Here is a 288,358-nt window from a genome sequence, read left to right as displayed (position 1 = left end):
GTAGAATCTCTAAGTGGATATTTGGATAGCTCTAAAGATTACGTTGGAAAAGGGAATATCTTCATCTAAAATCTAGACAGAAGCAGTCTCAGAAACAACTTTGTGATATCTGCATTCAAGTCACAGAGCTGAACATTCCCTTTCATAGTGCAGGTTTGAAACACTCTTTCTGCACTATCTGCAAGTGTACATTTCAAGCGCATTCAGGCCTATGGTGAAAAAGGAAACATCTTCCGATAAAATTTACACAGAATCATTCTCAGAAACAAATTTGGGATGTGTGTCCTCAACTAACAGAGTTGAACCTCACTTTTGACACAGCAGTTTGGAAACACTCTTTTTGTAGAATCTGCAAGTGGATATTTGGATAACTGTGAAGATTTCGCTGGAAACGGGAATATCTTCATATAAAATCTAGACAGAAGCATTCTCAGAAACTTGTTTGTGATGTCTGTCCTCATCTAACAGAGTTCATCCTTTCCTTTGATACAGCAATATGGAAACACAGTTTTTGCAGAATCTGCACGTGGATAATTGGATAACTGTGAAGATTTCTTTGGAAACGGGAATATCTTCATATGAAATCTAGACAGAAGCATTCTCAGAAACTTCTTTGTGATGTGTGTCCTGATCTAACAGAGTTCAACCTTTCTTTTCATACAGTAATTTGGAAACACTTTATTTGCAGAATATGCAAGTGGATTTTTGGATAACTGTGAAGATTTCGTTGGATACGGGAATATCTTCATATAAAATCTAGACAGAAGCATTCTCAGAAACTTCTTTGTGATGTCTGTCCTCAACTAACAGAGTTCAACCTTTCTTTTCATACAGCAATTTGGAAACACTTTTTTTGTAGAATATGCAAGTGGATATTTGGATAACTGTGAAGATTTCGTTGGAAACGGGAAAATCTTCATATGAAATCCAGACGGAAGGATTCTCAGGAACTTTTTCTGATGTGTGTCCTCAACTAACAGGGTTCAACCTTTCTTTTGGTAGAACAGTATGGAACCGCTCTTTTTGTAGAATCTCTAAGTGGATATTTGGATAGCTCTAAAGATTACGTTGGAAAAGGGAATATCTTCATCTAAAATCTAGACAGAAGCAGTCTCAGAAACAACTTTGTGATATCTGCATTCAAGTCACAGAGCTGAACATTCCCTTTCATAGTGCAGGTTTGAAACACTCTTTCTGAACTATCTGCAAGTGGACATTTCAAGCGCATTCAGGCCTATGGTGAAAAAGGAGACATCTTCTGATAAAATATACACAGAATCATTCTCAGAAACAAATTTGGGATGTGTGTCCTCAACTAACAGAGTTGAACCTCACTTTTGACACAGCAGTTTGGAAACACTCTTTTTGTAGAATCTGCAAGTGGGTATTTGGATAACTGTGAAGATTTCGCTGGAAACGGGAATATCTTCATATAAAATCTAGACAGAAGCATTCTCAGAAACTTGTTTGTGATGTCTGTCCTCATCTAACAGAGTTCATCCTTTCCTTTGATACAGCAATATGGAAACACACTTTTTGCAGAATCTGCCCGTGGATAATTGGATAACTGTTAAGATTTCTTTGGAAACGGGAATACCTTCATATGAAATCTAGACAGAAGCATTCTCAGAAACTTCTTTGTGATGTGTGTCCTGAACTAACAGAGTTCAACCTTTCTTCTCATACAGCAGTTTGGAAACGCTCTTTTTGCAGAATCTGCAAGTGGATATTTGGATAACTGTGAAGATTCCGTTGGAAACGGGAATATCTTCATATAAAATCTAGACAGAAGCATTCTCAGAAACTTCTTTGTGATGCGTGTCCTCAACTAACAGAGTTCAACCTTTCTTTTGATAGAGCAGTTTGGAAACACTCTTTCTGTGGAATCTCTAAGTGGATATTTGGATAGCTCTAACGATTTTGTTGGAAACGGGAATATCTCCATCCAAAATCTAGACAGAAGCACTCTCAGAAACAACTTTGTGACATCTGCATTCAAGTAACAGAGCTGAACATTCCCTTTGATAGAGCAGGATTGAAACACTCTTTCTGTACTATCTGCAAGTGGACATGTCAAGCGGTTTCAGGCCTATGGTGAAAAAGGAAATATCTTCCAATAAAATCTGAACAGAAGCATTCTCAGAAACAAATTTGAGATATGTGTCCCCAACTAACAGAGTTGAACCTTTCTTTTTATACAGCAGTTTGGAAACACTCTTTTTGTGGAATCTGCTAGGGGATATTTGGATAACTGTGAAGATTTCGCTGGAAACGGAAATATCTTCACATAAAATCAAGACAGAAGCATTCTCAGAAACTTGTTTGTGATGTCTGTCCACATCTAACGGAGTTCAACCTTTCCTTTGATACAGCAATTTGGAAATACCCTTTTTGTAGAATCTGCAAGTGGATATTTGGATAACAGTGAAGATTTCGTTGGAAACGGGAATATCTTCATAGAAAATCTAGACAGAAGCATTCTCAGAAACTTCTTTGTGATGTGTGTCCTCAACTAACAGAGTTCAACCTTTCTTTTCATACAGCAATTTGGAAAAACTTTTCTTGTAGAATATGCAAGTGGATATTTGGGTTACTGTGAAGATTTCGTTGGAAACGGGAAAATCTTCATATAAAATCCAGACCTAAGGATTCTCAGAAACTTTTTCTGATGTGTGTCCTCAACTTACAAGGTTCAACCTATCTTTTGATAGAAGAGTTTGGAAACCCTCTTTTTGTAGAATCTCTAAGTGGATATTTGGATAGCTCTAACGATTACGTAGGAAACGGGAATATCTTCATCTAAAATCTAGACAGAAGCACTCTCAGAAACAACTTTGTGATATCTGCATTCAGGTCACAGAGCTGAACATTCCCTTTCATAGTGCAGGTTTGAAACACTCTTTCTGCTCTATCTGCAGGTGGACATTTCAAGCGCTTTCAGGCCTATGGTGAAGAAGGAAATATCTTCCGATAAAATCTACACAGAATCATTATCAGAAACAAATTTGGGATGTGTGTCCTCAACTAACAGAGTTGATCCTCACTTTTGATACAGCAGTTTGGAAACACAGTTTTTGTGGAATCTGCAAGTGGATATTTGGATAACTGTGAAGATTTCGTTGGAAACGGGAATATCTTCATATAAAATCTAGACAGAAGCATTCTCAGAAACTTCTTTGTGATGTCTGTCCTCATCTAACAGAGTTCAACCTTTCTTTTGATACAGCAATTTGGAAACACACTTTTTGAAGAATCTGCAAGTGGATATTTGGATAACTGTGAAGATTTCTTTGGAAACGGGAATATCTTCATATAAATTCCAGACGGAAGGATTCTCAGAAACTTTTTCTGATGTGTGTCCTCAACTTACAGGGTTCAACCTTTCTTTTGATAGAACAGATTGGAAACCCTCTTTTTGTAGAATCTCTAAGTGGATATTTGGATAGCTCTAATGATTACGTAGGAAACGGGAATATCTTCATCTGAAATCTAGACAGAAGCACTCTCAGAAACAACTTTGTGATATCTGCATTCAAGTCACAGAGCTGAACATTCCCTTTCATAGAGCGGGATTGAAGCACTCTTTCTGTATTCTCTGCAAGTGGACCTCTCAAGCGCTTTGAGGCCTATGGTGAAAAAGGAAATATCTTCCCATAAAATCTAGACAGAAGGATTCTCAGAAGCAAATTTGAGATGTGTGTCCTCAACTAACAGAGGTGAACCTTTCTTTTGATACAGCAGTTTGCAAACACTCTTTTTGTGGAATCTGCAAGTGGATATTTGGATAACTGTGAAGATTTCGCTGGAAACGGGAATATCTTCAAATAAAATCTAGACAGAAGCATTCTCAGAAACTTCTTTGTGATGTGTGTCCTCAACTAACAGAGTTCAACCTTTCTTTTCATACAGTAATTTGGAAACACTTTATTTGTAGAATATGCAAGTGGATATTTGGATAACTGTGAAGATTTCATTGGAAACGGGAATATCTTCATAGAAAATCTAGACAGAAGCATTCTCAGAAACTTCTTTGTGATGCGTGTCCTCAACTAACAGAGTTCAACCTTTCTTTTGATAGAGCAGTTTGGAAACACCCTTTCTGTGGAATCTCTAAGTGGATATTTGGATAGCTCTAACGATTTTGTTGGAAACGGGAATATCTTCATCCAAAATCTAGACAGAAGCACTCTCAGAAACAACTTTGTGACATCTGCATTCAAGTAACAGAGCTGAACATTCCCATTCATAGAGCAGGATTGAAACACTGTTTCTGTACTATCTGCAAGAGAACAAGTCAAGCGGTTTCAGGCCTATGGTGAAAAAGGAAATATCTTCCAATAAAATCTGAACAGAAGCATTCTCAGAAACAAATTTGAGATATGTGTCCCCAACTAACAGAGTTGAACCTTTCTTTTTATACAGCAGTTTGGAAACACTCTTTTTGTGGAATCTGCAAGGGGATATTTGGATAACTGTGAAGATTTCGCTGGAAACGGGAATATCTTCACATAAAATCAAGACAGAAGCATTCTCAGAAACTTGTTTGTGATGTCTGTCCACATCTAACAGAGTTCAACCTTTCCTTTGATACAGCAATTTGGAAATACCCTTTTTGTAGAATCTGCAAGTGGATATTTGGATAACTGTGAAGATTTCGTTGGAAACGGGAATATCTTCATATAAAATCTAGACAGAAGCACTCTCAGAAACTTCTTTGTGATGACTGTCCTCAACTAACAGAGTTCAACCTTTCTTTTCATACAGTAATTTGGAAACACTTTATTTGCAGAATAAGCAAGTGGATATTTGGATAACTGTGAAGATTTCGTTGGAGACGGGAATATATTCATAGAAAATCTAGACAGAAGCATTCTCAGAAACTTCTTTGTGATGTGTGTCCTTAACTAACAGAGTTCAACCTTTCTTTTCATACAGCAATTTGGAAAAACATTTCTTGTAGAATATGCAAGTGGATATTTGGATTACTGTGAAGATTTCGTTGGAAGTGGGAAAACCTTCATATAAAATCCAGACGGAAGGATTCTCAGAAACTTTTTCTGATGTGTGTCCTCAACTTACAAGGTTCTACCTTTCTTTTGATAGAAGAGTTTGGAAACCCTCTTTTTGTAGAATCACTAAGTTAATATTTGGATAGCTCTAACGATTACGTAGGAAAAGGGAATATCTTCATCTAAAATCTAGACAGAAGCACTCTCAGAAACAACTTTGTGATATCTGCATTCAAGTCACACAGCTGAACATTCCCTTTCATAGTGCAGGTTTGAAACACTCTTTCTGCTCTATCTGCAGGTGGACATTTCAAGCGCTTTCAGGCCTATGGTGAAGAAGGAAATATCTTCCGATAAAATCTACACAGAATCATTCTCAGAAACAAATTTGGGATGTGTGTCCTCAACTAACAGAGTTGATCCTCACTTTTGATGCAGCAGTTTGGAAACACAGTTTTTGTGGAATCTGCAAGTGGATATTTGGGTAACTGTGAAGATTTCGCTGGAAACGGGAATATTTTCATATAAAATCTAGACAGAAGCATTCCCAGAAACCTGTTTGTGATGTCTGTCCTCAACTAACAGAGTTCAACCTTTCTTTTCATACAGCAATTTGGATACACTTTTTTTGTAGAATATGGAAGTGGATATTTGGATAACTGTGAAGATTTCGTTGGAAACGGGAAAATCTTCTTATAAAATCCAGATGGAAGGATTCTCGGGATCTTTTTCTGATGTGTGTCCTCAACTAACAGGGTTCAACCTTTCTTTTGGTAGAACAGTATGGAACCCCTCTATTTGTAGAATCTCTAAGTGGATATTTGGATAGCTCTAAAGATTACGTTGGAAAAGGGAATATCTTCATCTAAAATCTAGACAGAAGCAGTCTCAGAAACAACTTTGTGATATCTGCATTCAAGTCACAGAGCTGAACATTCCCTTTCATAGTGCAGGTTTCAAACACACTTTCTGCACTATCTGCAAGTGGACATTTCAAGCGCATTCAGGCCTATGGTGAAAATGGAAACATCTTCTGATAAAATATACACAGAATCATTCTCAGAAACAAATTTGGGATGTGTGTCCTCAACTAACAGAGTTGATCCTCACTTTTGATGCAGCAGTTTGGAAACACAGTTTTTGTGGAATCTGCAAGTGGATATTTGGATAACTGTGAAGATTTCGCTGGAAACGGGAATATCTTCATATAAAATCTAGACAGAAGCATTCCCAGAAACTTGTTTGTGATGTCTGTCCTCAACTAACAGAGTTCAACCTTTCTTTTCATACAGCAATTTGGATACACTTTTTTTGTAGAATATGCAAGTGGATATTTGGATAACTGAGAAGATTTCATTGGAAACGGGAAAATCTTTATATAAAATCCAGATGGAAGGATTCTCAGGAACTTTTTCTGATGTGTGTCCTCAACTAACAGGGTTCAACCTTTCTTTTCGTAGAACAGTATGGAACCCCTCTTTTTGTAGAATCTCTAAGTGGATATTTGGATAGCTCTAAAGATTACGTTGGAAAAGGGAATATCTTCATCTAAAATCTAGACAGAAGCAGTCTCAGAAACAACTTTGTGTTATCTGCATTCAAGTCACAGAGCTGAACATTCCCTTTCATAGTGCAGGTTTGAAACACTCTTTCTGCACTATCTGCAAGTGGACATTTCAAGCGCATTCAGGCCTATGGTGAAAAAGGAAACATCTTCTGATAAAATATACACAGAATCATTCTCAGAAACAAATTTGGGATGTGTGTCCTCAACTAACAGAGTTGAACCTCACTTTTGACACAGCAGTTTGGAAACACTCTTTTTGTAGAATCTGCAAGTGGATATTTGGATAACTGTGAAGATTTCGCTGGAAACGGGAATATCTTCATATAAAATCTAGACAGAAGCATTCTCAGAAACTTGTTTGTGATGTCTGTCCTCATCTAATAGAGTTCAACCTTTACTTTGATACAGCAATATGGAAACACAGTTTTTGCAGAATCTGCACGTGGATAATTGGATAACTGTGAAGATTTCTTTGGAAATGGGAATATCTTCATATGAAATCTAGACAGAAGCTTTCTCAGAAACTTCTTTGTGATGTGTGTCCTGAACTAACAGAGTTCAACTTTTCTTCTCATACAGCAGTTTGGAAACGCTCTTTTTGCAGAATCTGCAAGTGGATATGTGGATAACTGTGAAGATTCCGTTGGAAACGGGAATATCTTCATATAAAATCTAGACAGAAGCATTCTCAGAAACTTCTTTGTGATGTGTGCCCTCAACAAACACAGTTCAACGTTTCTTTTTATAGAGCAGTTTGGAAACACTCTTTCTTTGGAATCTCTAAGTGGATATTTGGATAGCTCTAACAATTTCGTTGGAAACGGGAATATCTTCATCTAAAATCTAGACAGAAGCACTCTCAGAAACAACTTTGTGACATCAGCATTCAAGTCACAGTGCTGAACATTCCCTTTCATAGAGCGGGATTGAAACACTCTTTCTGTACTCTCCGCAAGTGGACCTCTCAAGCGCTTAGAGGCCTATGGTGAAAAAGGAAATATCTTCCCATAAAATCTAGACAGAAGGATTCTCAGAAGCAAATTTGAGATGTGTGTCCTCAACTAACAGAGTTGAACCTTTCTTTTGATACAGCAGTTTGGAAACACTCTTTTTGTAGAATCTGCAAGTGGATATTTGGATAACTGTGAAGATTTCGTTTTAAACGGGAATATCTTCATATAAAATCTAGACAGAAGCATTCTCAGAAACTTCTTTGTGATGTCTGTCCTCAACTAACAGAGTTCAACCTTTCTTTTCATAGAGCAGTTTGGAAACACTCTTTCTGTGGAATCTCTAAGTGGATATTTGGATAGCTCTAACGATTTCATTGGAAACGGGAATATCTTCATCTAAAATCTAGACAGAAGCACTCTCAGAAACAACTTTGTGACATCTGCATTCAAGTCACAGAGCTGAACATTCCATTTCATAGAGCAGGATTGAAACACTCTTTCTGTACTATCTTCAAGTGGACACTTCAAGCGGTTTCAGGCCTATGGTGAAAAAGGAAATATCTTCCCATAAAATCTGAACAGAAGCATTCTCAGAAACAAATTTGAGATATGAGTCCCCAACTAACAGAGTTGAACCTTTCTTTTGATACAGCATTTTGGAAACACTTTTTTTGTAGAATATGCAGGTGGATATTTGGATAACTATGAAGATTTCGCTGGAAACGGGAATATCTTCATATAAAATCTAGACAGAAGCATTCTCAGAAACTTCTTTGTGATGTGTGTCCTAAACTAACAGAGTTCAACCTTTCTTTTCATACAGCAATTTGGAAACACTTTTTTTGTAGAATATGCAAGTGGATATTTGGATAACTGTGAAGATTTCGTTGGAAACGGGAAAATCTTCATATAAAATCCAGACGGAAGGATTCTCAGAAATTTTTTCTGAAGTGTGTCCACAACTAACAGGGTTCAACCTTTCTTTTGGTAGAACAGTATGGAACCCCTGTTTTTGTAGAATCTCTAAGTGGATATTTGGATAGCTCTAAAGATTACGTTGGAAAAGGGAATATCTTCATCTAAAATCTAGACAGAAGCAGTCTCAGAAACAACTTTGTGATTTCTGCATTCAAGTCACAGAGCTGAACATTCCCTTTCATAGTGCAGGTTTGAAACACTCTTTCTGCACTATCTGCAGGTGGACATTTCAAGCGCTTTCAGACCTATGGTGAAAAAGGAAACATCTTCTGATAAAATATACACAGAATCATTCTCAGAAACAAATTTGGGATGTGTGTCCTCAACTAACAGAGTTGAACCTCACTTTTGACACAGCAGTTTGGAAACACTCTTTTTGTAGAATCTAAAAGGGGATATTTGGAGAACTGCGAAGATTTCGCTGGAAACGGGAATATCTTCATACAAAATGTAGACAGAAGCATTCTCAGAAACTTGTTTGTGATGTCTGTCCTCAACTAAGAGAGTTCAACTTTTCTTTTGATACAGCAATTTGCAAACACACTTTTTGTGGAATCTTCAAGTGGATATTTGGATAACTGTTAAGATTTCGCTGGAAACGGGAATATCTTCATATAAAATCTGGACAGAAGCATTCTCAGAAACTTCTTTGTGATGTGTGTCCTCAACAAACAGAGTTCAACGTTTCTTTTGATAGAGCAGTTTGGAAACACTCTTTCTTTGGAATCTCTAAGTGGATATTTGGATAGCTCTAACGATTTCGTTGGAAACTGGAATATCATTATCTAAAATATAGACAGAAGCACTCTCAGAAACAACTTTCTGACGTCAGCATTCAAGTCACAGTGCTGAACATTCCCTTTCATAGAGCGGGATTGAAACACTCTTTCTGTACTCTCCGCAAGTGGACCTCTCAAGCGCTTTGAGGCCTATGGTGAAAAAGGAAATATCTTCGCATAAAATCTAGACAGAAGGATTCTCAGAAGCAAATTTGAGATGTGTGTCCTCAACTAACAGAGTTGAACCTTTCTTTTGATACAGCAGTTTGGAAACACTCTTTTTGTAGAATCTGCAAGTGGATATTTGGATAACTGTGAAGATTTCGTTTTAAACGGGAATATCTTCATATAAAATCTAGACAGAAGCATTCTCAGAAACTTCTTTGTGATGTCTGTCCTCAACTAACAGAGTTCAACCTTTCTTTTCATACAGTAATTTGGAAACACTTTATTTGCAGAATATGCAAGTGGATATTTGGATAACTGTGAAGATTTCGTTGGAAACGGGAATATCTTCATATAAAATCTAGACAGAAGCATTCTCAGAAACTTCTTTGTGATGTCTGTCCTCAACTAACAGAGTTCAAACTTTCTTTTCATACAGCAATTTGGAAACACTTTTTTTGTAGAATATGCAAGTGGATATTTGGATAACTCTGAAGATTTCGTTGGAAACGGGAAAATCTTCATATAAAATCCAGACGGAAGGATTCTCAGGAACTTTTTCTGATGTTTGTCCTCAACTAACAGGGTTCAACCTTTCTTTTGGTAGAACAGTATGGAACCGCTCTTTTTGTAGAATCTCTAAGTGGATATTTGGATAGCTCTAAAGATTACGTTGGAAAAGGGAATATCTTCATCTAAAATCTAGACAGAAGCAGTCTCAGAAACAAATTTGTGATATCTGCATTCAAGTCACAGAGCTGAACATTCCCTTTCATAGTGCAGGTTTCAAACACTCTTTCTGCACTATCTGCAAGTGGACATTTCAAGCGCATTCAGGCCTATGGTGAAAAAGGAAACATCTTCTGATAAAATATACACAGAATCATTCTCAGAAACAAATTTGGGATGTGTGTCCTCAACTAACAGAGTTGAACCTCACTTTTGACACAGCAGTTTGGAAACACTTTTTGTAGAATCTGCAAGTGGATATTTGGATAACTGTGAAGATTTCGCTGGAAACGGGTATATCTTCATATAAATCTAGACAGAAGCATTCTCAGAAGCTTGTTTGTGATGTCTGTCCTCATCTATCAGAGTTCAACCTTTCCTTTGATACAGCAATATGGAAACACACTTTTTGCAGAATCTGCACGTGGATAATTGGATAACTGTGAAGATTTCTTTGGAAACGGGAATATCTTCATATGAAATCTAGACAGAAGCATTCTCAGAAACTTCTTTGTGATGTGTGTCCTGAACTAACAGAGTTCAACCTTTCTTCTCATACAGCAGTTTGGAAACGCTCTTTTTGCAGAATCTGCAAGTGGATATTTGGATAACTGTGAAGATTCCGTTGGAAACCGGAATATCTTCATATAAAATCTAGACAGAAGCATTCTCAGATACTTCTTTGAGATGCGTGTGCTCAACTAACAGTTTTCAACCTTTCTTTTGATAGAGCAGTTTGGAAACACTCTTTCTGTGGAATCTCTAAGTGGATATTTGGATAGCTCTAACAATTTTGTTGGAAACGGGAATATCTTCATCCAAAATCTAGACAGAAGCACTCTCAGAAACAACTTTGTGACATCTGCATACAAGTAACAGAGCTGAACATTCCCTTTCATAGAGCAGGATTGAAACACTCTTTCTGTACTATCTGCAAGTGGACATGTCAAGCGGTTTCAGTCCTATGGTGAAAAAGGAAATATCTTCCAATAAAATCTGAACAGAAGCATTCTCAGAAACAAATTTGAGATATGTGTCCCCAACTAACAGAGTTGAACCTTTCTTTTTATACAGCAGTTTGGAAACATTCTTTTTGTGGAATCTGCAAGGGGATATTTGGATAACTGTGAAGATTTCGCTGGAAACGGGAATATCTTCACATAAAATCAAGACAGAAGCATACTCAGAAACTTGTTTGTGATGTCTGTCCACATCTAACAGAGTTCAACCTTTCCTTTGATACAGCAATTTGGAAATACCCTTTTTGTAGAATCTGCAAGTGGATATTTGGATAATTGTGAAGATATCGTTGGAAACGGGAATATCTTCATAGAAAATCTAGACAGAAGCATTCTCAGAAACTTCTTTGTGATGTGTGTCCTCAACTAACAGAGTTCAACCTTTCTTTTCATACAGCAATTTGGAAAAACTTTTCTTGTAGAATATGCAAGTGGATATTTGGATTACTCTGAAGATTTCGTTGGAAACGGGAAAATCTTCATATAAAATCCAGACGGAAGGATTCTCAGAAACTTTTTCTGATGTGTGTCCTCAACTTACAAGGTTCAACCTTTCTTTTGATAGAAGAGTTTGGAAACCCTCTTTTTGTAGAATCTCTAAGTGGATATTTGGATAGCTCTAACGATTACGTAGGAAACGGGAATATCTTCATCTAAAATCTAGACAGAAGCACTCTCAGAAACAACTTTGTGATATCTGCATTCAAGTCACAGAGCTGAACATTCCCTTTCATAGTGCAGGTTTGAAACACTCTTTCTGCTCTACCTGCAGGTGGACATTTCAAGCGCTTTCAGGCCTATGGTGAAGAAGGAAATATCTTCCGATAAAATCTACACAGAATCATTCTCAGAAACAAATTTGGCATGTGTGTCCTCAACTAACAGAGTTGATCCTCACTTTTGATACAGCAGTTGGGAAACACAGTTTTTGTAGAATCTGCAAGTGGATATTTGGATAACTGTGAAGATTTCGCTGGAAACGGGAATATCTTCATATAAAATCTAGACAGAAGCATTCCCAGAAACTTGTTTGTGATGTCTGTCCTCATCTAACAGAGTTCAACCTTTCTTTTGATACAGCAATTTGGAAACACACTTTTTGAAGAATCTGCAAGTGGTTATTTGGATAACTGTGAAGATTTCGTTGGAAACGGGAATATCTTCATATAACATCCAGACGGAAGGATTCTCAGAAACTTTTTCTGATGTGTGTCCTCAACTTACAGGGTTCAACCTTTCTTTTGATAGAACAGTTTGGAAACCCTCTTTTTGTAGAATCTCTAAGTGGATATTTGGATAGCTCTAATGATTACGTAGGAAACGGGAATATCTTCATCTGAAATCTAGGCAGAAGCACTCTCAGAAACAACTTTGTGATATCTGCATTCAAGTCACAGAGCTGAACATTCCCTTTCATAGAGCGGGATTGAAACACTCTTTCTGTACTCTCTGCAAGTGGACTTCTCAAGAGCTTTGAGGCCTATGGTGAAAAAGGAAATATCTTCCCATAAAATCTATACAGAAGGATTCTCAGAAGCAAATTTGAGATGTGTGTCCTCAACAAACAGAGTTGAACCTTTCTTTTGATACAGCAGTTTGCAAACACTCTTTTTGTGGAATCTGCAAGTGGATATTTGGATAACTGTGAAGATTTCGTTTTAAACGGGAATATCTTCATATAAAATCTAGACAGAAGCATTCTCAGAAACGTCTTTGTGATGTCTGTCCTCAACTAACAGAGTTCAACCTTTCTTTTCATACAGTAATTTGGAAACACTTTATTTGCAGAATATGTAAGTGGATATTTGGATAACTGTGAAGATTTCGTTGGAAACGGGAATATCTTCATATAAAATCTAGACAGAAGCATTCTCAGAAACTTCTTTGTGATGTCTGTCCTCAACTAACAGAGTTCAAACTTTCTTTTCATACAGCAATTTGGAAACACTTTTTGGAAAATAAGCAAGTGGATATTTGGATAACTGTGAAGATTTCGTTGGAAACGGGAAAATCTTCATATGAAATCTAGACAGAAGCATTCTCAGAAACTTCTTTGTGATATGTGTCCTCAACTAACAGAGTTCAACCTTTCCTTTCATACAGTAATTTGGAAACACTTTATTTGCAGAATATGCAAGTGGATATTTGGATAACTGTGAAGATTTCGTTGGAAACGGGAATATCTTCATAGAAAATCTAGACAGAAGCATTCTCAGAAACTTCTTTGTGATGTGTGTCCTCAACTAACAGAGTTCAACCTTTCTTTTCATACAGCAATTTGGAAACACTTTTTTTGTAGAATATGCAAGTGGATATTTGTAGAACTGTGAAGATTTCGTTGGAAACGGGAAAATCTTCATATAAAATCCAGACGGAAGGATTCTCAGAAACTTTTTCTGATGTGTGTCCTCAACTAACAGGGGTCAACCTTTCTTTTGGTAGAACAGTATGGAACCCCTCTTTTTGTAGAATCTCTAAGTGGATATTTCGATAGCTCTAAAGATTACGTTGGAAAAGGGAATATCTTCATCTAAAATCTAGACAGAAGCAGTCTCAGAAATAACTTTGTGATATCTGCATGAAAGTCACAGAGCTGAACACTCCCTTTCATAGTGGAGGTATGAAGCACTCTTTCTGCACTATCTGCAAGTGGACATTTCAAGCGCACTCAGGCCTAGGGTGAAAAAGGAAACATCTTCTGATAAAATATACACAGAATCATTCTCAGAAACAAATTTGGGATGTGTGTCCTCAACTAACAGAGTTGAACCTTTCTTTTGATAAAGCAGTTTGGAAACACTCTTTTTGTAGAATCTACATGGGGATATTTTGATAACTGTGAAGATTTCGCTGGAAACGGGAATATCTTCTCATAAAATCAAGACAGAAGCATTCTCAGAAACTTGTTTGTGATGTCTGTCCTCAACTAACAGAGTTCAACCTTTCTTTTGATAGAGCAGTTTGGAAACACTCTTTCTATGGAATCTCTTAGCGGATATTTGTATAGGTCTAAAGATTTCGTTGGAAACGGGAATATCTTCATCCAAAATCTAGACAGAAGCACTCTCAGAAACAACTTTGTGACATCTGCATTCAAGTAGCAGAGCTGAACATTCCCTTTCATAGAGCAGGATTGAAACACTCTTTCTGTACTATCTGCAAGTGGACATGACAAGCGGTTTCAGGCCTATGGTGAAAAAGGAAATATCTTCCAATAAAATCTGAACAGAAGCATTCTCAGAAACAAATCTGAGATATGTGTCCCCAACTAACAGAGTTGAACCTTTCTTTTTATACAGCAGTTTGGAAACACTCTTTTTGTGGAATCTGCAAGGGGATATTTGGATAACTGTGAAGATTTCGCTGGAAACGGAAATATCTTCACATAAAATCAAGACAGAAGCATTCTCAGAAACTTGTTTGTGATGTCTGTCCACATCTAACAGAGTTCAACCTGTCCTTTGATACAGCAATTTGGAAATACCCTTTTTGTAGAATCTGCAAGTGGATATTTGGATAACTGTGAAGATTTCGTTGGAAACGGGAATACCTTCATAGAAAATCTAGACAGAAGCATTCTCAGAAACTTCTTTATGATGTGTGTCCTCAACTAACAGAGTTCAACCTTTCTTTTCGTACAGCAATTTGGAAAAACTTTTCTTGTAGAATATGCAAGTGGATATTTGGATTACTGTGAAGATTTCGTTGGAAACGGGAAAATCTTCATATAAACCCCAGACGGAAGGATTCTCAGAAACTTTTTCTGATGTGTGTCCTCAACTTACAAGGTTCAACCTTTCTTTTGATAGAAGAGTTTGGAAACCCTCTTTTTGTAGAATCTCTAAGTGGATATTCGGATAGCTCTAACGATTACGTAGGAAACGGGAATATCTTCATCTAAAATCTAGACAGAAGCACTCTCAGAAACAACTTTCTGATATCTGCATTCAAGTCACAGACCTGAACATTCCCTTTCATAGTGCAGGTTTGAAACACTCTTTCTGCTCTATCTGCAGGTGGACATTTCAAGCGCTTTCAGGCCTATGGTGAAGAAGGAAATATCTTCCGATAAAATCTACACAGAATCATTCTCAGAAACAAATTTGGGATGTGTGTCCTCAACTAACAGAGTTGAACCTCACTTTTGATACAGCAGTTTGGAAACACAGTTTTTGTAGAATCTGCAAGTGGATATTTGGATAACTGTGAAGATTTCGCTGGAAACGGGAATATCTTCATATAAAATCTGGACAGAAGCATTCTCAGAAACTTCTTTGTGATGTGTGTCCTCAACAAACAGAGTTCAACCTTTCTTTTGATAGAACAATTTGGAAACCCTGTGTTTGTAGAATCTCTAAGTGGATATTTGGATAGCTCTAACGATTTCGTTGGAAACGGGAATATCTTCATCTAAAATCTAGACAGAAGCACTCTCTGAAAAAACTTTGTGACATCAGCATTCAAGTCACAGAGCTGAACATTCCCTTTCATAGAGCGGGATTGAAACCCTCTTTCTGTACTCTCTGCAAGTGGACATTTCAAGCGCTTTGAGGCCTATGGTGAAAAAGGAAATATCTTCCCATAAAATCTAGACAGAAGGATTCTCAGAAGCAAATTTTAGATGTGTGTCCTCAACTAACAGAGTTGAACCTTTCTTTTGATACAGCAGTTTGCAAACACTCTTTTTGTGGAATCTGCAAGTGGATATTTGGATAACTGTGAAGATTTCGCTGGAAACGGGAATATCTTCAAATAAAATCTAGACAGAAGCATTCTCAGAAACTTCTTTGTGATGTGTGTCCTCAACTAACAGAGTTCAACCTTTCTTTTCATACAGTAATTTGGAAACACTTTATTTGCAGAATATGCAAGTGGATATTTGGATAACTGTGAAGATTTCGTTGGAAACGGGAATATCTTCATATAAAATCTAGACAGAAGCATTCTCAGAAACTTCTTTGTGATGTCTGTCCTCAACTAACAGAGTTCAACCTTTCTTTTCATACAGCAATTTGGAAACACTTTTTTTGTAGAATATGCAGGTGGATATTTGGATAACTGTGAAGATTTCGTTGGAAACGGGAATATCCTCATATAAAATCTAGACAGAAGCATTCTCAGAAACTTCTTTGTGATATGTGTCCTCAACAAACAGAGTTCAACCTTTCCTTTCATACGGTAATTTGGAAACACTTTATTTGCAGAATATGCAAGTGGATATTTGGATAACTGTGAAGATTTCGTTGGAAACGGGAATATCTTCATATAAAATCCAGACGGAAAGATTCTCAGAAACTTTTTCTGATGTGTGTCCTCAACTAACAGGGGTCAACCTTTCTTTTGGTAGAACAGTATGGAACCCCTCTTTTTGTAGAATCTCTAAGTGGATATTTGGAGAGCTCTAAAGATTACGTTGGAAAAGGGAATATCTTCATCTAAAATCTAGACAGAAGCAGTCTCAGAAACAACTTTGTGATATCTGCATTCAAGTCACAGAGCTGAACATTCCCTTTCATAGTGCAGGTTTGAAACACTCTTTCTGCACTATCTGCAAGTGGACATTTCAAGCGCATTCAGGCCTATGGTGAAAAACGAAACATCTTCTGATAAAATATACACAGAATCATTCTCAGAAACAAATTTGGGATGAGTGTCCTCAACTAACAGATATGAACCTTTCTTTTGATAAAGCAGTTTGGAAACACTCTTTTTGTAGAATCTACATGGGGATATTTTGATAACTGTGAAGATTTGGCTGGAAACGGGAATATCTTCACATAAAATCAAGACAGAAGCATTCTCAGAAACTTGTTTGTGATGTCTGTCCTCAACTAACAGAGTTCAACCTTTTTTTTGATAGAGCAGTTTGGAAACACTCTTTTTGTAGAATCTGCAAGTGGATATTTGGATAACTGTGAAGATTCCGCTGGAAACGGGAATATTTTCACATAAAATCTAGATAGAAGCATTCCCAGAAACTTGTTTGTGATGTCTGTCCTCATCTAACAGAGTTCAACCTTTGTTTTGATACAGCAATTCGGAAACACACTTTTTGCAGAATCTGCAAGTGTATATTTGGATAATTGTGAAGATTTCGTTGGAAACGGGAATATCTTCATATAAATTCCAGACGGAAGGATTCTCAGAAACTTTTTCTGATGTGTGTCCTCAACTTACGGGGTTCAACCTTTCTTTTGATAGAACAGTTTGGAAACCCTCTTTTTGTAGAATCTCTAAGTGGATATTTGGATAGCTCTAATGATTACGTAGGAAAAGGGAATATCTTCATCTAATATCTAGATAGAAGCACTCTCAGAAAGAACTTTGTGATATGTGCATTGAAGTCACAGAGCTGAACATTCCCTTTCATAGAGCGGGATTGAAACACTCTTTCTGTAATCTCTGCAAGTGGACCTCTCAAGCGCTTTGAGGGCTATGGTGAAAAAGGAAATATCTTCCCATAAAATCTAGACAGAAGGATTCTCAGAAGCAAATTTTAGATGTGTGTCCTCAACTAACAGAGTTGAACCTTTCTTTTGATACAGCAGTTTGCAAACACTCTTTTTGTGGAATCTGCAAGTGGATATTTGGATAACTGTGAAGATTTCGCTGGAAACGGGAATATCTTCAAATAAAATCTAGACAGAAGCATTCTCAGAAACTTATTTGTGATGTGTGTCCTCAACTAACAGAGTTCAACATTTCTTTTCATACAGTAATTTGCAAACACTTTATTTGTAGAATATGCAAGTGGATATTTGGATAACTGTGAAGATTTCGCTGGAAACGGGAATATCTTCATAGAAAATCTAGACAGAAGCATTCTCAGAAACTTCTTTGTGCTGTGTGTCCACAACTAACAGAGTTCAAACTTTCTTTTCATACAGCAATTTGGAAACACTTTTTTTGTAGAATATGCAAGTGGATATTTGGATAATTGTGAAGATTTCGTTGGAAACGGGAAAATCTTCATATAAAATCCAGACGGAAGGATTCTCAGAAACTCTTTCTGATGTGTGTCCTCAACTAACAGGGTTCTACCTTTCTTTTGGTAGAACAGTCTGGAACCCCTCTTTTTGTAGAATCTCTAAGTGGATATTTGGATAGCTCTGAAGATTACGTTGGAAAAGGGAATATCTTCATCTAAAATCTAGACAGAGGCAGTCTCAGAAACAACTTTGTGATATCTGCATTCAAGTCACAGAGCTGAACATTCCCTTTCATAGTGCAGGTTTCAAACACTCTTTCTGCACTATCTGCAAGTGGACATTTCAAGCGCATTCAGGCCTATGGTGAAAAAGGAAACATCTTCTGATAAAATATACACAGAATCATTCTCAGAAACAAACTTGGGATGTGTGTCCTCAACTAACAGAATTGAACCTCACTTTTGACACAGCAGTTTGGAAACACTCTTTTTGTAGAATCTACCAGGAGATATTTGGAGAACTGCGAAGATTTCGCTGGAAACGGGAATATCTTCATACAAAATGTAGACAGAAGCATTCTCAGAAACTTGTTTGTGATGTCTGTCCTCAACTAACAGAGTTCAACCTTTCTTTTGATACAGCAATTTGCAAACACACTTTTTGTGGAATCTTCAAGTGGATATTTGGATAACTGAGAAGATTTCGCTGGAAACGGGAATATCTTCGTATAAAATCTGGACAGAAGCATTCTCAGAAACTTCTTTGTGATGTGTGTCCTCAACAAACAGAGTTCAAAGTTTCTTTTCATACAGCAATTTGGAAACACTTTTTTTGCAGAATATGCAAGTGGATATTTGGATAACTGTGAAGATTTCGTTGGAAACGGGAATATCTTCATATAAAATCTAGAGAGAAGCATTCTCAGAAACTTCTTTGTGATGTGTGTCCTCAACTAACAGAGTTCAACCTTTCTTTTCATACAGCAATTTGGAAACACTTTTTTTGTAAAATATGCAAGTGGATATTTGGATAACTGTGAAGATTTCGTTGGAAACGGGAAAATCTTCATATAAAATCCAGATGGAAGGATTCTCAGGAACTTTTTCAGATGTGTGTCCTCAACTAACAGGGTTCTACCTTTCTTTTGGTAGAACAGTATGGAACCCCTCTTTTTGTAGAATCTCTAAGTGGATATTTGGATAGCTCTAATGATTACGTAGGAAACGGGAATATCTTCATCTAAAATCTAGACAGAAGCACTCTCAGAAACAACTTTGGGATATCTGCATTCAAGTCACAGAGCTGAACATTCCCTTTCATAGAGAGGGATTGAAACACTCTTTCTGTACTCCCTGCAAGTGGACCTCTCAAGCGCTTTGAGGCCTATGGTGAAAAAGGAAATATCTTCCCATAAAATCTAGACAGAATGATTCTCAGAAGCAAATTTGAGATGTGTGTCCTCAACTAACAGAGTTGAACCTTTCTTTTGATACAGCAGTTTGCAAACAATCTTTTTTTGGAATCTGCAAGTGGATATTTGGATAACTGTGAAGATTTCGCTGGAAACGGGAATATCTTCAAATAAAATGTAGACAGAAGCATTCTCAGAAACTTGTTTGTGATGTCTGTCCTCAACTAACAGAGTTCAACCTTTCTTCTCATACAGCAATTTGGAAACACTTTATTTGTAGAATATGCAAGTGGATATTTGGATAACTGTGAAGAGTTCGTTGGAAACGGGAATATCTTCATAGAAAATCTAGACAGAAGCATTCTCAGAAACTTCTTTGTGATGTGTGTCCTCAACAAACAGAGTTCAACGTTTCTTTTGATAGAGCAGTGTGGAAACACTCTTTCTTTGGAATCTCTAAGTGGATATTTGGACAGCTCTAACGATTTCGTTGGAAACGGGAATATCTTCATCTAAAATCTAGAGAGAAGCACTCTCAGAAACAACTTTGTGACATCAGCATTCAAGTCACAGTGCTGAACATTCCCTTTCATAGAGCGGGATTGAAACACTCTTTCTGTACTCTCCGCAAGTGGACCTCTCAAGCGCTTAGAGGCCTATGGTGAAAAAGGAAATATCTTCCCATAAAATCTAGACAGAAGGATTCTCAGAAGCAAATTTGAGATGTGTGTCCTCAACTAACAGAGTTGAACCTTTCTTTTGATACAGCAGTTTGGAAACACTCTTTTTGTAGAATCTGCAAGTGGATATTTGGATAACTGTGAAGATTTCATTTTAAACGGGAATATCTTCATATAAAATCTAGACAGAAGCATTCTCAGAAACTTCTTTGTGATGTCTGTCCTCAACTAACAGAGTTCAACCTTTCTTTTCATACAGTAATTTGGAAACACTTTATTTGCAGAATATGCAAGTGGATATTTGGATAACTGTGAAGATTTCGTTGGAAACGGGAATATCTTCATATAAAATCTAGACAGAAGCATTCTCAGAAACTTCTTTGTGATGTCTGTCCTCAACTAACAGAGTTCAACCTTTCTTTTCATACAGCAATTTGGAAACACTTTTTTTGTAAAATATGCAAGTGGATATTTGGATAACTGTGAAGATTTCGTTGGAAACGGGAAAATCTTCATATAAAATCCAGAGGGAAGGATTCTCAGGAACTTTTTCTGATGTGTGTCCTCAACTAACAGGGTTCAACCTTTCTTTTGGTAGAACAGTATGGAACCCCTCTTTTTGTAGAATCTCTAAGTGGATATTTGGATAGCTCTAATGATTACGTAGGAAACGGGAATATCTTCATCTAAAATCTAGACAGAAGCACTCTCAGAAACAACTTTGGGATATCTGCATTCAAGTCACAGAGCTGAACATTCCCTTTCATAGAGCGGGATTGAAACACTCTTTCTGTACTCTCCGCAATTGGACCTCTCAAGCGCTTAGAGGCCTATGGTGAAAAAGGAAATATCTTCCCATAAAATCTAGACAGAAGGATTCTCAGAAGCAAATTTGAGATGTGTGTCCTCAACTAACAGAGTTGAACCTTACTTTTGATACAGCAGTTTGGAAACACTCTTTTTGTAGAATCTGCAAGTGGATATTTGGATAACTGTGAAGATTTCGTTTTAAACGGGAATATCTTCATATAAAATCTAGACAGAAGCATTCTCAGAAACTTCTTTGTGATGTCTGTCCTCAACTAACAGAGTTCAACCTTTCTTTTCATACAGTAATTTGGAAACACTTTATTTGCAGAATATGCAAGTGGATATTTGGATAACTGTGAAGATTTCGTTGGAAACGGGAATATCTTCATATAAAATCTAGACAGAAGCATTCTCAGAAACTTCTTTGTGATGTCTGTCCTCAACTAACAGAGTTCAACCTTTCTTTTCATACAGCAATTTGGAAACACTTTTTTTGTAAAATATGCAAGTGGATATTTGGATAACTGTGAAGATTTCGTTGGAAACGGGAAAATCTTCATATAAAATCCAGATGGAAGGATTCTCAGGAACTTTTTCTGATGTGTGTCCTCAACTAACAGGGTTCTACCTTTCTTTTGGTAGAACAGTATGGAACCCCTCTTTTTGTAGAATCTCTAAGTGGATATTTGGATAGCTCTAATGATTACGTAGGAAACGGGAATATCTTCATCCAAAATCTAGACAGAAGAACTCTCAGAAACAACTTTGGGAGATCTGCATTCAAGTCACAGAGCTGAACATTCCCTTTCATAGAGCGGGATTGAAACACTCTTTCTGTACTCTCTGCAAGTGGACCTCTCAAGCGCTTTGAGGCCTATGGTGAAAAAGGAAATATCTTCCCATAAAATCTAGACAGAATGATTCTCAGAAGCAAATTTGAGATGTGTGTCCTCAACTAACAGAGTTGAACCTTTCTTTTGATACAGCAGTTTGCAAACAATCTTTTTGTGGAATCTGCAAGTGGATATTTGGATAACTGTGAAGATTTCGCTGGAAACGGGAATATCTTCAAATAAAATCTAGACAGAAGCATTCTAAAGAAACTTGTTTGTGATGTCTGTCCTCAACTAACAGAGTTCAACCTTTCTTTTCATACAGCAATTTGGAAACACTTTATTTGTAGAATATGCAAGTGGATATTTGGATAACTGTGAAGAGTTCGTTGGAAACGGGAATATCTTCATAGAAAATCTAGACAGAAGCATTCTCAGAAACTTCTTTGTGATGTGTGTCCTCAACAAACAGAGTTCAACGTTTCTTTTGATAGAGCAGTTTGGAAACACTCTTTCTTTGGAATCTCTAAGTGGATATTTGGATAGCTCTAACGATTTCGTTGGAAACGGGAATATCTTCATCTAAAATCTAGAGAGAAGCACTCTCAGAAACAACTTTGTGACATCAGCATTCAAGTCACAGTGCTGAACATTCCCTTTCATAGAGCGGGATTGAAACACTCTTTCTGTACTCTCCGCAAGTGGACCTCTCAAGCGCTTAGAGGCCTATGGTGAAAAAGGAAATATCTTCCCATAAAATCTAGACAGAAGGATTCTCAGAAGCAAATTTGAGATGTGTGTCCTCAACTAACAGAGTTGAACCTTTCTTTTGATACAGCAGTTTGGAAACACTCTTTTTGTAGAATCTGCAAGTGGATATTTGGATAACTGTTAAGATTTCGTTTTAAACGGGAATATCTTCATATAAAATCTAGACAGAAGCATTCTCAGAAACTTCTTTGTGATGTCTGTCCTCAACTAACAGAGTTCAACCTTTCTTTTCATACAGTAATTTGGAAACACTTTATTTGCAGAATATGCAAGTGGATATTTGGATAACTGTGAAGATTTCCTTGGAAACGGGAAAATCTTCATATAAAATCTAGACAGAAGCATTCTCAGAAACTTCTTTGTGATGTCTGTCCTCAACTAACAGAGTTCAACCTTTCTTTTCATACAGTAATTTGGAAACACTTTATTTGCAGAATATGCAAGTGGATATTTGGATAACTGTGAAGATTTCGTTGGAAACGGGAATATCTTCATATAAAATCTAGACAGAAGCATTCTCAGAAACTTCTTTGTGATGTCTGTCCTCAACTAACAGAGTTCAACCTTTCTTTTCATACAGCAATTTGGAAACAATTTTTTTGTAGAATATGCAAGTGGATATTTGGATAACTGTGAAGATTTCGTAGGAAACGGGAAAATCTTCATATAAAATCCAGATGGAAGGATTCTCAGGAACTTTTTCTGATGTGTGTCCTCAACTAACAGGGTTCAACCTTTCTTTTGGTAGAACAGTATGGAACCCCTCTTTTTGTAGAATCTCTAAGTGGATATTTGGATAGCTCTAAAGATTACGTTGGAAAAGGGAATATCTTCATCTAAAATCTAGACAGAAGCACTCTCAGAAACAACTTTGTGATATCTGCATTCAAGTCACAGAGCTGAACATTCCCTTTCATAGTGCAGGTTTGAAACACTCTTTCTGCACTATCTGCAAGTGGACATTTCAAGCGCATTCAGGCCTATGGTGAAAAAGGAAACATCTTCTGATAAAATCTACACAGAATCATTCTCAGAAACAAATTTGGGATGTGTGTCCTCAACTAACAGAGTTGAACCTCACTTTTGACACAGCAGTTTGGAAACACTCTTTTTGTAGAATCTACCAGGGGATATTTGGAGAACTGCGAAGATTTCGCTGGTAACGGGAATATCTTCATACAAAATGTAGACAGAAATATTCTCAGAACTTGTTTGTGATGTCTGTCCTCAACTAACAGAGTTCAACCTTTCTTTTGATACAGCAATTTGCAAACACACTTTTTGTGGAATCTTCAAGTGGATATTTGGATAACTGGGAAGATTTTGCTGGAAACGGGAATATCTTCATATAAAATCTGGGCAGAAGCATTCTCAGAAACTTCTTTGTGATGTGTGTCCTCAACTAACAGAGTTCAACCTTTCTTTTCATACAGTAATTTGGAAACACTTTATTTGTAGAATATGCAAGTGGATATTTGGATAACTGTGAAGATTTCGTTGGAAACGGGAATATCTTCATAGAAAATCTAGACAGAAGCATTCTCAGAAACTTCTTTGTGGTGTGTGTCCTCATCTAACAGAGTTCAACCTTTCTTTTCATACAGCAATTTGGAAACCCTTTTTTTGTAGAATATGCAAGTGGATATTTGGATAACTGTGAAGATTTCGTTGGAAACGGGAAAATCTTCATATAAAATCCAGACGGAAGGATTCTCAGGAACTTTTTCTGATGTGTGTCCTCAACTAACAGGGTTCAACTTTTCTTTTGGTAGAACAGTATGAAACCCCTCTTTTTGTAGAATCTCTAAGTGGATGTTTGGATAGCTCTAACGATTTCGTTGGAAACGTTAATATATTCATCTAAAATCTAGACAGAAGCACTCTCAGAAACAACTTTGTGACATCAGCATTCAAGTCACAGTGCTGAACATTCCCTTTCATAGAGCGGGATTGAAACACTCTTTCTGTACTCTCCGCAAGTGGACCTCTCAAGCGCTTTGAGGCCTATGGTGAAAAAGGAAATATCTTCCCATAAAATCTAGACAGAAGGATTCTCAGAAGCAAATTTGAGATGTGTGTCCTCAACTAACAGAGTTGAACCTTTCTTTTGATACAGCAGTTTGGAAACACTCTTTTTGTAGGATCTGCAAGATGATATTTGGATAACTGTGAAGATTTCATTGGAAACGGGAATATCTTCATAGAAAATCTAGACAGAAGCATTCTCAGAAACTTCTTTGTGATGTGTGTCCTCAACTAACAGAGTTCAACCTTTCTTTTCATACAGCAATTTGGAAAAACTTTTCTTGTAGAATATGCAATTGGATATTTGGATTACTGTGAAGATTTCGTTGGAAACGGAAAAATCTTCATATAAAATCCAGGCGGAAGGATTCTCAGGAACTTTTTCTGATGTGTGTCCTCAACTAACAGGGTTCAACCTTTCTTTTGGTAGAACAGTATGGAACCCCTCTTTTTGTAGAATCTCTAAGCGGATATTTGGATAGCTCTAAATATTACGTTGGAAAAGGGAATATCTTCATCTAAAATCTAGACAGAAGCAGTCTCAGAAACAACTTTGTGATATCTGCATTCAAGTCACAGAGCTGAACATTCCCTTTCATAGTGCAGGTTTGAAACACTCTTTCTGCACTATCTGCAAGTGGACATTTCAAGCACATTCAGGCCTATGGTGAAAAAGGAAACATCTTCTGATAAAATATACACAGAATCATTCTCAGAAACAAATTTGGGATGTGTGTCCTCAACTAACAGAGTTGAACCTCACCTTTGACACAGCAGTTTGGAAACACTCTTTTTGTAGAATCTGCAAGTGGATATTTGGATAACTATGAAGATTTCGCTGGAAACGGGAATATCTTCACATAAAATCTAGACAGAAGCATTCTCAGAAACTTCTTTGTGATGTGTGTCCTGAACTAACAGAGTTCAACCTTTCTTCTCATACAGCAGTTTGGAAACGCTCTTTTTGAAAAATCTGCAAGTGGATATTTGGATAAGTGTGAAGATTTCGTTGGAAACGGGAATATCTTCATATAAAATCTAGACTGAAGCATTCTCAGAAACTTCTTTGTGATGTCTGTCCTCAACTAACAGAGTTCAACATTTCTTTTCATACAGTAATTTGGAAACACTTTATTTGCAGAATATGCAAGTGGATATTTGGATAACAGTGAAGATTTCGTTGGAAACGGGAAAATCTTCATATAAAATCCAGACGGAAGGATTCTCAGGAACTTTTTCTGATGTGTGTCCTCAACTAACAGGGTTCAACCTTTCTTTTGGTAGAACAGTATGGAACCCCTCTTTTTGTAGAATCTCTAAGTGGATATTTGGATAGCTCTAAAGATAACGTTGGAAAAGGGAATATCTTCATCTAAAATCTAGACAGAAGCACTCTCAGAAACAACTTTGTGATATCTGCATTCAAGTCACAGAGCTGAACATTCCCTTTCGTAGTGCAGGTTTCAAACACTCTTTCTGCACTATCGGCAAGTGGACATTTCAAGCGCATTCAGGGCTATGGTGAAAAAGGAAACATCTTCTGATAAAATCTACACAGAATCATTCTCAGAAACAAATTTGGGATGTGTGTCCTCAACTAACAGAGTTGAACCTCACTTTTGACACAGCAGTTTGGAAACACTCTTTTTGTAGAATCTGCAAGTGGATATTTGGATAACTGTGAAGATTTCGCTGGAAACGGTAATATCTTCATATAAAATGTAGACAGAAGCAGTCTCAGAAACTTGTTTGTGATGTCTGTCCTCATCTAACAGACTTCACCTTTCCTTTGATACAGCAATATGGAAACACAGTTTTTGCAGAATCTGCACGTGGATAATTGGATAACTGTGAAGATTTCTTTGGAGACGGGAATATCTTCATATGAAATCTAGACAGAAGCATTCTCAGAAACTTCTTTGTGATGCGTGTCCTCAACTAACAGAGTTCAACCTTTCTTTTGATAGAGCAGTTTGGAAACACTCTTTCTGTGGAATCTCTAAGTGGATATTTGGATAGCTCTAACGATTTTGTTGGAAACGGGAATATCTTCATCCAAAATCTAGACAGAAGCACTCTCAGAAACAACTTTGTGACATCTGCATTCAAGTAACAGAGCTGAACATTCCCTTTCACAGAGCAGGATTGAAACACTCTTTCTGTACTATCTGCAAGTGGACATGTCAAGCGGTTTCAGGCCTATGGGGAAAAAGGAAATATCTTCCAATAAAATCTGAACAGAAGCATTCTCAGAAACAAATTTGAGATATGTGTCCCCAACTAACAGAGTTGAACCTTTCTTTTTATACAGCAGTTTGGAAACACTCTTTTTGTGGAATCTGCAAGGGGATATTTGCATAACTGTGAAGATTTCGCTGGAAACGGAAATATCTTCACATAAAATCAAGACAGAAGCATTCTCAGAAACTTGTTTGTGATGTCTGTCCACATCTAACAGAGTTCAACCTTTCCTTTGATACAGCAATTTGGAAATACCCTTTTTGTAGAATCTGCAAGTGGATATTTGGATAACTGTGAAGATTTCGTTGGAAACGGGAATATCTTCATAGAAAATCTAGACAGAAGCATTCTCAGAAACTTCATTGTGATGTGTGTCCTCAACTAACAGAGTTCAACCTTTCTTTTCATACAGCAATTTGGAAAAACTTTTCTTGTAGAATATGCAAGTGGATATTTGGATTACTGTGAAGATTTCGTTGAAAACGGGAAAATCTTCATATAAAATCCAGACGGAAGGATTCTCAGAAACTTTTTCTGATGTGTGTCCTCAACTTACAAGGTTCAACCTTTCTTTTGATAGAAGAGTTTGGAAACCCTCTTTTTGTAGAATCTCTAAGTGGATATTTGGATAGCTCTAACGATTACGTAGGAAACGGGAATATCTTCATCTAAAATCTAGACAGAAGCACTCTCAGAAACAACTTTGTGATATCTGCATTCAAGTCACAGAGCTGAACATTCCCGTTCATAGTGCAGGTTTGAAACACTCTTTCTGCTCTACCTGCAGGTGGACATTTCAAGCGCTTTCAGGCCTATGGTGAAGAAGGAAATATCTTCCGATAAAATCTACACAGAATCATTCTCAGAAACAAATTTGGGATGTGTGTCCTCAACTAACAGAGTTGATCCTCACTTTTGATACAGCAGTTTGGAAACACAGTTTTTGTAGAATCTGCAAGTGGATATTTGGATAACTGTGAAGATTTCGCTGGAAACGGGAATATCTTCATATAAAATCAAGACAGAAGCATTCCCAGAAACTTGTTTGTGATGTCTGTCCTCATCTAACAGAGTTCAACCTTTCTTTTGATACAGCAATTTGGAAACACACTTTTTGCAGAATCTGCAAGTGGATATTTGGATAACTGTGAAGATTTCGTTGGAAACGGGAATATCTTCATATAAATTCCAGACGGAAGGATTCTCAGAAACTTTTTCTGATGTGTGTCCTCAACTTACAGGGTTCAACCTTTCTTTTGATAGAACAGTTTGGAAACCCTCTTTTTGTAGAATCTCTAAGTGGATATTTGGATAGCTCTAATGATTACGTAGGAAACGGGAATATCTTCATCTGAAATCTAGACAGAAGCACTCTCAGAAACAACTTTGTGATATCTGCATTCAAGTCACAGAGCTGAACATTACCTTTCATAGAGCGGGATTGAAACACTCTTTCTGTACTCTCTGCAAGTGGACCTCTCAAGCGCTTTGAGGCCTATGGTGAAAAAGGAAATATCTTCCCATAAAATCTAGACAGAAGGATTCTCAGAAGCAAATTTGAGATGTGTGTCCTCAACTAACAGAGTTGAACCTTTCTTCTGATACAGCAGTTTGCAAACACTCTTTTTGTGGAATCTGCAAGTGGATATTTGGATAACTGTGAAGATTTCGCTGGAAACGGGAATATCTTCAAATAAAATCTAGACAGAAGCATTCTCAGAAACTTCTTTGTGATGTGTGTCCTCAACTAACAGAGTTCAACCTTTCTTTTCATACAGTAATTTGGAAACACTTTATTTGTAGAATATGCAAGTGGATATTTGGATAACTGTGAAGATTTCGTTGGAAACGGGAATATCTTCATAGAAAATCTAGACAGAAGCATTCTCAGAAACTTCTTTGTGGTGTGTGTCCTCATCTAACAGAGTTCAACCTTTCTTTTCATACAGCAATTTGGAAACACTTTTTTTGTAGAATATGCAAGTGGATATTTGGATAACTGTGAAGATTTCGTTGGAAACGGGAAAATCTTCATATAAAATCCAGACGGAAGGATTCTCAGGAAATTTTTCTGATGTGTGTCCTCAACTAACAGGGTTCAACCTTTCTTTTGGTAGAACAGTATGAAACCCCTCTTTTTGTAGAATCTCTAAGTGGATGTTTGGATAGCTCTAAAGATTACGTTGGAAAAGGGAATATCTTCATCTAAAATCTAGACAGAAGCACTCTCAGAAACAACTTTGTGATATCTGCATTCAAGTCACAGAGCTGAACATTCACTTTCATAGTGCAGGTTTCAAACACTCTTTCTGCACTATCTGCAAGTGGACATTTCAAGCGCATTCAGGCCTATGGTGAAAAAGGAAACATCTTCTGATAAAATATACACAGAATCATTCTCAGAAACAAATTTGGGATGTGTGTCCTCAACTAACAGAGTTGAACCTCACTTTTGACACAGCAGTTTGGAAACACTCTTTTTGTAGAATCTACCAGGGGATATTTGGAGAACTGCGAAGATTTCGCTGGAAACGGGAATATCTTCATACAAAATGTAGACAGAAGCATTCTCAGAAACTTGTTTGTGATGTCTGTCCTCAACTAAGAGAGTTCAACCTTTCTTTTGATACAGCAATTTGCAAACACACTTTTTGTGGAATCTTCAAGTGGATATTTGGATAACTGTGAAGATTTTGCAGGAAACAGGAATATCTTCACATAAAATCTGGACAGAAGCATTCTCAGAAACTTCTTTGTGATGTGTGTCCTCAACAAACAGAGTTAAACGTTTCTTTTGATAGAGCAGTTAGGAAACACTCTTTCTTTGGAATCTCTAAGTGGATATTTGGATAGCTCTAACGATTTCGTTGGAAACGTTAATATCTTCATCTAAAATCTAGACAGAAGCACTCTCAGAAACAACTTTGTGACATCAGCATTCAAGTCACAGTGCTGAACATTCCCTTTCATAGAGCGGGATTGAAACACTCTTTCTGTACTCTCCGCAAGTGGACCTCTCAAGCGCTTTGAGGCCTATGGTGAAAAAGGAAATATCTTCCCATAAAATCTAGACAGAAGGATTCTCAGAAGCAAATTTGAGATGTGTGTCCTCAACTAACAGAGTTGAACTTTTCTTTTGATACAGCAGTTTGGAAACACTCTTTTTGTAGGATCTGCATGTTGATATTTGGATAACTGTGAAGATTTCATTGGAAACGGGAATATCTTCATAGAAAATCTAGACAGAAGCATTCTCAGAAACTTCTTTGTGATGTGTGTCCTCAACTAACAGAGTTCAACCTTTCTTTTCATACAGCAATTTGGAAAAACTTTTCTTGTAGAATATGCAAGTGGATATTTGGATTACTGTGAAGATTCCGTTGGAAACGGTAAAATCTTCATATAAAATCCAGACGGAAGGATTCTCAGAAACTTTTTCTGATGTGTGTCCTCAACTTACAAGGTTCAACCATTCTTTTGATAGAAGAGTTTGGAAACCCTCTTTTTGTAGAATATCTAAGTGGATATTTGGATAGCTCTAACGAATACGTAGGAAACGGGAATATCTTCATCTAAAATCTAGACAGAAGCACTCTCAGAAACAACTTTGTGATATCTGCATTCAAGTCACAGAGCTGAACATTCCCTTTCATAGTGCAGGTTTGAAACACTCTTTCTGCTCTATTTGCAGGTGGACATTTCAAGCGCTTTCAGGCCTATGGTGAAGAAGGAAATATCTTCCGATAAAATCTACACAGAATCATTCTCAGAAACAAATTTGGGATGTGTGTCCTCAACTAACAGAGCTGATCCACTCTTTTGATACAGCAGTTTGGAAACACAGTTTTTGTAGAATCTGCAAGTGGATATTTTGATAACTGTGAGGATTTCGCTGGAAACGGGAATATCTTCATATAAAATCTAGACAGAAGCATTCCCAGAAACTTGTTTGTGATGTCTGTCCTCATCTAACAGAGTTTAACTTTTCTTTTGATACAGCAATTTGGAAACACACTTTTTGCAGAATCTGCTAGTGGATATTTGGATAACTGTGAAGATTTCATTGGAAACGGGAATATCTTCATATAAATTTCAGACGGAAGGATTTTCAGAAACTTTTTCGGATGTGTGTCCTCAACTTACAGGGTTCAACCTTTCTTTTGATAGAACAGTTTGGAAACCCTCTTTTTGTAGAATCTCTAAGTGGATATTTGGATAGCTCTAATGATTACGTAGGAAACGGGAATATCTTCATCTAAAATCTAGACAGAAGCAGTCTCAGAAACAACTTTCTGATATCTGCATTCAAGTCACAGAGCTGAACATTCCCTTTCATAGAGCGGGATTGAAACACTCTTTCTGTACTCTCTGCAAGTGGACCTCTCAAGCGCATTGAGGCCTATGGTGAAAAAGGAAATATCTTCCCATAAAATCTAGACAGAAGGATTCTCAGAAGCAAATTTGAGATGTGTGTCCTCAACTAACAGAGTTGAACCTTTCTTTTGATACAGCAGTTTGCAAACACTCTTTTTGTGGAATCTGCAAGTGGATATTTGGATAACTGTGAAGATTTCACTGGAAACGGGAATATCTTCAAATAAAATCTAGACAGAAGCATTCTCAGAAACTTCTTTGTGATGTGTGTCCTCAACTAACAGAGTTCAACCTTTCTTTTCATACAGTACTTTGGAAACACTTTATTTGTAGAATATGCAAGTGGATATTTGGATAACTGTGATGATTTCGTTGGAAACGGGAATATCTTCATAGAAAATCTAGACAGAAGCATTCTCAGAAACTTCTTTGTGATGTGTGTCCTCAACTAACAGAGTTCAACGTTTCTTTTCATACAGCAATTTGGAAACACTTTTTTTGTAGAATATGCATGTGGATATTTGGATAACTGTGAAGGTTTCGTTGGAAACGGGAAAATCTTCATATAAAATCCAGACGGAAGGATTCTCAGGAACTTTTTCTGATGTGTGTCCTCAACTAACAGGGTTCAACCTTTCTTTTGGTAGAACAGTATGGAACCCCTCTTTTTGTAGAATCTCTAAGTGGATATTTGGAGAGCTCTAAAGATTACGTTGGAAAAGGGAATATCTTCATCTAAAATCTAGACAGAAGCAGTCTCAGAAACAAATTTGTGATGTCTGCATTCAAGTCACAGAGCTGAACATTCCCTTTCATAGTGCAGGTTTCAAACACTCTTTCTGCACTATCTGCAAGTGGACATTTCAAGCGCATTCAGGCCTATGGTGAAAAAGGAAACATCTTCTGATAAAATATACACAGAATCATTCTCAGAAACAAATTTGGGATGTGTGTCCTCAACTAACAGAGTTGAACCTCACTTTTGACACAGCAGTTTGGAAACACTCTTTTTGTAGAATCTACCAGGGGATATTTGGAGAAGTGCAAAGATTTCGCTGGAAACGGGAATATCTTCATACAAAATGTAGACAGAAGCATTCTCAGAAACTTGTTTGTGATGTCTGTCCTCAACTAAGAGAGTTCAAACTTTCTTTTGATACAGCAATTTGCAAACACACTTTTTGTGGAATCTTCAAGTGGATATTTGGATAACTGTGAAGATTTTGCTGGAAACGGGAATATCTTCATATAAAATCTGGACAGAAGCATTCTCAGAAACTTCTTTGTGATGTGTGTCCTCAACAAACAGAGTTCAACGTTTCTTTTGATAAAGCAGTTTGGAAACACTCTTTCTTTGGAATCTCTAAGTGGATATTTGGATAGCTCTAAAGATTTCGAAGGAAACGGGAATATCTTCATCTAAAATCTAGACAGAAGCACTCTCAGAAACAACTTTGTGACATCAGCATTCAAGTCACAGTGCTGAACATTCCCTTTCATAGAGCGGGATTGAAACACTCTTTCTGTACTCTCCGCAAGTGGACCTCTCAAGCGCTTTGAGGCCTATGGTGAAAAAGGAAATATCTTCCCATAAAATCTAGACAGAAGGATTCTCAGAAGCAAATTTGAGATGTGTGTCCTCAACTAACAGAGTTGAACCTTTCTTTTGATACAGCAGTTTGGAATCACTCTTTTTGTAGAATCTGCAAGTGGATATTTGGAAAACTGTGAAGATTTCGTTTTAAACGGGAATATCTTCATATAAATTCTAGATAGAAGCATTCTCAGAAACTTCTTTGTGATGTCTGTCCTCAACTAACAGAGTTCAACCTTTCTTTTCATACAGCAATTTGGAAACCCTATTTTTGTAGAATATGCAAGTGGATATTTGGATAACTGTGAAGATTTCGTTGGAAACGGGAAAATCTTCATATAAACTCCAGACGGAGGATTCTCAGGAACTTTTTCTGATGTGTGTCCTCAACTAACAGGGTTCAACCTTTCTTTTGGTAGAACAGTATGGAACCCCTCTTTTTGTAGAATCTCTAAGTGGATATTTGGCTAGCTCTAACGATTACGTTGGAAAAGGGAATATCTTCATCTAAAATCTAGACAGAGGCAGTCTCAGAAACAACTTTGTGATATCTGCATTCAAGTCACAGAGCTGAACATTCCCTTTCATAGTGCAGGTTTCAAACACTCTTTCTGCACTATCTGCAAGTGGACATTTCAAGCGCATTCAGGCCTATGGTGAAAAAGGAAACATCTTCTGATAAAATATACACAGAATCATTCTCAGAAACCAATTTGGGATGTGTGTCCTCAACTAATAGAGTTGAACCTCACTTTTGACACAGCAGTTTGGAAACACTCTTTTTGTAGAATCTACCAGGGGATATTTGGAGAACTGCGAAGATTTCTCTGGAAACGGGAATATCTTCATACAAAATGTAGACAGAAGCATTCTCAGAAACTTGTTTGTGATGTCTGTCCTCATCTAACAGACTTCAACCTTTCCTTTGATACAGCAATATGGAAACACACTTTTTGCAGAATCTGCACGTGGATAATTGGATAACTGTGAAGATTTCTTTGGAAACGGGAATATCTTCATATGAAATCTAGACAGAAGCATTCTCAGAAACTTCTTTGTGTTGTGTGCCCTGAACTAACAGAGTTCAACCTTTCTTCTCATACAGCAGTTTGGAAACGCTCTTTTTGCAGAATCTGCAAGTGGATATTTGGATAACTGTGAAGATTCCGTTGGAAACGGGAATATCTTCATATAAAATCTAGACGGAAGCATTCTCAGAAACTTCTTTGTGCTGCGTGTCCTCAACTAACAGAGTTCAACCTTTCTTTTGATAGAGCAGTTTGGAAACACTCTTTCTGTGGAATCTCTAAGTGGATATTTGGATAGCTCTAACGATTTTGTTGGAAACGGGAATATCTTCATCCAAAATCTAGACAGAAGCACTCTCAGAAACAACTTTGTGACATCTGCATTCAAGTAACAGAGCTGAACATTCCCTTTCATAGAGCAGGATTGAAACACTCTTTCTGTACTATCTGCAAGTGGACATGTCAAGCGGTTTCAGGCCTATGGTGAAAAAGGAAATATCTTCCAATAAAATCTGAACAGAAGCATTCTCAGAAACAAATTAGAGATATGTGTCCCCAACTAACAGAGTTGAACCTTTCTTTTTATACAGCAGTTTGGAAACACACTTTTTGTGGAATATGCAAGGGGATATTTGGATAACTGTGAAGATTTCGCTGGAAACTGGAATATCTTCACATAAAATCAAGACAGAAGCATTCTCAGAAACTTGTTTGTGATGTCTGTCCACATCTAACAGAGTTCAACCTTTCCCTTGATACAGCAATTTGGAAATACCCTTTTTGTAGAATCTGCAAGTGGATATTTGGATAACTGTGAAGATTTCGTTGGAAACGGGAATATCTTCATAGAAAATCTAGACAGAAGCACTCTCAGAAACAACTTTGTGATATCTGCATTCAAGTCACAGAGCTGAACATTCCCTTTCATAGTGCATGTTTGAAACACTCTTTCTGCTCTATCTGCAGGTGGACATTTCAAGCGCTTTCAGGCCTATGGTGAAGAAGGAAATATCTTACGATAAAATCTACACAGAATCATTCTCAGAGACAAATTTGGGATGTGTGTCCTCAACTAACAGAGTTGATCCACACTTTTGATACAGCAGTTTGGAAACACAGTTTTTGTAGAATCTGCAATTGGATATTTGGATAACTGTGAAGATTTCGCTGGAAACGGGAATATCTTCATATAAAATCTAGACAGAAGCATTCCCAGAAACTTGTTTGTGATGTCTGTCCTCATCTAACAGAGTTCAACTTTTCCTTTGATACAGCAATTTGGAAACACACTTTTTGCAGAATCTGCAAGTGGATATTTGGATAACTGTGAAGATTTCGTTGGAAACGGGAATATCTTCATATAAATTCCAGACGGAAGGATTCTCAGAAACTTTTTCTGATGTGTGTCCTCAACTTACAGGGTTCAACCTTTCTTTTGATAGAACAGTTTGGAAACCCTCTTTTTGTAGAATCTCTAAGTGGATATTTGGATAGCTCTAATGATTACGTAGGAAACGGGAATATCTTTATCTAAAATCTAGACAGAAGCACTCTCAGAAACAACTTGTGATATCTGCATTCAAGTCACAGAGCTGAACATTCCCTTTCATAGAGCGGGATTGAAACACTCTTTCTGTACTCTCTGCAACTGGACCTCTCAATCGCTTTGAGGCCTATGGTGAAAAAGGAAATATCTTCCCATAAAATCTAGACAGAAGGATTCTCAGAAGCAAATTTGAGATGTGTGTCCTCAACTAACAGAGTTGAACCTTTCTTTTGATGCAGCTGTTTGCAAACACTCTTTTTGTGGAATCTGCAAGGGGATATTTGGATAACTGTGAAGATTTCGCTGGAAACGGGAATATCTTCAAATAAAATCTAGACAGAAGCATTCTCAGAAACTTCTTTGAGATGTGTGTCCTCAACTAACAGAGTTCAACCTTTCTTTTCATACAGTTATTTGGAAACACTTTATTTGTAGAATATGCAAGTGGATGTTTGGATAACTGTGAAGATTTCGTTGGAAACGGGAATATCTTCATAGAAAATCTAGACAGAAGCATTCTCAGAAACTTCTTTGTGATGTCTGTCCTCAACTAACAGAGTTCAACCTTTCTTTTCATACAGCAATTTGGAAACACATTTTTTGTAGAATATGCAAGTGGATATTTGGATAACTGTGAAGATTTCGTTGGAAACGGGAAAATCTTCATATAAAATCCAGACGGAAGGATTCTCAGAAACTTTTTCTGATGTGTGTCCTCAACTAACAGGGTTCAACCTTTCTTTTGGTAGAACAGTATGGAACCCCTCTTTTTGTGGAATCTCTAAGTGGATATTTGGATAGCTCTAAAGATTACGTTGGAAAAGGAAATATCTTCATCTAAAATCTAGACAGAAGCAGTCTCAGAAACAACTTTGTTATATGTGCATTCAAGTCACAGAGCTGAACATTCCCTTTCATAGTGCAGGTTTCAAACACCCTTTCTGCACTATCTGCAAGTGGACATTTCAAGCGCACTCAGGCCTAAGGTGAAAAAGGAAACATCTTCTGATAAAATATACACAGAATCATTCTCAGAAACAAATTTGGGATGTGTGTCCTCAACTAACAGAGTTGAACCTCACTTTTCACACAGCAGTTTGGAAACACTCTTTTTGTAGAATCTACCAGGGGATATTTGGAGAACTGCGAAGATTTCGCTGGAAACAGGAATATCTTCATACAAAATGTAGACAGAAGCATTCTCAGAAACTTGTTTGTGATGTCTGCCCTCAACTAACAAAGTTCAACCTTTCTTTTGATACACCAATTTGCAAACACACTTTTTGTGGAATCTTCAAGTGGATATTTGGATAACTGTGAAGATTTTGCTGGAAACGGGAATATCTTCATATAAAATCTGGACAGAAGCATTCTCAGAAACATCTTTGTGATGTGTGTCCTCAACAAACAGAGTTCAACGTTTCTTTTGATACAGCAGTTTGGAAACACTCTTTCTTTGGAATCTCTAAGTGGATATTTGGATAGCTCTAACGATTTCGTTGGAAACGGGAATATCTTCATCTAAAATCTAGACAGAAGCACTCTCTGAAACAACATTGTGACATCAGCATTCAAGTCACAGTGCTGAACATTCCCTTTCATAGAGCGGGATTGAAACACTCTTTCTGTACTCTCCGCAAGTGGACCTCTCAAGCGCTTTGAGGCCTATGGTGAAAAAGGAAATATCTTCCCATAAAATCTAGACAGAAGGATTCTCAGAAGCAAATTTGAGATGTGTGTCCTCAACTAACAGAGTTGAACCTTTCTTTTGATACAGCAGTTTGGAAACACTCTTTTTGTAGGATCTGCAAGTGGATATTTGGATAACTGTGAAGATTTCGTTTTAAACGGGAATATCTTCATATAAAATCTAGACAGAAGCATTCTCAGAAACTTCTTTGTGATGTCTGTCCTCAACTAACAGAGTTCAACCTTTCTTTTCATACAGTAATTTGGAAACACTTTATTTGCAGAATATGCAAGTGGATATTTGGATAACTGTGAAGATTTCGTTGGAAACGGGAATATCTTCATATAAAATCTAGACAGAAGCATTCTCAGAAACTTCTTTGTGATGTCTGTCCTCAACTAACAGAGTTCAACCTTTCTTTTCATACAGCAATTTGGAAACCCTTTTTTTGTAGAATATGCAAGTGGATATTTGGATAACTGTGAAGATTTTGTTGGAAACGGGAAAATCTTCATATAAAACCCAGACGGAAGGATTCTCAGGAAATTTTTCTGATGTGTGTCCTCAACTAACAGGGTTCAACCATTCTTTTGGAAGAACAGTATGGAACCCCTCTTTTTGTAGAATCTCTAAGTGGATATTTGCATAGTTCTAAAGATTACGTTGGAAAAGGGAATATCTTCATCTAAAATCTAGACAGAAGCAGTCTCAGAAACAACTTTGTGATATCTGCATTCAAGTCACAGAGCTAAACATTCTCTTTCATAGTCCAGGTTTCAAACACTCTTTCTGCACTATCTGCAAGTGGACATTTCAAGCGCATTCAGGCCTATGGTGAAAAAGGAAACATCTTCTGATAAAATATACACAGAATCATTCTCAGAAACAAATTTGGGATGTGTGTCCTCAACTAACAGAGTTGAACCTCACTTTTCACACAGCGGTTTGGAAACACTCTTTTTGTAGAATCTACCAGGGGATATTTGGAGAACTGCGAAGATTTCGCTGGAAACGGGAATATCTTCATACAAAATGTAGACAGAAGCATTCTCAGAAACTTGTTTGTGATGTCTGCCCTCAACTAACAGAGTTCAACATTTCTTTGATACAGCAATTTGCAAACACACTTTTTCTGGAATCTTCAAGTGGATATTTGGATAACTGTGAAGAATTCGCTGGAAACGGGAATATCTTCATTCAAAATGTAGACAGAAGCATTCTCAGAAACTTGTTTGTGATTTCTGTCCTCATCTAACAGACTTCAACCTTTCCTTTGATACAGCAATATGGAAACACACTTTTTGTAGAATCTGCACGTGGATAATTGGATAACTGTGAAGATTTCTTTGGAAACGGGAATATCTTCATATGAAATCTAGACAGAAGCATTCTCAGAAACTTCTTTGTGATGTGTGTCCTGAACTTACAGAGTTCAACATTTCTTCTCATGCAGGAGATTGGAAACGCTCTTTTTGCAGAATCTGCAAGTGGATATTTGGATAACTGTGAAGATTTCGTTGGAAACGGGAATATCTTCATATAAAATCTAGACAGAAGCATTCTCAGAAACTTCTTTGTGATGCGTGTCCTCAACTAACAGAGTTCAACGTTTCTTTTGATAGAGCAGTTTGGAAACACTCTTTCTGTGGAATTTCTAAGTGGATATTTGGATAACTCTAACGATTTTGTTGGAAACGGGAATATCTTCATCCAAAATCTAGACAGAAGCACTCTCAGAAACAACTTTGTGACATCTGCATTCAAGTAACAGAGCTGAACATTCCCTTTCATAGAGCAGGATTGAAACACTCTTTCTGTACTATCTGCAAGTGGACATGTCAAGCGGTTTCAGGCCTATGGTGAAAAAGGAAATATCTTCCAATATAATCTGAACAGAAGCATTCTGAGAAACAAATTTGAGATATGTGTCCCCAACTAACAGAGTTGAACCTTTCTTTTTATACAGCAGTTTGGAAACACTCTTTTTGTGGAATCTGCAAGGGGATATTTGGATAACTGTGAAGATTTCGCTGGAAACGGGAATATCTTCACATAAAATCAAGACAGAAACATTCTCAGAAACTGGTTTGTGATGTCTGTCCACATCTAACAGAGTTCAACCTTTCCTTTGATACAGCAATTTGGAAATACCCTTTTTGTAGAATCTGCAAGTGGATATTTGGATAACTGTGAAGATTTCGTTGGAAACGGGAATATCTTCATAGAAAATCTAGACAGAAGCATTCTCAGAAACTTCTTTGTGATGTCTGTCCTCAACTAACAGAGTTCAACCTTTCTTTTCATACAGCAATTTGGAAACACTTTTTTGTAGAATATGCAAGTGGATATTTGGATAACTGTGAAGATTTCGTTGGAAACGGGAAAATCTTCATATAAAATCCAGACGGAAGGATTCTCAGGAACTTTTTCTGATGTGTGTCCTCAACTAACAGGGTTCAACCTTTCTTTTGGTAGAACAGTATGGAACCCCTCTTTTTGTAGAATCTCTAAGTGGATATTTGGATAGCTCTAAAGATTACGTTGGAAAAGGGAATATCTTCATCTAAAATCTAGACAGAAGCAGTCTCAGAAACAACTTTGTGATATCTGCATTCAAGTCACAGAGCTGAACATTCCCTTTCATAGTGCAGGTTTGAAACACTCTTTCTGCACTATCTGCAAGTGGACATTTCAAGCGCATTCAGGCCTATGGTGAAAAAGGAAACATCTTCTGATAAAATATACACAGAATCATTCTCAGAAACAAATTTGGGATGTGTGTCCTCAACTAACAGAGTTGAACCTCACTTTTGACACAGCAGTTTGGAAACACTCTTTTTGTAGAATCTGCAAGTGGATATTTGGATAACTGTGAAGATTTCGCTGGAAACGGGAATATCTTCATATAAAATCTAGACAGAAGCATTCTCAGAAACTTGTTTGTGATGTCTGTCCTCATCTAACAGACTTCAACCTTTCCTTTGATACAGCAATATGGAAACACACTTTTTGCAGAATCTGCACGTGGATAATTGGGTAACTGTGAAGATTTCTTTGGAAACGGGAATATCTTCATATGAAATCTAGACAGAAGCATTCTCAGAAACTTCTTTGTGATGTGTGTCCTGAACTAACAGAGTTCAACCTTTCTTCTCATACAGCAGTTTGGAAACGCTCTTTTTGCAGAATCTGCAAGTGGATATTTGGATAACTGTGACGATTTCGTTGGAAACGGGAATATCTTCATATAAAATCTAGACAGAAGCATTCTCAGAAACTTCTTTGTGATGCGTGTCCTCAACTAACAGAGTTCAACCTTTCTTTTGATAGAGCAGTTTGGAAACACTCTTTCTGTGGAATCTCTAAGTGGATATTTGGATAGCTCTAACGATTTTGTTGGAAACGGGAATATCTTCATCCAAAATCTAGACAGAAGCACTCTCAGAAACAACTTTGTGACATCTGCATTCAAGTAACAGAGCTGAACATTCCCTTTCATAGAGCAGGATTGAAACACTCTTTCTGTACTATCTGCAAGTGGACATGTCAAGCGGTTTAAGGCCTATGGTGAAAAAGGAAATATCTTCCAATAAAATCTGAACAGAAGCACTCTCAGAAACAAATTTGAGATATGTGTCCCGAACTAACAGAGTTGAACCTTTCTTTTTATACAGCAGGTTGGAAACACTCTTTTTGTGGAATCTGCAAGGGGATATTTGGATAACTGTGAAGAATTCCCTGGAAACGGGAATATCTTCACATAAAATCAAGACAGAAGCATTGTCAGAAACTTGTTTGTGATGTCTGTCCACATCTAACAGAGTTCAACCTTTCCTTTGATACAGCAATTTGGAAATAACCTTTTTGTAGAATCTTCAAGTGGATATTTGGATAACTGTGAAGATTTCGTTGGAAACGGGAATATCTTCATAGAAAATCTAGACAGAAGCATTCTCAGAAACTTCTTTGTGATTCCAGTCCACATCTAACAGATTTCAACCTTTCCTTTGATACAGCAATTTGGAAATACCCTTTTTGTAGAATCTTCAAGTGGATATTTGGATTATTGTGAAGATTCGGTTGGAAACGGGAAAATCCTCATATAAAATCCAGACGGAAGGATTCTCAGAAACATTTTCTGATGTGTGTCCTCAACTTACAAGGTTCAACCTTTCTTTTGATAGAAGAGTTTGGAAACCCTCTTTTTGTAGAATCTCTAAGTGGATATTTGGATAGCTCTAACGATTAGGTAGGAAACGGGAATATCTTCAAATAAAATCTAGACAGAAGCAGTCTCAGAAACAACTTTGTGATATCTGCATTCAAGTCACAGAGCTGAACATTCCCTTTCATAGGGCAGGTTTGAAACACTCTTTCTGCTCTATCTGCAGGTGGACATTTCAAGCGCTTTCAGGCCTATGGTGAAGAAGGAAATATCTTCCGATAAAATCTACACAGAATCATTCTCAGAAACAAATTTGGGATGTGCGTCCTCAACTAACAGAGTTGATCCACACTTTTGATACAGCAGTTTGGAAACACAGTTTTTGTAGAATCTGCAAGTGGATATTTGGATAACTGTGAAGATTTCGCTGGAAACGTGAATATCTTCATATAAAATCTAGACAGAAGCATTCCCAGAAACTTGTTTGTGATGTCTGTCCTCATCTAACAGAGTTCAACCTTTCTTTTGATACAGCAATTTGGAAACACACTTTTTGCAGAATCTGCAAGTGGATATTTGGATAACTGTGAAGATTTCGTTGGAAACGGGAATATCTTAATATAAATTCCAGACGGAAGGATTCTCAGAAACTTTTTCTAATGTGTGTCCTCAACTTACAGGGTTCAAGCTTTCTTTTGATAGAACAGTTTGGAAACCCTCTTTTTGTAGAATCTCTAAGTGGATATTTGGATAGATCTAATGATTACGTAGGAAACGGGAATATCTTCATCTAAAATCTAGACAGAAGCAGTCTGAGAAACAACTTTGTGATATCTGCATTGAAGTCACAGAGCTGAACATTCCCTTTCATAGGACGGGATTGAAACACTCTTTCTGTACTCTCTGCAAGTGGACATCTCAAGCGCTTTGAGGCCTATGGTGAAAAAGGAAATATCTTCCCATAAAATCTAGACAGAAGGATTCTCAGAAGCAAATTTGAGATGTGTGTCCTCAACTAACAGAGTTGAACCTTTCTTTTGATACAGCAGTTTGCAAACACTCTTTTTGTGGTATCTGCAAGTGGATATTTGGATAACTGTGAAGATTTCGCTGGAAACGGGAATAGCTTCAAATAAAATCTAGACAGAAGCATTCTCAGAAACTTCTTTGTGATGTGTGTCCTCAACTAACAGAGTTCAACCTTTCTTTTCATACAGCAATTTGGAAACACTTTATTTATAGAATATGCAAGTGGATATTTGGATAACTGTGAAGATTTCGTTGGAAACGGGAATATCTTCATAGAAAATCTAGACAGAAGCATTCTCAGAAACTTATTTGTGATGTCTGTCCTCAACTAACAGAGTTCAACCTTTCTTTTCATACAGCAATTTGGAAACACTTTTTTTGTAGAATATGCATGTGGATATTGGGATAACTGTGAAGATTTCGTTGGAAACGGGAAAATCTTCATATAAAATCCAGACGGAAGGATTCTCAGGAAGTTTTTCTGATGTGTGTCCTCAACTAACAGGGTTCAACCTTTCTTTTGGTAGAACAGTATGGAATCCCTCTTTTTGTAGAATCTCTAAGTGGATATTTGGATAGCTCTAAAGATTACCTTGGAAAAGGGAATATCTTCATCTAAAATCTAGACAGATGCACTCTCAGAAACAACTTTGTGACATCTGCATTCAAGTCACAGAGCTTAACATTCCCTTTCATAGTGCAGGTTTGAAACACTCTTTCTGCACTATCTGCAAGTGGACATTTCAAGCGCATTCAGGCCTATGGTGAAAAAGGAAACATCTTCTGATAAAATATACACAGAATCATTCTCAGAAACAAATTTGGGATGTGTGTCCTCAACTAACAGAGTTGAACCTCACTTTTGACACAGCAGTTTGGAAACACTCTTTTTGTAGAATCTACCAGGGGATATTTGGAGAACTGCGAAGATTTCGCTGGAAACGGGAATATCTTCATACAAAATGTAGACAGAAGCATTCTCAGAAACTTGTTTGTGATGTCTGTCCTCATCTAACAGAGTTCAACCTTTCTTTTGATACAGCAATTTGCAAACACACTTTTTGTGGAATCTTCAAGGGGATATTTGGATAACTGTGAAGATTTTGCTGGAAACGGGAATATCTTCATATAAAATCTGGACAGAAGCATTCTCAGAAACTTCTTTGTGATGTGTGTCCTCAACAAACAGAGTTCAACATTTCTTTTGATAGAGCAGTTTGGAAACACTCTTTCTTTGGAATCTCTAAGTGGATATTTGGATAGCTCTAACGATTTCGTTGGAAACGGGAATATCTTCATCTAAAATCTAGACAGAAGCACTCTCAGAAACAACTTTGTGACATCAGCATTCAAGTCACAGTGCTGAACATTCCCTTTCACAGAGCGGGATTGAAACACTCTTTCTGTACTCTCCGCAAGTGGACCTCTCAAGCGCTTTGAGGCCTATGGTGAAAAAGGAAATATCTTCCCATAAAATCTAGACAGAAGGATTCTCAGAAGCAAATTTGAGATGTGTGTCCTCAACTAACAGAGTTGAACCTTTCTTTTGATACAGCAGTTTGGAAACACTCTTTTTGTAGAATCTGCAAGTGGATATCTGGATAACTGTGAAGATTTCTTTTTAAACGGGAATATCTTCATATAAAATCTAGACAGAAGCATTCTCAGAAACTTCTTTGTGATGTCTGTCCTCAACTAACAGAGTTCAACCTTTCTTTTCATACAGTAATTTGAAACACTTTATTTGCAGAATATGCAAGTGGATATTTGGATAACTGTGAAGATTTCGTTGGAAACGGGAATATCTTCATATAAAATCTAGACAGAAGCATTCTCAGAAACTTCTTTGTGATGTCTGTCCTCAACTAACAGAGTTCAACCTTTCTTTTCATACAGCAATTTGGAAACCCTTTTTTTGTAGAATATGCAAGTGGATATTTGGATAACTGTGAAGATTTCGTTGGAAACGGGAAAATCTTCATATAAAATCCAGACGGAAGGATTCTCAGGAACTTTTTCTGATGTGCGTCCTCAACTAACAGGGTTCAACCTTTCTTTTGGTAGAACAGTATGGAACCCCTCTTTTTGTAGAATCTCTAAGTGGATATTTGGATAGCTCTAAAGATTACGTTGGAAAAAGGAATATCTTCATCTAAAATCTAGACAGAAGCAGTCTCAGAAACAACTTTGTGATATGTGCATTCAAGTCACAGAGCTGAACATTCCCTTTCATAGTGCAGGTTTGAAACACTCTTTCTGCACTATCTGCAAGTGGACATTTCAAGCGCATTCAGGCCAATGGTGAAAAAGGAAACATCTTCTGATAAAATATACACAGAATCATTCTCAGAAACAAATTTGGGATGTGTGTCCTCAACTAACAGAGTTGAACCTCACTTTTGACACAGCAGTTTGGAAACACTCTTTTTGTAGAATCTGCAAGTGGATATTTGGATAAGTGTGAAGATTTCGCTGGAAACGGGAATATCTTCATATAAAATCTAGACAGAAGCATTCTCAGAAACTTGTTTGTGATGTCTGTCCTCATCTAACAGACTTCAACCTTTCCTTTGATACAGCAATATGGAAACACACTTTTTGCAGAATCTGCACGTGGATAATTGGATAACTGTGAAGATTTCTTTGGAAACGGGAATATCTTCATATGAAATCTAGACAGAAGCATTCTCAGAAACTTCTTTGTGATGTGTGTCCTGAACTAACAGAGTTCAACCTTTCTTCTCATACATCAGTTTGGAAACGCTCTTTTTGCAGAATCTGCAAGTGGATATTTGGATAACTGTGAAGATTTCGTTGGAAACGGGAATATCTTCATATAAAATCTAGACAGAAGCATTCTCAGAAACTTCTTTGTGATGTGTGTCCTCAACTAACAGAGTTCAACCTTTCTTTTGATAGAGCAGTTTGGAAACACTCTTTCTGTGGAATCTCTAAGTGGATATTTGGATAGCTCTAACGATTTCGTTGGAAACGGGAATATCTTCATCTAAAATCTAGACAGAAGCACTCTCAGAAACAACTTTGTGACATCAGCATTCAAGTCACAGTGCTGAACATTCCCTTTCATAGAGCGGGATTGAAACACTCTTTCTGTACTCTCCGCAAGTGGACCTCTCAAACGCTTTGAGGCCTATGGTGAAAAAGGAAATATCTTCCCATAAAATCTAGACAGAAGGATTCTCAGAAGCAAATTTGAGATGTGTGTTCTCAACTAACAGAGTTGAACCTTTCTTTTGATACAGCAGTTTGGAAACACTCTTTTTGTAGAATCTGCAAGTGGATATTTGGATAACTGTGAAGATTTCGTTTTAAACGGGAATATCTTCATATAAAATCTAGACAGAAGCATTCTCAGAAACTTGTTTGTGATGTCTGTCCTCATCTAACAGACTTCAACCTTTCCTTTGATACAGCAATATGGAAACACACTTTTTGCAGAATCTGCACGTGGATAATTTGATAACTGTGAAGATTTCGTTGGAAACGGGAATATCTTCATATAAAATCTAGACAGAAGCATTCTCAGAAACTTGTTTGTGATTCCAGTCCACATCTAACAGAGTTCAACCTTTCCTTTGATACAGCAATTTGGAAATACCCTTTTTGTAGAATCTTCAAGTGGATATTTGGATTACTGTGAAGATTCGGTTGGAAACGGGAAAATCCTCATATAAAATCCAGACGGAAGGATTCTCAGAAACATTTTCTGATGTGTGTCCTCAACTTACAAGGTTCAACCTTTCTTTTGATAGAAGAGTTTGGAAACCCTCTTTTTGTAGAATCTCTAAGTGGATATTTGGATAGCTCTAACGATTACGTAGGAAACGGGAATATCTTCATCTAAAATCTAGACAGAAGCAGTCTCAGAAACAACTTTGTGATATCTGCATTCAAGTCACAGAGCTGAACATTCCCTTTCATAGGGCAGGTTTGAAACACTCTTTCTGCTCTATCTGCAGGTGGACATTTCAAGCGCTTTCAGGCCTATGGTGAAGAAGGAAATATCTTCCGATAAAATCTACACAGAATCATTCTCAGAAACAAATTTGGGATGTGCGTCCTCAACTAACAGAGTTGATCCACACTTTTGATACAGCAGTTTGGAAACACAGTTTTTGTAGAATCTGCAAGTGGATATTTGGATAACTGTGAAGATTTCGCTGGAAACGGGAATATCTTCATATAAAATCTAGACAGAAGCATTCCCAGAAACTTGTTTGTGATGTCTGTCCTCATCTAACAGAGTTCAACCTTTCTTTTGATACAGCAATTTGGAAACACACTTTTTGCAGAATCTGCAATTGGATATTTGGATAACTGTGAAGATTTCGTTGGAAACGGGATTATCTTAATATAAATTCCAGACGGAAGGATTCTCAGAAACTTTTTCTGATGTGTGTCCTCAACTTACAGGGTTCAAGCTTTCTTTTGATAGAACAGTTTGGAAACCCTCTTTTTGTAGAATCTCTAAGTGGATATTTGGATAGCTCTAATGATTACGTAGGAAACGGGAATATCTTCATCTAAAATCTAGACAGAAGCAGTCTGAGAAACAACTTTGTGATATCTGCATTGAAGTCACAGAGCTGAACATTCCCTTTCATAGGACGGGATTGAAACACTCTTTCTGTACTCTCTGCAAGTGGACATCTCAAGCGCTTTGAGGCCTATGGTGAAAAAGGAAATATCTTCCCATAAAATCTAGACAGAAGGATTCTCAGAAGCAAATTTGAGATGTGTGTCCTCAACTAACAGAGTTGAACCTTTCTTTTGATACAGCAGTTTGCAAACACTCTTTTTGTGGAATCTGCAAGTGGATATTTGGATAACTGTGAAGATTTCGCTGGAAACGGGAATAGCTTCAAATAAAATCTAGACAGAAGCATTCTCAGAAACTTCTTTGTGATGTGTGTCCTCAACTAACAGAGTTCAACCTTTCTTTTCATACAGCAATTTGGAAACACTTTATTTGTAGAATATGCAAGTGGATATTTGGATAACTGTGAAGATTTCGTTGGAAACGGGAATATCTTCATAGAAAATCTAGACAGAAGCATTCTCAGAAACTTATTTGTGCTGTCTGTCCTCAACTAACAGAGTTCAACCTTTCTTTTCATACAGCAATTTGGAAACACTTTTTTTGTAGAATATGCAAGTGGATATTTGGATAACTGTGAAGATTTCGTTGGAAACGGGAAAATCTTCATATAAAATCCAGGCGGAAGGATTCTCAGGAACTTTTTCTGATGTGTGTCCTCAACTAACAGGGTTCAACCTTTCTTTTGGTAGAACAGTATGGAACCCCTCTTTTTGTAGAATCTCTAAGTGGATATTTGGATAGCTCTAACGATTACGTTGGAAAAGGGAATATCTTCATCTAAAATCTAGACAGATGCACTCTCAGAAACAACTTTGTGATATCTGCATTCAAGTCACAGAGCTGAACATTCCCTTTCATAGTGCAGGTTTGAAACACTCTTTCTGCACTATCTGCAAGTGGACATTTCAAGCGCATTCAGGCCTATGGTGAAAAAGGAAACATCTTCTGATAAAATATACACAGAATCATTCTCAGAAACAAATTTGGGATGTGTGTCCTCAACTAACAGAGTTGAACCTCACTTTTGACACGGCAGTTTGGAAACACTCTTTTTGTAGAATCTACCAGGGGATATTTGGAGAACTGCGAAGATTTCGCTGGAAACGGGAATATCTTCATACAAAATGTAGACAGAAGCATTCTCAGAAACTTGTTTGTGATGTCTGTCCTCATCTAACAGAGTTCAACCTTTCTTTTGATACAGCAATTTGCAAACACACTTTTTGTGGAATCTTCAAGTGGATATTTGGATAACTGTGAAGATTTTGCTGGAAACGGGAATATCTTCATATAAAATCTGGACAGAAGCATTCTCAGAAACTTCTTTGTGATGTGTGTCCTCAACAAACAGAGTTCAACGTTTCTTTTGATAGAGCAGTTTGGAAACACTCTTTCTTTGGAATCTCTAAGTGGATATTTGGATAGCTCTAATGATTTCGTTGGAAACGGGAATATCTTCATCTAAAATCTAGACAGAAGCACTCTCAGAAACAACTTTGTGACATCAGCATTCAAGTCACAGTGCTGAACATTCCCTTTCACAGAGCGGGATTGAAACACTCTTTCTGTACTCTCCGCAAGTGGACCTCTCAAGCGCTTTGAGGCCTATGGTGAAAAAGGAAATATCTTCCCATAAAATCTAGACAGAAGGATTCTCAGAAGCAAATTTGAGATGTGTGTCCTCAACTAACAGAGTTGAACCTTTCTTTTGATACAGCAGTTTGGAAACACTCTTTTTGTAGAATCTGCAAGTGGATATTTGGATAACTGTGAAGATTTCGTTTTAAACGGGAATATCTTCATATAAAATCTAGACAGAAGCATTCTCAGAAACTTCTTTGTGATGTCTGTCCTCAACTAACAGAGTTCAACCTTTCTTTTCATACAGTAATTTGAAACACTTTATTTGCAGAATATGCAAGTGGATATTTGGATAACTGTGAAGATTTCGTTGGAAACGGGAATATCTTCATATAAAATCTAGACAGAAGCATTCTCAGAAACTTCTTTGTGATGTCTGTCCTCAACTAACAGAGTTCAACCTTTCTTTTCATACAGCAATTTGGAAACCCTTTTTTTGTAGAATATGCAAGTGGATATTTGGATAACTGTGAAGATTTCGTTGGAAACGGGAAAATCTTCATATAAAATCCAGACGGAAGGATTCTCAGGAACTTTTTCTGATGTGCGTCCTCAACTAACAGGGTTCAACCTTTCTTTTGGTAGAACAGTATGGAACCCCTCTTTTTGTAGAATCTCTAAGTGGATATTTGGATAGCTCTAAAGATTACGTTGGAAAAGGGAATATCTTCATCTAAAATCTAGACAGAAGCAGTCTCAGAAACAACTTTGTGATATGTGCATTCAAGTCACAGAGCTGAACATTCCCTTTCATAGTGCAGGTTTGAAACACTCTTTCTGCACTATCTGCAAGTGGACATTTCAAGCGCATTCAGGCCAATGGTGAAAAAGGAAACATCTTCTGATAAAATATACACAGAATCATTCTCAGAAACAAATTTGGGATGTGTGTCCTCAACTAACAGAGTTGAACCTCACTTTTGACACAGCAGTTTGGAAACACTCTTTTTGTAGAATCTGCAAGTGGATATTTGGATAAGTGTGAAGATTTCGCTGGAAACGGGAATATCTTCATATAAAATCTAGACAGAAGCATTCTCAGAAACTTGTTTGTGATGTCTGTCCTCATCTAACAGACTTCAACCTTTGCTTTGATACAGCAATATGGAAACACACTTTTTGCAGAATCTGCACGTGGATAATTGGATAACTGTGAAGATTTCTTTGGAAACGGGAATATCTTCATATGAAATCTAGACAGAAGCATTCTCAGAAACTTCTTTGTGATGTGTGTCCTGAGCTAACAGAGTTCAACCTTTCTTCTCATACATCAGTTTGGAAACGCTCTTTTTGCAGAATCTGCAAGTGGATATTTGGATAACTGTGAAGATTTCGTTGGAAACGGGAATATCTTCATATAAAATCTAGACAGAAGCATTCTCAGAAACTTCTTTGTGATGTGTGTCCTCAACTAACAGAGTTCAACCTTTCTTTTGATAGAGCAGTTTGGAAACACTCTTTCTGTGGAATCTCTAAGTGGATATTTGGATAGCTCTAACGATTTTGTAGGTAACGGGAATATCTTCATCCAAAATCTAGACAGAAGCACTCTCAGAAACAACTTTGTGACATCTGCATTCAAGTAACAGAGCTGAACATTCCCTTTCATAGAGCAGGATTGAAACACTCTTTCTGTACTATCTGCAAGTGGACATGTCAAGCGGATTCAGGCCTATGGTGAAAAAGGAAATATCTTCCAATAAAATCTGAACAGAAGCATTCTCAGAAACAAATTTGAGATATGTGTCCCCAACTAACAGAGTTGAACCTTTCTTTTTATACAGCAGTTTGGAAACACTCTTTTTGTGGAATCTGCAAGCGGATATTTGGATAACTGTGAAGATTTTGCTGGAAACGGGAATATCTTCACATAAAATCAAGACAGAAGCATTCTCAGAAACTTGTTTGTGATGTCTGTCCACATCTAACAGAGTTCAACCTTTCCTTTGATACAGCAATTTGGAAATACCCTTTTTGTAGAATCTGCAAGTGGATATTTGGATAACTGTGAAGATTTCGTTGGAAACGGGAATATCTTCATAGAAAATCTAGACAGAAGCATTCTCAGAAACTTCTTTGTGATGTGTGTCCTCAACAAACAGAGTTCAACCTTTCTTTTCATACAGCAATTTGGAAAAACTTTTCTTGTAGAATATGCAAGTGGATATTTGGATAACTGTGAAGATTTCGTTGGAAACGGGAAAATCTTCATATAAAATCCAGATGGAAGGATTCTCAGAAACTTTTTCTGATGTGTGTCCTCAACTTACAAGGTTCAACCTTTCTTTTGATAGAAGAGTTTGGAAACCCTCTTTTTGTAGAATCTCTAGGTGGATATTTGGATAGCTCTAACGATTACGTAGGAAACGGGAATATCTTCATCTAAAATCTAGACAGAAGCACTCTCAGAAACAACTTTGTGATATCTGCATTCAAGTCACAGAGCTGAACATTCCCTTTCATAGAGCGGGATTGAAACACTCTTTCTGTACTCTCTGCATGTGGACCTCTCAAGCGCTTTGAGGCCTATGGTGAAAAAGGAAATATCTTCCCATAAAATCTAGACAGAAGGATTCTCAGAAGCAAATTTGAGATGTGTGTCCTCTACTAACAGAGTTCAACCTTTCTTTTGATACAGCAGTTTGGAAACACTCTTTTTGTGGAATCTGCAAGTGGATATTTGGATAACTGTGAAGATTTCGCTGGAAACTGGAATATCTTCAAATAAAATCTAGACAGAAGCATTCTCAGAAACTTCTTTGTGATGTCTGTCCTCAACTAACAGAGTTCAACCTTTCTTTTCATACAGTAATTTGGAAACACTTTATTTGTAGAATATGCAAGTGGATATTTGGATAACTGTGAAGATTTCGTTGGAAACGGGAATATCTTCAAAGAAAATCTAGACAGAAGCATTCTCAGAAACTTCTTTGTGATGTGTGTCCTCAACTAACAGAGTTCAACCTTTCTTTTCATACAGCAATTTGGAAACACTTTTTTTGTAGAATATGCAAGTGGATATTTGGATAACTGTGAAGATTTCGTTGGAAACGGGAAAATCTTCATATAAAATCCAGACGGAAGGATTCTCAGGAACTTTTTCTGATGTGTGTCCTCAACTAACAGGGTTCAACCTTTCTTTTGGTAGAACAGTATGGAACCCCTCTTTTTGTATAATCTCTAAGTGGATATTTGGATAGCTCTAAAGATTACGTTGGAAAAGGGAATATCTTCATCTAAAATCTAGACAGAAGCAGTCTCAGAAACAACTTTGTGATATCTGCATTCAAGTCACAGAGCTGAACATTCCCTTTCATAGTGCAGGTTTGAAACACTCTTTCTGCACTATCTGCAAGTGGACCTTTCAAGCGCATTCAGGCCTATGGTGAAAAAGGAAACATCTTCTGATAAAATATACACAGAATCATTCTCAGAAACAAATTTGGGATGTGTGTCCTCAACTAACAGGGTTGAACCTCACTTTTGACACAGCAGTTTGGAAACACTCTTTTTGTAGAATCTACCAGGGGATATTTGGAGAACTGCGAAGATTTCGCTGGAAACGGGAATATCTTCATACAAAATGTAGACAGAAGCATTCTCAGAAACTTGTTTGTGATGTCTGTCCTCATCTAACAGAGTTCAACCTTTCTTTTGATACAGCAATTTGCAAACACACTTTTTGTGGAATCTTCAAGTGGATATTTGGATAACTGTGAAGATTTTGCTGGAAACGGGAATATCTTCATGTAAAATCTGGACAGAAGCATTCTCAGAAACTTCTTTGTGATGTGTGTCCTCAACAAACAGAGTTCAACGTTTCTTTTGATAGAGCAGTTTGGAAACACTCTTTCTTTGGAATCTCTAAGTGGATATTTGGATAGCTCTAACGATTTCGTTGGAAACGGGAATAACTTCATCTAAAATCTAGACAGAAGCACTCTCAGAAACAACTTTGTGACATCAGCATTCAAGTCACAGTGCTGAACATTCCCTTTAATAGAGCGGGATTGAAACACTCTTTCTGTACTCTCCGCAAGTGGACCTCTCAAGCGCTTTGAGGCCTATGGTGAAAAAGGAAATATCTTCCCATAAAATCTAGACAGAAGGATTCTCAGAAGCAAATTTGAGATGTGTGTCCTCAACTAACAGAGTTGAACCTTTCTTTTGATACAGGAGTTTGGAAACACTCTTTTTGTAGAATCTGCAAGTGGATATTTGGATAACTGTGAAGATTTCGTTTTAAACGGGAATATCTTCATATAAAATCTAGACAGAAGCATTCTCAGAAACTTCTTTGTGATGTCTGTCCTCAACTAACAGAGTTCAACCTTTCTTTTCATACAGTAATTTGGAAACACTTTATTTGCAGAATAAGCAAGTGGATATTTGGATAACTGTGAAGATTTCGTTGGAAACGGGAATATCTTCAGAGAAAATCTAGACAGAAGCATTCTCAGAAACTTCTTTGTGATGTGTGTCCTCAACTAACAGAGTTCAACCTTTCTTTTCATACAGCAATTTGGAAACCCTTTTTTTGTAGAATATGCAAGTGGATATTTGGATAACTGTGAAGATTTCGTTGGAAACGGGAAAATCTTCATATAAAATCCAGACGGAAGGATTCTCAGGAACTTTTTCTGATGTGCGTCCTCAACTGACAGGGTTCAACCTTTCTTTTGGTAGAACAGTATGGAACCCCTCTTTTTGTAGAATCTCTAAGTGGATATTTGGATAGCTCTAAAGATTACGTTGGAAAAGGGAATATCTTCATCTAAAATCTAGACAGAAGCAGTCTCAGAAACAACTTTGTGATATGTGCATTCAAGTCACAGAGCTGAACATTCCCTTTCATAGTGCAGGTTTGAAACACTCTTTCTGCACTATCTGCAAGTGGACATTTCAAGCGCATTCAGGCCTATGGTGAAAAAGGAAACATCTTCTGATAAAATATACACAGAATCATTCTCAGAAACGAATTTGGGATGTGTGTCCTCAACTAACAGAGTTGAACCTCACTTTTGACACAGCAGTTTGGAAACACTCTTTTTGTAGAATCTGCAAGTGGATATTTGGATAACTGTGAAGATTTCGCTGGAAACCGGAATATCTTCATATAAAATCTAGACAGAAGCATTCTCAGAAACTTGTTTGTGATGTCTGTCCTCATCTAACAGACTTCAACCTTTCCTTTGATACAGCAATATGGAAACACACTTTTTGCAGAATCTGCACGTGGATATTTGGATAACTGTGAAGATTTCGTTGGAAACGGGAATATCTTCATATAAAATCTAGACAGAAGCATTCTCAGAAACTTCTTTGTGATGCGTGTCCTCAACTAACAGAGTTCAACCTTTCTTTTGATAGAGCAGTTTGGAAACACTCTTTCTGTGGAATCTCTAAGTTGATATTTGGATAGCTCTAACGATTTTGTTGGAAACGGGAATATCTTCATCCAAAATCTAGACAGAAGCACTCTCAGAAACAACTTTGTGACATCTGCATTCAAGTAACAGAGCTGAACATTCCCTTTCATAGAGCAGGATTGAAACACTCTTTCTGTACTATCTGCAAGTGGACATGTCAAGCGGTTTCAGGCCTATGGTGAAAAAGGAAATATCTTCCAATAAAATCTGAACAGCAGCATTCTCAGAAACAAATTTGAGATATGTGTCCCCAACTAACAGAGTTGAACCTTTCTTTTTATACAGCAGTTTGGAAACACTCTTTTTGTGGAATCTTCAAGGGGATATTTGGATAACTGTGAAGATTTCGCTGGAAACGGGAATATCTTCACATAAAATCAAGACAGAAGCCTTCTCAGAAACTTGTTTGTGATGTCTGTCCACATCTAACAGAGTTCAACCTTTCCTTTGATACAGCAATTTGGAAATACCCTTTTTGTAGAATCTGCAAGTGGATATTTGGATAACTGTGAAGATTTCGTTGGAAACGGGAATATCTTCATAGAAAATCTAGACAGAAGCATTCTCAGAAACTTCTTTGTGATGTGTATCCTCAACTAACAGAGTTCAACCTTTCTTTTCATACAGCAATTTGGAAAAACTTTTCTTGTAGAATATGCAAGTGGATATTTGGATTACTGTGAAGGTTTCGTTGGAAACGGGAAAATCTTCATATAAAATCCAGACGGAAGGATTCTCAGAAACTTTTTCTGATGTGTGTCCTCAACTTACAAGGTTCAACCTTTCTTTTGATAGAAGAGTTTGGAAACCCACTTTTTGTAGAATCTCTAAGTGGATATTAGGATAGCTCTAAAGATTACGTAGGAAACGGGAATATCTTCATCTAAAATCTAGACAGAAGCACTCTCAGAAACAACTTTGTGATATCTGCATTCAAGTCACAGAGCTGAACATTCCCTTTCATAGTGCAGGTTTGAAACACTCTTTCTGCTCTATCTGCAGGTGGACATTTCAAGCGCTTTCAGGAATGTGGTGAAGAAAGAAATATCTTCCGATAAAATCTACACAGATTCATTCTCAGAAACAAATTTGGGATGTGTATCCTCAACTAACAGAGTTGATCCACACTTTTGATACAGCAGTTTGGAAACACAGTTTTTGTAGAATCTGCAAGTGGATATTTGGATAACTGTGAAGATTTCGCAGGAAACGGGAATATCTTCATATAAAATCTAGACCGAAGCATTCCCAGAAACTTGTTTGTGATGTCTGTCCTCATCTAACAGAGTTCAACCTTTCTTTTGATACAGCAATTTGGAAACACACTTTTTGCAGAATCTGCAAGTGGATATTTGGATAACTGTGAAGATTTCGTTGGAAACGGGAAAATCTTCATATAAAATCCAGACGGAAGGATTCTCAGAAACTTTTTCTGATGTGTGTCCTCAACTAACAGGGTTCAACCTTTCTTTTGGTAGAACAGTATGGAACCCCTCTATTTGTAGAATCTCTAAGTGGATATTTGGATAGCTCCAAAGATTACGTTGGAAAAGGGAATATCTTCATCTAAAATCTAGACAGAAGCAGTCTCAGAAACAACTTTGTGATATATGCATTCAAGTCACAGAGCAGAACATTCCCTTTCATAGTGCAGGTTTCAAACACTCTTTCTGCACTATCTGCAAGTGGACATTTCAAGCGCATTCAGGCCTATGGTGAAAAAGGAAACATCTTCTGATAAAATATACACAGAATCATTCTCAGAAACAAATTTGGGATGTGTGTCCTCAACTAACAGAGTTGAACCTCACTTTTGACACAGCAGTTTGGAAACACTCTTTTTGTAGAATCTATCAGGGGATATTTGGAGAACTGCGAAGATTTCGCTGGAAACGTGAATATCTTCATACAAAATGTAGACAGAAGCATTCTCAGAAACTTGTTTGTGATGTCTGTCCTCAACTAACAGAGTTCAACCTTTCTTTTGATACAGCAATTTGCAAACACACTTTTTGTGGAATCTTCAAGTGGATATTTGGATAACTGTGAAGATTTTGCTGGAAACGGGAATACCTTCATATAAAATCTGGACAGAAGCATTCTCAGAAACTTCTTTGTGATGTGTGTCCTCAACAAACAGAGTTCAACGTTTCTTTTGATACAGCAGCTTGGAAACACTCTTTCTTTGGAATCTCTAAGTGGATATTTGGATAGCTCTAACGATTTCGTTGGAAACGGGAATATCTTCATCTAAAATCTAGACAGAAGCACTCTCAGAAACAACTTTGTGACATCAGCATTCAAGTCACAGTGCTGAACATTCCCTTTCATAGAGCGGGATTGAAACACTCTTTCTGTACTCTCCGCAAGTGGACCTCTCAAGCGCTTTGAGGCCTATGGTGAAAAAGGAAATATCTTCCCATAAAATCTAGACAGAAGGATTCTCAGAAGCAAATTTGAGATGTGTGTCCTCAACTAACAGAGTTGAACCTTTCTTTTGATACAGCAGTTTGGAAACACTCTTTTTGTAGAATCTGCAAGTGGATATTTGGATAACTGTGAAGATTTCGTTTTAAACGGGAATATCTTCATATAAAATCTAGACAGAAGCATTCTCAGAAACTTGTTTGTGATGTCTGTCCTCATCTAACAGACTTCAACCTTTCCTTTGATACAGCAATATGGAAACACACTTTTTGCAGAATCTGCACGTGGATAATTGGATAACTGTGAAGATTTCTTTGGAAACGGGAATATCTTCATATGAAATCTAGACAGAAGCATTCTCAGAAACTTCTTTGTGATGTGTGTCCTGAGCTAACAGAGTTCAACCTTTCTTCTCATACATCAGTTTGGAAACGCTCTTTTTGCAGAATCTGCAAGTGGATATTTGGATATCTGTGAAGATTTCGTTGGAAACGGGAATATCTTCATATAAAATCTAGACAGAAGCATTCTCAGAAACTTCTTTGTGATGTGTGTCCTCAACTAACAGAGTTCAACCTTTCTTTTGATAGAGCAGTTTGGAAACACTCTTTCTGTGGAATCTCTAAGTGGATATTTGGATAGCTCTAACGATTTTGTTGGAAACGGGAATATCTTCATCCAAAATCTAGACAGAAGCACTCTCAGAAACAACTTTGTGACATCTGCATTCAAGTAACAGAGCTGAACATTCCCTTTCATAGAGCAGGATTGAAACACTCTTTCTGTACTATCTGCAAGTGGACATGTCAAGCGGATTCAGGCCTATGGTGAAAAAGGAAATATCTTCCAATAAAATCTGAACAGAAGCATTCTCAGAAACAAATTTGAGATATGTGTCCCCAACTAACAGAGTTGAACCTTTCTTTTTATACAGCAGTTTGGAAACACTCTTTTTGTGGAATCTGCAAGCGGATATTTGGATAACTGTGAAGATTTTGCTGGAAACGGGAATATCTTCACATAAAATCAAGACAGAAGCATTCTCAGAAACTTGTTTGTGATGTCTGTCCACATCTAACAGAGTTCAACCTTTCCTTTGATACAGCAATTTGGAAATACCCTTTTTGTAGAGTCTGCAAGTGGATATTTGGATAACTGTGAAGATTTCGTTGGAAACGGGAATATCTTCATAGAAAATCTAGACAGAAGCATCCTCAGAAACTTCTTTGTGATGTGTGTCCTCAACAAACAGAGTTCAACCTTTCTTTTCATACAGCAATTTGGAAAAACTTTTCTTGTAGAATATGCAAGTGGATATTTGGATAACTGTGAAGATTTCGTTGGAAACGGGAAAATCTTCATATAAAATCCAGATGGAAGGATTCTCAGAAACTTTTTCTGATGTGTGTCCTCAACTTACAAGGTTCAACCTTTCTTTTGATAGAAGAGTTTGGAAACCCTCTTTTTGTAGAATCTCTAAGTGGATATTTGGATAGCTCTAACGATTACGTAGGAAACGGGAATATCTTCATCTAAAATCTAGACAGAAGCACTCTCAGAAACAACTTTGTGATATCTGCATTCAAGTCACAGAGCTGAACATTCCCTTTCATAGAGCGGGATTGAAACACTCTTTCTGTACTCTCTGCATGTGGACCTCTCAAGCGCTTTGAGGCCTATGGTGAAAAAGGAAATATCTCCCATAAAATCTAGACAGAAGGATTCTCAGAAGCAAATTTGAGATGTGTGTCCTCTACTAACAGAGTTCAACCTTTCTTTTGATACAGCAGTTTGGAAACACTCTTTTTGTGGAATCTGCAAGTGGATATTTGGATAACTGTGAAGATTTCGCTGGAAACTGGAATATCTTCAAATAAAATCTAGACAGAAGCATTCTCAGAAACTTCTTTGTGATGTCTGTCCTCAACTAACAGAGTTCAACCTTTCTTTTCATACAGTAATTTGGAAACACTTTATTTGTAGAATATGCAAGTGGATATTTGGATAACTGTGAAGATTTCTTTGGAAACGGGAATATCTTCATAGAAAATCTAGACAGAAGCATTCTCAGAAACTTCTTTGTGATGTGTGTCCTCAACTAACAGAGTTCAACCTTTCTTTTCATACAGCAATTTGGAAACACTTTTTTTGTAGAATATGCAAGTGGATATTTGGATAACTGTGAAGATTTCGTTGGAAACGGGAAAATCTTCATATAAAATCCAGACGGAAGGATTCTCAGTAACTTTTTCTGATGTGTGTCCTCAACTAACAGGGTTCAACCTTTCTTTTGGTAGAACAGTATGGAACCCCTCTTTTTGTATAATCTCTAAGTGGATATTTGGATAGCTCTAAAGATTACGTTGGAAAAGGGAATATCTTCATCTAAAATCTAGACAGAAGCAGTCTCAGAAACAACTTTGTGATATCTGCATTCAAGTCACAGAGCTGAACATTCCCTTTCATAGTGCAGGTTTGAAACACTCTTTCTGCACTATCTGCAAGTGGACATTTCAAGCGCATTCAGGCCTATGGTGAAAAAGGAAACATCTTCTGATAAAATATACACAGAATCATTCTCAGAAACAAATTTGGGATGTGTGTCCTCAACTAACAGGGTTGAACCTCACTTTTGACACAGCAGTTTGGAAACACTCTTTTTGTAGAATCTACCAGGGGATATTTGGAGAACTGCGAAGATTTCGCTGGAAACGGGAATATCTTCATACAAAATGTAGACAGAAGCATTCTCAGAAACTTGTTTGTGATGTCTGTCCTCATCTAACAGAGTTCAACCTTTCTTTTGATACAGCAATTTGCAAACACACTTTTTGTGGAATCTTCAAGTGGATATTTGGATAACTGTGAAGATTTTGCTGGAAACGGGAATATCTTCATGTAAAATCTGGACAGAAGCATTCTCAGAAACTTCTTTGTGATGTGTGTCCTCAACAAACAGAGTTCAACGTTTCTTTTGATAGAGCAGTTTGGAAACACTCTTTCTTTGGAATCTCTAAGTGGATATTTGGATAGCTCTAACGATTTCGTTGGAAACGGGAATAACTTCATCTAAAATCTAGACAGAAGCACTCTCAGAAACAACTTTGTGACATCAGCATTCAAGTCACAGTGCTGAACATTCCCTTTAATAGAGCGGGATTGAAACACTCTTTCTGTACTCTCCGCAAGTGGACCTCTCAAGCGCTTTGAGGCCTATGGTGAAAAAGGAAATATCTTCCCATAAAATCTAGACAGAAGGATTCTCAGAAGCAAATTTGAGATGTGTGTCCTCAACTAACAGAGTTGAACCTTTCTTTTGATACAGGAGTTTGGAAACACTCTTTTTGTAGAATCTGCAAGTGGATATTTGGATAACTGTGAAGATTTCGTTTTAAACGGGAATATCTTCATATAAAATCTAGACAGAAGCATTCTCAGAAACTTCTTTGTGATGTCTGTCCTCAACTAACAGAGTTCAACCTTTCTTTTCATACAGTAATTTGGAAACACTTTATTTGCAGAATAAGCAAGTGGATATTTGGATAACTGTGAAGATTTCGTTGGAAACGGGAATATCTTCAGAGAAAATCTAGACAGAAGCATTCTCAGAAACTTCTTTGTGATGTGTGTCCTCAACTAACAGAGTTCAACCTTTCTTTTCATACAGCAATTTGGAAACCCTTTTTTTGTAGAATATGCAAGTGGATATTTGGATAACTGTGAAGATTTCGTTGGAAACGGGAAAATCTTCATATAAAATCCAGACGGAAGGATTCTCAGGAACTTTTTCTGATGTGCGTCCTCAACTGACAGGGTTCAACCTTTCTTTTGGTAGAACAGTATGGAACCCCTCTTTTTGTAGAATCTCTAAGTGGATATTTGGATAGCTCTAAAGATTACGTTGGAAAAGGGAATATCTTCATCTAAAATCTAGACAGAAGCAGTCTCAGAAACAACTTTGTGATATGTGCATTCAAGTCACAGAGCTGAACATTCCCTTTCATAGTGCAGGTTTGAAACACTCTTTCTGCACTATCTGCAAGTGGACATTTCAAGCGCATTCAGGCCTATGGTGAAAAAGGAAACATCTTCTGATAAAATATACACAGAATCATTCTCAGAAACGAATTTGGGATGTGTGTCCTCAACTAACAGAGTTGAACCTCACTTTTGACACAGCAGTTTGGAAACACTCTTTTTGTAGAATCTGCAAGTGGATATTTGGATAACTGTGAAGATTTCGCTGGAAACCGGAATATCTTCATATAAAATCTAGACAGAAGCATTCTCAGAAACTTGTTTGTGATGTCTGTCCTCATCTAACAGACTTCAACCTTTCCTTTGATACAGCAATATGGAAACACACTTTTTGCAGAATCTGCACGTGGATATTTGGATAACTGTGAAGATTTCGTTGGAAACGGGAATATCTTCATATAAAATCTAGACAGAAGCATTCTCAGAAACTTCTTTGTGATGCGTGTCCTCAACTAACAGAGTTCAACCTTTCTTTTGATAGAGCAGTTTGGAAACACTCTTTCTGTGGAATCTCTAAGTTGATATTTGGATAGCTCTAACGATTTTGTTGGAAACGGGAATATCTTCATCCAAAATCTAGACAGAAGCACTCTCAGAAACAACTTTGTGACATCTGCATTCAAGTAACAGAGCTGAACATTCCCTTTCATAGAGCAGGATTGAAACACTCTTTCTGTACTATCTGCAAGTGGACATGTCAAGCGGTTTCAGGCCTATGGTGAAAAAGGAAATATCTTCCAATAAAATCTGAACAGCAGCATTCTCAGAAACAAATTTGAGATATGTGTCCCCAACTAACAGAGTTGAACCTTTCTTTTTATACAGCAGTTTGGAAACACTCTTTTTGTGGAATCTTCAAGGGGATATTTGGATAACTGTGAAGATTTCGCTGGAAACGGGAATATCTTCACATAAAATCAAGACAGAAGCCTTCTCAGAAACTTGTTTGTGATGTCTGTCCACATCTAACAGAGTTCAACCTTTCCTTTGATACAGCAATTTGGAAATACCCTTTTTGTAGAATCTGCAAGTGGATATTTGGATAACTGTGAAGATTTCGTTGGAAACGGGAATATCTTCATAGAAAATCTAGACAGAAGCATTCTCAGAAACTTCTTTGTGATGTGTATCCTCAACTAACAGAGTTCAACCTTTCTTTTCATACAGCAATTTGGAAAAACTTTTCTTGTAGAATATGCAAGTGGATATTTGGATTACTGTGAAGATTTCGTTGGAAACGGGAAAATCTTCATATAAAATCCAGACGGAAGGATTCTCAGAAACTTTTTCTGATGTGTGTCCTCAACTTACAAGGTTCAACCTTTCTTTTGATAGAAGAGTTTGGAAACCCACTTTTTGTAGAATCTCTAAGTGGATATTAGGATAGCTCTAAAGATTACGTAGGAAACGGGAATATCTTCATCTAAAATCTAGACAGAAGCACTCTCAGAAACAACTTTGTGATATCTGCATTCAAGTCACAGAGCTGAACATTCCCTTTCATAGTGCAGGTTTGAAACACTCTTTCTGCTCTATCTGCAGGTGGACATTTCAAGCGCTTTCAGGAATGTGGTGAAGAAAGAAATATCTTCCGATAAAATCTACACAGATTCATTCTCAGAAACAAATTTGGGATGTGTATCCTCAACTAACAGAGTTGATCCACACTTTTGATACAGCAGTTTGGAAACACAGTTTTTGTAGAATCTGCAAGTGGATATTTGGATAACTGTGAAGATTTCGCAGGAAACGGGAATATCTTCATATAAAATCTAGACCGAAGCATTCCCAGAAACTTGTTTGTGATGTCTGTCCTCATCTAACAGAGTTCAACCTTTCTTTTGATACAGCAATTTGGAAACACACTTTTTGCAGAATCTGCAAGTGGATATTTGGATAACTGTGAAGATTTCGTTGGAAACGGGAAAATCTTCATATAAAATCCAGACGGAAGGATTCTCAGAAACTTTTTCTGATGTGTGTCCTCAACTAACAGGGTTCAACCTTTCTTTTGGTAGAACAGTATGGAACCCCTCTATTTGTAGAATCTCTAAGTGGATATTTGGATAGCTCCAAAGATTACGTTGGAAAAGGGAATATCTTCATCTAAAATCTAGACAGAAGCAGTCTCAGAAACAACTTTGTGATATATGCATTCAAGTCACAGAGCAGAACATTCCCTTTCATAGTGCAGGTTTCAAACACTCTTTCTGCACTATCTGCAAGTGGACATTTCAAGCGCATTCAGGCCTATGGTGAAAAAGGAAACATCTTCTGATAAAATATACACAGAATCATTCTCAGAAACAAATTTGGGATGTGTGTCCTCAACTAACAGAGTTGAACCTCACTTTTGACACAGCAGTTTGGAAACACTCTTTTTGTAGAATCTATCAGGGGATATTTGGAGAACTGCGAAGATTTCGCTGGAAACGTGAATATCTTCATACAAAATGTAGACAGAAGCATTCTCAGAAACTTGTTTGTGATGTCTGTCCTCAACTAACAGAGTTCAACCTTTCTTTTGATACAGCAATTTGCAAACACACTTTTTGTGGAATCTTCAAGTGGATATTTGGATAACTGTGAAGATTTTGCTGGAAACGGGAATACCTTCATATAAAATCTGGACAGAAGCATTCTCAGAAACTTCTTTGTGATGTGTGTCCTCAACAAACAGAGTTCAACGTTTCTTTTGATACAGCAGCTTGGAAACACTCTTTCTTTGGAATCTCTAAGTGGATATTTGGATAGCTCTAACGATTTCGTTGGAAACGGGAATATCTTCATCTAAAATCTAGACAGAAGCACTCTCAGAAACAACTTTGTGACATCAGCATTCAAGTCACAGTGCTGAACATTCCCTTTCATAGAGCGGGATTGAAACACTCTTTCTGTACTCTCCGCAAGTGGACCTCTCAAGCGCTTTGAGGCCTATGGTGAAAAAGGAAATATCTTCCCATAAAATCTAGACAGAAGGATTCTCAGAAGCAAATTTGAGATGTGTGTCCTCAACTAACAGAGTTGAACCTTTCTTTTGATACAGCAGTTTGGAAACACTCTTTTTGTAGAATCTGCAAGTGGATATTTGGATAACTGTGAAGATTTCGTTTTAAACGGGAATATCTTCATATAAAATCTAGACAGAAGCATTCTCAGAAACTTGTTTGTGATGTCTGTCCTCATCTAACAGACTTCAACCTTTCCTTTGATACAGCAATATGGAAACACACTTTTTGCAGAATCTGCACGTGGATAATTGGATAACTGTGAAGATTTCTTTGGAAACGGGAATATCTTCATATGAAATCTAGACAGAATCATTCTCAGAAACTTCTTTGTGATGTGTGTCCTGAACTAACAGAGTTCAAACTTTCTTCTCATACAGCAGTGTGGAAACGCTCTTTTTGCAGAATCTGCAAGTGGATATTTGGATAACTGTGAAGATTTTGCTGGAAACGGGAATATCTTCATATAAAATCTGGACAGAAGCATTCTCAGAAACTTCTTTGTGATGTGTGTCCTCAACAAACAGAGTTCAACGTTTCTTTTGATACAGCAGTTTGGAAACACTCTTTCTTTGGAATCTCTAAGTGGATATTTGGATAGCTCTAACGATTTCGTTGGAAACGGGAATATCTTCATCTAAAATCTAGACAGAAGCACTCTCAGAAACAATTTTGTGACATCAGCATTCAAGTCACAGTGCTGAACATTCCCTTTCATAGAGCGGGATTGAAACACTCTTTCTGTACTCTCCGCAAGTGGACCTCTCAAGCGCTTTGAGGCCTATGGTGAAAAAGGAAATATCTTCCCATAAAATCTAGACAGAAGGATTCTCAAAAGCACATTTGAGATGTGTGTCCTCAACTAACAGAGTTGAACCTTTCTTTTGATACAGCAGTTTGGAAACACTCTTTTTGTAGTATCTGCAAGTGGATATTTGGATAACTGTGAAGATTTCGTTTTAAACGGGAATATCTTCATATAAAATCTAGACAGAAGCATTCTCAGAAACTTCTTTGTGATGTCTGTCCTCAACTAACAGAGTTCAACCTTTCTTTTCATACAGTAATTCGGAAACAATTTATTTGCAGAATATGCAAGTGGATATTTGGATAACTGTGAAGATTTCGTTGGAAACGGGAATATCTTCAAATAAAATCTAGACAGAAGCATTCTCAGAAACTTCTTTGTGATGTCTGTCCTCAACTAACAGAGTTCAACCTTTCTTTTCATATAGCAATTTGGAAACCCTTTTTTTGTAGAATATGCAAGTGGATATTTGGATAACTGTGAAGATTTCGTTGGAAACGGGAAAATCTTCATATAAAATCCAGACGGAAGGATTCTCAGGAACTTTTTCTGATGTGTGTCCTCAACTAACAGGGTTCAACCTTTCTTTTGGTAGAACAGTATGGAACCCCTCTTTTTGTAGAATCTCGAAGTGGATATTTGGATAGCTCTAAAGATTACGTTGGAAAAGGGAATATCCTCATCTAAAATCTAGACAGAAGCAGTCTCAGAAATAACTTTGTGATATCTGCATTCAAGTCACAGAGCTGAACATTCCCTTTCATAGTGCAGGTTTGAAACACTGTTTCTGCACTATCTGCAAGTGGACATTTCAAGCGCATTCAGGCCTATGGTGAAAAAGGAAACATCTTCTGATAAAATATACACAGAATCATTCTCAGAAACAAATTTGGGATGTGTGTCCTCAACTAACAGAGTTGAACCTCACTTTTGACACAGCAGTTTGGAAACACTCTTTTTGTAGAATCTACAAGTGGATATTTGGATAACTGTGAAGATTTCGCTGGAAACGGGAATATCTTCATATAAAATCTAGACAGAAGCATTCTCAGAAACTTGTTTGTGATGTCTGTCCTCATCTAACAGACTTCAACCTTTCCTTTGATACAGCAATATGGAAACACACTTTTTGCAGAATCTGCACGTGGATAATTGGATAACTGTGAAGATTTCTTTGGAAACGGGAATATCTTCATATGAAATCTAGACAGAAGCATTCTCAGAAACTTCTTTGTGATGTGTGTCCTGAACTAACAGAGTTCAACCTTTCTTCTCATACAGCAGTTTGGAAACGCTCTTTTTGCAGAATCTGCAAGTGGATATTTGGATAACTGTGAAGATTTCGTTGGAAACGGGAATATCTTCATATAAAATCTAGACAGAAGCATTCCCAGAAACTTCTTTGTGATGCGTGTCCTCAACTAACAGAGTTCAACCTTTCTTTTCATACAGTAATTTGGAAAAACTTTATTTGCAGAATATGCAAGTGGATATTTGGATAACTGTGAACATTTCGTTGGAAACGGGAAAATCTTCATATAAAATCCAGACGGAAGGATTCTCAGAAACTTTTTCTGATGTGTGTCCTCAACTAACAGGGTTCAACCTTTCTTTTGGTAGAACAGTATGGAACCCCTCTTTTTGTAGAATCTCTAAGTGGATATTTGGATAGCTCTAAAGATTACGTTGGAAAAGGGAATATCTTCATCTAAAATCTAGACAGAAGCAGTCTCAGAAACAACTTTGTGATATCTGCATTCAAGTCACAGAGAGGAACAATCCCTTTCATAGTGCAGGTTTGAAACACTCTTTCTGCACTATCTGCAAGTGGACATTTCAAGCGCATTCAGGCCTATGGTGAAAAAGGAAACATCTTCTGATAAAATATACACAGAATCATTCTCAGAAACGAATTTGGGATGTGTGTCCTCAACTAACAGAGTTGAACCTCACTTTTGACACAGCAGTTTGGAAACACTCTTTTTGTAGAATCTGCAAGTGGATATTTGGATAACTGTGAAGATTTCGCTGGAAACCGGAATATCTTCATATAAAATCTAGACAGAAGCATTCTCAGAAACTTGTTTGTGATGTCTGTCCTCATCTAACAGACTTCAACCTTTCCTTTGATACAGCAATATGGAAACACACTTTTTGCAGAATCTGCACGTGGATATTTGGATAACTGTGAAGATTTCGTTGGAAACGGGAATATCTTCATATAAAATCTAGACAGAAGCATTCTCAGAAACTTCTTTGTGATGCGTGTCCTCAACTAACAGAGTTCAACCTTTCTTTTGATAGAGCAGTTTGGAAACACTCTTTCTGTGGAATCTCTAAGTTGATATTTGGATAGCTCTAACGATTTTGTTGGAAACGGGAATATCTTCATCCAAAATCTAGACAGAAGCACTCTCAGAAACAACTTTGTGACATCTGCATTCAAGTAACAGAGCTGAACATTCCCTTTCATAGAGCAGGATTGAAACACTCTTTCTGTACTATCTGCAAGTGGACATGTCAAGCGGTTTCAGGCCTATGGTGAAAAAGGAAATATCTTCCAATAAAATCTGAACAGCAGCATTCTCAGAAACAAATTTGAGATATGTGTCCCCAACTAACAGAGTTGAACCTTTCTTTTTATACAGCAGTTTGGAAACACTCTTTTTGTGGAATCTTCAAGGGGATATTTGGATAACTGTGAAGATTTCGCTGGAAACGGGAATATCTTCACATAAAATCAAGACAGAAGCATTCTCAGAAACTTGTTTGTGATGTCTGTCCACATCTAACAGAGTTCAACCTTTCCTTTGATACAGCAATTTGGAAATACCCTTTTTGTAGAATCTGCAAGTGGATATTTGGATAACTGTGAAGATTTCGTTGGAAACGGGAATATCTTCATAGAAAATCTAGACAGAAGCATTCTCAGAAACTTCTTTGTGATGTGTATCCTCAACTAACAGAGTTCAACCTTTCTTTTCATACAGCAATTTGGAAAAACTTTTCTTGTAGAATATGCAAGTGGATATTTGGATTACTGTGAAGATTTCGTTGGAAACGGGAAAATCTTCATATAAAATCCAGACGGAAGGATTCTCAGAAACTTTTTCTGATGTGTGTCCTCAACTTACAAGGTTCAACCTTTCTTTTGATAGAAGAGTTTGGAAACCCACTTTTTGTAGAATCTCTAAGTGGATATTAGGATAGCTCTAAAGATTACGTAGGAAACGGGAATATCTTCATCTAAAATCTAGACAGAAGCACTCTCAGAAACAACTTTGTGATATCTGCATTCAAGTCACAGAGCTGAACATTCCCTTTCATAGTGCAGGTTTGAAACACTCTTTCTGCTCTATCTGCAGGTGGACATTTCAAGCGCTTTCAGGAATGTGGTGAAGAAGGAAATATCTTCCGATAAAATCTACACAGATTCATTCTCAGAAACAAATTTGGGATGTGTATCCTCAACTAACAGAGTTGATCCACACTTTTGATACAGCAGTTTGGAAACACAGTTTTTGTAGAATCTGCAAGTGGATATTTGGATAACTGTGAAGATTTCGCAGGAAACGGGAATATCTTCATATAAAATCTAGACCGAAGCATTCCCAGAAACTTGTTTGTGATGTCTGTCCTCATCTAACAGAGTTCAACCTTTCTTTTGATACAGCAATTTGGAAACACACTTTTTGCAGAATCTGCAAGTGGATATTTGGATAACTGTGAAGATTTCGTTGGAAACGGGAAAATCTTCATATAAAATCCAGACGGAAGGATTCTCAGAAACTTTTTCTGATGTGTGTCCTCAAGTAACAGGGTTCAACCTTTCTTTTGGTAGAACAGTATGGAACCCCTCTATTTGTAGAATCTCTAAGTGGATATTTGGATAGCTCCAAAGATTACGTTGGAAAAGGGAATATCTTCATCTAAAATCTAGACAGAAGCAGTCTCAGAAACAACTTTGTGATATATGCATTCAAGTCACAGAGCAGAACATTCCCTTTCATAGTGCAGGTTTCAAACACTCTTTCTGCACTATCTGCAAGTGGACATTTCAAGCGCATTCAGGCCTATGGTGAAAAAGGAAACATCTTCTGATAAAATATACACAGAATCATTCTCAGAAACAAATTTGGGATGTGTGTCCTCAACTAACAGAGTTGAACCTCACTTTTGACACAGCAGTTTGGAAACACTCTTTTTGTAGAATCTATCAGGGGATATTTGGAGAACTGCGAAGATTTCGCTGGAAACGTGAATATCTTCATACAAAATGTAGACAGAAGCATTCTCAGAAACTTGTTTGTGATGTCTGTCCTCAACTAACAGAGTTCAACCTTTCTTTTGATACAGCAATTTGCAAACACACTTTTTGTGGAATCTTCAAGTGGATATTTGGATAACTGTGAAGATTTTGCTGGAAACGGGAATACCTTCATATAAAATCTGGACAGAAGCATTCTCAGAAACTTCTTTGTGATGTGTGTCCTCAACAAACAGAGTTCAACGTTTCTTTTGATACAGCAGCTTGGAAACACTCTTTCTTTGGAATCTCTAAGTGGATATTTGGATAGCTCTAACGATTTCGTTGGAAACGGGAATATCTTCATCTAAAATCTAGACAGAAGCACTCTCAGAAACAACTTTGTGACATCAGCATTCAAGTCACAGTGCTGAACATTCCCTTTCATAGAGCGGGATTGAAACACTCTTTCTGTACTCTCCGCAAGTGGACCTCTCAAGCGCTTTGAGGCCTATGGTGAAAAAGGAAATATCTTCCCATAAAATCTAGACAGAAGGATTCTCAGAAGCAAATTTGAGATGTGTGTCCTCAACTAACAGAGTTGAACCTTTCTTTTGATACAGCAGTTTGGAAACACTCTTTTTGTAGAATCTGCAAGTGGATATTTGGATAACTGTGAAGATTTCGTTTTAAACGGGAATATCTTCATATAAAATCTAGACAGAAGCATTCTCAGAAACTTGTTTGTGATGTCTGTCCTCATCTAACAGACTTCAACCTTTCCTTTGATACAGCAATATGGAAACACACTTTTTGCAGAATCTGCACGTGGATAATTGGATAACTGTGAAGATTTCTTTGGAAACGGGAATATCTTCATATGAAACCTAGACAGAATCATTCTCAGAAACTTCTTTGTGATGTGTGTCCTGAACTAACAGAGTTCAAACTTTCTTCTCATACAGCAGTGTGGAAACGCTCTTTTTGCAGAATCTGCAAGTGGATATTTGGATAACTGTGAAGATTTTGCTGGAAACGGGAATATCTTCATATAAAATCTGGACAGAAGCATTCTCAGAAACTTCTTTGTGATGTGTGTCCTCAACAAACAGAGTTCAACGTTTCTTTTGATACAGCAGTTTGGAAACACTCTTTCTTTGGAATCTCTAAGTGGATATTTGGATAGCTCTAACGATTTCGTTGGAAACGGGAATATCTTCATCTAAAATCTAGACAGAAGCACTCTCAGAAACAATTTTGTGACATCAGCATTCAAGTCACAGTGCTGAACATTCCCTTTCATAGAGCGGGATTGAAACACTCTTTCTGTACTCTCCGCAAGTGGACCTCTCAAGCGCTTTGAGGCCTATGGTGAAAAAGGAAATATCTTCCCATAAAATCTAGACAGAAGGATTCTCAAAAGCACATTTGAGATGTGTGTCCTCAACTAACAGAGTTGAACCTTTCTTTTGATACAGCAGTTTGGAAACACTCTTTTTGTAGTATCTGCAAGTGGATATTTGGATAACTGTGAAGATTTCGTTTTAAACGGGAATATCTTCATATAAAATCTAGACAGAAGCATTCTCAGAAACTTCTTTGTGATGTCTGTCCTCAACTAACAGAGTTCAACCTTTCTTTTCATACAGTAATTCGGAAACAATTTATTTGCAGAATATGCAAGTGGATATTTGGATAACTGTGAAGATTTCGTTGGAAACGGGAATATCTTCAAATAAAATCTAGACAGAAGCATTCTCAGAAACTTCTTTGTGATGTCTGTCCTCAACTAACAGAGTTCAACCTTTCTTTTCATATAGCAATTTGGAAACCCTTTTTTTGTAGAATATGCAAGTGGATATTTGGATAACTGTGAAGATTTCGTTGGAAACGGGAAAATCTTCATATAAAATCCAGACGGAAGGATTCTCAGGAACTTTTTCTGATGTGTGTCCTCAACTAACAGGGTTCAACCTTTCTTTTGGTAGAACAGTATGGAACCCCTCTTTTTGTAGAATCTCGAAGTGGATATTTGGATAGCTCTAAAGATTACGTTGGAAAAGGGAATATCCTCATCTAAAATCTAGACAGAAGCAGTCTCAGAAATAACTTTGTGATATCTGCATTCAAGTCACAGAGCTGAACATTCCCTTTCATAGTGCAGGTTTGAAACACTCTTTCTGCACTATCTGCAAGTGGACATTTCAAGCGCATTCAGGCCTATGGTGAAAAAGGAAACATCTTCTGATAAAATATACACAGAATCATTCTCAGAAACAAATTTGGGATGTGTGTCCTCAACTAACAGAGTTGAACCTCACTTTTGACACAGCAGTTTGGAAACACTCTTTTTGTAGAATCTACAAGTGGATATTTGGATAACTGTGAAGATTTCGCTGGAAACGGGAATATCTTCATATAAAATCTAGACAGAAGCATTCTCAGAAACTTGTTTGTGATGTCTGTCCTCATCTAACAGACTTCAACCTTTCCTTTGATACAGCAATATGGAAACACACTTTTTGCAGAATCTGCACGTGGATAATTGGATAACTGTGAAGATTTCTTTGGAAACGGGAATATCTTCATATGAAATCTAGACAGAAGCATTCTCAGAAACTTCTTTGTGATGTGTGTCCTGAACTAACAGAGTTCAACCTTTCTTCTCATACAGCAGTTTGGAAACGCTCTTTTTGCAGAATCTGCAAGTGGATATTTGGATAACTGTGAAGATTTCGTTGGAAACGGGAATATCTTCATATAAAATCTAGACAGAAGCATTCCCAGAAACTTCTTTGTGATGCGTGTCCTCAACTAACAGAGTTCAACCTTTCTTTTCATACAGTAATTTGGAAAAACTTTATTTGCAGAATATGCAAGTGGATATTTGGATAACTGTGAACATTTCGTTGGAAACGGGAAAATCTTCATATAAAATCCAGACGGAAGGATTCTCAGAAACTTTTTCTGATGTGTGTCCTCAACTAACAGGGTTCAACCTTTCTTTTGGTAGAACAGTATGGAACCCCTCTTTTTGTAGAATCTCTAAGTGGATATTTGGATAGCTCTAAAGATTACGTTGGAAAAGGGAATATCTTCATCTAAAATCTAGACAGAAGCAGTCTCAGAAACAACTTTGTGATATCTGCATTCAAGTCACAGAGAGGAACAATCCCTTTCATAGTGCAGGTTTGAAACACTCTTTCTGCACTATCTGCAAGTGGACATTTCAAGCGCATTCAGGCCTATGGTGAAAAAGGAAACATCTTCTGATAAAATATACACAGAATCATTCTCAGAAACAAATTTGGGATGTGTTTCCTCAACTAACAGTGTTGAACCTCACTTTTGACACAGCAGTTTGGAAACACTCTTTTTGTAGAATCTGCAAGTGGATATTTGGATAACTGTGAAGATTTCGCTGGAAACGGGAATATCTTCATATAAAATCTAGACAGAATCATTCTCAGAAACTTGTTTGTGATGTCTGTCCTCATCTAACAGACTTTAACCTTTCCTTTGATACAGCAATATGGAAACACACTTTTTGCAGAATCTGCACGTGGATATTTGGATAACTGTGAAGATTTCGTTGGAAACGGGAATATCTTCATATAAAATCTAGACAGAAGCATTCTCAGAAACTTCTTTGTGATGCGTGTCCTCAACTAACAGAGTTCAACCTTTCTTTTGATAGAGCAGTTTGGAAACACTCTTTCTGTGGAATCTCAAAGTGGATATTTGGATAGCTCTAACGATTTTGTTGGAAATGGGAATATCTTCATCCAAAATCTAGACAGAAGCACTCTCAGAAACAACTTTGTGACATCTGCATTCAAGTAACAGAGCTGAACATTCCCTTTCATAGAGCAGGATTGAAACACTCTTTCTGTACTATCTGCAAGTGGACATGTCAAGCGGTTTCAGGCCTATGGTGAAAAAGGAAATATCTTCCAATAAAATCTGAACAGAAGCATTCTCAGAAACAAATTTGAGATATGTGTCCCCAACTAACAGAGTTGAAACTTTCTTTTTATACAGCAGTTTGGAAACACTCTTTTTGTGGAATCTGCAAGGGGATATTTGGATAACTGTGAAGATTTCGCTGGAAACGGGAATATCTTCACTTAAAATCAAGACAGAAGCATTCTCAGAAACTTGTTTGTGATGTCTGTCCACATCTAACAGAGTTCAACCTTTCCTTTGATACAGCAATTTGGAAATACCCTTTTTGTAGAATCTGCAAGTGGATATTTGGATAACTGTGAAGATTTCGTTGGAAACGGGAATATCTTCATAGAAAATCTAGACAGAAGCATTCTCAGAAACTTCTTTGTGATGTGTGTCCTCAACTAACAGAGTTCAACCTTTCTTTTCATACAGCAATTTGGAAAAACTTTTCTTGCAGAATATGCAAGTGGATATTTGGATTACTGTGAAGATTTCGTTGGAAACGGGAAAATCTTCATATAAAATCCAGACGGAAGGATTCTCAGAAACTTTTTCTGATGTGTGTCCTCAACTTACAAGGTTCAACCTTTCTTTTGATAGAAGAGTTTGGAAACCCTCTTTTTGTAGAATCTCTAAGTGGATATTTGGATAGCTCTAACGATTACGTAGGAAACGGGAATATCTTCATCTAAAATCTAGACAGAAGCAGTCTCGGAAACAACTTTGTGATATCTGCATTCAAGTCACAGAGCTGAACATTCCCTTTCATAGTGCAGGTTTGAAACACTCTTTCTGCTCTATCTGCAGGTGGAAATTTCAAGCGCTTTCAGGCCTATGGCGAAGAAGGAAATATCTTCCGATAAAATCTGCACAGATTCATTCTCAGAAACAAATTTGGGATGTGTGTCCTCAACGAACAGAGTTGATCCACACTTTTGATACAGCAGTTTGGAAACACAGTTTTTGTAGAATCTGCAAGTGGATATTTGGATAACTGTGAAGATTTCACTGGAAACGGGAATATCTTCATATAAAATCTAGACAGAAGCATTCCCAGAAACTTGTTTGTGATGTCTGTCCTCATCTAACAGAGTTCAACCTTTCTTTAGATACAGCAATTTGGAAACACACTTTTTGCAGAATCTGCAAGTGGATATTTGGATAACTGTGAAGATTTCGTTGGAAACGGGAATATCTTAATATAAATTCCAGACGGAAGGATTCTCAGAAACTTTTTCTGATGTGTGTCCTCAACTTACAGGGTTCAACCTTTCTTTTGATAGAACAGTTTGGAAACCCTCTTTTTGTAGAATCTCTAAGTGGATATTTGGATAGCTCTAATGATTACGTAGGAAACGGGAATATCTTCATCTAAAATCTAGACAGAAGCACTCTCAGAAACAACTTTGTGATATCTGCATTCAAGTCACAGAGCTGAACATTCCCCTTCATAGAGCGGGATTGAAACACTCTTTCTGTACTCTCTGCAAGTGGACCTCTCAAGCGCTTTGAGGCCTATGGTGAAAAAGAAATATCTTCCCATAAAATCTAGACAGAAGGATTCTCAGAAGCAAATTTGAGATGTGTGTCCTCAACTAACAGAGTTGAACCTTTCTTTTGATACAGCAGTTTGCAAACACACTTTTTGTGGAATCTGCAAGTGGATATTTGGATAACTGTGAACATTTCTTTGGAAACGGGAATAACTTCATATGAAATCTAGACAGAAGCATTCTCAGAAACTTCTTTGTGATGTGTGTCCTGAACTAACAGAGTTCAACCTTTCTTCTCATACAGCAGTTTGGAAACGCTCTTTTTGCAGAATCTGCAAGTGGATATTTGGATAACTGTGAAGATTTCGTTGGAAACGGGAATATCTTCATATAAAATCTAGACAGAAGCATTCTCAGAAACTTCTTTGTGATGCGTGTCCTCAACTAACAGAGTTCAACCTTTCTTTTGATAGAGCCGTTTGGAAACACTCTTTCTGTGGAATCTCTAAGTGGATATTTGGATAGCTCTAACGATTTTGTTGGAAACGGGAATATCTTCATCCAAAATCTAGACAGAAGCACTCTCAGAAACAACTTTGTGACATCTGCATTCAAGTAACAGAGCTGAACATTCCCTTTCATAGAGCAGGATTGAAACACTCTTTCTGTACTATCTGCAAGTGGACATGTCAAGCGGTTTCAGGCCTATGGTGAAAAAGGAAATATCTTCCAATAAAATCTGAACAGAAGCATTCTCAGAAACAAATTTGAGATATGTGTCCCCAACTAAAAGAGTTGAACCTTTCTTTTTATACAGCAGTTTGGAAACACTCTTTTTGTGGAATCTGCAAGGGGATATTTGGATAACTGTGAAGATTTCGCTGGAAACGGGAATATCTTCACATAAAATCAAGACAGAAGCATTCTCAGAAACTTGTTTGTGATGTCTGTCCACATCTAACAGAGTTCAACCTTTCCTTTGATACAGCAATTTGGAAATACCCTTTTTGTAGAATCTGCAAGTGGATATTTGGATAACTGTGAAGATTTCGTTGGAAACGGGAATATCTTCATAGAAAATCTAGACAGAAGCATTCTCAGAAACTTCTTTGTGATGTGTGTCCTCAACTAACAGAGTTCAACCTTTCTTTTCATACAGCAATTTGGAAAAACTTTTCTTGTAGAATATGCAAGTGGATATTTGGAAAACTGTGAAGATTTCGTTGGAAACGGGAAAATCTTCATATAAAATCCAGATGGAAGGATTCTCAGAAACTTTTTCTGATGTGTTTCCTCAACTTACAAGGTTCAACCTTTCTTTTGATAGAAGAGTTTGGAAACCCTCTTTTTGTAGAATCTCTAAGTGGATATTTGGATAGCTCTAACGATTACGTAGGAAACGGGAATATCTTCATCTAAAATCTAGACAGAAGCACTCTCAGAAACAACTTTGTGATATCTGCATTCAAGTCACAGAGCTGAACATTCCCTTTCATAGAGCGGGATTGAAACACTCTTTCTGTACTCTCTGCATGTGGACCTCTCAAGCGCTTTGAGGCTTATGGTGAAAAAGGAAATATCTTCCCATAAAATCTAGACAGAAGGATTCTCAGAAGCAAATTTGAGATGTGTGTCCTCTACTAACAGAGTTCAACCTTTCTTTTGATACAGCAGTTTGGAAACACTCTTTTTGTGGAATCTGCAATTGGATATTTGGATAACTGTGAAGATTTCGCTGGAAACGGGAATATCTTCAAATAAAATCTAGACAGAAGCATTCTCAGAAACTTCTTTGTGATGTCTGTCCTCAACTAACAGAGTTCAACCTTTCTTTTCATACAGTAATTTGGAAACACTTTATTTGTAGAATATGCAAGTGGATATTTGGATAACTGTGAAGATTTCGTTGGAAACGGGAATATCTTCATAGAAAATCTAGACAGAAGCATTCTCAGAAACTTCTTTCTGATGTGTGTCCTCAAGTAACAGAGTTCAACCTTTCTTTTCATACAGCAATTTGGAAACCCTTTTTTTGTAGAATATGCAAGTGGATATTTGGATAACTGTGAAGATTTCGTTGGAAACGGGAAAATCTTCATATAAAATCCAGACGGAAGGATTCTCAGGAACTTTTTCTGATGTGTGTCCTCAACTAACAGGGTTCAACCTTTCTTTTGGTAGAACAGTATGGAACCCCTCTTTTTGTATAATCTCTAAGTGGATATTTGGATAGCTCTAAAGATTACGTTGGAAAAGGGAATATCTTCATCTAAAATCTAGACAGAAGCAGTCTCAGAAACAACTTTGTGATATCTGCATTCAAGTCACAGAGCTGAACATTCCCTTTCATAGTGCAGGTTTGAAACACTCTTTCTGCACTATCTGCAAGTGGACATTTCAAGCGCATTCAGGCCTATGGTGAAAAAGGAAACATCTTCTGATAAAATATACACAGAATCATTCTCAGAAACAAATTTGGGATGTGTGTCCTCAACTAACAGGGTTGAACCTCACTTTTGACACAGCAGTTTGGAAACACTCTTTTTGTAGAATCTACCAGGGGATATTTGGAGAACTGCAAAGATTTCGCTGGAAACGGGAATATCTTCATACAAAATGTAGACAGAAGCATTCTCAGAAACTTGTTTGTGATGTCTGTCCTCATCTAACAGAGTTCAACCTTTCTTTTGATACAGCAATTTGCAAACACACTTTTTGTGGAATCTTCAAGTGGATATTTGGATAACTGTGAAGATTTTGCTGGAAACGGGAATATCTTCATGTAAAATCTGGACAGAAGCATTCTCAGAAACTTCTTTGTGATGTGTGTCCTCAACAAACAGAGTTCAACGTTTCTTTTGATAGAGCAGTTTGGAAACACTCTTTCTTTGGAATCTCTAAGTGGATATTTGGATAGCTCTAACGATTTCGTTGGAAACGGGAATAACTTCATCTAAAATCTAGACAGAAGCACTCTCAGAAACAACTTTGTGATATCTGCATTCAAGTCACAGAGCTGAACATTCCCTTTCATAGTGCAGGTTTGAAACACTCTTTCTGCACTATCTACAAGTGGACATTTCAAGCGCATTCAGGCCTATGGTGAAAAAGGAAACATCTTCTGATAAAATATACACAGAATCATTCTCAGAAACAAATTTGGGATGTGTGTCCTCAACTAACAGAGTTGAACCTCACTTTTGACACAGCAGTTTGGAAACACTCTTTTTGTAGAATCTGCAAGTGGATATTTGGATAGCTGTGAAGATTTCGATGGAAACGGGAATATCTTCATATAAAATCTAGACAGAAGCATTCTCAGAAACTTGTTTGTGATGTCTGTCCTCATCTAACAGACTTCAACCTTTCCTTTGATACAGCAATATGGAAACACACTTTTTGCAGAATCTGCAAGTGGATATTTGGATAACTGTGAAGATTTCGTTGGAAACGGGAATATCTTCATATAAAATCTAGACAGAAGCATTCTCAGAAACTTCTTTGTGATGCGTGTCCTCAACTAACAGAGTTCAACCTTTCTTTTGATAGAGCAGTTTGGAAACACTCTTTCTGTGGAATCTCTAAGTTGATATTTGGATAGCTCTAACGATTTTGTTGGAAACGGGAATATCTTCATCCAAAATCTAGACAGAAGCACTCTCAGAAACAACTTTGTGACATCTGCATTCAAGTAACAGAGCTGAACATTCCCTTTCATAGAGCAGGATTGAAACACTCTTTCTGTACTATCTGCAAGTGGACATGTCAAGCGGTTTCAGGCCTATGGTGAAAAAGGAAATATCTTCCAATAAAATCTGAACAGCAGCATTCTCAGAAACAAATTTGAGATATGTGTCCCCAACTAACAGAGTTGAACCTTTCTTTTTATACAGCAGTTTGGAAACACTCTTTTTGTGGAATCTTCAAGGGGATATTTGGATAACTGTGAAGATTTCGCTGGAAACGGGAATATCTTCACATAAAATCAAGACAGAAGCATTCTCAGAAACTTGTTTGTGATGTCTGTCCACATCTAACAGAGTTCAACCTTTCCTTTGATACAGCAATTTGGAAATACCCTTTTTGTAGAATCTGCAAGTGGATATTTGGATAACTGTGAAGATTTCGTTGGAAACGGGAATATCTTCATAGAAAATCTAGACTGAAGCATTCTCAGAAACTTCTTTGTGATGTGTGTCCTCAACTAACAGAGTTCAACCTTTATTTTCATACAGCAATTTGGAAAAACTTTTCTTGTAGAATATGCAAGTGGATATTTGGATTACTGTGAAGATTTCGTTGGAACCGGGAAAATCTTCATATAAAATCCAGACGGAAGGATTCTCAGAAACTTTTTCTGATCTGTGTCCTCAACTTACAAGGTTCAACCTTTCTTTTGATAGAAGAGTTTGGAAACCCTCTTTTTGTAGAATCTCTAAGTGGATATTAGGATAGCTCTAAAGATTACGTAGGAAACGGGAATATCTTCATCTAAAATCTAGACAGAAGCACTCTCAGAAACAACTTTGTGATATCTGCATTCAAGTCACAGAGCTGAACATTCCCTTTCATAGTGCAGGTTTGAAACACTCTTTCTGCTCTATCTGCAGGTGGACATTTCAATCGCTTTCAGGAATGTGGTGAAGAAGGAAATATCTTCCGATAAAATCTACACAGATTCATTCTCAGAAACAAATTTGGGATGTGTATCCTCAACTAACAGAGTTGATCCACACTTTTGATACAGCAGTTTGGAAACACAGTTTTTGTAGAATCTGCAAGTGGATATTTGGATAACTGTGAAGATTTCGCTGGAAACGGGAATATCTTCATATAAAATCTAGACCGAAGCATTCCCAGAAACTTGTTTGTGATGTCTGTCCTCATCTAACAGAGTTCAACCTTTCTTTTGATACAGCAATTTGGAAACACACTTTTTGCAGAATCTGCAAGTGGATATTTGGACAACTGTGAAGATTTCGTTGGAAACGGGAATATCTTCATAGAAAATCTAGACAGAATCATTCTCAGAAACTTCTTTGTGATGTGTGTCCTCAACTAACAGAGTTCAACCTTTCTTTTCATACAGCAATTTGGAAACACTTTTTTTGTAGAATATGCAAGTGGATATTTGGATAACTGTGAAGATTTCGTTGGAAACGGGAAAATCTTCATATAAAATCCAGACGGAAGGATTCTCAGAAACTTTTTCTGATGTGTGTCCTCAACTAACAGGGTTCAACCTTTCTTTTGGTAGAACAGTATGGAACCCCTCTTTTTGTAGAATCTCTAAGTGGATATTTGGATAGCTCTAAAGATTACGTTGGAAAAGGGAATATCTTCATCTAAAATCTAGACAGAAGCAGTCTCAGAAACAACTTTGTGATATATGCATTCAAGTCACAGAGCAGAACATTCCCTTTCATACTGCAGGTTTCAAACACTCTTTCTGCACTATCTGCAAGTGGACATTTCAAGCTCATTCAGGCCTATGGTGAAAAAGGAAACATCTTCTGATAAAATATACACAGAATCATTCTCAGAAACAAATTTGGGATGTGTGTCCTCAACTAACAGAGTTGAACCTCACTTTTGACACAGCAGTTTGGAAACACTCTTTTTGTAGAATCTACCAGGGGATATTTGGAGAACTGCGAAGATTTCGCTGGAAACGGGAATATCTTCATACAAAATGTAGACAGAAGCATTCTCAGAAACTTGTTTGTGATGTCAGTCCTCAACTAACAGAGTTCAACCTTTCTTTTGATACAGCAATTTGCAAACACACTTTTTGTGGAATCTTCAAGTGGATATTTGGATAACTGTGAAGATTTTGCTGGAAACGGGAATACCTTCATATAAAATCTGGACAGAAGCATTCTCAGAAACTTCTTTGTGATGTGTGTCCTCAACAAACAGAGTTCAACGTTTCTTTTGATACATCAGTTTGGAAACACTCTTTCTTTGGAATCTCTAAGTGGATATTTGGATAGCTCTAACGATTTCGTTGGAAACGGGAATATCTTCATCTAAAATCTAGACAGAAGCACTCTCAGAAACAACTTTGTGACATCAGCATTCAAGTCACAGTGCTGAACATTCCCTTTCATAGAGCGGGATTGAAACACTCTTTCTGTACTCTCCGCAAGTGGACCTCTCAAGCGCTTTGAGTCCTATGGTGAAAAAGGAAATATCTTCCCATAAAATCTAGACAGAAGGATTCTCAGAAGCAAATTTGAGATGTGTGTCCTCAACTAACAGAGTTGAACCTTTCTTTTGATACAGCAGTTTGGAAACACTCTTTTTGTAGAATCTGCAAGTGGATATTTGGATAACTGTGAAGATTTCGTTTCAAACGGGAATATCTTCATATAAAATCTAGACAGAAGCATTCTTAGAAACTTGTTTGTGATGTCTGTCCTCATCTAACAGACTTCAACCTTTCCTTTGATACAGCAATATGGAAACACACTTTTTGCAGAATCTGCACGTGGATAATTTGGATAACTGTGAAGATTTCTTTGGAAACGGGAATATCTTCATATGAAATCTAGACAGAAGCATTCTCAGAAACTTCTTTGTGATGTGTGTCCTGAACTAACAGAGTTCAAACTTTCTTCTCATACAGTAGTTTGGAAACGCTCTTTTTGCAGAATCTGCAAGTGGATATTTGGATAACTGTGAAGATTTTGCTGGAAACGGGAATATCTTCATATAAAATCTGGACAGAAGCATTCTCAGAAACTTCTTTGTGATGTGTGTCCTCAACAAACAGAGTTCAACGTTTCTTTTGATAGAGCAGTTTGGAAACACTCTTTCTTTGGAATCTCTAAGTGGATATTTGGATAGCTCTAACGATTTCGTTGGAAACGGGAATATCTTCATCTAAAATCTAGACAGAAGAACTCTCAGAAACAACTTTGTGACATCAGCATTCAAGTCACAGTGCTGAACATTCCCTTTCATAGAGCGGGATTGAAACACTCTTTCGGTACTCTCCGCAAGGGGACCTCTCAAGCGCTTTGAGGCCTACGGTGAAAAAGGAAATATCTTCCCATAAAATCTAGACAGAAGGATTCTCAGAAGCACATTTGAGATGTGTGTCCTCAACTAACAGAGTTGAACCTTTCTTTTGATACAGCAGTTTGGAAACACTCTTTTTGTAGAATCTGCAAGTGGATATTTGGATAACTGTGAAGATTTCGTTTTAAACGGGAATATCTTCATATAAAATCTAGACAGAAGCATTCTCAGAAACTTCTTTGTGATGTCTGTCCTCAATTAACAGAGTTCAACCTTTCTTTTCATACAGTAATTTGGAAACAATTTATTTGCAGAATATGCAAGTGGATATTTGGATAACTGTGAAGATTTCGTTGGAAACGGGAATATCTTCAAATAAAATCTAGACAGAAGCATTCTCAGAAACTTCTTTGTGATGTCTGTCCTCAACTAACAGAGTTCAACCTTTCTTTTCATACAGCAATTTGGAAACCCTTTTTTTGTAGAATATGCAAGTGGATATTTGGATAACTGTGAAGATTTCGTTGGAAACGGGAAAATCTTCATATAAAATCCAGACGGAAGGATTCTCAGGAACTTTTTCTGATGTGTGTCCTCAACTAACAGGGTTCAACCTTTCTTTTGGTAGAACAGTATGGAACCCCTCTTTTTGTAGAATCTCGAAGTGGATATTTGGATAGCTCTAAAGATTACGTTGGAAAAGGGAATATCTTCATCTAAAATCTAGACAGAAGCAGTCTCAGAAACAACTTTGTGATATCTGAATTCAAGTCACAGAGCTGAACATTCCCTTTCATAGTGCAGGTTTGAAACACTCTTTCTGCACTATCTGCAAGTGGACATTTCAAGCGCATTCAGGCCTATGGTGAAAAAGGAAACATCTTCTGATAAAATATACACAGAATTATTCTCAGAAACAAATTTGGGATGTGTGTCCTCAACTAACAGAGTTGAACCTCACTTTTGACACAGCAGTTTGGAAACACTCTTTTTGTAGAATCTACAAGTGGATATTTGGATAACTGTGAAGATTTCGCTGGAAACGGGAATATCTTCATATAAAATCTAGACAGAAGCATTCTCAGAAACTTGTTTGTGATGTCTGTCCTCATCTAACAGACTTCAACCTTTCCTTTGATACAGCAATATGGAAACACACTTTTTGCAGAATCTGCACGTGGATAATTGGATAACTGTGAAGATTTCTTTGGAAACGGGAATATCTTCATATGAAATCTAGACAGAAGCATTCTCAGAAACTTCTTTGTGATGTGTGTCCTGAACTAACAGAGTTCAACCTTTCTTCTCATACAGGAGTTTGGAAACGCTCTTTTTGCAGAATCTGCACGTGGATAATTGGATAACTGTGAAGATTTCATTGGAAACGGGAATATCTTCATATAAAATCTAGACAGAAGCATTCTCAGAAACTTCTTTGTGATGCGTGTCCTCAACTAACAGAGTTCAACCTTTCTTTTGATAGAGCAGTTTGGAAACACTCTTTCTGTGGAATCTCTAAGTGGATATTTGGATAGCTCTAACGATTTTGTTGGAAACGGGAATATCTTCATCCAAAATCTAGACAGAAGCACTCTCAGAAACAACTTTGTGACATCTGCATTCAAGTAACAGAGCTGAACATTCCCTTTCAAAGAGCAGGATTGAAACACTCTTTCTGTACTATCTGCAAGTGGACATGTCAAGCGGTTTCAGGCCTATGGTGAAAAAGGAAATATCTTCCAATAAAATCTGAACAGAAGCATTCTCAGAAACAAATTTGAGATATGTGTCCCCAACTAACAGAATTGAACCTTTCCTTTTATACAGCAGTTTGGAAACACTCTTTTTGTGGAATCTGCAAGGGGATATTTGCATAACTGTGAAGATTTCGCTGGAAACGGGAATATCTTCACATAAAATCAAGACAGAAGCATTCTCAGAAACTTGTTTGTGATGTCTGTCCACATCTAACAGAGTTCAACCTTTCCATTGATACAGCAATCTGGAAATACCCTTTTTGTAGAATCTGCAAGTGGATATTTGGATAACTGTGAAGATTTCGTTGGAAACGGGAATATCTTCATAGAAAATCTAGACAGAAGCATTCTCAGAAACTTCTTTGTGATGTGTGTCCTCAACTAACAGAGTTCAACCTTTCTTTTCATACAGCAATTTGGAAAAACTTTTCTTGCAGAATACGCAAGTCGATATTTGGATTACTGTGAAGATTTCGTTGGAAACGGGAAAATCTTCATATAAAATCCAGACGGAAGGATTCTCAGAAACTTTTTCTGATGTGTGTCCTCAACTTACAAGGTTCAACCTTTTTTTGATAGAAGAGTTTGGAAACCCTCTTTTTGTAGAATCTCTAAGTGGATATTTGGATAGCTCTAACGATTACGTAGGAAACGGGAATATCTTCATCTAAAATCTATACAGAAGCACTGTCAGAAACAACTTTGTGATATCTGCATTCAAGTCACAGAGCTGAACATTCCCTTTCATAGTGTAGGTTTGAAACACTCTTTCTGCTCTATCTGCAGGTGGACATTTGAAGCGCTTTCAGGCCTATGGTGAAAAAGGAAACATCTTCTGATAAAATATACACAGAATCATTCTCAGAAACAAATTTGGGATGTGTGTCCTCAACTAACAGAGTTGAACCTCACTTTTGACACAGCAGTTTGGAAACACTCTTTTTGTTCAATCTACCAGGGGATATTTGGAGAACTGCAAAGATTTCGCTGGAAAGGGGAATATCTTCATACAAAATGTAGACAGAAGCATTCTCAGAAACTTGTTTGTGATGTCTGTCCTCAACTAACAGAGTTCAACCTTTCTTTTGATACAGCAATTTGCAAACACACTTTTTGTGGAATCTTCAAGTGGATATTTGGATAACTGTGAAGATTTTGCTGGAAACGGGAATATCTTCATATAAAATCTGGACAGAAGCATTCTCAGAAACTTCTTTGTGATGTGTGTCCTCAACAAACAGAGTTCAACGTTTCTTTTGATAGAGCAGTTTGGAAACACTCTTTCTTTGGAATCTCTAAGTGGATATTTGGATAGCTCTAACGATTTCGTTGGAAACGGGAACATCTTCATCTAAAATCGAGACAGAAGCACTCTCAGAAACAACTTTGTGACATCAGCATTCAAGTCACAGTGCTGAACATTCCCTTTCATAGAGCGGGATTGAAACACTCTTTCTGTACTCTCCGCAAGTGGACCTCTCAAGCGCTTTGAGGCCTATGGTGAAAAAGGAAATATCTTCCCATAAAATCTAGACAGAAGGATTCTCAGAAGCAAATTTGAGATGTGTGTCCTCAACTAACAGAGTTGAACCTTTCTTTTGATACAGCTGTTTGGAAACACTCGTTTTGTAGGATCTGCAAGTGGATATTTGGATAACTGTTAAGATTTCGTTTTAAACGGGAATATCTTCATATAAAATCTAGACAGAAGCATTCTCAGAAACTTCTTTGTGATGTCTGCCCTCAACTAACAGAGTTCAACCTTTCTTTTCATACAGTAATTTGGAAACACTTTATTTGCAGAATATGCAAGTGGATATTTGGATAACTGTGAAGATTTCGTTGGAAACGGGAATATCTTCATATAAAATCTAGACAGAAGCATTCTCAGAAACTTCTTTGTGATGTCTGTCCTCAACTAACAGAGTTCAACCTTTCTTTTCATACAGCAATTTGGAAACCCTTTTTTTGTAGAATATGGAAGTGGATATTTGGATAACTGTGAAGATTTCGTTGGAAACGGGAAAATCTTCATATAAAATCCAGACGGAAGGATTCTCAGGAACTTTTTCTGATGTGTGTCCTCAACTAACAGGGTTCAACCTTTCTTTTGGTAGAACAGTATGGAACCCCTCTTTTTGTAGAATCTCGAAGTGGATATTTGGATAGCTTTAAAGATTACGTTGGAAAAGGGAATATCTTCATCTAAAATCTAGACAGAAGCAGTCTCAGAAACAACTTTGTGATATCTGCATTCAAGTCACAGAGCTGAACATTCCCTTTCATAGTGCAGGTTTGAAACACTCTTTCTGCACTATCTGCAAGTGACCATTTCAAGCGCATTCAGGCCTATGGTGAAAAAGGAAACATCTTCTGATAAAATATACACAGAATCATTCTCAGAAACAAATTTGGGATGTGTGTCCTCAACTAACAGAGTTGAACCTCACTTTTCACACAGCAGTTTGGAAACACTCTTTTTGTAGAATCTGCAAGTGGATATTTGGATAAATGTGAAGATTTCGCTGGAAACGGGAATATCTTCATTTAAAATCTAGACAGAAGCTTTCTCAGAAACTTTTTTTGATGTCTGTACTCATCTAACAGACTTCCACCTTTCCTTTGATACAGCAATATGGAAACACACTTTTTGCAGAATCTGCACGTGGATAATTGGATAACTGTGAAGATTTCTTTGGAAACGGGAATATCTTCATATGAAATCTAGACAGAAGCATTCTCAGAAACTTCTTTGTGATGTGTGTCCTGAACTAACAGAGTTCAACCTTTCTTCTCATACAGCAGTTTGGAAACGCTCTTTTTGCAGAATCTGCAAGTGGATATTTGGATAACTGTGAAGATTTCGTTGGAAACGGGAATATCTTCATATAAAATCTAGACAGAAGCATTCTCAGAAACTTCTTTGAGATGCGTGTCCTCAACTAACCGAGTTCAACCTTTCTTTTGATAGAGCAGTTTGGAAACACTGTTTCTGTGGAATCTCTAAGTGGATATTTGGATAGCTCTAACGATTTTGTTGGAAACGGGAATATCTTCATCCAAAATCTAGACAGAAGCACTCTCAGAAACAACTTTGTGACATCTGCATTCAAGTAACAGAGCTGAACATTCCCTTTCATAGAGCAGGATTGAAACACTCTTTCTGTACTATCTGCAAGTGGACATGTCAAGCGGTTTCAGGCCTATGGTGAAAAAGGAAATATCTTCCAATAAAATCTGAACAGAAGCATTCTCAGAAACAAATTTGAGATATGTGTCCCCAACTAAGAGAGTTGAACTTTTCTTTTTATACAGCAGTTTGGAAACACTCTTTTTGTGGAATCTGCAAGGGGATATTTGGATAACTGTGAAGATTTCGCTGGAAACGGGAATATCTTCACATAAAATCAAGACAGAAGCATTCTCAGAAACTTGTTTGTGATGCCTGTCCACATCTAACAGAGTTCAACCTTTCCTTTGATACAGCAATTTGGAAATACCCTTTTTGTAGAATCTGCAAGTGGATATTTGGATAACTGTGAAGATATCGTTGGAAACGGGAATATCTTCATAGAAAATCTAGACAGAAGCATTCTCAGAAACTTCTTTGTGATGTGTGTCCTCAACTAACAGAGTTCAACCTTTCTTTTCATACAGCAATTTGGAAAAACTTTTCTTGTAGAATATGCAAGTGGATATTTGGATTACTGTGAAGATTTCGTTGGAAACGGGAAAACCTTCATATAAAATCCAGACGGAAGGATTCTCAGAAACTTTTTCTGATGTGTGTCCTCAACTTACAAGGTTCAACCTTTCTTTTGATAGAAGAGTTTGGAAACCCTCTTTTTGTAGAATCTCTAAGTGGATATTTGGATAGCTCTAACGATTACGTAGGAAACGGGAATATCTTCATCTAAAATCTAGACAGAAGCAGTCTCAGAAACAACTTTGTGATATCTGCATTCAAGTCACAGAGCTGAACATTCCCTTTCATAGTGCATGTTTGAAACACTCTTTCTGCTCTATGTGCAGGTGGACATTTCAAGCGCTTTCAGGCCTATGGTGAAGAAGGAAATATCTTCCGATAAAATCTACACAGAATCATTCTCAGAAACAAATTTGGGATGTGTGTCCTCAACTAACAGAGTTGATCCACACTTTTGATACAGCAGTTTGGAAACACAGTTTTTGTAGAATCTGCAAGTGGATATTTCGATAACAGTGAAGATTTCGCTGGAAACGGGAATATCTTCATATAAAATCTAGACAGAAGCATTCCCAGAAACTTGTTTGTGATGTCTGTCCTCATCTAACAGAGTTCAAACTTTCTTTTGATACAGCAATTTGGAAACACACTTTTTGCAGAATCTGCAAGTGGATATTTGGATAACTGTGAAGATTTCGTTGGAAACGGGAATATCTTCATATAACATCCAGACGGAAGGATTCTCAGAAACGTTTTCTGATGTGTGTCCTCAACTTACAGGGTTCAACCTTTCTTTTGATAGAACAGTTTGGAAACCCTCTTTTTGTAGAATCTCTAAGTGGATATTTGGATAGCTCTAATGATTACGGAGGAAACGGGAATATCTTCATCTGAAATCTAGACAGAAGCACTCTCAGAAACAATTTTGTGATATCTGCATTCAAGTCACAGAGCTGAACATTCCCTTTCAAAGAGCGGGATTGAAACTCTCTTTCTGTACTCTCTGCAAGTGGACCTCTCAAGGGATTTGAGGCCTATGGTTAAAAAGGAAATATCTTCCCATACAATCTAGACAGAAGGATTCTCAGAAGCAAATTTGAGATGTGTGTCCTCAACTAACAGAGTTGAACCTTTCTTTTGATACAGCAGTTTGCAAACACTCTTTTTGTGGAATCTGCAAGTGGATATTTGGATAACTGTGAAGATTTCGCTGGAAACGGGAATATCTTCAAATAAAATCTAGACAGAAGCATTCTCAGAAACTTCTTTGTGATGTGTGTCCTCAACTAACAGAGTTCAACCTTTCTTTTCATACAGCAATTTGGAAACACTTTATTTGTAGAATATGCAAGTGGATATTTGGATAACTGTGAAGATTTCGTTGGAAACGGGAATATCTTCATAGAAAATCTAGACAGAAGCATTCTCAGAAACTTCTTTGTGATGTCTGTCCTCAACTAACAGAGTTCAACCTTTCTTTTCATACAGCAATTTGGAAACCCTTTTTTTGTAGAATATGCAAGTGGATATTTGGATAACTGTGAAGATTTCGTTGGAAACGGGAAAATCTTCATATAAAATCCAGACGGAAGGATTCTCAGGAACTTTTTCTGATGTGTGTCCTCAACTAACAGGGTTCAACCTTTCTTTTGGTAGAACAGTATGGAACCCCTCTTTTTGTAGAATCTCTAAGTGGATATTTGGATAGCTCTAAAGATTACGTTGGAAAAGGGAATATCTTCATCTAAAATCTAGACAGAAGCAGTCTCAGAAACAACTTTGTGATATCTGCATTCAAGTCACAGAGCTGAACATTCCCTTTCATAGTGCAGGTTTCAAACACTCTTTCTGCACTATCTGCAAGTGGACATTTCAAGCGCATTCAGGCCTACGGTGAAAAAGGAAACATCTTCTGATAAAATATACACAGAATCATTCTCAGAAACAAATTTGGGATGTGTGTCCTCAACTAACAGAGTTGAACCTCACTTTTGACACAGCAGTTTGGAAACACTCTTTTTGTAGAATCTACCAGGGGATATTTGGAGAACTGCGAAGATTTCGCTGGAAACGGGAATATCTTCATACAAAATGTAGACAGAAGCATTCTCAGAAACTTGTTTGTGATGTCAGTCCTCAACTAACAGAGTTCAACCTTTCTTTTGATACAGCAATTTGCAAACACACTTTTTGTGGAATCTTCAAGTGGATATTTGGATAACTGTGAAGATTTTGCTGGAAACGGGAATACCTTCATATAAAATCTGGACAGAAGCATTCTCAGAAACTTCTTTGTGATGTGTGTCCTCAACAAACAGAGTTCAACGTTTCTTTTGATACAGCAGTTTGGAAACACTCTTTCTTTGGAATCTCTAAGTGGATATTTGGATAGCTCTAACGATTTCGTTGGAAACGGGAATATCTTCATCTAAAATCTAGACAGAAGCACTCTCAGAAACAACTTTGTGACATCAGCATTCAAGTCACAGTGCTGAACATTCCCTTTCATAGAGCGGGATTGAAACACTCTTTCTGTACTCTCCGCAAGTGGACCTCTCAAGCGCTTTGAGGCCTATGGTGAAAAAGGAAATATCTTCCCATAAAATCTAGACAGAAGGATTCTCAGAAGCAAATTTGAGATGTGTGTCCTCAACTAACAGAGTTGAACCTTTCTTTTGATACAGCAGTTTGGAAACACTCTTTTTGTAGAATCTGCAAGTGGATATTTGGATAACTGTGAAGATTTCGTTTTAAACGGGAATATCTTCATATAAAATCTAGACAGAAGCATTCTCAGAAACTTGTTTGTGATGTCTGTCCTCATCTAACAGACTTCAACCTTTCCTTTGATACAGCAATATGGAAACACACTTTTTGCAGAATCTACACGTGGATAATTGGATAACTGTGAAGATTTCTTTGGAAACGGGAATATCTTCATATGAAATCTAGACAGAAGCATTCTCAGAAACTTCTTTGTGATGTGTGTCCTGAACTAACAGAGTTCAAACTTTCTTCTCATACAGTAGTTTGGAAACGCTCTTTTTGCAGAATCTGCAAGTGGATATTTGGATAACTGTGAAGATTTTGCTGGAAACGGGAATATCTTCATATAAAATCTGGACAGAAGCATTCTCAGAAACTTCTTTGTGATGTGTGTCCTCAACAAACAGAGTTCAACGTTTCTTTTGATAGAGCAGTTTGGAAACACTCTTTCTTTGGAATCTCTAAGTGGATATTTGGATAGCTCTAACGATTTCGTTGGAAACGGGAATATCTTCGTCTAAAATCTAGACAGAAGAACTCTCAGAAACAACTTTGTGACATCAGCATTCAAGTCACAGTGCTGAACATTCCCTTTCATAGAGCGGGATTGAAACACTCTTTCTGTACTCTCCGCAAGTGGACCTCTCAAGCGCTTTGAGGCCTACGGTGAAAAAGGAAATATCTTCCCATAAAATCTAGACAGAAGGATTCTCAGAAGCACATTTGAGATGTGTGTCCTCAACTAACAGAGTTGAACCTTTCTTTTGATACAGCAGTTTGGAAACACTCTTTTTGTAGAATCTGCAAGTGGATATTTGGATAACTGTGAAGATTTCGTTTTAAACGGGAATATCTTCATATAAAATCTAGACAGAAGCATTCTCAGAAACTTCTTTGTGATGTCTGTCCTCAATTAACAGAGTTCAACCTTTCTTTTCATACAGTAATTTGGAAACAATTTATTTGCAGAATATGCAAGTGGATATTTGGATAACTGTGAAGATTTCGTTGGAAACGGGAATATCTTCAAATAAAATCTAGACAGAAGCATTCTCAGAAACTTCTTTGTGATGTCTGTCCTCAACTAACAGAGTTCAACCTTTCTTTTCATACAGCAATTTGGAAACCCTTTTTTTGTAGAATATGCAAGTGGATATTTGGATAACTGTGAAGATTTCGTTGGAAACGGGAAAATCTTCATATAAAATCCAGACGGAAGGATTCTCAGGAACTTTTTCTGATGTGTGTCCTCAACTAACAGGGTTCAACCTTTCTTTTGGTAGAACAGTATGGAACCCCTCTTTTTGTAGAATCTCGAAGTGGATATTTGGATAGCTCTAAAGATTACGTTGGAAAAGGGAATATCTTCATCTAAAATCTAGACAGAAGCAGTCTCAGAAACAACTTTGTGATATCTGAATTCAAGTCACAGAGCTGAACATTCCCTTTCATAGTGCAGGTTTGAAACACTCTTTCTGCACTATCTGCAAGTGGACATTTCAAGCGCATTCAGGCCTATGGTGAAAAAGGAAACATCTTCTGATAAAATATACACAGAATCATTCTCAGAAACAAATTTGGGATGTGTGTCCTCAACTAACAGAGTTGAACCTCACTTTTGACACAGCAGTTTGGAAACACTCTTTTTGTAGAATCTACAAGTGGATATTTGGATAACTGTGAAGATTTCGCTGGAAACGGGAATATCTTCATGTAAAATCTAGACAGAAGCATTCTCAGAAACTTGTTTGTGATGTCTGTCCTCATCTAACAGACTTCAACCTTTCCTTTGATACAGCAATATGGAAACACACTTTTTGCAGAATCTGCACGTGGATAATTGGATAACTGTGAAGATTTCTTTGGAAACGGGAATATCTTCATATGAAATCTAGACAGAAGCATTCTCAGAAACTTCTTTGTGATGTGTGTCCTGAACTAACAGAGTTCAACCTTTCTTCTCATACAGCAGTTTGGAAACGCTCTTTTTGCAGAATCTGCACGTGGATAATTGGATAACTGTGAAGATTTCATTGGAAACGGGAATATCTTCATATAAAATCTAGACAGAAGCATTCTCAGAAACTTCTTTGTGATGCGTGTCCTCAACTAACAGAGTTCAACCTTTCTTTTGATAGAGCAGTTTGGAAACACTCTTTCTGTGGAATCTCTAAGTGGATATTTGGATAGCTCTAACGATTTTGTTGGAAACGGGAATATCTTCATCCAAAATCTAGACAGAAGCACTCTCAGAAACAACTTGGTGACATCTGCATTCAAGTAACAGAGCTGAACATTCCCTTTCATAGAGCAGGATTGAAACACTCTTTCTGTACTATCTGCAAGTGGACATGTCAAGCGGTTTCAGGCCTATGGTGAAAAAGGAAATATCTTCCAATAAAATCTGAACAGAAGCATTCTCAGAAACAAATTTGAGATATGTGTCCCCAACTAACAGAATTGAACCTTTCCTTTTATACAGCAGTTTGGAAACACTCTTTTTGTGGAATCTGCAAGGGGATATTTGCATAACTGTGAAGATTTCGCTGGAAACGGGAATATCTTCACATAAAATCAAGACAGAAGCATTCTCAGAAACTTCTTTGTGATGTCTGTCCACATCTAACAGAGTTCAACCTTTCCTTTGATACAGCAATCTGGAAATACCCTTTTTGTAGAATCTGCAAGTGGATATTTGGATAACTGTGAAGATTTCGTTGGAAACGGGAATATCTTCATAGAAAATCTAGACAGAAGCATTCTCAGAAACTTCTTTGTGATGTGTGTCCTCAACTAACAGAGTTCAACCTTTCTTTTCATACAGCAATTTGGAAAAACTTTTCTTGCAGAATACGCAAGTCGATATTTGGATTACTGTGAAGATTTCGTTGGAAACGGGAAAATCTTCATATAAAATCCAGACGGAAGGATTCTCAGAAACTTTTTCTGATGTGTGTCCTCAACTTACAAGGTTCAACCTTTTTTTGATAGAAGAGTTTGGAAACCCTCTTTTTGTAGAATCTCTAAGTGGATATTTGGATAGCTCTAACGATTACGTAGGAAACGGGAATATCTTCATCTAAAATCTATACAGAAGCACTGTCAGAAACAACTTTGTGATATCTGCATTCAAGTCACAGAGCTGAACATTCCCTTTCATAGTGCAGGTTTGAAACACTCTTTCTGCTCTATCTGCAGGTGGACATTTGAAGCGCTTTCAGGCCTATGGTGAAAAAGGAAACATCTTCTGATAAAATATACACAGAATCATTCTCAGAAACAAATTTGGGATGTGTGTCCTCAACTAACAGAGTTGAACCTCACTTTTGACACAGCAGTTTGGAAACACAGTTTTTGTAGAATCTGCAAGTGGATATTTCGATAACAGTGAAGATTTCGCTGGAAACGGGAATATCTTCATATAAAATCTAGACAGAAGCATTCCCAGAAACTTGTTTGTGATGTCTGTCCTCATCTAACAGAGTTCAAACTTTCTTTTGATACAGCAATTTGGAAACACACTTTTTGCAGAATCTGCAAGTGGATATTTGGATAACTGTGAAGATTTCGTTGGAAACGGGAATATCTTAATATAAATTTCAGACGGAAGGATTCTCAGAAACGTTTTCTGATGTGTGTCCTCAACTTACAGGGTTCAACCTTTCTTTTGATAGAACAGTTTGGAAACCCTCTTTTTGTAGAATCTCTAAGTGGATATTTGCATAGCTCTAATGATTACGGAGGAAACGGGAATATCTTCATCTGAAATCTAGACAGAAGCACTCTCAGAAACAATTTTGTGATATCTGCATTCAAGTCACAGAGCTGAACATTCCCTTTCAAAGAGCGGGATTGAAACTCTCTTTCTGTACTCTCTGCAAGTGGACCTCTCAAGGGATTTGAGGCCTATGGTTAAAAAGGAAATATCTTCCCATAAAATCTAGACAGAAGGATTCTCAGAAGCAAATTTGAGATGTGTGTCCTCAACTAACAGAGTTGAACCTTTCTTTTGATACAGCAGTTTGCAAACACTCTTTTTGTGGAATCTGCAAGTGGATATTTGGATAACTGTGAAGATTTCGCTGGAAACGGGAATATCTTCAAATAAAATCTAGACAGAAGCATTCTCAGAAACTTCTTTGTGATGTGTGTCCTCAACTAACAGAGTTCAACCTTTCTTTTCATACAGCAATTTGGAAACACTTTATTTGTAGAATATGCAAGTGGATATTTGGATAACTGTGAAGATTTCGTTGGAAACGGGAATATCTTCATAGAAAATCTAGACAGAAGCATTCTCAGAAACTTCTTTGTGATGTGTGTCCTCAACTAACAGAGTTCAACCTTTCTTTTCATACAGCAATTTGGAAACCCTTTTTTTGTAGAATATGCAAGTGGATATTTGGATAACTGTGAAGATTTCGTTGGAAACGGGAAAATCTTCATATAAAATCCAGACGGAAGGATTCTCAGGAACTTTTTCTGATGTGTGTCCTCAACTAACAGGGTTCAACCTTTCTTTTGGTAGAACAGTATGGAACCCCTCTTTTTGTAGAATCTCTAAGTGGATATTTGGATAGCTCTAAAGATTACGTTGGAAAAGGGAATATCTTCATCTAAAATCTAGACAGAAGCAGTCTCAGAAACAACTTTGTGATATCTGCATTCAAGTCACAGAGCTGAACATTCCCTTTCATAGTGCAGGTTTCAAACACTCTTTCTGCACTATCTGCAAGTGGACATTTCAAGCGCATTCAGGCCTACGGTGAAAAAGGAAACATCTTCTGATAAAATATACACAGAATCATTCTCAGAAACAAATTTGGGATGTGTGTCCTCAACTAACAGAGTTGAACCTCACTTTTGACACAGCAGTTTGGAAACAGTCTTTTTGTAGAATCTACCAGGGGATATTTGGAGAACTGCGAAGATTTCGCTGGAAACGGGAATATCTTCATACAAATTGTAGACAGAAGCATTCTCAGAAACTTGTTTGTGATGTCTGTCCTCAACTAACAGAGTTCAACCTTTCTTTTGATACAGCAATTTGCAAACACACTTTTTGTGGAATCTTCAAGTGGATATTTGGATAACTGTGAAGATTTTGCTGGAAACGGGAATATCTTCATATAAAATCTGGACAGAAGCATTCTCAGAAACTTCTTTGTGATGTGTGTCCTCAACAAACAGAGTTCAACGTTTCTTTTGATAGAGCAGTTTGGAAACACTCTTTCTTTGGAATCTCTAAGTGGATATTTGGATAGCTCTAACGATTTCGTTGGAAACGGGAATATCTTCATCTAAAATCTAGACAGAAGAACTCTCAGAAACAACTTTGTGACATCAGCATTCAAGTCACAGTGCTGAACATTCCCTTTCATAGAGCGGGATTGAAACACTCTTTCGGTACTCTCCGCAAGGGGACCTCTCAAGCGCTTTGAGGCCTATGGTGAAAAAGGAAATATCTTCCCATAAAATCTAGACAGAAGGATTCTCAGAAGCACATTTGAGATGTGTGTCCTCAACTAACAGAGTTGAACCTTTCTTTTGATACAGCAGTTTGGAAACACTCTTTTTGTAGAATCTGCAAGTGGATATTTGGATAACTGTGAAGATTTCGTTTTAAACGGGAATAACTTCATATAAAATCTAGACAGAAGCATTCTCAGAAACTTCTTTGTGATGTCTGCCCTCAACTAACAGAGTTCAACCTTTCTTTTCATACAGTAATTTGGAAACACTTTATTTGCAGAATATGCAAGTGGATATTTGGATAACTGTGAAGATTTCGTTGGAAACGGGAAAATCTTCATATAAAATCCAGACGGAAGGATTCTCAGGAACTTTTTCTGATGTTTGTCCTCAACTAACAGGGTTCAACCTTTCTTTTGGTAGAACAGTATGGAACCCTCTTCTTGTAGAATCTCTAAGTCTATATTTGGATAGCTCTAAAGATTACGTTGGAAAAGGGAATATCTTCATCTAAAATCTAGACAGAAGCAGTCTCAGAAACAACTTTGTGATATCTGCATTCAAGTCACAGAGCGGAACATTCCCTTTCATAGTGCAGGTTTGAAACACTCTTTCTGCACTATCTGCAAGTGGACATTTCAAGCGCATTCAGGCCTATGGTGAAAAAGGAAACATCTTCTGATAAAATATACACAGAATCATTCTCAGAAACAAATTTGGGATGTGTGTCCTCAACTAACAGTGTTGAACCTCACTTTTGACACAGCAGTTTGGAAACACTCTTTTTGTAGAATCTGCAAGTGGATATTTGGATAACTGTGAAGATTTCGTTGGAAACGGGAATATCTTCATAGAAAATCTAGACAGAAGCATTCTCAGAAACTTGTTTGTGATGTCTGTCCTCATCTAACAGACTTCAACCTTTCCTTTGATACAGCAATATGGAAACACACTTTTTGCAGAATCTGCAAGTGGATATTTGGATAACTGTGAAGATTTCGTTGGAAACGGGAATATCTTCATATAAAATCTAGACAGAAGCATTCTCAGAAACTTCTTTGTGATGCGTGTCCTCAACTAACAGAGTTCAACCTTTCTTTTGATAGAGCAGTTTGGAAACACTCTTTCTGTGGAATCTCAAAGTGGATATTTGGATAGCTCTAACGATTTTGTTGGAAATGGGAATATCTTCATCCAAAATCTAGACAGAAGCACTCTCAGAAACAACTTTGTGACATCTGCATTCAAGTAACAGAGCTGAACATTCCCTTTCATAGAGCAGGATTGAAACACTCTTTCTGTACTATCTGCAAGTGGACATGTCAAGCGGTTTCAGGCCTATGGTGAAAAAGGAAATATCTTCCAATAAAATCTGAACAGAAGCATTCTCAGAAACAAATTAGAGATATGTGTCCCCAACTAACAGAGTTGAACCTTTCTTTTTATACAGCAGTTTGGAAACACTCTTTTTGTTGAATCTGCAAGGGGATATTTGGATAACTGTGAAGATTTCGCTGGAAACGGGAATATCTTCACATAAAATCAAGACAGAAGCATTCTCAGAAACTTGTTTGTGATGTCTGTCCACATCTAACAGAGTTCAACCTTTCCTTTGATACAGCAATTTGGAAATACCCTTTTTGTAGAATCTGCAAGTGGATATTTGGATAACTGTGAAGATTTCGTTGGAAACGGGAATATCTTCATAGAAAATCTAGACAGAAGCATTCTCAGAAACTTCTTTGTGATGTGTGTCCTCAACTAACAGAGTTCAACCTTTCTTTTCATACAGCAATTTGGAAAAACTTTTCTTGCAGAATACGCAAGTGGATATTTGGATTACTGTGAAGATTTCGTTGGAAACGGGAAAATCTTCATATAAAATCCAGACGGAAGGATTCTCAGAAACTTTTTCTGATGTGTGTCTTCAACTTACAAGGTTCAACCTTTCTTTTGATAGAAGAGTTTGGAAACCCTCTTTTTGTAGAATCTCTAAGTGGATATTTGGATAGCTCTAACGATTACGTAGGAAACGGGAATATCTTCATCTAAAATCTAGACAGAAGCACTCTCAGAAACAACTTTGTGATATCTGCATTCAAGTCACAGAGCTGAACATTCCCTTTCATAGTGCAGGTTTGAAACACTCTTTCTGCTCTATCTGCAGGTGGACATTTCAAGCGCTTTCAGGCCTATGGTGAAGAAGGAAATATCTTCCGATAAAATCTACACAGATTCATTCTCAGAAACAAATTTGGGATGTGTGTCCTCAACGAACAGAGTTGATCCACACTTTTGATACAGCAGTTTGGAAACACAGTTTTTGTAGAATCTGCAAGTGGATATTTGGATAACTGTGAAGATTTCACTGGAAACGGGAATATCTTCATATAAAATCTAGACAGAAGCATTCCCAGAAACTTGTTTCTGATGTCTGTCCTCATCTAACAGAGTTCAACCTTTCTTTAGATACAGCAATTTGGAAACACACTTTTTGCAGAATCTGCAAGTGGATATTTGGATAACTGTGAAGATTTCGTTGGAAACGGGAATATCTTCATATAACATTCAGACGGAAGGATTCTCAGAAACTTTTTCTGATGTGTGTCCTCAACTTACAGGGTTCAACCTTCCTTTTGATAGAACAGTTTGGAAACCCTCTTTTTGTAGAATCTCTAAGTGGATATTTGGATAGCTCTAATGATTACGTAGGAAACGGGAATATCTTCATCTAAAATCTAGACAGAAGCACTCTCAGAAACAACTTTGTGATATCTGCATTCAAGTCACAGAGCTGAACATTCCCTTTCATAGAGCGGATTGAAAAACTCTTTCTGTACCCTCTGCAAGTGGACCTCTCAAGCGCTTTGAAGCCTATGGTGAAAAAGGAAATATCTTCTGATAAAATATACACAGAATCATTCTCAGAAACAAATTTGGGATGTGTGTCCTCAACTAACAGAGTTGAACCTCACTTTTGACACAGGAGTTTGGAAACACTCTTTTTGTAGAATCTCTAAGTGGATATTTGGATAGCTCTAATGATTACGTAGGAAACGGGAATATCTTCATCTAAAATCTAGACAGAAGCACTCTCAGAAACAACTTTGTGATATCTGCATTCAAGTCACAGAGCTGAACATTCCCTTTCATAGTGCAGGTTTGAAACACTCTTTCTGCACTATCTGCAAGTGGACATTTCAAGCGCATTCAGGCCTATGGTGAAAAAGGAAACATCTTCTGATAAAATATACACAGAATCATTCTCAGAAACAAATTTGGGATGTGTGTCCTCAACTAACAGAGTTGAACCTCACTTTTGACACAGCAGTTTGGAAACACTCTTTTTGTACAATCTACCAGGGGATATTTGGAGAACTGCGAAGATTTCGCTGGAAACGGGAATATCTTCATACAAAATGTAGACAGAAGCATTCTCAGAAACTTGTTTGCGATGTCTGTCCTCAACTAACAGAGTTCAACCTTTCTTTTGATACAGCAATTTGCAAACACACTTTTTGTGGAATCTTCAAGTGGATATTTGGCTAACTGTGAAGATTTTGCTGGAAACGGGAATATCTTCATATAAAATCTGGACAGAAGCATTCTCAGAAACTTCTTTGTGATGTGTGTCCTCAACAAACAGAGTTCAACGTTTCTTTTGATACAGCAGTTTGGAAACACTCTTTCTTTGGAATCTCTAAGTGGATATTTGGATAGCTCTAACGATTTCGTTGGAAACGGGAATATCTTCATCTAAAATCTAGACAGAAGCACTCTCAGAAACAACTTTGTGACATCAGCATTCAAGTCACAGTGCTTAACATTCCTTTCCATAGAGCGGGATTGAAACACTCTTTCTGTACTCTCCGCAAGTGGACCTCTCAAGCGCTTTGAGGCCGACGGTGAAAAAGGAAATATCTTACCGTAAAATCTAGACAGAAGGATTCTCAGAAGCTAATTTGAGATGTGTGTCCTCAAGTAACAGAGTTGAACCTTTCTTTTGATACAGCAGTTTGGAAACACTCTTTTTGTAGAATCTGCAAGTGGATATTTGGATAACTGTGAAGATTTCATTTTAAACGGGAATATCTTCATATAAAATCTAGACAGAAGCATTCTCAGAAACTTCTTTGTGATGCGTGTCCTCAACTAACAGAGTTCAACCTTTCTTTTGATAGAGCAGTTTGGAAACACTCTTTCTGTGGAATCTCTAAGTGGATATTTGGATAGCTCTAACGATTTTGTTGGAAACGGGAATATCTTCATCCAAAATCTAGACAGAAGCACTCTCAGAAACAACTTTGTGACATCTGCATTCAAGTAACAGAGCTGAACATTCCCTTTCATAGAGCAGGATTGATACACTCTTTCTGTACTATCTGCAAGTGGACATGTCAAGCGGTTTCAGGCCTATGGTGAAAAAGGAAATATCTTCCAATAAAATCTGAACAGAAGCATTCTCAGAAACAAATTAGAGATATGTGTCCCCAACTAACAGAGTTGAACCTTTCTTTTTATACAGCAGTTTGGAAACACTCTTATTGTGGAATCTCTAAGTGGATATTTGGATAGCTCTAACGATTACGTAGGAAACGGGAATATCTTCATCTAAAATCTAGACAGAAGCACTCTCAGAAACAACTTTGTGATATCTGCATTCAAGTCACAGAGCTGAACATTCCCTTTCATAGTGCATGTTTGAAACACTCTTTCTGCTCTATCTACAGGTGGACATTTCAAGCGCTTTCAGGCCTATGGTGAAGAAGGAAATATCTTCCGATAAAATCTACACAGAATCATTCTCAGAAACTAATTTGGGATGTGTGTCCTCAACTAACAGAGTTGATCCACACTTTTGATACAGCAGTTTGGAAAAACAGTTTTTGTAGAATCTGCAAGTGGATATTTGGATAACTGTGAAGATTTCGCTGGAAACGGGAATATCTTCCTATAAAATCTAGACAGAAGCATTCCCAGAAACTTGTTTGTGATGTCTGTCCTCATCTAACAGAGTTCAAACTTTCTTTTGATACAGCAATTTGGAAACACACTTTTTGCAGAATCTGCAAGTGGATATTTGGATAACTGTGAAGATTTCGTTGGAAACGGGAATATCTTCATATAAATTCCAGACGGAAGGATTCTCAGAAATTTTTTCTGATGTGTGTCCTCAACTTACAGGGTTCAACCTTTCTTTTGATAGAGCAGTTTGGAAACCCTCTTTTTGTAGAATCTCTAAGTGGATATTTGGATAGCTATAATGATTAGGTAGGAAACGGGAATATCTTCATCTAAAATCTAGACAGAAGCACTCTCAGAAACAACTTTGTGATATCTGCATTCAAGTCACAGAGCTGAACATTCCCTTTCATAGAGCGGGATTGAAACACTCTTTCTGTACTCTCTGCAAGTGGACCTCTCAAGCGCTTTGATTCCTATGGTGAAAAAGGAAATATCTTCCCATAAAATCTAGACGGAAGGATTCTCAAAAGCAAATTTGAGATGTGTGTCCTCAACTAACAGAGTTGAACTTTTCTTTTGATACAGCAGTTTGCAAACACTCTTTTTGTGGAATCTGCAAGTGGATATTTGGATAACTGTGAAGATTTCGCTGGAAACGAGAATATCTTCAAATAAAATCTAGACAGAAGCATTCTCAGAAACTTCTTTGTGATGTGTGTCCTCAACTAACAGAGTTCAACCTTTCTTTTCATACAGTAATTTGGAAACACTTTATTTGTAGAATATGCAAGTGGATATTTGGATAACTGTGAAGATTTCGTTGGACACGGGAATATCTTCATAGAAAATCTAGACAGAAGCATTCTCAGAAACTTCTTTGTGATGTGTGTCCTCAACTAACAGAGTTCAACCGTTCTTTTCATACAGCAATTTGGAAACACTTTTTTTGTAGAATATGCAAGTGGATATTTGGATAACTGTGAAGATTTCGTTGGAAACGGGAAAATCTTCATATAAAATCCAGACGAAAGGATTCTCAGGAACTTTTTCTGATGTGTGTCCTCAACTAACAGGGTTCAACCTTTCTTTTGGTAGAACAGTATGGAACCCCTCTTTTTGTAGAATCTCTAAGTGGATATTTGGATAGCTCTAAAGATTACGTTGGAAAAGGGAATATCTTCATCTAAAATCTAGACAGAAGCAGTCTCAGAAACAACTTTGTGATATCTGCCTTCAAGTCCCAGTGTTGATCATTCCCTTTCATAGTGCAGGTTTGAAACACTCTTTCTGCACTATCTGCAAGTGGACATTTCAAGCGCATTCAGGTCTATGGTGAAAAAGGAAACATCTTCTGATAAAATATACACAGAATCATTCTCAGAAACAAATTTGGGATGTGTGTCCTCAACTAACAGAGTTGAACCTCACTTTTGACACAGCAGTTTGGAAACACTCTTTTTGTAGAATCTACCAGGGGATATTTGGAGAACTGCGAAGATTTCGCAGGAAACGGGAATATCTTCATACAAAATGTAGACAGAAGCATTCTCAGAAACTTGTTTGCGAAGTCTGTCCTCAACTAACAGAGTTCAACCTTTCTTTTGATACAGCAATTTGCAAATACACTTTTTGTGGAATCTTCAAGTGGATATTTGGATAACTGTGAAGATTTTGCTGGAAACGGGAATATCTTCATATAAAATCTGGACAGAAGCATTCTCAGAAACTTCTTTGTGATGTGTGTCCTCAACAAACACAGTTCAACGTTTCTTTTGATAGAGCAGTTTGGAAACACTCTTTCTTTGGAATCTCTAAGTGGATATTTGGATAGCTCTAACGATTTCGTTGGAAACGGGAATATCTTCATCTAAAATCTAGACAGAAGCACTCTCAGAAACAACTTTGTGACATCAGCATTCAAGTCACAGTGCTGAACATTCCCTTTCATAGAGCGGGATTGAAACACTCTTTCTGTACTCTCCGCAAGTAGACCTCTCAAGCGCTTTGAGGCCTATGGTGAAAAAGGAAATATCTTCCCATAAAATCTAGACAGAAGGATTCTCAGAAGCAAATTTGAGATGTGTGTCCTCAACTAACAGAGTTCAACCTTTCTTTTGATACAGCAGTTTGCAAACACTCTTTTTGTAGAATCTGCAAGTGGATATTTGGATAACTGTGAAGATTTCATTTTAAACGGGAATATCTTCATATAAAATCTAGACAGAAGCATTCTCAGAAACTTCTTTTTGATGTCTGTCCTCAACTAACAGAGTTCAACCTTTCTTTTCATACAGCAATTTGCAAACCCTTTTTTTGTAGAATATGCAAGTGGATATTTGGATAACTGTGAGGATTTCGTTGGAAACGGCAAAATCTTCATATAAAATCCAGGCGGAAGGATTCTCAGGAACTTTTTCTGATGTGTGTCCTCAACTAACAGGGTTCAACCTTTCTTTTGGTAGAACAGTATGGAACCCCTCTTTTTGTAGAATCTCTAAGTGGATATTTGGATAGCTCTAAAGATTACGTTGGAAAAGGGAATATCTTCATCTAAAATCTAGACAGAAGCAGTCTCAGAAACAACTTTGTGATATCTGCATTCAAGTCACAGAGCTGAACTTTCCCTTTCATAGTGCAGGTTTCAAACACTCTTTCTGCACTATCTGCAAGTGGACATTTCAAGCGCATTCAGGCCTATGGTGAAAAAGGAAATATCTTCTGATAAAATATACACAGAATCATTCTCAGAAGCAAATTTGGGATGTGTGTCCTCAACTAACAGAGTTGAACCTCACTTTTGACACAGCAGTTTGGAAACACTCTTTTTGTGGAATCTGCAAGTGGATATTTGGATAACTGTGAAGATTTCGCTGGAAACGGGAATATCTTCATATAAAATCTAGACAGAAGCATTCTCAGAAACTTGTTTGTGATGTCTGTCCTCACCTAACAGACTTCAACCTTTCCTTTGATACAGCAATATGGAAACACACTTTTTTGCAGAATCTGCACGTGGATAATTGGATAACTGTGAAGATTTCTTTGGAAACGGGAATATCTTCATATGAAATCTAGACAGAAGCATTCTCAGAAACTTCTTTGTGATGTGTGTCCTGAAATAACAGAGTTCAACCTTTCTTCTCATACAGCAGATTGGAAACGCTCTTTTTGCAGAATCTGCAAGTGGATATTTGGATAACTGTGAAGATTTCGTTGGAAACGGGAATATCTTCATATAAAATCTAGACAGAAGCATTCTCAGAAACTTCTTTGTGATGCGTGTCCTCAACTAACAGAGTTCAACCTTTCTTTTGATAGAGCAGTTTGGAAACACTCTTTCTGTGGAATCTCTAAGTTGATATTTGGATAGCTCTAACGATTTTGTTGGAAACGGGAATATCTTCATCCAAAATCTAGACAGAAGCACTCTCAGAAACAACTTTGTGACATCTGCATTCAAGTAACAGAGCTGAACATTCCCTTTCATAGAGCAGGATTGAAACACTCTTTCTGTACTATCTGCAAGTGGACATGTCAAGCGGTTTCAGGCCTATGGTGAAAAAGGAAATATCTTCCAATAAAATCTGAACAGAAGCATTCTCAGAAAGAAATTTGAGATATGTGTCCCCAACTAACGGAGTTGAACCTTTCTTTTTATACAGCAGTTTGGAAACACACTTTTTGTGGAATCTGCAAGGGGATATTTGGATAACTGTGAAGATTTCGCTGGAAACGGGAATATCTTCAAATAAAATCTAGACAGAAGCATTCTCAGAAACTTGTTTGTGATGTCTGTCAACATCTAACAGAGTTCAACCTTTCCTTTGATACAGCAATTTGGAAATACCGTTTTTGTAGAATCTGCAAGTGGATATTTCGATAACTGTGAAGATTTCGTTGGAAACGGGAATATCTTCATAGAAAATCTAGACAGAAGCATTCTCAGAAACTTCTTTGTGATGTGTGTCCTCAACTAACAGAGTTCAACCTTTCTTTTCATACAGCAATTTGGAAAAACTTTTCCTGTAGAATATGCAAGTGGATATTTGGATTACTGTGAAGATTTCGTTGGAAACGGGAAAATCTTCATATAAAATCCAGGCGGAAGGATTCTCAGGAACTTTTTCTGATGTGTGTCCTCAACTTACAAGTTTCAACCTTTCTTTTGATAAAAGAGTTTGGAAACCCTCTTTTTGTAGAATCTCTAAGTGGATATTTGGATAGCTCTAACGAATACATAGGAAACGGGAATATCTTCATCTAAAATCTAGACAGAAGCACTCTCAGAAACAACTTTGTGATATCTGCATTCAAGTCACAGAGCTGAAAATTCCCTTTCATAGTGCAGGTTTGAAACACTCTTTCTGCTGTATCTGCAGGTGGACATTTCAAGCGCTTTCAGGCCTATGGTGAAGAAGGAAATATCTTCCGATAAAATCTACACAGAATCATTCTCAGAAAGAAATTTGGGATGTGTGTCCTCAACTAACAGAGTTGATCCACACTTTTGATACAGCAGTTTGGAAACACAGTTTTTGTAGAATCTGCAAGTGGATATTTGGATAACTGTGAAGATTTCGCTGGAAACGGGAATATCTTCATATAAATTCTAGACAGAAGCATTCCCAGAAACTTGTTTGTGATGTCTGTCCTCATCTAACAGAGTTCAACCTTTCTTTTGATACAGTAATTTGGAAACACTTTATTTGCAGAATCTGCAAGTGGATATTTGGATAACTGTGAAGATTTCGTTGGAAAAGGGAATATCTTCATATAAAATCTAGACAGAAGCATTCTCAGAAACTTCTTTGTGATGTCTGTCCTCAACTAACAGAGTTCAACCTTTCTTTTCATACAGCAATTTGGAAACCCTTTTTTTGTAGAAAATGCTAGTGGATATTTGGATAACTGTGAAGATTTCGTTCGAAACGGGAAAATCTTCATATAAAATCCAGACGGAAGGATTCTCAGGAACTTTTTCTGATGTGTGTCCTCAACTAACAGGGTTCAACCTTTCTTTTGGTAGAACAGTATGGAACCCCTCTTTTTGTAGAATCTCTAAGTGGATATTTGGATAGCTCTAAAGATTACGTTGGAAAAGGGAATATCTTCATCTAAAATCTAGACAGAAGCAGTCTCAGAAACAACTTTGTGATATCTGCATTCAAGTCACAGAGCTGAACATTCCCTTTCATAGTGCAGGTTTGAAACACTATTTCTGCACTATCTGCAAGTGGACATTTCAAGCGCATTCAGGCCTATGGTGAAAAAGGAAACATCTTCTGATAAAATATACACAGAATCATTCTCAGAAACAAATTTGGGATGTGTGTCCTCAACTAACAGAGTTGAACCTCACTTTTGACACAGCAGTTTGGAAACACTCTTTTTGTAGAATCTGCAAGTGGATATTTGGATAACTGTGAAGATTTCGCTGGAAACGGGAATATCTTCATATAAAATCTAGACAGAAGCATTCTCAGAAACTTGTTTGTGATGTCTGTCCTCATCTAACAGACTTTAACCTTTCCTTTGATACAGCAATATGGAAACACACTTTTTGCAGAATCTGCACGTGGATAATTGGATAACTGTGAAGATTTCTTTGGAAACGGGAATATCTTCATATGAAATCTAGACAGAAGCATTCTCAGAAACTTCTTTGTGATGTGTGTCCTGAACTAACAGAGTTCAACCTTTCTTCTCATACAGCCGTTTGGAAACGCTCTTTCTGCAGAATCTGCAAGTGGATATTTGGATAACTGTGAAGATTTCGTTGGAAACGGGAATATCTTCATATAAAATCTAGACAGAAGCATTCTCAGAAACTTCTTTGTGATGCGTGTCCTCAACTAACAGAGTTCAACCTTTCTTTTGATAGAGCAGTTTGGAAACACTCTTTCTGTGGAATCTCTAAGTGGATATTTGGATAGCTCTAACGATTTTGTTGGAAACGGGAATATCTTCATCCAAAATCTAGACAGAAGCACTCTCAGAAACAACTTTGTGACATCTGCATTCAAGTAACAGAGCTGAACATTCCCTTTCATAGAGCAGGATTGAAACACTCTTTCTGTACTATCTGCAAGTGGACATGTCAAGCGGTTTCAGGCCTATGGTGAAAAAGGAAATATCTTCCAATAAAATCTGAACAGAAGCATTCTCAGAAACAAATTTGAGATATGTGTCCCCAACTAACAGAGTTGAACCTTTCTTTTCATACAGCAGTTTGGAAACACTCTTTTTGTGGAATCTTCAAGGGGATATTTGGATAACTGTGAAGATTTCGCTGGAAACGGGAATATCTTCACATAAAATCAAGACAGAAGCATTCTCAGAAACTTGTTTGTGATGTCTGTCCACATCTAACAGAGTTCAACCTTTCCTTTGATACAGCAATTTGGAAATACCCTTTTTGTAGAATCTGCAAGTGGATATTTGGATAACTGTGAAGATTTCGTTGGAAACGGGAATATCTTCATAGAAAATCTAGACAGAAGCATTCTCAGAAACTTCTTTGTGATGTGTGTCCTCAACTAACAGAGTTCAACCTTTCTTTTCATACAGCAATTTGGAAACCCTTTTTTTGTAGAATAAGCAAGTGGATATTTGGATAACTGTGAAGATTTCGTTGGAAACGGGAAAAGCTCCATATAAAATCCAGACGGAAAGATTCTCAGGAACTTTTTCTGATGTGTGTCCTCAACTAACAGGGTTCAACCTTTCTTTTGGTAGAACAGTATGGAACCCCTCTTTTTGTAGAATCTCTAAGTGGATATTTGGATAGCTCTAAAGATTACGTTGGAAAAGGGAATATCTTCATCTAAAATCTAGACAGAAGCAGTCTCAGAAACAACTTTGTGATATCTGCATTCAAGTCACAGAGCTGAACATTCCCTTTCATAGTGCAGGTTTCAAACACTCTTTCTGCACTATCTGCAAGTGGACATTTCAAGCGCATTCAGGCCTATGGTGAAAAAGGAAACATCTTCTGATAAAATATACACAGAATCATTCTCAGAAACAAATTTGGGATGTGTGTCCTCAACTAACAGAGTTGAACCTCACTTTTGACACAGCAGTTTGGAAACACTCTTTTTGTAGAATCTGCAAGTGGATATTTGGATAACTGTGAAGATTTCGCTGGAAACGGGAATATCTTCACATAAAATCTAGACAGAAGCATTCTCAGAAACTTGTTTGTGATGTCTGTCCTCATCTAACAGACTTCAACCTTTCCTTTGATACAGCAATATGGAAACACACTTTTTGCAGAATCTGCACGTGGATAATTGGATAACTGTGAAGATTTCTTTGGAAACGGGAATATCTTCATATGAAATCTAGACAGAAGCATTCTCAGAAACTTCTTTGTGATGTGTGTCCTGAACTAACAGAGTTGAACCTTTCTTCTCATACAGCAGTTTGGAAACGCTCTTTTTGCAGAATCTGCAAGTGGATAATTGGATATCTGTGAAGATTTCGTTGGAAACGGGAGTATCTTCATATAAAATGTAGACAGAAGCATTCTCAGAGACTTGTTTGTGATGTCTGTCCTCAACTAACAGAGTTCAACCTTTCTTTTGATACAGCAATTTGCAAACACACTTTTTGTGGAATCTTCAAGTGGATGTTTGGATAACTGTGAAGATTTTGCTGGAAACTGGAATATCTTCATATAAAATCTGGACCGAAGCATTCTCAGAAACTTCTTTGTGATGTGTGTCCTCAACAAACAGAGTTCAACGTTTCTTTTGATAGAGCAGTTTGGAAACACTCTTTCTTTGGAATCTCTAAGTGGATATTTGGATAGCTCTAACGATTTCTTGGAAACGGGAATATCTTCATCTAAAATCTAGACAGAAGCACTCTCAGAAACAACTTTGTGACATCAGCATTCAAGTCACAGTGCTGAACATTCCCTTTAATAGAGCGGGATTGAAACACTCTTTCTGTACTCTCCGCAAGTGGACATCTCAAGCGCTTTGAGGCCTATGGTGAAAAAGGAAATATCTTCCCATAAAATCTAGACAGAAGGATTCTCAGAAGCAAATTTGAGATGTGTGTCCTCAACTAACAGAGTTGAACCTTTCTTTTGATACAGCAGTTTGGAAACACTCTTTTTGTAGAATCTGCAAGTGGATATTTGGATAACTGTGAAGATTTCACTTTAAACGGGAATATCTTCATATAAAATCTAGACAGAAGCATTCTCAGAAACTTCTTTGTGATGTCTGTCCTCAACTAACAGAGTTCAACCTTTCTTTTCATACAGTAATTTGGAAACACTTTATTTGCAAAATATGCAAGTGGATATTTGGATAACTGTGAAGATTTCGTTGAAAACGGGAATATCTTCATAGAAAATCTAGACAGAAGCATTCTCAGAAACTTCTTTGTGATGTCTGTCCTCAACTAACAGAGTTCAAACTTTCTTTTCATACAGCAATTTGGAAACCCATTTTTTGTAGAATATGCAAGTGGATATTTGGATAACTGTGAAGATTTCGTTGGAAACGGGAAAATCTTCATATAAAATCCAGGCGGAAGGATTCTCAGGAACTTTTTCTGATGTGTGTCCTCAACTAACAGGGTTCAACCTTTCTTTTGGTAGAACAGTATGGAACCCCTCTTTTTGTAGAATCTCTAAGTGGATATTTGGATAGCTCTAAAGATTACGTTGGAAAAGGGAATATCTTCATCTAAAATCTAGACAGAAGCAGTCTCAGAAACAACTTTGTGATATCTGCATTCAAGTCACAGAGCTGAACATTCCCTTTCATAGTGCAGGTTTCAAACACTCTTTCTGCACTATCTGCAAGTGGACATTTCAAGCGCATTCAGGCCTATGGTGAAAAAGGAAACATCTTCTGATAAAATATACACAGAATCATTCTCAGAAACAAATTTGGGATGAGTGTCCTCAACTAACAGAGTTGAACCTCACTTTTGACACAGCAGTTTGGAAACACTCTTTTTGTAGAATCTACCAGGGGATATTTGGAGAACTGCGAAGATTTCGCTGGAAACGGAAATATCTTCATACAAAATGTAGACAGAAGCATTCTCAGAAACGTGTTTGTGATGTCTGTCCTCAACTAACAGAGTTCAACCTTTCTTTTGATACAGCAATTTGCAAACACACTTTTTGTGGAATCTTCAAGTGGATATTTGGATAACTGTGAAGATTTTGCTGGAAACGGGAATATCTTCATATGAAATCTGGACAGAAGCATTCTCAGAAACTTCTTTGTGATGTGTGTCCTCAACAAACAGAGTTCAACGTTTCTTTTGATAGAGCAGTTTGGAAACACTCTTTCTTTGGAATCTCTAAGTGGATATTTTAATAGCTCTAACGATTTCGTTGGAAACGGGAATATCTTCATCTAAAATCTAGACAGAAGCACTCTCAGAAACAACTTTGTGACATCAGCATTCAAGTCACAGTGCTGAACATTCCCTTTCATAGAGCGGGATTGAAACACTCTTTCTGTACTCTCCGCAAGTGGACCTCTCAAGCGCTTTGTGGCCTATGGTGAAAAAGGAAATATCTTCCCATAAAATCTAGACAGAAGGATTCTCAGAAGCAAATTTGAGATGTGTGTCCTCAACTAACAGAGTTGAACCTTTCTTTTGATACAGCAGTTTGGAAACACTCTTTTTGTAGAATCTGCAAGTGGATATTTGGATAACTGTGAAGATTTCGTTTTAAACGGGATATCTTCATATAAAATCTAGACAGAAGCATTCTCAGAATCGTCTTTGGGATGTCTGTCCTCAACTAACAGAGTTCAACCTTTCTTTTCATACAGTAATTTGGAAACACTTTATTTGCAGAATATGCAAGTGGATATTTGGATAACTGTGAAGATTTCGTTGGAAACGGGAATATCTTCATATAAAATCCAGACGGAAGGATTCTCAGGAACTTTTTCTGATGTGTGTCCTCAACTAACAGGGTTCAACCTTTCTTTTGGTAGAACAGTATGGAACCCCTCTTTTTGTAGAATCTCTAAGTGGATATTTGGATAGCTCTAAAGATTACGTTGGAAAAGGGAATATCTTCATCTAAAATCTAGACAGAAGCAGTCTCAGAAACAACTTTGTGATATCTGCATTCAAGTCACAGAGCTGAACATTCCCTTTCATAGTGCAGGTTTCAAACACTCTTTCTGCACTATCTGCAAGTGGACATTTCAAGCGCATTCAGGCCTATGGTGAAAAAGGAAACATCTTCTGATAAAATATACACAGAATCATTCTCAGAAACAAATTTGGGATGTGTGTCCTCAACTAACAGAGTTGAACCTCACTTTTGACACAGCAGTTTGGAAACACTCTTTTTGTAGAATCTGCATGTGGATATTTGGATAACTGTGAAGATTTCGCTGGAAACGGGAATATCTTCATATAAAATCTAGACAGAAGCATTCTCAGAAACTTGTTTGTGATGTCTGTCCTCATCTAACAGACTTCAAACTTTCCTTTGATACAGCAATATGGAAACACACTTTTTGCAGAATCTGCACGTGGATAATTTGGTAACTGTGAAGATTTCTTTGGAAACGGGAATATCTTCATATGAAATCTAGACAGAAGCATTCTCAGAAACTTCTTTGTGATGTGTGTCCTGAACTAACAGAGTTCAACCTTTCTTCTCATACAGCAGTTTGGAAACACTCTTTTTGCAGAATCTGCAAGTGGATATTTGGATAACTGTGAAGATTTCGCTGGAAACGGGAATATCTTCAAATAAAATCTAGACAGAAGCATTCTCAGAAACTTTTTTGTGATGTGTGTCCTCAACTAACAGAGTTCAACCTTTCTTTTCATACAGTAATTTGGAAACACTTTATTTGTAGAATATGCAAGTGGATATTTGGATAACTGTGAAGATTTCGTTGGAAACGGGAATATCTTCATAGAAAATCTAGACAGAAGCATTCTCAGAAACTTCTTTGTGATGTGTGTCCTCAACTAACAGAGTTCAACCTTTCTTTTCATACAGCAATTTGGAAACACTTTTTTTGTAGAATATGCAAGTGGAAATTTGGATAACTGTAAAGATTTCGTTGGAAACGGGAAAATCTTCATATAAAATCCAGACGGAAGGATTCTCAGGAACTTTTTCTGATGTGTGTCCTCAACTAACAGGGTTCAACCTTTCTTTTGGTAGAACAGTATGGAACCCCTCTTTTTGTAGAATCTCTAAGTGGATATTTGGATAGCTCTAAAGATTACGTTGGAAAAGGGAATATCTTCATCTAAAATCTAGACAGAAGCAGTCTCAGAAACAACTTTGTGATATCTGCATTCAAGTCACAGAGCTGAACATTCCCTTTCATAGTGCAGGTTTCAAACACTCTTTCTGCACTATCTGCAAGTGGACATTTCAAGCGCATTCAGGCCTATGGTGAAAAAGGAAACATCTTCTGATAAAATATACACAGAATCATTCTCAGAAACAAATTTGGGATGAGTGTCCTCAACTAACAGAGTTGAACCTCACTTTTGACACAGCAGTTTGGAAACACTCTTTTTGTAGAATCTACCAGGGGATATTTGGAGAACTGCGAAGATTTCACTGGAAACGGAAATATCTTCATACAAAATGTAGACAGAAGCATTCTCAGAAACTTGTTTGTGATGTCTGTCCTCAACTAACAGAGTTCAACCTTTCTTTTGATACAGCAATTTGCAAACACACTTTTTGTGGAATCTTCAAGTGGATATTTGGATAACTGTGAAGATTTTGCTGGAAACGGGAATATCTTCATATGAAATCTGGACAGAAGCATTCTCAGAAACTTCTTTGTGATGTGTGTCCTCAACAAACAGAGTTCAACGTTTCTTTTGATAGAGCAGTTTGGAAACACTCTTTCTTTGGAATCTCTAAGTGGATATTTTAATAGCTCTAACGATTTCGTTGGAAACGGGAATATCTTCATCTAAAATCTAGACAGAAGCACTCTCAGAAACAACTTTGTGACATCAGCATTCAAGTCACAGTGCTGAACATTCCCTTTCATAGAGCGGGATTGAAACACTCTTTCTGTACTCTCCGCAAGTGGACCTCTCAAGCGCTTTGTGGCCTATGGTGAAAAAGGAAATATCTTCCCATAAAATCTAGACAGAAGGATTCTCAGAAGCAAATTTGAGATGTGTGTCCTCAACTAACAGAGTTGAACCTTTCTTTTGATACAGCAGTTTGGAAACACTCTTTTTGTAGAATCTGCAAGTGGATATTTGGATAACTGTGAAGATTTCGTTTTAAACGGGATATCTTCATATAAAATCTAGACAGAAGCATTCTCAGAAACGTCTTTGGGATGTCTGTCCTCAACTAACAGAGTTCAACCTTTCTTTTCATACAGTAATTTGGAAACACTTTATTTGCAGAATATGCAAGTGGATATTTGGATAACTGTGAAGATTTCGTTGGAAACGGGAATATCTTCATATAAAATCCAGACGGAAGGATTCTCAGGAACTTTTTCTGATGTGTGTCCTCAACTAACAGGGTTCAACCTTTCTTTTGGTAGAACAGTATGGAACCCCTCTTTTTGTAGAATCTCTAAGTGGATATTTGGATAGCTCTAAAGATTACGTTGGAAAAGGGAATATCTTCATCTAAAATCTAGACAGAAGCAGTCTCAGAAACAACTTTGTGATATCTGCATTCAAGTCACAGAGCTGAACATTCCCTTTCATAGTGCAGGTTTCAAACACTCTTTCTGCACTATCTGCAAGTGGACATTTCAAGCGCATTCTGGCCTATGGTGAAAAAGGAAACATCTTCTGATAAAATATACACAGAATCATTCTCAGAAACAAATTTGGGATGTGTGTCCTCAACTAACAGAGTTGAACCTCACTTTTGACACAGCAGTTTGGAAACACTCTTTTTGTAGAATCTGCATGTGGATATTTGGATAACTGTGAAGATTTCGCTGGAAACGGGAATATCTTCATATAAAATCTAGACAGAAGCATTCTCAGAAACTTGTTTGTGATGTCTGTCCTCATCTAACAGACTTCAACCTTTCCTTTGATACAGCAATATGGAAACACACTTTTTGCAGAATCTGCACGTGGATAATTTGGTATCTGTGAAGATTTCTTTGGAAACGGGAATATCTTCATATGAAATCTAGACAGAAGCATTCTCAGAAACTTCTTTGTGATTTGTGTCCTGAACTAACAGAGTTCAACCTTTCTTCTCATACAGCAGTTTGGAAACGCTCTTTTTGCAGAATCTGCAAGTGGATATTTGGATAACTGTGAAGATTTCGCTGGAAACGGGAATATCTTCAAATAAAATCTAGACAGAAGCATTCTCAGAAACTTTTTTGTGATGTGTGTCCTCAACTAACAGAGTTCAACCTTTCTTTTCATACAGTAATTTGGAAACACTTTATTTGTAGAATCTGCAAGTGGATATTTGGATAACTGTGAAGATTTCGTTGGAAACGGGAATATCTTCATAGAAAATCTAGACAGAAGCATTCTCAGAAACTTCTTTGTGATGTGTGTCCTCAACTAACAGAGTTCAACCGTTCTTTTCATACAGCAATTTATAAAAACTTTTCTTGTAGAATATGCAAGTGGACATTTGGATTACTCTGAAGATTTCGTTGGAAACGGGAAAATCTTCATATAAAATCCAGACGGAAGGATTCTCAGGAACTTTTTCTGATGTGTGTCCTCAACTAACAGGGTTCAACCTTTCTTTTGGTAGAACAGTATGGAACCCCACTTTTTGTAGAATCTCTAAGTGGATATTTGGATAGCTCTAAAGATTACGTTGGAAAAGGGAATATCTTCATCTAAAATCTAGACAGAAGCAGTCTCAGAAACAACTTTGTGATATCTGCATTCAAGTCACAGAGCTGAACATTCCCTTTCATAGTGCAGGTTTCAAACACTCTTTCTGCACTATCTGCAAGTGGACATTTCAAGCGCATTCAGGCCTATGGTGAAAAAGGAAACATCTTCTGATAAAATATACACAGAATCATTCTCAGAAACAAATTTGGGATGTGTGTCCTCAACTAACAGAGTTGAACCTCACTTTTGACACAGCAGTTTGGAAACACTCTTTTTGTAGAATCTGCAAGTGGATATTTGGATAACTGTGAAGATTTCGCTGGAAACGGGAATATCTTCATATAAAATCTAGACAGAAGCATTCTCAGAAACTTCTGTGTGATGTCTGTCCTCAACTAACAGAGTTCAACCTTTCTTTTCATACAGCAATTTGGAAACCCTTTTTTTGTAGAATAAGCAAGTGGATATTTGGATAACTGTGAAGATTTCGTTGGAAACGGGAAAAGCTCCATATAAAATCCAGACGGAAGGATTCTCAGGAACTTTTTCTGATGTGTGTCCTCAACTAACAGGGTTCAACCTTTCTTTTGGTAGAACAGTATGGAACCCCTCTTTTTGTAGAATCTCTAAGTGGATATTTGGATAGCTCTAAAGATTACGTTGGAAAAGGGAATATCTTCATCTAAAATCTAGACAGAAGCAGTCTCAGAAACAACTTTGTGATATCTGCATTCAAGTCACAGAGCTGAACATTCCCTTTCATAGTGCAGGTTTCAAACACTCTTTCTGCACTATCTGCAAGTGGACATTTCAAGCGCATTCAGGCCTATGGTGAAAAAGGAAACATCTTCTGATAAAATATACACAGAATCATTCTCAGAAACAAATTTGGGATGTGTGTCCTCAACTAACAGAGTTGAACCTCACTTTTGACACAGCAGTTTGGAAACACTCTTTTTGTAGAATCTGCAAGTGGATATTTGGATAACTGTGAAGATTTCGCTGGAAACGGGAATATCTTCACATAAAATCTAGACAGAAGCATTCTCAGAAACTTGTTTGTGATGTCTGTCCTCATCTAACAGACTTCAACCTTTCCTTTGATACAGCAATATGGAAACACACTTTTTGCAGAATCTGCACGTGGATAATTGGATAACTGTGAAGATTTCTTTGGAAACGGGAATATCTTCATATGAAATCTAGACAGAAGCATTCTCAGAAACTTCTTTGTGATGTGTGTCCTGAACTAACAGAGTTCAACATTTCTTCTCATACAGCAGTTTGGAAACGCTCTTTTTGCAGAATCTGCAAGTGGATAATTGGATATCTGTGAAGATTTCGTTGGAAACGGGAGTATCTTCATATAAAATGTAGACAGAAGCATTCTCAGAGACTTGTTTGTGATGTCTGTCCTCAACTAACAGAGTTCAACCTTTCTTTTGATACAGCAATTTGCAAACACACTTTTTGTGGAATCTTCAAGTGGATGTTTGGATAACTGTGAAGATTTTGCTGGAAACTGGAATATCTTCATATAAAATCTGGACCGAAGCATTCTCAGAAACTTCTTTGTGATGTGTGTCCTCAACAAACAGAGTTCAACGTTTCTTTTGATAGAGCAGTTTGGAAACACTCTTTCTTTGGAATCTCTAAGTGGATATTTGGATAGCTCTAACTATTTCTTGGAAACGGGAATATCTTCATCTAAAATCTAGACAGAAGCACTCTCAGAAACAACTTTGTGACATCAGCATTCAAGTCACAGTGCTGAACATTCCCTTTCATAGAGCGGGATTGAAACACTCTTTCTGTACTCTCCGCAAGTGGACCTCTCAAGCGCTTTGAGGCCTATGGTGAAAAAGGAAATATCTTCCCATAAAATCTAGACAGAAGGATTCTCAGAAGCAAATTTGAGATGTGTGTCCTCAACTAACAGAGTTGAACCTTTCTTTTGATACAGCAGTTTGGAAACACTCTTTTTGTAGAATCTGCAAGTGGATATTTGGATAACTGTGAAGATTTCACTTTAAACGGGAATATCTTCATATAAAATCTAGACAGAAGCATTCTCAGAAACTTCTTTGTGATGTCTGTCCTCAACTAACAGAGTTCAACCTTTCTTTTCATACAGTAATTTGGAAACACTTTATTTGCAAAATATGCAAGTGGATATTTGGATAACTGTGAAGATTTCGTTGGAAACGGGAATATCTTCATAGAAAATCTAGACAAAAGCATTCTCAGAAACTTCTTTGTGATGTCTGTCCTCAACTAACAGAGTTCAAACTTTCTTTTCATACAGCAATTTGGAAACCCATTTTTTGTAGAATATGCAAGTGGATATTTGGATAACTGTGAAGATTTCGTTGGAAACGGGAAAATCTTCATATAAAATCCAGGCGGAAGGATTCTCAGGAACTTTTTCTGATGTGTGTCCTCAACTAACAGGGTTCAACCTTTCTTTTGGTAGAACAGTATGGAACCCCTCTTTTTGTAGAATCTCTAAGTGGATATTTGGATAGCTCTAAAAATTACGTTGGAAAAGGGAATAGCTTCATCGAAAATCTAGACAGAAGCAGTCTCAGAAACAACTTTGTGATATCTGCATTCAAGTCACAGAGCTGAACATTCCCTTTCATAGTGCAGGTTTCAAACACTCTTTCTGCACTATCTGCAAGTGGACATTTCAAGCGCATTCAGGCCTATGGTGAAAAAGGAAACATCTTCTGATAAAATATACACAGAATCATTCTCAGAAACAAATTTGGGATGTGTGTCCTCAACTAACAGAGTTGAACCTCACTTTTGACACAGCAGTTTGGAAACACTCTTTTTGTAGAATCTGCAAGTGGATATTTGGATAACTGTGAAGATTTCACTGGAAACGGGAATATCTTCATATAAAATCTAGACAGAAGCATTCCCAGAAACTTGTTTCTGATGTCTGTCCTCATCTAACAGAGTTCAACCTTTCTTTAGATACAGCAATTTGGAAACACACTTTTTGCAGAATCTGCAAGTGGATATTTGGATAACTGTGAAGATTTCGTTGGAAACGGGAATATCTTCATATAACATTCAGACGGAAGGATTCTCAGAAACTTTTTCTGATGTGTGTCCTCAACTTACAGGGTTCAACCTTCCTTTTGATAGAACAGTTTGGAAACCCTCTTTTTGTAGAATCTCTAAGTGGATATTTGGATAGCTCTAAAGATTACATTGGAAAAGGGAATATCTTCATCTAAAATCTAGACAGAAGCACTCTCAGAAACAACTTTGTGATATCTGCATTCAAGTCACAGAGCTGAACATTCCCTTTCATAGAGCGGATTGAAAAACTCTTTCTGTACCCTCTGCAAGTGGACCTCTCAAGCGCTTTGAAGCCTATGGTGAAAAAGGAAATATCTTCTGATAAAATATACACAGAATCATTCTCAGAAACAAATTTGGGATGTGTGTCCTCAACTAACAGAGTTGAACCTCACTTTTGACACAGCAGTTTGGAAACACTCTTTTTGTAGAATCTCTAAGTGGATATTTGGATAGCTCTAATGATTACGTAGGAAACGGGAATATCTTCATCTAAAATCTAGACAGAAGCACTCTCAGAAACAACTTTGTGATATCTGCATTCAAGTCACAGAGCTGAACATTCCCTTTCATAGAGCGGGATTGAAACACTCTTTCTGTACTCTCTGCAAGTGGACCTCTCAAGCGCTTTGGGGCTTAAGGTGAAAAAGGAAATATCTTCCCATAAAATCTAGACAGAAGGATTCTCAGAAGCAAATTTGAGATGTGTGTCCTCAACTAACAGAGTTGAACCTTTCTTTAGATACAGCAGTTTGCAAACACTCTTTTTGTGGAATCTGCAATTGGATATTTGGATAACTGTGAAGATTTCGCTGGAAACGGAAATATCTTCAAATAAAATCTCGACAGAAGCATTCTCAGAAACCTCTTTGTGATGTGTGCCCTCAACTAACAGAGTTCAACCTTTCTTTTCATACAGTAATTTGGAAACAATTTATTTGTAGAATATGCAAGTGGATATTTGGATAACTGTGAAGATTTCGTTGGAGACGGGAATATATTCATAGAAAATCTAGACGGAAGCATTCTCAGAAACTTCTTTGTGATGTGTGTCCTCAACTAACAGAGTTCAACCTTTCTTTTCATACAGCAATTTGGAAACACTTTTTTTGTAGGATATGCAAGTTGATATTTGGATAACTGTGAAGATTTCGTTGGAAACGGGAAAATCTTCATATAAAATCCAGACGGAAGGATTCTCAGGAACTTTTTCTGATGTGTGTCCTCAACTAACAGGGTTCAACCTTTCTTTTGGTAGAACAGTATGGAACCCCTCTTTTTGTAGAATCTCTAAGTGGATATTTGGATAGCTCTAAAGATTACGTTGGAAAAGGGAATATCTTCATCTAAAATCTAGACAGAAGCAGTCTCAGAAACAACTTTGTGATATCTGCATTCAAGTCACAGAGCTGAACATTCCCTTTCATAGTGCAGGTTTCAAACACTCTTTCTGCACTATCTGCAAGTGGACATTTCAAGCGCATTCAGGCCTATGGTGAAAAAGGAAACATCTTCTGATAAAATATACACAGAATCATTCTCAGAAACAAATTTGGGATGTGTGTCCTCAACTAACAGAGTTGAAACTCACTTTTGACACAGCAGTTTGGAAACACTCTTTTTGTAGAATCTGCAAGTGGATATTTGGATAACTGTGAAGATTTCGCTGGAAACGGGAATATCTTCATATAAAATCTAAACAGAAGCATTCTCAGAAACTTCTTTGTGATGTCTGTCCTCAACTAACAGAGTTCAACCTTCCTTTTCATACAGCAATTTGGAAACCCTTTTTTGTAGAATATGCAAGTGGATATTTGGATAACTGTGAAGATTTCGTTGGAAACGGGAAAATCTTCATATAAAATCCAGAGGGAAGGATTCTCAGGAACTTTTTCTGATGTGTGTCCTCAACTAACAGGGTTCAACCTTTCTTTTGGTAGAACAGTATGGAAACCCTCTTTTTGTAGAATCTCTAAGTGGATATTTGGATAGCTCTAAAGATTACGTTGGAAAAGGGAATATCTTCATCTAAAATCTAGACAGAAGCATTCTCAGAAACTTGTTTGTGATGTCTGTCCTCATCTAACAGACTTCAACCTTTCCTTTGATACAGCAATATGGAAACACACTTTTTGCAGAATCTGCACGTGGATAATTGGATAACTGTGAAGATTTCTTTGGAAACGGGAATATCTTCATATGAAATCTAGACAGAAGCATTCTCAGAAACTTCTTTGTGATGTGTGTCCTGAACTAACAGAGTTCAACCTTTCTTCTCATACAGCAGTTTGGAAACGCTCTTTTTGCAGAATCTGCAAGTGGATATTTGGATAACTGTGAAGATTTCGTTGGAAACGGGAATATCTTCATATAAAATCTAGACAGAAGCATTCTCAGAAACTTCTTTGTGATGTCTGTCCTAAACTAACAGAGTTCAACCTTTCTTTTGATAAAGCAGTTTGGAAACACTCTTTCTGTGGAATCTCTAAGTGGATATTTGGATAGCTCTAACGATTTTGTTGGAAACGGGAATATCTTCATCCAAAATCTAGACAGAAGCACTCTCAGAAACAACTTTGTGACATCTGCATTCAAGTAACAGAGCTGAACATTCCCTTTCAAAGAGCAGGATTGAAACACTCTTTCTGTACTATCTGCAAGTGCACATGTCAAGCGGTTTCAGGCCTATGGTGAAAAAGGAAATATCTTCCAATAAAATCTGAACAGAAGCATTCTCAGAAACAAATTTGAGATATGTGTCCCCAACTAACAGAGTTGAACCTTTCTTTTTATACAGCAGTTTGGAAACACTCTTTTTGTGGAATCTGCAAGGGGATATTTGGATAACTGTGAAGATTTCGCTGGAAACGGGAATATCTTCACATAAAATCAAGATAGAAGCATTCTCAGAAACTTGTTTGTGATGTCTGTCCACATCTAACAGAGTTCAACCTTTCCTTTGATACAGCAATTTGGAAATACCCTTTTTGTAGAATCGGCAAGTGGATATTTGGATAACTGTGAAGATTTCGTTGGAAACGGGAATATCTTCACAGAAAATCTAGACAGAAGCATTCTCAGAAACTTCTTTGTGATGTGTGTCCTCAACTAACAGAGTTCAATCTTTCTTTTCATACAGCAATTTGGAAAAACTTTTCTTGTAGAATATGCAAGTGGATATTTGGATTACTGTGAAGATTTCGTTGGAAACGGGAAAATCTTCATATAAAATCCAGACGGAAGGATTCTCAGAAACTTTTTCTGATGTGTGTCCTCAACTTACAAGGTTCAACCTTTCTTTTGATAGAAGAGTTTGGAAACCCTCTTTTTGTAGAATCTCTAAGTGGATATTTTGATAGCTCTAACGATTACGTAGGAAACGGGAATATCTTCATCTAAAATCTAGACAGAAGCACTCTCAGAAACAACTTTGTGATATCTGCATTCAAGTCACAGAGCTTAACGTTCCCTTTCATAGTGCAGGTTTGAAACACTCTTTCTGCTCTATCTGCAGGTGGACATTTCAAGCGCTTTCAGGCCTATGGTGAAGAAGGAAATATCTTCCGATAAAATCTACACAGAATCATTCTCAGAAACAAATTTGGGATGTGTGTCCTCAACAAACAGAGTTGATCCACACTTTTGATACAGCAGTTTGGAAACACAGTTTTTGTAGAATCTGCAAGTGGATATTTTGGTAACTGTGAAGATTTCGCTGGAAACGGGAATATCTTCATATAAAATATAGACAGAAGCATTCCCAGAAACTTGTTTGTGATGTCTGTCCTCATCTAACAGAGTTCAACCTTTCTTTTGATACAGCAATTTGGAAACACACTTTTTGCAGAATCTGCAAGTGGATATTTGGATAACTGTGAAGATTTCGTTGGAAACGGGAATATCTTCATATAAATTCCAGACGGAAGGATTCTCAGAAACTTTTTCTGATGTGTGTCCTCAACTAACAGGGTTCAACCTTTCTTTTGGTAGAACAGTATGGAACCCCTCTTTTTGTAGAATCTCTAAGTGGATATTTGGATAGCTCTAAAGATTACGTTGGAAAAGGGAATATCTTCATCTAAAATCTAGACAGAAGCAGTCTCAGAAACAACTTTGTGATATCTGCATTCAAGTCACAGAGCTGAACATTCCCTTTCATAGTGCAGGTTTCAAACACTCTTTCTGCACTATCTGCAAGTGGACATTTCAAGCGCATTCAGGCCTATGGTGAAAAAGGAAACATCTTCTGATAAAATATACACAGAATCATTCTCAGAAACAAATTTGGGATGTGTGTCCTCAACTAACAGAGTTGAAACTCACTTTTGACACAGCAGTTTGGAAACACTCTTTTTGTAGAATCTGCAAGTGGATATTTGGATAACTGTGAAGATTTCGCTGGAAACGGGAATATCTTCATATAAAATCTAAACAGAAGCATTCTCAGAAACTTCTTTGTGATGTCTGTCCTCAACTAACAGAGTTCAACCTTCCTTTTCATACAGCAATTTGGAAACCCTTTTTTGTAGAATATGCAAGTGGATATTTGGATAACTGTGAAGATTTCGTTGGAAACGGGAAAATCTTCATATAAAATCCAGAGGGAAGGATTCTCAGGAACTTTTTCTGATGTGTGTCCTCAACTAACAGGGTTCAACCTTTCTTTTGGTAGAACAGTATGGAAACCCTCTTTTTGTAGAATCTCTAAGTGGATATTTGGATAGCTCTAAAGATTACGTTGGAAAAGGGAATATCTTCATCTAAAATCTAGACAGAAGCATTCTCAGAAACTTGTTTGTGATGTCTGTCCTCATCTAACAGACTTCAACCTTTCCTTTGATACAGCAATATGGAAACACACTTTTTGCAGAATCTGCACGTGGATAATTGGATAACTGTGAAGATTTCTTTGGAAACGGGAATATCTTCATATGAAATCTAGACAGAAGCATTCTCAGAAACTTCTTTGTGATGTGTGTCCTGAACTAACAGAGTTCAACCTTTCTTCTCATACAGCAGTTTGGAAACGCTCTTTTTGCAGAATCTGCAAGTGGATATTTGGATAACTGTGAAGATTTCGTTGGAAACGGGAATATCTTCATATAAAATCTAGACAGAAGCATTCTCAGAAACTTCTTTGTGATGTCTGTCCTAAACTAACAGAGTTCAACCTTTCTTTTGATAAAGCAGTTTGGAAACACTCTTTCTGTGGAATCTCTAAGTGGATATTTGGATAGCTCTAACGATTTTGTTGGAAACGGGAATATCTTCATCCAAAATCTAGACAGAAGCACTCTCAGAAACAACTTTGTGACATCTGCATTCAAGTAACAGAGCTGAACATTCCCTTTCAAAGAGCAGGATTGAAACACTCTTTCTGTACTATCTGCAAGTGCACATGTCAAGCGGTTTCAGGCCTATGGTGAAAAAGGAAATATCTTCCAATAAAATCTGAACAGAAGCATTCTCAGAAACAAATTTGAGATATGTGTCCCCAACTAACAGAGTTGAACCTTTCTTTTTATACAGCAGTTTGGAAACACTCTTTTTGTGGAATCTGCAAGGGGATATTTGGATAACTGTGAAGATTTCGCTGGAAACGGGAATATCTTCACATAAAATCAAGATAGAAGCATTCTCAGAAACTTGTTTGTGATGTCTGTCCACATCTAACAGAGTTCAACCTTTCCTTTGATACAGCAATTTGGAAATACCCTTTTTGTAGAATCGGCAAGTGGATATTTGGATAACTGTGAAGATTTCGTTGGAAACGGGAATATCTTCACAGAAAATCTAGACAGAAGCATTCTCAGAAACTTCTTTGTGATGTGTGTCCTCAACTAACAGAGTTCAATCTTTCTTTTCATACAGCAATTTGGAAAAACTTTTCTTGTAGAATATGCAAGTGGATATTTGGATTACTGTGAAGATTTCGTTGGAAACGGGAAAATCTTCATATAAAATCCAGACGGAAGGATTCTCAGAAACTTTTTCTGATGTGTGTCCTCAACTTACAAGGTTCAACCTTTCTTTTGATAGAAGAGTTTGGAAACCCTCTTTTTGTAGAATCTCTAAGTGGATATTTTGATAGCTCTAACGATTACGTAGGAAACGGGAATATCTTCATCTAAAATCTAGACAGAAGCACTCTCAGAAACAACTTTGTGATATCTGCATTCAAGTCACAGAGCTTAACGTTCCCTTTCATATTGCAGGTTTGAAACACTCTTTCTGCTCTATCTGCAGGTGGACATTTCAAGCGCTTTCAGGCCTATGGTGAAGAAGGAAATATCTTCCGATAAAATCTACACAGAATCATTCTCAGAAACAAATTTGGGATGTGTGTCCTCAACAAACAGAGTTGATCCACACTTTTGATACAGCAGTTTGGAAACACAGTTTTTGTAGAATCTGCAAGTGGATATTTTGGTAACTGTGAAGATTTCGCTGGAAACGGGAATATCTTCATATAAAATATAGACAGAAGCATTCCCAGAAACTTGTTTGTGATGTCTGTCCTCATCTAACAGAGTTCAACCTTTCTTTTGATACAGCAATTTGGAAACACACTTTTTGCAGAATCTGCAAGTGGATATTTGGATAACTGTGAAGATTTCGTTGGAAACGGGAATATCTTCATATAAATTCCAGACGGAAGGATTCTCAGAAACTTTTTCTGATGTGTGTCCTCAACTTACAGGGTTCAACCTTTCTTTTGATAGAACAGTTTGGGAACCCTCTTTTTGTAGAATCTCTAAGTGGATATTTGGATAGCTCTAATGATTACGTAGGAAACGGGAATATCTTCATCTAAAATCTAGACAGAAGCACTCTCAGAAACAACTTTGTGATATCTGCATACAAGTCACAGAGCTGAACATTCCCTTTCATAGAGCGGGATTGAAACACTCTTTCTGTACTCTCTGCAAGTGGACCTCTCAAGCGCTTTGAGGCCTATGGTGAAAAAGGAAATATCTTCCCATAAAATCTAGACCGAAGGATTCTCAGAAGCAAATTTGAGATGTGTGTCCTCAACTAACAGAGTTGAACCTTTCCTTTGATACAGCAGTTTGGAAACACTCTTTTTGTAGAATCTGCAAGTGGATATTTGGATAACTGTGAAGATTTCGCTGGAAACGGGAATATCTTCAAATAAAATCTAGACAGAAGCATTCTCAGAAACTTCTTTGTGATGTGTGTCCTCAACTAACAGAGTTCAACCTTTCTTTTCATACAGTAATTTGGAAACACATTATTTGTAGAATATTCAAGTGGATATTTGGATAACTGTGAAGATTTCTTTGGAAACGGGAATATCTTCATAGAAAATCTAGACAGAAGCCTTCTCAGAAACTTCTTTGTGATGTGTGTCCTCAACTAACAGAGTTCAACCTTTCTTTTCATACAGCAGTTTGGAAACACTTTTTTTGTAGAATATGCAAGTGGATATTAGGATAACTGTGAAGATTTCGTTGGAAACGGGAAAATCTTCATATAAAATCCAGACGGAAGGATTCTCAGGAACTTTTTCTGATGTGTGTCCTCAACTAACAGGGTTCAACCTTTCTTTTGGTAGAACAGTATGGAACCCCTCTTTTTGTAGAATCTCTAAGTGGATATTTGGATAGCTCTAAAGGTTACGTTGGAAAAGGGAATATCTTCATCTAAAATCTAGACAGAAGCAGTCTCAGAAACAACTTTGTGATATCTGCATTCAAGTCACAGAGCTGAACATTCCCTTTCATAGTGCACGTTTGAAGCACTCTTTCTGCACTATCTGCAAGTGGACATTTCAAGCGCATTCAGGCCTATGGTGAAAAAGGAAACATCTTCTGATAAAATATACACAGAATCATTCTCAGAAACAAATTTGGGATGTGTGTCCTCAACTAACAGAGTTGAACCTCACTTTTGACACAGCAGTTTGGAAACACTCTTTTTGTAGAATCTACCAGGGGATATTTGGAGAACTGCGAAGATTTCGCTGGAAACGGGAATATCTTCATACAAAATGTAGACAGAAGCATTCTCAGAAACTTGTTTGTGATGTCTGTCCTCAACTAACAGAGTTCAACCTTTCTTTTGATACAGCAATTTGCAAACACACTTTTTGTGGTATCTTCAAGTGGATATTTGGATAACTGTGAAGATTTCTCTGGAAACGGGAATATCTTCATATAAAATCTGGACAGAAGCATTCTCAGAAACTTCTTTGTGATGTGTGTCCTCAACAAACAGAGTTCAACGTTTCTTTTGATAGAGCAGTTTGGAAACACTCTTTCTTTGGAATCTCTAAGTGGATATTTGGATAGCTCTAACGATTTCGTTGGAAACGGGAATATCTTCATCTAAAATCTAGACAGAAGCACTCTCAGAAACAACTTTGTGACATCAGCATTCAAGTCACAGTGCTGAACATTCCCTTTCATAGAGCGGGATTGAAACACTCTTTCTGTACTCTCCGCAAGTGGACATCTCAAGCGCTTTGAGGCCTATGGTGAAAAAGGAAATATCTTCCCATAAAATCTAGACAGAAGGATTCTCAGAAGCAAATTTGAGATGTGGGTCCTCAACTAACAGAGTTGAACCTTTCTTTTGATACAGCAGTTTGCAAACACTCTTTTTGTAGAATCTGCAAGTGGATATTTGGATAACTGTGAAGATTTCGTTTTAAACGGGAATATCTTCATATAAAATCTAGATAGAAGCATTCTCAGAAACTTCTTTGTGATGTCTGTCCTCAACTAACAGAGTTCAACCTTTCTTTTCATACAGTAATTTGGAAACACTTTATTTGCAGAATATGCAAGTGGATATTTGGATAACTGTGAAGATTTCGTTGGAAACGGGAATATCTTCATATAAAATCTAGACAGAAGCATTCTCAGAAACTTCTTTGTGACGTCTGTCCTCAACTAACAGAGTTCAACCTTTCTTTTCATACAGCAATTTGGAAACCCTTTTTTTGTAGAATATGCAAGTGGATATTTGGATAACTGTGAAGATTTCGTTGGAAACGGGAAAATCCTCATATAAAATCCAGACGGAAGGATTCTCAGGAACTTTTTCTGATGTGTGTCCTCAACTAACAGGTTTCAGCCTTTCTTTTGGTAGAACAGTATGGAACCCCTCTTTTTGTAGAATCTCTAAGTGGATATTTGGATAGCTCTAAAGATTACGTTGGAAAAGGGAATATCTTCATCTAAAATCTAGACAGAAGCAGTCTCAGAAACAACTTTGTGATATCTGCATTCAAGTCACAGAGCTGAACATTCCCTTTCATAGTGCAGGTTTCAAACACTCTTTCTGCACTATCTGCAAGTGCACATTTCAAGCGCATTCAGGCCTATGGTGAAAAAGGAAACATCTTCTGATAAAATATACACAGAATCATTCTCAGAAACAAATTTGGGATGTGTGTCCTCAACTAACAGAGTTGAACCTCACTTTTGACACAGCAGTTTGGAAACACACTTTTTGTAGAATCTGCAAGTGGATATTTGGATAACTGTGAAGATTTCGCTGGAAACGGGAATATCTTCATATAAAATCTAGACAGAAGCATTCTCAGAAACTTGTTTGTGATGTCTGTCCTCATCTAACAGACTTCAACCTTTCCTTTGATACAGCAATATGGAAACACACTTTTTGTAGAATCTGCACGTGGATAATTGGATAACTGTGAAGATTTCTTTGGAAACGGGAATATCTTCGTATGAAATCTAGACAGAAGCATTCTCAGAAACTTCTTTGTGACGTGTGTCCTGAACTAACAGAGTTCAACCTTTCTTCTCATACAGCAGTTTGGAAACGCTCTTTTTGCAGAATCTGCAAGTGGATATTTGGATAACTGTGAAGATTTCGTTGGAAACGGGAATATCTTCATATAAAATCTAGACAGAAGCATTCTCAGAAACTTCTTTGTGATGCGTGTCCTCTACTAACAGAGTTCAACCTTTCTTTTGATAGAGCAGTTTGGAAACACTCTTTCTGTGGAATCTCTAAGTGGATATTTGGATAGCTCTAACGATTTTGTTGGAAACGGGAATATCTTCATCCAAAATCTAGACAGAAGCACTCTCAGAAACAACTTTGTGACATCTGCATTCAAGTAACAGAGCTGAACATTCCCTTTCATAGAGCAGGATTGAAACACTCTTTCTGTACTATCTGCAAGTGGACATGTCAAGCGGTTTCAGGCCTATGGTGAAAAAGGAAATATCTTCCAATAAAATCTGAACAGAAGCATTCTCAGAAACAAATTTGAGATATGTGTCCCCAACTAACAGAGTTGAACCTTTCTTTTTATACAGCAGTTTGGAAACACTCTTTTTGTGGAATCTGCAAGGGGATATTTGGATAACTGTGAAGATTTCGCTGGAAACGGGAATATCTTCACATAAAATCAAGACAGAAGCATTCTCAGAAACTTGTTTGTGATGTCTGTCCACATCTAACAGAGTTCAACCTTTCCTTTGATACAGCAATTTGGAAATACCCTTTTTGTAGAATCGGCAAGTGGATATTTGGATAACTGTGAAGATTTCGTTGGAAACGGGAATATCTTCATAGAAAATCTAGACAGAAGTATTCTCAGAAACTTCTTTGTGATGTGTGTCCTCAACTAAAAGAGTTCAACCTTTCTTTTCATGCAGCAATTTGGAAACACTTTTTTTGTAGAATATGCAAGTGGATATTTGGATAACTGTGATGATTTCGTTGGAAACGGGAAAATCTTCATATAAAATCCAGACGGAAGGATTCTCAGAAACTTTTTCTGATGTGTGTCCTCAACTAACAGGGTTCAACCTTTCTTTTGGTAGAACAGTATGGAACCCCTCTTTTTGTAGAATCTCTAAGTGGATATTTGGATAGCTCTAAAGATTACGTTGGAAAAGGGAATATCTTCATCTAAAATCTAGACAGAAGCAGTGTCAGAAACAACTTTGTGATATCTGCATTCAAGTCACAGAGCTGAACATTCCCTTTCATAGTGCAGGTTTCAAACACTCTTTCTGCACTATCTGCAAGTGCACATTTCAAGCGCATTCAGGCCTATGGTGAAAAAGGAAACATCTTCTGATAAAATATACACAGAATCATTCTCAGAAACAAATTTGGGATGTGTGTCCTCAACTAACAGAGTTGAACCTCACTTTTGACACAGCAGTTTGGAAACACTCTTTTTGTAGAATCTGCAAGTGGATATTTGGATAACTGTGAAGATTTCGCTGGAAACGGGAATATCTTCATATAAAATCTAGACAGAAGCATTCTCAGAAACTTGTTTGTGATGTCTGTCCTCATCTAACAGACTTCAACCTTTCCTTTGATACAGCAATATGGAAACACACTTTTTGCAGAATCTGCACGTGGATAATTGGATAACTGTGAAGATTTCTTTGGAAACGGGAATATCTTCATATGAAATCTAGACAGAAGCATTCTCAGAAACTTCTTTGTGATGTGTGTCCTGAACTAACAGAGTTCAACCTTTCTTCTCATACAGCAGTTTGGAAACGCTCTTTTTGCAGAATCTGCAAGTGGATATTTGGATAACTGTGAAGATTTTGCTGGAAACGGGAATATCTTCATATAAAATCTGGACAGAAGCATTCTCAGAAACTACTTTGTGATGTGTGTCCTCAACAAGCAGAGTTCAACGTTTCTTTTGATAGAGCAGTTTGGAAACACCCTTTCTTTGGAATCTCTAAGTGGATATTTGGATAGCTCTAACAATTTCGTTGGAAACGGGAATATCTTCATCTAAAATCTAGACAGAAGCACTCTCAGAAACAACTTTGTGACATCAGCATTCAAGTCACAGTGCTGAACATTCCCTTTCATAGAGCGGGATTGAAACACTCTTTCTGTACTCTCCGCAAGTGGACCTCTCTAGCGCTTTGAGGCCTATGGTGAAAAAGGAAATATCTTCCCATAAAATCTAGACAGAAGGATTCTCAGAAGCAAATTTGAGATGTGTGTCCTCAACTAACAGAGTTGAACCTTTCTTTTGATACAGCAGTTTGGAAACACTCTTTTTGTAGAATCTGCAAGTGGATATTTGCATAAATGTGAAGATTTCATTTTAAACGGGAATATCTTCATATAAAATCTAGACAGAAGCATTCTCATTAACTTCTTTGTGATGTCTGTCCTCAACTAACAGAGTTCAACCTTTCTTTTCATACAGTAATTTGGAAACACATTATTTGCAGAATATGCAAGTGGATATTTGGATAACTGTGAAGATTTCGTTGGAAACGGTAATATCTTCATAGAAAATCTAGACAGAAGCATTCTCAGAAACTTCTTTGTGATGTGTGTCCTCAACTAACAGAGTTCAACCTTTCTTTTCATACAGCAATTTGGAAACACTTTTTTTGTAGAATATGCAAGTGGATATTTGGATAACTGTGAAGATTTTGTTGGAAACGGGAAAATCTTCATATAAAATCCAGACGGAAAGATTCTCAGGAACTTTTTCTGATGTGTGTCCTCAACTAACAGGGTTCAACCTTTCTTTTGGTAGAACAGTATGGAACCCCTCTTTTTGTAGAATCTCTAAGTGGATATTTGGATAGCTCTAAAGATTACGTTGGAAAAGGGAATATCTTCATCTAAAATCTAGACAGAAGCAGTCTCAGAAACAACTTTGTGATATCTGCATTCAAGTCACAGAGCTGAACATTCCCTTTCTCAGTGCAGGTTTCAAACACTCTTTCTACACTATCTGCAAGTGGACATTTCAAGCGCATTCAGGCCTATGGTGAAAAAGGAAACATCTTCTGATAAAATATACACAGAATCATTCTCAGAAACAAATTTGGGATGTGTGTCCTCAACTAACAGAGTTGAACCTCACTTTTGACACAGCAGTTTGGAAACACTCTTTTTGTAGAATCTACCAGGGTATATTTGGAGAACTGCGAAATTTCGCTGGAAACGGGAATATCTTCATACAAAATGTAGACAGAAGCATTCTCAGAAACCTGTTTGTGATGTCTATCCTCAACTAACAGAGTTCAACATTTCTTTTGATACAGCAATTTGCAAACACACTTTTTGTGGAATCTTCAAGTGGATATTTGTATAACTGTGAAGATTTTGCTGGAAACGGGAATATCTTCATATAAAATCTGGACAGAAGCATTCTCAGAAACTTCTTTGTGATGTGTGTCCTCAACAAACAGAGTTCAACGTTTCTTTTGATAGAGCAGTTTGGAAACACTCTTTCTTTGGAATCTCTAGGTGGATATTTGGATAGCTCTAACAATTTCGTTGGAAACGGGAATATCTTCATCTAAAATCTAGACAGAAGCACTCTCAGAAACAACTTTGTGACATCAGCATTCAAGTCACAGTGCTGAACATTCCCTTTCATAGAGCGGGATTGAAACAGTCTTTCTGTACTCTCCACAAGTGGACTTCTCAAGCGCTTTGAGGCCTATGGTGAAAAAGGAAATATCTTCCCATAAAATCTAGACAGAAGGATTCTCAGAAGCAAATTTGAGATGTGTGTCCTCAACTAACAGAGTTGAACCTTTCTTTTGATACAGCAGTTTGGAAACACTCTTTTTGTAGAATCTGCAAGTGGATATTTGCATAAATGTGAAGATTTCATTTTAAACGGGAATATCTTCATATGAAATCTAGACAGAAGCATTCTCAGAAACTTCTTTGTGATGTCTGTCCTCAACTAACAGAGTTCAACCTTTCTTTTCATACAGTAATTTGGAAACACTTTATTTGCAGAATATGCAAGTGGATATTTGGATAACTGTGAAGATTTCGTTGGAAACGGGAATATCTTCATATAAAATCTAGACAGAAGCATTCTCAGAAACTTCTTTGTGATGTGTGTCCTCAACTAACAGAGTTCAACCTTTCTTTTCATACAGCAATTTGGAAACCCTTTTTTTGTAGAATATGCAAGTGGATATTTGGATAACTGTGAAGATTTCGTTGGAAACGGGAAAATCTTCATATAAAATCCAGACGGAAGGATTCTCAGGAACTTTTTCTGATGTGTGTCCTCAACTAACAGGGTTCAACCTTTCTTTTGGTAGAACAGTATGGAACCCCTCTTTTTGTAGAATCTCTAAGTGGATATTTGGATAGCTCTAAAGATTACGTTGGAAAAGGGAATATCTTCATCTAAAATCTAGACAGAAGCAGTCTCAGAAACAACTTTGTGATATCTGCATTCAAGTCACAGAGCTGAACATTCCCTTTCATAGTGCAGGTTTCAAACACTCTTTCTGCACTATCTGCAAGTGGACATTTCAAGCGCATTCAGGCCTATGGTGAAAAAGGAAACATCTTCTGATAAAATATACACAGAATCATTCTCAGAAACAAATTTGGGATGTGTGTCCTCAACTAACAGAGTTGAACCTCACTTTTGACACAGCAGTTTGGAAACACTCTTTTTGTAGAATCTGCATGTGGATATTTGGATAACTGTGAAGATTTCGCTGGAAACGGGAATATCTTCATATAAAATCTAGACAGAAGCATTCTCAGAAACTTGTTTGTGATGTCTGTCCTCATCTAACAGACTTCAACCTTTCCTTTGATACAGCAATATGGAAACACACTTTTTGCAGAATCTGCACGTGGATAATTTGGTAACTGTGAAGATTTCTTTGGAAACGGGAATATCTTCATATGAAATCTAGACAGAAGCATTCTCAGAAACTTCTTTGTGATGTGTGTCCTGAACTAACAGAGTTCAACCTTTCTTCTCATACAGCAGTTTGGAAACGCTCTTTTTGCAGAATCTGCAAGTGGATATTTGGATAACTGTGAAGATTTCGCTGGAAACGGGAATATCTTCAAATAAAATCTAGACAGAAGCATTCTCAGAAACTTTTTTGTGATGTGTGTCCTCAACTAACAGAGTTCAACCTTTCTTTTCATACAGTAATTTGGAAACACTTTATTTGTAGAATATGCAAGTGGATATTTGGATAACTGTGAAGATTTCGTTGGAAACGGGAATATCTTCATAGAAAATCTAGACAGAAGCATTCTCAGAAACTTCTTTGTGATGTGTGTCCTCAACTAACAGAGTTCAACCTTTCTTTTCATACAGCAATTTGGAAACACTTTTTTTGTAGAATATGCAAGTGGATATTTGGATAACTGTAAAGATTTCGTTGGAAACGGGAAAATCTTCATATAAAATCCAGACGGAAGGATTCTCAGGAACTTTTTCTGATGTGTGTCCTCAACTAACAGGGTTCAACCTTTCTTTTGGTAGAACAGTATGGAACCCCTCTTTTTGTAGAATCTCTAAGTGGATATTTGGATAGCTCTAAAGATTTCGTTGGAAAAGGGAATATCTTCATCTAAAATCTAGACAGAAGCAGTCTCAGAAACAACTTTGTGATATCTGCATTCAAGTCACAGAGCTGAACATTCCCTTTCATAGTGCAGGTTTCAAACACTCTTTCTGCACTATCTGCAAGTGGACATTTCAAGCGCATTCAGGCCTATGGTGAAAAAGGAAACATCTTCTGATAAAATATACACAGAATCATTCTCAGAAACAAATTTGGGATGAGTGTCCTCAACTAACAGAGTTGAACCTCACTTTTGACACAGCAGTTTGGAAACACTCTTTTTGTAGAATCTACCAGGGGATATTTGGAGAACTGCGAAGATTTCGCTGGAAACGGAAATATCTTCATACAAAATGTAGACAGAAGCATTCTCAGAAACTTGTTTGTGATGTCTGTCCTCAACTAACAGAGTTCAACCTTTCTTTTGATACAGCAATTTGCAAACACACTTTTTGTGGAATCTTCAAGTGGATATTTGGATAACTGTGAAGATTTTGCTGGAAACGGGAATATCTTCATATGAAATCTGGACAGAAGCATTCTCAGAAACTTCTTTGTGATGTGTGTCCTCAACAAACAGAGTTCAACGTTTCTTTTGATAGAGCAGTTTGGAAACACTCTTTCTTTGGAATCTCTAAGTGGATATTTTAATAGCTCTAACGATTTCGTTGGAAACGGGAATATCTTCATCTAAAATCTAGACAGAAGCACTCTCAGAAACAACTTTGTGACATCAGCATTCAAGTCACAGTGCTGAACATTCCCTTTCATAGAGCGGGATTGAAACACTCTTTCTGTACTCTCCGCAAGTGGACCTCTCAAGCGCTTTGTGGCCTATGGTGAAAAAGGAAATATCTTCCCATAAAATCTAGACAGAAGGATTCTCAGAAGCAAATTTGAGATGTGTGTCCTCAACTAACAGAGTTGAACCTTTCTTTTGATACAGCAGTTTGGAAACACTCTTTTTGTAGAATCTGCAAGTGGATATTTGGATAACTGTGAAGATTTCGTTTTAAACGGGATATCTTCATATAAAATCTAGACAGAAGCATTCTCAGAAACGTCTTTGGGATGTCTGTCCTCAACTAACAGAGTTCAACCTTTCTTTTCATACAGTAATTTGGAAACACTTTATTTGCAGAATATGCAAGTGGATATTTGGATAACTGTGAAGATTTCGTTGGAAACGGGAATATCTTCATATAAAATCCAGACGGAAGGATTCTCAGGAACTTTTTCTGATGTGTGTCCTCAACTAACAGGGTTCAACCTTTCTTTTGGTAGAACAGTATGGAACCCCTCTTTTTGTAGAATCTCTAAGTGGATATTTGGATAGCTCTAAAGATTACGTTGGAAAAGGGAATATCTTCATCTAAAATCTAGACAGAAGCAGTCTCAGAAATAACTTTGTGATATCTGCATTCAAGTCACAGAGCTGAACATTCCCTTTCATAGTGCAGGTTTCAAACACTCTTTCTGCACTATCTGCAAGTGGACATTTCAAGCGCATTCAGGCCTATGGTGAAAAAGGAAACATCTTCTGATAAAATATACACAGAATCATTCTCAGAAACAAATTTGGGATGTGTGTCCTCAACTAACAGAGTTGAACCTCACTTTTGACACAGCAGTTTGGAAACACTCTTTTTGTAGAATCTGCATGTGGATATTTGGATAACTGTGAAGATTTCGCTGGAAACGGGAATATCTTCATATAAAATATAGACAGAAGCATTCTCAGAAACTTGTTTGTGATGTCTGTCCTCATCTAACAGACTTCAACCTTTCCTTTGATACAGCAATATGGAAACACACTTTTTGCAGAATCTGCACGTGGATAATTTGGTAACTGTGAAGATTTCTTTGGAAACGGGAATATCTTCATATGAAATCTAGACAGAAGCATTCTCAGAAACTTCTTTGTGATGTGTGTCCTGAACTAACAGAGTTCAACCTTTCTTCTCATACAGCAGTTTGGAAACGCTCTTTTTGCAGAATCTGCAAGTGGATATTTGGATAACTGTGAAGATTTCGCTGGAAACGGGAATATCTTCAAATAAAATCTAGACAGAAGCATTCTCAGAAACTTTTTTGTGATGTGTGTCCTCAACTAACAGAGTTCAACCTTTCTTTTCATACAGTAATTTGGAAACACTTTATTTGTAGAATCTGCAAGTGGATATTTGGATAACTGTGAAGATTTCATTGGAAACGGGAATATCTTCATAGAAAATCTAGACAGAAGCATTCTCAGAAACTTCTTTGTGATGTGTGTCCTCAACTAACAGAGTTCAACCTTTCTTTTCATACAGCAATTTATAAAAACTTTTCTTGTAGAATATGCAAGTGGATATTTGGATTACTCTGAAGATTTCGTTGGAAACGGGAAAATCTTCATATAAAATCCAGACGGAAGGATTCTCAGGAACTTTTTCTGAAGTGTGTCCTCAACTTACAAGGTTCAACCTATCTTTTGATAGAAGAGTTTGGAAACCCTCTTTTTGTAGAATCTCTAAGTGGATATTTGGATAGCTCTAACGATTACTTAGGAAACGGGAATATCTTCATCTAAAATCTAGACAGAAGCACTCTCAGAAACAACTTTGTGATATCTGCATTCAAGTCACAGAGCTGAACATTCCCTTTCATAGAGCGGGATTGAAACACTCTTTCTGTACTCTCTGCAAGTGGACCTCTCAAGCGCTTTGGGGCCTATGGTGAAAAAGGAAATATCTTCCCATAAAATCTAGACAGAAGGATTCTCAGAAGCAAATTTGAGATGTGTGTCCTCAACTAACAGAGTTGAACCTTTCTTTTGATACAGCAGTTTGCAAACACTCTTTTTGTGGAATCTGCAAGTGGATATTTGGATAACTGTGAAGATTTCGCTGGAAACGGAAATATCTTCATATGAAATCTAGACAGAAGCATTCTCAGAAACTTGTTTGTGATGTCTGTCCACATCTAACAGAGTTCAACCTTTCCTTTGATACAGCAATTTGGAAATACCCTTTTTGTAGAATCTGCAAGTGGATATTTGGATAACTGTGAAGATTTCGTTGGAAACGGGAATATCTTCATAGAAAATCTAGACAGAAGCATTCTCAGAAACTTCTTTGTGATGTGTGTCCTCAACTAACAGAGTTCAACCTTTCTTTTCATACAGCAAGTTGGAAAAACATTTCTTGTAGAATATGGAAGTGGATATTTGGATTACTGTGAAGATTTCGTTGGAAACGGGAAAATCTTCATATAAAATCCAGACGGAAGGATTCTCAGGAACTTTTTCTGATGTGTGTCCTCAACTAACAGGGTTCAACCTTTCTTTTGGTAGAACAGTATGGAACCCCTCTTTTTGTAGAATCTCTAAGTGGATATTTGGATAGCTCTAAAGATTACGTTGGAAAAGGGAATATCTTCATCTAAAATCTAGACAGAAGCAGTCTCAGAAACAACTTTGTGATATCTGCATTCTAGTCACAGAGCTGAACATTCCCTTTCATAGTGCAGGTTTCAAACACTCTTTCTGCACTATCTGCAAGTGGACATTTCAAGCGCATTCAGGCCTATGGTGAAAAAGGAAACATCTTCTGATAAAATATACACAGAATCATTCTCAGAAACAAATTTGGGATGTGTGTCCTCAACTAACAGAGTTGAACCTCACTTTTGACACAGCAGTTTGGAAACACTCTTTTTGTAGAATCTGCATGTGGATATTTGGATAACTGTGAAGATTTCGCTGGAAACGGGAATATCTTCATATAAAATCTAGACAGAAGCATTCTCAGAAACTTGTTTGTGATGTCTGTCCTCATCTAACAGACTTCAACCTTTCCTTTGAAACAGCAATATGGAAACACACTTTTTGCAGAATCTGCACGTGGATAATTTGGTAACTGTGAAGATTTCTTTGGAAACGGGAATATCTTCATATGAAATCTAGACAGAAGCATTCTCAGAAACTTCTTTGTGATGTGTGTCCTGAACTAACAGAGTTCAACCTTTCTTCTCATACAGCAGTTTGGAAACGCTCTTTTTGCAGAATCTGCAAGTAGATATTTGGATAACTGTGAAGATTTCGCTGGAAACGGGAATATCTTCATATAAAATCTAGACAGAAGCATTCTCAGAAACTTTTTTGTGATGTGTGTCCTCAACTAACAGAGTTCAACCTTTCTTTTCATACAGTAATTTGGAAACACTTTATTTGTAGAATATGCAAGTGGATATTTGGATAACTGTGAAGATTTCGTTGGAAACGGGAATATCTTCATAGAAAATCTAGACAGAAGCATTCTCAGAAACTTCTTTGTGATGTGTGTCCTCAACTAACAGAGTTCAACCTTTCTTTTCATACAGCAATTTGGAAACACTTTTTTTGTAGAATATGCAAGTGGATATTTGGATAACTGTGAAGATTTCGTTGGAAACGGGAAAATCTTCATATAAAATCCAGACGGAAGGATTCTCAGGAACTTTTTCTGATGTGTGTCCTCAACTAACAGGGTTCAACCTTTCTTTTGGTAGAACAGTATGGAACCCCTCTTTTTGTACAATCTCTAAGTGGATATTTGGATAGCTCTAAAGATTACGTTGGAAAAGGGAATATCTTCATCTAAAATCTAGACAGAAGCAGTCTCAGAAACAACTTTGTGATATCTGCATTCAAGTCACAGAGCTGAACATTCCCTTTCATAGTGCAGGTTTCAAACACTCTTTCTGCACTATCTGCAAGTGGACATTTCAAGCGCATTCAGGCCTATGGTGAAAAAGGAAACATCTTCTGATAAAATATACACAGAATCATTCTCAGAAACAAATTTGGGATGAGTGTCCTCAACTAACAGAGTTGAACCTCACTTTTGACACAGCAGTTTGGAAACACTCTTTTTGTAGAATCTACCAGGGGATATTTGGAGAACTGCGAAGATTTCGCTGGAAACGGAAATATCTTCATACAAAATGTAGACAGAAGCATTCTCAGAAACTTGTTTGTGATGTCTGTCCTCAACTAACAGAGTTCAACCTTTCTTTTGATACAGCAATTTGCAAACACACTTTTTGTGGAATCTTCAAGTGGATATTTGGATAACTGTGAAGATTTTGCTGGAAACGGGAATATCTTCATATGAAATCTGGACAGAAGCATTCTCAGAAACTTCTTTGTTATGTGTGTCCTCAACAAACAGAGTTCAACGTTTCTTTTGATAGAGCAGTTTGGAAACACTCTTTCTTTGGAATCTCTAAGTGGATATTTTAATAGCTCTAACGATTTCGTTGGAAACGGGAATATCTTCATCTAAAATCTAGACAGAAGCACTCTCAGAAACAACTTTGTGACATCAGCATTCAAGTCACAGTGCTGAACATTCCCTTTCATAGAGCGGGATTGAAACACTCTTTCTGTACTCTCCGCAAGTGGACCTCTCAAGCGCTTTGTGGCCTATGGTGAAAAAGGAAATATCTTCCCATAAAATCTAGACAGAAGGATTCTCAGAAGCAAATTTGAGATGTGTGTCCTCAACTAACAGAGTTGAACCTTTCTTTTGATACAGCAGTTTGGAAACACTCTTTTTGTAGAATCTGCAAGTGGATATTTGGATAACTGTGAAGATTTCGTTTTAAACGGGATATCTTCATATAAAATCTAGACAGAAGCATTCTCAGAAACGTCTTTGGGATGTCTGTCCTCAACTAACAGAGTTCAACCTTTCTTTTCATACAGTAATTTGGAAACACTTTATTTGCAGAATATGCAAGTGGATATTTGGATAACTGTGAAGATTTCGTTGGAAACGGGAATATCTTCATATAAAATCCAGACGGAAGGATTCTCAGGAACTTTTTCTGATGTGTGTCCTCAACTAACAGGGTTCAACCTTTCTTTTGGTAGAACAGTATGGAACCCCTCTTTTTGTAGAATCTCTAAGTGGATATTTGGATAGCTCTAAAGATTACGTTGGAAAAGGGAATATCTTCATCTAAAATCTAGACAGAAGCAGTCTCAGAAACAACTTTGTGATATCTGCATTCAAGTCACAGAGCTGAACATTCCCTTTCATAGTGCAGGTTTCAAACACTCTTTCTGCACTATCTGCAGGTGGATATTTCAAGCGCATTCAGACCTATGGTGAAAAAGGAAACATCTTCTGATAAAATATACACAGAATCATTCTCAGAAACAAATTTGGGATGTGTGTCCTCAACTAACAGAGTTGAACCTCACTTTTGACACAGCAGTTTGGAAACACTCTTTTTGTAGAATCTGCAAGTGGATATTTGGATAACTGTGAAGATTTCGCAGGAAACGGGAACATCTTCATATAAAATCTAGACAGAAGCATTCTCAGAAACTTGTTTGTGATGTCTGTCCTCATCTAACAGACTTCAACCTTTCCTTTGATACAGCAATATGGAAACACACTTTTTGCGGAATCTGCACGTGGATAATTGAATAACTGTGAAGATTTCTTTGGAAACGGGAATATCTTCATATGAAATCTAGACAGAAGCATTCTCAGAAACTTCTTTGTGATTTGTGTCCTGAACTAACAGAGTTCAACCTTTCTTCTCATACAGCAGTTTGGAAACGCTCTTTTTGCAGAATCTGCAAGTGGATATTTGGATAACTGTGAAGATTTCGTTGGAAACGGGAATATCTTCATATGAAATCTAGACAGAAGCATTCTCAGAAACTTCTTTGTGATGCGTGTCCTCAACTAACAGAGTTCAACCTTTCTTTTGATAGAGCAGTTTGGAAACACTCTTTCTGTGGAATCTCTAAGTGGATATTTGGATAGCTCTAACGATTTTGTTGGAAACGGGAATATCTTCATCCAAAATCTAGACAGAAGCACTCTCAGAAACAACTTTGTGACATCTGCATTCAAGTAACAGAGCTGAACATTCCCTTTCATAGAGCAGGATTGAAACACTCTTTCTGTACTATCTGCAAGTGGACATGTCAAGCGGTTTCAGGCCTATGGTGAAAAAGGAAATATCTTCCAATAAAATCTGAACAGAAGCATTCTAAGAAACAAATTTGAGATATGTGTCCCCAACTAACAGAGTTGAACCTTTCTTTTTATACAGCAGTTTGGAAACACTCTTTTTGTGGAATCTGCAAGGGGATATTTGGATAACTGTGAAGATTTCGCTGGAAACGGGAATATGTTCACATAAAACCAAGACAGAAGCATTCTCAGAAACTTGTTTGTGATGTCTGTCCACATCTAACAGAGTTCAACCTTTCCTTTGATACAGCAATTTGGAAATACCCTTTTTGTAGAATCTGCAAGTGGATATTTGGATAACTGTGAAGATTTCGTTGGAAACGGGAATATCTTCATAGAAAATCTAGACAGAAGCATTCTCAGAAACTTCTTTGTGATTTGTGTCCTCAACTAACAGAGTTCAACCTTTCTTTTCATACAGCAATTTATAAAAACTTTTCTTGTAGAATATGCAAGTGGATATTTGGATTACTCTGAAGATTTCGTTGGAAACGGGAAAATCTTCATATAAAATCCAGACGGAAGGATTCTCAGGAACTTTTTCTGAAGTGTGTCCTCAACTTACAAGGTTCAACCTATCTTTTGATAGAAGAGTTTGGAAACCCTCTTTTTGTAGAATCTCTAAGTGGATATTTGGATAGCTCTAACGATTACTTAGGAAACGGGAATATCTTCATCTAAAATCTAGACAGAAGCACTCTCAGAAACAACTTTGTGATATCTGCATTCAAGTCACAGAGCTGAACATTCCCTTTCATAGAGCGGGATTGAAACACTCTTTCTGTACTCTCTGCAAGTGGACCTCTCAAGCGCTTTGGGGCCTATGGTGAAAAAGGAAATATCTTCCCATAAAATCTAGACAGAAGGATTCTCAGAAGCAAATTTGAGATGTGTGTCCTCAACTAACAGAGTTGAACCTTTCTTTTGATACAGCAGTTTGCAAACACTCTTTTTGTGGAATCTGCAAGTGGATATTTGGATAACTGTGAAGATTTCGCTGGAAACGGAAATATCTTCATATGAAATCTAGACAGAAGCATTCTCAGAAACTTGTTTGTGATGTCTGTCCACATCTAACAGAGTTCAACCTTTCCTTTGATACAGCAATTTGGAAATACCCTTTTTGTAGAATCTGCAAGTGGATATTTGGATAACTGTGAAGATTTCGTTGGAAACGGGAATATCTTCATAGAAAATCTAGACAGAAGCATTCTCAGAAACTTCTTTGTGATGTGTGTCCTCAACTGAGTTCAACCTTTCTTTTCATACAGCAAGTTGGAAAAACATTTCTTGTAGAATATGGAAGTGGATATTTGGATTACTGTGAAGATTTCGTTGGAAACGGGAAAATCTTCATATAAAATCCAGACGGAAGGATTCTCAGGAACTTTTTCTGATGTGTGTCCTCAACTAACAGGGTTCAACCTTTCTTTTGGTAGAACAGTATGGAACCCCTCTTTTTGTAGAATCTCTAAGTGGATAATTGGATAGCTCTAAAGATTACGTTGGAAAAGGGAATATCTTCATCTAAAATCTAGACAGAAGCAGTCTCGGAAACAACTTTGTGATATCTGCATTCAAGTCACAGAGCTGAACATTCCCTTTCATAGTGCAGGTTTCAAACACTCTTTCTGCACTATCTACAAGTGGACATTTCAAGCGCGTTCAGCCCTATGGTGAAAAAGGAAACATCTTCTGATAAAATATACACAGAAACATTCTCAGAAAAAAATTTGGGATGTGTGTCCTCAACTAACAGAGTTGAACCTCACTTTTGACACAGCAGTTTGGAAACACTCTTTTTGTAGAATCTACAAGGGGATATTTGGAGAACTGCGAAGATTTCGCTGAAAACGGGAATATCTTCATACAAAATCTAGACAGAAGCATTCTCAGAAACTTGTTTGTGATGTCTGTCCTGAACTAACAGAGTTCAACGTTTCTTTTGATACAGCAATTTGGAAACACACTTTTTGCAGAATCTGCACGTGGATAATTGGATAACTGTGAAGATTTCTTTGGAAACGGGAATATCTTCATATGAAATCTAGACAGAACCATTCTCAGAAACTTCTTTGTGATGTGTGTCCTGAACTAACAGAGTTCAACCTTTCTTCTCATACAGCAGTTTGGAAACGCTCTTTTTGCAGAATCTGCAAGAGGATATTTGGATAACCGTGAAGATTTCGTTGGAAACGGGAATATCTTCATATAAAATCTAGACAGAAGCATTCTCAGAAACTTCTTTGTGATGTGTGTCCTCAACAAACAGAGTTCAACGTTTCTTTTGATAGAGCAGTTTGGAAACACTCTTTCTTTGGAATCTCTAAGTGGATATTTGGATAGCTCTAACGATTTTGTTGGAAACGGGAATATCTTCATCCAAAATCTAGACAGAAGCACTCTCAGAAACAACTTTGTGACATCTGCATTCAAGTAACAGACCTGAACATTCCCTTTCATAGAGCAGGATTGAAACACTCTTTCTGTACTATCTGCAAGTGGACATGTCAAGCAGTTTCAGGCCTATGGTGAAAAAGGAAATATCTTCCAATAAAATCTAAACAGAAGCATTTTCAGAAACAAATTTGAGATATGTGTCCCCAACTAACAGAGTTGAACCTTTCTTTTTATACAGCAGTTTGGAAACACTCTTTTTGTGGAATCTGCAAGGGGATATTTGGATAACTGTGAAGATTTCGCTGGAAACGGGAATATCTTCACATAAAATCAAGACAGAAGCATTCTCAGAAACTTGTTTGTGATGTCTGTCCACATCTAACAGAGTTCAACCTTTCCTTTGATACAGCAATTTGGAAATACCCTTTTTGTAGAATCTGCAAGTGGATATTTGGATAACTGTGAAGATTTCGTTGGAAACGGGAATATCTTCATAGAAAATCTAGACAGAAGCATTCTCAGAAACTTCTTTGTGATGTGTGTCCTCAACTAACAGAGTTCAACCTTTCTTTTCATACAGCAATTTGGAAACACTTTTTTTGTAGAATATGCAACTGGATATTTGGATAACTGTGAAGATTTCGTTGGAAACGGGAAAATCTTCATATAAAATCCAGACGGAAGGATTCTCAGGAACTTTTTCTGATGTGTGTCCTCAACTAACAGGGTTCAGCCTTTCTTTTGGTAGAACAGTATGGAACCCCTCTTTTTGTAGAATCTCTAAGTGGATAATTGGATAGCTCTAAAGATTACGTTGGAAAAGGGAATATCTTCATCTAAAATCTAGACAGAAGCAGTCTCGGAAACAACTTTGTGATATCTGCATTCAAGTCACAGAGCTGAACATTCCCTTTCATAGTGCAGGTTTCAAACACTCTTTCTGCACTATCTGCAAGTGGACATTTCAAGCGCATTCAGTCCTATGGTGAAAAAGGAAACATCTTCTGATAAAATATACACAGAAACATTCTCAGAAAAAAATTTGGGATGTGTGTCCTCAACTAACAGAGTTGAACCTCACTTTTGACACAGCAGTTTGGAAACACTCTTTTTGTTGAATCTACAAGGGGATATTTGGAGAACTGCGAAGATTTCGCTGAAAACGGGAATATCTTCATACAAAATCTAGACAGAAGCATTCTCAGAAACTTGTTTGTGATGTCTGTCCTGAACTAACAGAGTTCAACGTTTCTTTTGATACAGCAATTTGGAAACACACTTTTTGCAGAATCTGCACGTGGATAATTGGATAACTGTGAAGATTTCTTTGGAAACGGGAATATCTTCATATGAAATCTAGACAGAAGCATTCTCAGAAACTTCTTTGTGATGTGTGTCCTCAACTAACAGAGTTCAACCTTTCTTCTCATACAGCAGTTTGGAAACGCTCTTTTTGCAGAATCTGCAAGTGGATATTTGTATAACCGTGAAGATTTCGTTGGAAACGGGAATATCTTCATATAAAATCTAGACAGAAGCATTCTCAGAAACTTCTTTGTGATGTGTGTCCTCAACAAACAGAGTTTAACGTTTCTTTTGATAGAGCAGTTTGGAAACACTCTTTCTTTGGAATCTCTAAGTGGATATTTGGATAGCTCTAACGATTTTGTTGGAAACGGGAATATCTTCATCCAAAATCTAGACAGAAGCACTCTCAGAAACAACTTTGTGACATCTGCATTCAAGTAACAGACCTGAACATTCCCTTTCATAGAGCAGGATTGAAACACTCTTTCTGTACTATCTGCAAGTGGACATGTCAAGCGGTTTCAGGCCTATGGTGAAAAAGGAAATATCTTCCAATAAAATCTGAACAGAAGCATTTTCAGAAACAAATTTGAGATATGTGTCCCCAACTAACAGAGTTGAACCTTTCTTTTTATACAGCAGTTTGGAAACACTCTTTCTTTGGGATCTCTAAGTGGATATTTGGATAGCTCCAACGATTTCGTTGGAAACGGGAATATCTTCATCTAAAATCTAGACAGAAGCACTCTCAGAAAGAACTTTGTGACATCAGCATTCAAGTCACAGTGCTGAACATTCCCTTTCATAGAGCGGGATTGAAACACTCTTTCAGTACTCTCCGCAAGTGGACCTCTCAAGCGCTTTGAGGCCTATGGTGAAAAAGGAAATATCTTCCCATAAAATCTAGACAGAAGGATTCTCAGAAGCAAATTTGAGATGTGTGTCCTCAACTAACAGAGTAGAACCTTTCTTTTGATACAGCAGTTTGGAAACACTCCTTTTGTAGAATCTGCAAGTGGATATTTGGATAACTGTGAAGATTTCATTTTAAACGGGAATATCTTCATATAAAATCTAGACAGAAGCATTCTCAGAAACTTCTTTGTGATGTCTGTCCTCAACTAACAGAGTTCAACCTTTCTTTTCATACAGCAATTTGGAAACACTTTTTTTGTAGAATATGCAAGTGGATATTTGGATAACTTTGATGATTTCGTTGGAAACGGGAAAATCTTCATATAAAATCCAGACGGAAGGATTCTCAGGAACTTTTTCTGATGTGTGTCCTCAACTAACAGGGTTCAACCTTTCTTTTGGTAGAACAGTATGGAACCCCTCTTTTTGTAGAATCTCTAAGTGGATATTTGGATAGCTCTAAAGATTACGTTGGAAAAGGGAATAGCTTCATCGAAAATCTAGACAGAAGCAGTCTCGGAAACAACTTTGTGATATCTGCATTCAAGTCACAGAGCTGAACATTCCCTTTCATAGTGCAGGTTTCAAACACTCTTTCTGCACTATCTGCAAGTGGACATTTCAAGCGCATTCAGACCTATGGTGAAAAAGGAAACATCTTCTGATAAAATATACACAGAATCATTCTCAGAAACAAATTTGGGATGTGTGTCCTCAACTAACAGAGTTGAACCTCACTTTTGACACAGCAGTTTGGAAACACTCTTTTTGTTGAATCTGCAAGTGGATATTTGGATAACTGTGAAGATTTCGCAGGAAACGGGAATATCTTCATATAAAATCTAGACAGAAGCATTCTCAGAAACTTGTTTGTGATGTCTGTCCTCATCTAACAGACTTCAACCTTTCCTTTGATACAGCAATATGGAAACACACTTTTTGCAGAATCTGCACGTGGATAATTGGATAACTGTGAAGATTTCTTTGGAAACGGGAATATCTTCATTTGAAATCTAGACAGAAGCATTCTCAGAAACTTCTTTGTGATGTGTGTCCTGAACTAACAGAGTTCAACCTTTCTTCTCATACAGCAGTTTGGAAACGCTCTTTTTGCAGAATCTGCAAGTGGATATTTGGATAACTGTGAAGATTTCGTAGGAGACGGGAATATCTTCATATAAAATCTAGACAGAAGCATTCTCAGAAACTTCTTTGTGATGCGTGTCCTCAACTAACAGAGTTCAAACTTTCTTTTGATAGAGCAGTTGAGAAACACTCTTTCTGTGGAATCTCTAAGTGGATATTTGGATAGCTCTAACGATTTTGTTGGAAACGGGAATATCTTCATCCAAAATCTAGACAGAAGCACTCTCAGAAACAACTTTGTGACATCTGCATTCAAGTAACAGAGCTGAACATTCCCTTTCATAGAGCAGGATTGAAACACTCTTTCTGTACTATCTGCAAGTGGACATGTCAAGCGGTTTCAGGCCTATGGTGAAAAAGGAAATATCTTCCAATAAAATCTGAACAGAAGCATTCTCAGAAACCAATTTGAGATATGTTTCCCCAACTAACAGAGTTGAACCTTTCTTTTTATACAGCAGTTTGGAAACACTCTTTTTGTGGAATCTGCAAGGGGATATTTGGATAACTGTGAAGATTTCGCTGGAAACGGGAATATCTTCACATAAAATCAAGACAGAAGCATTCTCAGAAACTTGTTTGTGATGTCTGTCCACATCTAACAGAGTTCAACTTTTCCTTTGATACAGCAGTTTGGAAATACCCTTTTTGTAGAATCTGCAAGTGGATATTTGGATAACTGTGAAGGTTTCGTTGGAATCGGGAATATCTTCATAGAAAATCTAGACAGAAGCATTCTCAGAAACTTCTTTGTGATGTGTGTCCTCAACTAACAGAGTTCAACCTTTCTTTTCATGCAGCAATTTGGAAACACTTTTTTTGTAGAATATGGAAGTGGATATTTGGATAACTGTGATGATTTCGTTGGAAACGGGAAAATCTTCATATAAAATCCAGACGGAAGGATTCTCAGAAACTTTTTCTGATGTGTGTCCTCAACTTACAAGGTTCAACCTTTCTTTTAATACAAGAGTTTGGAACCCCTCTTTTTGTAGAATCTCAGTGGATATTTTGATAGCTCTAACGATTACGTAGGAAACGGGAATATCTTCATCTAAAATCTAGACAGAAGCACTCTCAGAAACAAACTTTGTGATATCTGCATTCAAGTCACAGAGCTGAACATTCCCTTTCATAGTGCAGGTTTGAAACACTCTTTCTGCTCTATCTGCAGGTGGACATTTCAAGCGCTTTCAGGCCTATGGTGAAGAAGCAAATATCTTCCGGTAAAATCTACACAGAATCATTCTGAGAAAAAAATTTGGGATGTGTGTCCTCAACTAACAGAGTTGATCCACACTTTTGATTCAGCAGTTTGGAAACACAGTTTTTGTAGAATCTGCAAGTGGATATTTGGATAATTGTGAAGATTTCGCTGGAAACGGGAATATCTTCATATAAAATCTAGACAGAAGCATTCCCAGAAACTTGTTTGTGATGTCTGTCCTCATCTAACAGAGTTCAACCTTTCTTTTGATAGAGCAATTTGGAAACACACTTTTTGCAGAATCTGCAAGTGGATATTTGGATAACTGTGAAGATTTCGTTGGAAACGGGAATATCTTCATATAAATTCCAGACGGAAGGATTCTCAGAAACTTTTTCTGATGTGTGTCCTCAACTTACAGGGTTCAACCTTTCTTTTGATAGAACAGTTTGGAAACCCTCTTTTTGTAGAATCTCTAAGTGGATATTTGGATAGCTCTAATGATTACGTAGGAAACGGGAATATCTTCATCTAAAATCTAGACAGAAGCACTCTCAGAAACAACTTTGTGATATCTGCATTCATGTCACACAGCTGAACATTCCCTTTCATAGAGCGGGATTGAAACACTCTTTCTGTACTCTCTGCAAGTGGAAATCTCAAGCGCTTTGAGGCCTATGGTGAAAAAGGAAATATCTTCCCATAAAATCTAGACAGAAGGATTCTCAGAAGCAAATTTGAGATGTGTGTCCTCAACTAACAGAGTTGAACCTTTCTTTTGATACAGCAGTTTGGAAACACTCTTTTTGTAGAATCTGCAAGTGGATATTTGGATAACTGTGAAGATTTCGTTTTAAACGGGATATCTTCAGATAAAATCTAGACAGAAGCATTCTCAGAAACGTCTTTGGGATGTCTGTCCTCAACTAACAGAGTTCAACCTTTCTTTTCATACAGTAATTTGGAAACACTTTATTTGCAGAATATGCAAGTGGATATTTGGATAACTGTGAAGATTTCGTTGGAAACGGGAATATCTTCATATAAAATCCAGACGGAAGGATTCTCAGGAACTTTTTATGATGTGTGTCCTCAACTAACAGGGTTCAACCTTTCTTTTGGTAGAACAGTATGGAACCCCTCTTTTTGTAGAATCTCTAAGTGGATATTTGGATAGCTCTAAAGATTACGTTGGAAAAGGGAATATCTTCATCTAAAATCTAGACAGAAGCAGTCTCAGAAACAACTTTGTGATATCTGCATTCAAGTCACAGAGCTGAACATTCCCTTTCATAGTGCAGGTTTCAAACACTCTTTCTGCACTATCTGCAGGTGGACATTTCAAGCGCATTCAGACCTATGGTGAAAAAGGAAACATCTTCTGATAAAATATACACAGAATCATTCTCAGAAACAAATTTGGGATGTGTGTCCTCAACTAACAGAGTTGAACCTCACTTTTGACACAGCAGTTTGGAAACACTCTTTTTGTAGAATCTGCAAGTGGATATTTGGATAACTGTGAAGATTTCGTTTTAAACGGGAATATCTTCATATGAAATCTAGACAGAAGCATTCTCAGAAACTTCTTTGTGATGTCTGTCCTCAACTAACAGAGTTCAACCTTTCTTTTCATACATAATTTGGAAACACTTTATTTGCAGATTATGCAAGTGGATATTTGGATAACTGTGAAGATTTCGTTGGAAACGGGAATATCTTCATAGAAAATCTAGACAGAAGCATTCTCAGAAACTTCTTTGTGATGTGTGTCCTCAACTAACAGAGTTCAACCTTTCTTTTCATACAGCAATTTGGAAACACTTTTTTTGTAGAATATGCAAGTGGATATTTGGATAACTGTGAAGATTTCGTTGGAAACGGGAAAATCTTCATATAAAATCCAGACGGAAGGATTCTCAGGAACTTTTTCTGATGTGTGTCCTCAACTAACAGGGTTCAACCTTTCTTTTGGTAGAACAGTATGGAACCCCTGTTTTTGTAGAATCTCTAAGTGGATATTTGGATAGCTCTAAAGATTACTTTGGAAAAGGGAATATCTTCATCTAAAATCTAGACAGAAGCAGTCTCAGAAACAACTTCGTGATATCTGCATTCAAGTCACAGAGCTGAACATTCCCTTACATAGTGCAGGTTTCAAACACACTTTCTGCACTATCTGCAAGTGGACATTTCAAGCGCATTCAGGCCTATGGTGAAAAAGGAAACATCTTCTGATAAAATATACACACAATCATTCTCAGAAACATATTTGGGATGTGTGTCCTCAACTAACAGAGTTGAACCTCACTTTTGACACAGCAGTTTGGAAACACTCTTTTTGTAGAATCTGCAAGTGGATATTTGGATAACTGTTAAGATTTCGCTGGAAACGGGAATATCTTCATATAAAATCTAGACAGAAGCATTCTCAGAAACTTGTTTGTGATGTCTGTCCTCATCTAACAGACTTCAACTTTTCCTTTGATACAGCAATATGGAAACACACTTTTTGCAGAATCTGCACGTGGATAAATGGATAACTGTGAAGATTTCTTTGGAAACGGGAATATCTTCATATGAAATCTAGAGAGAAGCATTCTCAGAAACTTCTTTGTGATGTGTGTCCTGAACTAACAGAGTTCAACCTTTCTTCTCATACAGCAGTTTGGAAACGCTCTTTTTGCAGAATCTGCAAGTGGATATTTGGATAACTGTGAAGATTTCGTTGGAAACGGATATATCTTCATATAAAATCTAGACAGAAGCATTCTCAGAAACTTCTTTGTGATGCGTGTCCTCAACTAACAGAGTTCAACCTTTCTTTTGATAGAGCAGTTGGGAAACACTCTTTCTGTGGAATCTCTAAGTGGATATTTGGATAGCTCTAACGATTTTGTTGGAAACGGGAATATCTTCATCCAAAATCTGGACAGAAGCACTCTCAGAAACAACTTTGTGACATCTGCATTCAAGTAACAGAGCTGAACATTCCCTTTCATAGAGCAGGATTGAAACACTCTTTTGTACTATCTGCAACTGGACATGTCAAGCGGTTTCAGGCCTATGGTGAAAAAGGAAATATCTTCCAATAAAATCTGAACAGAAGCATTCTCAGAAACAAATTTGAGATATGTGTCCCCAACTAACAGAGTTGAACCTTTCTTTTTATACAGCAGTTTGGAAAAACTCTTTTTGTGGAATCTGCAAGGGGATATTTGGATAACTGTGAAGATTTCGCTGGAAACGGGAATATGTTCACATAAAACCAAGACAGAAGCATTCTCAGAAACTTGTTTGTGATGTCTGCCCACATCTAACAGAGTTCAACCTTTCCTTTGATACAGCAATTTGGAAATACCCTTTTTGTAGAATCTGCAAGTGGATATTTGGATAACTGTGAAGATTTCGTTGGAAACGGGAATATCTTCATAGAAAATCTAGACAGAAGCATTCTCAGAAACTTCTTTGTGATGTGTGTCCTCAACTAACAGAGTTCAACCTTTCTTTTCATACAGCAATTTATAAAAACTTTTCTTGTAGAATATGCAAGTGGATATTTGGATTACTCTGAAGATTTCGTTGGAAACGGGAAAATCTTCATATAAAATCCAGACGGAAGGATTCTCAGGAACTTTTTCTGATGTGTGTCCTCAACTTACAAGGTTCAACCTATCTTTTGATAGAAGAGTTTGGAAACCTTCTTTTTGTAGAATCTCTAAGTGGATATTTGGATAGCTCTAACGATTACTTAGGAAACGGGAATATCTTCATCTAAAATCTAGACAGAAGCACTCTCAGAAACAACTTTGTGATATCTGCATTCAAGTCACAGAGCTGAACATTCCCTTTCATAGAGCGGGATTGAAACACTCTTTCTGTACTCTCTGCAAGTGGACCTCTCAAGCGCTTTGGGGCCTATGGTGAAAAAGGAAATATCTTCCCATAAAATCTAGACAGAAGGATTCTCAGAAGCAAATTTGAGATGTGTGTCCTCAACTAACAGAGTTGAACCTTTCTTTTGATACAGCAGTTTGCAAACACTCTTTTTGTGGAATCTGCAAGTGGATATTTGGATAACTGTGAAGATTTCGCTGGAAACGGAAATATCTTCATATGAAATCTAGACAGAAGCATTCTCAGAAACTTGTTTGTGATGTCTGTCCACATCTAACAGAGTTCAACCTTTCCTTTGATACAGCAATTTGGAAATACCCTTTTTGTAGAATCTGCAAGTGGATATTTGGATAACTGTGAAGATTTCGTTGGAAACGGGAATATCTTCATATAAAATCTAGACAGAAGCATTCTCAGAAACTTCTTTGTGATGTGTGTCCTCAACTAACAGAGTTCAACCTTTCTTTTCATACAGCAATTTGGAAACACTTTTTTTGTAGAATATGCAAGTGGATATTTGGATAACTGTGAAGATTTCGTTGGAAACGGGAAAATCTTCATATAAAATCCAGACGGAAGGATTCTCAGGAACTTTTTCTGATGTGTGTCCTCAACTAACAGGGTTCAACCTTTCTTTTGGTAGAACAGTATGGAACCCCTCTTTTTGTAGAATCTCTAAGTGGATATTTGGATAGCTCTAAAGATTACGTTGGAAAAGGGAATATCTTCATCTAAAATCTAGACAGAAGCAGTCTCGGAAACAACTTTGTGATATCTGCATTCAAGTCACAGAGCTGAACATTCCCTTTCATAGAGCAGGATTGAAACACTCTTTCTGTACTATCTGCAAGTGGACATGTCAAGCGGTTTCAGGCCTATGGTGAAAAAGGAAATATCTTCCAATAAAATCTGAACAGAAGCATTTTCAGAAACAAATTTGAGATATGTGTCCCCAACTAACAGAGTTGAACCTTTCTTTTTATACAGCAGTTTGGAAACACTCTTTTTGTGGAATCTGCAAGGGGATATTTGGATAACTGTGAAGATTTCGCTGGAAACGGGAATATCTTCACATAAAATCAAGACAGAAGCATTCTCAGAAACTTGTTTGTGATGTCTGTCCACATCTAGCAGAGTTCAAGCTTTCCTTTGATACAGCAATTTGGAAATACCCTTTTTGTAGAATCTGCAAGTGGATATTTGGATAACTGTGAAGATTAAGTTGGAAACGGGAATATCTTCATAGAAAATCTAGACAGAAGCATTCTCAGAAACTTCTTTGTGATGTGTGTCCTCAACTAACAGAGTTCAACCTTTCTTTTCATACAGCAATTTGGAAACACTTTTTTTGTAGAATATGCAAGTGGATATTTGGATAACTGTGAATATTTTGCTGGAAACGGGAATATCTTCATATAAAATCTGGACAGAAGCATTCTCAGAAACTTCTTTGTGATGTGTGACCTCAACAAACAGAGTTCAACGTTTCTATTGATAGAGCAGTTTGGAAACACTCTTTCTTTGGAATCTCTAAGTGGATATTTGGATAGCTCTAACGATTTTGTTGGAAACGGGAATATCTTCATCCAAAATCTAGACAGAAGCACTCTCAGAAACAACTTTGTGACATCTGCATTCAAGTAACAGACCTGAACATTCCCTTTCATAGAGCAGGATTGAAACACTCTTTCTGTACTATCTGCAAGTGGACATGTCAAGCGGTTTCAGGCCTATGGTGAAAAAGGAAATATCTTCCAATAAAATCTGAACAGAAGCATTTTCAGAAACAAATTTGAGATATGTGTCCCCAACTAACAGAGTTGAACCTTTCTTTTTATACAGCAGTTTGGAAACACTCTTTCTTTGGGATCTCTAAGTGGATATTTGGATAGCTCCAACGATTTCGTTGGAAACGGGAATATCTTCATCTAAAATCTAGACAGAAGCACTCTCAGAAAGAACTTTGTGACATCAGCATTCAAGTCACAGTGCTGAACATTCCCTTTCATAAAGCGGGATTGAAACACTCTTTCTGTACTCTCCGCAAGTGGACCTCTCAAGCGCTTTGAGGCCTATGGTGAAAAAGGAAATATCTTCCCATAAAATCTAGACAGAAGGATTCTCAGAAGCAAATTTGAGATGTGTGTCCTCAACTAACAGAGTTGAACCTTTCTTTTGATACAGCAGTTTGGAAACACTCCTTTTGTAGAATCTGCAAGTGGATATTTGGATAATTGTGAAGATTTCATTTTAAACGGGAATATCTTCATATAAAATCTAGACAGAAGCATTCTCAGAAACTTCTTTGTGATGTCTGTCCTCAACTAACAGAGTTCAACCTTTCTTTTCATACAGCAATTTGGAAACACTTTTTTTGTAGAATATGCAAGTGGATATTTGGATAACTTTGATGATTTCGTTGGAAACGGGAAAATCTTCATATAAAATCCAGACGGAAGGATTCTCAGGAACTTTTTCTGATGTGTGTCCTCAACTAACAGGGTTCAACCTTTCTTTTGGTAGAACAGTATGGAACCCCTCTTTTTGTAGAATCTCTAAGTGGATATTTGGATAGCTCTAAAGATTACGTTGGAAAAGGGAATATCTTCATCTAAAATCTAGACAGAAGCAGTCTCAGAAACAACTTTGTGATATCTGCATTCAAGTCACAGAGCTGAACATTCCCTTTCATAGTGCAGGTTTCAAACACTCTTTCTGCACTATCTGCAAGTGGACATTTCAAGCGCATTCAGACCTATGGTGAAAAAGGAAACATCTTCTGATAAAATATACACAGAATCATTCTCAGAAACAAATTTGGGATGTGTGTCCTCAACTAACAGAGTTGAACCTCACTTTTGACCCAGCAGTTTGGAAACACTCTTTTTGTTGAATCTGCAAGTGGATATTTGGATAAATGTGAAGATTTCGCAGGAAACGGGAATATCTTCATATAAAATCTAGACAGAAGCATTCTCAGAAACTTGTTTGTGATGTCTGTCCTCATCTAACAGACTTCAACCTTTCCTTTGATACAGCAATATGGAAACACACTTTTTGCAGAATCTGCACGTGGATAATTGGATAACTGTGAAGATTTCTTTGGAAACGGGAATATCTTCATTTGAAATCTAGACAGAAGCATTCTCAGAAACTTCTTTGTGATGTGTGTCCTGAACTAACAGAGTTCAACCTTTCTTCTCCTACAGCAGTTTGGAAACGCTCTTTTTGCAGAATCTGCAAGTGGATATTTGGATAACTGTGAAGATTTCGTAGGAGACGGGAATATCTTCATATAAAATCTAGACAGAAGCATTCTCAGAAACTTCTTTGTGATGCGTGTCCTCAACTAACAGAGTTCAAACTTTCTTTTGATAGAGCAGTTGAGAAACACTCTTTCTGTGGAATCTCTAAGTGGATATTTGGATAGCTCTAACGATTTTGTTGGAAACGGGAATATCTTCATCCAAAATCTAGACAGAAGCACTCTCAGAAACAACTTTGTGACATCTGCATTCAAGTAACAGAGCTGAACATTCCCTTTCATAGAGCAGGATTGAAACACTCTTTCTGTACTTTCTGCAAGTGGACATGTCAAGCGGTTTCAGGCCTATGGTGAAAAAGGAAATATCTTCCAATAAAATCTGAACAGAAGCATTCTCAGAAACCAATTTGAGATATGTTTCCCCAACTAACAGAGTTGAACCTTTCTTTTTATACAGCAGTTTGGAAACACTCTTTTTGTGGAATCTGCAAGGGGATATTTGGATAACTGTGAAGATTTCGCTGGAAACGGGAATATCTTCACATAAAATCAAGACAGAAGCATTCTCAGAAACTTGTTTGTGATGTCTGTCCACATCTAACAGAGTTCAACTTTTCCTTTGATACAGCAATTTGGAAATACCCTTTTTGTAGAATCTGCAAGTGGATATTTGGATAACTGTGAAGGTTTCGTTGGAAATGGGAATATCTTCATAGAAAATCTAGACAGAAGCATTCTCAGAAACTTCTTTGTGATGTGTGTCCTCAACTAACAGAGTTCAACCTTTCTTTTCATGCAGCAATTTGGAAACACTTTTTTTGTAGAATATGGAAGTGGATATTTGGATAACTGTGATGATTTCGTTGGAAACGGGAAAATCTTCATATAAAATCCAGACGGAAGGATTCTCAGAAACTTTTTCTGATGTGTGTCCTCAACTTACAAGGTTCAACCTTTCTTTTAATACAAGAGTTTGGAACCCCTCTTTTTGTAGAATCTCAGTGGATATTTGGATAGCTCTAACGATTACGTAGGAAACGGGAATATCTTCATCTAAAATCTAGACAGAAGCACTCTCAGAAACAAACTTTGTGATATCTGCATTCAAGTCACAGAGCTGAACATTCCCTTTCATAGTGCAGGTTTGAAACACTCTTTCTGCTCTATCTGCAGGTGGACATTTCAAGCGCTTTCAGGCCTATGGTGAAGAAGCAAATATCTTCCGGTAAAATCTACACAGAATCATTCTGAGAAAAAAATTTGGGATGTGTGTCCTCAACTAACAGAGTTGATCCACACTTTTGATACAGCAGTTTGGAAACACAGTTTTTGTAGAATCTGCAAGTGGATATTTGGATAATTGTGAAGATTTCGCTGGAAACGGGAATATCTTCATATAAAATCTAGACAGAAGCATTCCCAGAAACTTGTTTGTGATGTCTGTCCTCATCTAACAGAGTTCAACCTTTCTTTTGATAGAGCAATTTGGAAACACACTTTTTGCAGAATCTGCAAGTGGATATTTGGATAACTGTGAAGATTTCGTTGGAAACGGGAATATCTTCATATAAATTCCAGACGGAAGGATTCTCAGAAACTTTTTCTGATGTGTGTCCTCAACTTACAGGGTTCAACCTTTCTTTTGATAGAACAGTTTGGAAACCCTCTTTTTGTAGAATCTCTAAGTGGATATTTGGATAGCTCTAATGATTACGTAGGAAACGGGAATATCTTCATCTAAAATCTAGACAGAAGCACTCTCAGAAACAACTTTGTGATATCTGCATTCATGTCACACAGCTGAACATTCCCTTTCATAGAGCGGGATTGAAACACTCTTTCTGTACTCTCTTCAAGTGGACCTCTCAAGCGCTTTGAGGCCTATGGTGTAAAAGGAAATATCTTCCCATAAAATCTAGACAGAAGGATTCTCAGAAGCAAATTTGAGATGTGTGTCCTCAACTAACAGAGTTGAACCTTTCTTTTGATACAGCAGTTTGGAAACACTCTTTTTGTAGAATCTGCAAGTGGATATTTGGATAACTGTGAAGATTTCGTTTTAAACGGGATATCTTCAGATAAAATCTAGACAGAAGCATTCTCAGAAACGTCTTTGGGATGTCTGTCCTCAACTAACAGAGTTCAACCTTTCTTTTCATACAGTAATTTGGAAACACTTTATTTGCAGAATATGCAAGTGGATATTTGGATAACTGTGAAGATTTCGTTGGAAACGGGAATATCTTCATATAAAATCCAGACGGAAGGATTCTCAGGAACTTTTTATGATGTGTGTCCTCAACTAACAGGGTTCAACCTTTCTTTTGGTAGAACAGTATGGAACCCCTCTTTTTGTAGAATCTCTAAGTGGATATTTGGATAGCTCTAAAGATTACGTTGGAAAAGGGAATATCTTCATCTAAAATCTAGACAGAAGCAGTCTCAGAAACAACTTTGTGATATCTGCATTCAAGTCACAGAGCTGAACATTCCCTTTCATAGTGCAGGTTTCAAACACTCTTTCTGCACTATCTGCAGGTGGACATTTCAAGCGCATTCAGACCTATGGTGAAAAAGGAAACATCTTCTGATAAAATATACACAGAATCATTCTCAGAAACAAATTTGGGATGTGTGTCCTCAACTAACAGAGTTGAACCTCACTTTTGACACAGCAGTTTGGAAACACTCTTTTTGTAGAATCTGCAAGTGGATATTTGGATAACTGTGAAGATTTCGTTTTAAACGGGAATATCTTCATATGAAATCTAGACAGAAGCATTCTCAGAAACTTCTTTGTGATGTCTGTCCTCAACTAACAGAGTTCAACCTTTCTTTTCATACATAATTTGGAAACACTTTATTTGCAGATTATGCAAGTGGATATTTGGATAACTGTGAAGATTTCGTTGGAAACGGGAATATCTTCATAGAAAATCTAGACAGAAGCATTCTCAGAAACTTCTTTGTGATGTGTGTCCTCAACTAACAGAGTTCAACCTTTCTTTTCATACAGCAATTTGGAAACACTTTTTTTGTAGAATATGCAAGTGGATATTTGGATAACTGTGAAGATTTCGTTGGAAACGGGAAAATCTTCATATAAAATCCAGACGGAAGGATTCTCAGGAACTTTTTCTGATGTGTGTCCTCAACTAACAGGGTTCAACCTTTCTTTTGGTAGAACAGTATGGAACCCCTGTTTTTGTAGAATCTCTAAGTGGATATTTGGATAGCTCTAAAGATTACTTTGGAAAAGGGAATATCTTCATCTAAAATCTAGACAGAAGCAGTCTCAGAAACAACTTCGTGATATCTGCATTCAAGTCACAGAGCTGAACATTCCCTTACATAGTGCAGGTTTCAAACACACTTTCTGCACTATCTGTAAGTGGACATTTCAAGCGCATTCAGGCCTATGGTGAAAAAGGAAACATCTTCTGATAAAATATACACACAATCATTCTCAGAAACAAATTTGGGATGTGTGTCCTCAACTAACAGAGTTGAACCTCACTTTTGACACAGCAGTTTGGAAACACTCTTTTTGTAGAATCTGCAAGTGGATATTTGGATAACTGTTAAGATTTCGCTGGAAACGGGAATATCTTCATATAAAATCTAGACAGAAGCATTCTCAGAAACTTGTTTGTGATGTCTGTCCTCATCTAACAGACTTCAACTTTTCCTTTGATACAGCAATATGGAAACACACTTTTTGCAGAATCTGCACGTGGATAAATGGATAACTGTGAAGATTTCTTTGGAAACGGGAATATCTTCATATGAAATCTAGAGAGAAGCATTCTCAGAAACTTCTTTGTGATGTGTGTCCTGAACTAACAGAGTTCAACCTTTCTTCTCATACAGCAGTTTGGAAACGCTCTTTTTGCAGAATCTGCAAGTGGATATTTGGATAACTGTGAAGATTTCGTTGGAAACGGATATATCTTCATATAAAATCTAGACAGAAGCATTCTCAGAAACTTCTTTGTGATGCGTGTCCTCAACTAACAGAGTTCAACCTTTCTTTTGATAGAGCAGTTGGGAAACACTCTTTCTGTGGAATCTCTAAGTGGATATTTGGATAGCTCTAACGATTTTGTTGGAAACGGGAATATCTTCATCCAAAATCTGGACAGAAGCACTCTCAGAAACAACTTTGTGACATCTGCATTCAAGTAACAGAGCTGAACATTCCCTTTCATAGAGCAGGATTGAAACACTCTTTTGTACTATCTGCAACTGGACATGTCAAGCGGTTTCAGGCCTATGGTGAAAAAGGAAATATCTTCCAATAAAATCTGAACAGAAGCATTCTCAGAAACAAATTTGAGATATGTGTCCCCAACTAACAGAGTTGAACCTTTCTTTTTATACAGCAGTTTGGAAACACTCTTTTTGTGGAATCTGCAAGGGGATATTTGGATAACTGTGAAGATTTCGCTGGAAACGGGAATATGTTCACATAAAACCAAGACAGAAGCATTCTCAGAAACTTGTTTGTGATGTCTGTCCACATCTAACAGAGTTCAACCTTTCCTTTGATACAGCAATTTGGAAATACCCTTTTTGTAGAATCTGCAAGTGGATATTTGGATAACTGTGAAGATTTCGTTGGAAACGGGAATATCTTCATAGAAAATCTAGACAGAAGCATTCTCAGAAACTTCTTTGTGATGTGTGTCCTCAACTAACAGAGTTCAACCTTTCTTTTCATACAGCAATTTATAAAAACTTTTCTTGTAGAATATGCAAGTGGATATTTGGATTACTCTGAAGATTTCGTTGGAAACGGGAAAATCTTCATATAAAATCCAGACGGAAGGATTCTCAGGAACTTTTTCTGATGTGTGTCCTCAACTTACAAGGTTCAACCTATCTTTTGATAGAAGAGTTTGGAAACCCTCTTTTTGTAGAATCTCTAAGTGGATATTTGGATAGCTCTAACGATTACTTAGGAAACGGGAATATCTTCATCTAAAATCTAGACAGAAGCACTCTCAGAAACAACTTTGTGATATCTGCATTCAAGTCACAGAGCTGAACATTCCCTTTCATAGAGCGGGATTGAAACACTCTTTCTGTACTCTCTGCAAGTGGACCTCTCAAGCGCTTTGGGGCCTATGGTGAAAAAGGAAATATCTTCCCATAAAATCTAGACAGAAGGATTCTCAGAAGCAAATTTGAGATGTGTGTCCTCAACTAACAGAGTTGAACCTTTCTTTTGATACAGCAGTTTGCAAACACTCTTTTTGTGGAATCTGCAAGTGGATATTTGGATAACTGTGAAGATTTCGCTGGAAACGGAAATATCTTCATATGAAATCTAGACAGAAGCATTCTCAGAAACTTGTTTGTGATGTCTGTCCACATCTAACAGAGTTCAACCTTTCCTTTGATACAGCAATTTGGAAATACCCTTTTTGTAGAATCTGCAAGTGGATATTTGGATAACTGTGAAGATTTCGTTGGAAACGGGAATATCTTCATAGAAAATCTAGACAGAAGCATTCTCAGAAACTTCTTTGTGATGTGTGTCCTCAACTAACAGAGTTCAACCTTTCTTTTCATACAGCAATTTGGAAACACTTTTTTTGTAGAATATGCAAGTGGATATTTGGATAACTGTGAAGATTTCGTTGGAAACGGGAAAATCTTCATATAAAATCCAGACGGAAGGATTCTCAGGAACTTTTTCTGATGTGTGTCCTCAACTAACAGGGTTCAACCTTTCTTTTGGTAGAACAGTATGGAACCCCTCTTTTTGTAGAATCTCTAAGTGGATATTTGGATAGCTCTAAAGATTACGTTGGAAAAGGGAATATCTTCATCTAAAATCTAGACAGAAGCAGTCTCGGAAACAACTTTGTGATATCTGCATTCAAGTCACAGAGCTGAACATTCCCTTTCATAGAGCAGGATTGAAACACTCTCTCTGTACTATCTGCAAGTGGACATGTCAAGCGGTTTCAGGCCTATGGTGAAAAAGGAAATATCTTCCAATAAAATCTGAACAGAAGCATTTTCAGAAACAAATTTGAGATATGTGTCCCCAACTAACAGAGTTGAACCTTTCTTTTTATACAGCAGTTTGGAAACACTCTTTTTGTGGAATCTGCAAGGGGATATTTGGATAACTGTGAAGATTTCGCTGGAAACGGGAATATCTTCACATAAAATCAAGACAGAAGCATTCTCAGAAACTTGTTTGTGATGTCTGTCCACATCTAGCAGAGTTCAACCTTTCCTTTGATACAGCAATTTGGAAATACCCTTTTTGTAGAATCTGCAAGTGGATATTTGGATAACTGTGAAGATTTCGTTGGAAACGGGAATATCTTCATAGAAAATCTAGACAGAAGCATTCTCAGAAACTTCTTTGTGATGTGTGTCCTCAACTAACAGAGTTCAACCTTTCTTTTCATACAGCAATTTGGAAACACTTTTTTTGTAGAATATGCAAGTGGATATTTGGATAACTGTGAATATTTTGCTGGAAACGGGAATATCTTCATATAAAATCTGGACAGAAGCATTCTCAGAAACTTCTTTGTGATGTGTGACCTCAACAAACAGAGTTCAACGTTTCTTTTGATAGAGCAGTTTGGAAACACTCTTTCTTTGGAATCTCTAAGTGGATATTTGGATAGCTCTAACGATTTTGTTGGAAACGGGAATATCTTCATCCAAAATCTAGACAGAAGCACTCTCAGAAACAACTTTGTGACATCTGCATTCAAGTAACAGACCTGAACATTCCCTTTCATAGAGCAGGATTGAAACACTCTTTCTGTACTATCTGCAAGTGGACATGTCAAGCGGTTTCAGGCCTATGGTGAAAAAGGAAATATCTTCCAATAAAATCTGAACAGAAGCATTTTCAGAAACAAATTTGAGATATGTGTCCCCAACTAACAGAGTTGAACCTTTCTTTTTATACAGCAGTTTGGAAACACTCTTTCTTTGGGATCTCTAAGTGGATATTTGGATAGCTCCAACGATTTCGTTGGAAACGGGAATATCTTCATCTAAAATCTAGACAGAAGCACTCTCAGAAAGAACTTTGTGACATCAGCATTCAAGTCACAGTGCTGAACATTCCCTTTCATAAAGCGGGATTGAAACACTCTTTCTGTACTCTCCGCAAGTGGACCTCTCAAGCGCTTTGAGGCCTATGGTGAAAAAGGAAATATCTTCCCATAAAATCTAGACAGAAGGATTCTCAGAAGCAAATTTGAGATGTGTGTCCTCAACTAACAGAGTTGAACCTTTCTTTTGATACAGCAGTTTGGAAACACTCCTTTTGTAGAATCTGCAAGTGGATATTTGGATAACTGTGAAGATTTCATTTTAAACGGGAATATCTTCATATAAAATCTAGACAGAAGCATTCTCAGAAAATTCTTTATGATGTCTGTCCTCAACTAACAGAGTTCAACCTTTCTTTTCATACAGCAATTTGGAAACACTTTTTTTGTAGAATATGCAAGTGGATATTTGGATAACTTTGATGATTTCGTTGGAAACGGGAAAATCTTCATATAAAATCCAGACGGAAGGATTCTCAGGAACTTTTTCTGATGTGTGTCCTCAACTAACAGGGTTCAACCTTTCTTTTGGTAGAACAGTATGGAACCCCTCTTTTTGTAGAATCTCTAAGTGGATATTTGGATAGCTCTAAAGATTACGTTGGAAAAGGGAATATCTTCATCTAAAATCTAGACAGAAGCAGTCTCAGAAACAACTTTGTGATATCTGCATTCAAGTCACAGAGCTGAACATTCCCTTTCATAGTGCAGGTTTCAAACACTCTTTCTGCACTATCTGCAAGTGGACATTTCAAGCGCATTCAGACCTATGGTGAAAAAGGAAACATCTTCTGATAAAATATACACAGAATCATTCTCAGAAACAAATTTGGGATGTGTGTCCTCAACTAACAGAGTTGAACCTCACTTTTGACACAGCAGTTTGGAAACACTCTTTTTGTTGAATCTGCAAGTGGATATTTGGATAAATGTGAAGATTTCGCAAGAAACGGGAATATCTTCATATAAAATCTAGACAGAAGCATTCTCAGAAACTTGTTTGTGATGTCTGTCCTCATCTAACAGACTTCAACCTTTCCTTTGATACAGCAATATGGAAACACACTTTTTGCAGAATCTGCACGTGGATAATTGGATAACTGTGAAGATTTCTTTGGAAACGGGAATATCTTCATTTGAAATCTAGACAGAAGCATTCTCAGAAACTTCTTTGTGATGTGTGTCCTGAACTAACAGAGTTCAACCTTTCTTCTCATACAGCAGTTTGGAAACGCTCTTTTTGCAGAATCTGCAAGTGGATATTTGGATAACTGTGAAGATTTCGTAGGAGACGGGAATATCTTCATATAAAATCTAGACAGAAGCATTCTCAGAAACTTCTTTGTGATGCGTGTCCTCAACTAACAGAGTTCAAACTTTCTTTTGATAGAGCAGTTGAGAAACACTCTTTCTGTGGAATCTCTAAGTGGATATTTGGATAGCTCTAACGATTTTGTTGGAAACGGGAATATCTTCATCCAAAATCTAGACAGAAGCACTCTCAGAAACAACTTTGTGACATCTGCATTCAAGTAACAGAGCTGAACATTCCCTTTCATAGAGCAGGATTGAAACACTCTTTCTGTACTATCTGCAAGTGGACATGTCAAGCGGTTTCAGGCCTATGGTGAAAAAGGAAATATCTTCCAATAAAATCTGAACAGAAGCATTCTCAGAAACCAATTTGAGATATGTTTCCCCAACTAACAGAGTTGAACCTTTCTTTTTATACAGCAGTTTGGAAACACTCTTTTTGTGGAATCTGCAAGGGGATATTTGGATAACTGTGAAGATTTCGCTGGAAACGGGAATATCTTCACATAAAATCAAGACAGAAGCATTCTCAGAAGCTTGTTTGTGATGTCTCTCCACATCTAACAGAGTTCAACTTTCCCTTTGATACAGCAATTTGGAAATACCCTTTTTGTAGAATCTGCAAGTGGATATTTGGATAACTGTGAAGATTTCGTTGGAAACGGGAATATCTTCATAGAAAATCTAGACAGAAGCATTCTCAGAAACTTCTTTGTGATGTGTGTCCTCAACTAACAGAGTTCAACCTTTCTTTTCATGCAGCAATTTGGAAACACTTTTTTTGTAGAATATGGAAGTGGATATTTGGATAACTGTGATGATTTCGTTGGAAACGGGAAAATCTTCATATAAAATCCAGACGGAAGTATTCTCAGGAACTTTTTCTGATGTGTGTCCTCAACTTACAAGGTTCAACCTTTCTTTTAATACAAGAGTTTGGAACCCCTCTTTTTGTAGAATCTCAGTGGATATTTGGATAGCTCTAACGATTACGTAGGAAACGGGAATATCTTCATCTAAAATCTAGACAGAAGCACTCTCAGAAACAAACTTTGTGATATCTGCATTCAAGTCACAGAGCTGAACATTCCCTTTCATAGTGCAGGTTTGAAACACTCTTTCTGCTCTATCTGCAGGTGGACATTTCAAGCGCTTTCAGGCCTATGGTGAAGAAGGAAATATCTTCCGGTAAAATCTACACAGAATCATTCTGAGAAAAAAATTTGGGATGTGTGTCCTCAACTAACAGAGTTGATCCACACTTTTGATACAGCAGTTTGGAAACACAGTTTTTGTAGAATCTGCAAGTGGATATTTGGATAATTGTGAAGATTTCGCTGGAAACGGGAATATCTTCATATAAAATCTAGACAGAAGCATTCCCAGAAACTTGTTTGTGATGTCTGTCCTCATCTAACAGAGTTCAACCTTTCTTTTGATAGAGCAATTTGGAAACACACTTTTTGCAGAATCTGCAAGTGGATATTTGGATAACTGTGAAGATTTCGTTGGAAACGGGAATATCTTCATATAAATTCCAGACGGAAGGATTCTCAGAAACTTTTTCTGATGTGTGTCCTCAACTTACAGGGTTCAACCTTTCTTTTGATAGAACAGTTTGGAAACCCTCTTTTTGTAGAATCTCTAAGTGGATATTTGGATAGCTCTAATGATTACGTAGGAAACGGGAATATCTTCATCTAAAATCTAGACAGAAGCACTCTCAGAAACAACTTTGTGATATCTGCATTCAAGTCACACAGCTGAACATTCCCTTTCATAGAGCGGGATTGAAACACTCTTTCTGTACTCTCTGCAAGTGGAACTCTCAAGCGCTTTGAGGCCTATGGTGAAAAAGGAAATATCTTCCCATAAAATCTAGACAGAAGGATTCTCAGAAGCAAATTTCAGATGTGTGTCCTCAAATAACAGAGTTGAACCTTTCTTTTGATACAGCAGTTTGGAAACACTCTTTTTGTAGAATCTGCAAGTGGATATTTGGATAACTGTGAAGATTTCGTTTTAAACGGGAATATCTTCATATGAAATCTAGACAGAAGCATTCTCAGAAACTTCTTTGTGATGTCTGTCCTCAACTAACAGAGTTCAACCTTTCTTTTCATACAGTAATTTGGAAACACATTATTTGCAGAATATGCAAGTGGATATTTGGATAACTGTGAAGATTTCGTTTGAAACGGGAATATCTTCATATAAAATCTAGACAGAAGCATTCTCAGAAACTTCTTTGTGATGTGTGTCCTCAACTAACAGAGTTTGACCTTTCTTTTCATACAGCAATTTGGAAACACTTTTTTTGTAGAATATGCAAGTGGATATTTGGATAACTGTGAAGATTTCGTTGGAAACGGGAAAATCTTCATATAAAATCCAGACGGAAGGATTCTCAGGAACTTTTTCTGATGTGTGTTCTCAACTAACAGGGTTCAACCTTTCTTTTGGTAGAACAGTATGGAACCCCTGTTTTTGTAGAATCTCTAAGTGGATATTTGGATAGCTCTAAAGATTACTTTGGAAAAGGGAATATCTTCATCTAAAATTTAGACAGAAGCAGTCTCAGAAACAACTTTGTGATATCTGCATTCAAGTCACAGAGCTGAACATTCCCTTACATAGTGCAGGTTTCAAACACTCTTTCTGCACTATCTGCAAGTGGACATTTCAAGCGCATTCAGGCCTATGGTGAAAAAGGAAAAATCTTCTGATAAAATATACACACAATAATTCTCAGAAACAAATTTGGGATGTGTGTCCTCAACTAACAGAGTTGAACCTCACTTTTGACACAGCAGTTTGGAAACACTCTTTTTGTAGAATCTGCAAGTGGATATTTGGATAACTGTGAAGATTTCGCTGGAAACGGGAATATCTTCATATAAAATCTAGACAGAAGCATTCTCAGAAACTTGTTTGTGATGTCTGTCCTCATCTAACAGACTTCAACTTTTCCTTTGATACAGCAATATGGAAACACACTTTTTGCAGAATCTGCACGTGGATAAATGGATAACTGTGAAGACTTCTTTGGAAACGGGAATATCTTCATATGAAATCTAGAGAGAAGCATTCTCAGAAACTTCTTTGTGATGTGTGTCCTGAACTAACAGAGTTCAACCTTTCTTCTCATACAGCAGTTTGGAAACGCTCTTTTTGCAGAATCTGCAAGTGGATATTTGGATAACTGTGAAGATTTCGTTGGAAACAGATATATCTTCATATAAAATCTAGACAGAAGCATTCTCAGAAACTTCTTTGTGATGCGTGTCCTCAACTAACAGAGTTCAACCTTTCTTTTGATAGAGCAGTTGGGAAACACTCTTTCTGTGGAATCTCTAAGTGGATATTTGGATAGCTCTAACGATTTTGTTGGAAACGGGAATATCTTCATCCAAAATCTGGACAGAAGCACTCTCAGAAACAACTTTGTGACATCTGCATTCAAGTAACAGAGCTGAACATTCCCTTTCATAGAGCAGGTTTGAAACACTCTTTTTGTACTATCTGCAACTGGACATGTCAAGCGGTTTCAGGCCTATGGTGAAAAAGGAAATATCTTCCAATAAAATCTGAACAGAAGCATTCTCAGAAACAAATTTGAGATATGTGTCCCCAACTAACAGAGTTGAACCTTTCTTTTTATACAGCAGTTTGGAAACACTCTTTTTGTGGAATCTGCAAGGGGATATTTGGATAACTGTGAAGATTTCGCTGGAAACGGGAATATGTTCACATAAAACCAAGACAGAAGCATTCTCAGAAACTTGTTTGTGATGTCTGTCCACATCTATCAGAGTTCAACCTTTCCTTTGATACAGCAATTTGGAAATACCCTTTTTGTAGAATCTGCAAGTGGATATTTGGATAACTGTGAAGATTTCGTTGGAAACGGGAATATCTTCATAGAAAATCTAGACAGAAGCATTCTCAGAAACTTCTTTGTGATGTGTGTCCTCAACTAACAGAGTTCAACCTTTCTTTTCATACAGCAATTTATAAAAACTTTTCTTGTAGAATATGCAAGTGGATATTTGGATTACTCTGAAGATTTCGTTGGAAACGGGAAAATCTTCATATAAAATCCAGACGGAAGGATTCTCAGGAACTTTTTCTGATGTGTGTCCTCAACTTACAAGGTTCAACCTATCTTTTGATAGAAGAGTTTGGAAACCCTCTTTTTGTAGAATCTCTAAGTGGATATTTGGATAGCTCTAACGATTACTTAGGAAACGGGAATATCTTCATCTAAAATCTAGACAGAAGCACTCTCAGAAACAACTTTGTGATATCTGCATTCAAGTCACAGAGCTGAACATTCCCTTTCATAGAGCGGGATTGAAACACTCTTTCTGTACTCTCTGCAAGTGGACCTCTCAAGCGCTTTGGGGCCTATGGTGAAAAAGGAAATATCTTCCCATAAAATCTAGACAGAAGGATTCTCAGAAGCAAATTTGAGATGTGTGTCCTCAACTAACAGAGTTGAACCTTTCTTTTGATACAGCAGTTTGCAAACACTCTTTTTGTGGAATCTGCAAGTGGATATTTGGATAACTGTGAAGATTTCGCTGGAAACGGAAATATCTTCATATGAAATCTAGACAGAAGCATTCTCAGAAACTTGTTTGTGATGTCTGTCCACATCTAACAGAGTTCAACCTTTCCTTTGATACAGCAATTTGGAAATACCCTTTTTGTAGAATCTGCAAGTGGATATTTGGATAACTGTGAAGATTTCGTTGGAAACGGGAATATCTTCATAGAAAATCTAGACAGAAGCATTCTCAGAAACTTCTTTGTGATGTGTGTCCTCAACTAACAGAGTTCAACCTTTCTTTTCATACAGCAATTTGGAAACACATTTTTGGAGAATATTCAAGTGGATATTTGGATAACTGTGAAGATTTCGTTGAAACGGGAAAATCTTCATATAAAATCCAGACGGAAGGATTCTCAGGAAATTTTTCTGATGTGTGTCCTCAACTAACAGGGTTCAGCCTTTCTTTTGGTAGAACAGTATGGAACCCCTCTTTTTGTAGAATCTCTAAGTGGATAATTGGATAGCTCTAAAGATTACGTTGGAAAAGGGAATATCTTCATCTAAAATCTAGACAGAAGCAGTCTCGGAAACAACTTTGTGATATCTGCATTCAAGTCACAGAGCTGAACATTCCCTTTCATAGTGCAGGTTTCAAACACTCTTTCTGCACTATCTGCAAGTGGACATTTCAAGCGCGTTCAGTCCTATGGTGAAAAAGGAAACATCTTCTGATAAAATATACACAGAAACATTCTCAGAAAAAAATTTGGGATGTGTGTCCTCAACTAACAGAGTTGAACCTCACTTTTGACACAGCAGTTTGGAAACACTCTTTTTGTAGAATCTACAAGGGGATATTTGGAGAACTGCGAAGATTTCGCTGAAAACGGGAATATCTTCATACAAAATCTAGACAGAAGCATTCTCAGAAACTTGTTTGTGATGTCTGTCCTGAACTAACAGAGTTCAACGTTTCTTTTGATACAGCCATTTGAAAACACACTTTTTGCAGAATCTGCACGTGGATAATTGGATAACTGTGAAGATTTCTTTGGAAACGGGAATATCTTCATATGAAATCTAGACAGAAGCATTCTCAGAAACTTCTTTGTGATGTGTGTCCTGAACTAACAGAGTTCAACCTTTCTTCTCATACAGCAGTTTGGAAACGCTCTTTTTGCAGAATCTGCAAGTGGATATTTGGATAACCGTGAAGATTTCGTTGGAAACGGGAATATCTTCATATAAAATCTAGACAGAAGCATTCTCAGAAACTTCTTTGTGATGTGTGTCCTCAACAAACAGAGTTTAACGTTTCTTTTGATAGAGCAGTTTGGAAACACTCTTTCTTTGGAATCTCTAAGTGGATATTTGGATAGCTCTAACGATTTTGTTGGAAACGGGAATATCTTCATCCAAAATCTAGACAGAAGCACTCTCAGAAACAACTTTGTGACATCTGCATTCAAGTAACAGACCTGAACATTCCCTTTCATAGAGCAGGATTGAAACACTCTTTCTGTACTATCTGCAAGTGGACATGTCAAGCGGTTTCAGGCCTATGGTGAAAAAGGAAATATCTTCCAATAAAATCTGAACAGAAGCATTTTCAGAAACAAATTTGAGATATGTGTCCCCAACTAACAGAGTTGAACCTTTCTTTTTATACAGCAGTTTGGAAACACTCTTTTTGTGGAATCTGCAAGGGGATATTTGGATAACTGTGAAGATTTCGCTGGAAACGGGAATATCTTCACATAAAATCAAGACAGAAGCATTCTCAGAAACTTGTTTGTGATGTCTGTCCACATCTAACAGAGTTCAACCTTTCCTTTGATACAGCAATTTGGAAATACCCTTTTTGTAGAATCTGCAAGTGGATATTTGGATAACTGTGAAGATTTCGTTGGAAACGGGAATATCTTCATAGAAAATCTAGACAGAAGCATTCTCAGAAACTTCTTTGTGATGTGTGTCCTCAACTAACAGAGTTCAACCTTTCTTTTCATACAGCAATTTGGAAACACTTTTTTTGTAGAATATGCAAGTGGAAATTTGGATAACTGTGAAGATTTCGTTGGAAACGGGAAAATCTTCATATAAAATCCAGACGGAAGGATTCTCAGGAACTTTTTCTGATGTGTGTCCTCAACTTACAAGGTTCAACCTATCTTTTGATAGAAGAGTTTGGAAACCCTCTTTTTGTAGAATCTCTAAGTGGATATTTGGATAGCTCTAACGATTACTTAGGAAACGGGAATATCTTCATCTAAAATCTAGACAGAAGCACTCTCAGAAACAACTTTGTGATATCTGCATTCAAGTCACAGAGCTGAACATTCCCTTTCATAGAGCGGGATTGAAACACTCTTTCTGTACTCTCTGCAAGTGGACCTCTCAAGCGCTTTGGGGCCTATGGTGAAAAAGGAAATATCTTCCCATAAAATCTAGACAGAAGGATTCTCAGAAGCAAATTTGAGATGTGTGTCCTCAACTAACAGAGTTGAACCTTTCTTTTGATACAGCAGTTTGCAAAGACTCTTTTTGTGGAATCTGCAAGTGGATATTTGGATAACTGTGAAGATTTCGCTGGAAACGGAAATATCTTCATATGAAATCTAGACAGAAGCATTCTCAGAAACTTGTTTGTGATGTCTGTCCACATCTAACAGAGTTCAACCTTTCCTTTGATACAGCAATTTGGAAATACCCTTTTTGTAGAATCTGCAAGTGGATATTTGGATAACTGTGAAGATTTCGTTGGAAACGGGAATATCTTCATAGAAAATCTAGACAGAAGCATTCTCAGAAACTTCTTTGTGATGTGTGTCCTCAACTAACAGAGTTCAAACTTTCTTTTCATACAGCAATTTGGAAACACTTTTTTTGTAGAATATGCAAGTGGATATTTGGATAACTGTGAAGATTTCGTTGGAAACGGGAAAATCTTCATATAAAATAGAGACGGAAGGATTCTCAGGAACTTTTTCTGATGTGTGTCCTCAACTAACAGGGTTCAACCTTTCTTTTGGTAGAACAGTATGGAACCCCTCTTTTTGTAGAATCTCTAAGTGGATATTTGGATAGCTCTAAAGATTACGTTGGAAAAGGGAATATCTTCATCTAAAATCTAGACAGAAGCAGTCTCGGAAACAACTTTGTGATATCTGCATTCAAGTCACAGAGCTGAACATTCCCTTTCATAGTGCAGGTTTCAAACACTCTTTCTGCACTATCTGCAAGTGGACATTTCAAGCGCGTTCTGTCCTATGGTGAAAAAGGAAACATTTTCTGATAAAATATACACAGAAACATTCTCAGAAAAAAATTTGGGATGTGTGTCCTCAACTAACAGAGTTGAACCTCACTTTTGACACAGCAGTTTGGAAACACTCTTTTTGTAGAATCTACAAGGGGATATTTGGAGAAATGCGAAGATTTCGCTGAAAACGGGAATATCTTCATACAAAATCTAGACAGAAGCATTCTCAGAAACTTGTTTGTGATGTCTGTCCTGAACTAACAGAGTTCAACGTTTCTTTTGATACAGCAATTTGGAAACACACTTTTTGCAGAATCTGCACGTGGATAATTGGATAACTGTGAAGATTTCTTTGGAAACGGGAATATCTTCATATGAAATCTAGACAGAAGCATTCTCAGAAACTTCTATGTGATGTGTGTCCTGAACTAACAGAGTTCAACCTTTCTTCTCATACAGCAGTTTGGAAACGCTCTTTTTGCAGAATCTGCAAGTGGATATTTGGATAACTGTGAAGATTTCGTTGGAAACGGGAATATCTTCATATAAAATCTAGACAGAAGCATTCTCAGAAACTTCTTTGTGATGTGTGTCCTCAACAAACAGAGTTCAACGTTTCTTTTGATAGAGCAGTTTGGAAACACTCTTTCTTTGGAATCTCTAAGTGGATATTTGGATAGCTCTAACGATTTTGTTGGAAACGGGAATATCTTCATCCAAAATCTAGACAGAAGCACTCTCAGAAACAACTTTGTGACATCTGCATTCAAGTAACAGACCTGAACATTCCCTTTCATAGAGCAGGATTGAAACAATCTTTCTGTACTATCTGCAAGTGGACATGTCAAGCGGTTTCAGGCCTATGGTGAAAAAGGAAATATCTTCCAATAAAATCTGAACAGAAGCATTTTCAGAAACAAATTTGAGATATGTGTCCCCAACTAACAGAGTTGAACCTTTCTTTTTATACAGCAGTTTGGAAACACTCTTTTTGTGGAATCTGCAAGGGGATATTTGGATAACTGTGAAGATTTCGCTGGAAACGGGAATATCTTCACATAAAATCAAGACAGAAGCATTCTCAGAAACTTGTTTGTGATGTCTGTCCACATCTAACAGAGTTCAACCTTTCCTTTGATACAGCAATTTGGAAATACCCTTTTTGTAGAATCTGCAAGTGGATATTTGGATAACTGTGAAGATTTCGTTGGAAACGGGAATATCTTCATAGAAAATCTAGACAGAAGCATTCTCAGAAACTTCTTTGTGATGTGTGTCCTCAACTAACAGAGTTCAACCTTTCTTTTCATACAGCAATTTGGAAACACTTTTTTTGGAGAATATGCAACTGGATATTTGGATAACTGTGAAGATTTCGTTGGAAACGGGAAAATCTTCATATAAAATCCAGACGGAAGGATTCTCAGGAACTTTTTCTGATGTGTGTCCTCAACTAACAGGGTTCAGCCTTTCTTTTGGTAGAACAGTATGGAACCCCTCTTTTTGTAGAATCTCTAAGTGGATAATTGGATAGCTCTAAAGATTACGTTGGAAAAGGGAATATCTTCATCTAAAATCTAGACAGAAGCAGTCTCGGAAACAACTTTGTGATATCTGCATTCAAGTCACAGAGCTGAACATTCCCTTTCATAGTGCAGGTTTCAAACACTCTTTCTGCACTATCTGCAAGTGGACATTTCAAGCGCATTCAGTCCTATGGTGAAAAAGGAAACATCTTCTGATAAAATATACACAGAAACATTCTCAGAAAAAAATTTGGGATGTGTGTCCTCAACTAACAGAGTTGAACCTCACTTTTGACACAGCAGTTTGGAAACACTCTTTTTGTAGAATCTACAAGGGGATATTTGGAGAACTGCGAAGATTTCGCTGAAAACGGGAATATCTTCATACAAAATCTAGACAGAAGCATTCTCAGAAACTTGTTTGTGATGTCTGTCCTGAACTAACAGAGTTCAACGTTTCTTTTGATACAGCAATTTGGAAACACACTTTTTGCAGAATCTGCACGTGGATAATTGGATAACTGTGAAGATTTCTTTGGAAACGGGAATATCTTCATATGAAATCTAGACAGAAGCATTCTCAGAAACTTCTTTGTGATGTGTGTCCTGAACTAACAGAGTTCAACCTTTCTTCTCATACAGCAGTTTGGAAACGCTCTTTTTGCAGAATCTGCATGTGGATATTTGGATAACCGTGAAGATTTCGTTGGAAACGGGAATATCTTCATATAAAATCTAGACAGAAGCATTCTCAGAAACTTCTTTGTGATGTGTGTCCTCAACAAACAGAGTTTAACGTTTCTTTTGATAGAGCAGTTTGGAAACACTCTTTCTTTGGAATCTCTAAGTGGATATTTGGATAGCTCTAACGATTTTGTTGGAAACGGGAATATCTTCATCCAAAATCTAGACAGAAGCACTCTCAGAAACAACTTTGTGACATCTGCATTCAAGTAACAGACCTGAACATTCCCTTTCATAGAGCAGGATTGAAACACTCTTTCTGTACTATCTGCAAGTGGACATGTCAAGCGGTTTCAGGCCTATGGTGAAAAAGGAAATATCTTCCAATAAAATCTGAACAGAAGCATTTTCAGAAACAAATTTGAGATATGTGTCCCCAACTAACAGAGTTGAACCTTTCTTTTTATACAGCAGTTTGGAAACACTCTTTTTGTGGAATCTGCAAGGGGATATTTGGATAACTGTGAAGATTTCGCTGGAAACGGGAATATCTTCACATAAAATCAAGACAGAAGCATTCTCAGAAACTTGTTTGTGATGTCTGTCCACATCTAACAGAGTTCAACCTTTCCTTTGATACAGCAATTTGGAAATACCCTTTTTGTAGAATCTGCAAGTGGATATTTGGATAACTGTGAAGATTTCGTTGGAAACGGGAATATCTTCATAGAAAATCTAGACAGAAGCATTCTCAGAAACTTCTTTGTGATGTGTGTCCTCAACTAACAGAGTTCAACCTTTCTTTTCATACAGCAATTTGGAAACACTTTTTTTGTAGAATATGCAAGTGGATATTTGGATAACTGTGAAGATTTCGTTGGAAACGGGAAAATCTTCATATAAAATCCAGACGGAAGGATTCTCAGGAACTTTTTCTGATGTGTGTCCTCAACTAACAGGGTTCAACCTTTCTTTTGGTAGAACAGTATGGAACCCCTCTTTTTGTAGAATCTCTAAGTGGATATTTGGATAGCTCTAAAGATTACGTTGGAAAAGGGAATATCTTCATCTAAAATCTAGACAGAAGCAGTCTCGGAAACAACTTTGTGATATCTGCATTCAAGTCACAGAGCTGAACATTCCCTTTCATAGTGCAGGTTTCAAACACTCTTTCTGCACTATCTGCAAGTGGACATTTCAAGCGCGTTCAGTCCTGTGGTGAAAAAGGAAACATTTTCTGATAAAATATACACAGAAACATTCTCAGAAAAAAATTTGAGATGTGTGTCCTCAACTAACAGAGTTGAACCTCACTTTTGTCACAGCAGTTTGGAAACACTCTTTTTGTAGAATCTACAAGGGGATATTTGGAGAACTGCGAAGATTTCGCTGAAAACGGGAATATCTTCATACAAAATGTAGACAGAAGCATTCTCAGAAACTTGTTTGTGATGTCTGTCCTGAACTAACAGAGTTCAACGTTTCTTTTGATACAGCAATTTGGAAACACACTTTTTGCAGAATCTGCACGTGGATAATTGGATAACTGTGAAGATTTCTTTGGAAACGGGAATATCTTCATATGAAATCTAGACAGAAGCATTCTCAGAAACTTCTTTGTGGTGTGTGTCCTGAACTAACAGAGTTCAACCTTTCTTATCATACAGCAGTTTGGAAACGCTCTTTTTGCAGAATCTGAAAGTGGATATTTGGATAACCGTGAAGATTTCGTTGGAAACGGGAATATCTTCATATAAAATCTAGACAGAAGCATTCTCAGAAACTTCTTTGTGATGTGTGTCCTCAACAAACAGAGTTCAACGCTTCTTTTGATAGAGCAGTTTGGAAACACTCTTTCTTTGGAATCTCTAAGTGGATATTTGGATAGCTCTAACGAATTTGTTGGAAACGGGAATATCTTCATCCAAAATCTAGACAGAAGCACTCTCAGAAACAACTTTGTGACATCTGCATTCAAGTAACAGACCTGAACATTCCCTTTCATAGAGCAGGATTGAAACAATCTTTCTGTACTATCTGCAAGTGGACATGTCAAGCGGTTTCAGGCCTATGGTGAAAAAGGAAATATCTTCCAATAAAATCTGAACAGAAGCATTTTCAGAAACAAATTTGAGATATGTGTCCCCAACTAACAGAGTTGAACCTTTCTTTTTATACAGCAGTTTGGAAACACTCTTTTTGTGGAATCTGCAAGGGGATATTTGGATAACTGTGAAGATTTCGCTGGAAACGGGAATATCTTCACATAAAATCAAGACAGAAGCATTCTCAGAAACTTGTTTGTGATGTCTGTCCACATCTAACAGAGTTCAACCTTTCCTTTGATACAGCAATTTGGAAATACCCTTTTTGTAGAATCTGCAAGTGGATATTTGGATAACTGTGAAGATTTCGTTGGAAACGGGAATATCTTCATAGAAAATCTAGACAGAAGCATTCTCAGAAACTTCTTTGTGATGTGTGTCCTCAACTAACAGAGTTCAACCTTTCTTTTCATACAGCAATTTGGAAACACTTTTTTTGGAGAATATGCAACTGGATATTTGGATAACTGTGAAGATTTCGTTGGAAACGGGAAAATCTTCATATAAAATCCAGACGGAAGGATTCTCAGGAACTTTTTCTGATGTGTGTCCTCAACTAACAGGGTTCAGCCTTTCTTTTGGTAGAACAGTATGGAACCCCTCTTTTTGTAGAATCTCTAAGTGGATAATTGGATAGCTCTAAAGATTACGTTGGAAAAGGGAATATCTTCATCTAAAATCTAGACAGAAGCAGTCTCGGAAACAACTTTGTGATATCTGCATTCAAGTCACAGAGCTGAACATTCCCTTTCATAGTGCAGGTTTCAAACACTCTTTCTGCACTATCTGCAAGTGGACATTTCAAGCGCATTCAGTCCTATGGTGAAAAAGGAAACATCTTCTGATAAAATATACACAGAAACATTCTCAGAAAAAAATTTGGGATGTGTGTCCTCAACTAACAGAGTTGAACCTCACTTTTGACACAGCAGTTTGGAAACACTCTTTTTGTAGAATCTACAAGGGGATATTTGGAGAACTGCGAAGATTTCGCTGAAAACGGGAATATCTTCATACAAAATCTAGACAGAAGCATTCTCAGAAACTTGTTTGTGATGTCTGTCCTGAACTAACAGAGTTCAACGTTTCTTTTGATACAGCAATTTGGAAACACACTTTTTGCAGAATCTGCACGTGGATAATTGGATAACTGTGAAGATTTCTTTGGAAACGGGAATATCTTCATATGAAATCTAGACAGAAGCATTCTCAGAAACTTCTTTGTGATGTGTGTCCTGAACTAACAGAGTTCAACCTTTCTTCTCATACAGCAGTTTGGAAACGCTCTTTTTGCAGAATCTGCATGTGGATATTTGGATAACCGTGAAGATTTCGTTGGAAACGGGAATATCTTCATATAAAATCTAGACAGAAGCATTCTCAGAAACTTCTTTGTGATGTGTGTCCTCAACAAACAGAGTTTAACGTTTCTTTTGATAGAGCAGTTTGGAAACACTCTTTCTTTGGAATCTCTAAGTGGATATTTGGATAGCTCTAACGATTTTGTTGGAAACGGGAATATCTTCATCCAAAATCTAGACAGAAGCACTCTCAGAAACAACTTTGTGACATCTGCATTCAAGTAACAGACCTGAACATTCCCTTTCATAGAGCAGGATTGAAACACTCTTTCTGTACTATCTGCAAGTGGACATGTCAAGCGGTTTCAGGCCTATGGTGAAAAAGGAAATATCTTCCAATAAAATCTGAACAGAAGCATTTTCAGAAACAAATTTGAGATATGTGTCCCCAACTAACAGAGTTGAACCTTTCTTTTTATACAGCAGTTTGGAAACACTCTTTTTGTGGAATCTGCAAGGGGATATTTGGATAACTGTGAAGATTTCGCTGGAAACGGGAATATCTTCACATAAAATCAAGACAGAAGCATTCTCAGAAACTTGTTTGTGATGTCTGTCCACATCTAACAGAGTTCAACCTTTCCTTTGATACAGCAATTTGGAAATACCCTTTTTGTAGAATCTGCAAGTGGATATTTGGATAACTGTGAAGATTTCGTTGGAAACGGGAATATCTTCATAGAAAATCTAGACAGAAGCATTCTCAGAAACTTCTTTGTGATGTGTGTCCTCAACTAACAGAGTTCAACCTTTCTTTTCATACAGCAATTTGGAAACACTTTTTTTGTAGAATATGCAAGTGGATATTTGGATAACTGTGAAGATTTCGTTGGAAACGGGAAAATCTTCATATAAAATCCAGACGGAAGGATTCTCAGGAACTTTTTCTGATGTGTGTCCTCAACTAACAGGGTTCAACCTTTCTTTTGGTAGAACAGTATGTAACCCCTCTTTTTGTAGAATCTCTAAGTGGATATTTGGATAGCTCTAAAGATTACGTTGGAAAAGGGAATATCTTCATCTAAAATCTAGACAGAAGCAGTCTCGGAAACAACTTTGTGATATCTGCATTCAAGTCACAGAGCTGAACATTCCCTTTCACAGTGCAGGTTTCAAACACTCTTTCTGCACTATCTGCAAGTGGACATTTCAAGCGCGTTCAGTCCTGTGGTGAAAAAGGAAACATTTTCTGATAAAATATACACAGAAACATTCTCAGAAAAAAATTTGAGATGTGTGTCCTCAACTAACAGAGTTGAACCTCACTTTTGTCACAGCAGTTTGGAAACACTCTTTTTGTAGAATCTACAAGGGGATATTTGGAGAACTGCGAAGATTTCGCTGAAAACGGGAATATCTTCATACAAAATGTAGACAGAAGCATTCTCAGAAACTTGTTTGTGATGTCTGTCCTGAACTAACAGAGTTCAACGTTTCTTTTGATACAGCAATTTGGAAACACACTTTTTGCAGAATCTGCACGTGGATAATTGGATAACTGTGAAGATTTCTTTGGAAACGGGAATATCTTCATATGAAATCTAGACAGAAGCATTCTCAGAAACTTCTTTGTGGTGTGTGTCCTGAACTAACAGAGTTCAACCTTTCTTATCATACAGCAGTTTGGAAACGCTCTTTTTGCAGAATCTGAAAGTGGATATTTGGATAACCGTGAAGATTTCGTTGGAAACGGGAATATCTTCATATAAAATCTAGACAGAAGCATTCTCAGAAACTTCTTTGTGATGTGTGTCCTCAACAAACAGAGTTCAACGCTTCTTTTGATAGAGCAGTTTGGAAACACTCTTTCTTTGGAATCTCTAAGTGGATATTTGGATAGCTCTAACGAATTTGTTGGAAACGGGAATATCTTCATCCAAAATCTAGACAGAAGCACTCTCAGAAACAACTTTGTGACATCTGTATTCAAGTAACAGACCTGAACATTCCCTTTCATAGAGCAGGATTGAAACACTCTTTCTGTACTATCTGCAAGTGGACATGTCAAGCGGTTTCAGGCCTATGGTGAAAAAGGAAATATCTTCCAATAAAATCTGAACAGAAGCATTTTCAGAAACAAATTTGAGATATGTGTCCCCAACTAACAGAGTTGAACCTTTCTTTTTATACAGCAGTTTGGAAACACTCTTTTTGTGGAATCTGCAAGGGGATATTTGGATAACTGTGAAGATTTCGCTGGAAACGGGAATATCTTCACATAAAATCAAGACAGAAGCATTCTCAGAAACTTGTTTGTGATGTCTGTCCACATCTAACAGAGTTCAACCTTTCCTTTGATACAGCAATTTGGAAATACCCTTTTTGTAGAATCTGCAAGGGGATATTTGGATAACTGAAGATTTCGTTGGAAACGGGAATATCTTCATAGAAAATCTAGACAGAAGCATTCTCAGAAACTTCTTTGTGATGTGTGTCCTCAACTAACAGAGTTCAACCTTTCTTTTCATACAGCAATTTGGAAACACTTTTTTTGTAGAATATGCAAGTGGATATTTGGATAACTGTGAAGATTTCGTTGGAAACGGGAAAATCTTCATATAAAATCCAGACGGAAGGATTCTCAGGAACTTTTTCTGATGTGTGTCCTCAACTAACAGGGTTCAACCTTTCTTTTGGTAGAACAGTATGGAACCCCTCTTTTTGTAGAATCTCTAAGTGGATATTTGGATAGCTGTAAAGATTACGTTGGAAAAGGGAATATCTTCATCTAAAATCTAGACAGAAGCAGTCTCAGAAACAACTTTGTGATATCTGCATTCAAGTCACAGAGCTGAACATTCCCTTTCATAGTGCAGGTTTCAAACACACTTTCTGCACTATCTGCAAGTGGACATTTCAAGCGCGTTCAGTCCTATGGTGAAAAAGGAAACATCTTCTGATAAAATATACACAGAATCATTCTCAGAAAAAAATTTGGGATGTGTGTCCTCAACTAACAGAGTTGAACCTCACTTTTGACACAGCAGTTTGGAAACACTCTTTTTGTAGAATCTACAAGGGGATATTTGGAGAACTGTGAAGATTTTGCTGGAAACGGGAATATCTTCATATAAAATCTGGACAGAAGCATTCTCAGAAACTTCTTTGTGATGTGTGACCTCAACAAACAGAGTTCAACGTTTCTTTTGATAGAGCAGTTTGGAAACACTCTTTCTTTGGAATCTCTAAGTGGATATTTGGATAGCTCTAACGATTTTGTTGGAAACGGGAATATCTTCATCCAAAATCTAGACAGAAGCACTCTCAGAAACAACTTTGTGACATCTGCATTCAAGTAACAGACTTGAACATTCCCTTTCATAGAGCAGGATTGAAACACTCTTTCTGTACTATCTGCAAGTGGACATGTCAAGCGGTTTCAGGCCTATGGTGAAAAAGGAAATATCTTCCAATAAAATCTGAACAGAAGCATTTTCAGAAACAAATTTGAGATATGTGTCCCCAACAAACAGAGTTGAACCTTTCTTTTTATACAGCAGTTTGGAAACACTCTTTCTTTGGGATCTCTAAGTGGATATTTGGATAGCTCCAACGATTTCGTTGGAAACGGGAATATCTTCATCTAAAATCTAGACAGAAGCACTCTCAGAAACAACTTTGTGACATCAGCATTCAAGTCATAGTGCTGAACATTCCCTTTCATAGAGCGGGATTGAAACACTCTTTCTGTACTCTCCGCAAGTGGACCTCTCAAGCGCTTTGAGGCCTATGGTGAAAAAGGAAATATCTTCACATAAAATCTAGACAGAAGGATTCTCAGAAGCAAATTTGAGATGTGTGTCCTCAACTAACAGAGTTGAACCTTTCTTTTGATACAGCAGTTTGGAAACACTCCTTTTGTAGAATCTGCAAGTGGATATTTGGATAACTGTGAAGATTTCATTTTAAACGGGAATATCTTCATATAAAATCTAGACAGAAGAATTCTCAGAAACTTCTTTGTGATGTCTGTCCTCAACTAACAGAGTTCAACCTTTCTTTTCATACAGCAATTTGGAAACACTTTTTTTGTAGAATATGCAAGTGGATATTTGGATAACTGTGAAGATTTCGTTGGAAACGTGAAAATCTTCATATAAAATCCAGACGGAAGGATTCTCAGAAACTTTTTCTGATGTGTGTCCTCAACTAACAGGGTTCAACCTTTCTTTTGATAGAACAGTATGGAACCCCTCTTTTTGTAGAATCTCTAAGTGGATATTTGGGTAGCTCTAAAGATTACGTTGGAAAAGGGAATATCTTCATTTAAAATCTAGACAGAAGCAGTCTCAGAAACAACTTTGTGATATCTGCATTCAAGTCACAGAGCTGAACATTCCCTTTCATAGTGCAGGTTTCAAACACTCTTTCTGCACTATCTGCAAGTGGACATTTCAAGCGCATTCAGGCCTATGGTGAAAAAGGAAACATCTTCTGATAAAATATACACAGAATCATTCTCAGAAAAAAATTTGGGATGTGTGTCCTCAACTAACAGAGTTGAACCTCACTTTTGACACAGCAGTTTGGAAACACTCTTTTTGTAGAATCTACAAGGGGATATTTGGAGAACTGCGAAGATTTCGCTGAAAACGGGAATATCTTCATACAAAATCTAGACAGAAGCATTCTCAGAAACTTGTTTGTGATGTCTGTCCTGAACTAAAAGAGTTCAACGTTTCTTTTGACACAGCAATTTGGAAACACACTTTTTGCAGAATCTGCACGTGGATAATTGGAAAACTGTGAAGATTTCTTTGGAAACGGGAATATCTTCATATGAAATCTAGACAGAAGCATTCTCAGAAACTTCTTTGTGATGTGTGTCCTGAACTAACAGAGTTCAACCTTTCTTCTCATACAGCAGTTTGGAAACGCTCTTTTTGCAGAATCTGGAAGTGGATATTTGGATAACCGTGAAGATTTTGTTGGAAACGGCAATATCTTCATATAAAATCTAGACAGAAGCATTCTCAGAAACTTCTTTGTGATGTGTGTCCTCAACAAACAGAGTTCAACCTTTCTTTTGATATAGCAGTTTGGAAACACTCTTTCTTTGGAATCTCTAAGTGGATATTTGGATAGCTCTAACGATTTTGTTGGAAACGGGAATATCTTCATCCAAAATCTAGACAGAAGCACTCTCAGAAACAACTTTGTGACATCTGCATTCAAGTAACAGACCTGAACATTCCCTTTCATAGAGCAGGATTGAAACACTCTTTCTGTACTATCTGCAAGTGGACATGTCAAGCGGTTTCAGGCCTATGGTGAAAAAGGAAATATCTTCCAATAAAATCTGAACAGAAGCATTTTCAGAAACAAATTTGAGATATGTGTCCCCAACTAACAGAGTTGAACCTTTCTTTTTATACAGCAGTTTGGAAACACTCTTTTTGTGGAATCTGCAAGGGGATATTTGGATAACTGTGAAGATTTCGCTGGAAACGGGAATATCTTCACATAAAATCAAGACAGAAGCATTCTCAGAAACTTGTTTGTGATGTTTGTCCACATCTAGCAGAGTTCAACCTTTCCTTTGATACAGCAATTTGGAAATACCCTTTATGTAGAATCTGCAAGTGGATATTTGGATAACTGTGAAGATTTCGTTGGAAACGGGAATATCTTCATAGAAAATCTAGACAGAAGCATTCTCAGAAACTTCTTTGTGATGTGTGTCCTCAACTAACAGAGTTCAACCTTTCTTTTCATACAGCAATTTGGAAACACTTTTTTTGTAGAATATGCAAGTGGATATTTGGATAACTGTGAAGATTTCGTTGGAAACGGGAAAATCTTCATATAAAATCCAGACGGGAGGATTCTCAGGAACTTTTTCTGATGTGTGTCCTCAACTAACTGGGTTCAACCTTTCTTTTGGTAGAACAGTATGGAACCCCTCTTTTTGTAGAATCTCTAAGTGGATATTTGGATAGCTCTAAAGATTACGTTGGAAAAGGGAATATCCTCATCTAAAATCTAGACAGAAACAGTCTCAGAAACAACTTTGTGATATCTGCATTCAAGTCACAGAGCTGAACATTCCCTTTCATAGTGCAGGTTTGAAACACTCTTTCTGCACTATCTGCAAGTGGACCTTTCAAGCGCATTCAGGCCTATGGTGAAAAAGGAAACATCTTCTGATAAAATATACACAGAATCATTCTCAGAAACAAATTTGGGATGTGTGTCCTCAACTAACAGAGTTGAACCTCACTTTTGACACAGCAGTTTGGAAACACTCTTTTTGTAGAATCTACCAGGGGATATTTGGAGAACTGCGAAGATTTCGCTGGAAACGGGAATATCTTCATACAAAATGTAGACAGAAGCATTCTCAGAAACTTGTTTGTGATGCCTGTCCTCAACTAACAGAGTTCAACCTTTCTTTTGATACAGCAATTTGCAAACACACTTTTTGTGGAATCTTCAAGTGGATATTTGGATAACTGTGAAGATTTTGCTGGAAACGGGAATATCTTAATATAAAATCTGGACAGAAGCATTCTCAGAAACTTCTTTGTGATGTGTGTCCTCAACAAACAGAGTTCAACGTTTCTTTTGATAGAGCAGTTTGGAAACACTCTTTCTTTGGGATCTCTAAGTGGATATTTGAATAGCTCTAACGATTTCGTTGGAAACGGGAATATCTTCATCTAAAATCTAGACAGAAGCACTCTCAGAAAGAACTTTGTGACATCAGCATTCCAGTCACAGTGCTGAATATTCCCTTTCATAGAGCGGGATTGAAACACTCTTTCTGTACTCTCCGCAAGTGGACCTCTCAAGCGCTTTGAGGCCTATGGTGAAAAAGGAAATATCTTCCCATAAAATCTAGACAGAAGGATTCTCAGAAGCAAATTTGAGATGTGTGTCCTCAACTAACAGAGTTGAACCTTTCTTTTGATACAGCAGTTTGGAAACACTCTTTTTGTAGAATCTGCAAGTGGATATTTGGATAACTGTGAAGATTTCATTTTAAACGGGAATATCTTCATATAAAATCTAGACAGAAGCATTCTCAGAAACTTCTTTGTGATGTCTGTCCTCAACTAACAGAGTTCAACCTTTCTTTTCATACAGCATTTTGGAAACACTTTTTTTGTAGAATATTCAAGTGGATATTTGGATAACTGTGATGATTTCGTTGGAAAGGGGAAAATCTTCATATAAAATCCAGACGGAAGGATTCTCAGGAACTTTTTCTGATGTGTGTCCTCAACTAACAGGGTTCAACCTTTCTTTTGGTGGAACAGTATGGAACCCCTCTTTTTGTAGAATCTCTAAGTGAATATTTGGATAGCTCTAAAGATTACGTTGGAAAAGGGAATATCTTCATCTAAAACCTAGACAGGAGCGGTCTCAGAAACAACTTTGAGATATCTGCATTCAAGTCACAGAGCTGAACATTCCCTTTCATAGTGCAGGTTTGAAACCCTCTTTCTGCACTATCTGCAAGTGGACATTTCAAGCGCATTCAGGCCTATGGTGAAAAAGGAAACATCTTCTGATAAAATATACACAGAATCATTCTAAGAAAGAAATTTGGGATGTGTGTCCTCAACTAACAGAGTTGAACCTCACTTTTGACACAGCAGTTTGGAAACACACTTTTTATAGAATCTACCAGGGGATATTTGGAGAACTGCGAAGATTTCGCTGGAAACGGGAATATCTTCATACAAAATGTAGACAGAAGCATTCTCAGAAACTTGTTTGTGATGTCTGTCCTCATCTAACAGAGTTCAACATTTCTTTTGATACAGCAATTTGCAAACACACTTTTTGTGGAATCTTCAAGTGGATATTTGGATAACTGTGAAGATTTTGCTGGAAACGGGAATATCTTCATTTAAAATCTGGACAGAAGCATTCTCAGAAACTTCTTTGTGATGTGTGTCCTCAACAAACAGAGTTCAACGTTTCTTTTGATAGAGCAGTTTGGAAACACTCTTTCTTTCGAATCTCTAAGTGGATATTTGGATAGCTCTGACGATTTCGTTGGAAACGGGAATATCTTCATCTAAACTCTAGACAGAAGCACTCTCAGAAACAACTTTGTGACATCAGCATTCAAGTCACAGTGGTGAACATTCCCTTTCATAGAGCGGGATTGAAACACTCTTTCTGTACTCTCCGCAATTGGACATCTCAAGCGCTTTGAGGCCTATGGTGAAAAAGGAAATATCTTCCCATAAAATCTAGACAGAAGGATTCTCAGAAGCAAATTTGAGATGTGTGTCCTCAACTAACAGAGTTGAACCTTTCTTTTGATACAGCAGTTTGGAAACACTGTTTTTGTAGAATCTGCAGGTGGATATTTGGATAACTGTGAAGATTTCGTTTTAAACGGGAATATCTTCATATAAAATCTAGACAGAAGCATTCTCAGAAACTTCTTTGTGATGTCTGCCCTCAACTAACAGAGTTCAACCTTTCTTTTCATACAGTAATTTGGAAACAATTTATTTGCAGAATATGCAAGTGGATATTTGGATAACTGTGAAGATTTCGTTGGAAACGGGAATATCTTCATAGAAAATCTAGACAGAAGCATTCTCAGAAACTTCTTTGTGATGTCTGTCCTCAACTAACAGAGTTCAACCTTTCTTTTCATACAGCAATTTGGAAACACTTTTTTTGTAGAATATGCAAGTGGATATTTGGATAACTGTGAAGATTTCGTTGGAAACGGGAAAATCTTCATATAAAATCCAGACGGAAGGATTCTCAGGAACTTTTTCTGATGTGTGTCCTCAACTAACAGGGTTCAACCTTTCTTTTGGTAGAACAGTATGGAACCCCTCTTTTTGTAGAATCTCTAAGTGGATATTTGGATAGCTCTAAAGATTACGTTGGAAAAGGGAATATCTTCATCTAAAATCTAGACAGAAGCAGTCTCAGAAACAACTTTGTGATATCTGCATTCAAGTCACAGAGGTGAACATTCCCTTTCATAGTGCAGGTTTCAAACACTCTTTCTGCACTATCTGCAAGTGGACATTTCAAGCGCATTCAGGCCTATGGTGAAAAAGGAAACATCTTCTGATAAAATATACACAGAATCATTCTCAGAAAAAAATTTGGGATGTGTGTCCTCAACTAACAGAGTTGAACCTCACTTTTGACACAGCAGTTTGGAAACACTCTTTTTGTAGAATCTGCAAGTGGATATTTGGATAACTGTGAAGATTTCGCTGGAAACGGGAATATCTTCATATAAAATCTAGACAGAAGCATTCTCAGAAACTTGTTTGTGATGTCTGTCCTCATCTAACAGACTTCAACTTTTCCTTTGATACAGCAATATGGAAACACACTTTTTGCAGAATCTGCACGGGGATAATTGGATAACTGTGAAGATTTCTTTGGAAACGGGAATATCTTCATATGAAATCTAGACAGAAGCATTCTCAGAAACTTCTTTGTGATGTGTGTCCTGAACTAACGGAGTTCAACCTTTCTTCTCATACAGCAGTTTGGAAACGCTCTTTTTGCAGAATCTGCAAGTGGATATTTGGATAAGTGTGAAGATTTCGTTGGAAACGGGAATGTCTTCATATAAAATCTAGACAGAAGCATTCTCAGAAACTTCTTTGTGATGTGTGTCCTCAACAAACAGAGTTTAACGTTTCTTTTGATAGAGCAGTTTGGAAACACTCTTTCTTTGGAATCTCTAAGTGGATATTTGGATAGCTCTAACGATTTTGTTGGAAACGGGAATATATTCATCCAAAATCTAGACAGAAGCACTCTCAGAAACAACTTTGTGACATCTGCATTCAAGTAACAGAGCTGAACATTCCCTTTCATAGAGCAGGATTGAAACACTCTTTCTGTACTATCTGCAAGTGGACATGTCAAGCGGTTTCAGGCCTATGGTGAAAAAGGAAATATCTTCCAATAAAATCTGAACAGAAGCATTTTCAGAAACAAATTTGAGATATGTGTCCCCAACTAACAGAGTTGAACCTTTCTTTTTATACAGCAGTTTGGAAACACTCTTTTTGTGGAATCTGCAAGGGGATATTTGGATAACTGTGAAGATTTCGCTGGAAATGGGAATATCTTCACATAAAATCAAGACAGAAGCATTCTCAGAAACTTGTTTGTGATGTCTGTCCACATCTAACAGAGTTAAACCTTTCCTTTGATACAGCAATTTGGAAATACCCTTTTTGTAGAATCTGCAAGTGGATATTTGGATAACTGTGAAGATTTCGTTGGAAACGGGAATATCTTCATAGAAAATCTAGACAGAAGCATTCTCAGAAACTTCTTCGTGATGTGTGTCCTCAACTAACAGAGTTCAACCTTTCTTTTCATAGAGCAATTTGGAAACACATTTTTGGAGAATATGCAAGTGGATATTTGAATAACTGTGAAGATTTCGATGGAAACGGGAAAATCTTCATATAAAATCCAGACGGAAGGATTCTCAGAAAATTTTTCTGATGTGTGTCCTCAACTAACAGGGTTCAACCTTTCTTTTGGTAGAACAGTATGGAACCCCTCTTTTTCTAGAATCTCTAAGTGGATATTTGGATAGCTCTAAAGATTACGTTGGAAAAGGGAATATCTTCATCTAAAATCTAGACAGAAGCAGTCTCAGAAACAACTTTGTGATATCTGCATTCAAGTCACAGAGCTGAACATTCCCTTTCATAGTGCAGGTTTGAAACACTCTTTCTGCACTATCTGCAAGTTAACATTTCAAACGCATTCAGGCCTATGGTGAAAAAGGAAACATCTTCTGATAACATATACACAGAATCATTCTCAGAAACAAATTTCGGATGTGTGTCCTCAACTAAAAGAGTTGAACCGCACTTTTGACACAGCAGTTTGGAAACACTCTTTTTGTAGAATCTACCAGGGGATATTTGGAGAACTGCGAAGATTTCGCAGGAAGCGGGAATATCTTCATACAAAATGTAGACAGAATCATTCTCAGAAACTTGTTTGTGATGTCTGCCCTCAACTAACAGAGTTCAACCTTTCTTTTGATACAGCAATTTGCAAACACACTTATTGTGGAATCTTCAAGTGGATATTTGGATAACTGTGAAGATTTTGCTGGAAACGGGAATATCTTCATATAAAATCTGGACAGAAGCATTCTCAGAAACTTCTTTGTGATGTGTGTCCTCAACAAACAGAGTTCAACGTTCCTTTTGATAGAGCAGTTTGGAAACACTCTTTCTTTGGAATCTCTAAGTGGATATTTGGATAGCTCTAACGATTTCGTTGGAAACGGGAATGTCTTCATCTAAAATCTAGACAGAAGCGCTCTCAGAAAGAACTTTGTGACATCAGCATTCAAGTCACAGTGCTGAACATTCCCTTTCATAGAGCGGGATTGAAACACTCTTTCTGTACTCTCCGCAAGTGGACCTCTCAAGCGCTTTGAGGCCTATGGTGAAAAAGGAAATATCTTCCTATTAAATCTAGACAGAAGGATTCTCAGAAGCAAATTTGAGATGTGTGTCCTCAACTAACAGAGTTGAACCTTTCTTTTGATACAGCAGTTTGGAAACACTCTTTTTGTAGAATCTGCAAGTGGATATTTGGATAACTGTGAAGATTTCATTTTAAACGGGAATATCTTCATATAAAATCTAGACAGAAGCATTCTCAGAAACTTCTTTGTGATGTCTGTCCTCAACTAACAGAGTTCAACCTTTCTTTTCATACAGCAATTTGGAAAAACTTTTCTTGTAGAATATGCAAGTGGATATTTGGATTACTGTGAAGATTTCTTTGGAAACGGGAAAATCTTCATATAAAATCCAGACGGAAGGATTCTCAGAAACTTTTTCTGATGTGTGTCCTCAACTTACAAGGTTCAACCTTTCTTTTGATAGAAGAGTTTGGAAACCCTCTTTTTGTAGAATCTCTAAGTGGATATTTGGATAGCTCTAACGATTACGTAGGAAACGGGAATATCTTCATCTAAAATCTAGACAGAAGCACTCTCAGAAACAACTTTGTGATATCTGCATTCAAGTCACAGAGCTGAACATTCCCTTTCATAGTGCAGGTTTGAAACACTCTTTCTGCTCTATCTGCAGGTGGACATTTCAAGCGCTTTCAGGCCTATGGTGAAAAAGGAAACATCTTCCGATAAAATCTACACAGAATCATTCTCAGAAACAAATTTGGGATGTGTGTCCTCAACTAACAGAGTTGATCCACACTTTTGATACAGCAGTTTGGAAACACAGTTTTTGTAGAATCTGCAAGTGGATATTTGGATAACTGTGAAGATTTCGCTGGAGACGAAAATATCTTCATATAAAATCTAGACAGAAGCATTCCCAGAAACTTGTTTGTGATGTCTGTCCTAATCTAACAGAGTTCAACCTTTCTTTTGATACAGCAATTTGGAAACACACTTTTTGCAGAATCTGCAAGTGGATATTTGGATAACTGTGAAGATTTCGTTGGAAACGGGAATATCTTCATATAAATTCCAGATGGAAGGATTCTCATTAACTTTTTCTGATGTGTGTCCTCAACTTACAGGGTTCAACCTTTCTTTTGATAGAACGGTTTGGAAACCCTCTTTTTGTAGAATCTCTAAGTGGATATTTGGAGAGCTCTAATGATTACGTAGGAAACGGGAATATCTTCATCTAAAATCTAGACAGAAGCACTCTCAGAAACAACTTTGTGATATCTGCATTCAAGTCACAGAGCTGAACATTCCCTTTCATAGAGCGGGATTGAAACACTCTTTCTGTACTCTCTGCAAGTGGACCTCTCAAGCGCTTTGAGGCCTATGGTGAAAAAGGAAATATCTTCCCATAAAATCTAGACAGAAGGATTCTCAGAAGCAAATTTGAGATGTGTGTCCTCAACTAACAGAGTTGAACCTTTCTTTTGATACAGCAGTTTGCAAACACTCTTTTTGTGGAATCTGCAAGTTGATATTTGGATAACTGTGAAGATTTCGCTGGAAACGGGAATATCTTCAAATAAAATCGAGACAGAAGCATTCTCAGAAACTTCTTTGTGATGTGTGTCCTCAACTAACAGAGTTCAACCTTTCTCTTCATACAGTAATTTGGAAACACTTTTTTTGTAGAATATGCAAGTGGATATTTGGATAACTGTAAAGATTTCGTTGGAAACGGGAATATCTTCATAGAAAATCTAGACAGAAGCATTCTCAGAAACTTCTTTGTGATGTGTGTCCTCAACTAACAGAGTTCAACCTTTCTTTTCATACAGCAATTTGGAAACACTTTTTTGTAGAATATGCAAGTGGATATTTGGATAACTGTGAAGATTTCGTTGGAAACGGGAAAATCTTCATATAACATCCAGACGGAAGGATTCTCAGGAACTTTTTCTGATGTGTGTCCTCAACTAACAGGGTTCAACCTTTCTTTTTGTAGAACAGCATGGAACCCCTCTTTTTGTAGAATCTCTAAGTGGATATTTGGATAGCTCTAAAGATTACGTTGGAAAAGGGAATATCTTCATCTAAAATCTAGACAGAAGCAGTCTCAGAAACAACTTTGTGATATCTGCATTCAAGTCACAGAGCTGAACATTCCCTTTCATAGTGGAGGTTTGAAACACTCTTTCTGCACTATCTGCAAGTGGACATTTCAAGCGCATTCAGGCCTATGGTGAAAAAGGAAACATCTTCTGATAAAATATACACAGAATCATTCTCAGAAACAAATTTGGGATGTCTGTCCTCAACTAACAGAGTTGAACCTCACTTTCGACACAGCAGTTTGGAAACACTCTTTTTGTACAATCTACCAGGGGATATTTGGAGAACTGCGAAGATTTCACTGGAAACGGGAATATCTTCATACAAAATGTAGACAGAAGCATTCTCAGAAACTTGTTTGTGATGTCTGTCCTCAACTAACAGAGTTCAACCTTTCTTTTGATACAGCAATTTGCAAACACACTTTTTGTGGAATCTTCAAGTGGATATTTGGATAACAGTGAAGATTTCTTTGGAAACGGGAATATCTTCATATAAAATCTGGACAGAAGCATTCTCAGAAACTTCTTTGTGATGTGTGTCCTCAACAAACAGAGTTCAACGTTTCTTTTGATAGAGCAGTTTGGAAACACTCTTTCTTTGGAATCTCTAACTGGATATTTGGATAGCTCTAACAATTTCGTTGGAAACGGGAATATCTTCATCTAAAATCTAGACAGAAGCACTCTCAGAAACAACTTTGTGACATCTGCATTCAAGTAACAGAGCTGAACATTCCCTTTCATAGAGCGGGATTGAAACACTCTTTCTGTACTCTCCGCAAGTGGACCTCTCAAGCGCTTTGAGGCCTAAGGTGAAAAAGGAAATATCTTCCCATAAAATCTAGACAGAAGGATTCTCAGAAGCAAATTTGAGATGTGTGTCCTCAACTAACAGAGTTGAACCTTTCTTTTGATACAGCAGATTGGAAACAATTTATTTGCAGAATATGCAAGTGGATATTAGGATAACTGTGAAGATTTCGTTGGAAACGGGAATATCTTCATATAAAATCTAGACAGAAGCATTCTCAGAAACTTCTTTGTGATGTCTGTCCTCAACTAACAGAGTTCAAACTTTCTTTTCATACAGCAATTTGGAAACCCTTTTTTTGTAGAATATGCAAGTGGATATTTGGATAACTGTGAAGATTTCGTTGGAAACGGGAAAATCTTCATATAAAATCCAGACGGTAGGATTCTCAGGAACTTTTTCTGATGTGTGTCCTCAACTAACAGGGTTCAACCTTTCTTTTGGTAGAACAGTATGGAACCCCTCTTTTTGTTGAATCTCTAAGTGGATATTTGGATAGCTCTAAACTTTACGTTGGAAAAGGGAATATCTTCATCTAAAATCTAGACAGAAGCAGTCTCACAAACAACTCTGTGATATCTGCATTCAAGTCACAGAGCTGAACATTCCCTTTCATAGTGCAGGTTTGAAACACTCTTTCTGCACTATCTGCAAGTGGACATTTCAAGCGCATTCAGGCCTATGGTGAAAAAGGAAACATCTTCTGATAAAATATACACAGAATCATTCTCAGAAACAAATTTGGGATGTGTGTCCTCAACTAACAGAGTTGAACCTCACTTTTGACACAGCAGTTTGGAAACACTCTTTTTGTAGAATCTGCAAGTGGATATTTGGATAACTGTGAAGATTTCGATGGAAACGGGAATATCTTCATATAAAATCTAGACAGAAGCATTCTCAGAAACTTGTTTGTGACGTCTGTCCTCATCTAACAGACTTCAACCTTTCGTTTGTTACAGCAATATGGAAACACACTTTTTGCAGAATCTGCAAGTGGATATTTGCATAACTGTGAAGATTTCATTGGAAACGGGAATATCTTCATATAAATTCCAGACGGAAGGATTCTCAGAAACTTTTTCTGATGTGTGTCCTCAACTTACAGGGTTCAACCTTTCTTTTGATAGAACAGTTTGGAAACCCTCTTTTTGTAGAATCTCTAAGTGGATATTTGGATAGCTCTTATGATTACGTAGGAAACGGGAATATCTTCATCTAAAATCTAGACAGAAGCACTCTCAGAAACAACTGTGTGATATCTGCATTCAAGTCACGGAGCTGAACATTCCCTTTCATAGTGCAGGTTTGAAACACTCTTTCTGCACTATCTGCAAGTGGACATTTCAAGCGCATTCAGGCCTATGGTGGAAAAGGAAATATCTACTGATAAAATATACACAGAATGATTCTCAGAAACAAATTTGGGATGTGTGTCCTCAACTAACAGAGTTGAACCTCACTTTTGACACAGCAGTTTGGAAACACTCTTTTTGTAGAATCTACATGGGGATATTTTGATAACTGTGAAGATTTCGCTGGAAACGGGAATATCTTCACATAAAATCAAGACAGAAGCATTCTCAGAAACTTGTTTGTGATGTCTGTCCTCATCTAACAGAGTTCAACCTTTCTTTTGATAGAGCAGTTTGGAAACACTCTTTCTGTGGAATCTCTATGTGGATATTTGGATAGCTCTAACGATTTCTTTGGAAACGGGAATATCTTCACCTAAAATATAGACAGAAGCACTCTCAGAAACAACTTTGTGATATCTGCATTCTAGTCACAGAGCTGAACATTCCCTTTCATAGTGCAGGTTTCAAACACTCTTTCTGCACTATCTGCAAGTGGACATTCCAAGCGCATTCAGGCCTATGGTGAAAAAGGAAATATCTTCCGATAAAATCTACACAGAATCATTCTCAGAAACAAATTTGGGATGTGTGTACTCAAGTAACAGAGTTCAACCTTTCTTTTGATACAGCAGTTTGGCAACACTCTTTTTGTAGAATCTACAAGTGGATATTTGGATAACAGTGAAGATTTCATTGGAAACGGGAATATCTTCATATAAAATCCAGACAGAAGCATTCTCAGAAATTTCTTTGTGATGTGTGTCCTCAACTACCAGAGTTCAACCTTTCTTTTGATAGAGCAGTTTGGAAACACTATTTCTGTGGAATCCCTAAGTGGATATTTGGAGAGCTCCAGCGATTTAGTAGGAAACGGGAATATCTTCTTCTAAAATCTAGACGGAAGCACTCTCAGAAACCCCTTTGTGACACCTGCATTCAAGTCACAGACCTGAACATTCCCTTTCATAGAGCAGGATAGAAACTCTCTTTCTGTACTATCTGCAAGTGGACAATTCAAGCGGTTTCCGGCCTATGGTGAAAAAGGAAATATCTTCCCATAAAATCTCGACAAAAGCATTCTCAGAAGCAAATTAGAGATGTGTATCCTCAACTAATAGAGTTGAACCTTTCTTTCAATACAGAAGTTTGGAAACACTCTTTTTGTAGAATCTGCAAGGCGATATTTGGATAACTGTGAAGATTTCGTTGGAAACGGGAATATATTCATATAAAATCTAGACAGAATCATTCTCAGAAACTTCTTTGTGATGTGTGTCCTCAACTAACAGAGATCAACGTTTCTTTTCATACAGCTGTTTGGAAACACTCTTTTTGTAGAATCTACCAGTGGATATTTGGATAACTGTGAAGATTTCCTTGGAAACGGGAATATATTCATACAAAATCCAGACAGAATCATTCTCAGAAACTTCTTTGTGATGTGTGTCCTCAACTAACAGAGATCAACCTTTCTTTTCATACAGCTGTTTGGAAACACCCTTTTTGTGGGATCTACCGGTGGATATTTGGATAACTGTGAAGATTTCGTTGGAAACGGGAATATCTTCATGTAAAATCTAGACAGAAGCATTCTCAGAAACTTCTTTGTGATGTGTGTACTCAACTAACAGAGTTCAGCCTTACTTTTGATAGAGCAGTTTGCAAACACTATTTCTGTGGAATCTCTAACTGGATATTTGGATAGCTCTAACGATTTTGTTGGAAACGGGAATATCTTCGTCTAAAATCTAGACAGAAGCACTCTCAGAAACAACTTTGAGACATCTGCATTGAAGTCACAGAGCTGAACATTCCCTTTCATAGAGCAGGATTGAAACACTCTTTCTGTACTATCTGCAAGTGGACACTTCAAGCGGTTTCAGGCCTATGGTGAAAAAGGAATTATCTTCCCATAAAATCTGAACAGAAGCATTCTCAGAAACAAATTTGAGATATGTGTCCCCAACTAACAGAGTTGAACCTTTCTTTTGATACAGCATTTTGGAAACAATCTTTTTGTGTAATCTGCAAGGGGATATTTGGATAACTGTGAAGATTTTGCTGGAAACGGGAATATCTTCATTTAAAATCTAGACAGAAGCATTATCAGAAACTTCTTTGTGATGTGTGTCCTCAACTAACAGAGTTCAACCTTTCTTTTCATACAGCAATTTGGAAAAACTTTTCTTGTAGAATATGCAAGTGGATATTTGGATAACTGTGAAGATTTCGTTGGAAACGGGAAAATCTTCATATAAAATCCAGACGGAAGGATTCTCAGAAACTTTTCTGATCTGTGTCCTCAACTAACAGGGTTCAACAATTCTTTTGGTAGAACAGTATAGAACCCCTCTTTTTGTAGAATCTCTAAGTGGATATTTGGATAGCTCTATAGATTACGTTGGAAAAGGGAATATCTTCATCTAAAGTCTAGAGAGAAGCAGTCTCAGAAACAACTTTGTGATATCTGCATTCAAGTCACAGAGCTGAACATTCCCTTTCATAGTGCAGGTTTCAAACACTCTTTCTGCACAACCTGCAAGTGGACATTTCAAGCGCATTCAGGCCTATGGTGAAAAAGGAAACATCTTCTGATAAAATATACACAGAATCATTCTCAGAAACAAATTTGGGATGTGTGTCCTCAACTAACAGAGTTGAACCTCACTTTTGACACAGCAGTTTGGAAACACTCTTTTTGTACAATCTACCAGGGGATATTTGGAGAACTGCGAAGATTTCACTGAAAACGGGAATATCTTCATACAAAATGTAGACAGAAGCATTCTCAGAAACTTCTTTGTGATGTGTGTCCTCAACTAACAGAGTTCAACCTTTCTTTTGATACAGCAATTTGCAAACACACTTTTTGTGGAATCTTCAAGTGGATATTTGGATAACTGTGAAGATTTCGCTGGAAACGGGAATATCTTCATATAAAATCTGGACAGAAGCATTCTCAGAAACTTCTTTGTGATGTGTGTCCTCAACAAACAGAGTTCAACGTTTCTTTTGATAGAGCAGTTTGGAAACACTCATTCTTTGGAATCTCTAAGTGGATATTAGGATAGCTCTAACAATTTCGTTGGAAACGGGAATATCTTCATCTAAAACCTAGACAGAAGCACTCTCAGAAACAACTTTGTGACATCTGCATTCAAGTCACAGAGCTGAACATTCCCTTTCATAGAGCGGGATTGAAACACTCTTTCTGTATTCTCTGCAAGTGGACATCTCAAGCGCTTTGAGGCCTATGGTGAAAAAGGAAATATCTTCCCATAAAATCTAGACAGAAGGATTCTCAGAAGCAAATTTGAGATGTGTGTCCTCAATTAACAGAGTTGAACCTTTCTTTTGATACAGCAGTTTGGAAACACTCTTTTTGTAGAATCTGCAAGTGGATATTTGGATAACTGTGAAGATTTCGTTGGAAACGGGAAAATCTTCATATAAAATCCAGACGGAAGGATTCTCAGAAACTTTTTCTGATGTGTGTCCTCAACTTACAAGGTTCAACCTTTCTTTTGATAGAAGAGTTTGGAAACCCTCTTTTTGTAGAATCTCTAAGTGGATATTTGGATAGCTCTAAAGATTACGTAGGAAACGGGAATATCTTCATCTAAAATCTACACAGAAGCACTCTCAGAATCAACTTTGTGATATCTGCATTCAAGTCACAGAGCTGAACATTCCCTTTCATAGAGCGGGATTGAAACACTCTTTCTGTACTCTCTGCAAGTGGACATTTCAAGAGGTTTCAGGCCTATGGTGAAAAAGGAAATATCTTCCCATAAAATCTGAACAGAAGCATTCTCAGAAACAAATTTGAGATATGTGTCCACAACTAACAGAATTGAACCTTTCTTTTGATACAGCAGTTTGGAAACACTCTTTTTGTGGAATCTGCAATGGGATATTTGGATAACTTTGAAGATTTCGCTGGAAACGGGAATATCTTCATATAAAATCTAGACAGAAGCATTCTCAGAAACTTCTTTGTGATGTGTGTCCTCAACTAACAGAGTTCAACCTTTCTTTTCATACAGCAATTTGGAAACACTTTTTTTGTAGAATATGCAGGTGGATATTTGGATAACTGTGAAGATTTCGTTGGAAACGGGAATATCTTCATATAAAATCTAGACAGAAGCATTCTCAGAAACTTCTTTGTGATGTGTGTCCTCAACTAACAGAGTTCAACCTTTCTTTTCATACAGCAATTTGGAAAAACTTTTCTTGTAGAATATGCAAGTGGATATTTGGATTACTGTGAAGATTTCGTTGGAAACGGGAATATCTTCATATAAAATCCAGACGGAAGGATTCTCAGAAACTTTTTCTGATGTGTGTCCTCAACTTACAAGGTTCAACCTTTCTTTTGATAGAAGAGTTTGGAAACCCTCTTTTTGTAGAATCTCTAAGTGGATATTTGGATAGCTCTAACGATTACGTAGGAAACGGGAATATCTTCATCTAAAATCTAGACAGAAGCACTCTCAGAAACAACTTTGTGATATCTGCATTCAAGTCACAGAGCTGAACATTCCCTTTCATAGTGCAGGTTTGAAACACTCTTTCTGCTCTATCTGCAGGTGGACATTTCAAGCGCTTTCAGGCCTATGGTGAAGAAGGAAATATCTTCCGATAAAATCTACACAGAATCATTCTCAGAAACAAATTTGGGATGTGTGTCCTCAACTAACAGAGTTGATCCTCACTTTTGATACAGCAGTTTGGAAACACTCTTTTTGTAGAATCTGCAAGTGGATATTTGGATAACTGTGAAGATTTCGCTGGAAACGGGAATATCTTCATATAAAATCTAGACAGAAGCATTCCCAGAAACTTGTTTGTGATGTCTGTCCTCATCTAACAGAGTTCAACCTTTCTTTGGATACAGCAATTTGGAAACACACTTTTTGCAGAATCTGCAAGTGCATATTTGGATAAATGTGAAGATTTCGTTGGAAACGGGAATATCTTCATATAAAATCCAGACGGAAGGATTCTCAGAAACCTTTTCTGATGTGTGCCCTCAACTTACAGGGTTCAACCTTTCTTTTGATAGAACAGTGTGGAAACCCTCTTTTTGTAGAATCTCTAAGTGGATATTTGGATAGCTCTAACGATTACGTAGGAAACGGGAATATCTTCATCTAAAATCTAGACAGAAGCACTCTCAGAAACAACTTTGTGATATCTGCATTCAAGTCACAGAGCTGAACATTCCCTTTCATAGTGCAGGTTTGAAACACTCTTTCTGCTCTATCTGCAGGTGGACTTTTCAAGCGCTTTCAGGCCTATGGTGAAGAAGGAAATATCTTCCGATAAAATCTACACAGAATCATTCTCAGAAACAAATTTGGGATGTGTGTCCTCAACTAACAGAGTTGATCCTCACTTTTGATACAGCAGTTTGGAAACACTCTTTTTGTAGAATCTGCAAGTGGATATTTGGATAACTGTGAAGATTTCGCTGGAAACGGGATTATCTTCATATAAAATCTAGACAGAAGCATTCCCAGAAACTTGTTTGTGATGTCTGTCCTCATCTAACAGAGTTCAACCTTTCTTTGGATACAGCAATTTGGAAACACACTTTTTGCAGAATCTGCAAGTGCATATTTGGATAAATGTGAAGATTTCGTTGGAAACGGGAATATCTTCATATAAAATCCAGACGGAAGGATTCTCAGAAACCTTTTCTGATGTGTGCCCTCAACTTACAGGGTTCAACCTTTCTTTTGATAGAACAGTGTGGAAACCCTCTTTTTGTAGAATCTCTAAGTGGATATTAGGATAGCTCTAAAGATTACGTTGGAAAAGGGAATATCTTCATCTAAAATCTAGACAGAAGCAGTCTCAGAAACAACGTTGTGATATCTGCATTCAAGTCACAGAGCTGAACATTCCCTTTCATAGTGCAGGTTTCAAACACTCTTTCTGCACTATCTGCAAGTGGACATTTCAAGCGCATTCAGGCCTATGGTGAAAAAGGAAACATCTTCTGATAAAATATACACAGAATCACTCTCAGAAACAAATTTTGGATGTGTGTCCTCTACTAACAGAGTTGAACCTTTCTTTTGATAAAGCAGTTTGGAAACACCCTTTTTGTAGAATCTACATGGGGATATTTTGATAACTGTGAAGATTTCGCTGGAAACGGGAATATCTTCACTTAAAATCAAGACAGAAGCATTCTCAGAAACTTGTTTGTGTTGTCTGTCCTCATCTAACAGAGTTCAACCTTTCCTTTGAAACAGCCATATGGAAACACACTTTTTGCAGAATCTGCACGTGGATAATTGGATAACTGTGAAGATTTCTTTGGAAACGGGAATATCTTCATATGAAATCTAGACAGAAGCATTCTCAGAAACTTCTTTGTGATGTGTGTCCTCAACTAACAGAGTTCAACCTTTCTTTTCATACAGCAATTTGGAAAAACTTTTCTTGTAGAATATGCAAGTGGATATTTGGATTACTGTGAAGATTTCGTTGGAAACGGGAAAATCTTCATATAAAATCCAGACGGAAGGATTCTCAGAAACTTTTTCTGATGCGTGTCCTCAACTTACAAGGTTCAACCTTTCTTTTGATAGAAGAGTTTGGAAACCCTCTTTTTGTAGAATCTCTAAGTGGATATTTGGATAGCTCTAACGATTACATAGGAAACGGGAATATCTTCATCTAAAATCTAGACAGAAGCACTCTCAGAAACAACTTTGTGATATCTGCATTCAAGTCACAGAGCTGAACATTCCCTTTCATAGTGCAGGTTTGAAACACTCTTTCTGCTCTATCTGCAGGTGGACATTTCAAGCGCTTTCAGGCCTATGGTGAAGAAGGAAATATCTTCCGATAAAATCTACAAAGAATCATTCTCAGAAACAAATTTGGGATGTGTGTCCTCAACTAACAGAGTTGATCCTCACTTTTGATACAGCAGTTTGGAAACACTCTTTTTGTAGAATCTGCAAGTGGATATTTGGATAACTGTGAAGATTTCGCTGGAAACGGGAATATCTTCATATAAAATCTAGACAGAAGCATTCCCAGAAACTTGTTTGTGATGTCTGTCCTCATCTAACAGAGTTCAACCTTTCTTTGGATACAGCAATTTGGAAACACGCTTTTTGCAGAATCTGCAAGTGGATATTTGGATAACTGTGAAGATTTCGTTGGAAACGGGAATATCTTCATATAAAATCCAGACGGAAGGATTCTCAGAAACTTTTTCTGATGTGTGTCCTCAACTTACAGGGTTCAAGATTTCTTTTGATTGAACAGTTTGGAAACCCTCTTTTTGTAGAATCTCTAAGTGGATATTCGGATAGCTCTAATGATTACGTAGGAAACGGGAAAATCTTCATCTAAAATCTAGACAGAAGCACTCTCAGAAACTACTTTGTGATATCTGCATTCAAGTCACAGAGCTGAACATTCCCTTTCATAGAGCGGGATTGAAACACTCTTTCTGTACTCTCTGCAAGTGGACCTCTCAAGCGCTTTGAGGCCTATGCTGAAAAAGGAAATATCTTCCCATAAAATCTAGACAGAAGGATTCTCAGAAGCAAATTTGAGATGTGTGTCCTCAAATAACAGAGTTGAACCTTTTTTTTGATACAGCAGTTTGCAAACACTCTTTTTGTGGAATCTGCAAGTGGATATTTGGATAACTGTGAAGATTTCGCTGGAAACGGGAATATCTTCAAATAAAATCTAGACAGAAGCATTCTCAGAAACTTGTTTGTGATGTCTGTCCTCAACTAACAGAGTTCAACCTTTCTTTTCATACAGTAATTTGGAAACACTTTATTTGCAGAATATGCAAGTGGATATTTGGATAACTGTGAAGATTTCATTGGAAACGGGAATATCTTCATAGAAAATCTAGACAGAAGCATTCTCAGAAACTTCTTTGTGATGTGTGTCCTCAACTAACAGAGTTCAACCTTTCTTTTCATACAGCAATTTGGAAACACTTTTTTTGTAGAATATGCAGGTGGATATTTGGATAACTGTGATGATTTCGTTGGAAACGGGAAAATCTTCATATAAAATCCAGACGGAAGGATTCTCAGAAACATTTTCTGATGTGTGTCCTCAATTATCAGGGTTCAACTTTTCTTTTGGTAGAACAGTTTGGAACCCCTCTTTTTGTAGAATCTCTAAGTGGATATTTGGATTGCTCTAAAGATTACGTTGGAAAAGGGAATATCTTCATCTAAAATCTAGACAGAAGCAGTCTCGGAAACAACTTTGTGATATCTGCATTCAAGTCACAGAGCTGAACATTCCCTTTCATAGTGCAGGTTTGAAACACTCTTTCTGCACTATCTGCAAGTGGACATTTCAAGCGCATTCAGTCCTTTGATGAAAAAGGAAACATCTTCTGATAAAATATACACGGAATCATTCTCAGAAACAAATTTGTGATGTGTGTCCTCAACTAACAGAGTTGAACCTCACTTTTGACACAGCAGTTTGGAAACACTTTTTTGGAGAATCTACAAGGGGATATTTGGAGAAATGCGAAGATTTCGCTGAAAACGGGAATATTTTCATACAAAATTAAGACAGAAGCATTCTCAGAAACTTGTTTGTGATGTCTGTCCTCAACTAACAGAGTTCAACTTTTCTTTTGATACAGCAACTTGGAAACACACTTTTTGTGGAATCTGCAAGTGGATATTTGTAAAACTGTGAAGATTTCGTTGGAAACGGGAATATCTTCATATAAAATCAAGACAGAAGCATTCTCAGAAACTTCTTTGCGATGTGTGTCCTCAACTAACAGAGTTCAACCTTTCTTTTCATACAGCAGTTTGGAAACACTCTTTTTTCAGAATCTGCAAGTGGATATTTGGATAACCGTGAAGATTTCGTTGGAAACGGGAATTTCTTCATATAAAATCTAGACAGAAGCATTCTCAGAAACTTCTTTGTGATGTGTTTCCTCAACAAACAGAGTTCAACGTTTCTTTTGATAGAGCAGCTGGCAACACTCTCTCTTTGGAATCTCTAAGTGGATATTTGGATAGCTCTAACGATTTCGTTGGAAACGGGAATATCTTTATCTAAAATCTAGACAGAAGCACTCTCAGAAACAACTTTGTGACATCTGCATTCAAGTGACAGAGCTGAACATTCCCTTTCATAGAGCGGGATTGAAACACTCTTTCTGTACTCTCCGCAAGTGGACTTCTCAAGCGCTTTGAGGCCTATGGTGAAAAAGGAAATATCTTCCCATAAAATCTAGACAGAAGGATTCTCAGAAGCAAATTTGAGATGTGTGTCCTCAACTAACAGAGTTGAACCTTTCTTTTGATACAGCAGTTCGGAAACACTCTTTTTGTAGAATCTGCAAGTGGATATTTGGATAACTGTGAAGATTTCGCTGGAAACGGGAATATCTTCATATAAAATCTAGACAGAAGCATTCTCAGAAACTTGTTTGTGATGTCTGTCCTCAACTAACAGAGTTCAACCTTTCTTTTCATACAGTAATTTGGAAACACTTTATTTGCAGAATATGCAAGTGGATATTTGGATAACTGTGAAGATTTCGTTGGAAACGGGAATATCTTCATAGAAAATCTAGACAGAAGCATTCTCAGAAACTTCTTTGTGATGTGTGTCCTCAACTAACAGAGTTCAACCTTTCTTTTCATACAGCAATTTGGAAACACTTTTTTTGTAGAGTCTGCAAGTGGATATTTGGATAACTGTGAAGATTTCGTTGGAAACGGGAAAATCTTCATATAAAATCCAGACGGAAGGATTCTCAGAAACTTTTTCTGATGTGTGTCCTCAACTAACAGGGTTCAACTTTTCTTTTGGTAGAACAGTTTGGAACCCCTCTTTTTGTAGAATCTCTAAGTGGATATTTGGATAGCTCTAAAGATTACGTTGGAAAAGGGAATATCTTCATCTAAAATCTAGACAGAAGCAGTCTCGGAAACAACTTTGTGATATCTGCATTCAAGTCACAGAGCTGAACATTCCCTTTCATAGTGCAGGTTTGAAACACTCTTTCTGCACTATCTGCAAGTGGACATTTCAAGCGCATTCAGTCCTATGGTGAAAAAGGAAACATCTTCTGATAAAATATACAGAGAATCATTCTCAGAAACAAATTTGGGATGTGTGTCCTCAACTAACAGAGTTGAACCTCACTTTTGACACAGCAGTTTGGAAACGCTCTTTTTGTAGAATCTACAAGGGGATATTTGGAGAACTTCGAAGATATCGCTGAAAACGGGAATATCTTCATACAAAATCTAGACAGAAGCATTCTCAGAAACTTGTTTGTGATGTCTGTCCTCATCTAACAGAGTTCAACCTTTCTTTTGATACAGCAACTTGGAAACACACTTTTTGTGGAATCTGCAAGTGGATATTTGTATAACTGTGAAGATTTCGTTGGAAACGGTAATATCTTCATATAAAATCAAGACAGAAGCATTCTCAGAAACTTCTTTGCGATGTGTGTCCTCAACTAACAGAGTTCAACCTTTCTTTTCATACAGCAGTTTGGAAACACTCTTTTTTCAGAATCTACAAGTGGATATTTGGATAACTGTGAAGATTTCGTTGGAAACGGGAATATCTTCATATAAAATCTAGACAGAAGCATTCTCAGAAACTTCTTTGTGATTTGTGTCCTCAACAAACAGAGTTCAACGTTTCTTTTGATAGAGCAGTTTGGAAACACTCTTTCTATGGAATCTCTAAGTGGATATTTGGATAGCTCTAACGATTTCGTTGGAAACGGGAATATCTTCATCTAAAATCTAGACAGAAGCACTCTCAGAAACAACTTTGTGACATCTGCATTCAAGTGACAGAGCTGAACATTCCCTTTCATAGAGCGGGATTGAAACACTCTTTCTGTACTCTCCGCAAGTGGACCTCTCCAGCGCTTTGAGGCCTATGGTGAAAAAGGAAATATCTTCCCATAAAATCTAGACAGAAGGAGTCTCAGAAGCAAATTTGAGATGTGTGTCCTCAACTAACAGAGTTGAACCTTTCTTTTGATACAGCAGTTCGGAAACACTCTTTTTGTAGAATCTGCAAGTGGATATTTGGATAACTGTGAAGATTTCGTTTTAAACTTGAATATCTTCATATAAAATCTAGACAGAAGCATTCTCAGAAACTTCTTTGTGATGTCTGTCCTCAACTAACAGAGTTCAACCTTTCTTTTCATACAGTAATTTGGAAACACTTTATTTGCAGAATATGCAAGTGGATATTTGGATAACTGTGAAGATTTCGTTGGAAACGGGAATATCTTCATATAAAACCTAGACAGAAGCATTCTCAGAAACTTCTTTGTGATGTGTGTCCTCAACTAACAGAATTCAACCTTTCTTTTCATACAGCAATTTGGAAATACTTTTTTTGTAGAATATGCAAGTGGATATTTGGATAACTGTGAAGATTTCGTTGGAAACGGGAAAATCTTCATATAAAATCCAGACGGAAGGATTCTCAGAAACTTTTTCTGATGTGTGTCCTCAACTAACACGGTTCAACTTTTCTTTTGATAGAACAGTATGGAACCACTCTTTTTGTAGAATCTCTAAGTGGATATTTGGATAGCTCTAAAGATTACGTTGGAAAAGGGAATATCTTCATCTAAAATCTAGACAGAAGCAGTCTCAGAAACAACTTTGTGATATCTGCATTCAAGTCACAGAGCTGAACATTCCCTTTCATAGTGCAGGTTTGAAACACTCTTTCTGCACTATCTGCAAGTGGACATTTCAAGCGCATTCAGGCCTATGGTGAAAAAGGAAACATCTTCTGATAAAATATACACAGAATCATTCTCAGAAAAAAATTTGGGATGTGTGTCCTCTACTAACAGAGTTGAAACTTTCTTTTGATAAAGCAGTTTGGAAACACTCTTTTTCTAGAATCTACATGGGGATATTTTGATAACTGTGAAGATTTCGCTGGAAACGGGAATATCTTCACATAAAATCAACACAGAAGCATTCTCAGAAACATGTTTGTGATGTCTGTCCTCATTTAACAGAGTTCAACCTTTCTTTTGATAGAGCAGTTCGGAAACACTCTTTCTGGGGAATCTCTAAGTGGATATTTGGATAGCTCTAACGATTTCTTTGGAAACGGGAATATCTTCATCTAAAATCTAGACAGAAGCACTCTCAGAAACAACTTTGTGACATCTGCATTCAAGTCACAGAGCTGAACATTCCCTTTCATAGAGCAGGATTGAAACAGTCTTTCTGTACTATCTGCAAGTGGACATTTCAAGCGGTTTCAGGCCTATGGTGAAAAAGGAAATATCTTCCCATAAAATCTGAACAGAAGCATTCTCAGAAACAAATTTGAGATATGTGTCCCCAACTAACAGAATTGAACCTTTCTTTTGATACAGCAGTTCGGAAACACTCCTTTTGTGGAATCTTCAAGGGGATATTTGGATAACTGAGAAGATTTCGCTGGAAAGGGGAATATCTTCATATAAAATCTAGACAGAAGCATTCTCAGAAACTTCTTTGTGATGTGTGTCCATAACTAACAGAGTTCAACCTTTCTTTTCATACAGCAATTTGGAAACACTTTTTTTGTAGAATATGCAAATGGATATTTGGATAACTGTGAAGATTTCGTTGGAAACGGGAATATCTTCATATAAAATCCAGACGGAAGGATTCTCAGAAAATTTTTCTGATGTGTGTCCTCAACTAACAGGGTTCAACCTTTCTTTTGGTAGAACAGTATGGAACCCCTCTTTTTGTAGAATCTCTAAGTGGATATTTGGATAGCTCTAAATATTACGTTGGAAAAGGGAATATCTTCATCTAAAATCTAGACAGAAGCAGTCTCAGAAACAACTTTGTGATATCTGCATTCAAGTCACAGAGCTGAACATTCCCTTTCATAGTGCAGGTTTGAAACACTCTTTCTGCACTATCTGCAAGTGGACATTTAAAGCGCATTCAGGCCTATGGTGAAAAAGGAAACATCTGATAAAATATACACAGAATCATTCTCAGAAACAAATTTGGGATGTGTGTCCTCAACTAACAGAGTTGAACCTCTCTTTTGACACAGCAGTTTGGAAAAACTCTTTTTGTAGAATCTACAAGGGGATATTTGGAGAACTGCGAAGATTTCACTGAAAACGGGAATATCTTCATACAAAATGTAGACAGAAGCATTCTCAGAAACTTGTTTGTGATGTCTGTCCTCAACTAACAGAGTTCAACCTTTCTTTTGATACAGCAATTTGCAAACACACTTTTTGTGGAATCTTCAAGTGGATATTTGGATAAATGTGAAGATTTCGCTGGAAACGGGAATATCTTCATATAAAATCTGGACAGAAGCATTCTCAGAAACTTCTTTGTGATGTGTGTCCTCAACAAACAGAGTTCAACGTTTCTTTTGATAGAGCAGTTTGGAAACACTCTTTCCTTGGAATCTCTAAGTGGATATTTGGATAGCTCTAACGATTTCGTTGGAAACGGGAATATCTTCATCTAAAATATAGACAGAAGCACTCTCAGAAACAACTTTGAGACATCAGCATTCAAGTCACAGTGCTGAACATTCCCTTTCATAGAGCGGGATTGAAACACCCTTTCTGTACTCTCCGCAAGTGGACCTCTGAAGCGCTTTGAGGCCTATGGTGAAAAAGGAAATATCTTCCCATAAAATCTAGACAGAAGGATTCTCAGAAGCAAATTTGAGATGTGTGTCCTCAACTAACAGAGTTGAACCTTTCTTTTGATACAGCAGTTTGAAACACTCTTTTTGTAGAATCTGCAAGTGGATATTTGGATAACTGTGAAGATTTCGTTTTAAACTTGAATATCTTCATATAAAATCTAGACAGAAGCATTCTCAGAAACTTCTTTGTGATGTCTGTCCTCAACTAACAGAGTTCAACCTTTCTTTTCATACAGTAATTTGGAAACACTTTATTTGCAGAATATGCAAGTGGATATTTGGATAACTGTGAAGATTTCGTTTTAAATGGGAATATCTTCATATAAAATCTAGACAGAAGCATTCTCAGAAACTTCTTTGTGATGTCTGTCCTCAACTAACAGAGTTCAACCTTTCTTTTCATACAGTAATTTGGAAACACTTTATTTGCTGAATATGCAAATGGATATTTGGATAACTGTGAAGATTTCGTTGGAAACGGGAAAATCTTCATATAAAATCCAGACGGAAGGATTCTCAGAAACTTTTTCTGATGTGTGTCCTCAACTAACAGGGTTCAACCTTTCTTTTGTTAGAACAGTATGGAACCCCCCTTTTTGTAGAATCTCTAAGTGGATATTTGGATAGCTCTAAAGATTACGTTGGAAAAGGGAATATCTTCATCTAAAATCTAGACAGACGCAGTCTCAGAAACAACGTTGTGATATCTGCATTCAAGTCACAGAGCTGAACATTCCCTTTCATAGTGCAGGTTTCAAACACTCTTTCTGCACTATCTGCAAGTGGACATTTCAAGGGCATTCAGGCCTATGGTGAAAATGGAAATATCTTCTGATAAAATATACACAGAATCATTCTCAGAAACAAATTTTGGATGTGTGTCCTCAACTAACAGAGTTGAACCTCACTTTTGACACAGCAGTTTGGAAACAATCTTTTTGTAGAATCTACCAGGGGATATTTGGAGAACTGCAAAGATTTCCCTGGAAACGGGAATATCTTCGTATAAAATCTAGACAGAAGCATTCCCAGAAACTTGTTTGTGATGTCTGTCCTCATCTAACAGAGTTCAACCTTTCTTTTGATACAGCAATTTGGAAACACACTTTTTGCAGAATCTGCAAGTGCATATTTGGATAAATGTGAAGATTTCGTTGGAAACGGGAATATCTTCATATAAAATCCAGACGGAAGGATTCTCAGAAACCTTTTCTGATGTGTGCCCTCAACTTACTGGGTTCAACCTTTCTTTTGATAGAACAGTGTGGAAACCCTCTTTTTGTAGAATCTCTAAGTGGATATTTGGATAGCTCTAAAGATTACGTTGGAAAAGGGAATATCTTCATCTAAAATCTAGACAGAAGCAGTCTCAGAAACAACTTTGTGATATCTGCATTCAAGTCACAGAGCTGAACATTCCCTTTCATAGTGCAGGTTTCAAACACTCTTTCTGCACTATCTGCAAGTGGACATTTCAAGCGCATTCAGGCCTATGGTGAAAAAGGAAACATCTTCTGATAAAATATACACAGAATCATTCTCAGAAGCAAATTTTGGATGTGTGTCCTCTACTAACAGAGTTGAACCTTTCTTTTGATAAAGCAGTTTGGAAACACCCTTTTTGTAGAATCTACATGGGGATATTTTGATAACTGTGAAGATTTCGCTGGAAACGGGAATATCTTCACATAAAATCAAGACAGAAGCATTCTCAGAAACTTGTTTGTGTTGTCTGTCCTCATCTAACAGAGTTCAACCTTTCCTTTGAAACAGCCATATGGAAACACACTTTTTGCAGAATCTGCACGTGGATAATTGGATAACTGTGAAGATTTCTTTGGTAACGGGAATATCTTCATATGAAATCTAGACAGAAGCATTCTCAGAAACTTCTTTGTGATGTGTGTCCTCAACTAACAGAGTTCAACCTTTCTTTTCATACAGCAATTTGGAAAAACTTTTCTTGTAGAATATGCAAGTGGATATTTGGATTACTGTGAAGATTTCGTTGGAAACGGGAATATCTTCATATAAAATCCAGACGGAAGGATTCTCAGAAACTTTTTCTGATGTGTGTCCTCAACTTACAAGGTTCAACCTTTCTTTTGATAGAAGAGTTTGGAAACCCTCTTTTTGTAGAATCTCTAAGTGGATATTTTGATAGCTCTAACGATTACGTAGGAAACGGGAATATCTTCATCTAAAATCTAGACAGAAGCACTCTCAGAAACAACTTTGTGATATCTGCATTCAAGTCACAGAGCTGAACATTCCCTTTCATAGTGCAGGTTTGAAACACTCTTTCTGCTCTATCTGCAGGTGGACATTTCAAGCGCTTTCAGGCCTATGGTGAAGAAGGAAATATCTTCCGATAAAATCTACACAGAATCATTCTCAGAAACAAATTTGGGATGTGTGTCCTCAACTAACAGAGTTGATCCTCACTTTTGATACAGCAGTTTGGAAACACTCTTTTTGTAGAATCTGCAAGTGGATATTTGGATAACTGTGAAGATTTCGCTGGAAACGGGAATATCTTCATATAAAATCTAGACAGAAGCATTCCCAGAAACTTGTTTGTGATGTCTGTCCTCATCTAACAGAGTTCAACCTTTCTTTGGATACAGCAATTTGGAAACACACTTTTTGCAGAATCTGCAAGTGCATATTTGGATAAATGTGAAGATTTCGTTGGAAACGGGAATATCTTCATATAAAATCCAGACGGAAGGATTCTCAGAAACCTTTTCTGATGTGTGCCCTCAACTTACAGGGTTCAACCTTTCTTTTGATAGAACAGTGTGGAAACCCTCTTTTTGTAGAATCTCTAAGTGGATATTAGGATAGCTCTAAAGATTACGTTGGAAAAGGGAATATCTTCATCTAAAATCTAGACAGAAGCAGTCTCATAATCAACTTTGTGATATCTGCATTCAAGTCACAGAGCTGAACATTCCCTTTCATAGTGCAGGTTTGAAACACTCTTTCTGCACTATCTGCAAGTGGACATTTCAAGCGCATTCAGGCCTATGGTGAAAAAGGAAACATCTTCTGATAAAATATACACAGAATCATTCTCAGAAACAAAGTTTGGATGTGTGTCCTCTACTAACAGAGTTGAACCTTTCTTTTGATAAAGCAGTTTGGAAACACCCTTTTTGTAGAATCTACATGGGGATATTTTGATAACTGTGAAGATTTCGCTGGAAACGGGAATATCTTCACATAAAATCAAGACAGAAGCATTCTCAGAAACTTGTTTGTGTTGTCTGTCCTCATCTAACAGAGTTCAACCTTTCCTTTGAAACAGCCATATGGAGACACACTTTTTGCAGAATCTGCACGTGGATAATTGGATAACTGTGAAGATTTCTTTGGAAACGGGAATATCTACACATAAAATCTAGACAGAAGCATTCTCAGAAACTTCTTTGTGATGTGTGTCCTCAACTAACAGAGTTCAACCTTTCTTTTCATACAGCAATTTGGAAAAACTTTTCTTGTAGAATATGCAAGTGGATATTTGGATTACTGTGAAGATTTCGTTGGAAACGGGAAAATCTTCATATAAAATCCAGACGGAAGGATTCTCAGAAACTTTTTCTGATGTGTGTCCTCAACTTACAGGGTTCAACCTTTCTTTTGATGGAAGAGTTTGGAAACCCTCTTTTTGTAGAATCTCTAAGTGGATATTTGGATAGCTCTAACGATTACGTAGGAAACGGGAATATCTTCATCTAAAATCTAGACAGAAGCACTCTCAGAAACAACTTTGTGATATCTGCATTCAAGTCACAGAGCTGAACATTCCCTTTCATAGTGCAGGTTTGAAACACTCTTTCTGCTCTATCTGCAGGTGGACATTTCAAGCGCTTTCAGGCCTATGGAGAAGAAGGAAATATCTTCCGATAAAATCTACACAGAATCATTCTCAGAAACAAATTTGGGATGTGTGTCCTCAACTAACAGAGTTGATCCTCACTTTTGATACAGCAGTTTGGAAACACTCTTTTTGTAGAATCTGCAAGTGGATATTTGGATAACTGTGAAGATTTCGCTGGAAACGGGATTATCTTCATATAAAATCTAGACAGAAGCATTCCCAGAAACTTGTTTGTGATGTCTGTCCTCATCTAACAGAGTTCAACCTTTCTTTGGATACAGCAATTTGGAAACACACTTTTTGCAGAATCTGCAAGTGCATATTTGGATAAATGTGAAGATTTCGTTGGAAACGGGAATATCTTCATATAAAATCCAGACGGAAGGATTCTCAGAAACCTTTTCTGATGTGTGCCCTCAACATACAGGGTTCAACCTTTCTTTTGATAGAACAGTGTGGAAACCCTCTTTTTGTAGAATCTCTAAGTGGATATTAGGATAGCTCTAAAGATTACGTTGGAAAAGGGAATATCTTCATCTAAAATCTAGACAGAAGCAGTCTCAGAAACAACTTTGTGATATCTGCATTCAAGTCACAGAGCTGAACATTCCCTTTCATAGTGCAGGTTTCAAACACTCTTTCTGCACTATCTGCAAGTGGACATTTCAAGCGCATTCAGGCCTATGGTGAAAAAGGAAACATCTTCTGATAAAATATACACAGAATCATTCTCAGAAACAAATTTTGGATGTGTGTCCTCTACTAACAGAGTTGAACCTTTCTTTTGATAAAGCAGTTTGGAAACACCCTTTTTGTAGAATCTACATGGGGATATTTTGATAACTGTGAAGATTTCGCTGGAAACGGGAATATCTTCACATAAAATCAAGACAGAAGCATGCTCAGAAACTTGTTTGTGTTGTCTGTCCTCATCTAACAGAGTTCAACCTTTCCTTTGAAACAGCCATATGGAGACACACTTTTTGCAGAATCTGCACGTGGATAATTGGATAACTGTGAAGATTTCTTTGGAAACGGGAATATCTTCATATGAAATCAAGACAGAAGCATTCTCAGAAACTTCTTTGTGATGTGTGTCCTCAACTAACAGAGTTCATCCTTTCTTTTCATACAGCAATTTGGAAAAACTTTTCTTGTAGAATATGCAAGTGGATATTTGGATTACTGTGAAGATTTCGTTGGAAACTGGAAAATCTTCATATAAAATCCAGACGGAAGGATTCTCAGAAACTTTTTCTGATGTGTGTCCTCAACTTACAACGTTCAACCTTTCTTTTGATAGAAGAGTTTGGAAACCCTCTTTTTGTAGAATCTCTAAGTGGATATTTGGATAGCTCTAACGATTACGTAGGAAACGGGAATATCTTCATCTAAAATCTAGACAGAAGCACTCTCAGAAACAACTTTGTGATATCTGCATTCAAGTCACAGAGCTGAACATTCCCTTTCATAGTGCAGGTTTGAAACACTCTTTCTGCTCTATCTGCAGGTGGACATTTCAAGCGCTTTCATGCCAATGGTGAAGAAGGAAATATCTTCCGATAAAATCTACACAGAATCATTCTCAGAAACAAATTTGGGATGTGTGTCCTCAACTAACAGAGTTGATCCTCACTTTTGATACAGCAGTTTGGAAACACTCTTTTTGTAGAATCTGCAAGTGGATATTTGGATAACTGTGAAGATTTCGCTGGAAACGGGATTATCTTCATATAAAATCTAGACAGAAGCATTCCCAGAAACTTGTTTGTGATGTCTGTCCTCATCTAACAGAGTTCAACCTTTCTTTGGATACAGCAATTTGGAAACACACTTTTTGCAGAATCTGCAAGTGCATATTTGGATAAATGTGAAGATTTCGTTGGAAACGGGAATATCTTCATATAAAATCCAGACTGAAGGATTCTCAGAAACCTTTTCTGATGTGTGCCCTCAACTTACAGGGTTCAACCTTTCTTTTGATAGAACAGTGTGGAAACCCTCTTTTTGTAGAATCTCTAAGTGGATATTAGGATAGCTCTAAAGATTACGTTGGAAAAGGGAATATCTTCATCTAAAATCTAGACAGAAGCAGTCTCAGAAACAACGTTGTGATATCTGCATTCAAGTCACAGAGCTGAACATTCCCTTTCATAGTGCAGGTTTCAAACACTCTTTCTGCACTATCTGCAAGTGGACATTTCAAGCGCATTCAGGCCTATGGTGAAAAAGGAAACATCTTCTGATAAAATATACACAGAATCACTCTCAGAAACAAATTTTGGATGTGTGTCCTCTACTAACAGAGTTGAACCTTTCTTTTGATAAAGCAGTTTGGAAACACCCTTTTTGTAGAATCTACATGGGGATATTTTGATAACTGTGAAGATTTCGCTGGAAACGGGAATATCTTCACATAAAATCAAGACAGAAGCATTCTCAGAAACTTGTTTGTGTTGTCTGTCCTCATCTAACAGAGTTCAACCTTTCCTTTGAAACAGCCATATGGAAACACACTTTTTGCAGAATCTGCACGTGGATAATTGGATAACTGTGAAGATTTCTTTGGAAACTGGAATATCTTCATATGAAATCTAGACAGAAGCATTCTCAGAAACTTCTTTGTGATGTGTGTCCTCAACTAACAGAGTTCAACCTTTCTTTTCATACAGCAATTTGGAAAAACTTTTCTTGTAGAATATGCAAGTGGATATTTGGATTACTGTGAAGATTTCGTTGGAAACGGGAAAATCTTCATATAAAATCCAGACGGAAGGATACTCAGAAACTTTTTCTGATGCGTGTCCTCAACTTACAAGGTTCAACCTTTCTTTTGATAGAAGAGTTTGGAAACCCTCTTTTTGTAGAATCTCTAAGTGGATATTTGGATAGCTCTAACGATTACATAGGAAACGGGAATATCTTCATCTAAAATCTAGACAGAAGCACTCTCAGAAACAACTTTGTGATATCTGCATTCAAGTCACAGAGCTGAACATTCCCTTTCATAGTGCAGGTTTGAAACACTCTTTCTGCTCTATCTGCAGGTGGACATTTCAAGCGCTTTCAGGCCTATGGTGAAGAAGGAAATATCTTCCGATAAAATCTACACAGAATCATTCTCAGAAACAAATTTGGGATGTGTGTCCTCAACTAACAGAGTTGATCCTCACTTTTGATACAGCAGTTTGGAAACACTCTTTTTGTAGAATCTGCAAGTGGATATTTGGATAACTGTGAAGATTTCGCTGGAAACGGGATTATCTTCATATAAAATCTAGACAGAAGCATTCCCAGAAACTTGTTTGTGATGTCTGTCCTCATCTAACAGAGTTCAACCTTTCTTTGGATACAGCAATTTGGAAACACACTTTTTGCAGAATCTGCAAGTGCATATTTGGATAAATGTGAAGATTTCGTTGGAAACGGGAATATCTTCATATAAAATCCAGACGGAAGGATTCTCAGAAACCTTTTCTGATGTGTGCCCTCAACTTACAGGGTTCAACCTTTCTTTTGATAGAACAGTGTGGAAACCCTCTTTTTGTAGAATCTCTAAGTGGATATTAGGATAGCTCTAAAGATTACGTTGGAAAAGGGAATATCTTCATCTAAAATCTAGACAGAAGCAGTCTCAGAAACAACTTTGTGATATCTGCATTCAAGTCACAGAGCTGAACATTCCCTTTCATAGTGCAGGTTTCAAACACTCTTTCTGCACTATCTGCAAGTGGACATTTCAAGCGCATTCAGGCCTATGGTGAAAAAGGAAACATCTTCTGATAAAATATACACAGAATCATTCTCAGAAACAAATTTTGGATGTGTGTCCTCTACTAACAGAGTTGAACCTTTCTTTTGATAAAGCAGTTTGGAAACACCCTTTTTGTAGAATCTACATGGGGATATTTTGATAACTGTGAAGATTTCGCTGGAAACGGGAATATCTTCACATAAAATCAAGACAGAAGCATGCTCAGAAACTTGTTTGTGTTGTCTGTCCTCATCTAACAGAGTTCAACCTTTCCTTTGAAACAGCCATATGGAGACACACTTTTTGCAGAATCTGCACGTGGATAATTGGATAACTGTGAAGATTTCTTTGGAAACGGGAATATCTTCATATGAAATCAAGACAGAAGCATTCTCAGAAACTTCTTTGTGATGTGTGTCCTCAACTAACAGAGTTCATCCTTTCTTTTCATACAGCAATTTGGAAAAACTTTTCTTGTAGAATATGCAAGTGGATATTTGGATTACTGTGAAGATTTCGTTGGAAACTGGAAAATCTTCATATAAAATCCAGACGGAAGGATTCTCAGAAACTTTTTCTGATGTGTGTCCTCAACTTACAACGTTCAACCTTTCTTTTGATAGAAGAGTTTGGAAACCCTCTTTTTGTAGAATCTCTAAGTGGATATTTGGATAGCTCTAACGATTACGTAGGAAACGGGAATATCTTCATCTAAAATCTAGACAGAAGCACTCTCAGAAACAACTTTGTGATATCTGCATTCAAGTCACAGAGCTGAACATTCCCTTTCATAGTGCAGGTTTGAAACACTCTTTCTGCTCTATCTGCAGGTGGACATTTCAAGCGCTTTCAGGCCTATGGTGAAGAAGGAAATATCTTCCGATAAAATCTACACAGAATCATTCTCAGAAACAAATTTGGGATGTGTGTCCTCAACTAACAGAGTTGATCCTCACTTTTGATACAGCAGTTTGGAAACACTCTTTTTGTAGAATCTGCAAGTGGATATTTGGATAACTGTGAAGATTTCGCTGGAAACGGGATTATCTTCATATAAAATCTAGACAGAAGCATTCCCAGAAACTTGTTTGTGATGTCTGTCCTCATCTAACAGAGTTCAACCTTTCTTTGGATACAGCAATTTGGAAACACACTTTTTGCAGAATCTGCAAGTGCATATTTGGATAAATGTGAAGATTTCGTTGGAAACGGGAATATCTTCATATAAAATCCAGACTGAAGGATTCTCAGAAACCTTTTCTGATGTGTGCCCTCAACTTACAGGGTTCAACCTTTCTTTTGATAGAACAGTGTGGAAACCCTCTTTTTGTAGAATCTCTAAGTGGATATTAGGATAGCTCTAAAGATTACGTTGGAAAAGGGAATATCTTCATCTAAAATCTAGACAGAAGCAGTCTCAGAAACAACTTTGTGATATCTGCATTCAAGTCACAGAGCTGAACATTCCCTTTCATAGTGCAGGTTTCAAACACTCTTTCTGCACTATCTGCAAGTGGACATTTCAAGCGCATTCAGGCCTATGGTGAAAAAGGAAACATCTTCTGATAAAATATACACAGAATCACTCTCAGAAACAAATTTTGGATGTGTGTCCTCTACTAACAGAGTTGAACCTTTCTTTTGATAAAGCAGTTTGGAAACACCCTTTTTGTAGAATCTACATGGGGATATTTTGATAACTGTGAAGATTTCGCTGGAAACGGGAATATCTTCACATAAAATCAAGACAGAAGCATTCTCAGAAACTTGTTTGTGTTGTCTGTCCTCATCTAACAGAGTTCAACCTTTCCTTTGAAACAGCCATATGGAAACACACTTTTTGCAGAATCTGCACGTGGATAATTGGATAACTGTGAAGATTTCTTTGGAAACGGGAATATCTTCATATGAAATCTAGACAGAAGCATTCTCAGAAACTTCTTTGTGATGTGTGTCCTCAACTAACAGAGTTCAACCTTTCTTTTCATACAGCAATTTGGAAAAACTTTTCTTGTAGAATATGCAAGTGGATATTTGGATTACTGTGAAGATTTCGTTGGAAACGGGAAAATCTTCATATAAAATCCAGACGGAAGGATACTCAGAAACTTTTTCTGATGCGTGTCCTCAACTTACAAGGTTCAACCTTTCTTTTGATAGAAGAGTTTGGAAACCCTCTTTTTGTAGAATCTCTAAGTGGATATTTGGATAGCTCTAACGATTACATAGGAAACGGGAATATCTTCATCTAAAATCTAGACAGAAGCACTCTCAGAAACAACTTTGTGATATCTGCATTCAAGTCACAGAGCTGAACATTCCCTTTCATAGTGCAGGTTTGAAACACTCTTTCTGCTCTATCTGCAGGTGGACATTTCAAGCGCTTTCAGGCCTATGGTGAAGAAGGAAATATCTTCCGATAAAATCTACACAGAATCATTCTCAGAAACAAATTTGGGATGTGTGTCCTCAACTAACAGAGTTGATCCTCACTTTTGATACAGCAGTTTGGAAACACTCTTTTTGTAGAATCTGCAAGTGGATATTTGGATAACTGTGAAGATTTCGCTGGAAACGGGAATATCTTCATATAAAATCTAGACAGAAGCATTCCCAGAAACTTGTTTGTGATGTCTGTCCTCATCTAACAGAGTTCAACCTTTCTTTGGATACAGCAATTTGGAAACACGCTTTTTGCAGAATCTGCAAGTGGATATTTGGATAACTGTGAAGATTTCGTTGGAAACGGGAATATCTTCATATAAAATCCAGACGGAAGGATTCTCAGAAACTTTTTCTGATGTGTGTCCTCAACTTACAGGGTTCAAGATTTCTTTTGATTGAACAGTTTGGAAACCCTCTTTTTGTAGAATCTCTAAGTGGATATTCGGATAGCTCTAATGATTACGTAGGAAACGGGAAAATCTTCATCTAAAATCTAGACAGAAGCACTCTCAGAAACTACTTTGTGATATCTGCATTCAAGTCACAGAGCTGAACATTCCCTTTCATAGAGCGGGATTGAAACACTCTTTCTGTACTCTCTGCAAGTGGACCTCTCAAGCGCTTTGAGGCCTATGCTGAAAAAGGAAATATCTTCCCATAAAATCTAGACAGAAGGATTCTCAGAAGCAAATTTCAGATGTGTGTCCTCAAATAACAGAGTTGAACCTTTTTTTTGATACAGCAGTTTGCAAACACTCTTTTTGTGGAATCTGCAAGTGGATATTTGGATAACTGTGAAGATTTCGCTGGAAACGGGAATATCTTCAAATAAAATCTAGACAGAAGCATTCTCAGAAACTTGTTTGTGATGTCTGTCCTCAACTAACAGAGTTCAACCTTTCTTTTCATACAGTAATTTGGAAACACTTTATTTGCAGAATATGCAAGTGGATATTTGGATAACTGTGAAGATTTCATTGGAAACGGGAATATCTTCATAGAAAATCTAGACAGAAGCATTCTCAGAAACTTCTTTGTGATGTGTGTCCTCAACTAACAGAGTTCAACCTTTCTTTTCATACAGCAATTTGGAAACACTTTTTTTGTAGAATATGCAGGTGGATATTTGGATAACTGTGATGATTTCGTTGGAAACGGGAAAATCTTCATATAAAATCCAGACGGAAGGATTCTCAGAAACATTTTCTGATGTGTGTCCTCAATTATCAGGGTTCAACTTTTCTTTTGGTAGAACAGTTTGGAACCCCTCTTTTTGTAGAATCTCTAAGTGGATATTTGGATTGCTCTAAAGATTACGTTGGAAAAGGGAATATCTTCATCTAAAATCTAGACAGAAGCAGTCTCGGAAACAACTTTGTGATATCTGCATTCAAGTCACAGAGCTGAACATTCCCTTTCATAGTGCAGGTTTGAAACACTCTTTCTGCACTATCTGCAAGTGGACATTTCAAGCGCATTCAGTCCTTTGGTGAAAAAGGAAACATCTTCTGATAAAATATACACGGAATCATTCTCAGAAACAAATTTGTGATGTGTGTCCTCAACTAACAGAGTTGAACCTCACTTTTGACACAGCAGTTTGGAAACACTTTTTTGGAGAATCTACAAGGGGATATTTGGAGAAATGCGAAGATTTCGCTGAAAACGGGAATATTTTCTTACAAAATTAAGACAGAAGCATTCTCAGAAACTTGTTTGTGATGTCTGTCCTCAACTAACAGAGTTCAACTTTTCTTTTGATACAGCAACTTGGAAACACACTTTTTGTGGAATCTGCAAGTGGATATTTGTAAAACTGTGAAGATTTCGTTGGAAACGGGAATATCTTCATATAAAATCAAGACAGAAGCATTCTCAGAAACTTCTTTGCGATGTGTGTCCTCAACTAACAGAGTTCAACCTTTCTTTTCATACAGCAGTTTGGAAACACTCTTTTTTCAGAATCTGCAAGTGGATATTTGGATAACCGTGAAGATTTCGTTGGAAACGGGAATTTCTTCATATAAAATCTAGACAGAAGCATTCTCAGAAACTTCTTTGTGATGTGTTTCCTCAACAAACAGAGTTCAACGTTTCTTTTGATAGAGCAGCTGGAAACACTCTCTCTTTGGAATCTCTAAGTGGATATTTGGATAGCTCTAACGATTTCGTTGGAAACGGGAATATCTTTATCTAAAATCTAGACAGAAGCACTCTCAGAAACAACTTTGTGACATCTGCATTCAAGTCACAGAGCTGAACATTCCCTTTCATAGACCGGGATTGAAACACTCTTTCTGTACTCTCTGCAAGTGGACATCTCAAGCGCTTTGAGGCCTATGGTGAAAAAGGAAATATCTTCCCATAAAATCTAGACAGAAGGATTCTCAGAAGCAAATTTGAGATGGGTGGCCTCAACTAACAGAGTTGAACCTTTCTTTTGATACAGCAGTTTGGAAACACTCTTTTGGTAGAATCTGCAAGTGGATATTTGGATAACTGTGAAGATTTCGTTGGAAACGGGAATATCTTCATATAAAATCTAGACAGAAGCATTCCCAGAAACTTGTTTGTGATGTCTGTCCTCATCTAACAGAGTTCAACCTTTCTTTGGATACAGCAATTTGGAAACACACTTTTTGAGAATCTGCAAGTGCATATTTGGATAAATGTGAAGATTTCTTTGGAAACGGGAATATCTTCATATAAAATCCAGAGGGAAGGATTCTCAGAAACCTTTTCTGATGTGTGCCCTCAACTTACAGGGTTCAACCTTTCTTTTGAGAGAACAGTGTGGAAACCCTCTTTTTGTAGAATCTCTAAGTGGATATTAGGATAGCTCTAAAGATTACGTTGGAAAAGGGAATATCTTCATCTAAAATCTAGACAGAAGCAGTCTCATAAACAACTTTGTGATATCTGCATTCAAGTCACAGAGCCGAACATTCCCTTTCATAGTGCAGGTTTGAAACACTCTTTCTGCACTATCTGCAAGTGGACATTTCAAGCGCATTCAGGCCTATTGTGAAAAAGGAAACATCTTCTGATAAAATATACACAGAATCATTCTCAGAAACAAATTTTGGATGTGTGTCCTCTACTAACAGAGTTGAACCTTTCTTTTGATAAAGCAGTTTGGAAACACCCTTTTTGTAGAATCTACATGGGGATATTTTGATAACTGTGAAGATTTCGCTGGAAACGGGAATATCTTCACATAAAATCAAGACAGAAGCATTCTCAGAAACTTGTTTGTGTTGTCTGTCCTCATCTAACAGAGTTCAACCTTTCCTTTGAAACAGCCATATGGAGACACACTTTTTGCAGAATCTGCACGTGGATAATTGGATAACTGTGAAGATTTCTTTGGAAACGGGAATATCTTCATATGAAATCTAGACAGAAGCATTCTCAGAAACTTCTTTGTGATGTGTGTCCTCAACTAACAGAGTTCAACCTTTCTTTTCATACAGCAATTTGGAAAAACTTTTCTTGTAGAATATGCAAGTGGATATTTGGATTACTGTGAAGATTTCGTTGGAAACGGGAAAATCTTCATATAAAATCCAGACGGAAGGATTCTCAGAACCTTTTTCTGATGTGTGTCCTCAACTTACAAGGTTCAACCTTTCTTTTGATAGAAGAGTTTGGAAACCCTCTTTTTGTAGAATCTCTAAGTGGATATTTGGATAGCTCTAACGATTACGTAGGAAACGGGAATATCTTCATCTAAAATCTAGACAGAAGCACTCTCAGAAACAACTTTGTGATATCTGCATTCAAGTCACAGAGCTGAACATTCCCTTTCATAGTGCAGGTTTGAATCACTCTTTCTGCTCTATCTGCAGGTGGACATTTCAATCGCTTTCAGGCCTATGGTGAAGAAGGAAATATCTTCCGATAAAATCTACACAGAATCATTCTCAGAAACAAATTTGGGATGTGTGTCCTCAACTAACAGAGTTGATCCTCACTTTTGATACAGCAGTTTGGAAACACTCTTTTTGTAGAATCTGCAAGTGGATATTTGGATAACTGTGAAGATTTCGCTGGAAACGGGAATATCTTCATATAAAATCTAGACAGAAGCATTCCCAGAAACTTGTTTGTGATGTCTGTCCTCATCTAACAGAGTTCAACCTTTCTTTTGATACAGCAATTTGGAAACACACTTTTTGCAGAATCTGCAAGTGAATATTTGGATAAATGTGAAGATTTCGTTGGAAACGGGAATATCTTCATATAAAATCCAGACGGAAGGATTCTCAGAAACTTTTTCTGATGTGTGTCCTCAACTTACAGGGTTCAACATTTCTTTTGATAGAACAGTTTGGAAACCCTCTTTTTGTAGAATCTCTAAGTGGATATTCGGATAGCTCTAATGATTACGTAGGAAACGGGAAAATCTTCATCTAAAATCTAGACAGAAGCATTCTCAGAAACTTCTTTGTGATGTCTGTCCTCAATTAACAGAGTTCAACCTTTCTTTTCATACAGTAATTTGGAAACACTTTATTTGCAGAATATGCAAGTGGATATTTGGATTACTGTGAAGACTTCGTTGGAAACGGGAATATCTTCATAGAAAATCTAGACAGAAGCATTCTCAGAAACTTCTTTGTGATGTGTGTCCTCAACTAACAGAGTTCAACCTTTCTTTTCATACAGCAATTTGGAAACACTTTTTTTGTAGAATATGCAAATGGATATTTGGATAACTGTGAAGATTTCTTTGGAAACGGGAATATCTTCCCGTTAGTCCTCAACTAACAGAGTTCAACCTTTCTTTTCATACAGCAATTTGGAAAAACTTTTCTTGTAGAATATGCAAGTGGATATTTGGATTACTGTGAAGATTTCGTTGGAAACGGGAAAAACTTCATATAAAATCCAGACGGAAGGATTCTCAGAAACTTTTTCTGATGTGTGTCCTCAACTTACAAGGTTCAACCTTTCTTTTGATAGAAGGGTTTGGAAACCCTCTTTTTGTAGAATCTCTAAGTGGATATTTGGATAGCTCTAACGATTACGTAGGAAACGGGAATATCTTCATCTAAAATCTACACAGAAGCAGTCTCAGAGAGAACTTTGTGATATCTTCATTCAAGTCACAGAGCTGAACATTCCCTTTCATAGTGCAGGTTTGAAACACTCTTTCTGCTCTATCTGCAGGTGGACATTGCAAGCGCTTTCAGGCCTATGGTGAAGAAGGAAATATCTTCCGATAAAATCTACACAGAATCATTCTCAGAAACAAATTTGGGATGTGTGTCCTCAAATAACAGAGTTGATCCTCACTTTTGATACAGCAGTTTGGAAACACTCTTTTTGTAGAATCTGCAAGTGGATATTTGGATAACTGCGAAGATTTCGCTGAAAACGGGAATATCTTCATACAAAATCTAGACAGAAGCATTCTCAGAAACTTGTTTGTGACGTCTGTCCTCAACTAACAGAGTTCAACCTTTCTTTTGATACAGCAATTTGGAAACAGACTTTTTGTGGAATCTACAAGTGGATATTTGTATAACTGTGAAGATTTCGTTGGAAACGGGAATATCTTCAAATAAAGTCAAGAAAGAAGCATTCGCAGAAACTTCTTTGTGATGTGTGTCCTCAACTAACAGAGTTCACCCTATCTTTTCATACAGCAGTTTGGAAACACTCTTTTTTCAGAATCTGCAAGTGGATATTTGGATAACTGTGAACATTTCGTTGGAAACGGGAATTTCTTCATATAAAATCTAGACAGAAGCATTCTCAGAAACTTCTTTGTGATGTGTGTCCTCAACAAACAGAGTTCAACGTTTCTTTTGATAGAGCAGTTTGGGAACACTCTTTCTTTGGAATCTCTAAGTGGATATTTGGATAACTCTAACAATTTCGTTGGAAACGGGAATATCTTCATCTAAAATCTAGACAGAAGCACTCTCAGAAACAACTTTGTGACATCTGCATTCAAGTCACAGAGCTGAACATTCCCTTTCATAGAGCGGGATGGAAACACTCTTTCTGTACTCTCTGCAAGTGGACCTCTCAAGCGCTTTGAGGCCTATGGTGAAAAAGGGAATATCTTCCCATAAAATCTAGACAGAAGGATTCTCAGAAGCAAATTTGAGATGTGTGTCCTCAACTAACAGAGTTGAACCTTTCTTTTGATACAGCAGTTTGGAAACACTCTTTTTGTAGAATCTGCAAGTGGATATTTGGATAACTGTGAAGATTTCGTTGGAAACGGGAATATCTTCATATAAAATCTAGACAGAAGCATTCTCAGAAACTTCTTTGTGATGTGTGTCCTCAACTAACAGAGTTCAACCTTTCTTTTCATACAGCAATTTGGAAAAACTTTTCTTGTAGAGTATGCAAGTGGATATTTGGATTACTGTGAAGATTTCGTTGGAAACGGGAATATCTTCATATAAAATCCAGACGGAAGGATTCTCAGAAACTTTTTCTTATGTGTGTCCTCAACTTACAAGGTTCAAGCTTTCTTTTGATAGAAGAGTTTGGAAACCCTCTTTTTGTAGAATCTCTAAGTGGATATTTGGATAGCTCTAACGATTACGTAGGAAACGGGAATATCTTCATCTAAAATCTAGACAGAAGCACTCTCAGAAACAACTTTGTGACATCTGCATTCAAGTGACAGAGCTGAACATTCCCTTTCATAGAGCGGGATTGAAACACTCTTTCTGTACTCTCCGCAAGTGGACTTCTCAAGCGCTTTGAGGCCTATGGTGAAAAAGGAAATATCTTCCCATAAAATCTAGACAGAAGGATTCTCAGAAGCAAATTTGAGATGTGTGTCCTCAACTAACAGAGTTGAACCTTTCTTTTGATACAGCAGTTCGGAAACACTCTTTTTGTAGAATCTGCAAGTGGATATTTGGATAACTGTGAAGATTTCGCTGGAAACGGGAATATCTTCATATAAAATCTAGACAGAAGCATTCTCAGAAACTTGTTTGTGATGTCTGTCCTCAACTAACAGAGTTCAACCTTTCTTTTCATACAGTAATTTGGAAACACTTTATTTGCAGAATATGCAAGTGGATATTTGGATAACTGTGAAGATTTCATTGGAAACGGGAATATCTTCATAGAAAATCTAGACAGAAGCATTCTCAGAAACTTCTTTGTGATGTGTGTCCTCAACTAACAGAGTTCAACCTTTCTTTTCATACAGCAATTTGGAAACACTTTTTTTGTAGAATATGCAAGTGGATATTTGGATAACTGTGATGATTTCGTTGGAAACGGGAAAATCTTCATATAAAATCCAGACGGAAGGATTCTCAGAAACTTTTTCTGATGTGTGTCCTCAACTAACAGGGTTCAACTTTTCTTTTGGTAGAACAGTTTGGAACCCCTCTTTTTGTAGAATCTCTAAGTGGATATTTGGATAGCTCTAAAGATTACGTTGGAAAAGGGAATATCTTCATCTAAAATCTAGACAGAAGCAGTCTCGGAAACAACTTTGTGATATCTGCATTCAAGTCACAGAGCTGAACATTCCCTTTCATAGTGCAGGTTTGAAACACTCTTTCTGCACTATCTGCAAGTGGACATTTCAAGCGCATTCAGTCCTATGGTGAAAAAGGAAACATCTTCTGATAAAATATACAGAGAATCATTCTCAGAAACAAATTTGGGATGTGTGTCCTCAACTAACAGAGTTGAACCTCACTTTTGACACAGCAGTTTGGAAACGCTCTTTTTGTAGAAGCTACAAGGGGATATTTGGAGAACTGCGAAGATATCGCTGAAAACGGGAATATCTTCATACAAAATCTAGACAGAAGCATTCTCAGAAACTTGTTTGTGATGTCTGTCCTCATCTAACAGAGTTCAACCTTTCTTTTGATACAGCAAATTGGAAACACACTTTTTGTGGAATCTGCAAGAGGATATTTGTATAACTGTGAAGATTTCATTGGAAACGGGAATATCTTCATAGAAAATCTAGACAGAAGCATTCTCAGAAACTTCTTTGCGATGGGTGTCCTCAACTAACAGAGTTCAACCTTTCTTTTCATACAGCAATTTGGAATAGCTTTTCTTGTAGAGTATGCAAGTGGATATTTGGATAACTGTGAAGATTTCGTTGGAAACGGGAAAATCTTCATATAAAATCCAGACGGAAGGATTCTCAGAAACTTTTTCTGATGTGTGTCCTCAACTTACAAGGTTCAACCTTTCTTTTGATAGAAGAGTTTGGAAACCCTCTTTTTGTAGAATCTCTAAGTGGATATTTGGATAGCTCTAACGATTACGTTGGAAAAGGGAATATCTTCATCTAAAATCTTGACAGAAGCACTCTCAGAAACAACTTTGTGATATCTGCATTCAAGTCACAGAGCTGAACATTCCCTTTCATAGTGCAGGTTTGAAACACTCTTTCTGCTCTATCTGCAGGTGGACATTTCAAGCGCATTCAGGATTATGGTGAAAAAGGTAACATCTTCTGATAAAATATACACAGAATCATTCTCAGAAACAAATTAGGGATGTGTGTCCTCAACTAACAGAGTTGAACTTCACTTTTGACACAGCAGTTTGGAAACACTCTTTTTGTAGAATCTACCAGGGGATATTTGGAGAACTGCGAAGATTTCGCTGTAAACGGGAATATCTTCATACAAAATGTAGACAGAAGCATTCTCAGAAACTTGTTTGTGATGTCTGTCCTCAACTAACAGAGTTCAACCTTTCTTTTGATACAGCAATTTGCAAACACACTTTTTGTGGAATCTTCAAGTGGATATTTCGATAACTGTGAAGATTTCACTGGAAACGGGAACATCTTCATATAAAATCTGGACAGAAGCATTCTCAGAAACTTCTTTGTGATGTGTGTCCTCAACAAACTGAGTTCAACGTTTCTTTTGATAGAGCAGGTTGGAAACACTCTTTCTTTGGAATCTCTAAGTGGATATTTGGATAGCTCTAATGATTTCGTTGGAAACGGGAATATCTTCATCTAAAATCTAGACAGAAGCACTCTCAGAAACAACTTTGTGACATCAGCATTCAAGTAACAGTGCTGAACATTCCGTTTCATAGAGCGGGATTGAAAAACTCTTTCTGTACTCTCCGCAAGTGGACCTCTCAAGCGCTTTGAGGCCTATGGTGAAAAAGGAAATATCTTCCCATAAAATCTAGACAGAAGGATTCTCAGAAGCAAATTTGAGATGTGTGTCCTCAACTAACAGAGTTGATCCTTTCTTTTGATACAGCAGTTTGGAAACACTCTTTTTGTAGAATCTGCAAGTGGATATTTGGATAACTGTGAAGATTTCGTTGGAAACGGGAATATCTACATATAAAATCTAGACAGAAGCATTCTCAGAAACTTCTTTGTGATGTCTGTCCTCAACTAACAGAGTTCAACCTTTCTTTTCATACAGTAATTTGGAAACACTTTATTTGCAGAATATGCAAGTGGATATTTGGATAACTGTGAAGATTTCTTTGGAAACGGGAATATCTTCATAGAAAATCTAGACAGAAGCATTCTCAGAAACTTCTTTGTGATGTGTGTCCTCAACTAACAGAGTTCAAACTTTCTTTTCATACAGCAATTTGGAAACACTTTTTTTGTAGAATATGCAAGTGGATATTTGGATAACTGTGAAGATTTCGTTGGAAACGGGAAATCTTCATATAAAATACAGACGGAAGGATTCTCAGAAGCTTTTTCTGATGTGTGTCCTCAACTAACAGGGTTCAACCTTTCTTTTGGTATAACAGTATGGAACCCCTCTTTTTGTAGAATCTCTAAGTGGATATTTGGATAGGTCTAAAGATTACGCTGGAAAAGGGAATATCTTCATCTAAAATCTAGACAGAAGCAGTCTCAGAAACAACTTTGTGATATCTGCATTCAAGTCACAGAGCTGAACATTCCCTTTCATAGTGCAGGTTTCAAACACTCTTTCTGCACTATCTGCAAGTGGACATTTCAAGCGCATTCAGGCCAATGGTGAAGAAGGAAACATCTTCTGATAAAATATACACAGAATCATTCTCAGAAACAAATTTGGGATGTGTGTCCTCAACTAAGAGAGTTGAACTTCACTTTTGACACAGCAGTTTGGAAACACTCTTTTTGTAGAATCTGCAAGTGGATATTTGGATAACTGTGAAGATTTCGCTGGAAACGGGAATATCTTCATACAAAATCTAGACAGAAGCATTCTCAGAAACTTGTTTGTGATGTCTGAACTGAACTAACAGAGTTCAACCTTTCTTTTGATACAGCAACTTGGAAACACACTTTTTGTGGAATCTGGAAGTGGATATTTGTATAACTGTGAAGATTTCGTTGGAAACGGGAATTTCTTCATATAAAATGTAGACAGAAGCATTCTCAGAAACTTCTTTGTGATGTGTGTCCTCAACAAACAGAGTTCAACGTTTCTTTTGATAGAGCAGCTGGAAACACTCTTTCTTTGGAATCTCTAAGTGGATATTTGGATAGCTCTAAAAATTTCGTTGGAAACGGGAATATCTTAATCTAAAATCTACACAGAAGCACTCTCAGAAACAACTTTGTGACATCTGCATTCAAGTCACAGAGCTGAACATTCCCTTTCATAGAGGGGGATTGAAACACTCTTTCTGTACTCTCTGCAAGTGGACCTCTCAAGCGCTTTGAGGCCTATGGTGAAAAAGGAAATATCTTCCCATAAAATCTAGACAGAAGGATTCTCAGAAGCAAATTTGAGATGTGTGTCCTCAACTAACAGAGTTGAACCTCTCTTTTGATACAGCAGTTTGGAAACACCCTTTTTGTAGAATCTGCAAGTGGATATTTGGATAAGTGTGAAGATTTCATTGGAAACGGAAATATCTTCATATAAAATCTAGACAGAACCATTCTCAGAAACTTCTTTGTGATGTCTGTCCTCAACTAACAGAGTTCAACCTTTCTTTTCATACAGCAATTTGGAAACACTTTTTTTGTAGAATTTGCAGGTGGATATTTGGATAACTGTGAAGATTTCATTGGAAACGGGAATATATTCATATAAAATCTAGACAGAAGCATTCTCAGAAACTTCTTTGTGATATGTGTCCTCAACTAAGAGAGTTCAACCTTTCTTTTCATACAGTAATTTGGAAACACTTTATTTGCAGAATATGCTAGTGGATATTTGGATAACTGTGAAGATTTCGTTGGAAACGGGAATATCTTCATAGAAAATCTAGACAGAAGCATTCTCAGAAACTTCTTTGTGATGTCTGTCCTCAACTAACAGAGTTCAACCTTTCTTTTCATACAGCAATTTGGAAACACTTTTTTTGTAGAATATGCAAGTGGATATTTGGATAACTGTGAAGATTTCGTTGGAAACGGGAAAATCTTCATATAAAATCCAGACGGAAGGATTCTCAGGAACTTTTTCTGATGTGTGTCCTCAACTACCAGGGTTCAACCTTTCTTTTGGTAGAACAGTATGGAACCCCTCTTTTTGTAGTATCTCTAAGTGGATATTTGGATAGCTCTGAAGATTACGTTGGAAAAGGGAATATCTTCATCTAAAATCTAGACAGAAGCAGTCTCAGAAACAACTTTGTGATATCTGCATTCAAGTCACAGAGCTGAACATTCCCTTTCATAGTGCAGGTTTGAAACACTCTTTCTGCACTATCTGCAAGTGGACATTTCAAGCGCATTCAGGCCTATGGTGAAAAAGGAAACATCTTCTGATAAAATATACACAGAATCATTCTCAGAAACAAATTTGGGATGTGTGTCCTCAACTAACAGAGTTGAACCTTTCTTTTGATAAAGCAGTTTGGAAACACTCTTTTTGTAGAATCTACATGGGGATATTTTGATAACTGTGAATATTTCGCTGGAAACGGGAATATCTTCACATAAAATCAAGGCAGAAGCATTCTCAGAAACTTGTTTGTGATGTCTGTCCTCATTTAACAGAGTTCAACCTTTCTTTTGATAGAGCAGTTTGGAAACACTCTTTCTGTGGAATCTCTAAGTGGATATTTCGATAGCTCTAACGATTTCGTTGGAAACGGGAATATCTTCATCTAAAATCTAGACAGAAGCACTCTCAGAAAAAACTTTGAGACATCTGCATTCAAGTCACAGAGCTGAACATTCCCTTTCAGAGAGCAGGATTGAAAAACTCTTTCTGTACTATCTGCAAGTGGAAACTTCAAGCGGTCTCAGGCCTATGTTGAAAAAGGAAATATCTTCCCATAAAATCTGAACAGAAGCATTCTCAGAAACAAATTTGAGATATGTGTCCCCAACTAACAGAGTTGAACCTTTCTTTTGATACAGCAGTTTGGAAACACTCTTTTTGTAGAATCTTTAAGGGGATATTTGGATAACTGTGAAGATTTCGCTGGAAAAGGGAATATCTTCATATAAAATCTAGACAGAAGCTTTCTCAGAAACTTCTTTGTGATGTGTGTCCTCAACTAACAGAGTTCAACGTTTCTTTTGATAGAGCAGTTTGGAAACACTCTTTCTGTGGAATCTCTAAATTGATATTTGGATAGCTCTAACGATTTCGTTGGAAACGGGAATATCTTCATCTAAAATCTAGACAGAAGCACTCTCAGAAACAACTTTGTGACATCTGCATTCAAGTCACAGAGCTGAACATTCCCTTTCATAGAGCAGGATTGAAACACTCTTTCTGTACTATCTGCAAGTGGACATTTCAAGCGGTTTCAGGCCTATGGTGAAAAAGGAAATATCTTCCCATAAAATCTGAACAGAAGCATTCTCAGAAACAAATGTGAGATATGTGTCCCCAACTAACAGAGTTGAACCTTTCTTTTGATACAGCAATTTGGAAACACTCTTTTTGTGGAATCTGCAAGGGGATATTTGGATAACTGTGAAGATTTCGCTGGAAACGGGAATATCTTCATATAAAATCTAGACAGAAGCATTCTCAGAAACTTCTTTGTGATATCTGTCCTCAACTAACAGAGTTCAACCTTTCTTTTGATAAAGCAGTTTGGAAACACTCTTTTTGTAGAATCTACATGGGGATATTTTGATAACTGTGAAGATTTCGTTGGAAACGGGAATATCTTCATATAAAATCCAGACGGAAGGATTCTCAGAAACTTTTTCTGAAGTGTGTCCTCAACTTACAGGGTTCAACCTTTCTTTTGATAGAACAGTTTGGAAACCCTCTTTTTGTAGAATCTCTAAGTGGATATTTGGATAGCTCTAATGATTACGTAGGAAACGGGAATATCTTCATCTAAAATCTAGACAGAAGCACTCTCAGAAACAACTTTGTGATATCTGCATTCAAGTCACAGAGCTGAACATTCCCTTTCGTAGAGCGGGATTGAAACACTCTTTCTGTACTCTCTGCAAGTGGACCTCTCAAGCGCTTTGAGGCCTATGGGGAAAAAGGAAGTATCTTCCCATAAAATCTAGACAGAACGATTCTCAGAAGCAAATTTGAGATGTGTGTCCTCAACTAACAGAGTTGAATCTTTCTTTTGATACAGCAGTTTGGAAACACCCTTTTTGTAGAATCTGCAAGTGGATATTTGGATAACTGTGAAGATTTCGTAGGAAACGGGAATATCTTCATATAAAATCTAGACAGAAACATTCTCAGAAACTTCTTTATGATGTCTGTCCTCAACTAACAGAGTTCAACCTTTCTTTTCATACAGTAATTTGGAAACACTTTATTTGCAGAATATGCAAGTGGATATTTGGATAACTGTGAAGATTTCTTTGGAAACGGGAATATCTTCATAGAAAATCTAGACAGAAGCATTCTCAGAAACTTCTTTGTGATGTGTGACCTCAACTAAGAGAGTTCAACCTTTCTTTTCATACAGCAATTTGGAAACACTTTTTTTGTAGAATATGCAAGTGGATATTTGGATAACTGTGAAGATTTCGTTGGAAACGGGAAAATCTTCATATAAAATCCAGACGGAAGGATTCTCAGAAACTTTTTCCGATGTGTGTCCTCAACTAACAGGGGTCATCCTTTCTTTTGGTAGAACAGTTTGGAACCCCTCTTTTTGTAGAATCTCTAAGTGGATATTTGGATAGCTCTAAAGATTACGTTGGAAAAGGGAATATCTTCATCTAAAATCTAGACAGATGCAGTCTCAGAAACAACTTTGTGATATCTGCATTCAAGTCACAGAGCTGAACATTCCCTTTCATAGTGCAGGTTTCAAACACTCTTTCTGAAAAATCTGCAAGTGGACATTTCAAGCGCATTCAGACCTTTGGTGAAAAAGGAAACATCTTCTGATAAAATATACACAGAATCATTCTCAGAAACAAATTTGGGATGTGTGTCCTCAACTAACAGAGTTCAACCTCACTTTTGACACAGCAGTTTGGAAACACTGTTTTTGTAGAATCTGCAAGTGGATATTTGGATAACTGTGAAGATTTCGCTGGAAACGGGAATATCTTCATATAAAATCTAGACAGAAGCATTCTCAGAAACTTGTTTGTGATGTCTGTCCTCATCTAACAGAGTTCAACCTTTCCATTGATACAGCCATATGGAAACACACTTTTTGCAGAATCTGCACGTGGATAATTGGATAACTGTGAAGATTTCTTTGGAAACGAGAATATCTTCATATGAAATCTAGACAGAAGCATTCTCAGAAACTTCTTTGTGATGTGTGTCCTGAACTAACAGAGTTCAACCTTTCTTCTCATACAGCAGTTTGGAAACGCTCTTTTTGCAGAATCTGCAAGTGGATATTTGGATAACTGTGAAGATTTCGTTGGAAACGTGAATATCTTCACATAAAATCCAGACGGAAGGATTCTCAGAAACTTTTTCTGATGTGTGTCCTCAACTTACAGGGTTCAACCTTTCTTTTGATAGAACAGTTTGGAAACCCTCTTTTTCTAGAATCTCTAAGTGGATATTTGGATAGCTCTAATGATTACGTAGGAAACGGGAATATCTTCATCTAAAATCTAGACAGAAGCACTCTCAGAAACAACTTTGTGATATCTGCATTCAAGTCACAGAGCTGAACATTCCCTTTCATAGAGCGGGATTGAAACACTCTTTCTGTACTCTCTGCAAGTGGACCTCTCATGCGCTTTGAGGCCTATGGTGAAAAAGGAAATATCTTCCCATAAAATCTAGACAGAAGGATTCTCAGAAGCAAATTTGAGATGTGTGTCCTCAAATAACGGAGTTGAACCTTTCTTTTGATACAGCAGTTTGCAAACACTCTTTTTGTGGAATCTGCAAGTGGATATTTGGATAACTGTGAAGATTTCACTGGAAACGGGAATATCTTCAAATAAAATCTAGACAGAAGCATTCTCAGAAACTTCTTTGTGATGTGTGTCCTCAACTAACAGAGTTCAACCTTTCTTTTCATACAGCAATTTGGAAACACACTTTTTGCAGAATCTGCAAGTGGATATTTGGATAACTGTGAAGATTTCGTTGGAAACGGGAAAATCTTCATATAAAATTCAGACGAAGGATTCTCAGAAACTTTTTCTGATGTGTGTCCTCAACTAACAGGGTTCAACTTTTCTTTTTGTAGGAAAGTTTGGAACCCCTCTTTTTGTAGAATCTCTAAGTGGATATTTGGATAGCTCTAAAGATTACGTTGGAAAAGGGAATATCTTCATGTAAAATCTAGACAGAAGCAGTCTCGGAAACAACTTTGTGATATCTGCATTCAAGTCACAGAGCTGAACATTCCCTTTCATAGTGCAGGTTTGAAACACTCTTTCTGCACTATCTGCAAGTGGACATTTCAAGCGCATTCAGTCCTACGGTGAAAAAGGAAACATCTTCTGAAAAAATATACACAGAATCATTCTCAGAAACAAATTTGGGATGTGTGTCCTCAACTAACAGAGTTGAACCTCACTTTTGACACAGCAGTTTGGAAACACTCTTTTTGTAGAATCTACAAGGGGATATTTGGAGAACTGCGAAGATTTCACTGAAAACGGGAATATCTTCATACAAAAGGTAGACAGAAGCATTCTCAGAAACTTGTTTGTGATGTCCGTCCTCAACTAACAGAGTTCAACTTTTCTTTTGATAGAGCAGTTTGGAAACACTCTTTCTGTGGAATCTCTAAGTGGATATTTGGATAGCTCTAACGATTTCGTTGGAAACGGGAATATCTTCATCTTAAATCTAGACAGAAGCACTCTCAGAAACAACTTTGTGACATCTGCATTCAAGTCACAGAGCTGAACATTCCCTTTCATAGAGCAGGATTGAAACACTCTTTCTGTACTATCTGCAAGTGGACACTTCAAGCGGTTTCAGGCCTACGGTGAAAAAGGAAATATCATCCCATAAAATCTGAACAGAAGCATTCTCAGAAACAAATTAGAGATATGTGTCCCCAACCAACAGAGTTGAACCTTTCTTTTGATACAGAAGTTTGGAAACACTCTTTTTGTGGAATCTGCAAGTGGATATTTGGATAACTGTGAAGATTTCGCTGGAAACGGGAATATCTTCATATAAAATCTAGACAGAAGCATTCTCAGAAACTTCTTTGTGATGTGTGTCCTCAATTAACAGAGTTCAACCTTTCCTTTCATACAGTAATTTGGAAACACTTTATTTGTAGAATATGCAAGTGGATATTTGGATAACTGTGAAGATTTCGTTGGAAACGGGAATATCTTCATAGAAAATGTAGACAGAAGCATTCTCAGAAACTTCTTTGTGATGTGTGTCCTCAACTAACAGAGTTCAAACTTTCTTTTCATACAGCAATTTGGAAACACTTTTTTTGTAGAATATGCAAGTGGATATTTGGATAACTGTGAAGATTTCGTTGGAAACGGGAAAATCTTCATATAAAATCCAGACGGAAGGATTCTCAGAAACTTTTTCTGATGTGTGTCCTCAACTAACAGGGTTCAGCTTTTCTTTTGGTAGAACAGTTTGGAACCCCTCTTTTTGTAGAATCTCTAAGTGGATATTTGGATAGCTCTAAAGATTACGTTGGAAAAGGGAATATCTTCATCTAAAATCTAGACAGAAGCAGTCTCAGAAACAACTTTGTGATATCTGCATTCAAGTCACAGAGCTGAACATTCCCTTTCATAATGCAGGTTTCAAACACTCTTTCTGCACTATCTGCAAGTGGACATTTCAAGCGCATTCAGTCCTATGGTGAAAAAGGAAACATCTTCTGATAAAATATACACAGAATCATTCTCAGAAACAAATTTGGGATGTGTGTCCTCAACTAACAGAGTTGAACCTCACTTTTGACACTGCAGTTTGGAAACACTCTTTTTGTAGAATCTACAAGGGGATATTTGGAGAACTGCGAAGATTTCGCTGAAAACGGGAATATCTTAATACAAAATCTAGACAGAAGCATTCTCAGAAACTTGTTTGTGATGTCTGTCCTCAACTAACAGAGTTCAACCTTTCTTTTGATACAGCAATTTGGAAACACACTTTTTGTGGAATCTGCAAGTGGATATTTGTATAACTGTGAAGATTTCGTTGGAAACGGGAATATCTTCTTATAAAATCAAGACAGAAGCATTCTCAGAAACTTCTTTGCGATGTGTGTCCTCAACTAACGGAGTTCAACCTTTCTTTTCATACAGCAGTTTGGAAACACTCTTTTTTCAGAATCTGCAATTGGATATTTGGATAACTGTGAAGATTTCGTTGGAAACGGGAATTTCTTCATATAAAATCTAGACAGAAGCATTCTCAGAAAATTCTTTGTGATGTGTGTCCTCAACAAACAGAGTTCAACGTATCTTTTGATAGAGCAGCTGGAAACACTCTTTCTTAGGAATCTCTAAGTGGATATTTGGATAGCTCTAACAATTTCGTTGGAAACGGGAATATCTTCATCTAAAATCTAGACAGAAGCACTCTCAGAAACAACTTTGTGATATCTGCATTCAAGTCACAGAGCTGAACATTCCCTTTCATAGAGCGGGATTGAAACACTCATTCTGTACTCTCTGCAAGTGGACCTCTCAAGCGCTTTGAGGCCTATGGTGAAAAAGGAAATATCTTCCCATAAAATCTAGACAGAAGGATTCTCAGAAGCAAATTTGAGATGTGTGTCCTCAACTAACAGAGTTGAACCTTTCTTTTGATGCAGCAGTTTGGAAACACTCTTTTTGTAGAATCTGCAAGTGGATATTTGGATAACTGTGAAGATTTCGTTGGAAACGGGAATATCTTCATATAAAATCTAGACAGAAGCATTCTCAGAAACTTCTTTGTGATGTCTGTCCTCAACTAACAGAGTTCAACCTTTCTTTTCATACAGTAATTTGGAAACACTTTATTTGCAGAATATGCAAGTGGATATTTGGATAACTGTGAAGATTTCGTTGGAAACGGGAGTATCTTCATAGAAAATCTAGACAGAAGCATTCTCAGAAACTTCTTTGTGATGTGTGTCCTCAACTAACAGAGTTCAACCTTTCTTTTCATACAGCAATTTGGAAACACTTTTTTTTTGTAGAATATGCAAGGGGATATTTGGATAACTGTGAAGATTTCGTTGGAAACGGGAAAATCTTCATATAAAATCCAGACGGAAGGATTCTCAGAAACTTTTTCTGATGTGTGTCCTCAACTAACAGGGTTCAACCTTTCTTTTGGTAGAACAGTATGGAACCCCTCTTTTTGTAGAATCTCTAAGTGGATATTTGGATAGCTCTAAAGATTACATTGGAAAAGGGAATATCTTCTTCTAAAATCTAGACAGAAGCAGTCTCAGAAACAACTTTGTGATATCTGTATTCAAGTCACAGAGCTGAACATTCCCTTTCATAGTGCAGGTTTCAAACACTCTTTCTGCACTATATGCAAGTGGACATTTCAAGCGCATTCAGGCCTATGGTGAAAAAGGAAACATCTTCTGATAAAATATACACAGAATCATTCTCAGAAACAAATTTGGATGTGTGTCCTCTACTAACAGAGATGAACCTTTCTTTTGATAAAGCAGTTTGGAAACACTCTTTTTGTAGAATCTACATGGGGATATTTTGATAACTGTGAAGATTTCGCTGGAAACGGGAATATCTTCACATAAAATCAAGACAGAAGCATTCTCAGAAACTTGTTTGTGATGTCTGTCCTCACTTAACAGAGTTCAACCTTTCTTTTGATAGAGCAGTTTGGAAACTCACTTTCTGTGGAATCTCTAAGTGGATATTTGGATAGCTCTAACGATTTCGATGGAAACGGGAATATCTTCATCTAAAATCTAGACAGAAGCACTCTCAGAAACAACTTTGTGACATCTGCATTCAAGTCACAGAGCTGAACATTCCCTTTCATAGAGCAGGATTGAAACACTCTTTCTGTACTATCTGCAAGTGGACACTTCAAGCGGTTTCAGGCCTATGGTGAAAAAGGAAATATCTTCCCATAAAATCTGGACAGAAGCATTCTCACAAGCAAATTTGAGATATGTGTCCTCCACTAACAGAGTTGAACCTTTCTTTTGATACAGCAGTTTGGAAACACTCTTTTTGTAGAATCTGCAAGGGGATATTTGGATAACTGTGAAGATTTCGTTGGAAACGGGAAATCTTCATATAAAATACAGACGGAAGGATTCTCAGAAACTTTTTCCGATGTGTGTCCTCAACTAACAGGGGTCATCCTTTCTTTTGGTAGAACAGTTTGGAACCCCTCTTTTTGTAGAATCTCTAAGTGGATATTTGGATAGCTCTAAAGATTACGTTGGAAAAGGGAATATCTTCATCTAAAATCTAGACAGATGCAGTCTCAGAAACAACTTTGTGATATCTGCATTCAAGTCACAGAGCTGAACATTCCCTTTCATAGTGCAGGTTTCAAACACTCTTTCTGCAAAATCTGCAAGTGGACATTTCAAGCGCATTCAGGCCTATGGTGAAAAAGGAAACATCTTCTGATAAAATATACACAGAATCATTCTCAGAAACAAATTTGGATGTGTGTCCTCTACTAACAGAGATGAACCTTTCTTTTGATAAAGCAGTTTGGAAACACTCTTTTTGTAGAATCTACATGGGGATATTTTGATAACTGTGAAGATTTCGCTGGAAACGGGAATATCTTCACATAAAATCAAGACAGAAGCATTCTCAGAAACTTGTTTGTGATGTCTGTCCTCACTTAACAGAGTTCAACCTTTCTTTTGATAGAGCAGTTTGGAAACTCACTTTCTGTGGAATCTCTAAGTGGATATTTGGATAGCTCTAACGATTTCGATGGAAACGGGAATATCTTCATCTAAAATCTAGACAGAAGCACTCTCAGAAACAACTTTGTGACATCTGCATTCAAGTCACAGAGCTGAACATTCCCTTTCATAGAGCAGGATTGAAACACTCTTTCTGTACTATCTGCAAGTGGACACTTCAAGCGGTTTCAGGCCTATGGTGAAAAAGGAAATATCTTCCCATAAAATCTGGACAGAAGCATTCTCACAAGCAAATTTGAGATATGTGTCCTCCACTAACAGAGTTGAACCTTTCTTTTGATACAGCAGTTTGGAAACACTCTTTTTGTAGAATCTGCAAGGGGATATTTGGATAACTGTGAAGATTTCGTTGGAAACGGGAAATCTTCATATAAAATACAGACGGAAGGATTCTCAGAAACTTTTTCCGATGTGTGTCCTCAACTAACAGGGGTCATCCTTTCTTTTGGTAGAACAGTTTGGAACCCCTCTTTTTGTAGAATCTCTAAGTGGATATTTGGATAGCTCTAAAGATTACGTTGGAAAAGGGAATATCTTCATCTAAAATCTAGACAGATGCAGTCTCAGAAACAACTTTGTGATATCTGCATTCAAGTCACAGAGCTGAACATTCCCTTTCATAGTGCAGGTTTCAAACACTCTTTCTGCAAAATCTGCAAGTGGACATTTCAAGCGCATTCAGACCTTTGGTGAAAAAGGAAACATCTTCTGATAAAATATACACAGAATCATTCTCAGAAACAAATTTGGGATGTGTGTCCTCAACTAACAGAGTTCAACCTCACTTTTGACACAGCAGTTTGGAAACACTGTTTTTGTAGAATCTGCAAGTGGATATTTGGATAACTGTGAAGATTTCGCTGGAAACGGGAATATCTTCATATAAAATCTAGACAGAAGCATTCTCAGAAACTTGTTTGTGATGTCTGTCCTCATCTAACAGAGTTCAACCTTTCCATTGATACAGCCATATGGAAACACACTTTTTGCAGAATCTGCACGTGGATAATTGGATAACTGTGAAGATTTCTTTGGAAACGAGAATATCTTCATATGAAATCTAGACAGAAGCATTCTCAGAAACTTCTTTGTGATGTGTGTCCTGAACTAACAGAGTTCAACCTTTCTTCTCATACAGCAGTTTGGAAACGCTCTTTTTGCAGAATCTGCAAGTGGATATTTGGATAACTGTGAAGATTTCGTTGGAAACGTGAATATCTTCACATAAAATCCAGACGGAAGGATTCTCAGAAACTTTTTCTGATGGGTGTCCTCAACTTACAGGGTTCAACCTTTCTTTTGATAGAACAGTTTGGAAACCCTCTTTTTCTAGAATCTCTAAGTGGATATTTGGATAGCTCTAATGATTACGTAGGAAACGGGAATATCTTCATCTAAAATCTAGACAGAAGCACTCTCAGAAACAACTTTGTGATATCTGCATTCAAGTCACAGAGCTGAACATTCCCTTTCATAGAGCGGGATTGAAACACTCTTTCTGTACTCTCTGCAAGTGGACCTCTCATGCGCTTTGAGGCCTATGGTGAAAAAGGAAATATCTTCCCATAAAATCTAGACAGAAGGATTCTCAGAAGCAAATTTGAGATGTGTGTCCTCAAATAACGGAGTTGAACCTTTCTTTTGATACAGCAGTTTGCAAACACTCTTTTTGTGGAATCTGCAAGTGGATATTTGGATAACTGTGAAGATTTCACTGGAAACGGGAATATCTTCAAATAAAATCTAGACAGAAGCATTCTCAGAAACTTCTTTGTGATGTGTGTCCTCAACTAACAGAGTTCAACCTTTCTTTTCATACAGCAATTTGGAAACACACTTTTTGCAGAATCTGCAAGTGGATATTTGGATAACTGTGAAGATTTCGTTGGAAACGGGAAAATCTTCATATAAAATCCAGACGGAAGGATTCTCAGAAACTTTTTCTGATGTGTGTCCTCAACTAACAGGGTTCAGCTTTTCTTTTGGTAGAACAGTTTGGAACCCCTCTTTTTGTAGAATCTCTAAGTGGATATTTGGATAGCTCTAAAGATTACGTTGGAAAAGGGAATATCTTCATCTAAAATCTAGACAGAAGCAGTCTCAGAAACAACTTTGTGATATCTGCATTCAAGTCACAGAGCTGAACATTCCCTTTCATAATGCAGGTTTCAAACACTCTTTCTGCACTATCTGCAAGTGGACATTTCAAGCGCATTCAGTCCTATGGTGAAAAAGGAAACATCTTCTGATAAAATATACACAGAATCATTCTCAGAAACAAATTTGGGATGTGTGTCCTCAACTAACAGAGTTGAACCTCACTTTTGACACTGCAGTTTGGAAACACTCTTTTTGTAGAATCTACAAGGGGATATTTGGAGAACTGCGAAGATTTCGCTGAAAACGGGAATATCTTAATACAAAATCTAGACAGAAGCATTCTCAGAAACTTGTTTGTGATGTCTGTCCTCAACTAACAGAGTTCAACCTTTCTTTTGATACAGCAATTTGGAAACACACTTTTTGTGGAATCTGCAAGTGGATATTTGTATAACTGTGAAGATTTCGTTGGAAACGGGAATATCTTCTTATAAAATCAAGACAGAAGCATTCTCAGAAACTTCTTTGCGATGTGTGTCCTCAACTAACGGAGTTCAACCTTTCTTTTCATACAGCAGTTTGGAAACACTCTTTTTTCAGAATCTGCAATTGGATATTTGGATAACTGTGAAGATTTCGTTGGAAACGGGAATTTCTTCATATAAAATCTAGACAGAAGCATTCTCAGAAAATTCTTTGTGATGTGTGTCCTCAACAAACAGAGTTCAACGTATCTTTTGATAGAGCAGCTGGAAACACTCTTTCTTAGGAATCTCTAAGTGGATATTTGGATAGCTCTAACAATTTCGTTGGAAACGGGAATATCTTCATCTAAAATCTAGACAGAAGCACTCTCAGAAACAACTTTGTGATATCTGCATTCAAGTCACAGAGCTGAACATTCCCTTTCATAGAGCGGGATTGAAACACTCATTCTGTACTCTCTGCAAGTGGACCTCTCAAGCGCTTTGAGGCCTATGGTGAAAAAGGAAATATCTTCCCATAAAATCTAGACAGAAGGATTCTCAGAAGCAAATTTGAGATGTGTGTCCTCAACTAACAGAGTTGAACCTTTCTTTTGATGCAGCAGTTTGGAAACACTCTTTTTGTAGAATCTGCAAGTGGATATTTGGATAACTGTGAAGATTTCGTTGGAAACGGGAATATCTTCATATAAAATCTAGACAGAAGCATTCTCAGAAACTTCTTTGTGATGTCTGTCCTCAACTAACAGAGTTCAACCTTTCTTTTCATACAGTAATTTGGAAACACTTTATTTGCAGAATATGCAAGTGGATATTTGGATAACTGTGAAGATTTCGTTGGAAACGGGAGTATCTTCATAGAAAATCTAGACAGAAGCATTCTCAGAAACTTCTTTGTGATGTGTGTCCTCAACTAACAGAGTTCAACCTTTCTTTTCATACAGCAATTTGGAAACACTTTTTTTTGTAGAATATGCAAGGGGATATTTGGATAACTGTGAAGATTTCGTTGGAAACGGGAAAATCTTCATATAAAATCCAGACGGAAGGATTCTCAGAAACTTTTTCTGATGTGTGTCCTCAACTAACAGGGTTCAACCTTTCTTTTGGTAGAACACTATGGAACCCCTCTTTTTGTAGAATCTCTAAGTGGATATTTGGATAGCTCTAAAGATTACATTGGAAAAGGGAATATCTTCTTCTAAAATCTAGACAGAAGCAGTCTCAGAAACAACTTTGTGATATCTGTATTCAAGTCACAGAGCTGAACATTCCCTTTCATAGTGCAGGTTTCAAACACTCTTTCTGCACTATATGCAAGTGGACATTTCAAGCGCATTCAGGCCTATGGTGAAAAAGGAAACATCTTCTGATAAAATATACACAGAATCATTCTCAGAAACAAATTTGGATGTGTGTCCTCTACTAACAGAGATGAACCTTTCTTTTGATAAAGCAGTTTGGAAACACTCTTTTTGTAGAATCTACATGGGGATATTTTGATAACTGTGAAGATTTCGCTGGAAACGGGAATATCTTCACATAAAATCAAGACAGAAGCATTCTCAGAAACTTGTTTGTGATGTCTGTCCTCACTTAACAGAGTTCAACCTTTCTTTTGATAGAGCAGTTTGGAAACTCACTTTCTGTGGAATCTCTATGTGGATATTTGGATAGCTCTAACGATTTCGATGGAAATGGGAATATCTTCATCTAAAATCTAGACAGAAGCACTCTCAGAAACAACTTTGTGACATCTGCATTCAAGTCACAGAGCTGAACATTCCCTTTCATAGAGCAGGATTGAAACACTCTTTCTGTACTATCTGCAAGTGGACACTTCAAGCGGTTTCAGGCCTATGGTGAAAAAGGAAATATCTTCCCATAAAATCTGAACAGAAGCATTCTCAGAAACAAATTTGAGATATGTGTCCCCAACTAACGGAGTTGAACCTTTCTTTTGATACAGCAGTTTGGAAACACTCTTTTTGTAGAATCTGCAGGGTGGATATTTGGATAACTGTGAAGATTTCGTTGGAAACGGGAATATCTTCATATAAAATCTAGACAGAAGCATTCTCAGAAACTTCTTTGTGATGTCTGTCCTCAACTAACAGAGTTCAACCTTTCTTTTCATACAGTAATTTGGAAACACTTTATTTGTAGAATCTGCAAGTGGATATTTGGATAACTGTGAAGATTTCGTTGGAAACGGGAGTATCTTCATAGAAAATCTAGACAGAAGCATTCTCAGAAACTTCTTTGTGATGTGTGTCCTCAACTAACAGAGTTCAACCTTTCTTTTCATACAGCAATTTGGAAACACTTTTTTTTGTAGAATATGCAAGTGGATATTTGGATAACTGTGAAGATTTCGTTGGAAACGGGAAAATCTTCATATAAAATCCAGACGGAAGTATTCTCAGAAACTTTTTCTGATGTGTGTCCTCAACTAACAGGGTTCAACCTTTCTTTTGGTAGAACAGTATGGAACCCCTCTTTTTGTAGAATCTCTAAGTGGATATTTGGATAGCTCTAAAGATTACGTTGGAAAAGGGAATATCTTCATCTAAAATCTAGACAGAAGCAGTCTCAGAAACAACTTTGTGATATCTGTATTCAAGTCACAGAGCTGAACATTCCCTTTCATAGTGCAGGATTCAAACACTCTTTCTGCACTATACGCAAGTGGACATTTCAAGCGCATTCAGGCCTATGGTGAAAAAGGAAACATCTTCTGATAAAATATACACAGAATCATTCTCAGAAACAAATTTGGATGTGTGTCCTCTACTAACAGAGTTGAACCTTTCTTTTGATAAAGCAGTTTGGAAACACTCTTTTTGTAGAATCTACATGGGGATATTTTGATAACTGTGAAGATTTCGCTGGAAACGGGAATATCTTCACATAAAATGAAGACAGAAGCATTCTCAGAAACTTGTTTGTGATGTCTGTCCTCATTTAACAGAGTTCAACCTTTCTTTTGATAGAGCAGTTTGGAAACACTCTTTCTGTGGAATCTCTAAGTGGATATTTGGATAGCTCTAACGATTTCGATGGAAACGGGAATATCTTCATCTAAAATCTAGACAGAAGCACTCTCAGAAACAACTTTGTGACATCTGCATTCAAGTCACAGAGCTGAACATTCCCTTTCATAGAGCAGGATTGAAACACTCTTTCTGTACTATCTGCAAGTGGACACTTCAAGCGGTTTCAGCCCTATGGTGAAAAAAGAAATATCTTCCCATAAAATCTGAACAGAAGCATTCTCAGAAACAAATTTGAGATATGTGTCCCCAACTAACGGAGTTGAACCTTTCTTTTGATACAGCAGTTTGGAAACACTCTTTTTGTAGAATCTGCAGGGTGGATATTTGGATAGCTGTGAAGATTTCGTTTTAAACGGGAATATCTTCATATAAAATCTAGACAGAAGCATTCTCAGAAACTTCTTTGTGATGTCTGTCCTCAACTAACAGAATTCAACCTTTCTTTTCATACAGTAATTTGGAAACACTTTATTTGCAGAATATGCAAGTGGATATTTGGATAACTGAGAAGATTTCGTTGGAAACGGGAATATCTTCATATAAAATCTAGACAGAAGCATTCTCAGAAACTTCTTTGTGATGTGTGTCCTCAACTAACAGAGTTCAACCTTTCTTTTCATACAGCAATTTGGAAACACTTTTTTTGCAGAATATGCAAGTGGATATTTGGATAACTGTGAAGATTTAGTTGGAAACAGGAAAATCTTCATATAAAATCCAGACGGAAGTATTCTCAGAAACTTTTTCTGATGTGTGTCCTCAACTAACAGGGTTCAACCTTTCTTTTGGTAGAACAGTATGGAACCCCTCTTTTTGTAGAATCTCTAAGTGGAAATTTGGATAGCTCTAACGATTACGTTGGAAAAGGGAATATCTTCATCTAAAATCTAGACAGAAGCAGTCTCAGAAACAACTTTGTGATATCTGCATTCAAGTCACAGAGCTGAACATTCCCTTTCATAGTGCAGGTTTGAAACACTCTTTCTGTACTCTCTGCAAGTGGACCTCTCAAGCGCTTTGAGGCCTATGGTGAAAAAGGAAATATCTTCCCATAAAATCTAGACAGAAGGATTCTCAGAAGCAAATTTGAGATGTGTGTCCTCAACTAACAGAGTTGAACATTTTTTTTGATACAGCAGTTTGCAAACCCTCTTTTTGTGGAATCTGCAAGTGGATATTTGGATAACTGTGAAGATTTCGCTGGAAACGGGAATATCTTCATATAAAATCTAGACAGAATCATTCTCAGAAACTTCTTTGTGATGTGTGTCCTCAACTAACAGAGTTGAACCTCACTTTTGACACAGCAGTTTGGAAACACTCTTTTTGTAGAATCTACAAGGGGATATTTGGAGAACTGCGAAGATTTCGCTGAAAACGGGAATATCTTCATACAAAATCTAGACAGAAGCATTCTCAGAAACTTGTTTGTGATGTCTGTCCTCAACTAACAGAGTTCAACCTTTGTTTTGATACAGCAATTTGGAAACACACTTTTTGTGGAATCTGCAAGTGGATATTTGTATAACTGTGAAGATTTCGTTGGAAACGGGAATATCTTCATATAAAATCAAGACAGAAGCATTCTCAGAAACTTCTTTGCGATGTGTGTCCTCAACTAACAGAGTTCAACCTTTCTTCTCATACAGCAGTTTGGAAACACTCTTTTTTCAGAATCTGCAATTGGATATTTGGATAACTGTGAAGATTTCGTTGGAAACGGGAATTTCTTCATATAAAATCTAGACAGAAGCATTCTCAGAAACTTCTTTGTGATGTGTGTCCTCAACAAACAGAGTTCAACGTTTCTTTTGATAGAGCAGCTGGAAACACTCTTTCTTTGGAATCTCTAAGTGGATATTTGGATAGCTCTAACGATTTCGTTGGAAACGGGAATATCTTCATCTAAAATCTAGACAGAAGCACTCTCAGAAACAACTTTCTGACATCTGCATTCAAGTCACAGAGCTGAACATTCCCTTTCATAGAGCGGGATTGAAACTCTCTTTCTGTACTCTCTGCAAGTGGACCTCTCAAGCGCTTTGAGGCCTATGGTGAAAAAGGAAATATCTTCCCATAAAATCTAGACAGAAGGATTCTCAGAAGCAAATTTGAGATGTGTGTCCTCAACTAACAGAGTTGAACCTTTCTTTTGATACAGCAGTTTGGAAACACACTTTTTGTGGAATCTTCAAGGGGATATTTGGATAACTGTGAAGATTTCGCTGGAAACTGGAATATCTTCATATAAAATCTAGACAGAAGCATTCTCAGAAACTTCTTTGTGATGTGTGTCCTCAACTAACAGAGTTCAACCTTTCTTTTCATACAGTAATTTGGAAACACTTTATTTGTAGAATATGCAAGTGGATATTTGGATAACTGAGAAGATTTCGTTGGAAACGGGAATATCTTGATAGAAAATCTAGACGGAAGCATTCTCAGAAACTTCTTTGTGATGTGTGTCCTCAACTAACAGAGTTCAACCTTTCTTTTCATACAGCAATTTGGAAACACTTTTTTTGTAGAATATGCAAGTGGATATTTGGATAACTGTGAAGATTTCGTTGGAAACGGGAAAATCTTCATATAAAATCCAGACGGAAGTATTCTCAGAAACTTTTTCTGATGTGTGTCCTCAACTAACAGGGTTCAACCTTTCTTTTGGTAGAACAGTATGGAACCCCTCTTTTTGTAGAATCTCTACGTGGATATTTGGATAGCTCTAAAGATTACGTTGGAAAAGGGAATATCTTCATCTAAAATCTAGACAGAAGCAGTCTCGGAAACAACTTTGTGATATCTGCATTCAAGTCACAGAGCTGAACATTCCCTTTCATAGTGCAGGTTTGAAACACTCTTTCTGCACTATCTGCAAGTGGACATTTCAAGCGCTTTCAGTCCTATGGTGAAAAAGGAAACATCTTCTGATAAAATATACACAGAATCATTCTCAGAAACAAATTTGGGATGTGTGTCCTCAACTAACAGAGTTGAACCTCACTTTTGACACAGCAGTTTGGAAACACTCTTTTTGTAGAATCTACAAGGGGATATTTGGAGAACTGCGAAGATTTCGCTGAAAACGGGAATATCTTCATACAAAATCTAGACAGAAGCATTCTCAGAAACTTGTTTTTGATGTCTGTCCTCAACTAACAGAGTTCAACCTTTCTTTTGATACAGCAATTTGGAAACACACTTTTTGTGGAATCTGCAAGTGGATATTTGTATAACTGTGAAGATTTCGTTGGAAACGGGAATATCTTCATATAAAATCAAGACAGAAGCATTCTCAGAAACTTCTTTGCGATGTGTGTCCTCAACTATCAGAGTTCAACCTTTCTTTTCATACAGCAGTTTGGAAACACTCTTTTTTCAGAATCTGCAAGTGGATATTTGGATAACTGTGAAGATTTCGTTGGAAACGGGAATTTCTTCATATAAAATCTAGACAGAAGCATTCTCAGAAACTTCTTTGTGATGTGTGTCCTCAACAAACACAGTTCAAAGTTTCTTTTGATAGAGCAGCTGGAAACACTCTTTCTTTGGAATCTCTAAGTGGATATTTGTATTGCTCTAACTATTTCGTTGGAAACGGGAATATCCTCATCTAAAATCTAGACAGAAGCACTCTCAGAAACAACTTTGTGACATCTGCATTCAAGTAACAGAGCTGAACATTACCTTTCATAGAGCGGGATTGAAACACTCTTTCTGTACTCTCTGCAAGTGGACCTCTCAAGCGCTTTGAGGTCTATGGTGAAAAAGGAAATATCTTCCCATAAAATCTAGACAGAAGGATTCTCAGAAGCAAATTTGAGATGTGTGTCCTCAACTAACAGAGTTGAACCTTTCTTTTGATACAGCAGTTTGGAAACACTCTTTTTGTAGAATCTGCAAGTGGATATTTGGATAACTGTGAAGATCTCGTTGGAAACGGGAACATCTTCATATAAAATCTAGACAGAAGCATTCTCAGAAACTTCTTTGTGATGTCTGTCCTCAACTAACAGAGTTCAACCTTTCTTTTCATACAGTAATTTGGAAACACTTTATTTGCAGAATATGCAAGTGGATATTTGGATAACTGTGAAGATTTCATTGGAAACGGGAATATCTTCATAGAAAATCTAGACAGAAGCATTCTCAGAAACTTCTTTGGGATGTGTGTCCTCAACTAACAGAGTTCAACCTTTCTTTTCGTACAGCAATTTGGAAAAATATTTCTTGTAGAATATGCAAGTGGATATTTGGATTACTGTGAAGATTTCGTTGGAAACGGGAAAATCTTCATATAAAATCCAGACGGAAGGATTCTCAGAAACTTTTTCTGATGTGTGTCCTCAACTTACAAGGTTCAACCTTTCTTTTGATAGAAGAGTTTGGAAACCCTCTTTTTGTAGAATCTCTAAGTGGATATTTGGATAGCTCTAACGATTACATAGGAAACGGCAATATCTTCATCTAAAATCTAGACAGAAGCACCGTCAGAAACAACTTTGTGATATCTGCATTCAAGTCACAGAGTTGAACATTCCCTTTCATAGTGCAGGTTTGAAACACTCTTTCTGCTCTATCTGCAGGTGGACATTTCATGCGCTTTCAGGCCTATGGTGAAGAAGGAAATATCTTCCGATAAAATCTACACAGAATCATTCTCAGAAACAAATTTGGGATGTGTGTCCTCAACTGACAGTGTTGAACCTCACTTTTGATACAGCAGTTTGGTAACACTCTTTTTGTAGAATCTGCAAGTGGATATTTGGATAACTGTGAAGATTTCGTTGGGAACGGGAAAATCTTCATATAAAATTCAGACGAAGGATTCTCAGAAACTTTTTCTGATGTGTTTCCTCAACTAACAGGGTTCAACTTTTCTTTTGGTAGAACAGTTTGGAACCCCTCTTTTTGTAGAATCTCTAAGTGGATATTTGGATAGCTCTAAAGATTAAGTTGGAAAAGGGAATATCTTCATCTAAAATCTAGACAGAAGCAGTCTCGGAAACAACTTTGTGATATCTGCATTCAAGTCACAGAGCTGAACATTCCCTTTCATAGTGCAGGTTTGAAACACTCTTTCTGCACTATCTGCAAGTGGACATTTCAAGTGCTTTCAGTCCTATGGTGAAAAAGGAAACATCTTCTGATAAAATATACACAGAATCATTCTCAGAAACAAATTTGGGATGTGTGTCCTCAACTAACAGAGTTGAACCTCACTTTTGACACAGCAGTTTGGAAACACTCTTTTTGTAGAATCTACAAGGGGATATTTGGAGAACTGCGAAGATTTCGCTGAAAACGGGAATATCTTCATACAAAATCTAGACAGAAGCATTCTCAGAAACTTGTTTTTGATGTCTGTCCTCAACTAACAGAGTTCAACCTTTCTTTTGATACAGCAATTTGGAAACACACTTTTTGTGGAATCTGCAAGTGGATATTTGTATAACTGTGAAGATTTCGTTGGAAACGGGAATATCTTCATATAAAATCAAGACAGAAGCATTCTCAGAAACTTCTTTGCGATGTGTGTCCTCAACTAACAGAGTTCAACCTTTCTTTTCATACAGCAGTTTGGAAACACTCTTTTTTCAGAATCTGCAAGTGGATATTTGGATAACTGTGAAGATTTCGTTGGAAACGGAAATTTCTTCATATAAAATCTAGACAGAAGCATTCTCAGAAACTTCTTTGTGATGTGTGTCCTCAACAAACAGAGTTCAACGTTTCTTTTGATAGAGCAGTTTGGAAACACTCTTTCTTTGGAATCTCTAAGTGGATATTTGGATAGCTCTAACAATTTCGTTGGAAACGGGAATATCTTCATCTAAAATCTAGACAGAAGCACTCTCAGAAACAACTTTGTGACATCTGCATTCAAGTCACAGAGCTGAACATTCCCTTTCATAGAGCGGGATTGAAACACTCTTTCTGTACTCTCTGCAAGTGGACCTCTCAAGCGCTTTGAGGCCTATGGTGAAAAAGGAAATATCTTCCCATAAAATCTAGACAGAAGGATTCTCAGAAGCAAATTTGAGATGTGTGTCCTCAACTAACAGAGTTGAACCTTTCTTTTGATACAGCAGTTTGGAAACACTCTTTTTGTAGAATATGCAAGTGGATATTTGGATAACTGTGAAGATTTCGTTGGAAACGGGAACATCTTCATATAAAATCTAGACAGAAGCATTCTCAGAAACTTCTTTGTGATGTATGTCCTCAACTAACAGAGTTCAACCTTTCTTTTCATACAGCAATTCGGAAAAACTTTTCTTGTAGAATATGCAAGTGGATATTTGGATTACTGTGAAGATTTCGTTGGAAACGGGAAAATCTTCATATAAAATCCAGAAGGAAGGATTCTCAGAAACTTTTTCTGATGTGTGTCCTCAACTTAAAAGGTTCAACTTTTCTTTTGATAGAAGAGTTTGGAAACCCTCTTTTTGTAGAATCTCTAAGTGGATATTTGGATAGCTCTAACGATTACGTAGGAAACGGGAATATCTTCATCCAAAATATAGACAGAAACACTCTCAGAAACAACTTTGTGATATCTGCATTCAAGTCACAGAGCTGAACATTCCCTTTCATCGTGCAGGTTTGAAGCACTCTTTCTGCTCTATCTGCAGGTGGACATTTCAAGCGCTTTCAGGCCTATGGTGAAGAAGGAAATATCTTCCGATAAAATCTACACAGAATCATTCTCAGAAACAAATTTGGGATGTGTGTGCTCAACTAACATAGTTGAACCTCACTTTTGATAAAGCAGTTTGGAAACACTCTTTTTGTAGGATCTCTAAGTGGATATTTGGATAGCTCTAATGATTACGTAGGAAACGGGAATATCTTCATCTAAAATCTAGACAGAAGCACTCTCAGAAACAATTTTGTGATATCTGCATTCAAGTCATAGAGCTGATCATTCCCTTTCATAGAGCGGGATTGAAACACTCTTTCTGTACTCTCTGCAAGTGGACATCTCAAGCGCTTTGAGGCCTATGGTGAAAAAGGAAATATCTTCCCATAAAATCTAGACAGAACGATTCTCAGAAGCAAATTTGAGATGTGTGTCCTCAAATAACAGAGTTGAACCTTTTTTTTGATACAGCAGTTTGGAAACACTCTTTTTGTGGAATCTGCAAGTGGATATTTGGATAACTGTGAAGATTTCGCTGGAAACGGGAATATCTTCATATAAAATCTAGACAGAAGCATTCTCAGAAACTTCTTTGTGATGTGTGTCCTCAACTAACAGAGTTCAACCTTTCTTTTCATACAGCAATTTGGAAACACTTTTTTTGTAGAATCTGCAAGTGGATATTTGGATAACTGTGATGATTTCGTTGGAAACGGGAAAATCTTCATATAAAATCCAGACGGAAGGATACCCAGAAACATTTTCTGATGTGTGTCCTCAACTAACAGGGTTCAACTTTTCTTTTGGTAGAACAGTTTGGAACCCCTCTTTTTGTAGAATCTCTAAGTGGATATTTGGATAGCTCTAAAGATTACGTTGGAAAAGGGAATATCTTCATCTAAAATCTAGACAGAAGCAGTCTCGGAAACAACTTTGTGATATCTGCATTCAAGTCACAGAGCTGAACATTCCCTTTCATAGTGCAGGTTTGAAACACTCTTTCTGCACTATCTGCAAGTGGACATCTCAAGCGCATTCAGTCCTATTGTGAAAAAGGAAACATCTTCTGATAAAATATACACAGAATCATTCTCAGAAACAAATTTGGGATGTGTGTCCTCAACTAACAGAGTTCAACCTTTCTTTTGATACAGCAATTTGGAAACACACTTTTTGTGGAATCTGCAAGTGGATATTTGTATAACTGTGAAGATTTTGTTGGAAACGGGAATATCTTCATATAAAATCAAGACAGAAGCTTTCTCAGAAACTTCTTTGTGATGTGTGCCCTCAACTAACAGAGTTCAACCTTTCTACTCATACAGCAGTTTGGAAACACCCTTTTTTCAGAATCTGCAAGTGGATATTTGGATAACTGTGAAGATTTCGTTGGAAACGGAAATTTCTTCATATAAAATCTAGACAGAAGCATTCTCAGAAACTTCTTTGTGATGTGTGTCCTCAACAAACAGATTTCAACGTTTCTTTTGATAGAGCAGCTGGAAACACTCTTTCTTTGGAATCTCTAAGTGGATACTTGGATAGCTTTAACAATTTCGTTGGAAACGGGAATATCTTCATCTAAAATCTAGACAGAAGCACTCTCAGAAACAACTTTGTGACATCTGCATTCAAGTCACAGAGCTGAACATTCCCTTTCATAGAGCGGGATTGAAACACTCTTTCTGTACTCTCTGCAAGTGGACCTCTCAAGCGCTTTGAGGCCTATGGTGAAAAAGGAAATATCTTCCCATAAAATCTAGACAGAAGGATTCTCAGAAGCAAATTTGATATGTGTGTCCTCAAGTAACAGAGTTCAACCTCTTTTGATACAGCAGTTTGGAAACACTCTTTTTGTAGAATCTGCAAGTCGATATTTGGATAACTGTGAAGATTTCGTTGGAAACGGGAATATCTTCATAAAAATCTAGACAGAAGGATTCTCAGAAACTTCTTTGTGATGTCTGTCCTCAACTAACGGAGTTCAACCTTTCTTTTCATACAGTAATTTGGAAACACTTTATTTGCAGAATATGCAAGTGGATATTTGGATAACTGTGAAGATTTCATTGGAAACGGGAATATCTTCATAGAAAATCTAGACAGAAGCATTCTCAGAAACTTCTTTGTGATGTGTGTCCTCAACTAACAGAGTTCAACCTTTCTTTTCATACAGCAATTTGGAAACACTTTTTTTGTAGAATATGCAAGTGGATATTTGGATAACTGTGAAGATTTCGTTGGAAACGGGAAAATCTTCATATAAAATCCAGACGGAAGGATTCTCAGAAACTTTTTCTGATGTGTGTCCTCAACTAACAGGGTTCAACCTTTCTTTTGGTAGAACAGTATGGAACCTCTCTTTTTGTAGAATCTCTAAGTGGATATTTGGATAGGATAGCTCTAAAAATTACGTTGGAAAAGGGAATATCTTCATGTAAAATCTAGACAGAAGCAGTCTCAGAAACAACTTTGTGATATCTGCATGCAAGTCACAGAGCTGAACATTCCCTTTTATAGTGCAGGTTTCAAACACTCTTTCTGCACTATCTGCAAGTGGACATTTCTAGCGCATTCAGGCCTATGGTGAAAAAGGAAACATTTTCTGATAAAATATTCACAGAATCATTCTCAGAAACAAATTTGGATGTGTGTCCTCTACTAACAGATTTGAACCTTTCTTTTGATAAAGCAGTTTGGAAACACTCTTTTTGTAGAATCTACATGGGGATATTTTGATAACTGTGAAGATTTCGCTGGAAACGGGAATATCTTCACATAAAATCAAGACAGAAGCATTCTCAGAAACTTGCTTGTGATGTCTGTCCTCATTTAACAGAGTTCAACCTTTCTTTTGATAGAGCAGTTTGGAAACACTCTTTCTGTGGAGTCTCTAAGTGGATATTTGGATAGCTCTAACGATTTCGTTGGGAACGGGAATATCTTCATCTAAAATCCAGACAGAAGCACTCTCAGAAACAACTTCGTGACATCTGCATTCAAGTCACAGAGCTGAACATTCCCTTTCATAGAGCAGGATTGAAACACTCTTTCTGTACTATCTGCAAGTGGACATTTCAAGCGGTTTCAGGCCTATGGTGAAAAAGGAAATATCTTCCATAAAATCTGAACAGAAGCATTCTCAGAAACAAATTTGAGATATGTGTCCCCAACTAACAGAGTTGAACCTTTCTTTTGATACAGCAGTTTGGAAACACTCTTTTTGTGGAATCTGCAAGTGGATATTTGGATAACTGTGAAGATTTCGCTGGAAACGGGAATATCTTCATATAAAATCTAGACAGAAGCATTCTCAGAAACTTCTTTGTGATGTGTGTCCTCAACTAACAGAGTTCAACCTTTCTTTTCATACAGTAATTTGGAAACAATTTATTTGTAGAATCTGCAAGTGGATATTTGGATAACTGTGAAGATTTCGTTGGAAACGGGAATATCTTCATAGAAAATCTAGACAGAAGCATTCTCAGAAACTTCTTTGTGATGTGTGTCCTCAACTAACAGAGTTCAACCTTTCTTTTCATACAGCAATTTGGAAACACTTTTTTTGTAGAATATGCAAGTGGATATTTGGATAACTGTGAAGATTTCGTTGGAAACGGGAAAATCTTCATATAAAATCCAGACGGAAGGATTCTCAGAAACTTTTTCTGATGTGTGTCCTCAACTAACAGGGTTCAAACTTTCTTTTGGTAGAACAGTATGGAACCCCTCTTTTTGTAGAATCTCTAAGTGGATATTTGGATAGCTCTAAAGATTACGTTGGAAAAGGGAATATCTTCATCTAAAATCTAGACAGAAGCAGTCTCGGAAAAAACTTTGTGATATCTGCATTCAAGTCTCAGAGCTGAACATTCTCTTTCATAGTGCAGGTTTGAAACACTCTTTCTGCACTATCTGCAAGTGGACATTTCAAGCGCATTCAGTCCTATGGTGAAAAAGGAAACATCTTCTGATAAAATATACACAGAATCATTCTCAGAAACAAATTTGGGATGTGTGTCCTCAACTAACAGAGTTGAACCTCACTTTTGACACAGCAGTTTGGAAACACACTTTTTGTAGAATCTACAAGGGGATATTTGGAGAACTGCGAAGATTTCGCTGAAAACGGAAATATCTTCATACAAAATCTAGACAGAAGCATTCTCAGAAACTTGTTTGTGATGTCTGTCCTCAACTAACAGAGTTCAACCTTTCTTTTGATACAGCAATTTGGAAACACACTTTTTGTGGAATCTGCAAGTGGATATTTGTATAACTGTGAAGATTTCGTTGGAAACGGGAATATCTTCATATAAAATCAAGACAGAAGCATTCTCAGAAACTTCTTTGCGATGTGTGTCCTCAACTAACAGAGTTCAACCTTTCTTTTCATACAGCAGTTTGGAAACACTCTTTTTTCAGAATCTGCAAGTGGATATTTGGATAACTGTGAAGATTTCTTTGGAAATGGGAATTTCTTCATAAAAATCTAGACAGAAGCATTCTCAGAAACTTCTTTGTGATGTGTGTCCTCAACAAACAGAGTTCAAAGTTTGTTTTGATAGAGCAGCTGGAAACACTCTTTCTTTGGAATCTCTAAGTGGATATTTGTATAGCTCTAACAATTTCGTTGGAAACGGGAATATCTTCATCTAAAATCTAGACAGAAGCACTCTCAGAAACAACTTTGTGACATCTGCATTCAAGTCACAGAGCTGAACATTCCCTTTCATAGAACGGGATTGAAACACACTTTCTGTACTCTCTGCAAGTGGACCTCTCAAGCGCTTTGAGGCCTATGGTGAAAAAGGAAATATCCTCCCATAAAATCTAGACAGAAGGATTCTCAGAAGCAAATTTGAGATGTGTGTCCTCAACTAACAGAGTTGAACCTTTCTTTTGATACAGGAGTTTGGAAACAGTCTTTTTGTTGAATCTGCATGTGGATATTTGGAAAACGGTGAAGATTTCGCTGGAAACGGGAATATCTTCATATAAAATCTAGACAGAAGCATTCTCAGAAACTTCTTTGTGATGTCTGTCCTCAACTAACAGAGTTCAACCTTTCTTTTGATAAAGCAGTTTGGAAACACTCTTTTTGTAGAATCTACATGGGGATATTTTGATAACTGTGAAGATTTCGCTGGAAACGGGAATATCTTCACATAAAATCAGGACAGAAGCATTCTCAGAAACTTGTTTGTGATGTCTGTCCTCATCTAACAGAGTTCAACCTTTCCTTTGATACAGCCATATGGAAACACACTTTTTGCAGAATCTGCAAGTGGATAATTGGATAACTGTGAAGATTTCTGAGGAAACGGGAATATCTTCATATGAAATCTGGACAGAAGCATTCTCAGAAACTTCTTTGTGATGTGTGTCCTCAAAAAACAAAGTTCAACGTTTCTTTTGATAGAGCAGTTTGGAAACACTCTTTCTTTGGAATCTCTAAGTGGATATTTGGATAGCTCTAACAATTTCGTTCGAAACGAGAATATCTTCATCTAAAATCTAGACAGAAGCACTCTCAGAAACCACTTTGTGACATCTGCATTCAAGTCACAGAGCTGAACATTCCCTTTCATAGAGCGGGATTGAAACACTCTTTCTGTACTCTCTGCAAGTGGACCTCTCAAGCGCTTTGAGGCCTATGGTGAAAAAGGAAATATCTTCCCATAAAATCTAGACAGAAGGATTCTCAGAAGCAAATTTGAGATGTGTGTCCTCAACTAACAGAGTTGAACATTTCTTTTGATACAGCAGTTTGGAAACACTCTTTTTGTAGAATCTGCAAGTGGATATTTGGATAACTGTGAAGATTTCGTTGGAAACGGGAATATCTTCATATAAAATCTAGACAGAAGCATTCTCAGAAACTTCTTTGTGATGTCTGTCCTCAACTAACAGAGTTCAACCTTTCTTTTCATATAGTAATTTGGAAACACTTTATTTGCAGAATATGCAAGTGGATATTTGGATAACTGTGAAGATTTCATTGGAAACGGGAATATCTTCATAGAAAATCTAGACAGAAGCATTCTCAGAAACTTCTTTGTGATGTGTGTCCTCAACTAACAGACTTCAACCTTTCTTTTCATACAGCAATTTGGAAACACTTTTTTTGTAGAATATGCAAGTGGATATTTGGATAACTGTGATGATTTCCTTGGAAACGGGAAAATCTTCATATAAAATCCAGACATAAGGATTCTCAGAAACTTTTTCTGATGTGTGTCCTCAACTAACAGGGTTCAACTTTTCTTTTGGTAGAAAAGTTTGGAACCCCTCTTTTTGTAGAATCTCTAAGTGGATATTTGGATAGCTCTAAAGATTACGTTGGAAAAGGGAATATCTTCATCTAAAATCTAGACAGAAGCAGTCTCGGAAACAACTTTGTGATATCTGCATTCAAGTCACAGAGCTGAACATTCCCTTTCATAGTGCAGGTTTGAAACACTCTTTCTGCACTATCTGCAATTGGACATTTCAAGCGCATTCAGTCCTACGGTGAAAAAGGAAACATCTTCTGATAAAATATACACAGAATCATTCTCAGAAACAAATTTGGGATGTGTGTCCTCAACTAACAGAGTTGAACCTCACTTTTGACACTGCAGTTTGGAAACACTCTTTTTGTAGAATATACAAGGGGATATTTGGAGAACTGCGAAGATTTCACTGAAAACGGGAATATCTTCATACAAAAGGTAGACAGAAGCATTCTCAGAAACTTGTTTGTGATGTCCGTCCTCAACTAACAGAGTTCAACCTTTCTTTTGATACAGCAATTTGGAAACACACTTTTTGTGGAATCTGCAAGTGGATATTTGTATAACTGTGAAGATTTCGTTGGAAACGGGAATATCTTCATATAAAATCAAGACAGAAGCATTCTCAGAAACTTCTTTGCGATGTGTGTCCTCAACTAACAGAGTTGAACCTCACTTTTGACACAGCAGTTCGGAAACACTCTTTTTGTAGAATCTGCAAGTGGATATTTGGATAACTGTGAAGATTTCGCTGGAAACGGGAATATCTTCATCTAAAATCTAGACAGAAGCACTCTCAGAAACAACTTTGTGACATCTGCATTCAACTCACTGAGCTGAACATTCCCTTTCATAGAGCAGGATTGAAACACTCTTTCTGTACTATCTTCAAGTGGACACTTCAAGCGGTTTCAGGCCTATGGTGAAAAAGGAAATATCTTCCCATAATATCTGAACAGAAGCATTCTCAGAAACAAATTTGAGATATGTGTCCCCAACTAACGGAGTTGAACCTTTCTTTTGATACAGCAGTTTGGAAACACTCTTTTTGTGGAATCTGCAAGTGGATATTTGGATAACTGTGAAGATTTCGCTGGAAACGGGAATATCTTCATATAAAATCTAGACAGAAGCATTCTCAGAAACTTCTTTGTGATGTGTGTCCTCAACTAACAGAGTTCAACCTTTCTTTTCATACAGTAATTTGGAAACACTTTATTTGTAGAATATGCAAGTGGATATTTGGATAACTGTGAAGATTTCGTTGGAAACGGGAATATCTTCATAGAAAATCTAGACAGAAGCATTCTCAGAAACTTCTTTGTGATGTGTGTCCTCAACTAACAGAGTTCAACCTTTCTTTTCATACAGCAATTTGGAAACACTTTTTTTTGTAGAATATGCAAGTGGATAATTGGGTAACTGTGAAGATTTCGTTGGAAACGGGAAAATCTTCATATAAAATCCAGACGGAAGGATTCTCAGAAACTTTTTCTGATGTGTGTCCTCAACTAACAGGGTTCAACCTTTCTTTTGGTAGAACAGTATGGAACCCCTCTTTTTGTAGAATCTCTAAGTGGATATTTGGATAGCTCTAAAGATTACGTTGGAAATGGGAATATCTTCATCTAAAATCTAGACAGAAGCAGTCTCAGAAACAACTTTGTGATATCTGCATTCAAGTCACAGAGCTGAACATTCCCTTTCATAGTGCAGGTTTCAAACACTCTTTCTGCACTATCTGCAAGTGGACATTTCAAGCGCATTCAGGCCTATGGTGAAAAAGGAAACATCTGATAAAATATACACAGAATCGTTCTCAGAAACAAATTTGGGATGTGTGTCCTCAACTAACAGAGTTGAACCTCACTTTTGACACAGCAGTTTGGAAACACTCTTTTTGTAGAATCTACCAGGGGATATTTGGAGAACTGCGAAGATTTTGCTGAAAACGGGAATATCTTCATACAAAATGTAGACAGAAGCATTCTCAGAAACTTGTTTGTGATGTCTGTCCTCAACTAACAGAGTTCAACCTTTCTTTTGATACAGCAATTTGCAAACACACTTTTTGTGGAATCTTCAAGTGGTTATTTGGATAACTGTGAAGATTTCGCTGGAAAAGGGAATATCTTCATATAAAATCTGGACAGAAGCATTCTCAGAAACTTCTTTGTGATGTGTGTCCTCAACAAACAGAGTTCAACGTTTCTTTTGATAGAGCAGTTTGGAAACACTCTTTCTTTTGAATCTCTATGTTTATATATGGATAGCTCTAACGATTTCGTTGGAAACGGGAAGATCTTCATCTAAAATCTAGACAGAAGCACTCTCAGAAACAACTTTGTGACATCAGCATTCAAGTCACAGTGCTGAACATTCCCTTTCATAGAGCGGGATTGAAACACTCTTTCTGTACTCTCCGCAAGTGGACCTCTCAAGCGCTTTGAGGCGTATGGTGAAAAAGGAAATATCTTCCCATAAAATCTAGACAGAAGGATTCTCAGAAGCAAATTTGAGATGTGTGTCCTCAACTAACAGAGTTGAACCTTTCTTTTGATACAGCAGTTTGGAAACACTCTTTTTGTAGAATCTGCAGGGTGGATATTTGGATAGCTGTGAAGATTTCATTTTAAACGGGAATATCTTCATATAAAATCTAGACAGAATCATTCTCAGAAACGTCTTTGTGATGTCTGTCCTCAACTAACAGAGTTCAACCTTTCTTTTCATACAGTAATTTGGAAACACTTTATTTGCAGAATATGCAAGTGGATATTTGGATAACTGTGAAGATTTCGTTGGAAACGGGAATATCTTCATATAAAATCTAGACAGAAGCATTCTCAGAAACTTCTTTGTGATGTGTGTCCTCAACTAACAGAGTTCAACCTTTCTTTTCATACAGCAATTTGGAAACACTTTTTTTGTAGAATATGCAAGTGGATATTTGTATAACTGTGAAGATTTCGTTGGAAACGGGAATATCTTCATATAAAATCCAGACGGAAGGATTCTCAGAAACTTTTTCTGATGTGTGTCCTCAACTTACAGGGTTCAACCTTTCTTTTGATAGAACAGTTTGGAAACCCTCTTTTTGTAGAATCTCTAAGTGGATATTTGGATAGCTCTAATGATTACGTAGGAAACGGGAATATCTTCATCTGAAATCTAGACAGAAGCACTCTCAGAAACAACTTTGTGATATCTGCATTCAAGTCACAGAGCTGAACATTCCCTTTCATAGAGCGGGATTGAAACACTCTTTCTGTATTCTCTGCAAGTGGACCTCTCAAGCGCTTTGAGGCCTATGGTGAAAAAGGAAATATCTTCCCATAAAATCTAGACAGAAGGATTTTCAGAAGCAAATTTGAGATGTGTGTCCTCAGCTAACAGAGTTGAACATTTCTTTTGATACAGCAGTTTGGAAACACTCTTTTTGTAGAATCTGCAAGTGGACATTTGGATAACTGTGAAGATTTCGTTGCAAACGGGAATATCTTCATATAAAATCTGGACAGAAGCCTTCTCAGAAACCTCTTTGTGATGTGTGTCCTCAACTAAGAGGGTTCAACCATTCTTTTCACACAGCAATGTGGAAACACACTTTTTGTAGAATCTGCAAGTGGATATTTGGATAACTGTGAAGATTTCGATGGAAACGGGATTATCTTCACATAAAATCCAGACGGAATGTTTCCCAAAAACTTTTCCTGATGTCTGTCGTCAACTAACAGAGTTCAACCTTTCTTTTCATAGAACAGTTTGGAAACACTCTTTTTGTAGAATCTCTAATTGGATATTTGGATAGCTCTAACGATTTCACTGGAAATGGGAATATCTTCATCTAAAATCTACACAGAAGCCTTCTCAGAAACTTCTTTGTGATCTGTGTCCTCAACTTACAGAGTTCAACCTTTCTTTTCATACAGCAGTTTGGAAACACTCTTTTTGCAGAATCTGCAAGTGGTCATTTGGATAACTGTGAAGATTTCGTTGTAAACGGGAATATCTTCATATAAAATCTAGACAGAAGCATTCTCAGAAACTTCTTTGTGATGTGTGTCCTCAACTAACAGATTTCAACCTTTGTTTTGATAGAGCGGTTTGGAAACACTCTTTTTGTGGAATCTCTACGTGGATATTTGGATTGCTCTAGCGATTTCGTTGGAAACGGGAATATCTTCATCTAAAATCTAGACAGAAGCACTCTCAGAAGCAACTTTGTGATATCTGCATTCAAGTCACAGAGCTGAACATTCTCTTTCATAGAGCAGGATTGAAACACTCTTTCTGTACTATCTGTAAGTGGACATCTCAACCGCTTTCAGGCCTTTGGTGAAAAAGGAAATATCTTCCCATAAAACCTAGACAGAAGCATTCACAGAAGAAAATTTGAGATGTGTGTCCTCAACTAACAGAGTTGAAACTTTCTTTTGATACAGAAGTTTGGAAACACTCTTTTTGTAGAATCTGCAAGGGGATATTTGGATAACAGTGAAGATTTCGTTGGAAACGGGAATATCTTCAAATAAAATCTAGACAGAAGCATTCTGAGAAACTTCTTTGTGATGTGTGTCCTCAACTAACAGAGTTCAACTTTTCTTTTCATACAGCAATATGGAAGCACTCTTTTTGTAGAATCTGCAAGGGGATATTTGGATTACTGTGAAGATTTCATTGGAAACGGGATTATCTTCAAGTGGATATTTCAAGCGCTTTCAGGGTTATGGTGAAAAAGGAAATATCTTCCCATAAAATCTAGACAGAAGTATTCTCAGAAGCAAATTTGGGATGTGTGTCCTCAACTAACAGAGTTGAACCTTTCTTTTGATACAGCAGTTTGGAAACAGACTTTTTGTAGAATCTGCAAGTGGATGTTTGGATAACTGTGAAGATTGCGTTGGAAACGGGAATATCTTCGTACAAAATCTAGACAGAAGCATTCTCAGAAACAAATTTGGAATGTGTGTGCTCACTTAAGAGAGTTGAACCTTTCTTTTTATACAGCAGATTGGAAACACTCTTTTTGTAGAATCTACAACTGCATATTTGGAAAACTGTGAAGATTTCGTTGGAAACGGGAATATCTTCATATAAAATCTAGACAGAAGCATTCTCAGAAGCTTCTTTGTGATGTGTGTCCTCAACTAAGAGAGTTCAACCTTTCTTTTGATAGAGTAGGAAGGAAACACTCTTTTTGTAGAATCTGTAAGTGCATATTTGGATAGCTCTAACAAATTTGTTGGAAACGGGAATATCTACATCTAAAATCTAGACAGAAGCAGTCTCAGAAACTACTTTGTGATATCTGCATTCAACTCACTGAGCTGAACATTCCCTTTCATAGAGCAGCTTTGAAACATTCTTTCTGTAGTAATTGGAAGTGGACATTTCGAGCGCTTTCAGGCCTATGTTGAAAAAGGAAATATCTTCCCATAAAAACTAGACAGAAGCATTCTCAGAAACTTATTTATGATGTGTGTCCTCAACTAACAGAGTTCGACCTTTCTTTTGATACAGCAGTTTGGACACACTCTTATTGCAGAATCTGCAAGTGGATATTTGCATACCTTTGAGGATTTCGTTCGAAACGGGAATATCTTCACACAAAATCTAGACAGAAGCATTCTCAGAGACTTCTTTGTGATGTGTGTCCTCAACTAACAGAGTTCAACCTTTCTTTTGACAGATCATTTTTGAAACAATCTTTTTGTAAAATAAGTTAGAGGATATTTGGATAGCTCTAACGATTTCGTTGGAAACGGGAATATCTTCATACAAAATCTAGGCAGAAGCATTCTCAGAAACTTCTTTGTGATCTCTTCACTCAACTCGTAGATTTGAACATTCCCTTTCATAGAGCCTGTTTGAAACACACTACTTGTAGTATCGGGAAGTGGACATTTGGAGCACTTTGACGCCTGTGGTGAAAATGGAAATATCTTCCCATAAAAACTAGACAGAAGGATTCTCAGAAACATGTTTGTGATGTGTGTACTCAGCTAACACAGTGGAACCTTTCTTTTCACAGAGCAGCTTTCAAACACTAAGTTTGTAGAATCTGCAATTGGATATTCCATAGCTCTAATGATTTCGTTGGAAACGGGAATATCTTCATATAAAATCTAGACAGAAGCATTCTCAGAAACTTCTTTAAGATTTGTGCCCTCAACTAACAGAGTTCAACCTTTCTTTTGATAGAGCAGTTTGGAAACACTCTTTTTGTAGAATCTGTAAGTGGATATTTGGATAGCTCTAAGGATTTCGTTGGAAACGGGAATATCTTCATCTAAAATCTAGACAGAAGCACTCTCAGAAAATACTTTGTGATATCTGCATTCAAGTCACAGAGTTGAACATTCCCTTTCTTAGAGCAGGTTTGAAACAGTCTTTTTGTAGTGTCTGGATGTGGACATTTGGAGCGCTTTGAGGCCTTAGGTGAAAAAGGAAAAGTCTTCCCATAAAAACTAGACAGAAGCATGCTAAGAAACTTCTTTGTGATGTATGAACTCAACTAACAGAGGTGAACCTTCCTATTTATAGATCAGTTTTGAAATACTCTTTTTGTGGAATCTGCAAGTTTATATTTGGATAGCTTTGGGGATTTCGTTGGAAAAGGGATTACAGGTTAAAAGTAGACAGCAGCATTCTCAGAAGCTTCTTTGTGACGTTTGCTTTTAAGACACAGAGTTGAACATTCTCTTTCATAGAGCATGTTTGAAACACTCTTTCTGTAGTATCTGTAAGTGGACATTTCGAGCGCTTTCAGGCTTAAGGTGAAAAACGAAATATCTTCCCATAAAAACTAGACAGAAGCATTCTCAGAAACTTATTTGTGATGTGTGTCCTCAACTAACAAAGTTGAACCTTTCTTTTGATACAGCAGTTTGGAAACACTCTTTCTGTAGAATCTGCAAGTGGATATTTGGATAACTGTGAAGATTTCATAGGAAACGGGAATATCTTCATAAAAAATCTAGACAGAAGCATTCTCAGAAACTTCTTTGTGATCTCTTCATTCAACTCGTAGAGTTGAACATTCCCTTTCATAGAGCTGGTTTGAGACACTCTTCTTGTGGTATCAGGAAGGGGACATTTTGAGCGCTTTGACGCCTATGGTGCAAATGGAAATATCTTCCCATAAAAACTAGACGGAAGGATCCTCAGAAATATGTTTGTGATGTGTGTTCTCAGCTAACAGAGTGGAACCTTTCTTTTTACAGAGCAGCTTTGGAACACCATGTTTGTAGAATCTGCAAGTGGATATTCCAATAGCTCTAACGATTTCGTTAGAAACAGGAATATATTCATATAAAGCCTAGACAGAAGCATTCTCAGGAACTTCTTTGTGATGTGTGTCCTTAACTGACAGATTTCAACTTTTCTTTTCATAGAGCAGTTTGGAAACACTCTTTTTGTAGAATCTGTAAGTGGATATTTTGATAGCTCTAACGATTTCACTGGAAACGGGAATATCTTCATCTAAAATCTAGACAGAAGCACTCTCAGAAACTACTTTGTGATATCTGCATTCATGTCACAGAGTTGAACATTCCCTTTCTTAGAGCAGGTTTGAAACACACTTTTTGTAGTATCTGGAAGTGAACATTTGGAGCGCTTTGATGCCTTTGGTGAAAAAGGGAATGTCTTCCCTTAAAAACCAGACAGAAGCATTCTAAGAAACTTCTTTTTGATGTATGTACTCAACTGACAGATTTGAACCTTTCTATTTATAGATCAGTTTTGAAACACTCTTTTTGTGGACACTGCAAGTGGATATTTGGATAGCTTTGAGGATTTCGTTGGAAACGGGACTACATGTAAAAAGTAGACAGCTGCATTCTCAGAAGCTTCTTTGTGATGTTTGCTGTTAAGTCACAGAGTTGAACATTCCCTTTCATAGAGCAGGTTGGAAACACTCTTTCTGTAGTATCTGGAAGTGGACATTTCGAGCGCTTTCAGGCCTATGGTGAAAAAGGAAATATGTTCCCATAAAAACTAGACAGAAGCATTCTCAGAAACTTATTTAGGATGTGTGTCCTCAACTAACAGAGTTGAACCTTTCTTTTGATACAGCAGTTTGGAAACACTCTTTTTGTAGAATCTGCAAGTGGATATTTGGATAACTGTGATGTTTTCGTTTGAAAAGGGAATATCTTCATATAAAATCTAGACAGAAGCATTCTCAGAAACCTCTTTGTGATGTGTGTCCTCAACTAACAGAGTACAACCTGTCTTTTGATACAGCAGTTTGGAATCACTCTTTTTGCGGTATCTGCAGGTGGATATTTGGATAGCTTCGAGGATTTCATTGGAAACGTGAATATCTTCGTATATAATCTCGACAGAAGCATTCTCAGAAACTGCTTTGTGATGTCTACCTTCAAGTCACAGAGTTGAACATTCCATTTCATAGAGCAGGTTTGAAACACTCTTTTTGTATTATCTGGAAGTGGACATTTGGAGCGCTTTGAGGCCCAGGGTTAAAAAGGAAATATCTTCCCATAAAAAGTAGACAGAAGCATTCTCAGAAACTTGTTTGTGATGTGTGTACTCAACTAACAGAATTGAACCTTTTGGGGGAGTAGCCAAGATGGCCGAATAGGAATCCCTCCTGTCTCCAGCTCCCAGCGTGAGCGACGCAGAAGACGGGTGATTTCTGCATTTCCATCTGAGGTACCGGGTTCATCTCACTAGGGAGTGCCAGAGAGTGGGCGCAGGCCAGTGGGTGTGCTCACCTTGTGCGAGCTGAAGCAGGGCGAGGCATTGTCTCACCTGGGAAGCGCAAAGGGTCAGGGAGTTCCCTTTCCAAGTCAAAGAAAGGGGTGAGGGACCCACCTGGAAAATCGGGTCACTCCCACCCGAATATTGCGCTTTTCAGACCGGCTTAAAAAACGGCACACCACGAGACTATATCCCACACCTGGCTCGGAAGGTCCTACGCCCACGGAATCTCGCTGATTGCTAGCACAGCTGTCTGAGATCAAACTGCAAGGTGGCAGCGAGGCTGGGGGAGGGGTGCCCGCCATTTCCTAGGCTTGCTTAGGTAAACAAAGCAGCCAGGAAGCTCGAACTGGGTGGAGCCCACCACAGCTCAAGCAGGCTTGCCTGCCTCTGTAGGCTCCGCCTCTGGGGGCAGGGCACAGACAAAAAGACAGCATTAACCTCTGCAGACTTAAATGTCCCTGTCTGACAGATTTGAAGAGTGCAGTGGTTCTCCCAGCACGCAGCTGGAGATCTGAGAACGGGCAGACTGACTCCTCAAGTGTGTCCCTTACCCCTGACCCCCAAGCAGCCTAACTGGGAGGCACCCCCCAGCAGGGGCACACTGACACCTCACACGGCAGGGTATTCCAACAGACCTGCAGCTGAGGGTCCTGTCTGTTAGAAGGAAAACTGACAAACAGAAAGGACATCCACACCGAAAACCCATCTGTACATCACCATCATCAAAGACCAAAAGTAGATAAAACCACAAAGATGGGGAAAAAACAGAACAGAAAAACTGGAAACTCTAAAACGCAGAGCACCTCTCCTCCTCCAAAGGAATGCAGTTCCTCACCAGCAATGGAACAAAGCTGGATGGAGAATGATTTTGATGAGCTGAGAGAAGAAGGCTTCAGACGATCAAATTACCCTGAGCTATGGGAGGACATTCAAACCAAAGGCAAAGAAGTTGAAAACTTTGAAAAAAATTTAGAAGAATGTATAACTAGAATAACCAATACAGAGAAGTGCTTAAAGGAGCAGATGGAGCTGAAAACCAAGGCTCGAGAACTACATGAAGAATGCAGAAGCCTCAGGAGCCGATGCGATCAATTGGAAGAAAGGGTATCAGCAATGGAAGACGAAATGAATGAAATGAAGTGAGAAGGGAAGTTTAGAGAAAAAAGAATAAAAAGAAATGAGCAAAGCCTCCAAGAAATATGGGACTATGTGAAAAGACCAAATCTACGTCTGATTGGAGTACCTGAAAGTGATGCGGAGAATGGAACCAAGTTGGAAAACACTCTGCAGGATATTATCCAGGAGAACTTCCCCAATCTAGCAAGGCAGGCCAACGTTCAGATTCAGGAAATACAGAGAACGCCACAAAGATACTCCTCGAGAAGAGCAACTCCAAGACACATCATTGTCAGATTCACCAAAGTTGAAATGAGGAAAAAATGTTAAGGGCAGCCAGAGAGAAAGGTCGGGTTACCCTCAAAGGGAAGCCCATCAGACTAACAGCGGATTTCTCGGCAGAAACCCTACAAGCCAGAAGAGAGTGGGGGCCAATATTCAACATTCTTAAAGAAAAGAATTTTCAACCCAGAATTTCGTATCCAGCCAAACTAAGCTTCATAAGTGAAGGAGAAATAGAATACTTTACAGACAAGCAAATGCTGAGAGATTTTGTCACCACCAGGCCTACCCTAAAAGAGCTCCTGAAGGAAGCGCTAAACATGGTAAGGAACAACCGGTACCAGCCGCTGCAAAATCATGCCAAAATGTAAAGACCATCGAGACTAGGAAGAAACTGCATCAACTAATGAGCAAAATCACCAGCTAATATCTTAATGACAGGATCAAATTCACACATAACAATATTAACTTTAAATGTAAATGGACTAAATTCTCCAATTAAAAGACACAGACTGGCAAGTTGGAAAAAGAGTCAAGACCCATCAGTGTGCTGTATTCAGGAAACCCATCTCACGTGCAGAGACACACATAGGCTCAAAATAAAAGGATGGAGGAAGATCTACCAAGCAAATGGAAAACAAAAAAAGGCAGGGGTTGCAATCCTAGTCTCGGATAAAACAGACTTTAAACCAACAAAGATCAAAAGAGACAAAGAAGGCCATTACATAATGGTAAAGGGATCAATTCAACAAGAAGAGCTAACTATCCTAAATATATATGCACCCAATACAGGAGCACCCAGATTCATAAAGCAAGTCCTGAGTGACCTACAAAGAGACTTAGACTCCCACACATTAATAATGGGAGACTTTAACACCCCACTGTCAACATTAGACAGATCAATGAGACAGAAAGTCAACAAGGATACCCAGGAATTGAACTCAGCTCTGCACCAAGCGGACCTAATAGACATCTACAGAACTCTCCACTCCAAATCAACAGAATATACATTTTTTCAGCACCACACCACACCTATTACAAAATTGACCACAAAGTTGGAAGTAAAGCTCTCCTCAGCAAATGTAAAAGAACAGAAATTATAACAAACTATCTCTCAGACCACAGTGCAATCAAACTAGAACTCAGGATTAAAAATCTCACTCAAAGCCGCTCAACTACATGGAAACGGAACAACCTGCTCCTGAATGACTACTGGGTACATAACGAAATGAAGGCAGAAATAAAGATGTTCTTTGAAACCAACGAGCACAAAGACACAACATACCAGAATCTCTGGGATGCATTCAAAGCAGTGTGTAGAGGGAAATTTATAGCACTAAATGCCCACAAGAGAAAGCAGGAAAGATCCAAAATTGACACCCTAACATCACAATTAAAAGAACTAGAAAAGCAAGAGCAAACACATTCAAAAGCTAGCAGAAGGCAAGAAATAACTAAAATCAGAGCAGAACTGAAGGAAATAGAGACACAAAAAACCCTTCAAAAAATTAATGAATCCAGGAGCTGGTTTTTTGAAAGGATCAACAAAATTGATAGACCACTAGCAAGACTAATAAAGAAAAAAAGAGAGAAGAATCAAATAGACACAATAAAAAATGATAAAGGGGATATCACCACCGATCCCACAGAAACACAAACTACCATCAGAGAATACTACAAACACCTCTAAGCAAATAAACTAGAAAATCTAGAAGAAATGGATACATTCCTCGACACATACACTCTCCCAAGACTAAACCAGGAAGAAGTTGAATCTCTGAGTAGACCAATAATAGGAGCTGAAATTGTGGCAATAATCAATAGTTTACCAACCAAAAAGAGTCCAGGACCAGATGGATTCCCAGCCGAATTCTACCAGAGGTACAAGGAGGAACTGGTACCATTCCTTCTGAAACTATTCCAATCAATAGAAAAAGAGGGAATCCTCCCTAACTCATTTTATGAGGCCAGCATCATTCTGATACCAAAGCCGGGCAGAGACACAACCAAAAAAGAGAATTTTAGACCAATATCCTTGATGAACATCGATGTAAAAATCCTCAATAAGATACTGACAAACAGAATCCAGCAGCACATCAAAAAGCTTATCCACCATGATCAAGTGGGCTTCATCCCTGGGATGCAAGCCTGGCTCAATATATGCAAATCAATAAATGTAATCCAGCATATAAACACAGCCAAAGACAAAAACCACATGATTATCTCAATAGATGCAGAAAAAGCCTTTGACAAAATTCAACAACCCTTCATGTTAAAAACTCTCAATAAATTAGGTATTGATGGGACGTATCTCAAAATAATAAGAGCTATCTATGACAAACCCACAGCCAATATCATACTGAATGGGCAAAAACTGGAAGCATTCCCTTTGAAAACTGGCACAAGACAGGGATGCCCTCTCTCACTGCTCCTATTCAACATAGTGTTGGAAGTTCTGGCCAGGGAAATCAGGCAGGAGAAGGAAATAAAGGGTATTCAATTAGGAAAAGAGGAAGTCAAATTGTCCCTGTTTGCAAACGACATGATTGTTTATCTAGAAAACCCCATGGTCTCAGCCCAAAATCTCCTTAAGCTGATAAGCAACTTCAGCAAAGTCTCAGGATACAAAATCAATGTACAAATATCACAAGCATTCTTATACACCAACAACAGACAAACAGAAAGCCAAATCATGAGGGAACTCCCATTCACAATTGCTTCAAAGAGAATAAAATACCTAGGAATCCAACTTACAAGGGATGTGAAGGACCTCTTCAAGGAGAACTACAAACCACTGCTCAAGGAAATAAAAGAGGATACAAACAAATGGAAGAACATTCCATGCTCATGGGTAGGAAGAATCAATATCCTGAAAATGGCCATACTGCCCAAGGTCATTTACAGATTCAATGCCATCCCCATCAAGCTACCAATGACTTTCTTCACAGAATTGGAAAAAACTACTTTAAAGTTCATATGGAACCAAAAAAGAGCCCGCATCGCCAAGTCAATCCTAAGCCAAAAGAACAAAGCTGGTGGCATCACGCTACCTGACTTCAAACTATAATACAAGGCTACAGTAACCAAAACAGCATGGTACTGGTACCAAAACAGAGATATAGATCAATGGAACAGAACAGAGCCCTGAGAAGTAACGCAGCATAACTACAACTATCTGATCTTTGACAAACCTGAGAAAAACAAGCAATGGGGAAAGGATTCCCTATTTAATAAATGGTGCTGGGAAAACTGGCTAGCCATATGTAGAAAGCTGAAACTGGATCCCTTCCTTACACCTTATACAAAAATCAATTCAAGATGGATTAAACATTTACATGTTAGACCTAAAACCATAAAAACCCTAAAAGAAAACCTAGGCATTACCATTCAGGACATAGGCGTGGGCAAGGACTTCATGTCCAAGACACCAAAAGCAATGGAAACAAAACACAAAATTGACAAATGGGATCTAATTAAACTAAAGAGCTTCTGCACAGCAAAAGAAACTACCATCAGAGTGAACAGGCAACCTACAACATGGGAGAAAATTTTCACAACCTACTCATCTGACAAAGGGCTAATATCCAGAATCTACAATGAACTCAAACAAATTTACAAGAAAAAAACAAACAACCCCATCAAAAAGTGGGAGAAGGACATGAACAGACACTTCTCAAAAGAAGACATTTATGCAGCCAAAAAACACATGAAAAAATGCTCATCATCACTGGCCATCAGAGAAATGCAAGTCAAAACCACTATGAGATATCATCTCACACCAGTTAGAATGGCAATCATTAAAAAGTCAGGAAACAACAGGTGCTGGAGACGATGTGGAGAAATAGGAACACTTTTACACTGTGGGTGGGACTGTAAACTAGTTCAACCACTGTGGAAGTCAGTGTGGCGATTCCTCAGGGATCTAGAACTAGAAATACCATTTGACCCAGCCATCCCATTACTGGGTATATACCCAAAGGACTATAAATCATGCTGCTATAAAGACACATGCACACGTATGATTATTGTGGCATTATTCACAATAGCAAAGACTTGGAACCAACCCAAATGTCCAACAATGATAGACTGGATTAAGAAAATGTGGCACATATACACCACGGAATACTATGCAGCCATAAAAAATGATGAGTTCATGTCCTTTGTAGGGACATGGATGAAATTGGAAACCATCATTCTCAGTAAACTAACGCAAGAACAAAAAACCAAACACCGCACATTCCCACTCATAGGTGGGAATTGAACAATGAGATCACATGGACACAGGAAGGGGAATATCACACTCTGGGGACTGTTGACGGGTGGGGGGAGGGGGGAGGGCTAGCATTGGGAGATATACCTAATGCTAGATGACGAGTTAGTGGGTGCAGCGCACCAGCATGGCACATGTATACATATGTAACTAACCTGCACAATGTGCACATGTACCCTAAAAATTAAAGTATAATAAAAAAAAAAGAATTGAACCTTTCTTTTGACAGAGCAGTTTTGAAACACTCTTTTTGCAGAATCTGCAAGGGGATATTTCGATAGCTTAAAGGATTTCGTTGGAAACGGGAATATCTTCATCTAAAATCCAGACAGAAGCACTCTCAGAAACTACTTTGTAATATCTGCATTCAAGTCACAGAGTTGAACATTCCCTTTCTTAGAGCAGGTTTGAAAAACTCTTTTTGTAGTATCTGGAAGTGGACATTTGGAGCGCTTTGACGCCTTTGGTGAAAAGGGAAATGTCTTCCCATAAAAACTAGACAGAAGCATTCTAAGAAACTACTTTGTGATGTATGTACTCAACAAACAGAGTTGAACCTTTCTATTTACAGATCAGTTTTGAAACACTCTTTTTGTGGAATCTGCAAGTGGATATTTGGATAGCTTTGAGGATTTTGTTGGAAACGGGATTACACGTAAAAAGTAGACAGCAGCATTCTTAGAAGCTTCTTTGTGATGTTTGCTTTTAAGTCACAGAGTTGAACATTCCCTTTCATAGAGCAGGTTTGAAACACTCTTTCTGTAGTATCTGTAAGTGGACATTTTGAGCGCTTTCAGGTCTATGGTGAAAAAGGAAATATCTTCCCATAAAAACGAGACAGAAGCATTCTCAGAAGCTTATTTGGGATGTGTGTCCTCAACTAACAGAGTTGAACCTTTCTTTTGATACAGCAGTTTGGAAACACTCGTTGTAGAATCTGCAAGTGGATATTTGGATAACTGTGAAGATTTCATTGGAAAAGGGAATATCTTCATAAAAAATATAGACAAAAGCATTCTCAGAAACTTCTTTGTGATCTCTTCATTCAACTCGGAGAGTTGAACATTCCCTTTCATAGAGCCGGTTTGAAACACATTTCTTGTACTATCGGGAAGTGAAAGTCGAAATATCTTCCCATAAAAACTAGACAGAAGGATTCTCAGAAACATGTTTCTGATGTGTGTACTCAGCTAACAGAGTGGAACCTTTCTTTTTACAGAGCAGCTTTGAAACACCTTGTTTGTAGAATCTGCAAGTGGATATTCCAATAGCTCTAACGATTTCATTGGAAACAGGAATATCTTCATATAAAATTTAGACAGAAGCATTCTCAGGAACTTCTTTGTGATGTGTGTCCCCATCTAACAGGGTTAAAGTTTTCTTTTGATAGAGCAGTTTTGAAACACTCTTTTTGTAGAATCTGCAAGTGGATATTTGGATAACTGTGAAGATTTCTTTGGAAACGGGAATATCTTCACATAAAATCTAGACAGAAGCATTCTCAGAAACTTCTTTGTGATGTGTGTCCTCAACTAACATAGTACAACCTGTCTTTTGAAATGGCAGTTTGGAATCACGCTTTTTGTGGTATCTGCAGGTGGATATTTGGATAGCTTCGAGGATTTCGTTGGAAACGCGAATATCTTCGTATATAATCTCGACAGAAGCATTCTCAGAAACTGCTTTGTGATGTCTGCCTTCAAGTCACAGAGTTGAACACTCCATTTCATAGAGCAGGTTTGAAACACTGTTTTTGTATTATCTGGAAGTGAACATTTGGAGCGCCTTGAGGACCAGGGTGAAAAAGGAAATATCTTCCCATAAAAACTAGACAGAAGCATTCTCAAAAACTTGTCTGTCATGTGTGTACTCAACTACCAGAATTGAACCTTTCTTTTGACAGAGCAGCTTTGAAACACTATGTTTGTAGAATCTGCAATTGGATATTCCGTTAGATATAACGATTTCGTTGGAAATGGGAATATCTTCATATAAAATCTAGACAGAAACATTCTCAGAAACTTCTTTGTGATGTGTGTCCTCAACTAACAGAGTTCCACGTTTCTTTTGATAGAGCAGTTTGGAAACACTCTTTTTCTAGAATCCGTAAGTGGATATTTTTATAGCTCTAACGATTTCGTTGGAAACGGGAATATCCTCACCTAAAATCTACACAGAAGCACTCTCTGAAAGTACTTTGTGATATCTGCATTCAAGTCACAGAGTTCAACATTCCCTTTCTTAGAGCAGGTTTGAAACACTCTTTTTGCAGTATCTGGAAGTGGACATTTGGAGCGCTTTGACTCCTTTGGTGAAAAAGGAAATGTCTTCCCATAAAAACTAGACAGAAGCATTCTAAGAAACTTCTTTGTGACGTATGTACTCAACTAACAGAGGTGAACCTTTCTATTTATAGATCAGTTTTGAATCACTCTTTTTGTGGAATCTGCAAGTGGCTATTTGGATAGCTTTGAGGGTTTCGTTGGAAACGGGATTACATGTAAAAAGTAGACAGCAGCATTCTCAGAAGCTTCTTTGTGATGTTTGCTTTTAAGTCACAGAGTTGAACTTTCCCTTTCATAGAGCAGGTTTGAAAAACTCTTTCTGTAGTATCTGGAAGTGGAAATTTCGAGCGATTTCAGGCCTATGGTGAAAAAGGAAATATTTTCCCATAAAAACTAGACAGAAGATTTCTCAGAAACCTATTTGGGATGTGTGTCCTCAACTAACAGATATGAACCTTTCATTTGATACAGCAGTTTGGAAACCCTCTTTTGGTAGAATCTGCAAGTGGATAATTGGATAACTGTGAAGATTTCGTTGGAAACAGGAATATCTTCATATAAAATTTAGACAGAAGCATGCTCAAAAACTTCTTTGTAATGTGTGTCCTAAACTAACAGAGTACAACGTGTCTTTTGATATAGCAGTCTGGAAAAACACTTTTTGTAGAATCTGCAAGTGGACATTGGATAACTGTGGAGATTTCATTGCAAACGGGAATATCTTCATATAAAATCTAGACAGAAGCATTCTCAGAAACTTCTTTGTGATCTCTTCATTCAACTCGTAGAGTTGAACATTCCCTTTCATAGAGCTGGTTTGAAACACTCTTCTTGTAGTATCGGGAAGTGGACATTTGGAGCGCTTTGATGCCTATGGTGAAAATGGAAATATCTTCTCATAAAAGCTAGACAGAAGGATTCTCAGAAACATGTTTGTGATGTGTGTAGTCAGCTAACAGAGTGGAACCTTTCTTTTGGTACAGCAGTTTGGAAACACTCTTTCTGTGGAATCTGCAAGTGGATATTTGGATAACTGTGAAAATTTCGTTGTAAACGGGAATATCTTCATATAAAATCTAGACAGAAGCATTCTCAGAAACTGCTTTGTGATCTCTTCATTCAACTCGTAGAGTTGTACATTCCCATTAATAGAGCCGGTTTGAAACACTCTTCTTGTACTATCTGGAAGTGGACGTTTGGAGCGCTTTGACGCCTTTGGTGAAAAACGAAACGTCTTCCGATAAAAACTAGACAGAAGCATTCTAAGAAACTTCTCTGTGATGTATGTACTCAACTAACAGAGTTGAACCTTTCTAATTATAGATCAGTTTTGAAACACTCTTTTTGTGGAATCTGCAAGTGGATATTTGGATAGCTTTGAGGATTTCGTTGGAAACGAGATTACATGGAAAAAGTAGACAGCAGCATTCTCAGAAGCTTCTTTGTGATGTTTGCTTTTGAGTCACAGAGGTGAACATTCCCTTTCATAGAGCAGGTTTGAAACACTCTTTCTGTAGTATCTGGAAGTGGACATTTTGAGCGCTTTCAGGCATATGGTGAAAAGTGAAATATCTTCCCATAAGAACTAGACAGAAGCAATATCAGAAACTTCAATGTGGTGTGTGTCCTCAACTAACAGAGTTCAACCTTTCCTTTGATAGAGCAGTTTGGAAACACTCTTTTCGTAGAATCTGTAAGTGGATATTTGGATAGCTCTAACGATTTCATTGGAAATGGGAATATCTTCATTAAAATCTAGACAGAAGCACTCTCAGAAACTACTTTGTGATATCTGCATTCAAGTCACAGAGTTGAACATTCCCTTTCTTAGAGCAGGTTTGAAACACTCTTTTTGCAGTATCTGGAAAGGGACATCTGGAGCGCTTTGATGCCTTTGTTAAAAAAGGAAATGTCTTCCCATAAAAACTAGACAGAAGCAATCTATGAAACTTCTTTGTGATGTATGTACTCAACTAACAGAGGTGAACCTTTCTATTTATAGATCAGTTTTGAATCACTCTTTTTGTGGAATCTGCAAGTGGATATTTGGATAGCTTTGAGGGTTTCGTTGGAAACGGGATTACATGTAAAAAGTAGACAGCAGCATTCTCAGAAGCTTCTTTGTGATGTTTGCTTTTAAGTCACAGAGCTGAAATTTCCCTTTCATAGAGCAGGTTTGAAAAACTCTTTCTGTAGTATCTGCAAGTGGAAATTTCGAGCACTTTCAGGCGTATGGTGAAAAAGGAAATATCTTCCCATAAAAACTGGACAGAAGCTTTCTCAGAAACATATTTGGGATGTGTGTCCTCAACTGACAGGGTAGAACCTTTCTTTTCATAGAGCGGTTTGGAAACACTCTTTTTGTAGAATCTGCAAGTGGATAATTGGATAACTGTGAAGATTTCGTTGGAAACGGGAATATTTTCATATAAAATCTAGACAGAAGCATTCTCAGAAACTTCTTTGTAATGTGTGTCCTAAACTAACAGAGTACAACGTGTCTTTTGATATAGCAGTCTGGAAAAACACTTTTTGTAGAATCTGCAAGTGGACATTGGATAACTGTGTAGATTTCATTGGAAACTGGAATATCTTCATATAAAATCTAGACAGAAGCATTCTCAGAAACTTCTTTGTGATCTCTTCATTCAACTCGTAGAGTTGAACATTCCCTTTCATAGAGCCGGTTTGAAACGCTCTTCTTTTAGTATCCGGAAGTGGACATTTGGAGCACTTTGATGCCTATGGTGAAAATGGAAATATCTTCCTATAAAAACTAGACAGAAGGATTCTCAGAAACATGTTTTTGATGTTTGTACTCAGCTAACAGAGTGGAACCATTCTTTTTGCAGAGCAGCTTTGAAACAGTATTTTTGTAGTATCTGCAAGTGGATATTCAGATATCTGTGAAGATTTCGTTGGAAACGGGAATATCTTCATATAAAATCTAGACAGAAGCATTCTCAGAAACCGCTTTGTGATATGTGTCCTCAACTAACAGAGTACAACGTGTATTTTGATACAGCAGTTTGGAAACACTCTTTTTGTAGAATCTGCAAGTAGATATTTGGATAACTGTGTAGATTTCGTTGGAAATGGGAATATCTTCACCTAAAATCTAGAGAGAAGCACTCTCAGAAACTACTTTGTGATATCTGCATTCAAGTCATAGAGTTGAACATTCCCTTTCTTAGAGCAGGTTTGAAACACTCTTTTTGTAGTATCTGGAGGTGGACAGTTGGAGCGTTTTGACGCCTTTCGTGAGAAAGGAAATGTCTTCCCATAAAATTAGACAGAAGCATTCTAAAAAACTTCTTTGTGATGGGTGTCCTCAACTAATAGAGTTGAACCTTTCTTTTGATACAGCAGTTTGCAAACACTCCTTTTGTAGAATCTGCAATTGGATATTTGGATAGCTTTAAAGATTTCATTGGAAACGGGAATACCTTCATATAAAATCTAGACAGAAGCTGTCTCAGAAACTTCTTTGTGATGTGTGTCCTCAACTAACAGAGTACATCCTGTCTTTTGATACAGCAGTTCGGAAACACACTTTTTGTAGAATCTGCAAGGGGATGTTTGGATAGCTCTAACGATTTCGTTGGAAACGGGAATATCTTCATATAAAATCTAGACAGAGGCACTCTCAGAAACTACTTTGCGATATCTGCATTCAAATCACAAAGTTGAACATTCCCTTTCACAGAGCAGGTTTGAAACACTCTTTTGGTAGTATCTGGAAGTGTTCATTTGCAGCGCTTTGACGCCTATGGTGAAAATGGAAATATCTTCCCAAAAAACTAGACAGAAGGATTCTCAGAAACATGTTTGTGATGTGTGTCCTCAAAGGATGGAGCTGAACCTTTCTTTTGATACAGCAGTTTGGAAACACTCTTTTTGTAGAATCTGCAAGTGGATATTTGGATAGCTTTAAGGATTTCATTGCAAATGGGAATATCTTCATATAAAATCTAGACAGAAGCATTCTCGGAAACTTCTTCGTGATGTGTGTCCTCAACTAAGAGACATCCACCTGTCTTTTGATACAGCAGATTGGAAACACTCTTTTCGTAGAATCTGCAAGTGGATATTTGGATAGGTTTAAGGATTTCATTGGAAACGGTAATATCTTCATATAAAATCTGGACAGAAGCGCTCTCAGAAACTTCTTTGTGATATCTGCATTCAAGTCACAGATTTGAACTTTCCCTTTCAAAAAGCAGGTTTGAAACACGCTTTTTGAAGTATCTGTAAGTGAACATTTGGAGCGTTTTGATGCCTTTTGTAAAAAAGGAAACATCTTCCCATAAAAACTAGACAGAAGCATTCTCAAAACCTTGTTTGTGAGGTACGTGTTCAACTAACAGAGTTGAACCTTTCTTTTCATATAGCAGTTTTGAAACACTCTTTTTTTGAAATCTGCAAATGGATATTTGGATAGCTTTGAGGATTTCGTTGGAAACGGGAATACGTATAAAAAGTAGATGGCAGCATTCTGAGAAATTTCTTTGAAATGTTTGCATTCACGTCACAGAGTTGAACATTCCCTTTGATAGAGCAGTTTTGTAACACTCTTTTTGTAGTATCTGGAAGTGGACATTTGTAGCGCTTTGATGCCTTTGGTGAAAAAGGAAATATCTTCCCATAAAAACTGTACAGAAACATTCTCACAAACTTATTCGTGATGTTTGTACTCAACTAACAGAATTGAACCTTTCTATTGATAGAGCAGGTTTGAAACACTCTTTTTTTGAAATCCACAAGTGGATAATTTGATAGTTTCGAGGATTTCGTTGGAAACGGGAATACGTATAAAAAGTAGACAGGAGCATTCTCAGAAATTTCTTTGTGATGTTTCCATTCACTTCGCCAAGTTGAACATTCCCTTTCATAGACTAGGTTTGAAACACAATTTTTGTAGTATCTGGAAGTGGACATTTGGAGCACTTTGACGCCTTTGGTTATAAACGAAATATCTTCCCATAAAAACTAGACAGAAGGATTCTTAGAAACTTGTTTGTGATGTGTGTACTTAGTTAACAGATTGGAACCTTTCTTTTTACAGAGCAGCTTTGAAACGCTCTTTTTGTAGAATGTGCAAGTGAATATTTGCATAGCTTTAAGGATTTCGTTGGAAACGGGAATATCTTCATATGAAATCTAGACAGAAACATTCTCAGAAACTTCTTTGTGATATCTGCATTCAAGTCACAGAGGTGAACATTCCCTTTCATATAGCAGGTGTGAAATACTCTTTTTGTAGTATCCGGAAGTGGACATTTTGAACGCTCTGACACCTTTGGTGAAAAAGGAAATATCTTCCCATAAAAAGTAGACAGAAGCATTCTCAGAAACTTCTTTCTGATGTAAGTACTCTACTAACAGAGTTGAACCTTTCTTTTGATACAGCAGTTTGGAAACACTATTTTGTAGAATCTGCAAGTGGATATTTTGATACCTTGGAAGATTTCGTTGGAAAAGGGATTATCTTCCTATAAAATCAAGACAGAAGCATTGTTAGAAAGTTCTTTGTGATGTTTGCATTCAACTCATAGAGTTGAACATTCCCTTTCATACAGCAGGTTTGAAACACTCTTTTTGTAGTATGTGGAAGTGGACATTTAGAGTGCATTGGGGCCTATTGTGAAAAAGGAAATATCTTTCCATAAAAATTAGACTTAAGCATTCGTAGAAATTTGCCTGTGATGTGTGTACTCAACTAAGAGAGTTGAACATTTCTATTGATAGATCAGTTTTGAAACACTCTTCTATTGGAATCTGAGAGTGGATATTTGGATAGCTTAGAAGATTTCGTTGGTAACGGGAATACTCATAAAATGTAGACAGCAGCATTCTCAGAAACTTCTTTGTGATGTTTGCATTCACGTCACAGAGTTGAACATTCCCTTTCATAGCTCTCCTTTGAATCACTCTTTCTGTGGTGTCTGGAAGTGGACATTTGGAGCTCTTTCAGTCCTACGGTGAAAAAGGAAGTATCTTCCCAGAAAAAATAGACAGAAGCATTCTCAGAAACTTGTTTGTCATGTGTGTACTCAACTAACACAGTTGAACTTTTCTTTAGGCAGAGCATTTTTGAAACACTCTTTTTGTAGAATGTGCAAGTGGATATTTGGATAGCTTTGAGGATTTCGTTGGAAACGGGAATATCTTCATATAAAATCCAGACAGAAGCATTCTCAGAAACTGCTTTGTGATGATTTCATTCAACTCGTAGAGTTGAACATTCCCTTTCATAGGGCAGGTTTGAAACACTCTTTTTGAAGTATCTGGAAGTGGACATTTGGAGCGTTTTGACGCCGCTGGTGAAAAAGGATATATCTTCCCATAAAAAATAGACAGAAGCATTCTCAGAAACTTGTTTGTGATGTGTGTCCTCAACTAACAGAGTTGAACCTTTCTTTTTATTAAGCAGTTTTGAAACACTCTTTTAGTGGAATCTGAATGTGCATATTTTGATAGCTTTGAGGATTTCGTTGGAAACGGGCATATCTTCATGTAAAATCTAGACAGAAGCATTCTCAGAAACACCTTTGTGATGTTTGCATTCAAGTCACGGAGTTGAACATTCCCTTTCATAGAGCAGGTTTCAAACACTCTTTTTGTAGTACCTGGGAGTGGACATTTCAGGGCTTTCAGGCCTCTGGTGAAAAAGGAAATATCTTCCCATAAAAACTAGACAGTAGCATCCTCATAAACTTGTTTATGATGTGTGTACTCAACTAACATAGTTGAATCTTTCTGTTGATAGAGCAGTTTTGAAACCCTCTCTTTGTGGAATCTGCAAGTGCATATTTGGATAGCTTTGAGGATTTCACTGGAAACGGGAATATCTTGATATAAAATCAAGACAGAAGATTTCTGGGAAACATCTTTGTCATGTTTGCCATCAAGTCACAGAGTTGAATATTCCCTGTCATAGAGCAGGTTTGAAACAATCTTTTTGAAGTATCATAAATGGAAAATTTAGAGCGCTTTGTTGCTATGGTGCAAAAGGAAATATCTTCCCATAAAAACTAGACAGAAGGATTCTCATAAACTTGTTTGTGATGTGTGTACTCAGCTAACAGAGTAGAACTTTCTTTTGATAGAGCAGTTTTGAAACACTCTTTTTGTGGAATCTGCAAGTGGATATTTGGATAACCTTGAGAATTTCATTGGAAACGGGAATACCTTCATTCAAAAAGTAGACAGCAGTATTCTCAGAAACTACTTTGTGATGTTTGCATTCAACTCTCAGAGTTGAACATTCCCTTTCACACAGCAGTTTTGAAACACTCTTTTTGTAGTATCTGGCAGGGGACATTTGGAGCACTTTGACGCCTATGGTGAAAAAGGAAATATCTTCCCATAAAAACTAGACAGAAGCATTCTCAGAAACTTGTTTGCAATGTGTGTCCTCAACTAATAGAGTTGTACCTTTCTTTCGATACAGCAGTTTTGAAACACTCTTTTTGTAGAATCTGCAAGTGGATATTTGGATAGCTTTGAGGACTTCATTGGAAATGGGAATATCTTCATATAAAATCTAGACAGAATGATTCTCAGAAACCCTTTTCTGATGTTTGAATTCAAGTCACAGAGTTGAACATTCGCTTTCATAGAGCAGGTTTGAAACACTGCTTTGGTAGTATCTGGAAGTGGACATTTCAAGCGCTTTGAGGCCTATGGTGAAAAAGGAAATATCTTCTCATAAAAACTAGACTGAAGCATTCTCAGAAACTTCTTTATGATGTGTGTACTCAACTAACAGAGTAGAACCTTTTTATTGATAGAGCGGTTTTGAAACACACTTTCTGTGGAATCTGTAAGTGGATATTTGGACAGCTTTGAGGATTTCGTTGGAAACGGGAATATCTTCGTATAAAATGTCGACAGCAGCCTTCTCAAAAACTTCTTTGTGATGTTTGCATTCACGTCACAAAGTTGAACGCTCCCTTTCATAGAGCAGGTTTGAAACACTCTTTTTGTAGTTTCTGGAAGTGGACATTTGGAGCGCTTTGAGGCCTATGGTGAAAAAGGAAATATCTTCCCATAACAACTAGACAGAAAGATTCTCAGAAACTTGTTTATGATGTGTGTCCTCAACTAACAGAGTTGAACCTTTTTATTGATAGAGCAGTTTTGAACCACTCTTTTTGTGGAATCTGCAAGCAGATATTTGAATAGTTTTGATGATTTCATTGGAAGCGGGAATATCTTCATATAAAATCTAGACAGAAGCATTGTGAGAAACATCTTTGTGATGTTTTCATTCAAGTCCTAGAGTTGTACATTCTTTTTCACAGAGCAGGTTAGAAACACTCTTTTTTTAGTATCTGTAAGTGGACATTTCGAGCACTTTGACGTCTATGGTGAAAAAGGAAATATCTTCCCATAAAAACTAGATAGAAGCATTCTCAGAAACTTTTTATGATGTCTGTACTCAACTAACAGAGTTGAACATTTCTATTGATAGAGCAGTTTTGAGACACTCATTTTGTGGAATCTGCAAGTGGATATTTGGGCAGCTTTGAGGATTTCTTTGGAAACGGGAATATCTTCATATAAAATATAGACTGCAGCATTCTCAGAAACTTCTTTTTGATGTCTGCATTCAAGTCACAGAGTTGAACATTCCCTTTCATACAGCAGTTCTGAAACACACATTTTGTAGTAGCTGGAAGTGGACATTTGGAGCGCTTTGAGGCCTATGGTGAAAAAGGAAATATCTTCAGATAAACACTAGACAGTAGCATTCTCTGAAACTTCTTTGTGATGGGTGTACTCAACTCACCGGGTTGAACTTTTCTTCTCATAGATCAGATTTGAAACCCTCTTTTTGTAGAGTCTGCAAGTGCATATTTGAATAGGTTTGTGGATTTCATTGGAAATGGGAAGATCTTCCCATAAAAACTAGACAGAATCATTCTCAGAAACTTCTTTGTGATGCTTGCATTCATCTCACAGAGTTCAGCATTACTTTTCATAGAGCAGTTTCAAAACACTCTTTTTGAAGTATCTGGAATTGGAAATTTGGAATGCTTTGAGGCCAATGGTGAAAAAGGAAATATCTTCATCTAAAAACTAGAGAGAAGCTTACTCGGAAACTTCTTTGTGCTGTGTGTACTCAACTCATAGAGTTGAAGCTTTCTTTAGATACAGCATTTTTGTATCACACTTATTATAGAATCTGCAAGTGGATATATGGATACCTTTGAGGGTTCTTTGGAAACGGGAATATCTTCAAGTAACAACTAGACAGAAGCATTCTCAGAAACTTTTTTGTGATGCTTGCGTTCAACCCACAAAATTGAACATTCCATTTCGTAGAGCAGTTTTGAAACACTCTTTTTGTAGAATTTGTAAGTGGAAACTTGGAGCGGTTTGAGGCCTGTGTTGAAAAAGGAAATATCTTCCCATAAAAACTAGACAGAAGAATTCTCAGAAACTACTTTGTGATGTGTGCACTCAACTCACAGAGTTGAACCTTTCTTTTGATAGAGGAGTTTTCAAACACTCTTTTTGTAGAGTCTGCAAGTGGATATTTGGCTAGCTTTGAGGATTTCGTTGGAAACGGGAATACCTTCCCATAAAAACTAGACAGAAGCATTCTCAAGAACTTCTTTGTGATGTTTGCATTATACTCACAGAGTTGAACATCTCCTTTCATACAGCAGTTTGGAAACACACTTTTTGTAATATCTGGAAGTGGACATTTGGAGTGCTTTGAGGCCTATGGTGAAAAAGGAAATATCCTCACATAAAAACTAGACAGAAGCATTCTCAGAAACTTCTTTGTGATATGTGTAGTCAACTCACAGAGCTGAACCTTTCTTTTGATACAGCAGTTTGTAACACTTGTTTCGCAGAATCTGCAAGTGGTTATTTGGATAGCTTTGAGTCTTTCGTTGGAAACGGGAATATCTTCACGTAAAAACTAGACAGAAGCATTCACAGAAACTTCTTTATGAAGTTTGCATTCAACTCACAGAGTTGAACATTCCCTTTCATAGAGAAATTTTGAAACACTCCTTTTGCAGAATCTGTAAGTGGAAACTTGGAGCGCTTTGTGGCCTATGGTGAAAAAGGAAATATCTTCCCATAAAAACTAGACAGTAGTATTCTCAGAAACTACTTTGTGATGTGTGTACTCAACTCACAGAGTTGAAGTTTTCTTTTTAAAGAGAAGTTTTGAAACACTCTTTTTGTAGAATCTGCAAGTGGATGTTTAACCTGCTTTCAGGCCTTCGATATAAACGGGAATATCTTCACATAAAAACTAGACAGAAACATTCTCAGAAACTTCGTTGCAAAGTGTGCATTCAACTCACCAAGTTGAACCTTTCTTTTGATAGAGCAGTTCTGAAACACTCTTTTTGTAGTATCTGGAAGTGGACATTAGGAGTGCTTCGAGACCTATGGTGAAAAAGGAAATATCTTCACATGAAAACTAGACAGAAGCATTCTCTGAAACTTCTTTGTGATGTGTGTACTCAACTCACAGTGTTGAACTTTTCTTCCCATAGATCAGATTTAAAACCCTCTTTTTGTGGAGTCTGCAAGTGCATATTTGGATAGCTTTGAGGGTTTCGTTGGAAATGGAAATATCTTCCCATAAAAACTAGGCAGAAGCATTCTCAGTAACTTCTTTGTGATGCTTGCATTCAACTCACAGAGTTGAACATTCCTTTTCATAGAGCAGTTTTGATACACTCTTTTTGTAGTATCTGGAAGTGGATATTTGAGAGCTTTGAGGCCAATGGTGAAAAAGGAAATATCTTCACCTAAAAACTAGACAGAAGCATGCTCAGAAACTTCTTTGTGCTGTGTGTACTCAACTCATAGAGTTGAAACTTTCTTTAGATACAGCAGTTTTGTAACACTCCTTTTACAGAATTTGCAAGTGGATATATGGATAGCTTTGAGGCTTTCGTTGGAAACGGGAATATTTTCAATTAACAACTAGACAGAAGCATTCTCAGAAATTCTTTGTGATGCTTGCAGTCAACCCACAGAATTGAACTTTCCTTTTCATAGAGCAGTTTTGAAACACTCTTTTTGTAGAATGTGAAGTGGAATCTTGGAGCGCTTTGAGGCCTGTGGTGAAAAAGGAAATATCTTCCCATAAAAACTAGACAGAAGGATTCTCATAAACTTGTTTGTGATGTGTGTACTCAGCTAACAGAGTAGAACTTTCTTTTGATAGAGCAGTTTTGAAACACTCTTTTTGTGGAATGTGCAAGTGGATATTCGGATAACCTTGAGGATTTCATTGGAAACGGGAATACCTTCATTCAAAAAGTAGACAGCAGTATTCTCAGAAACTACTTTGTGATGTTTGCATTCAACTCTCAGAGTTGAACATTCCCTTTCACACAGCAGGTTTGAAACACTCTTTTTGTAGTATCTGGCAGTGGACATTTGGAGCACTTTGACGCCTATGGTGAAAAAGGAAATATCTTCCCATAAAAACTAGACAGAAGCATTCTCAGAAACTTGTTTGCAATGTGTGTCCTCAACTAATAGAGTTGTACCTTTCTTTCGATACAGCAGTTTTGAAACACTCTTTTTGTAGAATCTGCAAGTGGATATTTGGATAGCTTTGAGGACTTCATTGGAAATGGGAATATCTTCATATAAAATCTAGACAAAATGATTCTCAGAAACCCTTTTCTGATGTTTGAATTCAAGTCATAGAGTTGAACATTCGCTTTCATAGAGCAGGTTTGAAACACTGCTTTGGTAGTATCTGGAAGTGGACATTTCGAGCGCTTTGAGGCCTATGGTGAAAAAGGAAATATCTTCTCATAAAAACTAGACTGAAGCATTCTCAGAAACTTCTTTATGATGTGTGTACTCAACTAACAGAGTAGAACCTTTTTATTGATAGAGCGGTTTTGAAACACACTTTCTGTGGAATCTGTAAGTGGATATTTGGACAGCTTTGAGGATTTCGTTGGAAACGGGAATATCTTCTTATAAAATGTCGACAGCAGCTTTCTCAGAAACTTCTTTGTGATGTTTGCATTCACGTCACAAGGTTCAACACTCCCTTTCATAGAGCAGGTTTGAAACACTCTTTTTGTAGTTTCTGGAAGTGGACATTTGGAGCGCTTTGAGGCCTATGGTGAAAAAGGAAATATCTTCCCATAAAAACTAGACAGAAAGATTCTCAGAAACTTGTTTATGACGTGTGTCCTCAACTAACAGAGTTGAACCTTTCTATTGATAGAGCAGTTTTGAACCACTCTTTTTGTGGGATCTGCAAGCAGATATTTGAATAGTTTTGATGATTTCGTTGGAAGCGGGAATATCTTCATATAAAATCTAGACAGAAGCATTGTGAGAAACATCTTTGTGATGTTTTCATTCAAGTCCTAGAGTTGTACATTCTTTTTCACAGAGCAGGTTAGAAACACTCTTTTTTTAGTATCTGTAAGTGGACATTTCGAGCACTTTGACGTCTATGGTGAAAAAGGAAATATCTTCCCATAAAAACTAGATAGAAGCATTCTCAGAAACTTTTTTATGATGTCTGTACTCAACTAACAGAGTTGAACCTTTCTATTGATAGAGCAGTTTTGAAACACTCATTTTGTGGAATCTGCAAGTGGATATTTGGGCAGCTTTGAGGATTCCTTTGGAAACGGGAATATCTTCATATAAAATATAGACTGCAGCATTCTCAGAAACTTCTTTTTGATGTCTGCATTCAAGTCACAGAGTTGAACATTCCCTTTCATACAGCAGTTCTGAAACACACATTTTGTAGTAGCTGGAAGTGGACATTTGGAGCGCTTTGAGGCCTATGGTGAAAAAGGAAATATCTTCAGATAAACACTAGACAGTAGCATTCTCTGAAACTTCTTTGTGATGGGTGTACTCAACTCACCGGGTTGAACTTTTCTTCTCATAGATCAGATTTGAAACCCTCGTTTTGTAGAGTCTGCAAGTGCATATTTGAATAGGTTTGTGGATTTCATTGGAAATGGGAAGATCTTCCCATAAAAACTAGACAGAATCATTCTCAGAAACTTCTTTGTGATGCTTGCATTCATCTCACAGAGTTCAGCATTACTTTTCATAGAGCAGTTTCAAAACACTCTTTTTGAAGTATCTGGAATTGGAAATTTGGAATGCTTTGAGGCCAATGGTGAAAAAGGAAATATCTTCATCTAAAAACTAGAGAGAAGCTTACTCGGAAACTTCTTTGTGCTGTGTGTACTCAACTCATAGAGTTGAAGCTTTCTTTAGATACAGCATTTTTGTATCACACTTATTATAGAATCTGCAAGTGGATATATGGATACCTTTGAGGGTTCTTTGGAAACGGGAATATCTTCAAGTAACAACTAGACAGAAGCATTCTCAGAAACTTCTTTGTGATGCTTGCGTTCAACCCACAAAATTGAACATTCCATTTCGTAGAGCAGTTTTGAAACACTCTTTTTGTAGAATTTGTAAGTGGAAACTTGGAGCGGTTTGAGGCCTGTGTTGAAAAAGGAAATATCTTCCCATAAAAACTAGACAGAAGAATTCTCAGAAACTACTTTGTGATGTGTGCACTCAACTCACAGAGTTGAACCTTTCTTTTGATAGAGGAGTTTTCAAACACTCTTTTTGTAGAGTCTGCAAGTGGATATTTGGCTAGCTTTGAGGATTTCGTTGGAAACGGGAATATCTTCCCATAAAAACTAGACAGAAGCATTCTCAAGAACTTCTTTGTGATGTTTGCATTATACTCACAGAGTTGAACATCTCCTTTCATACAGCAGTTTGGAAACACACTTTTTGTAATATCTGGAAGTGGACATTTGGAGTGCTTTGAGGCCTATGGTGAAAAAGGAAATATCCTCACATAAAAACTAGACAGAAGCATTCTCAGAAACTTCTTTGTGATATGTGTAGTCAACTCACAGAGCTGAACCTTTCTTTTGATACAGCAGTTTGTAACACTTGTTTCGCAGAATCTGCAAGTGGTTATTTGGATAGCTTTGAGTCTTTCGTTGGAAACGGGAATATCTTCACGTAAAAACTAGACAGAAGCATTCACAGAAACTTCTTTATGAAGTTTGCATTCAACTCACAGAGTTGAACATTCCCTTTCATAGAGAAATTTTGAAACACTCTTTTTGCAGAATCTGTAAGTGGAAACTTGGAGCGCTTTGTGGCCTATGGTGAAAAAGGAAATATCTTCCCATAAAAACTAGACAGTAGTATTCTCAGAAACTACTCCGTGATGTGTGTACTCAACTCACAGAGTTGAAGTTTTCTTTTTAAAGAGAAGTTTTGAAACACTCTTTTTGTAGAATCTGCAAGTGGATGTTTAACCTGCTTTGAGGCCTTCGATATAAACGGGAATATCTTCACATAAAAACTAGACAGAAACATTCTCAGAAACTTCGTTGCAATGTGTGCATTCAACTCACCAAGTTGAACCTTTCTTTTGATAGAGCAGTTCTGAAACACACTTTTTGTAGTATCTGGAAGTGGACATTAGGAGTGCTTCGAGACCTATGGTGAAAAAGGAAATATCTTCACATGAAAACTAGACAGAAGCATTCTCAGAAACGTCTTTGTGATGTGTGTAGTCAACTGACAGAGTGGAACCATTCTTTTGATACAGCAGTTTTGAAACACTCTTTTTGTAGAATCTGCAAGTGGATATTTGGATAGCTTTGAGGCTTTCGTTGGAAACGGGAATATCTTCTCATAAGAACTAGACAGAAGTATTCTCAGAAAGTTCCTTATGAAGTTTGCATTCAACTCACAGAGTTGTACATTTCCTTTCATAGAGCAGTTTTGAAACTTCCTTTTTGTAGAATCTGCAAGTGGCCTTTGGGAATGATTTGGACATATGGTGAGAAAGGAAATATCTTCCCATAAAAAGTAGACAGAAGCATTCTCAGAAACGACTTTTTGATGTGTGTACTAAACTCAGAGAGTTAAACCTTTCCTTTGATACAGCAGTTTGGAAACATTCTTCTTGTAGAATGTGCAGACGGATACTAAGACAGCATTGACGATTTCATTGGAAACGGAATATCTTCACATAAAATTAGACAGAAGCATTCTCAGAAACTTCTTTGTGATGTGTGCATTCAACTCACAGAGTCGAAACTTTCTTTTGATAGAGCAGATTGGAAACACTCTTTTTGTAAAATTTGCAATTGGATATCTGGACAGCTTTGAGGCCCTTCTTGGAAATGAGTGTATCTTCACATAAACACTAGAGAGAAGCATCCTCAGAAACCTGTTCGTGATGCTTGCACTCAACTCACAGAGTTGAACATTTCTTTTCATAGAGCAGTTTTGAAACACTCTTTTTGTAATATCTGGAAGTGGACATTTGGAGCACTTTGAGGCCTATTGTGAAAAAAGATATATCCTCACATAAAAACTAGACAGAGGCATTCTCTGAAACTTCTTTGTGATGTGTGTACTCAACTCACAGTGTTGAACTTTTCTTCCCATAGATCAGATTTAAAACCCTCTTTTTGTGGAGTCTGCAAGTGCATATTTGGATAGCTTTGAGGATTTCGTTGGAAATGGGAATATCTTCCCATAAAAACTAGGCAGAAGCATTCTCAGAAACTTCTTTGTGATGCTTGCATTCAACTCACAGAGTTGAACATTCCTTTTCATAGAGCAGTTTTGATACACTCTTTTTGTAGTATCTGGAAGTGGATATTTGAGAGCTTTGAGGCCAATGGTGAAAAAGGAAATATCTTCACCTAAAAACTAGACAGAAGCATGCTCAGAAACTTCTTTGTGCTGTGTGTACTCAACTCATAGAGTTGAAACTTTCTTTAGATACAGCAGTTTTGTAACACTCGTTTTACAGAATTTGCAAGTGGATATATGGATAGCTTTGAGGCTTTCGTTGGAAACGGGAATATTTTCAATTAACAACTAGACAGAAGCATTCTCAGAAATTCTTTGTGATGCTTGCATTCAACCCACAGAATTGAACTTTCCTTTTCATAGAGCAGTTTTGAAACACTCTTTTTGTAGAATGTGAAGTGGAAACTTGGAGCGCTTTGAGGCCTGTGGTGAAAAAGGAAATATCTTCCGATAAAAACTAGACAGAAGGATTCTCATAAACTTGTTTGTGATGTGTGTACTCAGCTAACAGAGTAGAACTTTCTTTTGATAGAGCAGTTTTGAAACACTCTTTTTGTGGAATCTGCAAGTGGATATTTGGATAACCTTGAGGATTTCGTTGGAAACGGGAATACCTTCATTCAAAAAGTAGACAGCAGTATTCTCAGAAACTACTTTGTGATGTTTGCATTCAACTCTCAGAGTTGAACATTCCCTTTCACACAGCAGGTTTGAAACACTCTTTTTGTAGTATCTGGCAGTGGACATTTGGAGCACTTTGACGCCTATGGTGAAAAAGGAAATATCTTCCCATAAAAACTAGACAGAAGCATTCTCAGAAACTTGTTTGCAATGTGTGTCCTCAGCTAATAGAGTTGTACCTTTCTTTCGATACAGCAGTTTTGAAACACTCTTTTTGTAGAATCTGCAAGTGGATATTTGGATAGCTTTGAGGACTTCATTGGAAATGGGAATTCTTCATATAAAATCTAGACAGAATGATTCTCAGAAACCCTCTTCTGATGTTTGAATTCAAGTCACAGAGTTGAACATTCGCTTTCATAGAGCAGGTTTGAAACACTGCTTTGGTAGTATCTGGAAGTGGACATTTCGAGCGCTTTGAGGCCTATGGTGAAAAAGGAAATATCTTCTCATGAAAACTAGACTGAAGCATTCTCAGAAACTTCTTTATGATGTGTGTACTCAACTAACAGAGTAGAACCTTTTTATTGATAGAGCGGTTTTGAAACACACTTTCTGTGGAATCTGTAAGTGGATATTTGGACAGCTTTGAGGATTTCGTTGGAAACGGGAATATCTTCGTATAAAATGTCGACAGCAGCCTTCTCAGAAACTTCTTTGTGATGTTTGCATTCACGTCACAAAGTTGAACACTCCCTTTCATGGAGCAGGTTTGAAACACTCTTTTTGTAGTTTCTGGAAGTGGACATTTGGAGCGCTTTGAGGCCTATGGTGAAAAAGGAAATATCTTCCCATAAAAACTAGACAGAAAGATTCTCAGAAACTTGTTTATGATGTGTGTCCTCAACTAACAGAGTTGAACCTTTTTATTGATAGAGCAGTTTTGAACCACTCTTTTTGTGGAATCTGCAAGCAGATATTTGAATAGTTTTCATGATTTCATTGGAAGCGGGAATATCTTCATATAAAATCTAGACAGAAGCATTGTGAGAAACATCTTTGTGATGTTTTCATTCAAGTCCTAGAGTTGTACATTCTTTTTCACAGAGCAGGTTAGAAACACTCTTTTTTTTAGTATCTGTAAGTGGACATTTCGAGCACTTTGACGTCTATGGTGAAAAAGGAAATATCTTCCCATAAAAACTAGATAGAAGCATTCTCAGAAACTTTTTATGATGTCTGTACTCAACTAACAGAGTTGAACCTTTCTATTGATAGAGCAGTTTTGAAACACTCATTTTGTGGAATCTGCAAGTGGATATTTGGGCAGCTTTGAGGATTCCTTTGGAAACGGGAATATCTTCATATAAAATATAGACTGCAGCATTCTCAGAAACTTCTTTTTGATGTCTGCATTCAAGTCACAGAGTTGAACATTCCCTTTCATACAGCAGTTCTGAAACACACATTTTGTAGTAGCTGGAAGTGGACATTTGGAGCGCTTTGAGGCCTATGGTGAAAAAGGAAATATCTTCAGATAAACACTAGACAGTAGCATTCTCTGAAACTTCTTTGTGATGGGTGTACTCAACTCACCGGGTTGAACTTTTCTTCTCATAGATCAGATTTGAAACCCTCTTTTTGTAGAGTCTGCAAGTGCATATTTGAATAGGTTTGTGGATTTCATTGGAAATGGGAAGATCTTCCCATAAAAACTAGACAGAATCATTCTCAGAAACTTCTTTGTGATGCTTGCATTCATCTCACAGAGTTCAGCATTACTTTTCATAGAGCAGTTTCAAAACACTCTTTTTGAAGTATCTGGAATTGGAAATTTGGAATGCTTTGAGGCCAATGGTGAAAAAGGAAATATCTTCATCTAAAAACTAGAGAGAAGCTTACTCGGAAACTTCTTTGTGCTGTGTGTACTCAACTCATAGAGTTGAAGCTTTCTTTAGATACAGCATTTTTGTATCACACTTATTATAGAATCTGCAAGTGGATATATGGATACCTTTGAGGGTTCTTTGGAAACGGGAATATCTTCAAGTAACAACTAGACAGAAGCATTCTCAGAAACTTCTTTGTGATGCTTGCGTTCAACCCACAAAATTGAACATTCCATTTCATAGAGCAGTTTTGAAACACTCTTTTTGTAGAATTTGTAAGTGGAA

The sequence above is a fragment of the Gorilla gorilla genome, chromosome 17, assembly GCF_029281585.2.
Source record: "Gorilla gorilla gorilla isolate KB3781 chromosome 17, NHGRI_mGorGor1-v2.1_pri, whole genome shotgun sequence".
Classification (NCBI taxonomy): Eukaryota; Metazoa; Chordata; class Mammalia; order Primates; family Hominidae; genus Gorilla; species Gorilla gorilla.
Note: the sequence above shows the minus strand (reverse complement) of the source record.